The following is a 248,228-nucleotide window of genomic DNA, read 5'->3' on the forward strand; positions in this document are numbered from 1 at the left end:
TTGAGTCTGATATCTATTTCCCTCATACACAATTCCACTGCTTTGCTACCCACCTTTCATTAAATATTAAATACTGTAAAGCACTTACTGTTAGTTAAGTAGTCTAGACCGGTTTTGTAGTTTTGATCCACCAGCAGCACAGTGTTGCTATATGCAGGTATATGCAGAGATTAATTGCAGAATGACAGCTAGGAACTAGAGGGGAAGGGATATACCCACATCTGCCCAAAATGATAAATAAGAATTCTTCTGATTCCATCAGCTGTTGATTGCCTGACTTTACCTGCTCAGTAATGGTTGACGTATACAGATTTTAAACTTTGGACTACTATTGAAAGCTGTTGGTGTAAGAGAAAGAACTTATGCCTATTTCACACACACACACACACACACACACACACACACACACACACACACACACGGAATGGAGAAGATGAATGCAACATCATGGTAAAACAGATGTTGGTACTATTTCCAGGTGAAAGTGGGAACAACCCAAAGATTCTTATCACAACTGTTGCCACAATTGCTACCATACCTCAATGTAAATGTCAGTGGTATATAACAACATATAATTGGTAGCAGTGACAGAAGCAACCCTTGTAAGTTTTTCATATTAATTTTCATGCTTGTTGAGTTTGTAATTGTTTCATCATGTTGGTAATTAGCAGTATTTTTATTAAATGGATCCAAGGTCATAAACTGGTACTGCACATAAGCAGAGAGAGTTTCACAGTACCAGTTTTGGAGAAACCCCCCCAACTAAGATTGTAATTTAATTTTGTACATGGAGTGTGAGGAGACACTATATTGTTCTAAATTTCTGGCAGCAAAATGGCTTGAACTAGCTTTCAATTGATTACACTGTTTTAACATATATTTTTATTTGACATCTGAACCCATAAACCATATAAGATTTGATCTCAATTTTTGGTAGTTCAGAATTTCCAAGATAATATCCAAATATCCTGAGAAAATAAAAATCCATATTCCATAGGTTAATTCATATGGAATTAGCTTTTATAAAGTTGGTGCACGAACTATTTTGTGAACTCAGAATTTGCTAATAAATTTGTCTTAATGGGAATTTTATTTTCCTCCTCGTTTGTATAGCTGTTTATATTAATTCACTTCAGATGAACACTGCTTTGGAAAACACCATATTTAAGACAAGTAACATTAAATTTAAGTTTATAAATAGATGAAATATAGGTCAGACTGATAAAACGTACCTTTTAGTTCTCTGGCATTTCTCCCAAATATTTTGTAACTTAAATTAATTTGAAAAGACTTTTAAATACATTTTATCAATTGGGCTGATTCTATTGACAACTGTGTCTTTCTTGTTCCCCAAGAATATTGCCATATTATAAAGAATCTGTAGTCCAATTTGCTTTGGATATTGGTCAGTAAAAACAAAATATTGATACAGAAAATTATTCTCCTTATTGGTTTTTTTTTGAATTTTAATAGTTTCAAAGAAATAAGAATAAGATACAAAACATACAGCATATTGAATGGGACACATATATATATATAATTATCTTATATGTTGGATCTATCCTTAATAAAAGAAACAGCATAATTTGTTCCCACAGTAAATTGCATCTTTCTCTCTGCAGCATGATTTCTGACAAAACTACTTCCGCTACATTACTAAAAGCATAACTAGTGATAAATTAAAAATACAATAACCTAATTGGACAATAAAGTACAGTAGAAGATATTGGTTGAGATTTAATACTTCATAAAATAATTAGTGAAAGAAACTGGCTAGTCTTCACAATCTTTCCTAGCATTCTCAGTGCATAGAAGTGGAAGAAAACTCTTTAACAGTGGCGTAGCGTGGGTTGTCAGCACCCGGGGCAATTTGCGCCCCCTAACCCGGTGACGTCATGGCACCGCCGAAAAGACGCGCCCCGCAGCAGCGTAGACTTTCCAAGAAGAGTCGCGCGCATGCGGGATGCTTCCGGGTCCCTCTCGAGGGCGGCTGGGCGGGGCTCCGACCTGCAAGAGCCGCTGCATTCAAGCTCGCACGTGAGCCCCGCTAAATAAAGCCACGCATGCGCACGAAGCTAGGCCAGCCGGCCGGCGGGTCCGTCTTCGCTCGGCCAAGCCTGCTGGGGCGCTTGCGGTTGGCCTGAGCCTGGGCGGAGAGTTGGGCGCTTCTATTTATTTTATTCAGTTTATGTGGCCGCCCATCTCACCTGCCGGACTCGTTTCGCTTTGCAAGAAAGAGCAGCTCGAGAGCGGAGCCAAGCCGACTCTGTGCAGCCCTTGGGGCTCCCTGAGCAGCTCAGTGCGAGCGCGCCCCCCCCAGATGTTGCGCCCGGTGCGGCCCGCCCCCCCTGCACCCCCCACGCTACGCCACTGCTCTTTAAGCTTAGTGTCAAAGCAAGAACATCCAATGTTAGCACTTAGATTCATAGCAGTGGGAAAGGGAGATTCTCAGAATTACACTTTGTAGCAAGGTGGGCAATCTGTGACCTGCTTACCTTGTTTTTTCCCCCTTCAACTATGAGTCTTCAGAAATTATGCCACTGAAATTTAGCAGCATTTTTTTTAAAAAAAGGAAAGAGCGATTGGGGTGATTATTTTAAATAACAAAAGCCAAACACAACTTTGGGAGAACTACATGGTGGTAGGGGGAAGCAGACTTGGCAAAGGACTACCATAAATTATATCTAACTTGCAACATAAAGAGTACCTACTTCAACTCTCTTCTGATTTTCCCCAGCAAATTTGTGTATGAGATGAGAACAGTTTTGGCATTAAGTGCTGAAAATTATTTTTACATATACAATAATTTATATACTATCTTCTCCTAGAACTCTATCAACCTTACAACCAGCAAAATAAAATTCATCATCTGCACAAAACTCTCCTCCTGGACCCCCCCGCACTCGCCGTTAACCTTCCCGCATATGTTTGTGGGACTATTGGTTAAAAAAAAAAAAAGTTCCATCAGACTTTCTAAGTTCTTGTGAGATCTCGCAAGAAGTTAGAAAGTCTCATGGAATTTTTTTTTGTCCCACAAACACGTGGTGAAGGCTGAGAAGTGAACAGAGAAACGAAATGCAGCTGAAAGGCAGGTTAGTAAAAAAAATGCTTGAGGGAGGCGAGGGCATCTGGGTGGGGGCGGCAACCTTACCCTGCGCGGCTTCAGCAGGTGTCTGGCAGGGGGAGGGAAGCAACAGGCCCTGCCTCACCCCTTGCATGGAACGCCCTGCTCCCGCTGTTCCCCCCACAGCACCTTTTTTCCAGCTCCGATGCGTCACTTCCTCCGCCGCTGTGTGGGACTGAAAATAAAGTTCACCACCATAGGTATAGGGTCTCCTGCCTGAGCAGGAGGTTGGACTAGATGACCTCCAAGGTCCTTCCAGCTTTATTCCGATTTATTGATTGATTGAAATGGTATAGGGCTGTGGTGGTGAACCTATGGCACGCGTGCCACAGGTAGCACGCAGAGCCCTCTCTGTGGGCACGCACCCTGTCGCCCCAGTCCTAGGCCTCCGCCGCCATGTGCAAAAAAAAAAGGTTCAATCAATTTCAACTTCCCGCAGGGGAAAAAAAGATCTTGCAAAGTTGGAATTGCTTGATTGAACTTTATTTTCAGTCCCACACAGCGGTGGAGGAAGTGACGCGTCAGAACTGGAAAAAAGGAGGCCCAAACTGTTTTTTACATAGAAAAGTAGGTTTTTTTTTCTTAACGTGATGTAACATTTATATATGGCAACTATTTAAGCCTGAAATAATGGCGCCATGCCTTTACTGCTCCCATCTGCACTTTTACCGCAGCAGCACTCCCATGCTGCCTATTTTTATACAGGGTGATTTCATACATCCCACTAAGCTATAATAAACTAGCTTTGATTTTGCAATATAAAAACCGAAGTACCTCTTGGCCAATTCTACATACTACAGGGTTTGGTGTTGTTGTTCCCCCCCCCCCCCCCAAACAGCCACTCTCTGTGTCATTCCTTCCTGGATGCCCTGAACTTTTAAAAGCAAGCTGAGTAAGGCAAAGGGGGGGGAGGGGGGATCTGCAGCTCAAAGAAAATACTGTAGTCCAAATCAAAGGCCCCATTGGGAATGTTTTAACAGATGATTCCAGGAAGAGCTACGTATCTCGACTCTCCGAAAATTATGCTTTTTCTGTGCGCTAAGTTATTTGAGAAAGATGGTGGAAGTATCAAAGGTGATACTAAAGGCTGATGCTAAGACGAGGCGATTGGCAATGCGCTCCGCGCTACCCAGGAGTCCGAAGAGTCGGAATTAGATTGCAGGGCTTTTAAGCACGCGAAGAGTTCCCTTCCCCCGCCTCTGGAGCGAGCCTGGAAGGTAGTCGGCTTTACCCGTTGCAACACGTCCAAGTTAGACTTTGCTTCTGCCCGGCTAACTCGCGGCTGCGACCTGCCGCCTGAGTACGCTCGGTGGCGGAAAGGGGGCGCTGAGAAGGCAGCAGACTGGAGAGGGCGGCGACTCGGGGTGGGCGAGGCTGAGCTCCGGGCCGCGGCTGCTCCCGAGGGCCAAGCGACAGGGAGATCTGCTGGCTGGGGCGGCCGAAGGACCGCGCAACAGGTAGGGGCTGGCGGGGACGGCGGAGGAGGAAGGAAGGAAGGATCTGGCGGACATCCCCCCTTTCCGCGTCCGGTCTCGGGTTTCTCTGGTGGTTCGGTTTCGCTCGCGTTCAAAAGCTTCTCGCGTGGAAACTCCTTCGGTGGGGCCCCAATTGTCACTTCATGGCTTCTATGGTGCCATGAGCGGCGCGGTGCTGCTTCGGTCGCCTCAGTGCTTCATCCGCCGTGGGAGACCCCATCGCCCTTCCCCTCCTCTCCCCATCGCGTCCAGCAGGCTTTAGAGCAGTGTTTCCCAACCTCGGGAACTGTAAGATGCGTGGACTTCAACTCCCAGAATTCCCCAGCCAGCTATGCTGGCTGGGGAATTCTGGGAGTTGAAGTCCACGCATCTTACAGTTCCCGAGGTTGGGAAACACTGCTTTAGAGGACGCGTTGGAGCCGCTTGCTGTACGATTGGTCCCTCACGAACACACACTCGTTCCCCGGACATCATATTTTCCCACAGTTCCCTGGTGCCGTTGCCCCACCTGGTAATCATCCCTCTCCCAGGAAGGGTGGGAATATGGTTTTCTGCCCTTTGGTTTTGGTCCCATCGACCGGAGATTTTGCTTTAGTGCTCATCTTATATCACTCCTGCATGTACAGGAGTTACTTTAAGAATGTAGACTCGGAAGCAGCACGCGAGAGGTGACTGTCTCTTTCCACTTTTCGCTTTTCCTTTGTGTTGACAGGGTTTGTCAATATCATTCAATCTTTAATGCAGTGTTTCTCAATCTTGGCCACTTGAAGAGGTGTAGATTTCAACTCTTAGTCTGCTAACTGGGGAATTCTGGGAGTTGACGTCCACACCTCTTCAAGTGGCCAAGATTGAGAAACAGCGGCTTAATATAAGACACAGCCTATATCTGACATTCATTCTGCCTTTTGGATGGTTAATTCCAGCATCATAATTACTGATGCTTGCTGAGCATTGTAAATCGCGAGACAAGATTCAAAAATTGTGTCATAGTTGCCTACCTTTTCTGACAATTGAACTTGAAAATAAAAATCAGTGTTCCTGCCATAAAATTATAAACTTATGTTTGCAAATTCATTAATCCATGATTTGCGGTAATCATGATTTAGTGAACAAATTACAATTGCCTGGGTTCACATGATACTTACACTATAAACACTGGTTAACAAAAATGCATTGACTTGATTCACATAACACAGTAAAATACAAACAGACCAAATTTGGTTTGGTGTACTTTGTAAACCCAGACTACATGTTGAGCAATAATAATAAAATAGAGCAGAAAGGAATTGGTTGACTAAAGAAATGCTAATTTTATCTGATGTTACTAATATAATCACTATCATATGCTCTAGTAAAGATAACTGGGTATGAATAAGGTCAAAGAGCATAATACAGTTGTATGAATCTTTTAAAAAGATATCTAGTTTTTTAAAAAATGCTGCAACGAAAAGGGGGAAATTCTGCAAAAAAAATTATTGCCATTAGGAATATGACCTTATTTGATTTTGGCTTGATATTTCAAGTATTTTTTGTTTTTAGTTTAATATCTCAAAAACTAGAATGTACTGAGCTAAACTTTTCAAAAAATACCTTTTCCCTTTAGATAATAGTACCCAGTTAACATAGATTTATGCAGCAACTTCTTAGATCAGGGATTCCTTGAAGTCTCTTGAACCCCATGCTTCAGGGGTTTTGAATACATGTCTCACAAAATGATGTTGGAGTTTAGACCTCAGTTCTATAAATTGTATAAAGTGAATGTTCTATAAATTGTAACATTAGTACAAATAAGTGCTTAAGGCCTCCATTACCAAGTTAAAATGCTACCCACTCACCACTGAGTCAGTTGTAAACAATGCCAGCATACAATTTGCTACCCTTATTCCGGCCCTGACTCCCTCCAAGGTAATGGGAGATAGATTCTGATAAATTTTACAACTGGAGATGACTTAAACTTATTTCATTTGTGGTCTGGGGATGAGATGAAGGCGATATTACAAAGGCCAAGCATCAAAAAATGTTGCCAGGGTATATTTATGCTGTGAACATAACCTTAGATATCCATCTTCTTGAAATTGCATCATGTATTGTCAAATTCCTGGTCTGGGTATCCTTAAGCATTTGTCATGATGAGACCCATGCTTTTACAACAACTCTCTTGGGCTGATTCCTTTGTAGATCTCATTTCTCTTTCTCACCATCATTTGGGCCTTGTGGTCCTATCAGTTCTGGAGCAGTTATTTTTTTCTTTCACATCTGATTTTCAAACACACTTATGAATGGACCAGAGACGGCACTTTAGTAAGTTTTTATCTTCTTCAGTTAAGCCAATTCCTTCACATACTCATACTTTATCCTGTGACAGCAAGTTTATAATGGTGAATATGCAGCTGGGTAAGCCTGCTTGCTTGGAAGTGTGTGTATGAGGGAAAGGGTGTGGTGGGAGCAGCAATAAGATTGCAAGGAGGCCAAAATGCCTGCGGGTGCTGAAGGCCCCACCAATCAGGCCCTCTAAATGTTAAGCATTGGGCTTTTGCATGTGTATGCCACATGTTACATTATGACCTGCAATTTCCATGTAGAAATTTGTTAGGCAATGAACTGATCCTGATTGGCCTAAGTTTTTCTCTATTGCTTTTCTGTAGCTATTCATCTATACAAAGCAATTCCTTTGCAAATTTTGGAGAAGTTGTAAAGAGTTCCTAAACCTGGGTTGTTGTTTATCAGTATTTCTGAATTCATGCTTCACAGGTCTAAAAGTGGCATATAAGGTGACAAAAAAGGGAATAACATTTTCTTCAGCTTATGTTTTGTAGGCAGGAACCTCTCTGAGGTTTTAACTAGGAGCAAATATCTCCACGGAGTTTTGTTAAGCATATTTTCTAGAACAATGTTGTGCCTGCTGATTGCTTGTGTATTTGAATGGTGTCACTGGCACCATTTTAAAGGACATCTCTCAGTATTTGCCTCCTTCATCCCTGGACTTTTAACAGCTAGCATAACTTTGTATAAAGTACATCCATTTATTTAATTTGGAGAGCCTATTATAGTAATAATGGGACGCGGTGGCTCAGTGGGTTAGGACGCTGCGCTTGTCGATCAGAAGGTCGGCAGTTTGGCGGGTCGAATCCCGAGTGCCGCGTAACAGTGTGAGCGCCTGTTACTCGTCCCAGCTTCTGCCAACCTAGCAGTTCGAAAGCACGTAAAAATGCAAGTAGAAAAATAGGGACCACTGCGGTGGGAAGGTAACAGCGTTCCGTGCGCCTTTGGAGTCTAGTCATGCCAGCCACATGACCACGGAGACGTCCTCGGACAAGCGCTGGCTCTTCGGCTTTGAAACAGAGATGAGCACCGGCCCCTAGAGTTGGAAACGACTAGCACGCATGTGCGGGGAAACCTTTACCTTTACTATTATAGTAATATATGATCCTTCTTTTTTTTTGAGGAAAAAATCGATGGTTTCTGGTTTTTTTAGGATTCCCCCCCTTTTCCCCCCCTCCCAGATACTAAAGTTATTCACTAGTCTTTCTATCATGTCCTGTATCAGAGGCAGTATGCTTCTCTAATAACCTCTGTGTTGATCTAGCAGGACATTTCTTATTTATGTACTTGCTTGCCTTCTCTGCTTCTAGAAAGTTTGTTTTTAAGTTTGCATCCTTGGCTTACAAGAAACTAGATACAGTTGTATTGATCTAAGTATCCAGGAAAAAGAAACATGTAACTGTTGCTTCACTGTTCATGTCCCATGAAATCTTTAACTTTGGCAACTCAGCACTTCTATCCCTGAGCATACTGGCTGGTATTAATTTTAAGGCCCCAGATCTACCGGGAGGCATTCTTGCAGTTGAGTTTCTCAGTAAGAAGTGCCCCTAAAGTTTGTGATGATTCCACATAGTCTTTGACTTACCATCATTTGTTTTATGATGGTTCAAAGTTATGATGGCCTTGGAAAAAGCGACTTGCAAGCTGTATTAGCGCTTATGACTGTCATACCATCCCCATGGTCATGTGATCATTATTCAGATGTTTGGCAACCAGTTCGCATTTACGACTGGTTGCAGCATCCTGCAGTCACATGACTTGTGATCTTTTTTGCTGCTTTATGGCAACAAACAGCAAAAAATGCCCAATGGGGAAACTGAATTCATTTGACAACTGCATGATTGGCCTAAAAACTGTGGCAGTTCGCTTAACAACCATCATAACGTATTATTGCAAAATTGGGTCTGACTTAACAACCATGATTCCTGAGGGAAAACTGCTTTTGTTTCTCCAAGTGAGAGTTGCTTTGGGTTTCTCTGATGGACCAATTACCTCTTTTCTTTTCTCAAGCTAGTTCTTCCTAACCGAGTCAACAGAGTGGGCTCAACCAGACGGTGAATATAATTATTATTATTATTATATTATATTAATTATTATTCCTTCTTTAAATATATTTATTATTCCTTCTTTGCTTTGCTAGCCAATGATATAAACTGGATTTTACAAGATGACTTGAGAAACTTAATGAAAAAAGTTAAATAAATAAGAGCCCTAACCCTAACTCTGCCCATAAAATCCAAGAAATGCATTTTCTACAGGTGGTCCTTGACTTACGACCACAGTTGACCCCAAAAGTTCTTTTGCTAAATGAGACATTTGTTAAATGAGTTTTGCCCATTTCACAACCTTTCTTGCCACAGTTGTTAAGTAAATCACTGCAGTTCTTAGGTTAGCCACATAGTTGTTAAGTGAATCTGCCTTCCTCATTGACTTTGCTTGTCAGAAGGTCACAAGAGATCAGAAGATCACATGAACCTGGGACGCTGCAACAGTCATATATAGGAGTTAGCCAAGCGTCTGAATTTTGATCACATGAGTAGTCGTAAATGTGAAAAATGGTCATAAGTCACTTTTTCAGTGTCATTGTAACTCTGAATTGTAAAATGAATTGTTGCAAGTCGAGGACTACCTGTACTTTGTGGAGAAACAGTTTCTACATCTCAATTTTTTTTAATATGGGAATTAATGTCAGGGCTGGAAAAACCCTTTCTGTGGTGTTGTAAGGTGCTCTGTATATCCTATTCCATACATGCACACATCTAACCATTATCAAATATAGAATACTGAGCATAACTTTGGTGTGTTGATAGATTAAACTGTCCATCCCCAGCATCAATTCCAGATGTTTGGGCTACACTTTCCTTTAGCCCCAGCCAGCCTAATTGATGGTCAGGGTGATGGAAGTTCCCTATTTCAGAGCCGTCTAGATGCATTGGAGTTCATTTGCCATCTAGATGCATTGGAGTTCATTTGGAAGACATTAGGTAGAGAAGGTATTGAAATTGAAAGCTTTTGGAAAGACACATATAAGAAACATCTTTTATGGCCCATATAAGGAATGGTGTTATTCGTATTTGGGTCAGTAATACAGCAAATCCCAGGTGTTACACCTTTGCTGAAAATATATAAGGAGTTGTGATAATGGTTTTTGGATTTTTTTTGTGTGCAAATGCTTTACTCAAATTTGCTGACCACTCTTAATTATTTATTTAATGTATGTTTAATATCATGTCAAGCGTTTATTGTCCATCATTTTGTATTTACGATAACATAATGCTGTTTTCCACATGTGGAATACTTGGGAGGAAAACTGATAGCTTACCATAACACAATTGGGAGATAGTTTATAGATGGAGTATCTGACTAGGAAGTCACAGCTTTGTTACTGTCTCTCATAGTGTTTAAGTTCTGTGGGCACATATTCATATAGAACAGTACACATGTATTGATTTGTGGAGGAAGTTCATTGAAAGAGACATGGATCTTTTGCCTAGGAAAATAAGTGGTTAGATCCTTCTTTAAAACCTTAACTGGCAGCACATGTTGCTCACCATGTTATCTCTGCTTTGGGGAAAAATTAATAATCAAGCAGCTATTGTAATTTTGAAAATGTTGCTGGATCATGCTTGAATTTGTGTTCCAGATATAATTTGATCCAAAAACTGCATTATTAGCAGGACTGAAGAATATTTTTCTGGGGATGGATTAGTTTTTTTGGACATGTCAGCTCTGTTCATTATGGCATATTAATGGTTAGGAATAAATAGCTATTCAATACCCTATGTCAAATTAGGTTACTATTAATAATTGTCTTGTCCTTGTCAAGTTTAGTGTTTGATGAGCATTATCTGGCAATCAGGTTTTGCCAATCATATGGCTGGTTCAGCTTGCATTCAGTTTGAGTAGGAGCCTAGAATAGATTTTTTTCCAATCTGGAAGGGCTGATTGAAGTGACAAGGATGGGGACATTGTTTGGCATACACTCCTACAATCCTGCTATAATGTTAAACTTCACAAAAGCTGGTCAAAAGTTGCAGAGACCTATTACATTACCGGTATATAGTATTTCCTTACACCTAGGAAGAATACTATAAGGGGAGTGGAGCAAGAGTCAGAGAAGGTTGTTCTGTGACTAGGGCAAGTTTCTACATAAATGGGAAAGGAATAAAGGGCTTATTTTCTATTCTATGCTTCCCTGATGTATTCTCCTGTTAAACTGATGCAGACATTCCCAAATTGGAGAATAAGAATTATGGAAGGTTTGGTGAGAGCTAAAAGTGGTTAAGTCCAAAAGCTATCCAAGATTACCTTTACTGTTGTCCAGCCCACAACTGTTGAAAAAAGATGCTTCCTCTGAATTTCCATAGGTCTTGGAAAAACAAAAGCCACCTTTCCCTTTAAAAGACCTGCTACGGTACCTGAAGCCTGGGTGCCTGGAACCCAATGATGCTGGGGTTGCTTACACAAACTTCACAGAGCTGCAGTGTTTCAAAGATGACTCTAGGTTTCAGAGGCAGAGAAAAAACTGACTTAGTTCATATATTAACTGATGTTCTATGATTGCAGAGGTCTAAAATTGGTTCAAAATGGGTATTGAGTTTGTGTGGAAATGCTCACAAACTTTGAAATGTAAGGGTACACCTTTCTCAATCTGGTGCTCTACCAATGTGTTTTGTTTATTTTCATTTATTTGTTAGAGTTATATCCTGTTTTTCTTCTGGAAGCTGAAAGTATACAAGGAGTATATATCTTCATTTTATTCTCGCGATAGCAAGCCTTAGAGGTAGGCTGGATTGAGAGTGACTGGGTCAAGTAAATGTTTATCACTAAGGGTGGAGTTTGTCAGGTGACACTTTTAGCAGAAGAAACGGAAGCATAAGGATAATCTAAATCTGCTGTGAGGGTTTTGGTTAGCATTACTGAGGGAACCATGGAAAATTAAATTCAATGAAAGTCTTGTCTGTCAGCGTCTTCTGAAGACCGGAGGAATCCAGTCATCTTGCATATACAATAAACCTCTCTGAACTTATATGGCAGAAGGTTGATAGGGATTCTTCTACTATTTCTATTCTTCATATCCCTGAAATAAGAGAGGAGGGATATTGGCAGGGAGGTAAAGTTGGTGACTCAGCTATGGGCCAAGGCTTGGGTACATAACATGCTTCTCCACCTCCTCTCCCCTGGATTGCCTTCTTCTGCAGCACACTGGCCTGTTATATTTGGACTGAATATTGCTGGTCAAGAGAAGGAAGCTGGAGGCAAGAAATCTGGGAACAGTTTTCTGTTTAGGACAGAAGGCTGGGTTCTCTAATGAGGCAGCCGGATGAAGCTGAGAGATTGTTTCCTCCCTCTAGGCATTAGTTTGGAAGAAAGATTGTCAAACAGATGTTCCTGAGGAGACAGCAATCTGTTGATGTTTTGTCATGGAATAAACAACACTTTTTGGAGCCAACCTAGCAAACACAAGAGAGGGCTGGCTGCAGAAGACACTCCTACAACAATGAAAAGAGTCCCAAGATCCAACCCTCTTGTAACTCGCCAAGCTACAAGCTATAGTATGCACATAATGTTATTCTTCTTTTTGTATGTACCTGTTTGCATAATTAATATAAGATATGAAAGTCTTTGAGCAATCTTTTAAATTTATTTTCTATGTTACAGTGTCTGCCATTGGCATTTCTTATAATCATCGTTTTTTTGCTCATTTTGCTCACCATGCTTATGCAGCTGATTGAGTCCTTTTCTTAGCAGGGTCATAATAGTACACGGTTGTTTTATATTTTAGACATGATCGGTTGACTGTTGTCAAAATAGTAAAGTAACACTAGATGGCTGTCTGTCATGAAAGTTTTAGTTTGGCTTCTTGCACAATGATGGAGTTTGCACAATGGTCATTCTATGATTCTATGCTGCAAGGCCACCTTGACTTGTATTATTATATCTTTGGAAGGCAGTAGCTTCTGTCCTAGATTATCAATATTTATGAGTTAGGACACTACCAAATCTATTTGAGCCTTCTTAGTCTTCTTCTGGCATCACAAGAAATCCTGCCCAAAGGAAAGAGTATATCATGGACAGTTTGCAATGCCAGAGCAACCTTCTGCACAGTCAAATCTACTTCATTACTGTGTCCACTGACTTTCTGTTGGTTTGTCAGAGCCTAAAATGGAGTCCAACACCAGGAACTGAATCTAAAGCTTTGCAAGCAAAGCACGGAATCCACCACAGAATTATAGCCCTTCTATATATTGTGCCAGCTTGGTTTTTTTCTCCATAGTGGAGAAAAATGTGCTTCTTTTCTTATCCTCTGTAATCATTTGAGATTTAATACTCTTTATTGGCCTTGTAATCTATGTTAAGATTATTATATTATTTTTAGCTCTCTCTCAGTGGCTGAGTATTCTATAAGGTTGGGATATGAATAAAGAAATAAATATAAATAAACAAATAAATAACAAATTGCCATACATTTTAGTCATCTTTCCATCATTAGCTTGTCCACATTGTCACTGTGAATTTGCACCTCTTTTAGTGCTTTTATACTTGCAAGGTAATTACAATTGCTGCACTCCATTGTGGCTTCTTTACACAAAGAGTGAAAAAAAAAGCTGAATGAATTGTTAACTCTCAGCTCAAAGCTTCTCAAATAATCCAGCTCTTTCGGACTGATTGTAAAGTGTTGGAAGTAGCATGTGGTTGCCTATGAATGACATTATGCCAGTTATGTGCAGTGATTAAGTGTCTGGGGTCCAAAGGCAGGAACCAAAGAATGCCAACAATGCTATAGGTAAAAAAGATGACCAGGTAGGCAGGGAGAAATATGCTGTTCAGTGTGTTAGATGACAATGCTCGAGATAGCTTCTATTTAAGAACTTAAAAGTGATATCAAGTATTTTACAATTTGAAGAATATTCTATATGATCTTTAAAGAAAACGGTGTTGTTGTTCTAGGCTAAAATCCTGCAGCTGGTAGTCATCTGGACACTTCAGGTCAGTAGAATACTACCAAGTGGAGTTTCTTCTCATTGCTACACACTTTGACTAGAAAATCAATTCTTAATCTGGTAGAGCCTTTCATCCCAGAATCTCTAAAACAGGGTTCTCCAAAATGAGACATACAGTATTGACTCCCAATAGTAGCATTAGTTAAGGTTTCTTAAATTATTTTCATATAATAAATGTTTGGGAGTCAATAGACAATCTGGAACCATGAAAGCGCTGATGAGCTGAAGAGTTTGGGGACTTCTGCTCTATATTCCTCATACCATTTGCTTCCTTTCTAGCAGAAATATAGAGCACCTAAACCAGTGGTGGGATTCAGCCAGTTCGCACCATTTCGGCAGAACCGGTAGCTAATTTTTTGTTGCCCGGGCCCAGAATGGACTTCCGAAAGCGGCATCCACACAGAGAACCGGTTGTTCCCATTATTTGAATCTCACCACTGACCTAAACTCTTCAACTAAGATAGATAGATAGATAGATGATAGATAGATAGATAGATAGATAGATAGACAGACAGACAGACAGACAGACAGACAGACAGACAGACAGACAGACAGATAACAATCTTTCTTTTACCCTTCTAATATTTATACATTTGTAATCCTCATGGGTTTTTAATTCATGGATTACTGAAAAAATTTAAAAAAAGCTGGGCTATATATTGCTTCGTATACCAAAGCATCCCAAGGGATTCTATAGTAAAAACATAATCAATGAATACATTGAACAATATTAAACAACAATGTAAGAACAATATTCAATAAAACATACTCTTTTATAAGATCAGGAAGGGAAAAATATTTTAAAAATATATAACTTTCATATCAGACCTTGGTGGAGTTTTCAACAGCTGCCAAAAATATCCTCCAGTGCAAGGATTTTCAAACTTTTTCAGGCCATAGAACCAGATTTTTTTGAAGGGAAGAAATTCCTGATGAGAAACAAAGCTCTAGTGATAGAAAAATGGTTACGTTCAAGTGAACCTTTTCTGCCTTATTGTTTTATTGAGTCATTTTGGATCCTTGGAATTCTGTGGAACATAATTTGATAAACTCTAGTCTGGTGGCTGCTTCCTGAATTTGGGGGATGAGCATTCCAAAGTTTGGAGAAGACCTGTTAAAGCCCATCTGCCTAATGAGCAGCCCTTGTAGCAAGATCTTTAATAACCAACCATAATGGAAAAAAGCATTTAATCAGAGTCTTGGTCTTAAAACCAAATCTTTGAATCTTACAGTCAGTGCAGATGCTTCAGTATAGCTAGGGGTGCCCAAGCAGGTTCCCCATTCAGTAACTTCTCTACTGCATTCTGTGGCTTCCCAGTTCAAGAGCAAGGATGGTCCTACACAGACTATATTACAGTTATCTCAGCGTGAGCTTATTTGATACACAAACCTGACTTGCCTTTTCTGTATTGTGGTCTGAGTTGTCATATATCTATGGAGAGGGCTTGATTAATTGAGTCTCACAAAGAGGGAAAATACATGGTCTCAAGATCTCTTATAGCTGTGATTATTTTGTTTCTAAATATATCTATTGAATTCTCCTACATTTTTTCATATATATATGTATATCAGCAGCTATTATACTGGATGAAGTTATCTCTTAAAGTTGATGAGGCAGCAAGTATTCATTTGATGCAATCCAATCCAAAAAAATCATAAGGAAGGATTTGTTTTATATACTGCATGTTGCAGTTGGGGGTCATAGTTGAAATACAACTGGTAACATTGTTCTCCATCTATCAGCAGTATAAAAGCTAGGAATTGCCAAGGCAGCATTTCTGAAAAAGGCAAGCTTCACATTGTTGCCATGTCGAAACCCATGCCTGGTGATAAAGCAATGCCATCAAAACAGCACATTGTTCTCTGCAGTCCCTCATTCAAACTAACTTCATCCTGTTTTGTGGGTTTTGATACACACTTATATCAATACACATCCAATTATTTCTTTTAAGAACTACACAGCTACAGTTCTGCATGTGCAAATGGACACTTCCCAGGCACGGCAACACAATGGTTGGGAGTGGGGGGGACATATAACATATTTTTGATCTAAGAGGGGGCAAGTGTGTCACCTTATGAAAGTGTGTGCTTTCTCCCTCTTGATTTCTAATACTGAGGGCACAGGACTGTAGGAAAGTCCTACATAAGCCTCATGGCATACAGCAAAGGAACACAGCCTGTATTGTTGGCACAATACAGTCCATAACCCCTCTTTTTAAAGATTTTTTTGGAGATCAAAATTGGTGATGTGTTTTCCTGCCACAAAGGGAAAAAAATATACAAAAATTGTAAGCTTCAGAATTGAATCAAAACAGCAAAAAAGAAGGACCTCACCCCTCCCCCCCAAAAAAACACGCTAGGAAAAACAGCCTTGGAAACCGATTCACGCAATGCAGCCTCTTAATACTAAAATGTTGTCCATTCCTGGCTTTTTTTACTATTTAAACTGAGAAGTTATAGTGACTAGGATAAAAGCTGGAAGATTAGAACCACCAACTTTCCAGAAGCATCAGGAGAAAGCTTTTCATACTACAGTAAAACTGCTCATATTGTACTGGAATAAATGTTATACGTGGGATCCTTGGTGCTTTCTGAGCTTGCTTGTTTTCTTGCAGACATTTCATTACCCAGCACCAAGGACCCCTCATGTCAACCCTGAATATTCTCCTTTATTAATAGATGTTATAATCTGCTGTTATTTTCCAATCCGGTTAGTTAAATAACAAAATTATTGGAAAGGTAGAAAAAATGTGATAGCCAGATTAGTTTTTTTCCTTCTTTATGTCTATTCTCACCAGCCCACAGTCCAGTGCGTCAGGGAAGTGCTAAGCTTCCGTGCTTGCTTGCCCTTCTTTCCTGTGTGTCATGTTTCCTTCACAAAAGCTCTGTGATTTTGGAATTTGGGGAAATGTCTATTAAGCTGGAGTTCACAGTTAAAAAACAAAACAAAAAACACAGTACTGGCTGTATGAGCATTTGGAAATTTCTCACATACATCTGACCTGTCAATAGAATTGTTCATTCTCCACATATGCTGGGAGAGAGCTGAGGTAGCCCTGTTACCTTTCTGACTAAGATCACAAATAGCATTATGCCATGGTTTGTAATCCATAGTTTATTGAATGGGGGGGGGCATGAAACATGTTAAATAATAACCACAGTTCACAAATCATTGGGTTGGGTTCATAAAATATTTTAGGTAAAGGTTCCCCCGCACATGTGTGCTAGTCGTTTCCAACTCTAGGGGCCGGTGCTCATCTCCGTTTCAAAGCCGAAGAGCCAGCGCTTGTCTGAGGACGTCTCTGTGGTCATGTAGCCGGCATGACTAGACGCCAAAGGCGCACGGAACGCTGTTACCTTCCCACCGTAGTGGTCCCTATTTTTCTACTTGCGTTTTTACGTGCTTTCAAACTGCTAGGTTGGCAGAAGCTGGGACGAGTAACAGGCGCTCACTCTGTTACGCAGCACTCAGGATTCGACCCGCCAAACTGCTGACCTTCTGATCGACAAGCTCAGCGTCCTAACCCACTGAACCACTGCGTCCTTTATTAAAATATTTTAGTAGTAGTATATTTTAAAAATGAAAAAAAAAAAGTTCATTTGAACAAATGCATTCTTTAACCTGGGAGTGAGCCAGAGAAAGACATGCCAAACAAATGAGCCTCTTCACAACCTTTAGACTGGTTTGGTAATGGGAGAGGTAGTCCGTCAGATAGGCAGAACCCAGTCCTTTGGGGGGAAATGATAAGAATTAAATTACATTATAGCTTAGTGCTATAACTATATGCTTGGGTCATTCTTTGCATATTACACCCAGTTTTCAATACATGGACTTTTGTCATGTCGCCATTTACAGATTATCTTTAAAACCTACCTATACATTTTTAACAATATGAAGTCCTAATATTTTGTGATTTCTGGACCTAGTACATCCTTGAGACTAGGTTTCTCTAATCTGAAGCTTTCCAGGGTTGTTGAATTTCCTTCCCTTATTCCTCAACCACTGGGTATAGCCCATACATTTCAACTTGATTCATATTTTGCAGTGCCACCATTTTTTAAAATATGGTTTACTGAATAAGTGTCAATGTTGGATTCACACAATGTACTACACTAAATTATGGCTTAGTTCAAGGATGCAGTCCCTGAACCCTTTTACTTGGCTCTTGCAGCCTCCTCTGGCGGTGAATTTTGAAAATCCAAAGTATGGTTTTTCTACCATCTTGCACCACAGCTGTTGTGCAACCTCTCCACATACCTTTAAAACTAATGGAAGACCTGAAAATGTGATCAAAAGCCCTACCCAATTTGAACAATTGCTCTACATACCAATTGATTCTTAGAAAGTGATTCCTTTTTGACTTAGAAGTGTGTGTGAATTAGTAACAATTTCACGAATGGAATAACTCCCACAGACTTCTTCCTCCCCTAGTACTTTCATGTCAGCTTTTCCCCATGACCTTTTTATGTGTTAAAAAAATATTGCTTGGGACTGGGCAGAACAATTTATCCATGGGCATGCTAAATCTGTCATGGGGCTCATCAGTCTGTCTAACTAATGACATTTACCAATGAAATTTAGACCTAAATTGGTCAGTAATGTGTAGTGTTGTGAGTGAAGAAAGAGAGAAGGAGAGTGCAAAAGTTGGGTTGAAACTAAACATTAAGAAACCAAGATCATGGCATCCAGCCCTCTCAATTCCTGGCAAATAGATGGGGAAGAAATGGTGGTAGTGACAGATTTTATTTTCCTGGGCTCCAAGATCACTGCAGATGGAGACTGTAGCCAAGAAATTAAAAGATGCTTGCTCCTGTGGAGGAAAGCCATGGCAAATCTAGACTTAAAAGCAGAGACATCACCCTGCCAACAAAAGTGCGTATAGTCAAGGCTATGGTCTTCCCAGTTGCAATGTATGGCAGTGAAAGTTGGACCATAAGAAAGGCTGAGCGCCAAAGAATTCAAGCCTTTGAACTATGGTGCTGGAGAAGACTCCTGCAAGTCCCTTGGACTGCAAGGCGATCAAACCGGTCAGTCCTAGAGGAGATCAACCCTGACTGCCCTTTAGAAGGCCAGATCTGGAAGCTAAAACTCAAATACTTTGGCCACCTAATGAGAAGGAAGGACTCACTGGAGAAGAGCCTAATGCTGGGAAAGATTGGGGGCAAGAGAAGAAGGGGACGACAGAGAATGAGGTGGCTGGATGGAGTCACTGAAGCAGTAGGCGTGAGCCTAAATGGACTCTAGAAGATGGTAGAGGGAAAGGAAGGCCTGTAGGAACATTGTCCATGGGGTTGCGATGAGTCGGACACGACTTTGCAACTAACAACAACAACAACAACAAAACAATGTATAGTGAGCTGATTAGGATTTAGATTGCAATTGTATGTGAAATACTTTCAGAAGTCTTTACCAATCTTCACTCTCAAAATATTTTGGCTGCAACCACTACTTTTCTCAGAGCTGCTGATCGTGAGGAAATTCACCTAGAACTCTAGAGAAGGCTGGTCTAGAGTTGTAGATAGGAGTTGTGCCAGATTACTCATGTACATCTACCTCGTAATTCCTGCCTCATGCCAGGGCAGTACTTCTCCATTTAATATAGTACTGCTAGTTTCATGGTACATCAAGCAGATATCTTACATATCATTAACTACAGATGTAAAGTTTGAATCTCAGATTTATCTTATCCAACTTAGCACCTTCTCCCCATCCCTGTCCTTAGATGTACATGGTTGATGTCTAGTCTTCTATGAAATTCATCCAAGTTCAAAGTGAAACAGGAAAGGGTTAGAGGAAGTGCTGATTGAAAATAATACTATCTGAAAGCAACTAGGGAATAGAGGAGGCCAGAAGGTCAGGAAGCAGATGACATCAGGAGGAAGTAAAACAGAAAATAAGGCCAGGATGATGAAAGGCAACATCTTATATGAAGGCTTTTTATAAAAAATAGGAGTGAGTAACTAAGAAAGGGACAGAGGTTTGTGGGAAAAGACAGATGAAATGTATTTATCTTTTATTTATTTAACTTAGATCAGGGGTAGGCAACCTTGGCTCTTTTATGACTCGTGGGTTTCAACTCCCAGAATTCCTGAGCCAACATGGCTCAATTCAGGAATTCTGGAAGTTGAAGTCCACGATTCATAAAAGAGCCAAGGTTGCCTACCCCTGACTTAGATGCTGAGTGGTAGTTACTGGCCTAGTAAGCCCCCTGTGCTGGTTTGGATCACTTAGGCTTGAGATGTAACAAAGATACTTTACAACTATAAATCTATAGGCCCAGTATGATAGTGTTGTCCCAGTGGCGTAGCGTGGGTTGTCAGCACCCGGGGCAAGGCAACCGGAAGCGGAAATAGAGGGGCGGGCGGGCGGTGACGTCACGGCACTGCTGAAAAGACGCGCCCCGCAGCGGCGTAGACTTTCAAAGAAGAGTCGCGCGCATGCGGGATGCTTCCGGGTCCCTCTCGAGGGCGGCTGGGCGGGGCTCCGACCTGCAAGAGCCGCTGCATTCAAGCTCGCACGTGAGCCCCGCTAAATAAAGCCACGCATGCGCACGAAGCTAGGCCGGCCGGCCAGCGGGTCTGTCTTCGCTCGGCCAAGCCTGCCGGGGCGCCTGCGGGGCGCTTGCGATTGGCCTGAGCCTGGGCGGAGAGTTGGCCGCTTCTATTTATTTTATTCAGTTTATGTGGCCGCCCATCTCACTTGCCGGACTCGTTTCGCTTTGCAAGAAAGAGCAGCTCGAGAGCGGAGCCAAGCCAACTCTGTGCAGCCCTTGGGGCTCCCTGAGCAGCTCAGTGCGAGTGCGCCCCCCCAGATATTGCACCCGGTGCGGCCGGCCCCCCCTGCACCCCCCACGCTACGCCACTGTGTTGTCCTTTAGCAATCAGGAATGTATGCTGAAATAATTTGTATGACTGGACCTGAGAGTACCTGAAGAGCACCCTGGCTGGCAAATGGTGCTGGCCTTATAGTTTTAATGCAAGACAATTAAAGGCAGCAATTAAAGGTGGATTCCTCTGGTTGAATTTCCCTTCCTTCTTAGCCTCGCCTGCCATTAGGAAAACCAACTGCTGTTGCAAAGTGGGTTGGATTTGAGTAACTGACGGCAAGGGCCTGGGATGGAGGCTTTAACCATTTTTCAAGTTGCTAGGTGACTGGCTGCCAGTACAGAGTATTTCTGCCCTCAGGCTACAGTATTTCTCAACACGGAACTCATATTCTTCTCAGCATTTAAACCCATATACCAAAATAGCTTGACACTTTATTGGAATGGGGTAAATATTAAGATTGTTGGGGGTAAGAGGAAGGAATATAAAGATGGTTTATTTGACCAAATTTAAATTATATATGTATTTCTGGAAAATTTTAATGGATTTTTTTTTACCAGGACTGGATGATATTTTAAGATTTTGTTTGCTATATTTCAAATTTATCTGATTAAAATTAAAATAGTTATGTTGTTATCTCTGATAATTTTTCTTGGTTTTCTTACTAACTACATTTGGATGATGAAATTTGTGGATTTTTTTTAATTATAAGTGAGATATAAATGTAAAACAAAGGAATAAAATAGGCTCATTAGATCAAATTTATAATACATAGGTTGTTATTTCTGGTAACTCTTAATGGATCTTTTCCTGATTAGAATGGAAGATAAGATTTTAAAGACTTGTTTATAGAAAATGGGATGAGAGTATGTATGTATGTATGTATGTGTTTTTTTTATTTATTTATTTATTTATTTATTTATTTATTACCAAAGGTATTGGCCACTCATTTACCACAGCATAACTCTATGGCACTTACAATACTAAAAATAGAACTATATAAATAGAATGCTATAAAACAATTAAAATATAAAATACAAAATATGATAGCTAAAAGTTGGGGAGAGGGGAGTTGATGCCGGATGAAGAAGTTGTTTATATGTATTTTAAGAGATGGTAATAAGTTGTTACAAATGCTTATACTTTCTGGGAGGAGATGGGGAGTTATTTCTTTTATTTATTTATTTGCACTTCTTTCTTTTTTTATTTTGTATTATCCATATATTGCAATCTTTAATAAAAATTATTATAAAAAATAAAAATAGTTAGCAAGGCATTGTTTTGCTACAGTTAGTGGGATGTGGAAACACATTTTGTGTTCTACAAAAGAGTAGCTGGCACAAGTCTTTACATGATTTCTGGAACAAGATGACTTTTTTGCATTTCTGCAACCAATTACATGTCTTTTTCAATCTGTAACATGTTGGCATTGCTCTCCTAATCTGGATTTTGTATCCTTTTTATTGCAGATTCCAAAGATGGAGACAGGCTCTCTGGTTCGGGCTGTCTTTGATTTCTGCCCCAGCGTATCTGAGGAGCTGCCACTGTTTGTGGGGGATATCATTGAAGTGCTGGCTGTCATAGATGAGTTCTGGCTCTTTGGGAAGAAGGAAGGAGTCACAGGTACATTTAAAAGGTCTTTGGGTCAGTTCATGAAGTTGGTTGCATCAAAACCCAAAGGTGCTTTTCCAAATGCAACTGGACTTGCTTTTTTTTCTTGAAAACATTTTGCTTCTCATCCAAGAAGCTTACTCAGTTCTGACTGAATGGTGGGGAATGGAAGGCTCTATGTTCTTTGCAGTCAAGGTACATAAATCCTTCCAGTCCCCATCATTCAGTCAGAACTGAAGAAGTTCTTGAATGGGAAGTGAAACATTTTCAACGACAACAATAACAACAACAACAACAACAACAACAACAACAACAACAACAAAGAAAGTCCAGTTGCCTTTTGACCTGGATGATTGAGAATCTCCATAGACGGTTGGGATGAAAGTGCTAGAAAAGGAAATATCCTCAATAAAGATTTAAAAATCTTAAGCCTTTCTTTACTACTATGTAGTGATTGATAGGTCAATAACTCTGATGAAAAATTAGAAAAAAGATGTGATTGGACATATATAAGCACCTCCACAATGCCCTTTTTGTGTGGTGGTTAGTAGTAATGTTTCCTGCGGTTCAGGAACTGGACTTGCATTCAAGGAAACCATCAATTTCTGCCTTTGTAAGTGTTACATGGTAGACCTCTGCAGTGCAACACAGCCTCATTCTGGTATGCCTGAAAGGTATGCGGCATAATTTATGATAACATAAACTCTTTTTGGTTCCAGGACAGGAGGAAAACTCAGCAAAGTGATTATATGGATGAGACCATAGTCTTGTAGAGCTGTTCAAAGGAAGATTTTTATCCCCTCCCTCACCCTTTTTTGAAGGGATGTTTTGGTTTCTCTGTCTAATACTTTTTGTCACTTCTGTAAATGTTTGGACTCCCGCACACTTCCTGACACCTCTCTGTTGTACTGTTTGTTCTTGCAATTAGAGAAATGAGATAACTATTAATATATCAGAAGCTTCCTTCTCTTTTTATAAGTCTTGGTTTCCTTAACCAGTCAAATGGAATATAAGTCTCAGTATATACTCAGTGGCTTCATGACATGGGATCAGCTTGGCCACAAGACCCTGAACAATTTGGGATAGTTTTTAGGGCAGTGCCTGCTTCGAAAACGAGCAAAATGACCTGAGATTCCTGACCTCATACAAGCACAATATCTCTCTATCTTTCATTGGAACTGCCCCACTTTCTCTGTGTAAACCTGAAAGAAAATTATAATACCGTACTCTTGGTCAAATTTACCTTATGGCATGTTTAAAGGGCCTGGCCACTCATGAAGCTCTTTCTCTCCCCTACCCACTCCATTCCACTACAATTCCTGTGTTTTGTAACCATGCAAGTTATTATTAATTGCAAAAGAATTTTATTATATGGAATTTTAATTGCCACATTGATAAAGGAGCAGGCTGGTCTGCCTTCTCCGGTTTTTTCTAAAACTGTTATGAACTGCCAGTATTTACAGTTCACATGCAAATGCAAATAGGGGATGCTGAGATGAAAAGAGACAAATGACAACAAGTGTGTGTGTGTGTGTGTGTGTGTGTGTGTGTGTGTTTTGAGTGTTTTGAGCGCCTTGTCAGCCCAAATATGGGCGAAATCTTTTTGCCTGTGCCATCCACAGGCAGCAAGTCACAACTGCGACAATTGTTTGCATTAAATAAATTTGGATTGCTGACAAAGAATTAAAGCTATATCAGTCTCCCTTTAATTCTTTGTCAGCAATCCAAATTTATTTAATATATATGTATGTATGTATATGTGTATGTATATGTATATGTACATTGTGATGCAAGCTTATTGTATTTGTATCATGATGTTACAAGGAAACTTAGTAACAGAGTTCTCCTTGTGACACAAATCATATTTTATTAATTTGATGAAATCACAGCTTGCTGCAGATGCCTCTAGCTTATTGCTTTCAAAAGAATTGAATCATGGAAATTAATCATTAAATATGGAGATAATCCTGAAATGGTAATGTATTATTTTGATTTTTGGTGTATAACAATTGTTCTGTTATAAAATTTAAATTATGAAAATTATTTACAAAAATATGAGTGTACAGGTATTTATGTTATGAAACAGCAATTCACAACAATTATTACAGTTCAGGAACTTAATACTGGAAAAGCAGGATAGAACAAAAAAATGTGGAACTTTCTGCCAGTAATTATTATTCCCGGTGTGTTTGTGTGTGGGGGGGAATGTGCATATGTCTGAAAGAGAGAAAGAGAACAGATGAAACAAAATTAAACAGGCTGATTAGTGAACAAAAATAGTAACCTATGGATATCATGTTAATTTGCTGAAATAAACTGTGCCTACAAGAAGGTCATTTTGAAATAGTTTTCTCAACATAAGAAAGAAAACTTGCAGCAACCAGGAGAGGGAGCCATTCCCAACTCTCTGCATTCATTGATTGCTCAGCCTTGTGGCTCATCACAGAATCAAAAATTATTTAAGACGTATTTTGCCTTTTCCACTATCAGATAGGGAGAGTTAACCATCAACTGAACCACTTGATTTAATACATATATTCCAGAACCTATTTTTAAACGTATTAGAACTAAGACAATCGTTAGAGATATTGACAAGTACAACATTATACTTGATGTCCTGGCAGTCCCATATCTAGACAGAAAATAACAATGCTTCTTCATGGACAAAAATTCTAGATGAATCACATTTCCAGTAAAAAGAACAAACTGATATGGATGGAGGGAAGAGATTGTCCCATACAAAGGAAAAGCAACATATTTCTCTAGTGTGGCAATCATTCCTTTGAACCTAGAAGAAAGTGCTTAGAATTTTCTGTAAGGGTATTAGGAATCAGATCTTTTGTTTAATTATATTTCAGTCCTTCCATGCCCATTATGGTCATCTTGTTTTATGCCAAACTGGATCTGACTTATGAATTTGACTCCCATTTTTTTGAAAAGATGCTGGGAAATAATTTCATTATGAAGAATGGGTTAGATCAAAGCAAAATAGAAGCCATACTAAGCATTTCTCGTTTGTCATCCAGTTATGAATGCTTGCTATTCTAAGAAAAAGAGGATTAATGTAGAAACTCACTTGGTGCTTCTGTGGAATTTTCTATTTCAATTAAGAAATTTTAATTTTCCTTAAGGGTACATTTGTGATAGTAGGCAATACGTAAGTAAGGTGGACCAATGACCTGGTAAACCATAACACATTTTCCTTACATTTGCATATTGATGGTGTTACCAATGGGAGTTTTCAAAGTTTATCAATTCTCATGTAGCAAAACTCAATTCATGTTTGAGATTTCCAACACTGCAGAATTTCTTTCTCTTAGCAAATGCATATCAAACGAGAAAAACAGTGTACAAACTCTTCAATTTTATAGAATTGACAACAGAATAGTTAACACTAAAGACAGTGTATTATACTGCTTTATTTCCCACCATATTTTCAGTGTGAAAGACTGGGAGAATCCTGATGAGAAGGATGGTAGCAGGAGAAAAAAAATATGGTTTTTGTATGTCATGACGAAGAATGAAATATTAGGAGACAGATCCATGTCTATAATTTTCACTATGTAGATTTTTTTCTGTTCTATTGAAAATGCTCTTTGCTCTTACCCATTCTAGGTCAGTTCCCCAGCAGCTTTGTAGAACCTGTGGATGTTCCTGTTATGAACCAAGGAGAGAAGCTGTTTGTTTGTGTCAGCAACTTTACTTCCCAAGAGCCTGGCAGCTTGGCCTTGCAGAGAGGTACTGGCGATTTCCATGCATTCCTTACTTGAGCAAAAGAATTCAGTAATGCACTGGTCTTCTGTAGATCTCTCTGTCAGTCCATCAGAAGGGGTTCTATTTAGTGTCCTTTCTCCCTTGCAGTTCCAATCATAGTGGTTTTCCAGGGCTTTCTGCTTCTGCTGGGAAAGATCGAGGGCAATAGAAGAAGGGGACGACAGAGAATGAGGTGGCTGGATGGAGTCACTGAAGCAGTAGGCGTGAGCTTAAATGGACTCCAGAAGATGGTAGAGGACAGGAAGGCCTGGAGGAATGTTGTCCATAGGGTCGCGATGGGTCGGACACGACTTCGCAGCTAACAACAACAACCTTGGTAGTCTTGCTATATTTGGAACAGAGGTCTGATAATCTCTCCAGTCACTAGGATAGCTGCCATTTTCCGGCACATTTGGTCTAGTGGTTAAGGCACTAAGCTAGAAACTAGGAGACGGTGGGTTCTAGTCCTGCCTTAGGCATGAATGCCGGCTGCGTGACTTCGGGCCTGTCACTTTCTCTTGGTCCAACCCACCTCACAGAGTTGTTGTTGTGGAGAACTAGGAGGAGGAGGGAATATTGGATTTGTTTGCCTTCTTGAGTTATTCATAAAAATAATAAAGGCAGACTAGAAATAAATAAATATAAAGTTGTTTGTCAGATGCCCTTGAGAACAATCTTTATGACTGCCTGCTCTGAGTTGAAGTCTCAAGTTGGGCTACAGCCACTCATTTAGCAACCATTTGAAGTCACAACAGCACTAAAAAAAAGTGACTTGCTCCCAGTCCTCGCACTTACAATTGTTGCAGCATCTCTATGGTCAGGTGATCAGAATTTGGACTGTTGGCAACTAGCATACAACTATGACAGTGCAGCATCCCGGGGTCTTGTGATCACCATTTGCAACCTTTCCAGATGGCTTCCAACAACTAAAATCAACAGAGAAAGCCAGATTTGCTTAATAATTGTGTGATTCACTTAAGTGCAGTAATTTGCTAAACCACGATGGCAAAAAAAGGTCTCAGATCAACTCACTTAACAACCACCTGGCTTAGCAACAGAAATTTTGCTCCTCATTGTAGTTGTAAGCTGAGGACTACTTGTAAAAGGAGAGGTAACCAGGGGGATGCCTGAGCCATTTTTTGTTGTTGTTGTTGAATGACCTCTGGCAGGAGTGGGTTGGGTTGGGGCTCCTGGCTCTTCTTGACCTCTTGGAAGCTTTCAGTACCATCAACCATGGCATCCTTTTGGGAGCTGGGGGTGGTGGACACAGTTTTGTATCGGTTCACCTCTGTCTTCCAGGTGTTGATAGGAAGCGAGAGGTACAGGCTACAGCCTCTGCTTTGTAGAGTGCTGCAGGGCTTGATCTCTCTCTGCTCTTTTTTAACCTCTGAATGCAGCTGCTGGGTGAGATCAATTGTCACCACAAAATGATATATCATCAGTATATGGATGGTACCTAAAAGTATATCTCCATCCCAGGTGAAATAAACAGTGTTATGGATGCTCTTTCATGGTGCTTAGAAACTATAGGGGTCAGGATGGGGAACAACAGGCTTCAACTGAGCCTTGGTAAGACAGAGTGGCTGTATGGAGGAGGCTCCCCTGTATCTGGGGGTTATCATTTTTAGTCTTGGATGGGGTTTGCATCCTGATGGACTCAAGACCCCCTCTAAGGAGCAGGTGGCAGTCATGGCTAAGAGGTTCTTGTTCAACTTCCTGCTGTGTAGTACTTATGCCCTTTCCTGGATGAAAAAGCTCTTCTTTCAGTCATTCATGCCTTGGTCATCTCACATACAGACTACTGCAATACACTTCACATGGAGCTACTCTTGAAGAGTATCTGGGAATGTAGAATGTGGGGGCAGAAGCACATGGTGCCTCTATGATAATACCTTGGCGATGCAAAATGAATTGGGTGTCAGTTTGCTTCTGGGTCCAAATCAAGACCTTGATTGGTTGGTGTTGAAATTTGATAAATAAGATAAAATAAAAATGTGTTCCTTATCCCTGCAGGAGACCTGGTGATTTTGAATGATTCTATAGCCTCTCCTTGGCTCAAAGGTCGGAGCAGTTGGGGAGCTAGTGGCTTCTTCCCGTCATCCTGTGTTCGAGAACTCAGCCTCTCAGGTTTTCGTCCCCAATTCCCACATGGCGCAACACTGGAAATGCCAACCTATGCTCTGGGTCAGGCCCGAGCACTGATGAGCCTTTCAGCACAGATGGAGGAGGAACTTGATTTCCGGGAAGGGGATGTGATTATCATTGTTGGAATTCCAGAACCTGGATGGTTTGAAGGGGAGATTCAAGGTCGCCGAGGCATCTTCCCAGAGGGATTTGTGGAGCTTTTGGGTCCCCTAAAAACCAACAATAACCCAGATGAGCCAACTTCATCAGAGATTCCAAAGATAAATGGAATGAAAGATACATATCCCCAGGAAAAGGAGAAGCCATGGAGTGATGAGGTAGCATTGCCAGGGCCTTATGGGATTGCCCTCTATCGGTTCCAAGCCCTGGAATCCACAGAACTAGACTTTGAGGTGGGGGAACGGATCCGAATTCTGGGAGTTCTGGAAGATGGCTGGCTAGAGGGAGAACTTCGAGGAAAATGCGGCATCTTTCCACACCGGTTTGTGAGGTTGGAGGAGAACTGCCTACAGCCTAGAAAGCAGTGGAAATCTGGATGTTTGCCAAAGGAGGTGGATTCTGTTACAGGCAGTCTTCACAAGGCAGGTTCCCCTGGTGTGTCGGAGGAGCCTGGCTGGAGCTCAGACCATACTGAGGAAAAGACTTGTCAACTTTCTTTGATACAAAGGAATTCTTTGGACTCAGAAGTAAAACAGAACAAAATACCAAACCACCAGAAGGAAGGCTGCCTTAGATCTGTTCCCTTAGAAGTGTTAGCCACTTCCCCTCTAGATTCTGATAAATTTGTAAATGGTGTTTCTTCCATACCTCATTCTCCACTTCAGTTGGATAAATCAGAGCCCATTCAAACCCCCCAAACTTCATGGGACCATTTGAAGGACTGCAAGCACTTAGAGCAGGATGGAGAGGCTCATAGTCTGATCCACCAAAACATTCTTTGTGAGGACTTAGTTGTTTGCACAGATCGTCACCAGCAGAAACCTAAATCTCATTCTTCCAGCTTCAGTGCAACTCAGGAGAGCTTGGACATTTGGTCTGTCTGTCAAGGTCCTCAGAATGAATTTCCTCAAGGTGTGGACCATGGGGAAATCTGTGGGGACCTTGACTCAAAATTGACAGAGCAGCTGGCTCAGTTTGAACAGAGCCTGACAAATCCCATAGGCCATGGTGGCTGTGATACTTTTGAGCAGGACAATATTGCCCGGCATTTTTCCATTCTGGGTTTCAGTTGTGAGAGAGATATTGTACGTGGTACAGTAGAGAATACTTCACAGAGAAGAAAGGTGCTACGGCCACCCCCTCCTCGGCCTGATACCCCTGTCTCTGCCTCACCACATGTGCCAGTACGGCTCAGCCCCACCACTGTATCTTTCGCACAGAGTATTCCACTTTCTATGCGGCCTTCCAGGCCAGCACCACTTCCACCTCTAGGAAGCCAAAGGAAAAGCCCAACTTCAATTAAGCAGCAGCTGGGGAGCAGGGAGAGACAAGGGAACACTGTTGAGTCTGGAAGAACATCTCCATGTCCTTTCTTATTGAATCGTATTCAGGAATTAGAGCAAGAACTTGATTTTTACAGGAAAACTCACACAGAGCTCAATGAAACTCTGGAACAACCACAGGATGAAGTTGGACGAGCTGAGACATTAGAGAGCTTGGACCTCTGGGACTCTAAAATGTCATCTCTGTGCCTGGAACTACAGGAGCTGAAGGGTGAGTACTGTCAGTCTTGGTGAGAGTGGACAGAGAGGACAGACCCTATCCCATATCTACCTTTTGCATAGGTAGAATTTAAAAAGGAGAAAAGAATATATGTAGTTCAGGGTTGAAATTTGGAGCCCTTGATATTCTCTGAGCTTAGCTGTTTGTTTGCAGACATTTCATTACCCAATCAGGTAACATTATCGATACAGATCTGTACAGTCTACAAGCCAACATCCAAGCCTAGAGAGCACCAAAGACTCCACAAAGAAAGAAAACGACATCGCACGACGTATTTCTGGTTTTTATAAGGGGCACAATAATCTAAACTGTCTCTTGCTCTTCCAAGATCTTTGGCTGGGGCAAGTATTTACAGAAAAGATTTTTATGCTCAATGTCTCAGAGCGTCTTTCTAAAAGAGGGCTCAGCCTGGGAAGAATATGCCAGATTGGGTCTGTATTAGGATACTTCTGGGGAAAATACATTCTAGATGTCCACATTTCTTGCTTACAACCATAATCAGATCAAACTGTAACTTGAGCAGTGATATTGTGTAATGCATTAGTTATAAGAAAAATTTCCTTGGCTTTTGAGCATATTGTTTACTCATTGGCTGTTTCCGTGCAACTACCATGGCGTGGCAATGTTATTACCACAGTTCCATTTAACTTGTTTCAGGTGTTAAAAAAATAAATATGTAAGAGTAATGGGGAAGCAAATTCCTTTTACTCCTCACCCCTTTTACTCTGATTCTGTCTGTTAACAGTGAAACCCTGCAAAAAGAATGAAAACAGGTACAGCCCTCCAAAATGAATACTGTATTTAGGCCAAATGCCCGAACAAGTTCTTGTATATACCCTACAACCCAGCATGAAGCAGAATGGAATGGCAACCGCAATAGCACTTAGACTTATATACTGCCCCATAATGCTTTATAGCACTCTCTGTCAGCATATTGCCCCCAACAATCTGGGTCCTCATTTTACTGACTTCAGAAGGATGGAAGGCTGAGTCAACGTTGAGCTGGTTAGGATTGAATTTCAGGCTGTGGGCAGAGTTAGCTTGCAATACATTCTAATCAGGAGGGTCAATATCAACTAGAAAATGAGGGGTTAAGGTTGGGGAAAGAATAAAAATAATAAAAATTCCTCTGAATCTTAGGAGAATAACTTGCTACCAATCACTGTGTGCACAAATTATGATGTGCAAGTGCTTTCCATTTTTATTGACTAAAATGCTATTAGCGCTTGGGTCTTTAGGAAAGTACACTTTAAAATGCCTGCTCTCTCAAATCCACTGAATTAATAAGCAGTTCGGCACATCTGAGTGCTTTGCAGAGGATCATAATTGTTTCTTGGTGTTTTTCTCCTGTTCCTGCTTCCTCCCTGATAATGATTATGTAATTTTGATCTTTTTAATGAGGTACAGAGACTTGAGAAAAATAGACGTGCTAATAAAAAAAATAGTGATCATAGAAAGAAAACATCTTCCTGTTATCTTCTTAGAAAATCTGCTAATTAGGTATTTTTGTGTTTGAAACCTGTGAAATTAGTTGGCTGTTGAATTCTGCATTAGATGCCACAGTTTTATTTTCTGAAGTTTAATCATTCCCATGCTAATTATCAGAGACTTAGAGTTTCTATCTAGGACTTTGTAGGCTTGAGACGATGAATTAGCTGAATTCTGAGATATGAAAAGCATTCAGGCCCAGTGCTGTATTATTTGTTAAGTATTCAGGCTTTTCGGATGAAATAGAACGATTCACTGGGAAAACATGTCTGTGGACTTAATAATGTTAAAGGGTGAGTGTTTATGACTATCAGTGTACATTTATGAATAACTGTTGACGTGGGATATCTTAATAGTTAGGGTTATCGATGTTTCTATAACAAGAAGACCAGAGACAGCTAAGAATCCAGAATTCGGAAATTCTCCAAAGCTGTGTGCTTTATAAAAATTTATTCCCACACCCGGACAAGTCCTTGGGTGATATAAACACATAAACCACTTGCTTAGTTTTCCTGAACCTATGAGCCCTAAAGAGAGATCACTTATTCTTGCCTTTAGCACTATAAAGCAGAGAAGCCGGTTTGGGCAGGGCACTGGTCCAATCCAAACTGTGGTATTCTTGTTACTCATTACCTGCCAGCAGCAGGGAGAGGCTGTCTGAACTGGCTGCCTATTGGGTACGAAGGTTACACAGCTTCTCTGTTGTAGGCAGTTAGTCAGCACCATCTCAGGGTGAGGTGGAGGGAAAGGGTCGTTATGAAGGAATGGTGAACCTGTGAGGAAGGAAAGGGGGTGGGGTGGGAAGGAGCACACCAGGAAGAATATGAGCATTTATTCTGAATCCAGAAATCAGATAAACTCTCCAGGACAACGGGTCTGTCTGTCACAATTCCACAGCAGTGAGTACAAAGACTACAACTCTGCAAGGAGAGGAAAGATTTATAAGGGACATAGGCAAGATGGTGGTAGTGAAAACTGGAAGAGCGAGTATAGAAACAGGGACCTGTATAGCACCATCAGACCTGTCTGTGACCATTTCAAGAAGGGGGATGGTGGATACAGGGTTGACAGCGTGACCAGAAACCACAAGGACTATGTGGAGGAGGATAAACAATCTGTGGATCAGAGGAAGATGAATCTGTATTTTGAGCATGAGGCAGGAAGCAATGGTTATCTGGAAGAAGACGGCTACTATACAGACTTTGAAAATAACACCCGAGTGGTTCATAAGAAATCTTTTGTTGTGCATAAGGGTGGCCAGGATGCCGATTTTAGATTCTCCAGAAATGCAGAACATTTGGATACAAACTATTGGAAGGGAAATTGGAATTTCAGTGACCATCCAAGAGAGGATTGGAACACAGCTGGCCATAACTTGGATAGGAATGATAAGAAGAAAAATGACAGGTATGTGGACTATAGCACTGATTGGAAGTACTTTAGGAATCCAGAAAGCTTATTTATGTTGTGTGAAGTCTCCAACAACGCCCAACATTCAGGAGCAATTTCTGGGAGCTGTACCACAGATGTTATAAAACACACTGCCCTGGAAGATCCACCACCTTGGTCCCTGAGAAATGAGAATGGCAATCGGGAGTTAGACCCTGGATGTGAAATTGCTGGGACCCAATATGTGGCAGATATCAAAAGAATTGAAACTGCAGCAGGTGCACAGATTTGGAAGGGTGGGTGTCCCAGGACACGTGCAGGACGCTCAGACTGGAGCCTGGACTGGGAGGATAAAGCTGGATGGGCAGGTGGCACAGAAGCCTGGCAACGGAACAGCTGTTACCGTCGTACGGCTCCCAGCACCCTAAGGCACCATATAAAAAGAAACCAAGGTAAGTTATGGGAAATCATCAAAGGACTGTGGGGCAGTCTCTGCATTTCTCTAGACAAGCAGCCCTAAAACAAATGCCTGCATTTACCGCAGTGCTTGTCATTCATCAGCTGTTTATAGAAATTAAATAATTGTTTCGTACAGTGTAAACAATACTCTTTATATATTAGGCTTGGCTTCTTTTATGCTTGCCCCTTTCTCCTTCCTGGTTGGGATAAACAACTACAAATTAAGATGCCCAGCATTAGGTAAAGTGGCCTGCTAAGCTCCCTTTCTCAGTATAGCTTCCAAAAGAATCTTTGAGCTCAGGACTGGATCCTATGCAGTTCTTTGAAACTAACTTTATATCTCCTTTATTGATTTATTAGATAAGGTGTTGAACAAAGACCCTGAATCTAGTTCCCCCTCATCCGTGGACCTCACTGAGGTACTTGGGCCACTCCTTCTCAGTTCCATTTATTTATTTATTATTTATTTATTTATTTATTTATTTATTTATTTATTTATTTATTTATTTATTTATTTATTTATTTTTGGGATTTATATGCCGCCCTATCTCCCGAAGGATTCAGGGCGGCTAACAACAATAACATACAATAATACAGAAGTTAAAAGAAAATTAAATTAATGGCCCTGTAGAATAAATTAAAATTAAAATAAGTTAAAAATTAAAGTTAAAAATTAAAAACATAATTAAAATCCCTGTCAGTCCAGGTCAGCCTCTCAGGGCTGTTGTTGAAGGGATTAAATAAAAAGTGATCTGTGAATAAAGTTTCATAAATTTCAGAGTTCTAAATCTAAGACAGGTGTGGGCAATTAATTTTCCCAAGGGGTCACATTAAGAAAGGAGGATTGCTATGAAGAGTCAAACCAATAGGGCTGTGAAATGTGTAGGGAGGCATGCATGCAGGAACATACGTAAATTGAAAAAAAAAGTAATCGCCTTCAAAATAAAAGCAGTGTAGTTGTTTTGTGTGCACAGTGTGCAGTTATTTACATTTAATTTCTAATTTCCCATTGATCTCACATGGGCCAGACAGGGAAACCTAAAGAGTCAAATGTGGCCCAGGGGCCGTAAAATGCCCAGGGCTTGGTCTAAGCAATACATAAGGTATAACCTTGGTGGAGCAGTGGGCTAATGCCTCCTTAAGTAACACCAGCTGCCTGCAATTAGTGCAGGTTCGAGTCCCACCAGGCTCAAGGTTGACTCAGCCTTCCATCCTTCTGAGGTAGGTAAAATGAGGACCCAGATTGTTGGGGGCAATAAGTTGACTTTGTAAAAATGCCGCTGGGGGGGGGGCGGCGAAAGCCCTAATAAGCAGGCATATACATAGAATGAAGGCTATTGCTAAGCACATTGATTTGTGCTTCTGAGATTGTAAGCCGCCCTGAGTCTTCGGAGAAGGGCGGGATATAAATGGGATTTAATATATATATATATATATATATATATATATATATATATATATATATATATATATATATATATATATTCTGCAAAATCTCTTGGAAGTCTTGGGCTGTGAGATAAATGTATAGAATTTAGAGGCTGACCAACTCCCAGACTATCATGGAGAAGTGTCCAACTGTTATGGAGAAAATATGTTTATGTGGTCGCTAGGAGTCAAATACAACTTTGTGACACATAATCAATTAATCAACTCTCAGACAATTCTGGGCAACTTACATTTTAAAATAGAAAATTACCTTAGTTTATCCTTCCCCAAACTGGTATCTTTTGGATGTCTTGTTCCGCAGTCCCCATAATTTTAAGCCAATTTACTTGAGAAAATTATTTTAGCTGGGTTTCTCATTTACTGGTGAAGCATTTAATTTTCCTTGCTATGAAGCTTGCTTTGCCTGCTGCCTTGAGCTTGTTCTTTAGAACAGTAGCACTTGCATACTTGTCTTATAGCATGCCTATTCACTTTGCTTGGATTAGCCATAAGGAAGTTATGTGTACTTGTACAGAGAAATGCTAGTGAGAAATGCATTGAGTTTTCTTTTGCCTTTAAAGCTAGTGGCATCTTTAAACTTCATGGAAGTTATCTGTGATCAAAGTGTCTTTTTTGTGTTCTATGCTAGAAACCAGCCCAGTTTTTATGTTTGGCCATTTGCTAGATGCATGCCATGTATAATTGATCCTTTATTGCCATCAGTGTGCATAGATATTTGCAAAGTGACTCAAGCAAAAAGTCTTATGCTCTGGTCTTGTTTATCTTGGTGGAGCCTTGGTGGAGCAGTAGGCTATGGAGGCATTAAGGAGTGCATTAGCAGTGGGCTAATGCCTCCTTAAGTAACACCAGCTGCCTGCAATTAGTGCAGGTTCGCATCCCACCAGGCTCAAGGTTGACTCAGCCTTCCATCCTTCCGAGGTAGGTAAAATGAGGACCCAGATTGTTGGGGGCAATAAGCTGACTTTGTAATAATGCCGCTTGGGGTGTGTATGAAAGCCCTAACAAGCAGGCATATACACAGAATGAAGGCTACTGCTAAGCTTGTAAGCTGCCCTGAGTCTTTGGAGAAGGGCGGGATATAAATGGAATTAAAATAAATAAAAATAAAATAAACAAATCTTAAATCCTCCCTTATGGGTTCCTTTGGAATATGAGTGTAAAAAGGGATGGGCTCAGATTTGAAGGCAGTATTGTGCACTACTGGTAAGAATCTGATAAAGCCTTCATATATTATCAATCAGATCTTAGATTACAAAAGGAGAAGCAGAACTGATGTGTGATTAAAATTTGGGCATTTGACAACTGGCAGGTATTTGTAGCATCCTGGGGGCCTTGGGATCACGCTTATGATCTTCCCAGGAAGCTTCTGACAAGCAAAAGCAATGAGAGAAGCTGAATTTGCTTAACAATTATAATGATTTGCTTAAACGCAGAAAAATAGGTTTGTAAAATTAGGCGCAAATTACTAAATGACCACAATGTCTAAGCAACAGAAGTTCTGGGCCTAATTGTGGTCAAAAGTCGAAGACTCCCTATAACACAGTTTTTTTCATCATTTGCCACCTCCCAAACAGATACTTATGAGTCCAACCTATTACTCTGTGTGTTCTAGGTATAACAATGGTGAATTAAGTGGCTTGTGTTCATCTGCTACTGTAACACACACACACACACAAATAAAGCATGCACTTCTATATACCAACATTCCACTGTATGATACTGCATCTCATATTATTCATCTCTTGGCTTCTGCTTTTATTGTTCAGTAGACAGTAGCCTTAGTATTTGCTTCAGGCTACAAAAAATTGCTTATCTTTCAATAAAGCGAACATTTTAGACACACATTCATGTTAGTCTGCCTAGAGTGAAATTTGTAGCCATTAACCTGAACCAGTGATTTTTCCCCCATTCTGAAACAGTGAAATATTTGCTTTTCTTTCTTTATAGTGCATTATCATGCTTATTATTCTGGTTATTATGCCTTTAACTTGATTTTCATTTAACATTCTCTGTCATGCATTCCTTGACTTTCTTTACTCCAAGAAACAGGTAGCTATGGCATGAAGTACTCTTTTGGCTCTTCTAATGTTTTAGATTGCAAAATGTTTGGTCATACCTTAGTCATCCCTTATCTGAGCATAAAAAAGGAACTGTGCTTGTTTTTCTTTATGAGCAAATGAATATTACTCTTGCAGGTTCATTTCTAGACAACCTGGTGGAGGTTATTGGCCTTAATCTTTTCTCAAACTGACATTTAATCCTCCTATAGCTGTTTATCCATCTGCCTCTATGTTGTTTAAATCTTTCTTAGATTTCCATAGTTTACAGCAACTAAACGGTTGAGAATGTCTAATGAATCTCCCTACTTCCCCCATGCAGCATTCCAGAGACAGTACTTCGTAGTTCAATATAGAACATTGACATTTATGTTGTATTTTTAATCTAAATTCTAATTAGAGAGAAAAACATTAAGTTAGTCTCAAGATGATGGAGAATATATATTATGCAATAAATCCTTTAATCAAAATTCTGATCCAAGATATCCCAAGACAAATCAACCTGTTTGTTTTCACAAATAGCAAAAACTGAATTATGCGACTGGTATTATACGTGAAGCTAATTTATTTAATAGGTTTAATTTCTCACATTTCTATTTTCTCTAAAGATTGTAAAATAAGTCAACTCTTGAATTACTTTATTCTTAACAAGAATAATGTCATTTGAGGGACTTCCAGTTTGTGTCGCGGCTCGACGGATGCAGGAAGGCAGGGCTTCTGCACCTGATTTTGCCCTGCTGGGGCCCCTAAAAGGGCCTAAAGTCATCCTGAACAGGCGATGGAAAAGGAGTGGGGGGTACCTCATCAATCACAGAGAGACAGTGGTCTTTCCATTCGATCCGAGGAAAGCCCTCCAAACCGGGAGGGGAAAGACTGGCTACATTTTTCTGGCCAGCCATTAGCCACTGACAGCCAAAGAAGAAAAGCACCAATTAGCAGATGGTAAACAGTATGTTTGGAACTGGGTGAGAATATTGGTCCTTTCTTTATTATTCTGCAACTGAATTTCCTGGGAAAGGCTTCCAAGAAGCGAAAAATCTCCGAACGTGAGAAGGAAGGGAACTGTAGCCCCACCCTTCCAGAGGAACGGAAGCAGTGTTTTAATTTCTTTTATGGGGACAGAAATATATAATACTGAAGTGGAAGTAACATAAAGCTACAGTTTTGATAAATTTGAGAACTGAGATAACTGTTAAAGATTTTCTCTTTGGAAAAAAAAACATTGAGGTGAAATATGAGAAATCAACCCTTTGTCTTAAGAGTGGAAAATAGATTTTGAATGAGATCTAATGGTGAATTTGAGTATAGCACTACAACTAGCTTCCTGACTGCTTGGTGATTCCTAGCTTAATGGAGAACAGCTGGCAATAAAGGAAAATATTTTGGCATAGTTATCACCCTGACCTTCTTGGACTATAAACAAAGAAAGAAAAATTCGGCTTTTGACTATGTCTGGCTGGGAGAGACTTTTGAACTGTTTTCAGGGTGGTTGAACATTTTAAGCACTTTGAACATTGTCGATTACAACCTTGCCTGACTGACAATTCTTGGATGCCTGAGATAAAGAAACACTACAAAATATTGCTTTTAGGACTCATATTCTGGAACATATTGGATTATAAAGGCTACACATAAAGACCAGAAAGCTAGAAAGCTATATTTCCTTTCAGAATGAAATATACTCTGTGCTACAACTATTCCACCAAACAATTGTTGCACATAAAGAGGACACAAAAAACCCCATAATGAGACTAAAAACAATTTAGCTAATATAAGTGAGCAAATCTTCAAATTAAATCTACAATTAGGAAATTCCCAGACAACGACTACAAAGTATGAACAAATAAACCAGAAATTAGAAGATGAAGCAGAGGAAATTGACCCAGAGACGAAGAGATAAAAGAAGGGAAATACAGACTACGATATATAAATAAAATACTGCAAAGCTTAGCCACAACAACAAAAATGGAAAAGACGCTTTACCCCTTAGGTCTGCAAAATATAATTGATGATAAGGAAGAAGATTTTTAAAAATGGAATATAGAGCTGTCAGGGGAAATGTCACAACTTGGGAGACAAAAAAATGAAAAGAGAAATTGAGGGAGAAGGAAAGTGGGAGTTGCTTAAGGAATATAAATGGAGGGAATTCTCCCTCAAAAAAACCCTACCTAAATTGTCTTCCTGATTCCAAGCAACGTTTAGAAAAATAGAAAGAAAATTCCTGGGCAATTTAATTACCTTGGCCTGGAAACTATTTGGCAAAGAAAGAAAGAAAGAGTTAGACTTAAAAAACAGAAGATTTGACCTATTAGAGGGAGCACTATATGATTAAATATCTATTTGAATATGATTAAAAGAATGGATGACCTTTAGATATAATTAGATTTTTATGATTTAGAATTAAAATAGTATTTTTCCTTTTTTGATATGGGAAATATGAAATAAGAGGATGGCTGGTATGAATAAAACTCTTAGCTACATAAACATAATATTGAGAAAATCATAACTGACAAAGATATTTCAAATATTGATGGGAAATCAAACTTTAACAAGAAGATATTGATTTATGAATTGATATTATTGTTATTTGTATAACATTAGTAAAATATGATGAGGATGTTTATATTTTACTTTGTATACATCAACAAACCTGTCATTTGAAAAAAAAAATTGTACTAATTAATATGAGTACTAATCTCATATCAGATTTTAAGAATAAATATGCATATTTCTGAAGATTCCATCCATCTAAACTACCATTCTTTTTTTTACTGTTTCCCAGTAATTCAAATATTGTCTCCCTTTCTGTCTGAAAGATTTCCCTTCCAAAGTTCAGGGAGAGATTTCCAACATCAAGAAATGTTATTCATTCCAACCCAAAGCATTTGTCTTAGAATTCTCTCTGTTTACCTATCACTGTGATAACTCTTTGAAAATAGAATCAAAGCTGGTATAAGCAGAGACAACAGTAAAAGAAAAATCTAGCCCTTTCAAAAGTTTGATAAAGGGCTAGATCAAACTGGGACTGTAAAAGAAACCAATATCCCAAAAAATATCTCAGTCCCCATAGGAACTACAACTGGAGAGTTGCTTGAAAGGTGAGCAACCAATCCATTTGAACTTCCCTCCTTGTCATGTGACCACATACACACCTACAAGGGGCTGGAAAAAATCCAAAATCCAAGGTGTTGGGGAAAAATCTGCATGTTTTAGCCACTCTTTTTTTTCAATACAGTTTTTGACTAACTATTCATTACCAGCACATTCACAGTATTCCAGACAGTCATATTCATACCTGTAAAAACAGGAAGCATCCATGGTTGTCAAATGTGTCATATTGTTTGTCTGGATTAGTTTAGGTTTAGGACAGGGGTGTCAAACTCAATTTCATTTAGGGCCGCATCAGCATTGCGGTTGCCCTCAAGGGGCCAGGTGGGTATGGCCTGGGTGGGCGTGGCCTACTGGGTGGGCGTGGCTAGAGTGCGTATGGCCTACTGGGTGGGCGTGGCCAGCTCTACATCGTTCGCATCAAGGGTGCCTGTGGGGGCCTGGGCAGGAGTGGGACAGATCTGAGGGTCTCTGGCAGGAGGAGGGTCTCTGGGCCAGGGCCAAGGCAGTGGGGGCCATTCCCTCACTGTTTCCAGGATGGCTTCGTGGGCCGCATGAAACCACTTCGCGGGCCGGATCCGGCCCCCGGGCCTTGTGTTTGACATGTCTGGTTTAGGACAACATATTCAGAAGAATTGGGACATAGTCAGTTAACTTGTGGGACAATTACCTGAGAGTTTGAGACTTGCCAGTTATCACTTGTTTGCTTGCAAGATCTGGGTAATTTGGGGTTAGGATGCCAAGAATTATCTGATGGAAGTAAACACCATCTTTTAGAAGAGGTGTTTCATTTATGTTAGGTAAAGAACAAGTTTCCCATTACTCAGTATAAAAAAAAATCTGAGAAAATCAGTTTTACTATAATGCCAGCTCATACAGTGCAGAATTTAAACCCCCTTAACATGCTATATGAAACCAATCACTGAAGTTTATAAACCAGTTTTCAGCATGACTTGTTAACTCTAGCCATGGTAATTTAATAACCGTAATTAAACAAACCATAACTTAGCAAGGGCCATGTTCTTTAATATTGATTTGTATTTTTAATATGTTGTAAACCACTCTGCAGTTTTTTAAAAGGCATAGTATATGTATATTAAAACTTAAATATAAATATTGAATTATGGAACAACTCATCCAATGAAATACTTAAGATTTACAGTCTACTAATGGCATATTGATCCTTTCTGTGAAATTACTGCAAGCATGTCTGGCATGACTGCCTTGTTTCTACATCCTTCTAAAGTTGATTTGCTTGACAAACAAAATATATACTTGATTTTACATGTGATAAACAGCGGCAAGAATCATATTCACACAATATTGGAAAAATGAAGAAATACCACCAGAGGAAGGAATAATTAAAAAAAATACTAGATTGTGCAGAAATGGACAAACTTACTCTGAGGTTGAAAGAAAATAAGAAACAGAATATTTTCAAAATTGGAATTTATTTTATCAATGGCTGGAGAAAAGAATAAGGGATTAGGAATTCAATTTGTACTAATGAATGATAGACAGCACGTTTGTTGAATAAGTACTTTTGAATACTTCTGAATTGTATTAAAAAATCAATATTTTTTAAAAAAATAAAGTTGATCTGCTGTGTTGGGCAAAGTTTTCTACTGAGGGGCTGTGAAAGATGCACAGGTGTATGCTTAGAATTTTGCCTGTGACTAAGACGATGTGGTGCAAGATAATTTCTAATAATTTCAACTGGTGAAAGATTTTCTAGGAAAAGGTGCTCCTATAATCACTGAAACTGCCTCATAACTATGCATGACCTAAGCTCAGAAAGGGACGCGGTGGCTCAGTGGGTTAGGACGCTGAGCTTGTCGATCAGATGGTCGGCAGTTTGGTGGGTCGAATCCTGAGTGCCGCATAGCAGAGTGAGCGCCTGTTACTCGTCCCAGCTTCTGCCAACCTAGCAGTTCGAAAGCACGTAAAAATGCAAGTAGAAAAATAGGGACCACTACGGTGGGAAGGTTTCAGCATTCCGTGCGCCTTTGGCGTCTAGTCATGCCGGCCACATGACCACGGAGATGTCCTCAGACAAGCGCTGGCTCTTCGGCTTTGAAATGGAGTTGAGCACCGGCCCCTAGAGTTGGAAACGACTAGCACGCATGTGCGGGGGAACCTTTACCTTTAAGCTCAGAAAGTCTTGTTACAGCTCTGCTCTCTTAAGAGCTTTGGTCCTTCCCCCTGCTTGAGTGGGAAATCCCGACAGATTTTTAAAGGAGAATGCCTCTTGGCAGAAAAAATATTTCCTGTCATAGCAGCTGGAGGAGAGCAAACTCGGTGTCTAGATTCACATGTTACACTAAGCCTGTTTCACCCAATTTTGTGCCCTTTGGGTTTGTGATGCAACATTGGGCAGGACTGCACTTCTCCAAATGGGATGGTTTCATTAAATTATAGAATAAATTGTGGCTTATTCAGCTAACCACAAGTGGGTAAGTTGGGACCACTTTAAAGCAATATACAAGGCTATAAACCATGGCTTTGTAAGCTTCAGTAGTTATCTTTGTACAACTCAGCAAGCCAAAACCAAATCATGCTATGTATGTACCCAGCCACTCTGTGAGTACGATTACTTCTATAGCTGAAGGAATACTCCCAAGAAGGGTATCAACAGGTGTGGAGGAACCCAGACTTTTACAGAAGTAGAAAAACAGGGAAAATTCTAAGAATGAATCAATAAGGTGGGGAATTGGAGGAAAGGGGAGAGAGGAAGAATAAAATACAATATCCTGGAAGGATATGTGGTGGACTAACTTGGCAATATTTTGTTGCCAGTTTTAGAAGCCCAGAATTACATTCTGAGAGTTACAATCTGTTGTTTCTTCTGAGTCCCCCTCTCCAGCAGAAATTCCTCTCTCCCACACCCTCTCAGTGCCTGTGCCTCAGCTCAGTGGAGGCTGGTTCTTTGTCTCCTTGTTTGTTCTGCCGCTTTTTAGGCAAAAAGCAATGAAGCCTGAAACAGAAACTTGCTTTCAATTAGATATTGTGGTTGTGTGCAGGTCATATCCATGGAATTTTCCCTGGGTTGTAATTGTTACACTGGGCAGAAATCCTGGGATGTTTTCCCCCTGCAGATGCAAAAGTTACTCTATTAGAAGGGTCCTTGGTGCTCTCTGACCTTGGTTGTTTTCTTGCAGACATGTCATTACCAAACCAGGTAACATTGATGATATTACCTGTTTGGGTTATGAAATATATGCAAGAAAACAAGCTCAGAGAGCACCAAGGACCCCTCACTTCAGCCCTAAACTACAGATATTCTCCTTTATCATAGTTTGCACCATTGTTTGTTTTCTGACACTGCTCGCAGTGTGAGTACATTTGAGTGCGAACCACACCTTCTTGGAATTTCTTACACAATGCACTTGCTATTGGCTCCCTCAGAAGGAGAGGAATAGGCAAAGAACAGCAAATCCCAGCTATCTATTGCTTGAAAGACAATGCAAAAGGCTGCTTTCATTTGGTCTTCCAAGTTCACATACCGGGCTGGATGTTTCAGGTTTTTTTTTAATTGATGGAACCGTTCCCAGGCTTTTTCATTAAAGAAGCCGTACAATGGGTGTGGAGCCTAGCCTCAAGAGTGCCTTAGTAATTGCTGCCAGATTACAGTGTTGCTGCAGGACATTTCTAACACAGGGACCTTCGTTCCCTAGTAGTTTCTGCCCATCTGATCAGATCTAATAGGAAAGGAACCCTTCAAGTCCCATCCTTCAGGAACCATGGGAATGTGTTTTCTATAGCTGTGCCTCTCCTTTGAAACGGCACTCCACTTAAAATCAGAACAGTACCAGACTGTTGACATTCAGGATTAACTTATCAGTAATGAGAAATCTCTGATTGAACTTTCTGATGATCTGTGGTAGGAACAGGATCGTGGTGAGGCATCTATCCCGGCCTTCCTGGTTCTTTCAGTGACTTTCAGTGCTGTTGATCATAGCATCCTTCTGTACAGGCCTAAGAACTTAGGAGTTGGGACATGGTGTAGTGATAATCCTTCCTCCAGGACTGATTCCATTTGGTGTTCATGGGAGCCTTGGGTTCTGTTCTCACCCTGGCCCTGTTTAATATGTACATAAAACTGTTGATTGAAACTTTCAGCAGGGGTTGAAGTACCATTAATATAATGATGATAGTCGTTATACATTCTAACCCTGGCTGATGAAGTGATGCGGTCAAGATTCTTTCCTAAGCTTAGAAGGCTATGGGATATGGAGGGGATCCAGTTTAACCCTAGGAAAGCCAAGTGGCTTTGGGTTTTAGGGGTTCCCATATCTGGGCACTTCCCATCATCAATTCTGGATGGGTTAATACTCTACCAGATAGAACCAGCCTGCAATTTTGGAGTCTTTCTGCACTTCTGTTTAAGGACTGGCTAATAGCAGCAACCAGGAGGGCCTGTGTCCAAATCCACCTTTGCACAAATTCCACCATACCTTGGTCCCCTCCCATTTGAACTCTTGCAACTTCCACTACATGGGGCTACCCTTGAAGACCACTTAGATTAGTTACAGTTGGTTCAGAATTCAGCAGTGTGGGTAATTATGGGCATATCACAATATGCTCACATCACAGCTCATTGATTCCCAGCCAACTTTCAAGTACAATTCAAAGTGCTGGTTATCATGTATAAAGTCCTTCTTAGTACACGACTGGGTTATTGGCAAGATTACCTACCTCTGATTATTCTTTGAAAGAGATTGGCCTGGGTTACACTATGTTTCAGGGAGTCTTTTGTTATTATTGTTTTAACCCATATTGTTTTGTGAATCATTTGTTATTCTCATTTTAACATGACATTAACTAGCTGCTGGAGTCATATTCTACTATTGGAATGGGCAAAAAACAAACAAAAAAAATAAAGCCTCCAAGACCTGGATGTTCTGGAAAACTGATAGGATAGCTGGTGCTCTCCCTGCAGTAGGCAGTTTTTCTTGTTCAGTCTATTTTCTTCTATGTGTTAATGGCTAAAGGTAAAGGTAAAGGTTCCCCCGCACATGTATGCTAGTCGTTTCCGACTCTAGGGGCCGGTGCTCATCTCCGTTTCAAAGCCGAAGAGCCAGCGCTTGTCCGAGGACGTCTCCGTGGTCATGTGGCCGGCATGACTAGACGTCAAAGGCGCACGGAACGCTGTTACCTTCCCACCGTAGTGGTCCCTATTTCTCTACTTGCATTTTTACGTGCTTTCAAACTGCTAGGCTGGCAGAAGCTGGGACGAGTAACAGGCGCTCACTCTGTTATGCGGCACTCGGGATTCGACCCGCCAAACTGCCAACCATCTGATTGACAAGCTCAGCGTCCTAACCCACTGAGCCACCGCGTCCCTTGTGTTAATGGCTAGGTGGCTTTAATTTGGGACATTAGTTATTATTCCCCACCACCATCACACTTTTTGTATTATTTTTAAGCTGCTCAGAGCACTTTTGGAATTGAGTAGCCTATATTTTCCAGTATGTCCCAGGAACATATACCGTGTTTTCCCCAAATTAAGACCAGGTCTTATATTAATTTTTGCTCCAAAAGACGCATTATTTTCTGGTTAGGGCTTATTGGAGAAATATCGTACTAAATGCTGTCTGGCTGACAATCTTAATTGGGGCTTATTTTGGGGGTGAGGCTTATATTGCTAGCATCCTGAAAAGTCATGTTAGGGCTTACTTTTCCAGTTGGGTCTTATTTTCGGGGAAACACGGTATATTACTATCTGGGGGGGGTTGGGGGAGGAGAGGGAGGAACAAGATATTTATCTATGTTCCCATCAAGCTTAGACTGTGATGGGAACATGCACTTTTGCATTCCTATCTGTCATACAAATCTTGTGAGACCAGTGCTTTTATTAGAAAAAGGATTTTTTTGTTTCTTCTGTGACTATGAAAGGGACTACAGTCCAATGTCTGGCTACACAACAGAGACCATATTTAGGTTCATAACTTTACAATTGGTGGTTTCTTCTAGCTGTATGAGCATTAAAAAAAGGGATGGAAGGAAAATGTCTTATTTTATGCCTTTAACAGTAACATAAATAAGAAACTGGTACAAGAAAGTGTTGATAGAAACAAATGCACCTACCGTCTACTAGGTACCGTAGCTGTTAAAGGTTCAGGAACTTTACCAAGAAAAGAAGTTCCATTGTGAAGCATAGCTATTTGTTTAATTTCTGTATTTTAAGAGCATGCCTTTACTAAAAACCCAGGCGCTTAGGAGAAAAAGTAATGCCATTAGGAACAATGTTGGGCAACAGTTGCAGAGGAAGGCAACATCTTCTGAATGCTATTGGTCTGGCAGCTTTATGATGACTAGGTAGTGGAAGGGCCAAAGGATGTCAGTGCTTGGTTCATCCACTATATTCCAGCAGGAGGAAGACACTAAGAGACAGGGATTTGTAAGATACGGGGGCAGATATGAGGAAGGCTCAGACGTCCAAAGCTGGAAATGTCTCTTCCCTGTCTAGGGAGACAGTTTAAGAAGAATTTTAGCTGGGATTGACAGGATAGAGATAACTGGAGAAGTGGAGCTACTGAAACCCTCCCCCCCCAAAAAACCCCCATCAAAAACCAGTTACTTAATCAGTCTTGGTCAATCAAGTGTTTATGGTATGCTTTATCTTCCCTATATTCCACCAATTTAGACAATTAAGGATAATTCTAAACCTTCAAAGAGGTTTAATAGCATCAAAGAAAAAAGATAATGAAGGAAAATCTTCCGTCCAATAAGGGGCTATGAAAAAAGTATTTGACATCCTGGTTAGAGTTGATATGCAGTAAGAATTCAGGATCGTCACAGGATTACATATTGACCTAATATAAAACCTCCCTAGCAAGACACAACATATTTTGACCTCTGTAAAACTATATACCAAAGCTGTGGCCATTGCAGTTGCCAGGTCCCAGTGAAGTATTCCATTAGGGCAAGAAAGTTGTTGATGAAAAGACAAAGAGCATTGAGCAAAGGACAGGGCTGTATGAAGTCACACAAATTGTGGTGCTCTCACTGCCCTATTAAATGTTGCCTTGCCAATTAGGATTGTCTGCCTCCTTTCATACAGCAAATTCTTGACCGAAACAGTACATCTGTATGCATGTGTCTCTGCCAACAGCACTGGTCACTGGCAGTAGGCGTGAGATACAAACTTCCAGTAATGGAAGGCAAGAGGGTAGCAGCTGCCAGCCTCATTGAAATTCAGCCCACTTGATCAGAATAGTAAGATCTGGTACCAAGAAAACAAACCTGCTGTTGTGCCAACTAATGCAGTGACCTCTACCCATTGGGCCTACTTTTTTTTTGAAGGCCTTTGAAAATAATAGCATTTATTGTAAAACACTGTTGGTAGGTTTTCAAAGAGAGAGGAGGCTTTTTTGTGAGCATCATTTGGAGAACTCTAGATGACAGAGTTTACTTTAATTATTGATACAATTTTCTAACACACATAAAACGAGGGAAAGGCACTGTTAGTGTTCCTGGAAGTGTTTGATTGCTATCATGCCTGGGGGAGCAATTTCTTCCTCTCATTTTACACAACTGTATGTATGGGATGAAGTTATGGGAAAGAGCCTCGAGAGGGACCCGCAGGAATGCTGCTGGGAAGAACACGTGACTTTCTCTTTTTTTCTCTTTTCTTTTTAAAAGACTCGGTGCCGAGGATTTGCCAGGCGGGAGGATTTGCCAGGCGGGGAGAGGCGGTGGTATTGTTCTGGGACCCAGGAATCTCCATGTGAACGTGAGCAGGGGGGCGGGGGGGGGGGTGGCTGGCTTGAATTAGTCAACAGCAGGTGCAATAGAAAACCAGGAATCGTTTCAGGATTAAGTACCAGGAGCCAACCTGGACCGCACATCTGCAACCTGGAACCTCTTTTCCATATCGTTGAAAGTCCAGGCAAAAGTAGCTTAGCTTTAGAAGCAGATTTTGTCCAGAGGGTCACGACTTCGCAGCTAACAACAACAAAAGAAGCAAGATTTACTTGAAGGCAAATGATAGATAGATAGATAGATAGATAGATAGATAGATAGATAGATAGATAGATAGATAGATAGATAGATAGATAGATAGATAGATAGATAGATAGATAGATAGATAGATAGATAGATAGATAAATCGGGGTTAGGAAAAACTATTTTGTTATTTTGGTTTAGCCAGCCGTGCCCCGGCTGTATTAAATTGCGCAACTTCATACAGCTGGGGCGCGGCTGGTCAAACGTGGCCCTTAGCCCTTTCCTGTTAAGATCTGGCTTCGCCCAGCATTGCCCATCGGGTAGCAAAACTTATTCTCCGAGAAGCCGCGAGGCCTTCTTGCAGAGGAAAGGAGAATCGGATTTGAAGAACTGGGGGTGGTCGTGTCCACGGCCGGATATTCCCAGCTCCGGGCTTTGATGTTGCTCGGATCTAGATAGCCTCTCCCACCCCGAGCCATTGAGATGCTAATAACCTAAGAGCGAAGAGTTACGGGGTAAGGGGGGGGGTCTGCTTTGTTCTGGCTACCCTCGATTTCTTATCCGAGACAGGCTCCAGCTTGGAAGAAGCAAGTGGAGACAGGGATGGCCTCTGCATTCGGCTTGGTCAAAAGCTTAGGGAGGTGATGGCAGGTAGGAAGCGGGGGAGGCGCGTGGCTGGGTTAGGGCTCGGGGGGGGGGCTGAAGTTGCTCGGGCCCCCGGCGGAACCTGCCGCGCGCTCCTTTTGGGCGAGGCCACGCCTTCCCGTCTCCCCTCTTCCCAGCCGTGCCGGGAAGAAGGGCTGCGGCCTCAGAGGCGCGTGCTGTGAAGCGCGAGGCAGCTGCTCGCGTTTGCAGCGCTGCCCGTATAGGAGGGAAAGCCAGCGATGGGGAAGTCAGAACCCCTCGAGTCGTTCGAGGAGAGGGATAGGCCGGTCCCGCGCTCAACGCGCCCCTCCCTCCAACTCCCTCGTTCGTCTCCAAATGGGCTGCATCTTGCGAAAGTGTCACTGCGTGTTTTTTTTTTTTAGTTTTGCCAGCTTCGCTCATTTCTAATTGGTACATCTCTTTCTGCTCTGCACTGTGTATTACAGGGGTCTTCAAACTTGGCCCTTTTATGACTTGTGGACTTCAACTCCCAGAATTCCTCAGCCAGGCGTGCCTGGCTGAGGAATTCTGCGAGTTGAAGTCCACAAGTCATAAAAGGGCCAAGTTTGAAGACCCCTGGTGTATTATCTTATCTTGTAACCATAGTGACTCCAGCTATGTCCAGCCAATGTTTTGGTTTTAAACTGTTTTGTGCGCAGGCCTGAAAAAAGTTCTCACAGTTTCTGTTTTACTTTCTCCTGCTGCCTGATGAGAGAATGTGGTCAGTCTAGGTCTTTTGTTTTCTCATTAAAAGTTTTGCTATAGAATATGCCTTGGATTTCTTTTCTTTGATATTGACCATGCAAATGAACCACGGTCCATCCACCTCTGGTCGGACTGTTAATTGTTCTGCGACAGAAAGCCCATTTGCTCAGGCGTATTGGCAGACGCTGTGTTTTATCTTTTGCTTCTTCAAAGAAACAAAGTCGATCGTACTCAAAAATCCCTTAACATTCACTTCCTTAGGGTTATATAATAAGCCAGGGGTAGGCAACCTTGGCTCTTTTATGACTCATGGACTTCAACTCCCAGAATTCCTGAGCCAGCTATGCTGGCTCAGGAATTCTGGGAGTTGAAGTCCATGAGTCATAAAAGAGCCGAGGTTGCCTACCCCTGTAATAAGTCCATTCAAAGGTTGTCTCTGTTAACATTCATCCACTTGTTTCCCAGGAAAATGATGACCTTTATATAGAATAGTGCTAATGGAACACTTTTTGCATATTTGCATTAATCTGCTATTACGGATTTATCCTTGAAACTTGAAAATAGGACTTTCTTTTTCTTTCCCCAATTTATATGCCAAAGTTTATTTGCAGATTCAGAATTTATTTGTTTTGCATAATTCATCTTTATTTCCATCTCTCTCATTGTTAAACAGAAGTTGCCCTTAAAAAGCTTAATTTGGCAAGTAATAGTTATCATCCTTGGGGTGGGTGGGTTATAATTCTTCCTTTATTTATCTCATCCAAAATCATTTGTATTTTTCTCCTGTGTCTTCTTTTGGAGCTCACTATTATATTGTATAAAGTATCCTCTTAGAAAGCTTCACTTTCATCCCAACCCATTCTTACTTCTGTGTCTTTATTAAGATTATTCTCACACAATTCTTTTAACTTTTTTTGTAGTCCACCACCACCCTTTGGTAATAGCATCTGATTCAATCTCCACGTAAAAGAGCCATTTTTTTCTTGCAAAATTAAAGCTTGTTTGTGATCTGAGAAAACCTGTCTCCACCTTATGAACAATAGGAGCCAAAATTTGAATCCAAACCATACCCTTAAAAAGATCTAGGTCTTTCAGTAAATAAGTATATTCCTTTGAGATCATTTTTTAATAACAGAATAACAGAGTTGGAAGGGATCTTGGAGATCTTCTAGTCCAACCCCCTGCTCAGGCAGGAAACCCTATACTATTTCAGACAAATGGTTGTCCAATCTCTTCTTAAAAACTTCCAGTGTTGGAGCATTCACAACTTCTGGAGGCAGGTTGTTTCACAGATTAATTGTTCTAACTGTCAGGAAATTTCTCCTTAGTTCTAGGTTGCTTCTCTCCTTGATTAGTTTACATCCATTGCTTCTTGTCCTGCCTTCAGGTGTTTTGGAGAATAGCTTGACTCCCTCTTCTTTGTGTCAACCCCTGAGATATTGGAACACTGCTATCATGTCACCCTTAGTCCTTCTCTTCGTTAAACTAGACATACCCAATTCCAGCAACCGTTCTTTATATGTTTTAGCCTCCAATCCCTAATCATTTTTGTTGCTCTTCTAGGTACTCTTTCTAGAGTCTCAACATCTTTTTTACATCATGGTGACCAAAACTGGATGCAGTATTCACCTTCTATCATTTCATCTCTGTTAGTGAGAATTAAGTTCAATATGGCTGATCCCCTAGTTACCTTCTCTACTTTTTGGGACACAAAAATATCTGCTAGGTTTGTCAGGAACTGTTTGATCTTTCACTTGGTGCAGAGTTTGTCTCCCAATTGATGTTAGGGTAGTTAAAGTGTCCTATTGCTATTGTGATATGCTTTCTACATACCTTAGTTAACTGACTAGCAAAAAGTCCATCTATTTCCTCTATTTGGTTGGATGGCCTATAATATACACCTATGGCAATGTCATTTCCCCCTCTTTTATATTGACCCAAATGCATTCAAGACCGTTTTCATCATTGTTGTGCTCTATTTCTGTAGAGATCTTCACCTATCAACAATCTTCACCTATTAACAAACTTCAAATTATCCACTAAATTAAAAAAAACACCTTTGGTACTATACCTAGTGTATAGAAAAGTGTGTAAAACTATTAAAAAAATTAAAACAGGGAAGACACCTGTTCCATACTGAGTGTCAGCTTCTTACTATAAATCAGTGTTTTTCAACCTTTTTTGGGCAAAGGCACACTTGTTTCATGAAAAAAATCACGAGGCACTCCACCATTAGAAAATGTTAAAAAATTTAACTCTGTGCCTATATTGACTATATATAAAGTAATTCTCTTGAATAGGAATCAAATAAACACAAAGAAAGTATTTTATAATTACTTTTCAATTTTTCCCACGGCACACCAGGCAACATCTCGCGGCACACTAGTGTGCCGTGGAACAGTGGTTGAAAAACACTACTATAAATGTTTTGAGAACGAGCTTTTACAACCTTTACAACGCACAATATTATTTTACAAAATGAAAAGATTCCTGATAGCTGAAAGAAGGCTACCAAACATTAATACTTGATGTCCAATACTTGAATTTAGCAAGAAATTGGCCGATACCTTTTGAATAATGACTATAAATTGTTTACCATGGCTGAAAAGTTAAAATGATTTTACAGGATTTTATATTCAGGAAGATCACTGTGTGTTTTTATCTAAAAGATTATATTAGAAATGTTTTGGTTATTCTGAATTATTTGGAGCAACATTAACAAAAATAAGATGTGTTGATATTCTTAGATGCAGAGAAGGCCTTTGACAGTTGGAATTGGATTTTTTTTTGTTAAAGAGTCCTGGAACCTATCAATCTTGGAGATAATTTTATTAAATGGGTAAGATTTACCCATTTAAGCAGAAATAATTGTAATGGAGAAAAGGGACAAGACAAGGATGCTATTGTCTCTACTAGTCCATTTTAGTTCCTGACTAGTGTTGAATAGAGACATAAGACAAGATCAGGGAATCAAGGGAATTAAGAAACTTATAAGTTAAGGGTGTTTGTGGATGAGTTAGTGTTAGTTTTGGAAGAACTACTAGAGTAGAAGCATTAATGGGAAAACGAAAGGACCTTTTTTTGCTATCAGGTTTAAGATTAACAATCATAAGTCAAAGATGTTAACAAAAATTATGAAATTAGAAAGTCAAATAGAACCAATGGGAGAAAATTGGTATTAAAATTGAGAAAATGTAAAGTACTTAGGTATTTTTATGACAAATATGAGTTGTATATTATTTCAAAGTAAGTGTTAAGACATGTAATTAAGAAGCATATGTTAAGATGGGAGAAATTAAAATTGTCATTATTAGAGAGAATTTCTGTAATAAAAATCAACATACCATAAATTCCTGGCTGGCTCAGGAATTCTGGGAGTTGAAGTCCACGAATCATAAAAGAGCCAAGGTTGCTTACCCCTGCCATAAACAATGGCAAAAACATACTTAACATACAACTTTAGATACAAGGTGTCACAAGATGCAAAGCAAAGAGGAGCAGTGGGGTTATTGGATTGGAAAATGTATTTTGCAGCTTGTTATTTTGTCTGGATGAAGGAATGGATGTTGCTGTGAAACAAGAGACTTTTAGGATTACAAGATCATAACCTGGGATTTGGATGGTATGGATACTTATGGAATGATAAAAGTAATGTGGATTTTAAAAATCATTTTATTAGATGTGCCATATTGAGAACGTGGAATAGATATAAACTCTAGTTGCATCCAAAACACCTCTGTGGATCTCAGCACAAAAGGCATTTCACAGAAGCAGGCAGACAAATGGTTGATATCACGGGAATTATTGGAAAATCAGGGGAAATATAAGATTAACTGTAGCAGAAAAATACAATTATTGATGGTTTTCCAATTTACAGTTATCAGAAAGATGCAAAATGGATAAAAAGACTTATGGTATGGAGCAAATTAAGGCAGAATTTGAAATGTAATTTGGATCAGCCCGTTACAGTCAGATGTTGGGACACAACCAATCTGATTTTGTGAGCACTTTTGGGGTGGTTGTTAAGCGCTGTGATCACTCAGTGAACCCACTGTCGGTTTGCCTAAAACCAGAAATAACGGGCCATAAATGTGGATGTATCGCCAAATGCCAAAGTGTGATCATGTGACCATGGGGGGGGTGGGCTACCATCGGAACTTCAGGACTGGTCGCAGTTCTCTTTTTCCACGTAGTTTGTAATGTTAAATGATGTCTAAATGACAAGTCCTAAGTCAAAAATAACCACATGCAGAAATATAGAAAGATTGGACACTATCCACCATGGAAGAATAATGAAATTGACAAAACTTGCTATGACTGAAAACTGAAAATACAACATATTTAAAATATAACAAGATATAATAATTAAAATATTTGTATTTGTAACTGCTGTGAAGAATATCAGGAGTTACCTCTGAAACTTTATATCTTTAACTTTTTTCTGCTTTTTATTTTTTATTGCACTTTTCTCTTTTTTTCTTATTATTTCTCTTTTTTGCCTCTCTGCCCTAATTTGGTTTGTATTAGATCTTGTTAATGTTCTTTAAACATTTAATAAAAATATTTTTAAAACCCCTTAACATTAATTTCTGCACTCAAGCCTTTCAACAACAACTAGCCATTGTTCTCAGGATGGTAATAGGACAGTTTTGCATTCTTTTAACGCCCATTGCACACAGATTTCTGAAGAATTAAACTTCCAAGCGGTTTTGGAGCTAAGGTGGTGTTCTGTTTAGTGTGTTGCTATGAAAAGAGTACTCATTTCTACACTTTCCCATTCTCTCAAATCTCCCAGACAACTGTGTTTCATTAGGTCTAGACAAGCAGAAGTCAGCACAATAGTGATCCATCTGTTCCATTCTAGGATAGTAATAAATAATTATTTTGTTGCTTTGATTAGACAAAAACTTATTATATTGTTACAGTGCCTGATTTCATTTTTTGGAATGAAAAAATTAAGAACATTGAAGGAGGAATTGAACACACTTAATATTTTTTTATCCTTTCTAATTTTTATGACGTTGTTACTGTGGAACCGTAGCCCAGTTCCACTTAATATGAACACAGGATTGAAAATAACTCCTATCGAGTTAAGAATAGATCTATTTAATCATATCCTTAACTCAATTTCCTTTTTGTTTAATAGTTATTGTATGCAGCACTTAAAATGCTTGTGGTTACTTATAGTGTTGCATGGAATGAATACAATATGGATAGATGGATATGTTTTTTAAATTCATTATGTTCTACTTGCATGTCAGTAGCTACCAGTCATTAAACTATAATTTTAATTAAAACTAATGTAAATTATATCCAGGTATATTAAAAAAATTGCAATGACATACAGTACTTCGTCTGTATTTCATCTTTATTACCTTATAAGTAACACAAGGCAACGAACATACAAAATACTCTTTTCTTTTCATGTTTTCCCCACAACCCTGTGGGGTGGGTAGGACTGAGAGAGAATGACTGGCCCAAAGTCACCTAGGAAGCGAGCCTTTTCCATGACAGTCCCTGACCTATGGAACATCTTCCCCCTGTAATTTGGCAGGACCATCTTTTTAACCTTCCAAAAAGAACTTAAGAGCTGGTCTTTCCTCAAAGCCAAGGGATAGAGTGAAATTGATTAGATGAACATGTGGGGTGCATGTGAAAGATTAGCTATGGTGCTAGGTTTTAATATTTTTGTTTCAATATTTTTATTGTAAATGTATGTGGTTGTTTTTTTTATGTGAGCTGTCCAGAGTTTGGCACAAGATGGGCAGCTATATAAATGTTTTAAATAAATACATTAAAAATTCTTGATTGAAAGTGTATTTGTTATCTATAGACCTTAGATGGAAAACCTTGTATAAACTTCCCAGTGTAAATCTCGTCAAATGGTCTCTGATACTTGGCCCTTGCCAATCTCAAGGGCTAGAGGACACTTTTCTTTCTCTCTCCTAATTAATTGTTTCTACTAACACAATCATCACTTACTGAAATCCTCAGACTAATAACGAGTGGGAGAAGGCAGGAAATATGTGGGCAGTGCAGCTTGTGTGAAGAGGCTGTTCAAGACTAAAAGACCCTTTTATCTGCTAAATTCCAGCTGATGGTCTTGTGTAAGCTGGATTTGGCTGAGAGCTTTCCAGATACCTTTTGCTTTATATTGAGCTGCTGGTTCCCAGTTTCTGTCCTGATTGCCCTTCTCTCTTTCAGAAATGACTCTGCTAACTTCCCAGCCAACATCACTGGAGTCAGCACCTCTTGCAGCCACCACACCAAACCCAGAACAAAGAATGCTGGAGAAGAGAGCAAAAGTCATTGCAGAACTGTTGCAGACTGAACAGGATTATATCCGGGATCTTGAAATGTGTGTCCAGAAGGTCCTGGTGCCGTTACAGGAGGCACAGGTAAGAATAATGTGTAGCTTTTCACTAGGAACAGAATATAACCGAAAATCATACTGAGCCACTGAGTACCGTATATACTTGAGTATAAGCCGACTCGAGTATAAGCCGAGACCCCCAATTTCACCCCCAAAAACTGGGAAAAGTTGTTGACTCGAGTATAAGCCGATCCGCCGTTCTGCAAGCCTCCGCCGCCGGCGGAGGCTGGATCCGCGCTCTGCAAGCCTCCGCCGGCGGCGGAGGCTGGATCCACGCTCTGCAAGCCTCTGCCGCCAGCAGAGGCTCGATCCGCCATTTTGCAAGCCTGAATACACAGGAATACCCTGTGTGGCCGCGGCTCTCGGGGAAGCCCTGGCTGTCCGCTTCCTCGCTCCACGCTGCCATTCGGGGCCCGCGCGTTCCCTGGGCAAATCGCGGCGCCCAGCAGGCGAGGAAACACGCCCGCTCCAGTCGCCCCCCCTTCCCTCAGGAGACGCGAAGCAAGTGACCTCCCGGAGCTTACCGAGGACTTGCGCGCGGCCGAGGCTTCGGTGCTTCCAGGATCGCGCGCACCTCTCCCAAGCCGCCGCCGTCCGGAGACCTGCCGAAGTTTGGGGAGGTTTGGGGAGGTGCGCGCGCACCTCCCCAAACCTCCCCAAACGTCGGCAGGTCTCCGTTCCTCCGCGCAGACCTGCCGACGTTTGGGGAGGTTTGGGCGCCTCCCCAAACCTCCCCAAACGTCGGCAGGTCTGCGCGGAGGAACGGAGACCTGGGGAGGTTTGGGGAGGCGCCCAAACCTCCCCAAACGTCGGCAGGAGGAACGGAGACCTGCCGACGTTTGGGGAGGTTTGGGGAGGCGCCCAAACCTCCCCAAACGTCGGCAGGTCTCCGTTCCTCCGCGCCCTGCCTGCCTGCTTCTTTCCGCTGCGGAAAGAAGCAGGCAGGCAGGGCGCGGAGGAACGGAGACCTGCCGACGTTTGGGGAGGTTTGGGGAGGTGCGCGCGCACCTCCCCAAACCTCCCCAAACTTCGGCAGGTCTCGGACGGCGGTGGCTTGGGAGAGGTGCGCGCGATCCTGGAAGCACCAAAGCCTCGGCCGCGCACAAGTCCTCGGTAAGTTTTTTTGTTGACTGGAGTATAAGCCGAAGTGGAATTTTTCAGCCCAAAAAGTGGGCTGAAAAATTCGGCTTATACTCAAGTATATACGGTATAATGGTTATAGCACCGGATTGCATTTTTGGAGATAATACAAGAGATTAAACCCAAGCTTGCTTGCTTGCTTTTTCTTTCATCTTCCTGTCTGTCGTCTGTCTTTCTATCATTATGCCTACCATATTTATATAGTTGCCTGTCGAATGGATGTGATTGGACAATGTACAATAGAAAACAAATCATAAAAAGACACAAACATTAAACATTTTAATCAAAGCTTATTAGGTAATCCTGAACCAGATCACCTGCAGATTTCAGGAAGAGACAAAGGGAATCAGCGTGGTAACCTGAGCTGAATTAATTGTATTTGTATAATATTGTATAGAAGCAGAGGTGGTACTTCCTCTGTGATCTACAGAGGAAATATTTGGTACAGGGTTGAAAGGGCCATTTTCAGCTGTTCTTAGTATCCATACCATCAAAGATGATGCTACTCTGTGTAATTATAGGGTGTTATTCTTGATGCTCCAGCAGTATTATTGTTTTGTAGCACTGCTTTATGTTAATGGGGAAAAGGCCACCAAGATAAATTTCCATAGGAAAACAGTCTGCCCCAGGACAAATTGCCCTTTGCTTCCTCCTAGGTGCCACATGTAGATTGTGAGCTGTTGTTTGGGAACATCTGTGGAGTGATTGCTTTCTCAAAGAAGTTGTTGAGCTCCCTGGAAACCGCAGATGCTGTTGGTATGTGCTTTACCTATTGGTACTTGTGATAACAGTGTTCCATGATAACCATTCCATGGTAACAGCATTTCGGAATACAGTCATGCTGGCCACATGACCACAGAAATGTCTTTGGACAACACTGGCTCCCTTGGCTAAGAAATGGAGATGAGCACCGCCCTCTAGAGTCAAACATGACAGGACAGGGCAAACCTTTATCTTTACTTATGGGATATCTGAACACTAGAGTGGAAGGAAGGAGAATGACCAGAGGAGGCAAAGTTAAGTCTTGCTTAGTGGATTCCTAAGGCAGTCTTCGTTGGCCTTTAATCCTCCAGATGTGTGATCTGCAATTACCAGAACATCCAGGTGCAAAAGGCTACTGCTAAGAATTCTGGAGTTCGTGCTTACATCTCTGGATGGCACCAATACTGGAGAAGGCTGATTCACTTTCTGGTATCAGTGGTATTTAGCACCCTTAAGCTGGCGTAGTTTTGCTAATTCTAATTCATTTGTCAGGCAGTGTTTTTTCCCCCAAAAAATTATATTGATTTTATATAATGTTCTGAACTGGAGCGATTACTTTCACCCAACAGAGTTTTTCTTATGTCAGTGCTTGGATTCTCCCTTCCATTAATTTTAGTGGAAGCTGGATTACAGAGCAAATAATGGACACAGAACTTGTATCTTTTTATAAGGAACTGAGTGTGAACTGTGTAATTTGAGAAAATAAATCAAGCTAGAATAATTCGTGACTTTATATATGGCAGTTGTTCAAGTTTCAGCTGAGTTGTATTTTGTCATGTCCAAGATGAGGAGGGAAAAGCAGCATATTTTGTGGTAGGAGCAATCACATCCAAAGTCCCATGCTGATTCTTGTGGCCCATAGTAAAGATGTTATCTGGTACAATGTACTTAGATAATATTAAAAGTGCTCTTCATTGAACTTTGGGGTTGTTTCCTGCCATATCTGTTACATCAAGAAATAAAAAGATTGGCTTTTTGCATTTTTCTTTTGGAGAAATCAGCATTATTATATTATTACTAAATAATATTACTATTATAATCAATAGTCCCTAAAATTCTTAAAATATGATTTCATACAGTACAATAGGGACACTAAAAATAGAAAGAAGAGGCCATCAGGAGTACATTTTTCTTATTGGAAAGAAAGTATGAAAGAGAATACTAAAATAATACTTCTTAACATTTTTGTAGAAATTATTTACAAATCTGTGTAGCCTGGAGTGCAATTTTTGCAACTGAAATTCTGTGTGATGAAGAATTCCACACAAGAGTCTTTTTTGTAACGGGAACAATCTCAAAACAAACCAACAGCCATTTTAGATATTTATTTGTTAAATTTAGATGACTAGAATCAATTGTCATAAGGTTCATATTGTTTTACAATTTCCAGAATTACTGGATTTATATTTAGCTGATATTTATATTGGCCCGCATAACTGTTTACAGTATATATTTATTTTATTTTTATTTTTATTTTATTAGATTTATATACCGCCCTTTCCCGAAGGACTCAGGGCGGTTTACAGGGTATTTAAAACAACCAGTACAAAAGTTAAAAACAAATTAAAAAAGATTAAATTATCCCTAAAATTAAAAAACCCCAGTTAAAAATTCTCAGCCTAGGCCGGAGAGCTGAAAGAGCCAGGTCTTCAGGTCCCGGCGAAATGTGCGAAGGTCAGGGGCAGTCCTAAGCTCCACGGGCAGCTGGTTCCAGAGGGCAGGCGCACCCACAGAGAAGGCCCTTCCCCTGGGTGTTATCCGCCGACAGTATTTTATCGGCGGCACCCTGAGAAGACCCTCCCTTGCATTATTTTATTTTATTATTTAAAACAAATCATTGTTTTATCACTGCATTTAATGCTTGATGCTTTTTTATGTGTTTCATAAATTTATTGATATTTATAAAAATAAATAACTCCATTCTTTAAGCAATATATACAGTCTGTATGCTACCACATTAACAATTTACTTCTGTTTCTAAGGCCCAGTCTTTCTGGAGCTGCAGGCTGAGCTGGAGGCTGTGTATAAGGTATATTGCCAGAACCACGATGAAGCTATTGCACTTCTAGAGGCCTATGAGAAGGATGAAAAGGTCCAGAAGCTTCTGTTGGAATCTCTGGAGATCCTCAGGTAAAAGGGCAATATGGACTTCCAAGCTGCTTAGACAAACTGCTGATTTGTGCTTGTGTAGTATTTGAGACACTGCCTCATGTGTCTCTCTTATCCTAGCATAATTGTGACCTTATGAATTAAAGTAGAAGGGGATGCATAGAATGGCTGCTTGAAATGTCCATCCACTGATTTCACTGCAATTTAGTAGCTGCAAGTCAATAGAATAACTGCATTCTCATCATCTACTCTTTCTTGTGTGTTTTTCTTCCTTCTGTGGGCCTGCCAGGAGTCTGTACACTGAATGGTAAGCAGCTTTTTATACTATTGACTTACTTATTTAGGTTTAGCAGCAGAAAAGGATTTGGAAATATAATGTGGGATGAGCCATTTGTAGGAGACAACTGCAGAAATCATTTGCACACTTGGGATTCAAAGAAGCAGGCAGCTGCAGCCACTTTAGCCTGCTTAGACTGAGGACAGTGAGATTGGGAGGATAGGGAGTGGCAAGATGAATAGTGTAGATGCTGAGCAGGTGCAACTAGTCAGCAAGTGTGTATTGTTCCATTAGCAGGAGGATGCATGTAAAGATTATTGGAATTTAGTGATTGGAATTGCTGGTGTCATGTTGTTTAGCTTAGCTATGAAGAGCAAGAAAACGGCTTGATAGATGAGGAGTAACTTGGATGCAATAGTTTAGAACAGGGGTGTCAAACTCAATTTCATTGAGGGCCGCATCAGCATTGCGGTTGCCCTCAAGGGGCCAGGTGGGTATGGCCAGGGTGGGCGTGGCCTACTGGGTAGGCGTGGCTAGAGTGCGTATGGCCTATTGGGTGAGCATGGCCAGCTCTACATTGTTCGCATCAAGGGTGCCTATGGGGGCCTGGGCAGGAGTGGGACAGATCTGAGGGTCTCTGGCAGAAGAAGGGTCTCTGGGCCAGGGCCAAGGCAGTGGGGGCCATTCCCTCACTGTTTCCAGGATGGCTTCGGGGGCCACATGAAACCACTTTGCGGGCCAGATCCGGCCCCCGGGCCTTGTGTTTGACATGTCTGGTTTAGAATATAGAGAGAAGCCAATTTTGAAGGTGCATGTAAATGTTAATATATATTACTAGGTCATGTATGATATGCCACATGCCAAATAAATACTAGAGTGCAGTACTTTTAGTAGTAGAGTCCGGGTATCACCTGATTCTGAGTGCCCCTTTATGTTCCGACTCTGTCAGGGGCTGCACCAACTATATTGACCTGGGCTCCTTCCTGATCAAGCCTGTTCAGCGTGTGATGCGCTATCCGTTGCTGCTGATGGAACTGCTGAGGGCTACTCCTGAGTCGCACCCTGATCGTGCTCCTTTGGCAGCTGCTGTCTTAGCTGTCAAGGAGATCAATGGTAACCTCAACGAGTACAAGCGCCGGAAAGATCTAGGTGAGCTGCATAGCAACCAGCACAGGAGTAATGCAGTCAATGTGGATAAGTGGGAATGGGCTGTGCGATGTTGCTTTTGAAGATTGTACCACATGGGCTGCTGTGAAAAAAAATGAAAGACTTGCTTTCCCCACAACAGTTCTCAACTAGCTGGGGACTGTATTCTTTGAGTTGCATTTTTAATAGATATAAAATATGGACCAAGTTGGGAAGACTGGATTCACCTGAGAGGTGTATGAATTGAAGTCCACACATTTAAAGGGTACCAGGGTTGGGAAAAGCTATTCCAGTGGGCGTTGGGAATAAGAACAAAAAACCCACTAAACTTTAATATAACTATCCTGTGCTCACTAACTTTGAGGGTGTTGTTCCAGTTTAAAATTAACACTCAGGTGGAGGTAGAATCAGATAGTGAGGAATAGTGCTTGGGATCTGTAGCAAAACACCCAGGAAAGCACAATCCTAAGGTCATCTAGCAACTCCCCAGCATGGAACTAATTCTGTCTCCTGCCTCATTACTTTTCAGTGTTGAAGTACAGGAAGACTGATGATGACAGCCTAATTGAGAAGATCTCCAAACTTAATTTCCATTCTATAATTAAGAAATCCAATCGGGTCAGCAGTCACCTGAAACATCTCACAGGCTTTGCTCCCCAGGTGAATAAGAGTTGGCTCTGCTCACATGCTTTAAGGTTACTGTAAGGATTTGGCCCTGAAGGAACCTTCATGGTGTTCATAGCCTCTCTCCCTCCCTTCACCCTCTCTCTGGCAGCTGAAAGATGAGGCTTTTGAGGAGACTGAAAAGAATTTCAGGATGCAGCAGCGTCTGATTAAATCTTTTATCCGGGATCTTTCCCTTTACCTTCAGCAAGTACGGGTAAATAAGTTTTATGTGTCTATGTCTCTGTGTAAAGGGGGGGGACAGTACCTTGAGAAGGATTGTGATATCAGTCATCTAATAAAGCTGAAGATTTGTCGAAGCAGCGCATTGGAAGATTCTCCCTTTGCTAGGCTTCTATAATACCAGGCCCACAATTCAAGACTGTGCCTGCCTCTGGAGCTGGTTGCTATCCAGCAATACTTCAAGCCAGCTTATGCTTACGTTTTTTTGGTCTTCAGGAGTCAGCTAGTGTTAAAGTGACAGCAGCACTGAGTATGTGGGAGCTGTGCATGGAGAAGGGTAGTGCTGAGTTGGAGCAGTTCCAGAAGATTCACAGTTTCATCAGCGATCAGCTGTTCTCTGATTTTGTGAGTGTCAGCTTTATTCCTTTCTTCCATAAGAAAGCTTAGATAAAATGTCTACTACCAGAAACATTGGGAAAACAATTCTGTTTAGAAGAGATGAAAGGTCCTTTCACTAAGCAGTAGACTGAACTGGCTTTTGGCTATAATAAAGTGTTAACGCATCCTTCCTCAGCCTGTTGTTCCCTCCAAAGGCTTTAGATAAGTGGTCCCCTTTTCCCAATTCACCAGTCATTTTGGTTGAGATTGACGGACTTATAATCTAAATCATCTGGAGAACACTAAGTTATTACTAGTACTACTGCTACCGCTACCACCATCACTACAGGCACAGAATTACAGAATTCCTAGAAATATTAAAATGTTCTTGAAAAAAACATGAAAGCTCTAAAACACTGTAGACAGCAGCTAGATTGTAGTTTACTGGACAAACAATACTATGAAAGACGGAGAGGAGAAAATATTTGATATTTTCAAAATCGCTGGTAATTATAGGAGAACTTGCCTTTAGGGATTAAAGATAGATGGAAAGAAAGAAGAGACTGGATAGCCATTTGTCCAGAATGGTACAAGATTTCCTGCACAAGCAGGGGGTTGGATTAGAAGACCTCAGAGGTCCTTTCCAATCCTATTATTCTATGTTCTGTTTTATTTTGCATTAAAATCTATATGGCAAATCAATAAAGCCTATTTGGTCATAATAGCAATAGTACTTAGACTCACATACCACCTCATAATGCTTACAGCACTCTCTGAGTGCCTTACAGAGTCAGCATATTTCCCCCAACAATCTGGGTCCTCATTGTACCAAACCTCGGAAGGATGGAGGGCTGAGTCAACCTTGAGTCCCGTCAGGATCGAACTCCAGGCTGTGGGCAGAATTTGCCTGCAGTACTACATTCTAACCACCGCATCACCAGGGCTCCTGACGATAGCATAAATGAAATACTATCTAATACTAATACTATATACTACTATATACTTTTTTCCTTCAGTTTATAGTGAATTCATCAAAGTAATTTGGCAGAGTGTGAAAGGCTGCAGTACTGTATAATGCACAGGTCTGATTGTTGCTTTCTGCTTTGCAGAAGAAGCGCACTGAGCGTCTAGTGATAACCCCTCTGAATCAGCTGCTGAACATGTTTGCTGGGCCTCACAAACTGGTGCAGAAACGCTTTGATAAGCTCCTGGATTTCCACACGTGCACAGAGCGTGCGGAGAGATTGAAGGACAAACGGACCTTGGAGGAATTACAGTCAGCCCGTAACAATTACGAAGCCTTGAACACCCAGCTGCTGGATGAACTGCCCAAATTTCAGTGTTGTGCCAAGGAACTTTTCACTAGCTGCCTGCGCAGCTATGCCGAGGCTCACTGTGAATTTGTACGGCTAGCACTGCAGGAACTTCAGCCTTTGCTCTCAGTAAGTACAGAAACTGCGAGTAGCTGGCATGGCTGGTGTTCTCCATGAGAACGGAAGGAAAAAGCATGATACTTCCTGGTTTTCTTCTCCATCTTTTTCACTTTTAAGACATGTTTTCACTGAGCATACAGACCTTTAAATGAAACGGAGGAGATCCATAGTAGAATTATTATTATTATTATTATTATTATTATTATTATTATTATTATTATTATTATTATTATTATTATTATTTTATTATCATTATCATTATTATTACTACGACTACTACTACTACTACTACTACTACCTCTCCACTAACATGGAAGAGAGGAAAAGTAATCCTCACTCTTTAGGAATCATTGAATCATCTTCACGATTACTCTGAATATAGTGGATGGTTACTGAGCAGAATTTGTCTAAAATTGTCCTTTGCTGACTCACGTCTAATATCGTTTTCCTCTTTCTCAGCTGCTGCAAGTGGTTGGCAGGGAAGGGAATCTTATTGCCATCTTCCAGGAAGAGCATAGTAGAGTCCTCCAGCAACTGCAAGTCTTCACCTTCTTTCCGGAGAGCATTGCTACCACTAAAAAGCCCTTTGAAAGAAAAAGTCTGGAGCGCCAGTCAGTGCGAAAACAACCCCTTCTGGGCATGGTGAGCTCTATAGAGGAGTAACAAGAGGTGGAAGGCTGCCCTCTAGAGGTGGACTTATGTCATTAACATCACTATGGTCAGAGTGAAGAGTAGGATTCTTTGCCATCAGACATGCTAATAGTCACTAAAGGTTTTAAAAGAAGGTTGGATAATTTCATGGAGGTCCAGGCTATTACTAATCACTGGCTTACTTTACCTTTTGACTCACAAATAGTATATTTAAAGGTCCATTGTTGGGATCAACAACAAAAGTTCTGTCATCCCAGCCCCTCAACCATGTTTGTGAGCTTCCAACTGTATACATGAAGCTCTTTGGCTGATCTAACATGGTACTCACATTTTAAAGATGAGTCTGAGCAAAGAACTAAACATACCTGGATTATTCACTTCCCCTTCACTGAAGTTGTTGTTTCCCTTATAGCCCAGTTACATGCTACAATCAGATGAACTGCGAGCAGCCATCCTGGCCCGCTATCCTCCTGAGAAGCTATTTCAGGCTGAACGTAACTTCAATGCAGCGCAAGAGCTTGATGTGTCATTATTGGAGGGGGATCTTGTGGGTGTTCTGAAGAAAAAGGATCCTATGGGCAGTCAGAATCGTTGGCTTATTGACAATGGAGGTGAGTGAAAATGTTTCTGAACCTCAGCCTAGGCCGTTCCCAACTTTATTATGTTTAGCATTAGTGATTATAATTTTCTTCCTTGCCCCATCTCTACAGTGACAAAGGGCTTTGTGTACAGCTCCTTTCTGAAACCTTACAATCCACGCTGTAGCCACTCAGATGTCTCTGTGGGCAGTCATTCATCTGGTGAATCTGAACTAAGCGGTTCTTCCTCATTCCATGGAATCAGTACACCAAACAGCATTTTGACCATCACATCTGTTAACAGCCCGCACAAGCCTCCAGAGGACTCTGGCATCCAAGGCAATCTGATTAATTCTGTTCAGACTCTCTCAGAGGTGGATGCTGTTTGCCAGCTCCAGATGGGTCCCACTGTGGAATCTGCACAGCCATCCCACAATCCTCCATCATCTCGGCGACACAGTAATCCAGATGCACGAAATGGACACCAAGCCCGGTACAAGGCAAAGCCAACCCCATCAGTGGACAACTTAAGGCTGAAGAGCAGTGAGTGTGTCGGAAATCAGGTGAGTGGGGCAGAAGCATATGTAGACACATGCCCATTGCTCTTAATAGCCTGATTCATATATATTTTAATTTTTATTTAATCAAAATTTACCAAAAGCCAGTAATGACTGGATTCACACATTGGACAAAGCCAAAATGAGTCAAACCCAATTCTGCTTTAGAGTTTGAACAAGACCAGTATGTCAATTCTAAATTGGCTAGCTATATTCCATAGCAGGGGTCTTCAAACTTGGCCCTTTTATGACTTGTGGACTTCAACTCACAGAATTCCTCAGCCAAGCACGCTGGCTGAGGAATTCTGGGAGTTGAAGTCCACAAGTCATAAAAGGGCCAAGTTTGAAGACCCCTGTTCTATAGCTAACATCTTCTTAGTGATGCAGTATTTTGGATGACTAACATTTTGCTTAAAGAAATGCAAATTTATATAGATCTACTCTGGAAACAGGTTTTCTACTTGAGAGAGGGAGGGAGAGAGAGAGGCCCCAAAGCATTTTATAGCATAATAAAAAGAACAAATTGGGAGGTGCATTCTGGTTGGCCCAGAGTGAAGATAGCAATTGGTTTTGTTCTGTGTTCTTTCTCACCTCCGTCCTATATTTTCTGCTTCCAGGTCTATTATGCCCTTTATACCTTTAAAGGCCGCAATTCAAATGAACTGAGTGTAACAGCCAATCAAAGACTAAAGATTCTACAATTTGAAGACATAACTGGCAATCAGGAATGGTGGCTGGCAGAGGCACATGGGAAACAGGGCTATGTACCATCCAGTTACATTCGCAAGACTGAGTACACGTGAGATGGCATAGGAGATGCCACAAACTGGTGCCTTTATAACTATCGTGCAAGGGCATACTATTGCATCCACTCCATTCCTCTGAAAGTTTAGATTTCAGTATATTTCTGTGGGGAGTTGGACCTAGGTTCCATCAAAGTTGAATGCAATGCTCTTACTGGACAGCCTGAGACAGCCTTGTCTTCCTCTTAGCAGTGCTGTGTGGAGCTCATATTTCCATTTGAGGTAGACATTCAGTCCACCAACTGGATTGTAAACTAGCTGGAAATCCTGCAGCCAGGAGAGAAATCTAACTGTGGGTACAAAAGCATGAGAAGGGAGCCAGTTAAGATAATGAGAGTCTCATTAGTCCAGTATTTCAGAAGGATCACCAAAGGAGTATTAGGTATATTTGCTGCCTTGAATTATTTATAAAAATAATAAAGGCAGGACATAAAGAAACCAATAAAATAGCCTCTTAAGGCTCTATCTTACTGTTGTCCTCGAGCAGCTGGTGTTCAAAGGTGTAGTTTAGCTGAACCTACTAATAGTTATGGCAAATAGCTGTTGGTATTTCTGCCCTTGGTGAAACCATGTATCTTCAGCCCTGTAAGGAGAGAGCCTAACGGAAAGACAGGGTTCAGAGAAGTTGTTGAATATCACCACCACAAAGCAAGTATTCTGTGTGTCATTTCCCTGTCTCAGTATTAGTTAACATCGTTTGCTGTTGGGCAAAATAATTCTTTGGTTCAACCTTAGACAGGTTTGGTGCTCATCTTGCATGCTGCAGTATCTGAGTAAGGGCAAGGCTGCAATTCTTTTGTCCCTGACTCAGGTCAGAGTTGGAGGGGGAGCATTTATGCTCTGGGGGAAACAGCAGAATGTAAAATCTGCATTTTGCTTCCTGAGTAACTTGCTTGAGTTGCTGTTGTGTAAATAAAATATATTTCTCACATTATTTGTATTTATTTTGGACAGAAGCAATGCTCCTTCTCCTAGTATACAAATGATTTTCCATATTCAGGAAATCTAACTAGAGGCTATTATGTGTGCTGCCCAGAGTCTCCTTTAGGGGAGATGGATGGTTATATAAGTTTTATAAATAATTATAAAAGGTTACTTTTTTAAGTCCAGTAATAACTGGTAAAAGTATATATCAAAAAATAAATAAGAGAAATTTATCTTACAAGCATTTTGATAAGTCCAAAATACTTCTGGAATCTTTTTATGACCTTCAATTTTTTTTAATAAAGACCAAAAGTTTGAAAATAATTTGCTAGTAGCCGGCTTCACTATGCTATCTCCCAGTGTTGGCTTGCAACACTAGATCTTTAGCCAGCATAGAGGACAATAACTCAGCCTATCTTGAAGATACCAGATTGGGGAAGGGTGCCTCTAAGAATAATAATATAAAAGCCAACCTTCAAAAACTATATACAACATACATGCAAGAAGAATATGAAATCTGGATTGCTTAGAATAGTTTCCCACATTTTATTCCTTGTTTTCACATAGTGACCCTGTGGTAACATTTTAGCATGATGTCTAGCCTCTATTTCTTTCCAGGTAAACAAGCACATGCTGATGCTGACCAAAAAGTAATAAAGCTGCCTTAAATATCAGGAAATGCTCAGTAAACTATGATGTTTTAAGAGTAAATGGCACTAGCCGCGTTGGTAACATTTTTCATATAGTACCAGTGGCAGATCAAGAAAAACTGCAGTGCCGCGGAAGTTGCCGGTGATCTTTCTGCCTTGAACTCCCATTCCTCTAAAGTGCCGTGTCCTGACTTCTTGTTATGCCAGCTTCCCTGGCCATTCCTGCAAAGATGCCTTGCTGTTGAAGCAGCTGTTCAGGGCTGTCAAATTCTACAATCTTTCCTTCCTGAAGTACCATGACCCTAGAATGGGAAAAAACAACATAAATTTGGGAATGTTTCAATATTCAATATTTACATGCATCACATAAGTCATATAATTTTTAAAGAGTAATCCGAAGAAAGGAGTTGATTGGATACTATCAATCCAGTTTCAGCAGGAATCAAAACGATAAAGGGAAACCAAGTGACATTTGAGTGTATTCGAGCCATCTAACCGCTCCTGCTCATGGTCTTAGCAAGAGTCTGGAGCTTAATGGGGAAAACAGCAAGAGTACAATAGTTTACTCTCCAAAATATTGTGTTGGGTTTTCGTTCATTAGATGCCAGCCCTCTGTTATTTTAGATAACAGCAGGAAGGAAAGATGGGGCACAGTTATAAATTATTCTTACATAGCCTAACAGCCAGCAAAATTTTAAAATGTAGAACCCCTTTGGAAGATGCCTACGAAATGCCAACCGATTACCCTCCTAATAAGGTTCTCCAGCAAGTGGTACAGAGAGGCTTACTACCTGGAACACGGTATAGTCAGCATGACTGATTACCAGTGATAGCTTAATCTGCTTTGAGTTTGTCTAATCCACTTTTAGATTTACTTGATGGCCACTGCTAACATCTGATGGTAGAAAAGTGCATAGCTCAATTTTTGTTTTAATCCTCCGGCATTCAATTTCTTTGGATGTTCTTGGGCCTTATTATCGAGAACCAATAGTATTCGTATCATATAGAATTTGATGTAGTCACATGGCCTACCCTACACATTTCCTAACGTCTTTCCAAGTGTCTTAAGCTAACCATTTCCTTCCTACTTGCTTTTTTCAGTTTTTGTCTACAAAAAGAACAGACATTTCTATAGTTGATTTATACTTTATCGTGTCAGTGAAAATGAACACTGACTTGCATTCAAGATCTAATACATTATTTATGTTAATTTATAAGGTCAAGAATGTATCTATACCAAAGCCTTCTTTATTGCTTTCTATTTACGAAGCACTGAATGGTGTAAAATGGACTTAATGAGATCACGGCATGTTTTCTCATACTGCTTTTGTAGCAGCTTACCATCTTGCCATGAATACAAAATAAAGTTAAAATACTTGAGAGAAATCCATAATTCTCTTTTACTTTTTTGTGAATTTGTTGCTAGAATCCAGCCTGAAGAGAACAGCTTTCCTCAAGGGGGAAAAAATAGCTGGTTTGAACAGGTTATGTACATTCTGGCTTTCAAGTATTTTTTGTTGTAATTGTTTTGCTAAGTATGTTTTAATTCTTTTTTCTAAAATGTATATTCTGCCTGCCAAAGTATTTCTCTGCTGGCTTACCTCAAAAATCCATCCATTTAAAAAAAATCGTACTAATGGATCTCAAATCTTTTTGTTTTTGATCCTATTTCAACATATGTACATTTGAAATAGATTATAATTCCTTAAGACTTCATGTTATTTTTAGATCTCTATATTATATTTATATTATAGGGACACGGTGGCTCAGTGGGTTAGGACGCTGAGCTTGTCGATCAGAAGGTCGGCAGTTTGGCGGGTCGAATCCCGAGTGCCGCGTAGCAGAGTGAGCGCCTGTTACTCGTCCCAGCTTCTGCCAACCTAGCAGTTCGAAAGCACGTAAAAACGCAAGTAGAAAAATAGGGACCACTATGGTGGGAAGGTAACAGTGTTCCGTGCGCCTTTGGCGTCTAGTCATGCCGGCCACATGACCACGGAGACGTCCTCAGACAAACGCTGGCTCTTCGGCTTTGAAACGGAGATGAGCACCGGCCCCTAGAGTCGGAAACGACTAGCATGCATGTGCGGGGGAACCTTTACCTTTACCTTTATTATATTTATGTTTCTTTTAGGAGCATGCATGAGGGAAGGTGTATTTTAACTACTTTTACTACAGAATTTTTGGGTGCTCCACACAATCCTGTTGTGACAGAACTTTCATCCCTGTATATCCTCTATCATGGATTTCGTTGCTGCCTCCCACGGCTATTCTGCATGAAGTTTTGGCCTTGTGGGTGTGCATGATAGAAATACTCCACTCCTGTGTACTTGGCTGTGTACCTGTTGGTTCATTGATACACACACACACACACACACACAAACACTTACCTATGGCTGTCCATGATGGTATGTAACCGATGGGCAATGGTGATTACGGTGCAGTTGGCAAACTCACTTCGGATTGTCTCTTGGATCAAGTGATCAGTTTCCATATCTACAGCAGCTGTTGCTTCATCCAGAATCAAGATTTTGGTTTTACGAAGCAGGGCTCGTGCCAGGCATACAAGCTGCCTCTGCCCCACACTGGAGGGTGCGGGAGGAAGAGGGACACAAATAAAATTGATTATTGATGCTACTACCAAAATTAATGCAAATAATTTCCAGGAAACTGAAATAAACCATCAGTCCAGAAATACCCTCCGTCAGTCAAGCCAGGCTGAACTAGAGAATAATACCAAATAAGAAGGTACTTGAATAGCTCGAGCATGTATGGTATCTTAAGATGACATCAGCTATTGGCCATTTTCACTAATTTCCCATACCTCAAGTTCTCTCCTCCTTCACTCACTGGAGAAGACAACCCTTCAGGTAGAGCTTGTACGTAGGACTTCAGGTGTGCCAATTCTAGAGCATGCCAGATGTCTTCATCTGAATACTGATCAAATGGATCCAGATTCATACGCAAGCTCCCCGAAAAGAGAATAGGATCCTGAAAATGTAGATACAAGGCACTTTAGTCAAGGCTACTTTGGTTAAGAACGATGGCTAAGATAAGGTGAGGTAAGAGTAGAAGTAGAGAAGTATTAGTATTTAACCAGCTGGAATTGCTTTCCGCTACTGTAATGGTATTGGGAATGACAGAAGGAAGATCTGCAGGCTAGGCTATAGTCAGAGAAGAGGCAGCTGAGTCCACACAAAAAATAAAGGGTAAGTGACAAATATCTCAGAAGTGACCCTCTCTAGTTCTTGGATTGTAAAGGTTGGGGAGATAATGTAACTTACTGTAAAGATAGAGCTATTGTGTGCTTCTTGTCTGGACTACCTTGCATGCAAGGCTCACAACTATACCCAGAGCAGGTAATACACTTTATGTAATAGCTGAATTAGCCTATTGTGTTATTCTTTTTATAATACATTGTATCATAAGTTAACCAAATGGTGTGAGTTTACAGAACAAACTAATCTATCACACAGACAAATCTCAGCTCTTTTAACTGATAAGCCGTGTTGTGTAAACCCAGCCTATATGTAGAAGAGGTAGCTATAGTATTAGCTACCTCTTTGAATCATTGAATTAATAAGTTGAATAATTCAATAATACAATTAATAAGTTTCTTCAGCTCTTCAGCCTCCTTCACTCACTTCTGGAATTCAAAAGGGCAGTTTAAATGGCCTAGATCCCATGTCAGCACCTACTCCAAAGGAAATAGTAATCGCAAGCTGGTAAAAAAAGGAACACCTCCCTATCCTTTTTGCCCCCTTTACGGCAAACTGCAGATGGAGTTTGGTACAGTTTTCATGCAATCAACCAGTCAAATCCTGTATCCCGGCATTTTTGGTCTGATGCTCTAGAGGGTTTTTTTTACCTGTGGGATGATAGTGAGTTTCTCACGTAGGTCATGAAGGCCAAGTGTTGCTATATCAAGTCCATCAATTAAGATCTTTCCTCCAGCTGCTTCCAAAATGCGAAAGAGGCAATTTGTGAGAGAGGATTTTCCAGCTCCTGTTCGGCCCACCACACCAATCTGAAAAGGCAGAATACCAGGAATTAGATGTCTGATAAAGCTTTAAATTTCCCTCTTCTTGTCGCCTGTTTCTGTGATCCAACTCAGTTTACAACCTCCATTCCTGCTCTTGCCAAGTAACTCCATAGCAGATTGCTCAGTAACTGTGGCTTTACTTTCAGTGAAAAAAGGTCATTCTTGAAATCTAAGCAATTTAGCATAAATTAGTATGTGGAATGTAGGCCCACTAAGGCCAAGCCTTTTCCCATTTTATCTCCCCTTGATTTCATTCTTCTTTCTCCTTCTGGACCATACCCATTCTCAATAAAACCCTAAAAGCTCCATCAATGTTTTTCCCCAAGACATCTCACCTTCTCAGTACCCTTGATATCACAGTTGATCCCATTTAGAACTAGCTCTAGCTCAGGCCGATACCGAACTTTATAGTCCATAAAAGTGATCTCTCCATTGTTGGGCCACTGAGAAGGTGGTCTCTGTGTTGTCACCCATGGTGCCTACACAAGGGAAGATGACCATTAGAAGAATATGCTTAGAACAATTTCACACATCTCTTCATCTCACACATGTATACAAATATATCATTATTATTTGCACAGCTCCATTTTCTGTACCTCATTTGCAATTTCTGTGTATTCATGCAATCTCTCTACAGCCACAATGTTTGTCTCCAGCTCTGATGTCATTCGCACCAACCAGTTCAGCGTTTGAGTTACCTAAATAAATTAATAGAGCTATCACTATAATCATTCTGCTTCTTCAATTCCCTCTCTCTGATCAAATACTTACATTGAATATTTGGAGGCAATTTATAGACCCCCCCAACATAATGTCCATATTCACTTATTTTACTAGAAGCATCACAGTTTTTTCTTCTAAGGCTCCAGGGGAATAACCTCAACATTTGGGGCAATGCAAACATGGGGAACTTGAAACTTTCGAAATGTTCCTGAACTAGAATTCTCGGCATTTTTCACTATTCAATATTTGGGTTACATTGGGCTGCTGGGAGTTCAAATTCAGGGGATTTGGAGGGAGCCTTGGTGGAGCAGTGGGCTAATGCCTCCTTAAGTAACACCAGCTGCCTGCAATTAGTGCAGGTTCGCATCCCACCAGGCTCAAGGTTGATTCAGCCTTCCATCCTTCCGAGGTAGGTAAAATGAGGACCCAGACTGTTGGGGGCAATAAGCTGACTTTGTAATAATGCCACTTGGGGGGGGGGGAAGCCCTAATAAGCAGGCATATACATAGAATGAAGGCTATTGCTAAGCACATTGGTTTGTGCTTAAATTGTAAGCCGCCCTGAGTCTTCAGAGAAGGGCGGGATATAAATGGGATTAAAATAAATAAAAAATAAATATGGTCTGGGTTAGTTACCAAGTTTCCAAGAAAAGTTCTTATGTGTCTCATTCCACTTTCTTCTTAATGATTATGAACTGATTTATAAAGCCACTGATTTCATCTGAGAATGTATAATTTCCAATATATGAATTTTACTGTCAGAATTAATCGTATGGTCAATTGAGCATCACATTTAAAGTTTACCTGCTTGATATTTCTCTTATTGTTAGTAGTACTGTACTATCACAATTGATTTACAATAAAAATGGTGCCTGAAGCCCAGGCTTAGGAGGATTGCAGCCAGACAGATTTACAATTAGAACTGATACATTAGACACGTCAGTACACATACACCGCAAGCCCCCCATTCAGCTCTTTGTCTTAAAATATGAGTCTCAGTTACTCACATTCAGAGCCGAGGAAATTGAGAGTCCCACAATGCCACTGTTCAAGGAATCTTTAATAAAGACTGCTAGAAGTGCTGCAAAGAAAACTGTCAAATTCCCCACCAATTCTAGTCGCACAGCCAGCCACCTTTAGAAAAAGAGAGATAATGAGAGTCTATGACATCTCATAAGCAATCTTGACTACTTTGTAAAGGAGTGATTGTTTCAGAATAACCTCAGATTAATATCTCATTGGCTTGCTACAGAAATGGCCCCTATTATATATCTTCTCCTGACCTCCTAAATATCTGGTTCATACTACAGAATCCTCAACTTATAATAGTGCATTTAAGGACTGTTCAAAGTTACAATAGCATTGAAAACAGTGACTTATGGCCATTTTTTCAGACTTATGACTGTTACAGCATCCCCATGGTCACATGATCAAAATTCAGACGCTAGGCAACTAGTTCATATTTATGATGGTTGCACTGTCCTGGGGTTATGTGATCCCCTTTTGCAACCTTCTGACAAGCAAAGTCAATGGGGAAGTTAAGAGACTCTAGCTTCTGTGACTTAACAACTGCAGTGATTCACTTAACAACTGTGGCCAGAAAGGTCGTAAAATTGAGCAAAACTCACTTAATAAATGTCTCACTTGGCAGTGAAATTTTGGGCTCAATTATGGGCATAAGTCAAGGACTACCTCTATATTTCTCAATAAAGTATTATTTATCTGATTATGTCTTATTTCTCCCTTCTACTGGCTGCACAGTTTTAGTATTATTTTTTTCTGTGTTGTTTTGCAAGTATAGGGAGTGCTTCTGTACTGGAGACAAATTCCTTGTTTGTTTAAGCACACTTGGCCAAATAAAGCTCTATTCTATTCTATTCTATTCTATTCTATTCTATTCTATTCTATTCTATTCTATTCTATTCTATTCTATTCTATTCTAATTTTCTGTTCTGAAAGCTAACCTTAGGAAGATTATCTACTGATGCTACTTGAGGATGAATGGCCCATATTAGAGCAAAGGTCAGAAACTGACTAGATGTACCTATGAGATCATCTCCCAACTAGACTAGAATATTGCAAAATGTCGTAAGAACTGGGGACAATTCAGCAGTCGAGGACAGGAGACCAATTGTCTTTCATGATGGCAGTGAAAAAAAACCTGGCAACCTATGTCCTACATTTATATCTTCTACAGGAGAGACTTGCCTGTTGGAAACAAGCCAAGAGTAAACAGACTTCTGATTCACATCCACAATCTTTTCATTGTGCTGCAGGAAGCGCTCCTGATGCCCAAAAGCCCGGATGACAGAGAGACCTGATACTGTCTCACCAAAATGGGAATAAATTGGAGACCTGGTGACAGAGTCCAAACGTCGTAGCTGGCGGGATGTAGCCACATAGAATTGCTAGGAATAAAGAGATAGCTCAGCAAGATCCATGAAACTATATTAAGACACTTCATATTGGAGTTTGCTTTTCTCGATTTTAGCTAATATTCTTATAAAACAAAATTGTGGCATCCTATAGTTTCAAGTGTACATTATACTGGCACATAATTCTTGTATTTGAGCAATTTGTTTCTAATTAATGTTCCTAAAGCAAAGGTCTATTTTCCCTCAACATGGATGTGTATGTTTACCTGCAATTCACCTCAGAGTCTGGCCATGTTCTTTTAACATGTTCTTTTAGCTATCTTATGACTATCATAGCTACAGGGGAATATCATTTCAGAAATGAACAAAGCAAACACTAGGACAGGTCTGTGTTATGAGAGGAAAAGAGAACTATTCCATTTTAGGAATATGTGATTTAATTTATCTTTTGTTTTATACACCTAAGGTTCAAACAATTAGATCTTCAATTTATGGCATTTCCATTATCATCAAGACTCATCAGAAAATCCATAACAGGTTTAGGACTATTTTATAGAAAGATTTATGGGTAGTCAAAATTTTCTGACTGAGATCCAAAAGAGTCAAGTATACTTAAGAATATTAGAATGCAATAGTTATTGAGTATTGAGAGTACAATAAGGTATTAAGTATTCCTGAATCTGTCTTGTTTTGAAACCTACAGGACTTTCACTTACTTTTGTTTCACATTCTACAAGGCATCACAGAATTGGATCTAATCAGGCAGCAGCCATTTTAGTAATGAATTTCTCAGTAAGAGCTCTAAGAACTCTGAAGGTTTTATTTCAAGAATATCCACTCCCACTCCTATTGACAACTCACTAGAATGAGGTAGTACAGGATTCCCAAAGGCAGGATGATAATTGCAAACAAAGGCGTCGCTAAGCAAATTATCACTACAGTACTGAGAATCATAAAGAAGCAGTTCATCCAGGAGCGAAGTGATATTGGAAGAGTCTCGTCCACAGTGAAAATATCCTGTAAAAAGAGGATGAGAATAAGAATAAAACTAATAAAATGAGAATAGTCAGAAGAAGCCAATGGACGATGCAATCTAACTGTACTTTTATAGCAAATTCAAGTAATTTATGCTTTTATTCTAAACTTTTCATACTGTAAGCTCTTTCCAATGATGCAGTGGTGAGGATATGTCTTAACTTTTCTTGAATTATAAAAAAATAACTATCTGCATTCAATTCAAGGATCTCAGAATACAAAATGTTAAAGGTAGTATTGGGCATTAGTGATGGTTGACGAGCTTATAAGAAGACTAATTTAAATTTCTTCCATATAGAAGATATCAGAAGATGCATCCATGGCCAGTTTTCTGTTTTTTAATGGCTTTATTCTTTTGTTTATTTAAATGTACAAAAATTCCACGTTCACGTTAGCAAAGATTTGCTAGTTATGGACAGTTCATTACTACATTGTCTATAGTAGATGGGCAACTGGGTATGTGTGAAATAGCATAGCATGAAATCCAAACTGGTCCAGAATGGAGAATATTAGAAACCCAGTATTGAAATGACTGAGCAAAAAATATGTGTGAAAGTATCAATATAATCAAGAATTAAATTCTTGACTGGTGATAGGAAATAGATCAAAGAAAGGCAAAATCTCTAGCCTAAGAGAAAATATCTAGGAAAGACTCTTTTATTTATTTATTTATCTAATGGAACTTATATGCCGCCCTATCTCCCGAAGGACTCAGGGCGGCTAACAACAGTAAAATACAAGTAAAAATACAAATATTAAAAATTAAACTATATCTATAGCCCCAACTACAACCCATAAAACCTTAAAACCATATTAAAAAACCCCTTATCATCAGTCCAGGTCGGCCTGTTGGAAAAGAAATGTCTTAAGGTCACGACGAAAGGACCGGAGGTCTGGGGTCATCCGGAGCTCCAGGGGAAGCTGATTCCACAGGGCAGGTGCCCCCACAGAGAAGGCCCTCCCCCTGGGGGTTGCCGGGCGACATTGGCCGACGGCACCCTGAAGAGGCCCTCTCTGTGTGAGCGCACAGGGCGATGGGAAGTCGTTCCTGACAGCAGACGGTCCTGCAGGTATCCCGGGCCTAAGCTATGTAGGGCTTTATAGGTAAGAACCAGCACCTTAAATCTCACCCGGAGGGCAACCGGTAACCAATGCAGCTCATGCAGGAGGGGTGTAATATGGGAGTATCGGGATGCTCCCATCACAACCCGTGCGGCCGCATTCTGCACCAGCTGAAGTCTTCGGGTGGTCTTCAAGGGCAGCCCCATGTAGAGAGCATTGCAGTAATCAACCCGGGAGGTAACGAGCGCATGAGTGACCGTATGTAAAGCATCTCGGTCCAGATAGGGGCGCAACTGGTGCACCAGGCGAACCTGGGCAAATTCCCCCCCTGGCCACGACTCCTATACGATCTTCTAAACTGAGTCATGCATCCAGGAGGACGCCTAAGTTGTGCGCCCTATCAACGGGAGGTAACACCTCTCCCCCCATAACCAAAGATGAAATATCCTGGACTACATGAGATGCTGATACATAAAGCCACTTGGTCTTGGCCGGGTTGAGTTGGAGCCTGTTCTTCCCCATCCAGATTTGTACCGCTTCCAAGCAACGGGACATCACATCGAGGGCATCACTGGGTTGGTTTGGGGTGGAGATGAAAAGCTGGGTATCATCAGCATATTGATGATACCTTACCCCGAAACCACGGATGATCTCACCCAGTGGCTTCATATAGATGTTGAACAGGAGGGGAGAAAGGACCGACCCCTAGGGCACCCCACAATCAAGGGGCCTCGGGGTTGACCTCTGCCCCCCTGCCAACACCGTATGCTAACGGCCCGAGAGGTAGAACCACCGTAGAACGGTGCCTCCCACTCCCAACCCCCTGAGACGTCGCAACAGGATACCATGGTCGATAGTATCAAAAGCTGCTGAGAGATCTAATAGGACCAGGACAGAGGAATAACCCCTATCCCAGGCCCGCCAGAGATCATCCACCAGCGCAACCAATGCCGTTTCCGTGCTGTACCTGGGCCTGAAACCCGATTGGTATGGATCCAGATACTCAGTTTCTTCCAGGACCAGCGGGAGCTGCCGTGCCACCACGCTCTCAACAACCTTTGTGAGAAAGCGAAGGTTGGAGACAGGACGAAAATTATTCAAAATAGCTGGATCCAAGGCAGGTTTCTTGAGGAGGGGCCTCACCACCACCTCCTTCAAAGCGGCAGGGAAGCACCCCTCACTCAAAGAAGCATTAATCACTGCCTGGAGCCAGCCTCGTGTGACTTCCCGAGCTGCATAAACCAGCCAGGAGGGACACGGGTCCAACAAACACGTGGCGGCACTTAATCTACCCATGATCCTGTCCACTTCATCCAGAGTCACAGGGTCAAACTCCTCCCAAATAATGTCAGCCAGACCCATCGCTTCCCCCTCGTCAGATACTGCCCAGTCAGAGTCCAGACCGGTACAGATCTGAGCGATTTTGTCCAGCAGATGCTGACTAAACTCCTTGGCCCATCCTCGTAAGGGGTCCTCCCCTGTCCCCTGATTTAAAAGGGAACAGGTCACCCTAAACAGGGCGGCCGGGTGATTATCTGCGGACGCAATGAGGGTGGCGAAGTAGGCACACTTCGCCACCTCCATTGCCACAAGGTAAGATCTGGTAAAAGATCTTAACTGTATTCAGTCAGATTCGGACCGACTGGATCTCCAAATGCTCTCTAGGCCCCTCCTCCAGCGCTTCATCTCCCGTAGGTCCATGGAAAATCAAGGGGCCAACCGGGACCTGCGCCGGGTCAGAGGCCACAAAGGCACAATGCGGTTGAGAGCTTCAGAAGCAGTCCGTTGCCAGGCATCAACCAAGGTCTCGACCGGGCTGTGGGAAAGGGAGGCAGGAATCAATCCAAGCGCCGTCTGAAACCTTTCCGGATCCATCAGGCGCCTGGGGCGGAAACACAGGAGGGAAGGTTTTGAAACACAGGAGGGAAGGTGGAGATTAGATCTCTTCAGGGAGGGAGTCCCAAGGCCTAAAGGCCTATTTGATTTGATCAGACAAGCATATGACTATGGGAGAAGGCAGTCCTGAAGATAACTAGGTCATACCTATGTAGGGCCTGGAAGGTAACAAGTAGCACCTTGAATCGCATCCAGAAGCCAACTAGAAACCAATGCAGCTCCTGAAGCATTGGAGTCACATAGGTATAATAGGAAACACCCGTCAGTACTTGGCCAGTCCATTTTGTACTAGCTGTGGTTTCCAAATGCTTTTTGAGGACTCCCATTACAAATCCAAATGAGAGATGGCTAGGGGATGACAGATTGTGAACAGAGTTTTCCGATCCAGAAATTACTGCAATTACACATTAGAAATAGCTGTATTATAACCCTCCTGAACACAATTGCCACCTCCTTATCAAACAGGAATTGCACCCAGGAGACCCCCAGGTTCAAGATACTGTCCCACTCATGATCAGTACTTTGGCTGTATCAATTGTAAGGTCCCCACAAAGCCAGAGTTTTGACCTTGGCAAATCTGTTCACTATACGACCAGTTGGTGTTGAGTCAAAGAAACTCATAGGCACCCGCAGGATATTACTGAGGAGCTGTTTGTGCAAGACCCGGGAAGCTCGGATAGTACCAAAGGAAACAAGAACAATTGAGATCAGCAGGAAGAAACCTAGAAGAAACACAAACACCGTTCAGACCCTGATGCAGGTGGGAACATTGATAAGGTACTCTGAATAAAATACATTTGGCTTCTGTTACCTTTGTGTTGCATCTTGATATCATAAACATGTAACTCAGTCTTCTGCTATGTTCTCTCAATTCATTCTGTTCTGAAGTACAGAATTCAAACCTCCAAAAAGAATCTACCAATATTTGTATAGCATAATTTATTATGCTGATGACGGGATGGCCCTTTTTTTGCTGTTTATGATAATTCTCTGTCCCTCCAGACTGTTTTTTCCAGTCTGAGGAGGGGGCAGGGAAGGGATAATAGCAAGGGGTCAGATTTTGGGGAAACTTACTGTTGCTTGCACCCAGCACTCCATAGATTCCAACACGCATATCACGTTCTGTGACTGGATAGGTCTTATTCTCATAGCGTAGAGCATCAGTTGTCCAGTCACTAAGCCAGAGGTTGAAACCAACGAAGGATGCAGCTTGTCCAATATAACCGATGAGGATGCTTAATGAGAGGACCCAACTGACAGCATGAAAGTATCGCAGATATGTAAATAGCTTCACCTGTATAGCACAGCATTGTTATGAATCGTACACTGCACAATTGTTTTCTACTTTATAATATCAGATCCTGCAGACTCCTTACATTCCAGTAAATCTGCATCTCACAAATATATTGACATGGATATAAGAGCTTAGCCTTAGAATATCATAACTAAAGACAGAGCTATTCACAGGAAGGCTGTAGTGGAAATCCCAAAGTTCTTATACTAAGCATCAGATAATGGCAAAAAAAGAGTACACATAAACAAGAATCAAGACCTCAAAACTAGATTGTCATTACACAAAGGAATAAAGTTGAAAGTGTGGTCTGCACGTAGGAAAAGCAATGCTGAAAACATGGATTGGAATTGGCTGCTGCTAGGCAAAATCAAAAGCCCTCCCTGTAATGCTAGATTCAGTTCATCCCCCAACCCCCTAAGGGGACATGATTGTTTTACAGTCCTGGCTCTGCCAAGAAATCTTGAGGGGGAACAATTGGGGAATCTGCTGAGAGAAAGGCAGACTGACCAACATGGCCACACTATTGGACTGATATAATGGTGTCCACAGCCAGCTATTTTAGCCACAGCTTGGCCTTTTCGGGGCCATGCTGAAGCCCATAGTCTGCAAGGTTAGCATACCTCTCAGCCTATAAAAGGGAGAGCTGATGCAGAACATAGCAAGCAGATGAGGAAATGGAAAATGACGTCTAGGTAAGTGCAACAATGACAGGCAAGACATAAGGTAAACTGCTAGGACCACAAGCCACAATAAGCAGCCAATCTTGGCTTGATCCTGCCTGGAGCTTAGGAGCTCAGCATCATTGCTTAGAGTAGATTTGGAACCTGGCTTGGAGCCTAGCAACAACTTTGCTGTACAATTGTAGGCATATAAGGAGCATCCACATTGAGGCAGCACATAATTTCCAATGAATGCAAGAATTTTTGAAGAGGACTATATTTCAGTTTAGTAACTTTAATAACAATAAGGACTAAGCTCTAAATCATTGAGAGGAGAGGAATTGTCTTGGGCCACATATAAAATATATAATTTAGGTAATGTATATAACTATATTATATAATGTTAAAGGTTCACGATCTTGTGGAACTGCATTACTAGCTGTCCAGAGCCACATGTGGCTTGCAGGCCCCAAGTTGGACATGCCTGCCCTAAAAGGTTATGTGGTTAAGCCAACTCATATGGGCTAGCTAGGAGGATGAAGTTAGCTCTGCCCAGCCAATGCAACAGCCTTTCATTGAGGAAGCTGTGTGATATAACAATGTATTGTGTAAATTTATCATAGTGTGTCTAGTCATCGCAAAAAGAAACCCCCACAAGGCTTTATTTTTTCACTACCATCCATAAATAATCTCTTTGAGAAGGGTGTAAAATTCCCATGTCTTCATCTCTTACCTTGCCAGTTTCCACGGCTTCCTTATCAATCAATCTCTGTCCTTTAAACTCTGTCATTGTTTTCTTCTCATTCAAATGCCCTTGATGACTCTTCCTGATAGATATGTTACTGCTGGTACTGCGGCTAGAACAGAAATGTTAATGGTAAAAGGCAGAATTCCTAGATCTCGGCTGCTCTGGCACTATATTGTCTTGCTCTTTAAAAATATTTCTGAAAAAAAAATCTTCCAAAGGTTTCATAATGCCTATGCACCCTTGCCTAAAACAACTCAGAAAGGAACCCAGTGATGAAATTCTAGGCTGGCTAATAGAGGTCCAGAGGAGCACGTTGCTTGATGGCTCTTTCCCAAAGGTTCTGCCTAGCCAATATAACCTAATGGAGTTGGTATGTTCAGAGTTCATTCAGTTAAACAGTGCCTTCTATCAGGGCACACGCCCTCTCTGTTGCAGCACCTGCCCTCTGGAATGAGATCCCCCATGGCTCCCAGCCTGATGCCATCCTGGAATCTCTAAAAGACCTGAATGTTCTCCCAAGTTAGGTTGGATGGAGCCCCTTATTGGATGTTTTACGCAGTACATGTTTTTGTGTGTATGTGTGTTTATGTGTGTGTTAAGTGGTCAGATTCCCATCCTTGTTTATCTATTTTGCACTGTGTTTTTAATTTGTTTTACTTATATTATGAGCTGCCAAGAGGTAGGCTGTGGAAAGGAAGGAAGGAACTAAGCTATGTAGTGTTCCATAATGAAACTAGGGTCCACAATAGAACAAGACATAGCACCAGAGCAAAGGTGACAGAGAATTGCACAGAAGATTGGCTTGATTAGCTTGCATCCAAGCCAATTGATAGAGAAACTTCTCAAATCTAGGTGTTGTGTGGATGAGTGAATGGCTTCAATCCTACTCTTCAAAAGGATTTATTGAATTTACTTCGGTCCTTAGCTGCATTTGATGCCTTATTGTGTATTTTACTTTCCCCCCCTCTGTTTTATCTTATTACACAGCATGTTAAGATTAAGGTAGGAAAAATAAACACATATCCCATATATTTAGAAGATGCCCATATTAGGGCAAGCTATAATAAGACAAGCATGAAGACTATGATTTACTGGGTATACTGGGGCTGAGTGTCATTATTAGTTACTTCTGTGGCACAACGTGTTAGAAAGGAACGGTTTCTTAAAATTGCATACTTTGGAGAGTTTCCCACGGCTTCATCTGAGAACTTTTCCTTAGCCACAAACATTAGTGGAAGCCAGGCATTACTGTAGTTATAGAGTTGTCACTATAACAATGAATTGTCCAAGATCCCTTTTCTTTCCTTTCTGCTTGTTGCTAGTGGATGTTCTGCAGTATGGTAAACAGTAGAACAAAGCATTGTAAATTATGGTCTGTGGATGACACAAACCAGCATCAGGTGGACAAAGATAAAATTTAGGTTGCTGAGCTGTTTCCAGTGATGCTTCAATAATTTATGAAGAAAGATAACCAGACCAGGTTCAGGAGATATGCAAAAATCACAAAAGGGCAGGAAAAAAAGAAGGGGAAAAACCAGGGATTGAAAAGAGCAGAAAAAACAAGTGGAGAATAGGAAGACAGAAAGGGAACAAAGGAACAATGGGCTTGTAAAAGAACTGACCTGCGGTTGAAGATTTTTTGTTGGACACTGGCCTCATTCTTCTGTGTCATAGTCACCACATCAGCTGGTATCTCTTCAGTTACAAGTTCAGGATAATCATCCAGTTCCTGCTCTTCTTCTATGCCTGCTGAAAATAATCAAGAGCATGGGATATTTGAATAGAAGGAAGGAAACAGCGCTCAGGTGAGCAAATCTGAAGTTCATCAAATGACATTTTATTGCCACGAGAGTAATTCTAGATGCTGTATCTTTAGTTATTTTTACCGTACCCATAGCTTCTTCTTCATGTATATTATCCTGCTGGTTGCCATATGTGTTGAGCAACTGAGCAAATGATCCACTATTTGCCAATAAGGTATTGTAGGAACCACGTTCCGTGACAGATCCAGCCTCTAACACGACAATATCATCAACTTGTGCAAGGAAGCTTAAGTTATGAGTCACTAGGATCCGTGTCTGTAGCACAAATAAGTGTAACAAATTCAAAGAATAGTTTAGCCTTCTTAGTCATGCTATCCCAGATTTAGGTCATGTTAAATAAACAATGATTCTACAAAGCATTCAATGCCCTCAGTATTATTTTTTTCTCTTTCTCTTTTCAAAGGACATTTTAAAAATGGATAATAGTTTATTTATGTATCTTAAGTAATTTTATATGAATTTTTAAATGAATAAATGCAAAGAAGTAGAAAAAGGACAAGAACAAAAGAAAGTAGTAAAAAACATTAAAAAGAAAACTATGCATGTCAGATGTCCCTCACATATCAGACAATACTAAAACATTTCTAAATTAAAAAACTAAATGATAATTTTCTGTTGTTACAAGGTTTATAAAATCAATGGCAAAGGAGCACATTTTCTGATTGATTATGTGCCAGCAAGTCATTTTTAACTCCTAACAACCAGTTAGGTAGATTTTCTCCATGAAGAAGAAAAGCAGAAGATATTGCGTTTATTTTTTTTAATTAGTGGATAAAATTGCCGTTTCAAAAACAGATAAATTAAATATCTCTTGAATCAAAATCTTAATATCAGAAATACTACGACTTTTCCATTTCTCAAAACAATATCCAAGCCCAATACAACCATGGCTCCTCAAAAATAGAGCATTATTGCCAATGCAGTTTTCAGATACTTAATTCTTTTCATGATTAGATAAGTGTTGTACCCTTGGTCTCTTTGCCCCTCCCCTATATTTTTCAATCATCTGAATTTCAGTATGCAAAATTGCCAAATGTTCTGTGGCCCCCTCAGCATATGCCATGGCCTACTTCTTACATTTTTCACCTGGGGCTCCTTGAAATATCCTACAGACCCCTGATGAGAACTGCTGACTTAGGCAATCAAACCTACTCTTTTCCTTCTCTTGCCTTTTGTTGTAAGGGACAAGAGCCAGCCATCACAACCTTATGTCATTCGTTAGTAATCATTCTTCTTAGGAATCCAATCTCAGGAAAATGGTAAGGTTACGATGAATGGTCTGCTATTTTGAATAGTCTTAAAGGTAAAGGTAAAGGTTCCCCCGCACATGCGTGCTAGTCGTTTCCGATTCTAGGGGCCAGTGCTCATCTCCGCTTCAAAGCCGAAGAGCCAGCGCTTGTCCAAGGATGTCTCCATGGTCATGTGGCCGGCCTGACTAGACACCAAAGGCGCACAGAACGCTGTTACCTTCCCACCGGAGTGGTCCCTATTTTTCTACTTGCATTTTTAGGTGCTTTCGAACTGCTAGGTTGGCAGAAGCTGGGATGAGTAACAGGTGCTCACTCTGTTACGTGGCACTCGGGATTTGACCTGCCAAACTGCCAATCTTCTGATCGACAAGCTCAGCGTCCTAACCCACTGAACCACTGCGTCCCTTTGTCTTACTGTCTTACTTAAAAAGTCTTACTGACTTTTTAAACCAGCTGAAAAACCAAATCTTAAAAAAATCTGTGCACCCAAGCCAGCCAATATCTTTCAGGGATGGGGATTAGTATTAGTATTATTTTGTTATGTCCCTGCCAGAGGCCAGCTCGGATGAGGAGGATGAGCTGGACTCAGGACCATCCGAAAGGGGAGATGTGGGATGTCCAAAGACTGAGGAAAGCACATGGCTAGGAGTCAATTCTGGAAACATCAGGGAGTGGGGTAAGTGTTCGACTGGATGAGCAGCTGCTTGCGCAAGCATAAGAACAAGAGATGGATCAGCAGCGGGTCAACTCTGATAAGAACAGCTGCTGTTCCCGCCTGATCCATGGACAAGGAGAGCCGAATGCCAAGAGGCACAGAGGAAGTTGGCAAGGCTACTTGCAAAGAAGCAGCCTCACCCCTCCGGATGAGAAACATCAGCCAGGGTTGACTTAAGTGGACAGAGGGGTTTGGTTGGTTGTTGGAGGCAACCATTCACAATTAGTCATTTCGTGCATGCTCTTGACTTCCTTCTGCCTTGAACCTCCTTACTATTTGTTGATTTCATTGTCCCTTGACTCCTTGGACTCCATAACGATTTCCTCGTGCCCTTGAACCTTTTGACTTCCCGTTGACTTTATTGTACCTTGACTCCTTGGACTCCGTTTTGCTTTCCTCCTGCCTTGAACCTATTGACTTTGCATTGACTTTGTTGTGCCTGGAACTCATTTAACCATGTTTGCCTGTGCTGCGCTTTGAAACAAGACAGTTGGGGTAATTTACCTGGCTAATGTTACCCCCCACCCCCAAGCCGTAGAAGCAAAGAGGACTGTGGTTTGTTGGAAACAGACTTCTGAAGGACTGAACTTGCATTTGGAACCTGGGGCATGACAAAGGGGCTTGACAGAGTGAAATAACAACATGCTGAACCCCGCTCGTGTGCTTCTGTGGACTGGGACAGAACAAGTTTCCTATATGGGCTATGTTCAGGTCTGGTTTATTATCTTCTTCTAAGAAAGAAACATATATTAATTTTTATAATAATAAGTAAAAAAAACATCTACTATACTCAAAACACAACCCATAGTGCAAATTTACCTTATTCTGTAACAGTCCTTCTGGCCCAAGCACTTTGTCAAAAATGTGCCGTCCTACATGGGAATCCACAGCTGAGAGGGGATCATCCAATAAGTAGGTATCCGCATTGTTGTACACAGCTCTAGCTAGGCTAACACGTTGTTTCTGACCTCCACTCAAGTTAATTCCCTATGGAAGAAAGTACACTGAACTTCTCCATGATCCATACTAGTGACGTTGTTTGCACAAAAGGTTAATTCCAGGGCTACTTAAATCAAGGATGATTACATCATGCATCCTATAGTATTCGTTTGCTAGGCTTAGATTTTTTTGGCACAATTAGAGAGAGTTAGCCAGTTATTCTTCAAGTTAGAAGAATAAGACTAGTTAGGTTGTGAAAAAAATTCCTGATAAATCTGGCAGAAATTAAACTAATTAATATACTGGCTCTACCTCTTAGTGTTTCTTTGATTATTGAGCTCAATGGTGATACCTTTTCTCCAATCTCAGTTAGGTCTCCTCCTGGAAGCAATTGTAGGTCAGGAAGCAAAGCACAGGCCTCTAACACTTGTTGATATCGAGCCTCATAGAGGGGGGACCCAAAAAGGATGTTGTCTTTCAAAGTCGCATTTTGTATCCATGCTTGCTGAGGCACATAGGCCATAGATCCCTGAAAGAAAAGGGGGGGGGAAAATATCCAGCTACTTAAGATAATAACTGGAAAGAACTATCGTCTTTCGTCAGCAGTTGGATCAATGAGGAATGCAAGGAAAAAGAAATGATGTTCATTGAGTACTTAAGACGGGCAAAGTCTGTGGCAGAGTAACTTTTTAAAAACAATCAGGTGAGGGACTGGCCTGGATCTCTTTCAGATTGCAGGCAACAACTCACATTTTCGAAGGTTCAGATGAGTGGGAAATCTCTCTACAAGGGAATTAGCCAACATAGTAAACTCTGTGATAGATCTATCTATTTACTGGGAATGGAACAGGATGTTTGTTTTATTGCTGTTTTTAAACTGAGATGAGCTTCCAAACAGTAACCTTACTTCAGGATTCTACCCGAGTACTTAGTTCTATTTATTACATAGTCCATATTTAATTCAGGAAAAAAAGGTTTTCCCTTCACCTGAATATTGATGTGTCCCTTGATGTTCTCCATCTCGCCCAACATGGCAGATATCAATGAAGATTTTCCTGATCCCACAGACCCCACTATGGCTACAAGGCTTCCACAAGCAATTTCCAAGGTGATGCTGTAGAGAAGAATGCAATATAAACAGATGTGAAGTAATGCCTGGAGACAGTTTTAAAAATGGTTGTTCCTATGCTAAAGAGTGTGGTCTCCACTGAGCAGTGCCAGACATCCTCTAAGAACAACAGAATGTATTTGTTTGTTTTGCCCAACTCAGTATGTCACTGAATAAAAAGAACCCCATTCCACCCACAGCCCAACCTGTGCTCTATATGGTGACTTACTCTTTTACAGTGGCTTCAGAGTCCTGTTCCCAGGCAAAAGAGGCCTTGTGAAATTTCACAGCACAGGCTGGAAGACAAAGAAAGGGTAACATCAACATTAGGGAGAGAGAACTACTCAGTCCAGACCCAGTACACAAACAGACTTGTCCTTCTGCATATTCCCAGAGCTTTGCCTGTTTTGATCACCCACGTCTGAACCCTAAACTTAATTTACCAGGAGTGGAATTATGCCATATAGCTGAAGTGTTCAGGTCTTCACTACCCAGGTATCTCTCTAGTCGATCAGTAGATACTTTCACCTGTAAAATTTAAAAACAAAGTCAGAGAAGATAGCTCCAGAGCCATCAGGCAGTCTTGTTGGATACTTCTTAGAATCTATTTGACAGTTTTTAATACTTCAAGTCAGACTGAGGAATACATATAGGTGTTCTGTACCAGCCTGCTACCGGCCTTGCAGAAAGGCAACCCCTGTACAAACGGCAGAGGCTGGAGAGCGTCTGAAGCTGGAAAACGTCTGCCAAGATTTATTACACAAACAAGCAACAAAACATGAAACAAGATACCGGAACTTTGATCCTCAAACGGAGCGGCTGCTTTCAGCAACCAGCCCTTCCCCAAACACTCCCTTTATTAGAGTTCAGGGCGTGGCCTCCCTGTGCCTCCTTCCGAGGAGTCCCACAGCCTTTCTCTGCTTGCTCCTGCTTGACTGCCTCCTGCGTCGGGCGTCCTTGAACAGGGCCAGCTGTGGGTCATCATCATCCGCACTGTCGGGCTCGCGCAGCTGAGAAGAGGGGCCTGGCTGGGGGCTCTGCGAAGCCTCCAAGCCATCATCAGCAAGTTCGTCTTCAACACCCTCCTCCTCCCCCTCGTCTGAGTCATCCGAGTCATCCGACCCGGCTGCCGGACCCACAGGCTGACCCTGAATCACAACAATAGGTGACTGAGCTTAAATTTATAACTTCTCACGCTCTACACATATTCTAATGCAGGGGTGTCAAACTGCTGGCCCGCAGGCCGGACGTTTCATCCAGAAGCCACGCCCACCCCATTGCCGGCAATGGCAAAACTGTCCCGATACGTTGCGTAATGTCACGTGACATCACGAGTTTGACATGTCTGTTCTACTGGAACTTCTTTGCCAATGATACAAAATAAATATGGGAAAGAGATCAGCACTAATTCTGAAATCAGGCTCCATCTCCCTGGATGTATATATTCCTTGTAAGGCTGCTCACTTGCACCATGGAGGACAGTGTCAATGGAAACATGGCAAGCGGGAAGCGCAGGATATTGAAGAGCGCTATAGAAGTAAAGGCCTTCTGTGCATCCAAGATGTTGTTCTCATCCACCATCACATAGACAGCAAAGGTAGCTACAGAGACCTAGGTGACAGAAGTGGAAAAAGCAAATGAAAAGTGATTGAGTTGGGGTTATTTAGTTTCTAAAGAAATGTTGTAAGAGTCTGGAGAAATGCCCACTAAGGAAAGACTACAAGGTGGAGACAGATTTAGAATATGAGGGAGAGATGTGAATTTTTCCACTTTTCCTCCCATATAAAAATCTTTCCTGCTTTGTTTTTTTTTAAAGAAATTGCACAGATTTTTGGTAAGCATTTGTAATGCATATTTTTTGTACATACTATTTCTAGTGTGCACATTATTTGCAAATGTTTTCAGAGGAAATGCCCATTCATATACAGTATTTCTATAATAATATCTGCATTAATATAGTTAAAACTTTTCTGTGATATATATTAATGTATATGTTGATGTTGGTACCTAGCTTTTAAGCTGTAAATTGCATTGCAGAAATCAGGAAAGTGGATATTTTAGTATGTTTATGTTCTGAGTCATCCTATATATGCAGTAGATCCAAACTAACATATTTACTTAAACATCTTAATAAAACGCCTATTTTTATAGACTTAACTCAAAAGAAATGCTTTAATTTTACAGCTATAATTGGCAGTCTATTTCTGTTTGCAGTTCAGAGTCTTTAGTCTAAATCAGTCTTTTTCAATCTGACGTGGTATCTAAGAGAGCAACAAATATGGGAAGGCAAAACATTTTTAACTGCGTTGCTTTGTGAGTCAGACATACATTTAACCTTCAGTCCTTGAGAATGGTTTTTTTTGGTAGTAGTAGGAGGAGGAGGATGGTCATGGATTTGCACTAAGTACATTCAGCTTTTCCAGTCTTCAATTCAAGCTCATAGTGTAATCTTTTAACTGAAGACAGGCAATTGTCTTGGTTCTAAGTCAACAAACCTTGGCCATCCCTCTTAATTAAAATTAGTCAAGCTAGAGACTATTTCCCCCCCCCCAGCCTGCTGTCCTGCACATGTGTTAAGACCAAAGCCCAGAAAGACAAGGCCATGTGAGAAATTGCCAAGTTTCTGCTGGACTCATCCTCACTAACATCTATCAGTATGAACAGAATCATACTGATAGATACTGCAAAATTTCTATTTGTGTTTCACATTTCATTTATTTGTTTACCTCTTCTTAATGCCCCTCCCATTCCCTGGATTGCCTTACTAGAAAAGGTGCACAAGAGAAGAGGAAGATGCCAACTGATTGTAGATGGAAAAAGCGCAGCAGTCCTTTCAATTCCAAAGCCCGGATCTTTTCAACTTGCTTCTGAAATGAGAGCTCCCAAGCAAAGAACTTCAGGATCTGAAAGATACTCATCAATAGAAGAGAACATATGTAGCTCAGAGTTGAATCATGGAGTCATTGGTGCTCTCTGAGACTGGTTATTTGCTTGCAGATGTTTCGTTACCTGACTAGGTAATATCATCAGTACTAATGATTGCAGGGGAAATGGAGAAAATCACATCTCCACCAACCAAGCTCAGAAAGCACAAAAGACCAAAGATACTCATCAAATGGTTGGGGGGGGGCAGTGCTCAGTCATACTGAGGTCCCCAACAATTCAAAACAAAAGAGATGGCTTCTTTCCACTCTGCTTCCATTTTTAAGGTGGACTAGTATGTACACTGATAACACTCAAAGGAAACTTTGATACTGTCACATGTTTGTTTCAGGATGGCATCTAAGAGAGACTTCAGGTAAATCATAACTGCTACATATCTTGTCTGGCTAAACTGACACAAACAATTCACAAAACTTAAGACATCCTTAACTACTCTACTGCAAACAAGTAATGTGGTTTTCTGCAGAACACACACAAATAAGTTGTTCAGTCCTTGAAACAGACTTAAAGCATTTTTAAATTTTCCAATATCCCAATCCTACAAATCCCACCCCACGCACTACAGCCTCACCCCCTCCCAAATATATAGAGAAAAAAATCTCTGGCCTTCAGAAGGTTATCCACTCTTACACCATGATTACAAAATCTACAATCTTTGGTCTACTGTGGCTTCAGGCTTATTTTTTCTTTGAGTTTCCCCCCTTTTGCCTTTGGCCCTATCCAGTGATGTTTATAGACCAGGGTACAAGTGAGGAAATGTGTACCCCAACAGGAAAAACAATTCTACTATAACCCCCTAGTCTGACCAATGCAAGATATAGCAATAAAACCCTACTGATGGCAACCAGTTTATTGCTCACCTTGATACCATTAAGAATTTCATTCATTATTTTCATGCGTTCATCCTTGTGCTTCATATTTTTCACCTGATCAAATAAATGAAGTACATATCAGAGCTGAGAATTATAGAATCATATAAAATATTAGATGCTTATGTGGATACCTCCACTGGTTGATTAATTTTATTTTGCCTCAGACCAACAGTTCTGAAACTCTTTGACCCAACTACTCTTTTCCCCAGTCATAAATAAATAAATAAATAAATAAATAAATAAATAAATAAAACCAGCCAGACTGTTTTTAATTAATTAATTTTAAAAATACCCAGACTCTGTTTTTTTACACAAGTATCTCGGTAGCGGCACCAGAGTAGGTCCACATTACCATCAGGTTAAGAACCAATGCCTTAAAAAAGTCAAAGGGATTTGCTGTTGTTTCTGAAAGGAGAATGAGGGATTGCATTGCCTAGAGTGACCCAGTGCCTAATCTGGGAGTTCTTCTGGACTTGCAACTCCTGCTCAAGGTAGGAGTTGTAGCCAGGAGGGCCTTTGCACAACTTTCAGTTGTGTGCTAGTTATTTCCATTCCCGGACCAAAGTGCCCTGCTTACAGCCACCTACTGTATCTCTTGTTTTGACTATTGTAATGTACTCCACATGGGACTGCCCTTGAAGAGTATCCAGAAGCTTCAGTTAGTTCAAAATCCAGCAGCTTTAACAGTTTGTATGGGCCTAGACTTGCATATATGTCACCTCCTCTGCGGGAGCTGCACTAGCTGCCAATCTGCTTTTGGCTACAATTCAAGCTGATTTACATGGCTTACATGGCTTGGCGCAGGCTATTTGCAGGACTACCTCTCATCTGATATATCCACCTTATCCTTCAGAACAGGAAGGCAGGGTTATGGGTCCCATCGATTAGGAACATACATCTGGTGGAACCATGACAAAGGGTCTTTTTAGTGGTGACCACTTCTTTATGGAATATCATTCCCCCTGAGATAAGCTTGGCCCTACCCTGTTGCTTTTCCAAAAGGCCATAAAAATGCGATTTCATCACTAGGCCTGGGGACAATTAATGGAGATAGAGCTGATCAACAAGATGAAAAATTGCTGCCATAGGGGATGGGGGCTATTGGTTTTTCTTCTATGACAGATTTTTTTAAATGTTGTAAGCCATCCAAAGTTACCTATGTCTGAGTTGGGTCGCTGTATAAATAGGTTTAATAAATAAATATATATATATATAACTCTTCTCTTATTAGCATTGCTGCCAGATTTGCTGTTTGTTTGCTTATTTTCCTTCAGTGCAACCAGTTACTTACTTCCAGATGGAAAACTAAGGAACAAGTAAACATCTTCATTTACTGTTCCTCCATCAGACTACCATTGTTTTGTGAGCCAGAAAGCTGACTAAGCAAAGGGCAGGGGTAAAAAGGAAGAGCTTCCCTGAGAAGCATTTCTCAAATTGGCTTCTGGTGAAATATGGGCCTTCAGCAAATTCCAGGTAGGCTAACCGTTCGTGACAGTATCTGAAAAAAAAAACCTGTAGTTACCTGAACAGTCCTGGACTTAGAGATCAGCACAGCATTTAAAGGGATAAGTAGCACCATCACACCAATCCCAGCAAGCACAGAGGGCCCCAGCTCAGCCCACAGAAAGACAAGAGATAGAATCATTTGCAGTGGAGATGACCACAGCTGATGCATATAGATTGTGAAATCCATGAAACGCTGGGCATCTACTGACATCAGATTCACTGTCTCGCCCACTGTTGATTCCTTCCGTGTAACGTTGGAGACGGTAAGTGCCTGAGAACAGAATCGATTTTGAGGTTTTGAAACAGAATATTGTTCAAATGCAATGATATGCATCCTGATGCTCTTTATCTTTGCTTTGATCAAAGCCCCAGTTATCCCTAGCCAAACAAGCCACTTGCCTGGAATGATATATTAGTTAGGAGCAATCTTTTATTCAGCTTTTGTACACACAAACACACACATACACACACACACACATTGATTATATATATATATATATATATATATATATATATATATATATATATATATATATATATATATATATATATATATATATATATATATATATATACATCAATATATATACATCAATATAAAGATCCAGAAACAACAGATTTACAGCAGTGCTGAACAAGCCCAGCTTTTACCCAATAAGAAGGAAGCATCCTATTAGCACAGATTGGCTAGCATCAGGAAAATCATCCACTACCACCAATTCAAGAGCCAACTGACCTTTTTGTAGATGGCACTCATAAGGGAAGTACGTAAATTCATTCCAACTTCAAAACACAGCTGGAAATACTGCTGTAGGCAGAAAGACTGCACCAATGCAGTCACAAAGAGCAGCACTGCAAACAAATAGCCCTGCCAAGGGTAGGCCTTTGGATCAGATACAAAGCTGATCATCATCCTACAAGAAAAGATAACCTGTACTTCACCCCGAATGCCATATAGAGTTCTAACGACCATATACCAAGAACACTTCCTGCTGACTCTGTCTATACCTGCTTTGTCCTTCATGGGGTCATTTTTTCTTTTTGCGAGATTTAAAGAGGTTGGGTTGTTTCTTTGTTTTCTAAACCATGTTAGTCCTATTTCAGGACTTACATTATATTTCCTGACTCACAATGAGAAATGAGGCCCCTACAGACTGAAACACCACTATTCAGGAATACAAAGATGTTTCAAGGGACAGAAGGTCAGTGGGTGGGTGAGTCACACTGGCAGGGGTCACAAGGAGCCCTGTGGCCTTGGGTTGCTTACCTGTAACATATCCTACAAATAATTAAGTGGGATTGAAGCTGCATTATTAAACCAGGACAAACTTGTTTTCAGGTCCTAGTCACAGATATAAGACATTCTGTGATATGGTCACTTATAAAACTATCCTAGAACAATTTTAAAGCAGAAGTCTGGAATGAGATATTTGTTTTTCAGGCTTACTTTAAAGTCTATAACTGGCATTGGCAGCTTTTAAATCACTGAAAGGTACAGTTAGTTGGGGGGCTAAAGACTGTAAAATGGATGAAAGCCACAACATATATTGCGAAGGGCTAACTACTGGATCAAGATTTGTTTTATCTCTTTTTTATACCTATAGTACATCTATTTCAGGGGTTACTCCATAGTTTTCATGTGTTTTCCACCTCAAGGGAGAGGAAATTGTGCTATTAGGTTTTTAGCAATCATAGCAAAGTGGGGTCTGAGGCTACTGAAAAATAGACTGCCCCCTCCTTTCCACTGACTCCCAGAACAATTTAAGATACGATGCATACATGAGAGTTCATATATCCTAGGCGGAAAGGGAACACAGGATCTCAATTTGGTGGCTTGAGATAGTATTAGAAAGAGCTAGACAGCATATTTAATTCCTTTTTAACTTTTGTATATTGTATTTTTATTGTATTTGCCCTGTACACCGCCCTGAGTCCTTCGGGAGAAGGGCGGTATAGAAATTAAATAATAATAATAATTATTATTATTATTATTATTATTATTATTATTATTATTATTATTATTATTATTATTATTATTATTATTATTATTATTTTACATAAGAGAGCAAAATACAGAGAGCAAAATAATGCAAAAAGCAGAAGAGACATCACAGAATAACATTGAGTCTTTGTCTAGTGAATTGAAAATAGAAATAAAACAGCAACATGAATGAAGGCAAATTTACCTGTCCCAGGATAATATTGCAGGGTCCTGTCTGGGTCAATCACAGGGACCAGAGGTTTAGTCTTTCAAGCTTTCAGACACATGCTGGAGCCCATCCTCAAACAACTTCTCTCTCAACCAGAATATGTGATCACCCAATTTGTTGAGAGAGACGTTCCCTGAGGATGGGCTTCAGCACAAATCCAAAAGCTTGGAAGATTAAACCTCTGGTCCCAGTGACTGACTCAGATAAGATCCTGCAAAACAGCAAAGCATAAAGATTTGTCTCAAAAATTATGGAAATATTGAAGACATTTTTATTTTCTAATTTTTATCTAGAATTTTGAGCAGTATTTGACACAATCTTACACCAAAACTTTGTTAACTGGCATTCCAGTGCTGGTTTGTTTTTTGTTTTGTTTTTTTGTCATCTGTTCATCCATGGGACCAGTGAGGCTTAAAATAAAACCTGAAATAAGGACTTACTTCAGCAGTTGTGGATTCACAAACACCAGAACATCATATACCACCTTCAGTGCCACAGATTTCAGAAGCTTTCCAGCACAGGTTTGAAACAAAGCAACAATTAACCAGTGTTTAGCATAGTAATCTTTGGATTGTTCTCCAGCAATCACCATTTTCTTGGGCTCTTTCTCCTTCTCTTCCTAAGTTCAAAGCAAAATTTGGTATCAAGCATCTGCTTATCTCAGTCCTCCAACCAGACCACCTATGCAGAACCAATCTTATTGTCACCAGGCTGTCTAAAACCGAGATACAGCAGATAGTGGAAAAAGTCATGTGCTAAATTTCTCCCATTTCCACCATTGCTGTTTTTCAGAAATAAAATGTAAGACTTCCCACAAAATAGTAATATTTACCAGGACTAATGCATCTTGACTCTGGGCCTTGCTCAAGCCATTTGTCAGGTCAGTGGCTGCTAAACGCTGTTTCCTCTTCCGATGCCAAATCTCTAGTTTTCGTTGAGCCTTTCTGACCCCAGCCTTCATAGTCTTCTCAAATGTGCAAAAAACCTGCTGCGTCTTCTCTGAATCCCTCAAATCCCAGAGGTCATCAATCTCTAGTGGTTTCCGATATCCCTTTACCACCATACTGAAAGGTATAGCAAATTCTATCAGTGTGAAAATCCAGACATCCTGCTTACTCTGCATAGCTTTAACAATGAAATGTGAGGTGCAAGGGATGTCAATTCTGAGCAGTAATAAGAGTCTACCCTATTTCCATTTTGTTAAAGTTCTGTATCCACATCTCCACCATGAACTGCCCAGCATCTCAGATTAAAACATCCACACTAATGCCTATTGTTGTTGACATTCCCTTGTCTTTTTCCAAGTAGAACTCCATACCTGTTATACCAATGGAAAGTGAGGGAACTCAGGAAAGAGGCTGTGATCTCGGGGTTCTGTGAAATAAGGGAGGCAGAACTTACAAAGTTAAAAATTTAGGAACCAAAGTGATGATGCAGTCTGATCTTCCAAACAAGGATTTCAGTCACTCCCACCCTATAATGCATGAAGTGGGTGCTGTGGCAAACTGCAATTAAGGCTCCAGTACAACTGGTTGGTGGAAAGATCCCTACCGTACTGGGAAGCCGTCTGAAAGCAGGTATCCTCCCTAGAATGCCCATGACTATCCCTTACCTTGACAATTACTCTGCAAATTAAAAATGACTCTTACTTTCGTCGCAGCTTCCTTCATTTCAGGAGCAATGTCAGAAATAACTGAAATAGACAATAAGAGGAATTGAAGTCCATAGGACCCAACGAAGAAGATGAAACGTGGTACATCTGTAATGGCACCCTGCAAGAAAGGGAAGCATATGGGAATTATGAGTGGAAGTGCCAAGAAATAAAATTGCCTTAATCTTCACTGGCAATTAGAGAACCTGGAAGAACCCTCCCATGCGTGGTTTCTTTTCCCACAGATGATATTCCCCCAATCTCTACCCCTGCAGCATTAGGTGCATGCAGTGGGGTAAGCTACAATTGATGGATGGCTAGCTAAACTGAATGTAGTATTTTTATTTATTTGCAGTGGAAACATGGCTAAAGGAAAAACTACTACCAAGAGGCTTTATTACCCCGTTTCTCATTCTCTCTCTTTAGCTTCTCACCTGCACTGCTTGCCGGATAAGTGTCTGGAGCTGAAATATACCACTGATCAAAGAAAAGGTGAGGAAAAGGAAAAGAATCCCCGAATCTCTGCACACAGTGAAACGGCAGCTATCATGGATCAGCAAAACAAGTATCTGTAGTGTAGAGAAAAGCAGAGAGATTGTAAGTCTAAATTGGCTTAAGTCCTTCAGAAGAAAATAGTGCCCCATCAAATAGTTCCATTAAGGGGACATGGAACTTATTAAATGTAGAGCAGTTCGAAGATTAACTTTCTTAGGTAGCAAAACATACTCCACTGAGACAAGGTCAGCAGTACAATGCCTGGGTATTTGCATTTAATAGAAATTGCAGGGGGGATGAAGCAAAGGGCAGAGCTGATAAAGTTAATGATGGGAAAAAATATTTATTTTAAATATATTCAGGGCAAACCCCAAGGCTGTCATTTGATCTACTGATGAAAATCTAACAGAATAACAGTTGGGAGGGAACTTGGAGATCTTCTAATCCAACCCCCCTGCTCAAGTAGACGACCTTATACCATTTCAGACAAGTGGTTGTTTAACCTCTTTTTTTAAAACCTCCAGTGATGGAGCACCCACAACTTCTGAAGGCAAGCCATTCCAGTGAATAATAGTTTTAACTGTCCAGAAATTTCTCCTTATTTCTAGGTTGGTTCTCTCCTTGATTAATTTCCATCCATTGCTGTATGAAAGAAGCATCTTCAATGAAACCTGATATATCTGTTCTAAATCAGAGTTTCCTTTTGTTAAACAACATAAAAGAAAAAGACCCGACCCAGAAAACTGATTGAGAATCTTACGTGCAATACTTGGGGGGAAAGTCTTTGAATTTCCTCCCCTGATTCTCTAATGCAGTCCCTTCTAACCTCACGCCATTAAATGTGCTGAATCAACAATTCCATCATGAGCGGCCACACTGGGGAACTTTGGCCTAAAGAAAATCCACTCTCTAAGCTTTTAATGAGTACTAGTCTAAACAATGGGAATAGATTGGTGCTGAATTTATGTTTGGAGTCAGCAACTTGGAGAGAAAACTAAATAAAGAATGCTTTTGACTTGATACAGAGTAAAAGTATGGCAAGAAGTGACTCTCACCCAAGTGACGGAATAGAGTACAGGATTTGTATACTGGACAGCAGGTCTTCCATTACTAAAGATGGGGTCCTGTAGCTTCCCTGAGTCTTCAACAATGGTAAAAACCACTTCACTTAATGCCATCAGTAAGAGCAGCAAAGTCAGCACCTGTTTAGAAGAAGAGAGAGTGAGATAAATTACTAATCATTGCTGCCCATTAGGTTTCAAAGGAACAAATTTTCAAAAAGTTTACAAGGCATCAAGGAGAAGAAACCACAATATAAAGGAAAAGTGAAAGACTGCAATGTATTGAGTTTGTTTTTTTGTTCAGGCAATGTTCCAGCAGCTGACAACAAAACAGTAGTGGTTTGCAACTGCATTTTTGGAGATTTTTTTTAAAAATAAAAAACCTCCTAGTCTAACCTACAGTGCTAAGAATTCATTGTGGGCTAGGAAATCCAATACTAACTAGGTCCAACCCTCCGTAGGTTTTCTGAGACAAGCCAGAAATCTGCTAAATAGAACCAAAGCTGGACAGCTGGTACAACCCAAAAATATTTTATGACCCAATGGTTTTTCAAGCAGTACCTCACTGTGTCTTGACCACTGGAGAATTGATTAGCATATCTAGGTGACACATTCTGTAATTGCTCCCACAAAAACTCCAACATAGTTGGAGATGCATTAGAGTAAGTTCACTAACATCCTCAAGAGACCTATCTATTAAATGTATAGAGATGCTGGTCAACAACTACCCAACATGACACCTGGTTGGAGAAAACCAACACAATCTATACATCAAACTAAGCTACAGTGTGATTTTTACCTGGTTGTGCCTTAACATTGCATGAAACCATGTTCTAGCGGGTCAAGGGTTGTTTAGTTAAATATTAAATTTTATGGGAATCAGGCTAAAAAATTTCCTCTTTAAAACAAAAAATTTAGCAAACAAATATAATAACGTGGGAAGTTAGTTGAATTCATACTTAGCTTTTTAAGACCAGGATTTGAGATGCTTTACTCAAAGAAATCTTTCTAAAGCCACACAAAATAGCATCGCCCCTTGAAATGCACTTAATGAAGCTGAAGTTGAATATGAGTGTAACACAGCCAGTTCTTAGAAAGGCAGTTCATTGGCTTCAGTTTTAAGAAATGTCATTGGTTATTAGGAATAGCAATTTTTTAAAAACCCATGTAACTTTTGCTTATGGGTATTTTCTTGCAATTAGGTTTTATTTCATCAGACATAGCTAAGCAATCAGCTGCTTCATGAACTATATAAATAAGCCTTCGTTGCTTTTTTCTTTTAAAAAAACACTCAAGAATAGGTGACTACAGCTGTGTTCCATAACAATCAAGTTTGTTACAAAACTAAATTAAGTTAATCCATAGAACAAGACATTCCAACAGTACATACATTTTAGCAACATTTTGGGGGGAAAACAACACTTAACATTAATTAGCAAATTCAAGAATGCTGATTCAAGGACAATTCTAGATATATCATATTTGGATATTTTTTGTTGTTTTTCTTCCTCTTTTTTAGCTACGTTTAAATGTATACTTCACATACACCCATACACATGTAGTACATCGATTAACTATAGAACATGGACATGTTTTAAAACAAGAACAATAATTTCATACTGTATAGGAACACAATATAAGGTTAAGGGGAGACATAACATTTTAAGGGATCATCTTGAATTTTCTCACATTTCTAACACCTTATCTATTTCAAGACAATGAGGGTACCCTTTGAGTTGAGTATCCTTCTACTGTTTGACAACCCCTGAGAAAGGAGTTTCTCTCCCACCTGCTTCATGAGATACAGCCTGGTGACTGATGATTTCTTCAGCTTAGATTTGCACATGGGAAGAAGCTTCCATGGGCCAAAGAGCCAAAGGAAGCTCAGAGGGATCCAGACAAGAATTGTCTGTTCAAAACAAAGTGGCAGATCAGCATCACTGTCGTCCAGGAAAGAGGAATTCTGGGAGTAACAAGAAAGAAAAATAATCAATTTATGTGGAAGGCTCACTTTGAAATGGATTGTTAATATCTAAAAAGTCTGTCTCTTGTACTTTTTCCCAAGGTTCCATTGTGTCTTTGCTCTGCCTATAAATACAGCAATTACTGCAGTTTAAATGTTGCTAAACATATAAGCCAATAGCAATATGGTATATCTCAAGGATTTATAACTTAGCATAATGTAGCAAAACACTATTTGCATTAATATCCATTTCTTACATCCTTTCATTATTTTTCATCCATTCACATCCTCTTTCATTCAACCTATGTATACAACAGTATGATTGAATTGTAATTAAGTTCGTTTTAGAAGGCAAGACTGGAAAACACTTTTTAAAGAATTTGCATTTTTTACACATAGATGCTTAACACCACTATTGATACTGGATTGTATTTATTTGCCAAGTAGTAGCTAATAGCAGTTCTCATTCTTATTTATCAATTACACATTATTACACAATTATTATTTACTGTAGTAATTTGCAGTAAATGACAATATTTAAGTATCATTAAAACAACTGAAAAACATTTGTCAAGTCCCACTGATTTTAACTGAGCCTAAATTCAGTAACTTTAGATTGGACCCAATCCATTATGTTTAACTCCTACTCAAAGGAACAGAGTTGCTCTGTCAGAGATCATGCTGTGGAATTATTTAGGTGCTTTACACTATGGTGTAAGATGTGTCCAAAATCGATCAGTTGTTGTTATCATACATGTGGTTTGCCTTTCTGTATAAACAGTCAATGCAGCTGAAAATAATAACATATGTGCCTGCTGTAATAATTTATGGTCTCTAGTAATGCGAGTGGCTTGTGATTATCACTAGGAATAATCATGTGAATTACAGTATTTCTCCAAGGGGTGCTAGGGCAAATCTGCTATTTTTATGGCATCTTTTAAATAGTTCTGTCCCCACAGAGCAGAAATTGCTACTTTGCTCACAATATGTAATGCCCCCACCCAGCATTGGATCAGGAAGATCATGATCCATCCAATATGATTGTTAGTTGGATTGCCTTGTTAGAATGTTTATCTTACTTTTTATTATAATTTATATCTTACGGCAGTTTACATCTGTTCTTTAATTTATTAAATAAATTATATTTGAGTACCGGATCACCTTGATAATCTAAACCAGGGATCCCCAACCAGGGCTGCTCGGGTTGGGAACACCCTGGGGCGTGCAAGACGATATTCCAGGGTGTGTGAAAACTTGGGTTTTCAAAATTATAGTGTATATACATAATTTGTTGCCATTATTTTGAGCTTTTGTAAGGGGTGTGAGAATATATCAGAAGCGTTCTAGGGATGCGGGGTATAGAAAAGGTTGGGAACCACTGATCTAAACCATAAGATGAAAACAAATAAACAAAAAGCCAAGTTCAGGTTATCAGACGAGTAAACAAATGTCCATTCTTCTTCATTACGGTTGATCGTAATTTGGCCCTACTGATTAGGCCAGATTATGTGGAATCAACGGTGCAAACACCTTGAATCGAAATGTCCATGACTGATGGACATTTTGACGTACACTGCAGTGGCCATTTTAAGTTACAACAGCACATTGCAGCATCCCCATGGTCACATGATCAGAATTCAGATGCTTGGAAACTGAGATGTATTTATAGTGGTTGCAGTGTCCGGGGGTCATGTGATCACCTTTTGTGACCTTCTGACAAACAAGGTGAAGCCAGGTTCACTTAACGAGTCACTAACTTAACTACTGCGGTGATTCACTTAATCACTCAAGTATGAAAGGTTGTAAAATGGGGGAAAACTCACTTAACAACTGTCTTCCTTAGCAATGAATATTTTGGGCTCAATTGTGGTTGTAAATCAAGGACTACCTGTATACCTAGCTCTGTCTTAAAAATACTGGGGCAGTTTTATGCCACTCCCAGTGCAGTAAATCTGAAAAGATTTTTTGTCACTTAGTCTGGGCTTGTAAAACTGAACTATAAATCGGGGTGATTACAAAATACAGCAGAGGTGTTCTCTTCCCAAAATTCATGAAACTAAGTTTTACATGAGAGAATCAGAATTATTCATTCATTTATGTATACCTCAATCACAAAAGTAAGTCAGAGCAGCTTACATAATAATCATGTGATATATCACTTAGAATTTAAAAGGAAAGGAACATATCTCAACACCACCCCATTCAAAAACTATTTAGGAAACTAACACATTTTGGACAAAGTTAAGCAAAACTTGCTTTTCTGACATGCTTTCTTTACACAAGTGGGTTGCTGGTTTTTTGGGTGGAATCAGTCAACCATCCAATCTGTATTACTGCTCACATAGATCATCCATTTTTTCTTTTTTGCAAAATAAAAAGAATTTTAATAAAAGAAAGTCTAAAGACTTTCTCTTTAGAACGAACGTATTTATAAATGATTGTTACAATGTGGATTGAAAACAATGTAAACATTTTCCTGTAACTAGGTTCTGAAGCCCCCACCAATAAGACACTGTAAATTAACACCAATAAGGACGTTTCAAAATAGAAATACAGTGAGTTTGTTAATGCCTCATTTGCAATCTTATGTATACATGAGTAACTATCCCAAAAGACAAATTAAATTGCTTTGCTGTTATCAAACGTCTTCTTACAATTCATGACAATTACATTCAGAGTAATTGTGACTAACAGATGAGCAAATAACTCTGAGAGAAGTTACCACTTACCCAGAAAACAGAACCACAATATTGTTCCAGAGTTGCTGCTGCCATGACCAATGTTCTCTCCTCTAGCTGTTGCCAAATTGTTCTGTCCAACTCAGGAAGCCAGGGCAAAAGTCCCAAGTGTTCAGCAAAGCAGTATTAGGAACCTGATAAAATGCCATTAATCTTTAACCCTATAATTAAACTCAGGAACTATGGAAAAGAGCTGGCTGGCTTTTTCCTAAGACTTGGGAGATACAAATCAATGGATCTGGCATTAATTTGTCTTGGCACCTTAACACTACACTAAACTCACTCTTTCTCTACTTACTCTCTTCCTCAATTTATTTCTAGCTAGCAGTGGTGACACCAATGTCGAATAACGTCAGAAACCTTTGAAAAAACTAAACATAGTGAAAAGGTTTTTCTTTCATATAAAATAACTAAACCCAGAGCAAATGATGATTTAATTCTAAGGAAAGTGTTTGGTGCCCACAGGATGGGGAATTTATATCCCTTGGTTAATTAGTTAAAATAAATATCAACATATTTTTGAAAAATGTCTACACTACAGACTGGCATTCAGTTTGAGGCCGAGACATAATCAGTAACTGGCTGTCCTGTGGTGTGTTATAATGTTCCTCTATGTTTGAAGGGAAGGGAAAGAGTTAATTTTATGCAGCAAACACCATCTTTTTACAGTGCGTGACTTGCACAATATAACATTTGGCTCAAAGTCTCCTGAACTCTTGCAACATTAAATGAAAACGCAATTATTTGTTGAACTTTTCTGACTTGGTTTTGCTCCATGTATTCTTCTTGCATAACATTAATACTTTCACATAATATTTGTTTGATGTGTTTTATACATTACGCTATGACATTAGTATCTGGGCATCTGCACAAGATAACGCTTCATTTCTAAATCCAACTGATCAAATTATATTAATGGGATGTGCATATGAAGCCAGTGGACAAACATCAATAAACCTTCAAAATAAAAAAAATGTCTTGTCCTATTTAAAAGTTCAACAGGATTTGAGACCAGGTTCTTTGACAGGACCATCTCCTATATTACCAACCTGATACAATCATTGCATCAAACCCTCTTTCAGTTTCCCTAGCTAAATTGAGTCAAACCTAGTGAAAGTGATAAGTGCTCAATGATAAGTCCTCACTTATGGAATATTCCTCCTAGAGTTCCTTGCTTGGCATACGTTGTGATCTTTACAGAAGCAAGAAAAGTTATTTTTGTTCTCTTGGACATTTCGTTTTTTAGTTCACGAACCACTTCGATTAACTTTAATTTTTTAAAATATTTTTATACTATGTAGATAATTCAGATAGCTCTTGTATTATGTCCATTAGTTCAGAGAATGTTCAAAATTATGAGCATTGTACTGAACAAAGAGAATTACAACTTGAAGTTCTGGCTGTTGCAGCTCCCCACGGTCACATGAACAAAATTTGGGTGCTTGGAAACCAGTTTGCACTTACGAACCACTTACGAAGATCTTGCTATTGTAGACCATCTCTGCCAACAAGCAAGTCAATGGGGAAGCCAGCAGAGAAGGACCCAAGCCACCTGGGTAATTCTCTCCCTCACCCAGCCTTTCTTCACTCACATGCCCTGCAACCTTCTTTCCCCTTTTTCTGTCCTTGTTCCCCATCTCCCTGCACTCAAACACAATGACCTCACCAATGCCCTTGCACTCACACAGGCATGCACTCACCAGCACCCTCAATTCTGGCTTCCTTGTATTCACACAGACGCACACAACCATTGCTCCCCTTCCCTAGGCCTCTCTACACTTGCACATGTGCACTCCATGTCCTCTTTCCCCAGCCTCCCTGAGCTCACACTGCAGCAGCCCTCCCCCAACTTGCTTACAGCCTACCCAGGCCTCCCAGGGCCCCCACCCCACCCCTGAGGTATCCTTATGCTCCTTATCTTGGACTCCCTCCACTTTCCACTTAATGGTCTGCATGTTTTGGGGTTATGACAGCTAGAGCTGCCTGGGTTGCTGTTGCAAAGCGATGTGGTCACAAGACATCACACTTTATGAACGCATCGCTTAGTGACAGCAATCCCAGTCCCAATTACCATCATAACTCAGAGACTACTTGTATAGCTATTGGAAGGTTTACCCTGGTAACTTAACAATTCAAGGAAAAATGGAGGCAAACTTTATTAAAAAAGAAAAAAGCGTGCACTCTTCCCAGAGTCATGTTTGGATAGAGATACTGACTCCTACTAATTTCTTCATCATTTGTAACAGATGAAATCAATGTGCCTATGAGTTTGGATATGGCAAAGGTTGCACTGCTAGCTCTTGCCTTACTGATCCTTTGCTATACTTCCCAAAGGATGGGACATAGTTAAAACGCCTATCAGCCTTTTCCTTCTTGTCCTATGTGAAAAGATCTAATTTGTGGAAACATCAAGCCAGGAGTCCCCAACCCCAGGTCCACAGACCGGTACCGGGTGGCGGCATGCTAGCAACCGGGCCACAGAAACAAGCAAAGCCTCATCTGTGGGATGCAGGCAGCACACAAAACCATGCCCCCTCTGGTCCACGGAAAAACCTCTCTCCATGTAACCGGTCCCTGGTGCCCAAAAGGATGGGGACCTCTGATCTAAGTCCTTTAAATTGTCACAACCTGGAATCAGTTACAAGGCACTGCACTTTTTTTCCAAAATGTTCTTGCTCCTTTAGCCATCCATTCTCTAAATGAAAAGAAGTACCTCTCATCCGCTGCTAAATTCCATTTCAGTCCTGTATTCCACAGAAACAGAGATCTGAATTTTCATCAAAGTGAACTAAGAAGGGAATAAACACCAACGTCCCTACCCAGGCTGGACAAAACACGTGGCATGAAGAAGGGCTACAGTGATGAAAATAAGCTTCAGCATTTATTTGAAAACTAAAAGTCTAAAGGAGTTTCACCTAGTGATGAATGCCTCGTTAGCTAGTATCATGCCTCCCTAGAGTTTGCTCTTCATAGACAAATGATGTCACGCTATTTAATGAAAAGACTCCTTGAATGAAGAGGAAACGGGAAGAGGAGCAAAACACACACCAGCATCTTCATTGGACTGATCCAAACACTACTGAAATGTCTATAGTTAAGGAATGGGAAAGTCAGAGGATAGTAGGTCTTCCTGTCCGATAGCCTCTTCTTATTCTACAGGACGTTCTTTGCAATGGCATTCAGGGTCCTCACTTTAGTCACATCTGCCACCATGCTAGAATGCTCAGGCGTGGAGAGGGAGGTTCCCATCTTAACACTGGAGTTCCTAAAAGAAAAGCAACAAGTCATTAAATCCTATCTAAAAAGTGTACAAGTAGTCCTTGGGATACAGTTACTTAACAGCTGTTCAAAGTTACAACATCCACTCCAAAGCTACATATGACCCCCTTTTGCCCTTTCAACTGACCACAGGTTGTGTATTATCTGTAATTCAGTACCAATTTAATGTAAGCATCCCCCTGCCTCACTTCCCCCACCCCATCCCACCCCACTGGAACCCTGCAGCACTTGGGCCCGTTCCCCGCTTGGGGGCAGAACAAAATGGCGGTTGTAGGACAAACCACTCTGTTTGGCTGCTTTAACAATCCCTGAGGCACCCAGTGCTCTATTTAATGACCTGCATGTTCATTTAACGACTGCACTGGGGAAGCAGGTTTCGGGTTTAATTAAGTGAGATCCTCAACTGCAATCACAACGTATCACCATATGACTATAATGGGCAGTTCTTCATCAGAAAAAGAACAACTTCAAACCTATTTTTACTTGATCAATATACGTGTTTCAGAACAGCACCTGTTGCCACTTTACTGAAACACTGAAATGTCAATGGCTGCTTCAGTAGACACTTCCTTGTTACAGTTAAGAAGTGAGGAACTAGAGAAGAAATCTTATTGTAATGCAACCAATGCTTTTACTCAGTTTACAAAGTGCAAAATTACATTAAGCAGTATAAACAAGACTGAGGCAGGGAAGATCTTGCTCTATTACCTGAACTTCATGCCTGAGTTCTTGGCGGAGCGAGCTGAGCAGTGAAACTCAGAAGCACCAGAGCCTTCTAAAATTCTTTGTAGGTTTCTCTCTGTTATGCCTCCCCCTGTTGGAGATAATCCATCTCTGAGTCACAAATGAGAAGTTAAGCATTCACAAACAAACATCAATTTCCTCTAGATATTAGACTGAATATCTGCTCTGAATCTGAGTATTTCTCAAAAACACTTTAGCTTTTAATGTCAATGGATAGTGAACTTGCATCTCTTCAGCAAGTCGCGTAACAGAGTGAGAGCGTTACTCGTCCCAGCTTCTGCCAACCTAGCAGTTCGAAAGCACGTAAAAATGCAAGTAGAAAAATAGGGACCACTACGGTGGGAAGGTAACAGCGTTCCGTGCGCCTTTGGCGTCTAGTCATGCCGGCCACATGACCACGGAGACGTCCTCGGACAAGCGCTGGCTCTTTGGCTTTGAAACAGAGATGAGCACCGGCCCCTAGAGTTGGAAACGACCAGCACGCATGTGCAGGGGAACCTTTACCTTTTATTCCTCCTCAAAGACCAATCGCTGCTTTTCTTGATGGAATAGAGTAGAATAGTGATACTTAATGTTTGAAATATTCATTACACCATACCTACCAAACATTAGAGAGGGGATAGAAATGAAGTCCAGTAGACTCTCATCCAAAAACCAATATAGTCTTATCTATATATTTTTGAACTTTACCCTATATTAACTAATAGCACTCGTAACAAACTTACCTGGTACAATAATGATCCTGTCCTTTGCCTATAAAGAAAAAAAAAGATTAGTAACCTTATTTGTAACAGAAAATATAACCCACCTAGAATCCTCAGATATCAGACTGAGAGCTGGATGGCATTTTCTCTATTCTGAATTATCAGGGGGGAAAAGGATAAATTATCAGCGGAATTACAAAATGGGAGAAATGAAAGCTCACCTGTTCTATCAGCCGCTTTATCAAGGGCAGCCCCTCCAGGGCAGAGCTGTCACAACCACTAGTTAGCACCCGTTCAAAACCTATGGATATCAGTGTTTCCATGGCTGTTACAGGATCACAGACCATGTCAAAAGCTGCAGGGGAATTAAAACTCTCCTGGTTAAGACTAATTACAATTGATAAAATATTATCTCAGATAAGTTTCTAATTTCAAATAGTATCAATCTTAGTTCTAAAATAAGAATTAGATGATTAGTAAACAACACTTAACAAACGTATTTGGAAAGGGAAAAAACCTAGAGTAGAATATTATTTTATTAGATTTATAATAATATAATATTTTATAAGATTCAAAAGACAGAGGTGGGCCTGCTCGCCTAAATTTTAAATTTTATTACTATGTTAGCTGTTTGTCATGGATAATCAGATCGATAACATTCCTGAGCAGCATGATGTCAATAGATGACATTGAAATTTAAAAGATACATAACTCTGCTCATAACTGCAAAAATAAATATATAATTAACATAGAGTGTTTTGTGGTGATTTTCAATTATTTCATAGTATGTCTTGTTTTATATATTCAATTATTTAATGAGATAATTAATTTTAAATGTTATGACAAACATACATTTTCTGGGTTTTTTATTGATATTTCATTTTCCATTTTTATTTTATGGACGCATTTATTTTATTCCTTAAATGTTTTAATTTTTTTTAATGTTCAAAAGAAAAAAAAAGCTGCATTGGAACAGATCAGTATAAAAAAAATCTACTTATAAGAAGAGTCTAACCATTCAAACAACATAAAACATATTTGTAATAAATAAATATAAAAAGCAGGATATTAATCATGAATCTGGAGCTCAAAGCAAGGCTGAAATCTCTAAGGAGGAGCAGCGGCACCTCAGACCACATTCTCACAAACCACAGCTGGCATGTCACAGTGTCTGGGCCTGCATTTTTCCAATTCTATTTCTAAGCTATAAAACTTACCTCTGTGGAAGGTGACTGGCAAAGGGCGAGAAGCAGCTGCAAAGGAAAGACTTCTAATCAGTAACATTCTCATGCTGAGGTGAAAACATGTCTTTTTCTTACAAAGGCATTTTGTATAATAATTCAGCCATGTTACCTTGAGACTATTTCTACAATCTAATCTCACTAAGGAAGGTATCTTTTCAAAGCATCTTTTCACATACCTTTTGTATATGAAATCCTTTACAACTATTATGCCCATGTACCTACAGAAAAGCAATCTTAGAATCAAAGAAGCATCCGTGAGTGAGAGGGGGAATCTCTAAATTTGATATATAAATAAATAATTCTACTCTTCTCCTTAGACAACATGTCAATAAATCATTCACAGAATTAAATGAACATTTATTTTAATGCTTTAAGTAAGTTTGGAACTAAACACCTGAAGGATTGTCTTTTACAGTAGATACACTAATTTTTTTAACACAAAGAAAAGGCTTTTCCTTTGTATCAATCCAATTTTTGGGCATTCCCCCTAAAGAACTGCTATATTATTTTTACTATATTTTACTATAGTATGACATATTTTCAGTTCAAATATTTTATTATCAAAATATAAAATACAAAGTACAAATAAAAATGAACATAAAGGGAAAATATGGGAGGAAAAGGGGAAGAGAGAAATGTGTAGGTTAAGGGGGGAAAGAAAAAGAAAAGCATTTGACTCCTTTTGGTGCAGTAGAAAAACCTCAACTTTTTACTTTTATATAATAATATATTTCTTCTTCTTCTCCTTCTCCTGCCATATCCGTTATCGGACGTTGGCGATCATGTTGGTGATCCTCTTTTTATCAGCAGCCGCACGAAAACGTGCTGCTGAGTTTTATCCAAACCAGTCTCTTAAGATTTTGAAGCCACAATGTTCTTCTTCTGCCTGGACCTGTATGACTATATTTTCAGCATCGGATCAAAATAATTTTATTTGTCCATACATTGTAACTAACTGCTTTACCTTTGCTTCATACCCTTTCAGATTTATAGCTAAAATTATATTTATTTTTATTTGTACTATGCACTATATGGACTATATTTGTCACTTTGAACTTTCTGTATAAATTTGCAGAATCCATTCTGATGCAGAACTGTCTAGAACAGTGTTTTTCAACCTTTTTTGGGCAAAGGCACACTTGTTTCATGAAAAAAATCACGAGGCACTCCACCATTAGAAAATGTTAAAAAATTTAACTCTGTGCCTATATTGACTATATATAAAGTAATTCTCTTGAATAGGAATCAAATAAACACAAAGAAAGTATTTTATAATTACTTTTCAATTTTTCCCACGGCACACCAGGCAACATCTCGCGGCACACTAGTGTGCCGCGGAACAGTGGTTGAAAAACACTGGTCTAGAAATTATGAACATAAAATTAAATGAAATGAACAGACTTCTTTAAAGATGCTGAAAGCTGGCAACTGAAAAGTCCTTGAGGGTTATGAGTGATTGGGAAATATACAGTATTTCTTTTTCTCTGAAAATGAGACCCTGGATTAAAAGAAACCTGTATAATTCATCTTGTACGAGAAAGAACTAAAAATTGACTCATTCTAATAATAATACAGGGTACCCCAATGGGAAGCTATTAAATATATTATTGTAACTTTCCTATAATCATACCCCAACAATATATCCATCTCAGCTTGGAAGAATGAGCCTACTTCCCCCCAAGCAATAAGGTATGGGGGTCATAACATTTACCTATAAGAAACCATTGGGGTTTTTTCTATCTGAGATTTGGATTTACTAAAGTCACAGAAATCAAACAAATCCTAAGGAAAGCAAGACTCTAACCAAGCAGTGCCGTGCAAAGCTCCGTGTCCACATAGCCATCCTCAGTCAAAGCTCCAAATACCAGCCCATCTGCTCCATATTGTTTGGCAAGTTGGATGTCCGCTTTCATCACTTCTGTTTCCCGGTCAGAGTAGAGGAAATCCCCACCACGGGGGCGGATCATCACAAATATGGGGATTCTTGTGCATTCCTTTACTACTTGCAAAAGACCTGTAAGTAATAAAAGAGGTAAGGCAGTTTCAGTTAAAAGCTGGGACAGTGCATGGATATGACAAGATAGTAAACTACTCTGTAACAAAAGATAATGACGCCAACCCAAAAGAACTAGCTCCTCAGTTCTGCTTCCTGCAGCAACAATCCAAAAGGAAAAAAGAAAGTTCCGACCTTTTCCTGAAGAGGTTGGGAAATAAAAGGGATGTTGAAGAAGTGCATATGAACAAAAATGAAAAACTGTTAAGCCACTTCTAAAAAGCAAAACATGGCTAATGCCATAACATTCCAGTTTAAATTAGAAAAGTAATCGCTTCCTTTTTGTCTGAGAGTTGGAGAGCTGTAGACCAAGGACTAGTTTACCACATTTTATAGTAGTGTTCGATTCTCATCACTGTAAAGGCTGAGAGGCTGGATTCAGCTTGTCAACTCACCAATACTTGGTGTAATTCCTCCCTCCATCAGATTGGCACATAATTCAAGGCGACCAGCACCTGCAAAAGGTACAGATATACTGTTTGAAAGCAGATGTTAGGAACAATCCATTTTTTGCTGTAACAGATAGAAATGTTTCTGGGCATTCCTGAAAGATCATTTACAAGGAAAGGCCTTATATAATGTCCTTATTTGGACTTCTAGGTAGCAATATGTGATTTCAAAAAGTGAACATGCATTCCATTTGATTTGCTGTATAACAACACAAAAGCTCTAAAAAAACTGTATACAAATTTTCTATTCATATAAATTGGAGTCTTGCCTGTGTCAGAGCACACAAAAGAACTGAAGATATTAAAAGGAATACATAGTTTTATACTTTATAACATTACACATCTTGCTCTTCCTTCCAAAAGGATTTTTAAAATGGCTTCATAATGCTTTTTGCAATTCATTTAGCCTATGTCCCCCAGAGGTAGGTGTCCCAGTAGCTTCAGCTTCTATTTTATGGAATTACCTCCTCTTTCAGCATTAATGGCAGATTCCACTGAATCAACACATACTTCCATGAGAAAACCATTGGACATTCCTTGAAGAGAAACACAAAGCAGAAGTTACAGGGCAACTAGATTCTGCCCTTGAGAAAAGGGTGAGACCATTTGTAAAAAAGGTGAAAAATATATCTCAAACTGTAGCTCTCACTCAGTTTTTTCTATCTGAACTCAGAACTCAGACGATTACTAGATTTCCATTTATGTTAAATTCTGTTCTATGTTATTATATATAGCACTGTATGAACAACATATCTGGAATTATTACTGAAAAGCTAAAACTTTAATAAAGGACTCTATCTTCAACCACTTCCATATAACTTTTAAAGGCAGAATGAATATAAACTTCTGAAAGAAAATATCTCAGCACTCATGCATTATATAAAATTAATGCTAAAGATTTTCCTAAAGCACAAAAAAAGAAAATTAAGATAAGCGCATGAAGAGCGAGGCAATACCAATACTAATTTTGCTTATTAAAGATTTGATTTTTTTCTCCATGTAAAAAGATTCTAATTTAGTACAATGAGCAAAACTGATTTGGTTTCTCTCTCACTTTTTTCAGATAATTTAAAAGTATTTTGGCTGCTTTACAGGAATTGCAAAGTTGAGGAAAGATCTGGTATCCATAAATGATAAAAATAGCATCGTAGGCTGATGCAGAAAGATTCTAGACACATAAAGACTGACCTGCGACTGCTAATAAGTGATGTACCAACATCAAGATTTTGATTATTTTGAGTTTCTTACACAATTGTCTATGATCAACTTTTTAACTATAAGGCAAAATACCAACGAGTGTGGTAACTCTAACTTCTCTAACATCTCTAACTTCTTATATAGACTGTTATGTTCTTAGTCCAAAACAAATCTTTCAATTATAAAGTAGTCAATAGCCTAGTGAGACATACTTATGCATAGTAATCATGCTTTACAACTGTTCTTAATCTTACAATACTAGGATCCCATGCTCATCTGAAATGTATAGTGCCAGTTAACTGCACTAATGCTGGCATTGTATTGTTGGTTGCTTATACTATTTTACGTAAATATGATGCAATGCCTTACATTATGGAAAAGGTAAAAACCTCTGAAATATACTAATAGTTGTAGAACAAAATAAAAAAAATTAGAAGCTGTAAGGGCCAAAACCTAGCCTGAACTAAATATAATTTTATATAACCCTACTATAACTGTATTATTTTAACAGAGTGGGAAACTGGAGACCAATTTATTTATTCAGCAGAAAAATAGTAGAAGTCTTTAATATCTGTGTGTTTTCTCAATGAAAGTAGCAGATTTGGGAAGATGGTTTTCACTAGAGCCATGATGGGGGAAGAAGCGCCCAACTCCATCACTTTGCAATTCTGATCCCACAGCACACGTGCTGATGCCGATTTCTGTGGGCCGATACACACCCAATTCAAAGGTATAAAGTATGCCACGAAGAGTTACCCTAATCTCCTCTATATTATACTCTTCCACATCTAAGGATAATTTCAAATGGATTAATAATAGCAGTGCAATCCTATACATGTAAATCCCAAACCCAGCGGAACTTGCTCAGAGTTACTTCGGTACCTGGGATCAAAAACCACTGAATTCAGTGAACTTAAGTCTTAAGTAGACACACAAAGGATTATTCTTAAAAAATCTTCAGCCCCCCTTATCTGCGGCGCCTTTTCCGTTTAGTTTTCTGGAATGGATGCAGCTAAGTGTAGCGAGCCAAACCCAGGCAGAAGTGGGGCACCAGCGAAAACTCCCCACTGCATTATTAGCTTCTTTCCAAGCTAATCTGAACCTCAAAGGGGGGGGGGTGCGTGCGGACTTAAGGGTATGTGTTTAACTCCGCCTTCCCAATACTCATGATTCCTTCCGGCCTCCATGCTTAGTTTCCCTTCCACCCACTCACCCTCGCACCCTCCCACCGGGCCCCGTTTCCGGTCCCATTTCCTCATGCTACGTCAGTCACGCGGGAGCTCCGCCGGAGGTGGCTTTAAAGTTGACGGGACTGCTGGGAAAGGAAAAAGGCCACGCCCCCCCAGCTCTCACCTGTGCTGACCTTGAACGCGAGGAAGCGCCGTGCCAACTATCACGTGACACCATGGAACTTACTGCACTTCGTTTCCGGTTGCCTTATTTCCGGTTAGAGCTATGCTGACTCAGGAATTCTGGGAGTTGAAGTCTATGAGTCATAAAAAAGCCGAGGTTGCCTACCCCTGGATTGTTGTTGTTGTTAGTTGCGGACCCCTGGATTAGAGGAAAGCTATTTCCGCGCGGTAACTTGAAGCAATGCTCTTACGGACAGTACTAGGAGGTACTCGATTTTTGCTGGCAGCTCGTGAAGGAAATTCTTCTGGCCAGGTACTTGCACATTAGACTATGACTTCCTGATCTCTAAAGTTAGGGCTTTCACATCTGGGATGCAAGGACCCGGACAAAAATTAAATAATAAAACTATTTTTTTTTATTCTCTCTTGCAATTTCATGGTAATACAGAGTCTTACACCCAGATATGGTAGCTCTAGTAAGACTAATAATTTATTAAGTGACTTGGGATCACGTTTCTGTGATAATGAAGGTGACGTATTGGGTAATATATCAACCAAACCAAGGATTGCATGCTGTCACAGTTCATGTACTGCTGTTTCCCAGAAAAAAAAGTTTCAATGTACTCGAACACTTCCTTTAAAATGGAATCTGGACTTTCTGCATCATTACGTTTTTAAATGTAAAAAAAGTGGAAAGATTTTATTTCAGCAAACCAAAATATAAAAATTTCCTTGTTTATTTAAGGCATTTACTTTCTGCTTTTCAGCACTAAAAGCAGCTTATTAGATAGCAAAAACAAGACAAAACCTGATCTTAATTTTTGGTCCAAAAAAGGGAAAAATGAAACTGAAATGGAGTAGAAATCGGGGGGGGGGAGCTTAACAGTTCTTAACACATTCTTATTCTTATAATGGATGGCTGTGATAACTTGGTTAACATCAACATCTCCAAAAATAGATGGTTTGTAGGATCCAATCTGGGTCGGTCACCGGGACCAGAGGTTTTGTCTTCCAAGCTTTCGGACTTGTACTAGAACCCCCATCCTCAGGAAAATTATCTCTAAGCTTTCGGACTTGTGCTGAAGCCCCCATCCTCAGGAAATTATCTTGGCTAGAGAGCAGTTCCCTGAGGATGGGCTCCAGCATGAGTCCGAAAGCTCAGAAGACTAAACCTCTGGTCCTAGTGGCCGACCCAGATTGGATACTGCAACATTATCTTGGAACACATATATTCGCTTTCATTCGTGATAGTTTTGCTGATCTGCCTTACAGTATAATGTAAGGGCTTGGCCAGCCAGCTAAGAGGCAGATAATGAAGAATATAGATAATCTTTGACTTACAACCATCCATTGAGTGACTGTTAAAAATGATAACAGCCCTGCAAAAAGTGAGTTATGATCGGCCCTCACACTTAAGACTGTTGCAGCATCCCTACAATCACATGATCAAAATTTGTATGCTTCTCAACCAATATGTATTTACGTTGCAGCATCCTGGGATCACATGATCACTATTTGCAACCTTTCCAACTGGCTTCCCAGTCAATGGGGGTAGCCAGATTCACTTAATACTCATATGATTCACTTAACTGCAGTGATTCACTTAACAACCAAGGCAAAGAAAGGTTGTAAAATTGGGTGCAATTCACTTAACATTCACCTTGCTTAGCAACAGAAATTCTGGTCCCAGTTGCAGTTGTACTAAGCTTCTTGGTCAAATCAGTTGACATTCCAATGTATCTTTTTCTATTAGAACTCTTGTGAATGTGTTTTTTTCTTGTGCTTTTTAAAAGCACAATATTTTCTCCATTAAGTACACCTTAAGTCAGTGTTTCTCAATCTAGATCTTCAAGCTGCCAAGGTTGAGAAACACTGCCTTAAGTGATATATTGAAAACCACTTTTGTGTATTGGTTAGGCTAGAAACTAGGAGACTGTGAGTTCTACTCCCACCTTGGGCACAAAGTCAGCTGGGTGACCTTGAGCAGGTCATTAATCTCTCAGCCTTAGGGAGGGGGAAATGGCACTTGGGAAAAACCTTGCCAAGGAAACCGCAGGGAGTCTATACAGCCCGTCTTCCAAAATCAGACATAATTGAACAGAAGAAAGAAAATGATATACCAAAAACATTTTTTTACTATAAAGTGCATCTTTCCAATGATTGTGATTCTTTTTTTTCTTAACAGTTATCTCTTCAGTCTACTTCAGTAGTAAAAATACTTAATATTGTAGTGTACCAAGTACTTATAGAAAGGGTTGCTTGAGTAGTTAATGTGTCTTACCACCTTCTTTGTCTTTAGCAATGTTTCAGGTGGTGGCAGCTCCTGCAGAAACGGGCACAACACAGTGCAGTTTCAGAAGCAGCTTCACATTCCAGAGTGGCAGTACCACCTGTACCCAATGCTTTGACAGACCGAACAATAGGACGTTGGCTCATAATCTGCAGTGGTACTGTGGCTGGAGCTGTGGTGCTGGGTGGCATAACTAGGTGAGGAAAGTTATTTTCTCATCCTCAAATACTTTTCCCCCCCATCTTTTTCTCACGATATATGCATTTCATTCAATGGAACTTTTTACATCCAACAAAATATCTTTTTGCAACTTCCTTATAGCTTTGCTGGATATGCTAAGTGTCTTTTAGTGAATGTTAAAAAAATACATTGCCTTTGAGTACTTGTGTCATTCTTTTTATGTCTTTGATTATTGAGGTAGGAGTTCTGTGTCTTACTGTTTGAGCTGAGCATGTCATTTAAAAGTGCAAACTAAATATATTACATTTTTATATGACTGTTTATATCAATCCCCAAGAGTGTTTAAGATAATCTTGTTTCTTTTTCCCTTGGAAAACCTATGGTGTATGTACATTATTTTTACTGCATATGCATATCCTAAATATTTTTAATCACTAATAGGTTGTGTAAATTCCTCCATCTGCTTTGTATCTATCTATATCTCTGAATCAATTTTTAAATAGTCTTGTTATGTTCTAACTCTGTTTTTCTAGATAGGCACATCTATCATATTTTAACATGAAAGGACCTTCTCCCCGGATAAATAGTTTCTTTGTTCTCTTTCTAAGGTTGACAGAATCTGGGCTTTCAATGGTTGACTGGCACTTAGTGCGGGAGATGAAGCCTCCTCAAACACAGGAGGAATGGGAGACAGAATTCCTAAAGTATCAGCAATTTCCAGAGTTTAAAATGTAAGTATGATTCATATTTAAGTTCCTTCAAACTCAGTTTCAATTAAGAAGAATTCTATTATTGGCATGGTTCTCTTTCTACAACAGACAAGTTGGGTGGGAAAGGGGGACGTTGGCAGCTTTTTTAAGGGAATTTGAGTTGAAAATTAGAGAGAAATTATTAAACTTTGTTGCTGTTTTTTCTCCCTATTTTTGCAAAAAAAAATCCCCAATGTAACAGCCTGAACCGTGACATGACACTGACAGAATTCAAATTCATCTGGTACATGGAGTACTCACATCGTATGTGGGGGCGACTTGTGGGGTTGGCTTATATCCTCCCAGCAGCCTACTTCTGGAGAAAGGGCTACTTGAGCCAGTCCATGAAAGGTCATGTCCTCGCCCTGTGTGGGTTTGTCTGCTTTCAGGTAGGAATAGCTATTGGAATTTAGGAATAAATGATTGTGGTATTTTAAAATAACAGACAGGAAATGAAAAATATTAGTATCTGAACTTTCGAAGGGCTGTTGCTAAGCTATATGTGTGAGTCAAAGGCTGCAGTGACTGGTAGATTTGCAGAAGCTTGAAGTAATTGTGCTAGAGATGATTATGCAATGAATGAAGGAGGGAGAGAGGGAAGAGAAGGGAGGGAGGGAGGGAGGGAGGGAGGAGAGAGAGAGAGAGAGAGAGAGAGAGAGAGAGAGAGAGAGAGAGCAAGAGCAGGCTATGAAAATTATCCTGTTTATTTAAATTTAATTTTTAAACTTGTCCAGCTCCTTTATGATTCTGGGCAGCTTACAGTCAAAAAACATATCAAGGAAACACAAGGAAGGCTAGCTCAGCAGCAACCCCCCAAAACATTAGGGACTCCACAATCAACTTACCCCAAGCTTGGGAGAACAGCAATGGAACTTCATGTGTGAGTGGAGGGTGCTTGCGCTCGTGCGCAAAGCTCCATTCATACAAATGGAGGTTCATGTGCATGTGCGCTTGTCTATAGCTCATGCGGCCCAATTGGAAATAGGCCATGGCCAATAATGGGCCGTGGCCCATTAGTTGGAGACCCCTGATCTAGAGCATGTACACTGCTTAACCTCATCAGATGGTCATACAAATTCAGAGACAAGCAGTCCATCAAGTGACCAGGCTTTGTGACATGAAGGGCTTTATCAGTAGTAACCAGGACCTTGAATTGCACCTGGTGGTAATTAGTGCAAATTGTGTTGCAGTGGGGACATGTGCAGACTGATATATTTATTTGTGGTTGTGCCCCTACATTCTAGACCAACTGTACCTTTTTGCTATAAGTTGAAGAATTTTCTTTCCAAACTTAACGCTGAAAAATGAGATGATTTGGAAATTGCATGTAATATGTGTGTGTGTGTGTATGTGTGTATGTATGTGTGTGTATGTATGTATATGCATATATATATATATATATATATATATATATATATATATATATATATATATATACAGAAAAAAGAAATGAACTTTGTTTCCATATAATTATTTTGTTATTTTTGCAGGGTCTTTTGGGCTGGTATATGGTCAAAAGTGGATTAGAGGAAAAGCCAGATTCCCATGATATCCCTCGGGTCAGTCAATATCGTTTAACTGCACATCTGGGATCTGCTCTTGTTCTTTACTGCTACAGCTTATGGACTGGGCTATCCTTGTTGCTACCACAACATAAGGTATGTAAAATATGGGACTGGAAAAGGCTTGTATCTTGAATATTGGTTGGGCACCCCATAGTCCTAGACAACATTTGTATTTTGATTTGGATTAAAATTTGGTGGAATATGCAAAAGATATTTAAGAAAAGGATAAAGTTTTGTCCGCAACTGTTTTTACTGGGCATTATTACGGATACTACTGTTGTGGACACTAAGTTGATCTTGAATTTAATTACGGCAGCGAGACTTTTAGTAGGGCAATATTGGAAGAAGGAAGAACTGCCGACTATAGAAGAATGGACTTTAAAAGTTTCCAACCTGGCGGAAATGGCAAAGATTTCAGCGTATTTGAAAGACCAGTCGCAACAGAGATATATTGTGGAGTGGAGAAGATGGATTGATTATATCCAGAATAAATATGGGACTAAAAAGTTTCACCTAGCATTTGAATAAGTATTGGTGTGATATTTATATTGCTTGTAGTTAGTTTATAAGAGTTAAAGTGCGATAGATTTAATAGTTTATTGTTGTTTGCATAAGGTAGACTATGATTGTTTGTATTTTTACACCCTGTATTGAGCTCTGGGAAGTCGGGGAGGGGGAAGGGAGGGAGGTGTTGGGGAGGGTTGGGGAGAGGGGAGGGGGTGGGGAGGGGTTTTGCTTTGTTAAAAAATGTATTGTAAAACTTTTGAATAAAAAAAACATTTGTATTTGGAATAGGGAAGAAGTATAGCAGATATGTCCTATACAGGCTTAGTCAGGAGGCAGACATGGGGAATATAATCATAAAATATGCTGCTTTTGTAAGATCTTTTTATGTAGAATATATGAAAGAAATCTAGCATATACTATTGTACCTGTGTTTTGGCAGCTACCTAAAATCCAACAACTATTACGCCTAAGAAAATTTGCTTATGGGACTTCAGGACTCATCTTTCTCACTGCCCTCTCAGGTAAATGTCTCTGGCATTGGTGCATTAAATTTGGAGGTGTGGAATAGGGGAAGATAAGAAAAATGCATCTATTGTAAGACCTTGCTTCATCAGGTTCATGATAAGATTTGTGTTTTTCTTTGACACAAAAGTTCTTAAATGCCTTTTCCTGAAGGACAGTATAGAGAGCTAGGAAATGTCATAAGGTACAGGGATAAAAACTTACCATCTTGAAAACTTTAAATCTTATATAGTTAATCTTATTGAAAATCTACCTTCAAGTATGTCAGCGTCTGTTCTCTGAAACTGTAGGAGCATTTGTGGCTGGACTGGATGCTGGTCTTGTATATAATTCCTTTCCTAAGATGGGAGAACGCTGGATACCTGATGACCTCCTTGCTTTTTCCCCAATGGCAAAGAATATATTTGAGAATCCCACAACAGTGCAGTTTGATCACAGAATCCTGGTATGCATCATTGCCTTTATGCTATGAAGTAATCGTTTTTTTTAGCTGATTAGTTTTTAAAAAATACACAAAAAAACCTAAGGTTATGGGAATGAATTCTACCAGCTTAGATGGAGCGTTAGCTTTTACATACCTAAGATACTAATTTCAGTTCCTGCCATTCATAATTTAAAAAATTTCTCAAGGTATGAAGCTTTGCTAAAATAGTAAAAATGTTGGCTCAGTTCTGTAGCTTGCATGATCCATTAAAACAAGGTTATTGCAAATTTACTACAATAAGCTTTGGAAACCCGCCCATTAAGAGGACTTGAATACAAAATTATGAAAATAAGGCCACAATAATAGAGCCTAGTGGAGGCTACTGTCTAAATCTCAGGAACTGCTATTGACCTAGTATAAGGTATGCAAGAAGGCAGGGCTTGAAAATTGCTAGGTATGTATGAGTATACCTCATGCTTGTTCTCCTACCCATTTGCCTCCTGATGAAAGCAGGACTGCTCGCTTTGTAAAATGGAGCTTTCCAAAGCTTTTATGGGGCTGTTGGAAGTTGTTTTAATAGTTTTTCCCCCCTCTCTTTAGGGCATTTCCTCAGTTGCAGCCATCACAACTCTCTATCTACTTTCCAGGAAGATCTCCCTCCCACGTAGAACTAGACTGGCATTTGCTTCCTTATTGACTGTAGCATATCTTCAGGTATTGATTTATCATTAATGTATACATTTAAATTCCAGCTAGCAGACAAATAGTATTCTCTGGGCTAAATGATGAACTGTCCTTCTAGATAGATGCCTGTCCACTTATTTAAACTGATTTATTTTGGATGATTGATTCAGGGATTTTAAATATAGTTAATAGCAACCATGACACTATACAAACCAGTTTTTTTTCATATAGCTTTGAGCTAGAAGTAGACAGACAGACAGATAGACTTGCCAAATCATAATGGAAGAAATTGCCAGAAAAGGTGAAGCCAAATAAGCATTATTTCATGAAGCGAGGGGTGGATTACTATTGCAGTTGTTCCTTTTTCTTGCACTTGGGTTAAAGAATGTAAGAGAGTGAGTAACAGAAGCCATTTATTTATAATATTTAAATAGCTCCCTATCTTATATCAAACCCTGGATGGCTCCCAACCAACAGTTAAAACAATATCAATAACAAAACAGCATAATACATACATATATACATTAAAAACTGTAAACATTAAAATCTGGCAGAAAGTTAAGCTGTTGCATGCAATCCATCACTAAATCCTCTCATTATAAAGTTGTTTTGTATTGCTGTTTATATAGTATACAAAGGTAAGACCAACAGATACAAAGGTCTTCTGAACATTTGTAAAGCATGCTATATATATTAAGGTTATATCTGATTTAGCACTGTTATTTTTGCTCCGCTGCAGGTCACGCTGGGTATCAGCACATTACTTCTGTATGTCCCAACTCCTTTAGCAGCTACTCATCAATCAGGTTCTTTGATGTTGCTCAGTATGGCTGTGTGGCTAATTCATGAACTCAGAGGGATTCCTAAATAGTCTTAGCTCAAGCACTGAAGGTTCAGAATTAATACCTTTACAATATGAACCATGTGATCCTCTGCCTGAGAGCTGAACTGACGAAGAGGACTGTATAGAAAGCTAGCTTGGCTTTATTGATGTGGAGACCACTGTTTCAAAATATTATGAATACAAACCATCATCTGTTTTGCTGCCCTTTTTCATGTTATAAAATTACCGACGCTATTATCTGTGGCAAAAATGAAGACTTGTTTTGGCTAATCCTCATGTCCTTCAATAGTTTATTGAAGATACAACCACAAACAATTTCAGTGGTGTCTATCCTTAAATTCTGTATATAAAAGATGACATGATGCGGAATAGGATTATGGAACGAATCCCCTTGAAAATTGGGAAGTGTTTATATTATGTGAAGGTTGGGAAAATGCAGCTTCTAAATTCTATACAAGTGTGTGCTTTCATGTTTCTTTTAGTGGAATCTTGTTCGTTTTTAAATATTAAAATATGAGTTCTAAGTAAACATGATAAACGTAGCTTTTTTCATCCACTGTTTTTTCATGTCCTTATGCAACCTACTAATACGTTAAAAGAGAAAGCCATGTAATTATATTTTATGACTTGAAATGGCACAAGATTAATCATAAATTCCTTAAAAATAGTAAACAGTGAAACTTGGAATTATATAGGCAGGACAGTGCCGTCCACAGTCAGAAAACAAAAGCAAAGTGATATATTCACCATCCAATTAATTTGCTTTGACAAGAAGACATCATTCCCCACAATTGTTTGCTTTAATTCTTATGCATACTGGGTGCATGTTTCTTATCTGACTTCCCTCTCTCAGGGCTGGCAATAATAAACATTCAGAAAACATTTCTAATTCCTACAGTGGTCAGAAGCTTAGCCAGGTCAACTGTAAACACTAACAGCTGAGTTTTCATAAGTTATCATATACCTTGATGGCTTGGTCTTGAAATGTGAATTTTTGATTTATGTCTTAATATAATATGTGAACTTGGTCACTATATCCCTATTCAACAAACAATTGCTTGATGTGATATGTAATATTAGTTGATTTGCCTGCCTTTTAATTGCTGTCCTATGCAAAGGCCACAACAGGTAATGGAAAAATATTTACTTATATCCTGACTTTGTTTTTATAAATAATTTAAGACTGTGAACATACCTAATAGTCATTCCTCCTCCTATTTTCCCACAACAACCCTGTGAGCTGAGTTGGGCTGAGAGAGAATGATTGATCCAAAGTCATCCTTCAAGTTTTCAAGCCTAAGACAGAATTAGAACTCACAGTTCCCTGGTTTCTAGACCAAAGTGGCTTTCAAGCTTATCTAAAAAAAACTCACATATTTTCTTCCAATCTGTGTTCCTTGGATAACACCTGAGTTCAAACCCCTGTAATTATTAGGTAATTATTAAATTTGACAGGAACACACTAGTTTCTACTGCAACTAGTCTATTTAATGCAAAGATATCAAATGTTTTGTTGTCTATGCCAGGTTTTATGCTTGTTCTGATCAATCATATGTTGAAGCCATTCAAACTTTTTTATTGTCAAAGAGAAGGGGGGAAAAGTGATTTAACAAAAAAGTGAAAAAATACAACACAAGAATGCACAGTATATGTCATAACAATACACAGTTAAAATTATATATATACTTGTCCAATGAAAATATTCAAATATGTATATATTTCTAATACATTTATACAACTGTCTTTTTTTAACCTGTATTCTGTATAAATGAGTTCTGTATCTGATTATACTTTTCTATATAGTCTACATCTATAGACAATCCACTTGTAAGTGGGAAGTGCAATCAGGTTTTCAATCCATTGAATAAATGGAGCTATACATTTATTTTTCCAATGCTGTAATATCACTTATAGCTACAGTAAGGACACATTTATGTTGTCCAGCTATCAAATTCCATGTAATAGGTATATAGTTCAAAGGAATATTATCCTCTGAAATTTTAGGTTTTGTTGCCCAATATTTATAAACTACTTTCTCTGAAAACTTCTAATAGCATCTCCAAAAATAAGGTACTTGCAATCAGTCCTTATTAAACATTCGCTGAGATATTCACTAAGCTATATACATTTTGGGTGTATTAACCTCTTTTTAAGATCCAAGGAAATTAATTTTACTTAAGCCTATGAATGGATCTTGTAATTATCAGAATGGGACTAATTCCTTTCAAAATAGGTTCCTTACTTAATATTGCTGATATTTTACTATCAGTCAGCAATCGCTCAAATACTGTAGAAACTGTTCCTCTTTGAGAAGATGGGCGGCGTAGAAATATGAAAAATAAAATATTTCGGCTCATCGATTGGGCACCTTTGGTCTATTCCAGGGGTAGGCAACCTCGGCTCTTTTATGACTCATGGACTTCAACTCCCAGAATTCCTGAGTCAGCATAGCTGACTCAGGAATTCTGGGAGTTGAAGTCCATGAGTCATAAAAGAGCCGAGGTTGCCTACCCCTGGTCTATTCTATACTGTAAGTGTTCGAGGCTCGTTAGAAGCGATTTGGCAGACGCCAGATGGGCAGTATTGTATAACCTGCGCGGATCCCAAATTCCTAAAGAAGGATCAATGAAAGACCAGGGGCCAGCCAATCACCGCGACGCCTGCGACGCAAGCCGACGCGACGCAAGCCGGAGAGGTTGTCCAAGGGACCAATGAATACAGGAATCGGGGAGAGGAGGCGGAGCCTTGCTTCTGCAGAAGTGGACAGCTCCTCTCGTCGATCCGAAACGGCCTCGCTATGACGGCGCACGGTTTAGCATTGCCGATGGTCCTCTTCTCCATCTTCTGGGGGCTCGTGGGATTTGCGGGTCCGTGGCTCGTGCCGAAGGGGCCCAACCGCGGGTGAGGCTTCTTTCCCCGTCTATCTCCTCCTCGCCTTCCCATTCGCACAATCTCAATTCACTCTGTCATTCCAAGCTATCGGCGCCTCTGGATGAGTTCAAGACTTTAAAGCTGTTAATCTAGCTCAGCGTTTCCCAACCTTAGGAACTTGAAGATGCGTGGACTTCAACTCCCAGAATTCCCCAGCCAGCTATGCTGGCTGGGGAATTCTGGGAGTTGAAGTCCACGCATCTTCAAGTTCCTAAGGTTGGGAAACGCTGATCTAGCTCAGAGTTCCTCATCCTTTGAGGATTTGTACATTTCAGTTTCCCAAATTCTCCAGCCGGCAAGTCCAGACATTCTCTAGCTGCCAAGGTTGAGAAATACTGGGCTATCCTGCTCTCTCCAGTGCCCTCCAGGTGTGTTGAGACCCCAGAATCCCCAGCCAGGGGTGGGGCAAGAGACATTAAGTGATGCATTCGTTTTTCAAATACTTGTACCAGCACAGATCAGTGCTCTGTAATAGAACAGGGTATCTCATTTCACCAAAGGGAAACAGGGACAAGTGTTAATGCAGGGGTCTTCAAACTTGGCCCTTTTATGACTTGTGGACTTCAACTCCCAGAATTCCTCAGCCAGCAAAGCTGGCTGAGGAATTCTGGGAGTTGAAGTCCACAAGTCATAAAAGGGCCAAGTTTGAAGACCCCTGTGTTAATGCATGCTCCTTTATTTTGCTAGGTTTTTTTTTAAAAAAAATCTGTAAATAGATAATCACATAACTGCCAAAAGGCTTAGGTAGATCATCTGGTAGGATTCTGTTGGCAGGAAATTATTTACATGAGGCACATTAAAAAATAATAATTTATAGTACAATTACTTTATGTGTATAGAAGGCTAGGATATAATTCTTGTGACTGTTCTCCTGACATTTTCTTATATATTTCTCTAACTTTTTCCCTTTTTTTCTTTAGAGTAATTATTACCATGCTGGTGACAACTGCTGTTTGTTGCTATCTTTTGTAAGTAAATCATGCGTGATGGGAACAAGATAGCTGGGGCTGTTTCTAAAAAAGACATATGCTTTTGTAACTGGGGATGATATACTATAGTAATATGATCCCAATTCCTTCTTTCTGAATACTGGGAAAAATAAACGGTAATTTGAGCTAGAAGAGGCTAATTCTTATCATGCTGGTAGGATGATGTTACTCTGCAGTGCCACTGGAACAGTGTGAATGCATGATGTGGTTAAGTAGATTTGTTAAAAGACTAACAACTGTATGTGAACAACATGTCAAGCTTGGTTAGTTTGTATTATAGGTTGTTTGTTAGCACTTAATGTGTTGTAACCCTAAACTCCTTGAGTAGTTTATGCCTCAGTATATTGTGTGTGTTTACAAAATTGGTAAATGGAAGTCTAATGTAGGAATCTAACCAGCATGTAAGCATATTGTTTTAACATAACATTTAAGGCTTTTGTTCCATCAAATATATACATGCTCATATCCCAATCATATACCTTTGTAGTATCCTAATCTGGTATGTACGGTTATGCAGAAAGCACAAGAAGCAATAACCAAAACATTAAAAGCAAGAAAAGAAACTCTGTGTAAATTTACCAGCATTATTATATTACTCCCTACTTTTCTCTCCTTGCTGCAAACTACATTTTCTTCTAGCACGTCCACATGCATTGCTCTCTGTCCTTTAGTTTTTCTTCTTTTTAGTATTTCATCAACTCCATCCAATCATAATTTTCTTGGTTTTTCCATTTTTTAACCCTTTTGCTTTTCTTCATATGTTTTATAAATCAGTCCTTATTCATTATCTGCATGACCAAACCAAACCACCTCATTTCTTTCATACTGATCACTCATTTTGTATTCAATTTCCATTCATTACTCATTCATTACTTAAATCTTACTTTATCCCACACTTCTTAAATATCCTGTTCAACTTACTTTTTATGTTTGTCTTGACACATCAATTTGTACTTCCATATAATGGAGTAAGCAGTAGCAGAGTCTTATACAAACTTATTTTGCTTCTGTTGGCAAACATCCATCCTACCAATTGACCATGGGTTGCCTATTACATTTCTCAGCAATTGCATGCTATGATATTTCTTCATTTATTTTCCCAACTTCAGTAACCATTTTCCAAGCTATGTTACTATTTATAAGTAATCCTTGACTTACAATAGTTCATTTAGTAGCCATTTGAAGTTACAACAGCACGGAAAAAGAACGATGTATGACCATTTTTCACACTTACAACCATTGCAGCATCCCCATGGTCATGTGATCTAAATTCAGACACTGGGCAACTGACTCATATTACGAGTTGCAGTGTCCCGGGACCTTGTGGTCATATTTTGCGACCTTCTGACAAATCAGTAGAGAAGCTAGATTCACTTAACAACTGGGTTACTAACTTAAGAACTGCAATGATTCACTTAACAACTGTGGCAAGAAAAGTTATAAAATGGGGCAAAACTCACTTATGTTTTGCAAATGTTCTTTCTGTTGTCTTTGTCAGGCACAAGTATCTTGCTCTTGTGACATCATTTAGCCTCTCAGGCAACAAGCTGTCAATATATTCATATAAAAATACATGCACATTTATGTCTAGAACCAATGCTCTTCTGTTTTCAGATGCATTCCTTGGGCATTTTTTCTCTTAAGTATTTCAAACAAACATGGGGCATTGCATGTCCTTGCCTTATTCCTTACTCAGTTTTATTAAGTACTTTTCATTCCTTTATCCACCTTATTATATATAATAAAATGGATAAAGGAATGAAAAGTACTCAAGATCATTCCACCAAGCATCTTTTCCCACATTTCTCATAAGCATAACTCAGCTCTATGGTTATGGTATTTTGTAATATAATTCCTTTCATCCTCATCCAAATCGCTTCTATATCTTCTTTCCTTAGGTCCTCTTCCCATTAATTCTATTGGGAGATTATTCTATTTTCTAATACTTTTTTCATACAAAACATTTGTACTGTACTTTCATTTTATGTTATTTTGCTTTCACTATTTCACTTCATGTCTGTTTTTTTCCTAATTTCCTCTTGATACTTCCTAATAATTTGACTTACATTCAGATTCACCCTTGTGTTCTTTACTAATTCTTATCTTTCATCATAAACAATTATACAGATCATGCTTTTATTTATTTTTTGCTCTTAATTGTGTCTGCCATACAGCAATTTTATCTTTTTTCCCTTGCAGTTGGCTTTTAGCAATTCTTTCTCAAGCCAATCCTCTCTTTGGCCCTCAGCTGAAGAATGATACCATCTGGTACGTGCTCTTTCAGTGGGAATGACCTGGACTGTTACAGACCAATTTAATAGGTATGTATCAACCTATTCATACTCATAAAAGCATAGAAGTGACTAGCCTCTTGTAACCAACTAACAACTGGAAAGAAAAAAGGATTGACTTCATTATTATTTGCAAGAGTTCCTGAGTTTGACTCTCTACTTGTCCTATGCCTGCGCTGGTATGACCAAAATTTATGAATCCATAAAACAGGCTATTATTCTGTTTGTCTCTTTAAGGCAGGGAAGGGAAGCAATTTATAGTTCTAAGACAGGTTCTCTCTTTTGGGAAAGTTCATGGATGGTAATCTTTCTCTTTCAGGCTTCACTCATGTCCTTTCCAGTTGAAAGTGTGGTGGATCTTTTACAGCCCATTTCCACTGTAGTGACCATCCCCTGCCTTCCAATTTTAACTGATACTTTGCCATATTATCACCTTAATGTTTTTATTAAGGACCTTCCCTTGGTAACTGCAGTAAAGTAAGTAGTACAGTACAGTAAATGGTTATACCCTTGAGATTGAATCACTGTTGATAAGAGCTTCACAACATCCTTCTGAATAAGAGAAAGCATTTTTCTTCCATTTCAAATGACATAGATGATCTATAGATTTCTCCACATCTTGATCTTTGCATACAAAGGTTCTTGTCAGAATGTATTTGCAAGATGTTTCTAGTGTCCATGTTAAGTACCAGTTGTAAATATAAATATGGTATAAACTTGTATTGTGAAAATAAAAGTACTGTTTGTGACCTTCTGTTGGTGGGGTCCTATTTGTCAGGCTTGGGAGAGTTTAATCTATAATGAAACTGCTGATATCACTTGTATCATTTTAAAGAACAGCTTTACCAAAATCAAATTTTGGGATTTTGTTGCCAAGTATGATTTCAGTCTACCTACCCAGATGACTGAGAGCCAGTTTAGTCTGGTTAAGGCACTAGGGTAGAAGCCAGGACTCTACGAATTTAGCCTTTCCTTAGACATGAAATCTGACTGGGTGACTTTGGGTGACTCACTCTCTCCCCCTTGAAATCACTTTAGAGGGTTGTTATTGTGGGGAAAATAGGAGAAAGGAATATGTCTTCATTGCCGAGTTATTTATAAGAATAATAAAGGCAGGGTATAAATTAAATAAATAAGACTGAAGCCAATAAATGACTCTCCGTTCCAAAAGTAGAAATGCAAGAGTTTATTCTGTGCAAGCATTCCAACTTTTTTTTGAAGTATCTTTTCCCTTTAGATCTTCAACCAAGTAGAAAGGCACATGAGGAATAATGGCTTGTGTAGCCCCTTAGGCTATGGAAAAGAAACATCAAAGATGGTTTCAAGAAACTGATTATGTAGCTCAATGTAATTTATTGCTACAGTTAACTGGATTTCAAGTATTCAAACAAATACATTGTGAAATGTAGCCCACCGTTGATTTAGACAGTTATCCAGGATGGTTTAGTATTTCAAAATACTTTTCTGCAGTACTAGAAATAGATGAAGTGCCCAAGGAAGGAGCATCTCCAATGAGCCAACGTTCATCATGTATGTAATAGGGAATCTGACAGAATCTCCATGCTCTGTATGTGCAAAATTCAGGTCCTCAAAAACCACAAGTGGAAAAAGAAGGCAGAAAGTAGCAGCCAATTACAGCTTCTTTTTCTTCTTGTTTTGAAAGAGTGGGTTTTTTTGTCCAATGGATCGTCCATTTTCAAACATTGTCCTCTCTCAGCCACTGGTACAAGGAGCCTCTTTTCAAAACAGAGGCCAAGCACCAGTATGAGCTCTTCACTTTCCTTTGTCAAAGCTGCTTGGTCCTGCAAATCTCCCATGGAAACTTCTCCCACCCACCTTTTCCTGAGCAGAGTTTTCTTTGGTCATTTGCATTGATACTGTTTCCAACTCCAATAGGAATGGAAGTGAACCTTTGGTCCTTGCCCTGTAACACCTGCAACATGATTGTCCTACCCAGCTAAGGACTTCAGACACAATCTGAAATCCCCTGGCAGCCATGGCCCTTGGGGTAGAGTATTATTGAGCAGCCACTCTGAAGCTGATGAGGAGTGCTACAGTATTCAGGACTGGGGGGGGGAAAGGGGAATCACAGCTTTTGGTCTGTTAAAAACCAGTGCCAATAAGGAAACACTGGACAGTCACTGAGATCGTCCTGATAGCATTCTTTTGTCAGGAGCTTTCTTCCTGGGATGGCAATGGTACAACTTCTAGCCACAGCAGATCAAGGGGTGCTGACTGCAATGGCTGCTGGTGGATACGGCGCAGACGGAAGAGGTAGAGCCCAATTGCAAGCGTCACCACAAGAATACATCCAAAGAACAGATAATGATTGTAGACAAAGGAAAGATGGAACCAAGAGCTGTGTGACTGATGGAAGTTCTCCCGTTGGATGTCCCTGGCACAGAACAGAAATTGGGTACTGTTACACACATTTCTTGTATATCACATTCTCCCTAATGTACCTGTACCTGCTACTGTGCGATATTGTTTAATGGGAATTTTGACACTATTTACTTATAGTGCCTTTTATTTCGTCAAAGGTGGAAGGACTGTGACATAGAGCTCCCACTCACCTTTCTTGTGTTAAAGCTCCCTTTCTGGATACTTCCGTATATTGCATCACCTGCCCTACCCAGAGACTTGAACACTTTAGGGACCCATTCAGTGGGAGAAGATTACACTCCTATCTAACCTTCACATGAGTTTATATATCCTGGTTTGCTCTGAAAGTCAAGTGACAGAACTTCAGCTACCAAAAATGGAAGGCAAATAAACCTTCAAATGCAGGAAGAAAATTTAAGTTCTAGATACCTAACAATTTGGCTTGTTTTAGTTCAAGTCCCACAAACAATTTATGAATGGAAGGGAAATATCCTCTAATATTTAGTATTTTGCTCTTATTAATCAAATTTGTGTAGAATGCATTGCATCTTTCATCTTTTTTAAAAAAAATCAACACATTCTACAGGGTTTTGGCTCTAATTTCATATTTTCTGTAAAAAAAATGCCTTAACTTTCAGCTTTAAAAAATTCTACAACATAGGACTAAGCATGACGATGTATAGACTGTAGCAAAATGCAATGTCTGAAGGCCACAATTCTGGAAGACCAATTTTTCGGGAGAAACTTCTTCCGAAACTTCTGATGTTGCGAGTTCCCAAGATGACTTGACTCCTAGAGAAAAATCAGGGAAATAACATACCTGAGAGGTAAAAAGCGGGTTTTATAAAGAATGGCTCCCAATGTCCATTGCACTTCTCGGTCATATAACAACTGCACTGTGCGCAAGCTAGAGTAATCTTTGGGAAAATGGAATCCTTCATGCAGAATCTGGTGCATCCAAGCAGACTTGAAGCATTGGTACCTGCAAACAGAATATACAGTTTCATTTACAAAATGCAGAACTAGGACTTATCTTAGTGATTTCTAAGGCTCTTATCCCATCACTGCAAAATAGGATTGTGGATTCAATACATCTTCTACCCCCAGTTCTCCTGTAAGAGGCAAGAATGGCTCCTTACTTAACACGATGGAGGTCTGCATGTGGTGAGTAAAGCTTGTTTTGGAATCTCTGTAGCAATACTGACCAGCTCAGGCTACAATAATCCTGGAAGGTAGTAAAGCAAAGGGGGATTAGCGTAAAAAAATAAAAGACGCAGAGAATATTATCAAGGCAAAAGTCATACTTACTTGGGCAGCACGTGTGAATGTACTGCTTTCATAAGGTCCTCCTAGACGTAGCACATCATCAGTGGAGTAGTAGAATTCTGAGAACCCGTAGAATTCACTGTTCGTAAAATCAATAGATGCCTGATAGGTATTGCTCAAAGAACTTCCACTACTGTTGTCTCCAGCCAACAGGGGGCGCAGTTGTTCTGCACAGCTCCTCCAATCACCTTGGCCCCTGACATGCACTGTCTGCCCACCTTTATCCACAACATCCTCTAGTCCCATTGGCAGGCATGGGTCTAAGACTGGCACTTCAGGATTCATGCCTATCTGTACACTGTGCAACCTACAATAAATAAATGAATGAATGAATAAATACATCTGTAAAAATCAAAGACAGCATTCCCAATTCATGGCATCAACTAAGTCAGAATGCCAACTTTCCCTTGCCCTAGTTCATTACTTCCCAGAGGTTCCCTAAAACAAACACAGAGACACAGATACATGCACACACATCTTAATAACAGGTACCTGAAGCTTAAGACTTGAAACTATAAAAATCAACCACAGCACATAAGCTGACTTTCAGAGACATAATCATCTGTGGCAGCAATAGGAGTACTATCTTCAGAGCTGCCTTGCTTTTCAGCACAATGGGATTGTTTCGATTTTCTTTGGTTTTTATATTTTGATATAAACCACTGGGAGTCACGATTTTAAGTTCAGTCGTACAGAAACAGATGCAACCAGCCAATCATTGTTAACTGGCTAAGATGGACTGTTTTTTGGCATATCCCGTTACATAAACCATATATTGTGATTTTTGTATTAAAGACTTTTCTACAAACTTCCCTAGAAGACCGGATGGATTGCAGGGTGCTTTTTAAAATGTAGCAAGATTTAGTCATGAAATCTTAGAGAAATATATGCCAAAAGGGCACTCCTCAATTTACTTTTTCTGTACCAAATACTCTGAATTCTTTTCAACCATTCCTGTGGTCTCCGATTCCAATTTTGACGAACAACTAATTTAGAATAGCGTAGCAGGAAAAGGGAATTGTTATATAGGGCAGTAATGTTTAAAATTTTTGACTTTACAGAGAAAGACAGAATGGGCCCTCTGATTAAACCTTATCCTCCACGCCAAAGGCCCCTTTTTCTGTGTATATAATTGGATTCTGTGCAGTATCCACCTTCTCTTCATTGACCCCATGTAGTTCCTCAACCCTAATTTGGGCTTTCCTTGGTGTGGGGAACAGAAAGTGCAACTGCTAGCCCCGGAAAACCTTATTACGAATAAGAATTGCCTAAGAAAATGATTTCAGGCTCAGCAGCACAAGGGCAGGGTACCTGTTGCGAACGATGGTCTGATTCAGCACCAGTTCTTCATATCGTTGCCGAGCAAAGTTGCCTCCAAAGCCCAAAAAAGTATTGACATAGACCCGATACACATGTTTTGTGTGTTGCACATCACATCCCAAGTTGAAATCCGCAAGAAAGCTTTTGGCAGCTTCCTCCTGGAAAGGAAAGGAAAGTGGTAAAAAGCTAAGCCTAGTTGAGCCCTCCCCCGTTTCAAACCCTCCCTAGTCACGATCTACCTGCTGTGGGGAAGAAAAGAAGGTTGAGCTTGGCACCTCATAGGCTATCTGAAGGGAAGCACCTCCCATGTCGAGGATCCCAACTGTTCTTTTTCGGATCAGGGGCTCTTCTTGACCTGACAGGGTCACAGAAATCAACGCATCTTCCTCTGCAGCCCAGATAGAGGAGAGAGAGAGAGAGAAATTACTAATTGTAGAAAAAAAGAAAATGGGGGGAGAGAAAGGGGAAAGGAGTTTCTGCCTTTTTCACTTTATTTCTATTCCTGTTCTACTGAGGAGACAAAAAGAAATAATGAGATAGGACATCAATTCCTTGCTGCTGCTTGGAATGAAGAACTGCATAGAATTCCCTCCTTTGCCTGTCAATGAGAAAGCAGCCATCCACTCCCTGGGCTCCGTATTTCAACAGACCTTTCTATAAAGCTCACCTTCCTCATGATCAAATCTACCTAGGACGAAGTTGATGCCAATCCAAGCATAGACACCTGGAAGAGAAAGAACACAAAATGCAACATCAGACCCACTGAAGAAGCAGAGAAGCTTTGGTGCTCCAACACCATTTCTGTAAGGCTTTTAAAAAGGAACCCCCTTATAGGTATATCAATAGCAGGTGGGGTAGGATGCTGACCTCAACTATCCATAAACCCCCAAAACAATGGCAAGTCACAGAACAGTTCACATTGGGCCAGAGGACAATTCGCCAAGACCAAATCCACCCACCAATTCCAGCCAAATCTGGTTTCACTACATATATTTCAGTCTGTCCTTTATATTGCATCACTCTGAAACATAAAGAAATTAAACTTGGATCCGCACCTTCTTGTTTCCCTGAAATCACTTCTGCCTGAGATTCCGAGAAGAGGAAGTCATATTCCAAGGGTAAGTCCCTCACCAAGTCCTGCAGGATGGCCTCCTGCTGCCTGCAAAGATCCATAAGCAAATGAGGAATATCTCCTCCTAATATATTTACCCACCCTCCTCTGTTTACCTTTCCAGAGAGCATGGCAGGCTGCCCCATCAATCTGAAAACCTATCTCTTTACTCCTTGGGGCAAGAGTTTTCAATTCTAAATTTGCAAACCTTCGAGGTTTAATGTAGAGCCACAAAGAAATTGGGTCAGGGTAGTGGTGGAAATGGAATTTCACTAACTATAGTTAAATGAAGAAAGCAGAGTTGCTTTATAGTGGGCAAAATTGGGAAACTGGGGAAAAAGGAATAGCTAAAACCCTACTAAAAGGTTGGCCATACAAGCGTTCTGCACTTTGAGAAATCTTCCCTTTTCACTCCCTGTCTAACAGTCCAGTACTTCCTGCTTTTAAGCCCCCAAGGAGGCCTGCATCAAGTCTAAGAAAGTTGTTGATCACTCACTTGTCAGGCAACAGCCTCATGCCTGCTGTACACATAATGTAGAGTGGCGTCTCTTTGTGCTTGACTTTGGGTACATAGGCAGCAGCAAAAGTGAGCAGTGGCTTCATGTATTCATTAGCCTTCTCTGGAGTTTTTGCCAGTGTAGAGATCCCTATTCAAGAAAAGAGTTGGCTCTTTAGTCTCCTTTATCTAGATCAAATAAGTTAGACATACCAGATGGCTTTATAACAAAAGTTTAGATAACAGTATTTTTAATACTAATCTCTTAAGGTATGAACAAATCTAAAACAATATTTTTCACTCCTTAATAATGGAAACAATATATTTTTATATTCCTGAACCCTTTTAAAATGTATAAATTTGCAGGTGATAAAAAAATTATCCATTTACAGGTGTTAATATATTAATACAGGTATTAATATATCTGCTCTACCAAAACTGCTATTTTTATTCCATTCTGTTCCTTTTCATTTTTTTTAAATCCCATTTATTTAAGAAATATAACGTTGATTTTTTTTCAATTTTAGTTTTAAAAAGCCTTAAATAAAACGAGGTTTGTTATATTTATATCTTAATGAGGATGGGATCTCCAAATTTCAAATTAAATACATTTTGACTAAACCAAAAAAATTAGGAAATATTAATGTAATTTATAAAGCTTTAAGAATAGCATTTTTTTAAAAATGCAATATTTTAAGCATATTAATTTACTGTACAATTTACTCAAGAAATATTTCAGACGTGGAAGCTGTATATGGATCATTTAATACTGAATAAATGCTCTCTCACTCACCAGATTATCTCTATTTTTAAAAAATAATGAAACAATATATTGTCTGAGAAGAAAAAAGACCATATCATATAATAGGTAAATTTTATTCCATTATCTAAAATTGAAATTCAAATTAGCAGTTGGATTAAATTGATTAAAATGGATGAATTTTTTGAAAACAGGAGAGGTTTTCATCCAACTTTTATCTTGTGTGTGCGTAGTTAACATATATAATTTACAAACTATGTTAATAATATTCTTGCTCTGAAAGTTTACACTGCATTGAATAGAATTTGTGGGGGGGGGGAAATTGCTTGTACAGGTGTTAGAATTAAAAAAACAGATAAAAAATGACTAGCCATGGTCACATCAACACTATCTCTTGCCAAAGTACAGATGTTTACACCAGCACCTCAAGGAGAACTATGGGATCTGCCACCTGCTTTTCATGGATGTCTGCCTATTGTAACAGAAAGTAATTAGAAAATTCCAAACCTGGTTTGATCTTCTTGACCACAGGTTCACTGCTGTGATCTCGCATTTGTCGGATGTCAAGTAAGTGATGAGGATTCCCATTGTGTGGTGGCCAATAATACACAAAGACCCGGGACCCACTACTCCCGCAGTCAACAACCACCCCGTAACTCAGAGCTGGATTCTTCGTGTCTGTTGCCTCCAAGGCACGATATCGTGCTAAATACCTGCAAATAGAAAAGTGATTTAGCATTGTGTGAAAATATGTAAATTTGAAGCAAAGAAAACAAGCTGACTTTTCATAGATGATTTTTCTATGGTTCTAGTTATCCCCAAAAGACAGTGATTCAGGGACTGGAGAATCCTTAGCTGTAAGAGGACCATCTAAGCTGAACAATGTAGCTAACAATGCCTATTTCATTACTGTGCACTTATTAGCAAGCTGTTCCTTTAGAGGCGGTGCTACCCCTAAGAGACGACACTGGGATTTTATGGAATCAGTGCCACCTTGCTAAGGTTCAGTTTCAACCTATCTCATTCCATCCAGAGCCTATGAGCTTCTAGGCACAGGAACAAAATTGTTCTGCTTTCATAAACGATTTCCAGCGCATATCTTGGGCTCTTAATGCTGATGTTCTTTCCCATATTCTATGGGAAAGAACTAACACAATAATCCCCCCCCAACCAGCATTATTAAAAGATGATCACTTTTACTAGTGGGAAAATACAAGCTGAATTCAGTTCAGACAGCTCCTTTTCCACCACCTGGAGGAGAACAAATGCTAACTTCTATCAATAAGAGAATGTGGATTGGGGGGGAAAAGGCACTACAACCTCTTCTAACTTGTTTTAGGCTTCAATCAGTGTTTTAAATAAAGTTAAAATCTTTCTGCCTGCTAAGATTAGAAAAAAAATCAGGCAGAAAGATTTTACATGACATAAATTGTGATCATTTTCTTCCCTTGATAATTTTTACAGGAAATCAGTCTCTGTTATCTAAAGTAAAATCTACAATTTAGAATTTATATTGTCCATACATAATATCTTCAAAATTTGGTAACAAGCATTCAGTACCTTCTATGCTCTGTATAACAACTGTTTGTTTTAGGGCATATATTTTATCTCTCTTTACTGGACGATTTGTGCTCCATTGGAGCAACATTGAGATGGTATAGGTTCTCCTGCTTAAGCGGGGGCTGGACTAGAAGACCTCCAAGGTCCCTTCCAGCTCTATTCTATTCTATTCTATTCTATTCTATTCTATTCTATTCTATTCTATTCTATTCTATTCTATTCTATTCTTGTTCTCAGGGGTTTTTTCTTTCTAAAATGCCTTTTACAATGTATTTTGATGATCAGCTAATTTGTACATGGAGATCTTATTTTCTCACTTAACAGGGTTTACAGTGAGATCTAATTAGATTGTAGTCCTAAGCATACCTATTAAGAAGTAAATTGCATTGGCTACAATTGGACTTATTTCTGCATACAGAAGTGCTATCCACAATGAATAGGGACCTTGTATAACAAATAAATCAATGTGATTTTGATTTTAAAAACATAAAAGTTCTCTTTGAAGACATGGAAATTTTTTCTGTTGAGAATTGTATTTTCTCAGATGTAATCTGTTGGGGATAATTTGCCAATGACAAGAAGGGATAAAGGGAATACTGGTCAAATTCTGACTCCTCTCACTACCATCCCTTTTTTTAATTCTTTCTCTGTTCTGTAAGTGGCTGGAAAAGAAACAGGTCGTTTTTAATGGTTTTAATTTTTTAGTATTTTAATGGTTACTGTTTTGTTTTAAAATGTTTTTGGTATTTTAATTGTATTGTATGAGCCATCCAGAATCGTTTGCTGAGATGGCCAGCTATAGAAATCGGATAAATAAAATTGTTTTACACATCAAAACATTTGGCTTGCAGACAGCTTTTGGAATTAGGCTCCTATCTGCAGCTTCCAGGTCTCCCCCCACCCCCACTCTGGAAAGCATAGTTTTATCCTAGCAGGTCTCATTTCAACCCAATGCTACACTTACCTACCTTTCAAACTCTCTATCCCGGGAATCAGTTTTCCAATGCCACAGATTTTTAATTGCCACAATCAGTAGAAGAGAGATTGCAAATAACAGGAGTACCAGGGCGAAACGCTGACGGAGACAAAGGCTCACTGAAGGCACAGTGAAGTGCCAAGATGCTGGAAACAGGTAAGAAAAACTGATTCTGGAAAAAGAAAAGACAGTTTTTCAAAGACTGGAGTGTAGTGTCAGCTACTGTTGCTTATAAGTACAATAATTATAGCAGTATTTCTCAAACTTGGCAAGTTTAAGATGCATGGACTTCAACTCCCAGAATTCCCCACTGAGCTATCTGGAGTTCTTGAAGTTGAAGTCCACATATTTTAAACTTGCCAAGGTTGAGAAAAGTGTAGATGTTTCTAATATCCACAAAAGAATCAATTTGGCTCAAAGTTTGGAATAGGAGGAAATCTTTCAATAAGGCTGGGAGACAGCATAGAATATAACTGGGAATACACGAGCTTCACAGGTAAATAAGAACATTAAAGTCTGTAGCACTGGTTCTTTTATGCCATCAACAGCCCTGAGAAGCTTCTGTACCCACTACCCAGAGATCTCATGGCAGCTGTTCTCCCACATGATGGATGCAGAAAAAAACAAAAGCAGGAACACTCTTGGATATCCTTGGAGGGTCATTAGCAGGGATTGGGCCCTCCCCAACCGCCATCCAAGAGTCATTCCATCAGGCTATGGCAGAAGGAGGATTAACATTCTTATAATAGGTAGAATCGGTACCTGAACATTCTTTTTTCACTATTGCTTTCATTGGAAGCAAGAGGAGAGAGAAGGCTTGTACTTACTAGAAAAACTTAAACCTGCCAGCTGAAATATGTGATATAAATCCTTTGAATAAATGAAAAAGACTGCAATCCTGTGCATTATTGCACTGCAATTCCTCCTGTTGGACTGTACTGAGACTTACATCCATGCATACAACTGTAATGAATGATTTACATCTGCCTCCCTCAGCCCAATTTTCTCCAGTGGACTGGACAGCAGTTTTCAGAATTTCCAGCAGCAGACAGTGATTTTGTTTTGATACAGTTATGTACTACTGCTTTATTATTTATTTATTTAATTAGATTTCTATACCGCCCTATTCCCGAAGGACTCAGGGCGGTTTACAGGGCAGCATAAAATACAATATAAAAGATAATATAGATTAAAATAAATTAAATTAATTAAGCCCAACAATTAAAACAATATTTAAAAGCTAAAACCCCTTCAGTCCAGGCCTGATAGATCGAAAAGCCAGGTTTTCAGGTCCCGGCGAAATGAACGCAGATCGGGGGCGGTCCGGAGTTCCGCAGGTAAATCATTCCAAAGGGCAGGCGCGCCCACAGAGAACGCTCTTCCTCTGGGAATAACCCGCCGGCATTCCTTAACAGACATGGATTCAAATTTCTTGTCAGATTTGACAGAGGCAATACACCTGTGTCTTCAGAATTCAGGTTGAGTCCTCTTCCCTGGGCTTTTTCTCTGGGAAGTCTCAACCTACCTCCGTGCCAGCTTCCTCTTTCAAAACTGATTAACAAGGAGGAAGCTTGTCTCCCACTTTCCACACCCACAGGAATCACAGTCACCCTCTCTGCTGAACTGGCACCGAGTGTGATCCCTGAACTCTCCTGGCTGCTAGCCAGACTGTGCTGTGCCCGTTGATAAGACCGAGGGGATGGGAAAAGAAGCATATTTTGCCTGAAACGTCAGACATAAGCTTATTTCCCACTCTAACCTAGCAGCAGCCGGGAGGCCGCCGCTGTTTTTCTTAAACACGCTCAATCCCAATCTTCATGCAGTCTGGGGAGGATGCAGAGCTCGAATCGGGAAAGAAGAAGGAAGGGCGAACGGTAAGGAAGAAATGTAGCGGTAAGAGGCTCTATTGGCGAGACCTCACATTCCCGTCACCTCACCTGGCCATATGGTCACCCCGCCGTCCAGATTCTGTTAGCGTCCTCTACGATCTCCAGAAGGGAGTTGCATATCTCTTTCCTTTCCGCCACAGGATCCCTGCGCTTATCCAGGAGAAAGCCAGGAAGAGAGCGCCCAGTGAGCCCCGACTCCCCACTTCCCAGATGGCCACAAAGTAACCAGCCCACTTTGCGCCTCCAAGACTGGAGGGTCCCGGGTCTCCCGCCCTCCCTCTTCACCGGCAGCCACAGGAGGGACTCACCGCTGCCGCTCTCTCCTCCGTCCGGCACCTGTCCCGCAGCTCGCGCTCCAGCCACGTCCTCAGGGCGAGCGAGCTCGGCAGAGGCAGCCAATGGGGACTAGGGTGGAGGTGACGTAGTACGGCTACCTTTGAGCAGTTCGGCAGTCACGGCCCCGCCTTCTGACCTTGTATCCAATCAGCTCGCAATGCGGAGGGACTTTTCGGTTCTCGGGACGCAATCCCGAAGCGCCGTTAAGCAATTGCGGTATCGGAAACGTCACGGGTCCGGGTCAACGCAGGGGCGGGTGTTCCAGTTTCGCGCGCTGACGTCACGAGAACATTGCCCAATTCGGGGGCCTAAAGGAGACTCGCTCCAAAAAAAAAGTTCGACTTGATTGGTTTCTCTGTAATTTTAGAAGCTGGCCACGCCGCGGAGTTTCCAACGAGCCCTTCGCTCCGCGGCCCTCCCTCGCGAGCCACCGAAACACATGCTACCCACGGCGACGTCACCTTTAAAATCAAACCGACCAGCTTCTCCAAACAAACCACACGCGCCATAGAAAGCTGCGATCCCTTCTTACCAGGCTGTCTACCAGCCTGACAGGCAGCGTAGCCAATGACTGTTTCCTTTTTCGACGTACAAGCGCGTTCAACGGGAAGATGTCCAATGGAGCGAGGATGGAACGAAAGGTCAAAGAGGCATCGCCAAATATCTTTTTCTGATAGGCGGGGCTCGAGGCCGGCCTTTGCCAATCGACCAATTCACGTTGGCCTAGGGCGGCGCGAATACGGATGGCGACCAATCCGCAGTGCCAGTAGGCGGGATGGACTGAGCGGGAGCCGCAGGACCGAGCGGGGTATCCCGTAACCGACTCGACGGAGGCGCCATGGAGCTGGGGGCAGGCGGCGCGGCGGGGCCCGGTCAGCGGGGCGCGGCGGCGCCGGGCCGCCTGCTCCTCTTGCTGCTGGGCGGGGATGGCGGGGGAGGGTCGGGTTGGGTGTGGCCGTGGCCCTCGGGGGGCGGCGGGAAGGGAGGGACAGGAACGGACACGGAAACCGGCCCGGAGCCGGACTACGAGGCCCTGCCCCGCGGCTCCGCCGCTTCCACCCACATGCTCGCAGGGGCTGTGGCTGGGGTGCTGGAGCACAGCCTTATGTACCCGGTGGACTGTGTCAAGGTGAGGACAGGCGGCGGGCCGCGCTGGGGCCTCAGAGGGGCGGCGGGACGGGCTGGGGGCAGGGACAGGTGATGTCTCGGGCTGGAGCAGCATCACGCAGGGCCACGCGTTGCTCCGTGATGTTGGACGTTGACTGGTCGGGGGAGAATCGTTCGGCTCCATCCTAATCGTTCAGATAAGCTTTAAGGAGATTTGACAGAAGGTCAAAAGGATGTGTGTCTCGGGGTGGTTATTATGAATTAGGCCAGGGGTAGGCAACCTCGGCTCTTTTATGACTCGTGGACTTCAACTCCCAGAATTCCTGAGCCAGCTTGGCTGGCTCAGGAATTCTGGGAGTTGAAGTCCACGAGTCATAAAAGAGCCGAGGTTGCCTACCCCTGAATTAGGCCAAGAAGAAGAGGGAGCAACAAGTAATTGTGTCCTTTGCCGTTGGCGGCGGAAGTGGCAATGTGTGGTCTTCTGAGTCCCGACATGACAATTAAGCACTGCCACCAGCGACTGAGAAGTAGGATCTATTTCTTCCATCTCAAAACAAGCCCCTTGCTTTTGCCGGCAAAACAGATTGGACTCAACCGTTGTACAGGAGATGTTAAAGTGGGGGGTGGGGGGCGGTGTTGTGATTCTTTGGAAGTTTATTATACTTCCAGACACCTTTCACTGAATCATATTGTCTGCAAAAATCACATGTAAGTAGGGAGAAAGCATACAGCAGAACTAAAGCAGAGACTCAAACGCTGAAGGTTTGTAAAAAGGGAAGCGGGTGGAAAGAGTTTGGCTGGGAGAACTTATTTGAGTGAATCTCTAAACGTATCTAACCTGCTCCCCCCTCCCCCCCATCCCCGCACTGGCAGACAAGGATGCAAAGCCTGCAACCAGAACCTGCTGCTCGTTACCGGAATGTGCTGGAGGCTTTGTGGCGGATTGTGCGAACTGAAGGGATCTGGCGACCTATGCGTGGATTGAACATCACAGCTACAGGGGCTGGTCCTGCCCATGCCTTGTATTTCGCCTGCTACGAAAAATTGAAAAAGACACTTACCAACCTTATCCATGCTGGGGGCAATAGTCACGTGGCCAACGGTATTATCCCTTCCTGCCTCCTAACCCCATCCTGGGGTTCTAGTTGTACCAGTTGGGGCTCAGAGTGAGAGAATGCCAGATTTATTCTTATTGTTCTGGCATTAGTACTCTGAACCCTCATGATTGAGGACATTCTTTCGTAATGCTGTGATCTGCTTGCAGCAAACTATGTTAGCAGTATGTCTGTTTGAGCGATATGTGGCCTGTAGGGATTTAGGGAATAAAACGGGCAAATAAGGTTTCTTGCATGTGTTTTTATATCTTATGTGAGAAAGTGATATGGTACAAGAATGACTGATTTTGCTTGCATATATTTGTTTTTTAAAACATGCATACTGATGTGCTTCAGATACATATGCTTGTATTTGCCTCAATGCCTTTTTTTTAGCAACTTAATTGAATGGGGAGAATTCCAGGCTTGCTGTAACAGGTGTTCTTGCATTCCTTCAGTCAAATCTGCTTCCTCAGAACAGCTTATTTCTAAAGCTTCTATTTAATCTCTGACCATCTGATTGTGGTATTCTATCTCCTAAAATCTAAGACATAACTCATCATCCCCTGAATCTTGTTGACTTTTTAGGAGAAAGACAATATAGATAGTCCTTGACTTATGATCACCAGAATTTCCATCTTAAGTTGTTGCAGTCATAAGTTGATTCAGACCCAATTTTATGGTCATTTTTATGATGGTGAATCACCATGGTTGTTAGCAGATCTGGAGTCATTAAGCAAATACCTCGGTCATAAGTGTGAACTCATTCTTTTGAATAGGCATTTTTTGCTGCAAATGGGCAAAAAAGTTACAAATAGCTAACGTGACTGTGGGACATTGGTTATAAAATTAAAAGTAAGCTGGTTGCCAAGTGCCTGAATTGCAATTTTATGAACATGAGGGTGGTGCAATGGTTGTGAGAGCAAGGACGGACCTTTTCAGCACTGTTGCAACTTTGAACAGTCACTCAATGAATGGTCATAAGTTGAGGACTGTTTGAAGGATGTAAATAGTAGGTTTATACAACACTTCAGATTCAGGATCCAAAAGATGCTGCAGAGGGAGGATTGTGAAATTAGCATTTGCTAAGTAGCTATACCTTTTCCTGATTTATATTCCTTCCTGCCCCTGGGATACTGGGAAAGGATTTGGAGCTTTAAAGTACAGCAGAAAGGTGCTATATTTGTGCTCTTGCTCTTTCTGTAACGCTTGTGGAAGATCAAAACTGAAATGCTGCACAGCTTACTAATAGAATAACCTTAGCTTTTGTCTGCTTTGTTTGTTACAAAGATCTTAACTAAGATGTTTGCAAGATATTCTATTTTCTCCTTTTTTTCTAGTGTGTAAATGGAAATAATTTGGAGAAACATTGTATCATAATCTTGATTATTTTTGCTGTTCTCATTGAAAATTAAGGCTTACTTCTGCATAAGCTATTTATCCCTTGAAAGGAATGGCTTATGTCCCTGTTATCACATATATAATATTTTGATGGCCTAATCTGGGATATCGTTAAGACTCTCACGGGTCTCATCTCAACTTTTCTTCACATTTAACAGTTCTTGTCTTGCAGGTGCAGCAGGCTGTGTGGCAACATTGCTTCACGATGCAGCCATGAATCCAGCAGAAGGTAATACTGTTTTTCTTGGATGCTCCAGCTTTCATGAAGACAATTATTCTTTTATTATCACCAAGAAATGTTCCCGTGTTTGTGAGAAGAAAGGGAGACGGAACAATTATTACAAATCATTACAATACTACAAATGTTATTTGAATGATGGATTGCATTGACTGAAGTAAAGAAGAGTCATGATTATTTGTTCAGTTTCTGTGTCTGCCCATCATCGTCAATGACTGCAGTTTACAATTCAGAAAATATGATTAAAAATTTAAAAAAGCTTTTTAAACAATAAAATAGTAAAACCAGCCAAAAATAAATAAAAATCCAATTCAAGATATACAAGAGCAAAGTATTGGCCAGTTAACGATATAGCCAGAAAACAGGCCCCTTGGCATATTCAGCACTCCAGGCTTGAGAGCATAGCTAGATTTCAAGGCCCTTATAAAAGGCTAGCAGAGTTAGGGCCATTCTGATCTCTGAAGGAAAGATGTCCATGGAGCAGGGGCCACTGCAGAAAAAGCTTGCCTCAACCATATGGTCTTGCCCTATTATAAACATGAAAAAGTGAGTGAAAATTACATTGTAACATGGCTTCATGTTCCATGTTTTTGTAGGAAAATCAAAATTCATTCCAGTGGTCCTAAATATTTTTCACAATCTAGAAAGCAGTCATCTGGGTCTGCTAATTTATGCAGTTGGATTGATAGTTTATTCCAGTACTGAGGCTTATGTGAGGACTATATTGAATACTGAAGCATAAGAGTCTCTCTGTGTGTGTCTCTGTGTGTGTGTGTGTGTGTATATACTGAATGCATACTGTTTATACCTCTTTATTCATTAGAATTTTTTTTTCTTTCCCCTCTTTCATTACGGCCGAATTACGGTTGTCATCCATTTCCAGTGGTAAAACAAAGAATGCAGATGTACAATTCTCCATACCAACGAGTAACAGACTGTGTGCGTGCTGTGTGGTGCAATGAAGGTCCAGGAGCTTTCTACCGAAGCTATACCACTCAGCTGACCATGAACATCCCCTTTCAGGCTATCCATTTCATGGCATATGAATCCTTACAGGAGCACCTCAACCCCCACAGACAGTACAACCCTAGTTCTCACATGGTGGCAGGTGCCTGTGCAGGTGCCATTGCTGCTGCTGTCACCACACCTTTGGACGTTTGCAAAACATTGCTGAATACACAGGAAGCCTTGGCACTGAATACCAACATCAGTGGGCACATCACAGGTATGGCTCACGCATTCAGGACGGTGTACCGCGTGGGCGGGCTAACTGCCTATTTCCGTGGGGTTCAGGCACGTGTCATTTACCAGATGCCCTCCACAGCTATTGCATGGTCTGTGTATGAGTTCTTCAAGTACATCTTAACAAAGCGAAAGGAGGAACGGTTGTCCGGGAAGTGAAATGCGTTATCAGATTGGCTGGTGCCAAACTCAGATGACAAGCAAGACTTTGGAATACTGATGCCGCCTCTTGCCTGCTGCTGCATTTTGCACAGCCCATTGTTCTCTCAATGGAAAATATACAGCAAACAGCAACTTCACCTGCTTTTAGCTTATCATCTAACAAACATGCCCCAGGTATTGGATACAAATAAAGACCAGGGTGGAAATACTGTAAGCATATTGGAAATTGGGGTGATAGCCTGCATTCTCAGAAATGATTGCAGGTAAGAGTTAGTAGAGGCAGAAGAAGTGTTAGCTAAGCTGTTGTCTATTAGCACTCACTCAGACCTCATGCTCTTTGAGAAGGCTTTGATTGTTGTGGCCCTTGGCACTTCCAATAAAGTCTGCTTTATTGTCCTAGGCCTTGTCTCTTTCTTACCAGATGATTCTGAGCATTTCTTTATGGAAGAGGGTGGGGAATGTACAGCTTTCCTGATGGTGTTATATTCCAATGTTCATTAGTCACAGCAAGCCTATCCTTGGAGATAAGATGAATGCATTGTATTTGTATAACAGGAATTGTTTTATCTTCTCATCTGAAGAGGTGGAAGAAAAATAGGATTCACTTTCATAATGCTGAATGTTGTATGTACTGTTGTATGTTGCTGAATGTACATGGAGATCCAATGTTCTCTGTTGGATGCTACTCAAAGCATTTGTGACTTTTCAACACCTAGCACAGTATTCAGCACTATTGCCATTCCACCTAATCTCGATATGTATCAGAATAGTGAAAAGAGACACTGTCTGCTTTAAATTGTGGTATCCTTCTACGGACTTGTTAGCGTTATGTTAAAATTACACTCTGGAAAAGTTACATAATACATGTATGCATGGTATAATTTGTTTGCATGCATATACAGAAATGTGTACCAAAATGCAATTGAACAACAGGGACGGGTGGTCTTGTAGAACATATTTCTCCATTAGCAATATAAAATATGCAGCACTGCATTAGCTTGTGTTTGTAACAAGGCCTTTTTCTGTCTCCACCAAAGAAATACAAATTTAATAGAAGGGACAGTAATTCTGTAATTATTAACATTTAACATGGAGTGGCCTATCAAGTTAACGATCTGAACTTCAACTTTACAGAACTTTGGATGTTGATAATGCATTTGTCTTTATTAGGAATGAGTTGTGATTAGCTTTCCTTCTTCATCTCAGGGCTTCGAAACTGACATTTCACAAGGTGGGGACTTTATAGAGGCAATAAATATAGCAATGCAATTAAGCCAGTGTTTTTTAGTATGATGTTAATAGTTCTGTCAAAATGCAACATAAATCTTTGTATAGTATAGCGCTCTGTCTGCTTCAGATGAGTATATCCCAACTTTACATTCCTAGCAAAGTGCCCTTTTGTTCATGCATAACTGCCTTGCTGCATCTTAATTTATCTTCTACTGACTTATCTTTTAGCCTTTGCTAGAGAGTTTTGTCCTGGGAAATGTCTTTTTATTTACTGTATATTTGAAGATGTAGTCAGATAGAAGCCAGCTGGGTATCAATTGTCATTGCTGTTCATTCTATTTATTCTTGAGAAGAATATTATCCTTCTCCGCCATTGATATGTGGAGTCCTTAGGGCTCTCTGAGCTTGGTTGCTTGCTTGCAGAGGTTTGATTATTCAGCTAGGTAATATCATCATGACGCTGCTGATGTTGCCTACTTGGTTAATGAAACATTAGGAAGCAAACAGCCAAGTTCTGAGAGCACCAACGGTTCCACAGTTCAACCCTGAGCTACATATATCCTCTTCTGTTGGAATTATTTGATATATTTAGCATCGGGAGAATTATTCCTGCTGTAATAATTATAGTGCTAGGCTTCTTAAAAAAGCATAAAATACAAAATATTATCTGCCGGATACTATGTTTCCATTAACTTCCATACTACTGTAAGTAAAAAGTAAATCTACTCTAGCAGTGAAGCCGTTTAAGATGCAGTTATTACATTAGCCAATAGGTGGGGATGTTGCCAAAGGTACCGCTCCCATCCTCTTTCTTTGTGCTCTGCCTGGAGAATACAATATATTGTATCGCTACTGTCTGGGTTGATGGAATCAGGAAAGAGCTGCCCTTTCAATGAGCAGTGCCATGGATTTGCACGCCAAGAAAAATCCAGCAGTTGCTGCTGCTGCTGCTGCTCCATCATCTAGCATCTATCTATGAGTTGCTAAGGAAACCACGGAGCTGGATTGAAAGGCAGCTGGCCTTAGCATTGCAGCCTTGTGGCAATAAAGTTATTCTGGGCTCTCCTTAGGACGTGGGACACAAGATCACGAATTCTCGCTACTGCTACCGTATTGTTCACGGAGGGCGGGAGGAGATGATCATTCTCTGGTTCCACAGAGGGCATCTTCTACAAAATGTTGGACTGCGTGCATTCAGGCTACTCTGTGTACTTGCTGATTGCCAATCAGAGTTCTCAGAGGGCAATTACAGGGCTTCTCCTTTGGGATTAAATTTTTCTCCTTTCCCGGAGGGTGTGTCTTCTGTTGTGGTCCAGTGGGTTAGTGTTTCCTCGACCTTCAAATTTTAACTACAGCTTTGCTACTCCTTGGCCCTATCTTTTACAAAATTGATTTCACTGTGTCAATAATCTTCCTTCTCTTCCAGCCCCTCCTTTTCCAGATATTTTAAAGATCAATTGTAAAATGTCAAGCCAGATGTAAAGACAGAGTGGAAATGGGAAGGCAAAACTGCCAGCAGTAGAGTTACTTCTTCTCTTGTCTTGCTCAGCTCCAAGAGGTGACTAAAAGGAAGCAGAGGCTGGGAGTTTCATGGCTTTATAGTTTCAAACTGGATTTTGATCTGAACTTGATCATGAATCTCCACTGAGACCACTGTGGAAACCACTGCTCCTGATACCAATTGTGTGCATGTGCATCTTTGAGTCCATTTTGAATCTTGTGATTGCCCGGACAGATTCCTGCATTATTCTTGGCAAGACTTCAGAATCGGTTTGACATTGCCTTCTTCCTAGGGCTGAGAGAAAGTGACTGGCCCATGCCAGCCGGCTGACTGTGCCTAAAACAATGTCTAGGATCCTATCCTAGATATTTGCTTTATAATCTCCTCCAGCAGAAGCTGGGTATAGCTTGAGAACATTCCTGCAAAAAGAGTTGGTGTGCTCTGAAAAGCAACTCTTTCAGAACCTGAATGGCAGGATACTATGATTTGCTTTGAGTGGCAGGATGCTATGATTATAAGAATTGGGAAAAGAAGAACTGGGCCAGAGGGGCTTTTGATCTGATTCTATGTTCTAATTATTACAGATCAGTAAATCAATAACAGATCAACGAGGACTGAGAGAATCCATAATGTTTCTACACAAACTAATTCACTGAAATCTGGTGCCATAGAGGTGTTCCACAGCTGGTTGCCTAGGTGCCATCTCGTCACAGAATGAGCTGCTCATCAGTGAAGAAACTTTCACTTTTCCCTGAATATTCAAGGATCTCAAGGATTTGTTACTGGCATCCCAAGGGGTCCCTTCAGGCCATCTTCTCCAAAGGGATCACAGATTCACTGCATCTCAAGGGAACTAGGCTGCCTTAACATTTTAATATAAATGTTTATAATTTGTGGAGCCTTCCAGAGTCATTTGGTAGTGGAGTTAAACTTAATTTGTAATGCACTTTTCCCAGTAGTGGCATACATAGAATGAAGGCTACTGCTAAGCTTGTAAGCCGCCCTGAGTCTTCGGAGAAGGGCGGGATATAAATGGAATTAACATAAAAAAATAAAAAATATTAATTATTTAATTCGTCCATGGTCACTTTGTTCATGTAGACCAGTACTTTCTTCTGCTTGGGCTTTATTTTTTCAGAGAAAAAACCATTTATTTATTTATTTGTTTGTTTGTTTGTTTGTTTGTTTGTTTATCTATCCATTCAGAGAAGTTGCAACTATGCAATCTTTCAGAATTAAGGGACCTGGAACAGCTACTATTTCCAGATTTCATGACCCTATGTGGGGTTGTATAACATCTCCACTCAAAAGTTAATCTAGGTTTGAAGCGTTACACTTTTTTTCTTAGTGTCTGCACTTCTCCAGCTGTGTCTTCAACTCTGACTACTGGAATTATGGGTACTGATTTAGAGCTGCAGTGAAACACTTTTGGAAATTTAACTACTTGAGTAGTTAAAAGATATTACCCCATGCAAACGGAAAGACAACATGGTGACTGCTGCATGGTCCCATCCTGAAATTTTTTCTCTTTTCTTGGGTAATGGGGTATTATAGAGGAGTAATTCAACTGTAATATGCCCCCAAATTACTATACTGTAGTAGTATGTTGTACAGCCTCATCCCATTGCAGATGCAGATCAAGCCCAGGAGCCTGAAGGCAAAATCAATAGATGGCAGATCAGGTGATAGACAACTATCCCTATATCTTTTAAATTGCATTGCTTGATCATTGCAGTTGTTTGTATTTATTGTGTTCAGGTTTTTATATGAAGAGTGAGAGCAAAATGTAAGAATAAGTATACTTAAGAAATTGGTTAGCCCACCACCATTACCGAAAAAGATTATCACCTGCAGTGGACATGGTACAATATATCTTGCAATCTCCATAATTCATTCAAATGTAATTTAACTCCCAATTCAAAAGGGGTAACAATGCCTATATTCATTTTTCTTTTCTGTTCCACCTTGTCTGATTCTTGGAGACTGCCTGGACAAGCCCCTGCAGTTTTCTTGGTAAGGTTTTCAGAAGTTGGCTTCCCATTGCCTCCTCCCTAGAGCTTAGGGAAAGTGGCTGGCATAAGATCAACCGTCTGGCTTCATGTCTAACCAGGAGCCAAGTCTCCAGGTTTCTAACTTGATCCCTTAACCACTACACCAAACTGGCTCACAGTATTGAGTTACTGAGAGGCATTCGAGACATTTTGGTAGAGCTGAAAAAAAACCTCCGTCATCAGATCTAAGCTAATGGCTGCAGACGCCTTACCCATCTCCTTCTGAACAGGTTGGTCTGTTCTTGCCTGTGTTCATTTGATTTGTGTCTCCCAATGGCGGGACTGGAGCAATGCTACATGGAGACCTTAAAAGCGTTCTTATTTCTTACTTGTAGAGCTGAGGCTCAACCTTAGAGGGTCTCTATTGTTGTAGTGCGTGCACAAACCTTTTTCTATCCTTCTGGAAATTTATGAGGTCAGTCAGAGGATTGGAGAGAGAGGCAGAATAGGTAGGTAATATGCGTTTGTTCCCAAAGCCTCCCCATCTCTTCTCTTGGCCCTTCAGCACCTTTTCCGTTTCAAATCCTAACCAAGGCAAGTTCGGCATTGAACCGGGTCCCTCCGCCCTATCTTGCTCTAGGCCTGAAGGCTTAAAAGGGGGGACAGGACAAAACTGCCCATTGTTTGTCCGCCCGAGCCCAGCCCAGCGTGGGGACAGCGCAGGCCGTCAATCTCGTCCCTTTGTCCCGAATCCCAATTCTACAAATGCCGCTTCTCAGCCCCTTCCCGGCTGTTCCTTTCCCGGCCCTGTAGCCACAATGGACCTCTCTGCGCAGCTTGGCACCCTCTTCTTGCCCGGGACAAGGGAATTACAGTGGGCCGCTGCCGAAGGGGCTGCGGGCGTTGGCTCAGCGGCTTCGGGGATTAGGACTCGGCCACTGCTCGCCAAAGCCAGCGAGTGGGCTTCTAGGGCGACGCTTTAATGCGGGTTCCTCCCCTTCTGTCGCCTTTCTCAACCTCTGTTCGGTGTAATGAGAGATTACTCTGGTTTAAGATTAGCTAACACGGAAAGGGGGAATGGGGGGGGGTCATGCAGGTGAATTCACCCGCCAGGAAGGCCGAGCCTCGTGGACTAATCCTGCCTCTCACTTTTTAGACTCGAAGCGGGGCATCTCCCCTAGCGAAGCGGAAAGAAGGGGGTGGTGGAGAGACTCTGGTTGCCTTCGCCAACAGGGCGCGCCGTTAAAGTGTTGGGGGGACTACAGTTCCCACCCAGAGAGACTCACGGCATTGTGGGGGGTCAAATACATCTGGAGGGGGCCGCTGTACCCGCTTCCTCCTGTCATTCCCTAATCTGGGCAGTGAGGTGCCATGGGCGTGGCATAAGGGCTTCCGAATTACAGAGTAGTCCCCGGGGGCGGAGGGCTAAGCCTGCGCAAGGGACTGGCACCGACTTATTCGCTCTGCCTGGGGTGGAAGCGGGCCACACCGGCCGCGTATTTCCGCCTCCTCCATCCTTCCGCGCCAACAGACCTTCCCTGCCTCTCCATAGCAGGGCCGGATCTCGATATTGCACCTGGTTTATTATGGCATCCTTTTAACTCCTCGCAGTGTGGCTACATCGATACATTTAATACACTGACAGCAGGAGGGGAGTCGAGGGAGGCGGCCTTTGCTTTGTATAAGCGAAGCAGCTTCTGGCAGCGCCTGGCCTCTGTTTCCCCACTGCAGTCCAGGCGCGGAGCGTGGAGACTCCCGGGTTGCTCCTGCCCCTGCCCCGTCGGAAAGCTTCGGGGCCTTTGTGGAGGCCGGTGGGGGCTCTCCCTAGGGCAGTCCAAATAGAGGATCTGTTCTTGTCGATCGCGGCGATCCAGGTTAGCTCCGAGAGCGGCCGACGTGCTAGACACCAGCCACGGACAAAGGTCCCTTTCCCCCTTCGCCGGAGGCCGCTTCTCCGGGCGTCGCTCACTTTCACCCCAAAGGGTCCCAGCCCGGCCGCCGAGTGGCTGCGGAGGATCAGCGGTCCTTTGGGCCGCGGTATTCCAGGAGCAGCGCCGCCTACCAGGCCCGGATGCCCTGAGTGCAGGAAGAACCGGCGGCCCCCTGGTGCAAGGGCTGAGCTCCGCTGGGGAAGCCGCCCATGTTGACATAGGGCCCCGGCGATGGCTGCACCGAGGGGGCCACGCTGTTCCCCGCGGGGTAGTTGCAGCTGTAGCCGGCGCCGTAGGCTGCACCGGAGGAACCGCCGTAGGCATAATTAGGGAAGCCGTTATACGCGTAGGAGGCAGCGGGAGGGTTGTAGGGCGTGCTGTAGGCCTGCGAGCCGCCCAGGCAGGGCTTGCCGTCCCTCACCAGTACCGGTACGGCCACTCTGCGTGGCGGCGGCGGCGGCGCTGGAGGCTGCGGGGTCGCCCCCGCCGCTGGGCCGCCGAGTTCCAGGGCCTTGTCCTGCCGCTGCCGCTTGCACTTGTAGCGCCGGTTCTGGAACCAGATCTTGACCTGAGTGGAGGTGAGCTTGAGGCTGCTGGCCAAGAGCTCCCGCTCGGGAGCAGAAAGGTAGCGCTGCTGCTGGAAGCGCCTCTCCAGCTCGAAGACCTGCGCCTGCGAGAAGAGCACCCGCGGCTTCCTCCGGCTGCGCGCCTTGGGACGCTCCGACGCCGCCTCGGAGGGCTCCTTGCCTGCAAAAAGAGCGGAAGTAGAGAGGAGTAATCGTGCAAGAAGCCGCGGGGATTAAGGGTGAGGCAGCCGCTCCTGAGCGCGGTTGTTGCCCCTAAGCCACTGATTTCGGTGCCGCCAACGCCTGGAGATACACCTAGCAGGAGGGCCTTTTCAGACTTCTACACACCTGCACCACTTGGTGCCCTTTCCATGTTCTGGGCAGGAGTGTCTGCAGTCTCTGCCAGCATGATGCAGGTCATGGGAATGGGGTGATCACCTGTTCCCTGGGATGAATGAGCGTGGAGGGAATCCCTCTCCTAGGGAAGCGTCCCCCGTCTTCTACTAAGTGGGGCTTGGATTTGTCCTAAAGTCCCTCTTGATGCAACCAAAGAAAAGTCAGGCCACAACACAGTAAATCCTAAGGTTTCCTATAATGATTTGCTGCACAAAGTTTAGTATAAATCTCACAAAGAATTCATATCTTACTGAGATCATGCTTTCCACTCACCTACAAGCCACTGTGATTGAATCCACACCAATATAGCAATCCCAAACAATCTTCTGGGTTAATCTCTGTTTTACGGGATTACGTCCCAATGATTACAGACTGAAGATTCCATAAGAGGCTCAAAAGAACCTTTGGACTTTTTTTTAAAAAATCAGGCAAAAATAAAAATGGAGCAGAACAGCATTTTGACCTGATGTAACAAGTGCAACAAGACCAGACCAACCAGGAGCCCAATCAGGTTAGCAATGTACATGTTGGGTCTCCAACTGCACACAGCTCTAGCCTCAGGACTTGGAAATGAGAAAGCAGGCCTTGGAGGCCCAGAGCTGCCTGCCATTTTCCTTGCCCTGAGCGAAAATCAATCATTCTTTTCTCCTCGCTGAAGGGGACTGGTCGCTAGGAAGAAGTGGGAGCTGGAAGAAGGACATTTGCTCACTAGATAAGAGAAGGACCATTTCAGTATATCTCCCCTCCTGCAAATCCAACAGTTTCCCCATCGTCTGGCAGTCTAGGCCTGGCAGGCCCGTTTGTTAGTTCTAAACAGATCAAGAGTAAACTGCGTTCTGCACTCCTGAGCAAAGTTTGGTGGCCAGATTCTCCCCTCTTTGGCCTAGGAGAGCCTCTAAATCTGACCTCCTATCTCTAACCTAAGGAAGGCCTGGCCTGGGATCGGTGAGTTACCTCCTCACTCTTTGAGAGGGGCTGGGTGGGCCTGGGGGAGAGTAGAAGTTGCTTTGTTGCTTAGCTTACAGCCAGTTTTCTGGCAAGTGACTTTAATAAGGGCTGACTCTCCAGATGGTGGGCACAGGGTTGCATGCCCCCCCCCCTGCACAAAGATAACCTGCGACCTTTCCGTTCAAATAAACCAGATTGGTTTATTTGAACGGAATTTCATAATTTCATAATTTTAATTTCATAATTAAAAACCAACCCCCTCCCCACACGAGCCTTTTAGGGACACATCCCGATACATCGACAATAGCGATCATAACCCGAGTGCTTCCACAGCCGCCAGCCTTTTCCAGCGACCCGCAAGACAAGCTACGCTCCAAAGCAGCCTCCATCACGTCCCCATCTAGAGCGGCCTGAAGCGAACTTGAAAGAGCGAGAAGAAACGTCTGGGAAAATACGTGCCGGGAAGATGTTCCGCGCTCAGCATCCCGATCTGCTCCGGCTGACAAAGGAATTGTTCGGACGCTCCAGTGGAGGGCAGGGCAACCCGGACCACATCGGCTCTGGGCCATTCGAGAAGGTCCGGAGCCGTCCGCGGGGTTCGGCGGGTTCTGCTCCTGGACCCACAGCCTCCCAGGGTGGGGAGCCCCAGAGCTCTGCCCACCTTCCTCCCGGACTCACCGGTTCCCGACTCCTGCGCCGGCTCTGCCTCCTCTGCCAGGCCTTTGGGCTCGCAGGTGCCCCGCAGCACCGCCTGCACGTAGCCGCCGGGGGAGAACCCCCCGTCCGCTCGGCTCTTTGTCGAGGCCATGGGGGACGAGAAGGGCTGCTTCTCCTCGCTCTCTTCGTCCTCCTCTCGGTCGGAGAAGCGGCAGCTCAGCAGGCAGGAGGCAACGGCGGCGGCTGGGGCGAAAGGCGCTTCGAGGGGGCCTCCGAGGCGCTGCTGCTGCTGCTGCTGCTGCTGCTCCAGTTTCAGGATGTCCTTGACGGAGAAGGGGGTGGAGGTGGCGGGGCTGGGGAGCATCCTGGGCAGGGAGGCGGGAGAGAGGGAGACGGCCAGCCCGGCTGGGGCAGAAGGGCCGCGCCCGGGAGCGAAGCCAGGCGAAGTGGCGTCCATGCGAACGCGGCGCCGCCTCTGCCAGTCCCCGCCTCGGCGAGGACCAGCAGCCCGCTCTGGACTCGGAGCCGCCTCTTCGGCCGAGCAGGGCACGTCACGGCGAGGAGGGGCCGGGCCGGGCCCCCATTGGAAGGCGGGGAGCGGGAGCGGGAGCGGCCCTCCGAGGGAACCTGCCCAAAGGTGAACCGGCCGCGGGGAAGAGCCGGGCCAGCCGGACCTCCAAGGCTTCGGGTCAGAGGTGACCCGGCGGGCGCCTGAAGACCGAGGGGGCCCGGAGCCTCGTGCCCGGGCGCTGGGAGCTTGGCATCACCAAGACCGCCGCCCGGGCAGGGTTCGCGGGGATCGGGCAGAGCCGGCTGAAACCAAGAAGTCCCGCTGACTCCACCTGGCCCAGCCGCTCCGCTTCACCGCCGGCCCTGCCGCCACTCCCTGCCCGGCCCGGGGCCCGAGCGCGGGGATCTCCCGCTCGGTCCTCGGGAATTTGCTTGGAGTCGCCTAGCTTGGCTTTTCCGAGAAGACTCGGAGGGACCCGCGGAAGAAAAGGACCGGGTGGGGCGTCCCCAGCGCCGTTCCCCCCCAACCGGCTGGGTAAGCGGGAGCTGCCTTGGAGGGTGATCGGACTGCTGCGGAGGCGGGCGAAGGATGGGTAACCCGGGCCCCTGAACCGTGAGAGCCTTGTTCTTATTCCGGGAAGAGGAAAGGAAACTTCCCAAAGGAAGGACAACGGCCATCTGCTTTTTGTCACCTGTGACAAGGCTCTTCTTCCCCATCCTTTTGAAGCAACGGTACTAAAGAGAACAATGGCATCACAAGGACGGTTACGATAGCTGGCACCGCTATCAATGTATGCATGGTTGTTAAAAGTTGTGGATTGCCTCGCTTTTTTTTAAAGATCCGGACGTCATTGCAGGTCCCACGATGAAATGCATCTGCTGGTTCAGAAGCAGTGTATCTGTGGGTATGTGAATAAGACTAAAAGGGATTGGCAAAAGCTATGAGTTTTCTACTCCGGTTGTCTGATCTATTATGGAACAGGAATGCTATAGTTTTATTATTCCTAATAATAATCACATTATTTATAAAATCTATCTAGGAAAAAATGTCACTATAGCTGCTGTAATCTTGTGTTCCACAATTAGCTGTGATGGTCAGAATTTATCCTGATGTGCATGCAATATGAATAAAAAGGTCCAAGTTTTCCTTTCCTTTCCTTTCCTTTCCTTTCCCACAGATGGCTGAGGAAGGGCAAGTCTGAGAGATGGGAGGAAGGTACCCAAAGTACATGGACAGTTCTGAAAACCCCCTTACTCATTTTCAAGTTAACTTATTAGAATTCTTTAGTGTGGCTATTCAATGACGTCACTACCGATGGATAAAATGGATTAAATTCGTGCGAAGTTTCTTGATTTCCCTCTTGTTGGCTCTGCTGTTCTCTCCTGGGAATTGTTGCAGAATTCACGAGCAGAGGGAAGGGAAGGAATGGGAGGCTCTACAGCCTGGTGCGGTGAGTGTTGGGGAGCGAAAATTCTTCCCAGGCTGTTTCCTAACTCCACCCTTCCAGCTCGACCAGCTGGCCCCTTTTTCCGCTGCCAAGACTTCTTTTCTTTTCTTTTCTTTTCTTTTCTTTTCTTTTCTTTTCTTTTCTTTTCTTTTCTTTTCTTTTCTTTTCTTTTCTTTTCTTTTTCTTTATTTCTCTCTCTCTCTCTTCTTTCCTTCCTTCCTTCTTCTTCCCTTCACCTTCCCTTCCTTTCCCTTCCTTTCTCTGGGGTGGGGCAAGCTAGAAAATCCCAACCAAAAATAAAAACCCACAAGGTTCCTGTACCAGCTCTCTGCAAATAAACAGGGTTGAAACAGGGTTATACAAAGAGACATCCCAACTTGTACGAGGTTGTCTTGCAGGAAAGTCAATGGTATCCACGACTTCCTGTTCTTTATTTTGCGGTAGCCATTACTTAAAATGGATCCACAGAGTTTAATAGATTTGATTTCCCCTTGATATTAACGGTGCTGAGATTTTAAACCAGAGGTACAGATATAATTATAATTAGGTGGCAGGGCCCTCAGTAGGGAACAGGGTGAGGAAGGGTCTGTCCCCCCCCCCGTCCCCGAAGGAGTAGGTGACTTCCTTTCGATAGGAAATGGATGTAACTGTTCATCAGTGATGTTTGCAAGGATTCTTCTGCCGCGCGGGTTATAGAGCCTTCTTACGACCCTGCGCAATATAAAGATGACGTTGGGCAGCATTTTCACTTTCTCAACAGTAATGTTGGTAATTGCACTGAGCAAATGGAGAGCAGAAGACTCTTCTGCTAATCAAGGGAGGTTCAAAACGAACAGGGGAGCAAAGAGGTATGGGAGGTGCAACACGGACTCCAGAGGAAAAACAAAGCGGGTCCCCACGGCCTGGCCACGAAACCATTTCATGAAAACTCTCTAGGCTTAGGCTGCAAACGTCCCGGACACTCATTGCGGATTTTTACCCTGCTTGTTGCTTTCTCTTTGTGATCAGGAATAGAAATGCTCCCATATCGGAGTGGCTCGGAAAATCATTGAGATCCTGATGGAGATCCCTCAATACGGTGCACTTATCCTTCTCCATTAAAGCCCGGCGAGGCCTACTTGTAAATATTTTTGCTCCTCTAAATGATTTGATCCGGAGACGGATATAAGGCCTGGCGATTTGCTCCCGAACCCCAGAGCCTTAGCGCATTTTCGGAGGGAGATTTCCCATCTGCAAGAGACCAACTTTGGAGAGAAGTATTTCCTGCCGACTTTGCTTCGGGGAGCAATCTGAAGCACAGCTAAAGTGCTGCAATCAACAGGGTGATTTCCTTTTCAGTAAACATGTCTGGGATCTGGCTGAAAATCTGTTACAGTTGAGAGACCAAAGGCTATTTAAAAAGATTTACAGAGAAATTAGCTTGCTATGGAAAAAAATAAAAAAGCTTTCTGCTGCTTTGGAATGAAGTTCTTTTTGTCGCTATCTTAGTGGGTAGGTGCCAGTTTAGGAATAGGGAAGCATATTGTGCGGAAGTTTTAATTTGTTTTTAAACGAACCGAAGAAAACGGTAGTAGTAGGGGCATCTCTCTCTCTCTCTCTCTCTCTCTCTCTCTCTCTCTCTCTCTCTCTCTCTCTCTCTCTCTCTCTCTCTCTCTCTCTCTCTCTCTCACACACACACACACACACACACACACACACACACACACACACGAGATGGACTCTAACTGAGGAAACACCTCGACAATTTAGGACAAGCAGAAAAAGACTCAGCACCAGCAACCTGTAAAAAGGCGCGATCACCTCGGGGGCCCGGCAGATGATCTGGCATTGGAGGGATGGCGTAGCTGTGTACAAGGTCGAAGCCAGCAAGTTTAGGAAGGTATGGTCGCCGTGTAGGAAGCACAGCAGTCGCTAAGAGGACACTGCCTCTGTCCGCAACTCTAGGCCAGTTTTCGGAGTTGCAGCTTCTCGGTTGTCTCTTTTGTAGCTCTACGGAAATATTCCACCATCAGGAGTAGACGATTCGCCGAGAGCGGAGCTAGCGGGAATCGGCTACGTCGTAGTCCTGAGAGCCAAAAATGCGAAGGTTGGGATTTTTCGCTGGGCCGCCACGAAATGCAATTATCTGGAGACACCACAACGGAGATTCTTATGAATTAGAGGTTTCACCAATCGACCGCTGGATACACCGCCCTATGCCTGACCACGTTCACCGTCCCGAAACCAAAACATTACAGTGTTTCTAGAAAGGAAAGGCTAGAACGGTCAACAAGCCGAGCCAGTTGTGGGATCTAGCCCGGGAGCGGGTTGATGCAACCACGCATATTGATTGCATCGAGCCGCGTATTTCTGAGGTGCAAGGAGATTTAAAAGAGATTCCTGAGGGAACTGTACTTTCCCCACTCCTCCAGTTGAGTAGACTCTGGAGAAAAACTATTAATTCCCTTTCTCTCCAAAACCATCGTCGGGCAATGGAGGAACTGCGAAGCCACTTTCAGCTTCCTCGCTCCAGCAGAAGACAGTCTTTTCAACAGAAATTCCTTCCTTCCTTCCTTCCTTCCTTCCTTCCTTCCTTCCTTCCTTCCTTCCTTCCTTCCTTCCTTCCTTCCTTCCTATCACCCCTGGCTGGCTTGTCTTAGTTTTTTTTGAAATAACAGAAGTCTAAGACAAACGGGAAACGTCCAAATACCTCCGAGGTATCTGAAGAGTTTTCTCCCCCTCCAGAAACTGAAAAACTGCGCTTTCTGGTATTTTTGATCTTTAAATTGCCAGAAAACTGTTGTAAATCTCACCTGAATGGAGGAAGTTATCCTTTTCTTCCATCTTCAACTTCAGGGCTGCAAAATGGGGTTATTGAACTTGGTCTTTTAGTAAGAAATGCAAGAAAACAGCGTTTGAAATGTATTAAACGTTGCTTGCCATCCTATCCTCATTTAGGATTGCACGCTTTGAAAAACAAACACTTTGCTGTTTATCAGCGCCATTCTTTTTCAACTGGGATAGAAATCTTTCCGCCCAAGCTGCGCCTGAATGGCCTACCCAAGAACCTCTGTCTACTTTGCCCAACTTGATCGGAATCACCTTTATCTGAAGCACGTTTGAAACAAAGGAAGGTTGACCTAGGTGCAAAATGGAGAGCCTTGCTCCCAGAAAGGCTCGCTTACGAAAGCAGCCTTAGAATTTAAAGAGAGAGAGAGAGAGAGAGAGAGAGAGAGAGAGAGAGAGAGAGAGAGAGAGAGAGAGAGAGAGAGAGAGAGAGAGAGAGAGAGAGAGAGAGAGAGAGAGGTGGGGGAAGGACGGACGTATTTGGTAGGTATGAACCATTTGGGGAGCCAAAGGAACATTTACACGTGCACTTTCTGGATAGGAGGAAAGATACGGAAGCACCTTTTAATATCGAAGTGAGAAAGAAACTCGTTTAGCCGCCCGGCCTAGCGGGGGGGGGGGGCAAAACCCTTCTTCGCCTTGATCGGAAGGGCTCTCCAAATTACACCCGAAAGGGACCCGCTTCCAAGCCCGCAGCAAGGCAGAAGCTCTGGAGACGGAGCCGCGAAGCTTTCAGCGCTAACAGCCTCGCGTTCGCTTCGCAGGCGTCCGGCCGAAGCCCTGTCTCTCTCCGAGCGCGCCTGCTCGTCCGTTCCCTCACCTCGGCTTTTCTAACTTCACGTCGCTGCTGCTCCTGCTGCTAATGGTTATTGTCTCGCAGGGCCCATTAGCCGCTTTTGTTGCCCATCCGCCCTTCTCGGGCTTTAGCGCTGCCTTGTTGTCGCAGCCGCCCCGCGCACTGTTTAGACAAGGGATTAAGGTAATGGATGGAGCCGGAACCCTACGGAACGAGGGGGATGGGAATCGGAGAGAGAGCGACCGGAGTAGGAAACCCCTTCTCCGAGGAAGGAGTCCCTCTTATGGCCCCCTTTAGCTCCATGAGCCCGTGGGCCCAGGTGAGACCCCCGCAGCCCCCGGGTCTCCAGCGCTCAGGTCCCAAACAGACCCAAGGAAACGCGAAAGCGCCTCCCTCTTAGTCCCACCTGGACCCCGGCGATTCGCCCAGGGAGGCCTCGGCCGGGCTCAGGCTTCGTGAAAGAAGTTCGCGAGGGGAGCCGATTTCCTCCCGCCTCGCCCATTTTGCTTCTCAAGGCGTCATCAAGGCTGAAGCGGTGGGGAGGGGGGCGGAGGGGGGGGAAGGGGGGGTTCGCTTCAAGAAACACGCGTTGAAATCCCTGCCTAAATCTCAGCGGTGACCAGTTTAATCTTGGTCAATTGCTCTGTCTGTCCGTGAGCTGAGTAACCAAATTAGTTCTATCTGCATAAAATTATTTCTTAAAAATGTAATCATTCTAATGGGAAAAAAATGTGTGGAGTGGATATTCTTTTAAAGAAGGGTTATTCCCTGTTTTCATGCAGGAATGAATATTTGAAAAACGAGTAATTGCATTAATGTGCGTGTGCCTGTCCGTGTGTGTGTGTGTATGTATGCATGGATATAATGATACAAGTATGCTAGGTTTTTTTAAAAACAAATGTGGCAACTTCTGAAAGAAGTGTCTCCTAAATTTCTAATTCTAATAGTAATAAATTGGCCATACACTTTGCTAGACACATTTTGCTAGAGAGAAGTTCCTTGAGAATGGGCCCCAAGCAAGAATCCGAAGGCTCGGAAGACTAAAGGCTCTGATCCCGGTGACCGAACCAGATTGGATCCTGTAAATTAGCAATCGTTTCCCGCCCCCCCCTACGGTCAATTGTTGACGGGAATCGGGACTTTCTCTGTGCTTGAAAGAGCGGAGAAATTACCTGCAGAGTTTTCCCCGCTGTAGATTCATACGGAGGAATTCTTTTGAGAAGTTCGCAGTGCGCTTGCGCGGCAGTAGCTTTCGCTAATGGCGCGCTGGTTGTGAAATTGAATGAAAATGCAGGGGAGAGTCGGGCTAAAAGACCCAACTGCTCAGTCAGCGGCTGTGTCCGCTTCGGGGGCTGGCTTAACTCTTTACGTCCTCAAGTCCTCAACTTCTACGTCCAAAGATCTGGGCATCTGACATAGTCGGAGTCACCTGCGGGAATGGTACTTTCCCCTTTGTCATTAAGTCCACAACTTTTCTTGAGTTATTGTTGTATTTTGCTGGTTTCTTGATACAACTGAAACATTAAAATAAATGAAAACAATACACTGATTGTGACCTGAACAAAATTAATCATTTTTATTTTTCGATGTCTGTGGAGATTCTCAGTCATCCAGTTCTTGGTTGTCTTAAAGTTGTTTTTTTTTTCAAAAGGCATCTGGACTTTGTTTTTTTCCTAGAGGAAGGCATCTCGCTTCTCATCCAACCAGTTCTTCAGTTCTGACTGTAGGGGAAAACAAAGTCCAGTTGCCTATTGAAAAAAGCATCTTTGAGACATTTTTATTTCTCCTTGGTTTCAAAGCGGACCTTGAGAAGATGTCGAGGGGCCTCCCTTTAGAATCAGTACGATCCCACTTGAGACTAAGCTGGCTCGGGGAAAAAGGGTGCACAAATGATCAGGGTTTTATCTTCCTTTGCCGTTTCTGTACAGGTGTGCATACTGTGAGGAGACACGTGAATAGGCAAAAGGGGGAAAGGCGGCACTGTTAAGAAAATCCGTCCAGTAGCTGTTATTGCCCTGACCCTCCCTTCTGATTTTGCTCTCCCGAGCTGGATCGGTCCAACGGCTCGCTTTCGGCATCCCCCCCCCCGAGATGCTGGATCACGATTCTGTTTTCCGTCTCCTCGAACCACTTCCTCGCAAAGAGTTTCCGCGTCTCTGGAGCCCTCGCTCAGGGCTCCCCGGCTGTTGCCCTCCAGATGCGCTAGGCCAGCATCACTTTCCATACCTTGGCCCGAAATTCGGCGGCCCTGGCGGAAGGAGGCAGACTCTGTGGGCTCCCTCATTCCCAGCGCTGCCAAACATCTGGAACTCTCTCGCCCCTCGAAGCCGCCTCGCCTGCGCAGAGTTTGGCGGCGCCTTTGATTCAAGGGCCGGTTCAGACGGGCATCGGGGAGATGGAGTCGGTCTCCCACAGCTAAGCGCAGGTCGGACTCACCCCTTTGAGTCTCCCTGGTTATTTTACAGAACTGGCTCTTGGCCGGTGGTCTCTGGAAGCTAAAGAGGCGGCGGACACCTTCACTCTTTTCGTGGGAAGCGAAGGTTTTCGCCAGGCCTCGCCGCACCTCTTGCAGGTCAGTGGGGTGCAGGGGGCTCCGGAGCGTGAGTGCTCTGCTTCTCCCCCCCCCACTCCCCACTCCCCACCCCACCCCCAAATCCCTTCCCGCTCTACTCCGTATTTATACAGCGCCCGCCCTTGTGTAAACTCAGCCCAGGCCGTGGTTATTCTCAGGCCGGATCTGTTTGTCCTTGGCTGTCAGCATCGCCCGATGAGAAACTGCTCTTCCCGGCGAACCGGCCGCACTGATTTATGTGGGAACCCCTGCACCGAGGGAATGCGGAGCTGCCGGGCGGACGAGCCTACGGGAGGCTGGGCCGGAGGAAAACCCGGGAAGGCTCCGGGCTGGCGGGCGGCGCCTACTGGTCTCCGGATCTGCCTTCTCAGCCCAACAGCGGCTTTCCCTTGGGCTGAGCCTGGCCTGGTCTGTCCATATGAGGAGGCGGCTTTCTGGGAAGGGCTCCTGGGCGTTCAGACCCGGAAAGAGCTGGCACCCCGAAAGAGCTGGCATTCCTCTTTAAGTTCGTCCTTCACACCCAAGACCTCAGGTCACCATTGGCCCCCTGCTTAGAGCTCTCCCAGTTCCTTAGTCTTCAGACTGCCCATTTCCCAATCAGCACGAACCTTTGGTGTGATGTCCTGGGATTCTGGAGGGCACCAGGTTGGAGAAAGCTAGTGTAGAGCATGATGGACTTACTCACCCGAAGGACTTCCTCTTCAAAAGTGAAGTGAAACGGATGATTTTTTTTTTAAATTTTCAGGATTAGCAGGAGTTACTTTATAAAAGACTGGGAAATCTTTTCCAAACTTTTTGCTGAAAATGGGGGGAAATGAAATGTATTTGTTGGATTGGCTAATTAAAAAGTTAAATATGGAAAGAAGGGAAACATTTTAATTTTAAAGAGGGAGGAGAAGTAATAAGTCTGTAAAGGACATCAGAAGTCACTTTTTAAAATATCTTTTTTCCCTCTTTCTATCTGTATTGTCCTTTGTCCTTTTTCTCTTTTTAATTTTTCTTGAAATAATTATTGGTGGGTTTTTTATTTGTATAAAAATACCTAATAAAATCATTTGTTAAAAAAGGAGTAGCAGAAGTTACCACATGCCTAAATCTGCCCAGTGCTTCATTATCATTTTTGCTTAAGTTTTGAATGAATTCTCTTTTCTGCGGGATTACACTCCAAAGAGCTGCCTGCCACACAACAACTATTGGGAGAAATATAGCTGAGGGAGAAAGATTATTCTCAGATACCAATTGCTGTCCATACAGCTTTTAAACAAATTGATGCAATTAATAAATAAGGTGTTTATTTGTATAAGAAATATATGTGCCTGTTTTGTGCTCCTGATGATTAGGGCAAGCAATGGCAAATTAAAATGCCTCCAGGTTTGTTCACAGGTAGATGGGAAAATCTGATTCATCTTATCTACTCACAACTGGGCAACATCAAATAACTTAAAACCAAACGCATTGCACTGTTTGTTGCAGAGAGTTTATGGATCTTCTTCACAGAGGATGACAAATGCATCTCCACCATGATTTTTATTTATTATTATCAAATTTATATGGCTACTCATCTCATCCAGAAAGTGATTCTGGGTGGCATACAAACAATCCAATAAAACCAGTAAATAAGTGAGAAAACATTAGTTAAAAATTTGCTGTGCACAATTAGGCATTAGGCCTGATTTGATTAGTAAGTTAAGTAAGGTCACATTCAAGACCTTAAGTCTAGATTGCAAGACTTTGACTGGCAGAGAATAAAATTCAGTTGTCAGAGAAGACAATTCACATGCATATTTCATCCTATCCCAGGGGTTAATGGGTGATACACATATGCTGTCTTTACTACCAGATAGTGAGCGATAGATTGTTCAAAATTGCTATGCTTCCTAGATAAAATGTGTGTGTGTGTGTGTGTGTGTGTGTGTGTGCATATACTGTACATATATTCATTGAAGGGGGATAATGCTTTCAGTATAAACAAATAACAGGAATCAACAAATAAGGGAATTATCCATTTCCCTTACCACACTCCAAATTGTTTTTTTTCCAGGCAGAAACTCTGGGACCTGTAATATTTATTTGTGAACCTATCTAGTGTTGTGATTAAGGCATCAGGCTAGGAACCCTGGAGTCTGTGAACTCTAGTTCTGCTTTTGGCACAAAGCCAGCTGGGTTACCTTGGGCCAGTCATTTTCTCTCAGCCCTAGGAAAGAGCAATGGCAAACCAATTCTGTAAAATGTTGCCAAGAAAACTGCAGGACCAGACAGTCTCTGAGAATCAAATATGATTGAACAAATACACACAAAAGAGACACAGAAAGAGTAAATTCACACACACACACACACACACACACACACACACACACACACATTCAGTTCATATATTCATACTCTCTGTAACCATCTCATTTCTACCCTGCAAAAAGTAATAGGAAAAAAGTAACAAGAAAGAAAGAAAAATTGGATATTGAAAAATAGAGAGGAACAGTGGAAAGAAAACCTGTTAAAAAAAATCTACCAACTCTTCATTTGGAGTGTGAAGAAAAGATTCATGCAATCAGTCCTTCAGCAGCACAAAAGTTTTCATTGGCTAAGCGTAAATTTAAATTGTAATAACCAATTTGTAAGAAACATAATTCATCCCAGACTGAATCCAATTTAATTGTGCTGGCTGCAAAACTCCTTTAAATGTTTATTTTTAGGATTTTTTTTAAAAGAGGTTTTAAGCAGGCAGCTCTTAATAATGGTTGCAGTAGTGTTAGGAACAGAGGGTAGATCTAATGTGTAAAAGCTATGCTCAGAATCAAATTGCAGGAGTGTGAAAAGGTCATATTGTCACTGAGTCAGAGCAGGGTAGGAAATGTCTCAACACAGAGACACTGCTGGCTGATTTTATATGGAATATTTCATGCCAGTTGTGTATCTAAGCTGCACAGAGCCATCAAGCTACAGGCTGTTAAAGGAGACAGTTAAACATTCTTCTTCTGAAGTAGTAGCGCTCATAAATCACATTTTAACAGCTTGTTAGATCACAGTTTTCCAGTGTCTGAGGCCCAACTCAACTTGGCATAGGGACCCAACTCCTGTTCATAGTTAGTTACCTATACAAGCTTCTTGCCTTTGCTATAGGATTGCATTTGAAAAGCTTGTGAGATACAATGTGTGATGGTCCAAACTGTCAAACAACATTACGCCCCATCCATTCTTGCAATGGTAAATTATGAATCAAATGCACTTTAACAGAGGTAAGTGAGAAAAATCAGAACTAGATAATGAGCATGTTTACTGTACATTGATGCTACTATGATTTTACTGATGGATGAAGTTTGTATCTTTTAGAATTTCATTCTTGGCAGAAATTCCACAATTGTAGTTTTTTTTTCCACCACAAAGAAGTTGCATTTGCATTTTTGAGAAGTCTTATTAAGACAAGAAAGAATGCCTGTGTTATCATCACTTATATACAGGTGAACAGTTTAACTAACAATGTGATTAGCCATCTATTGGGCTGCCGATAGATTGATATACAGATGGCCAAATCATTGATGTGAGTCAAGATATAGATGTCAACATAACCTGGCATTTATTACATGCAGTAAATTGACTCTTCTTTCCACATTGCTCTTTATAAAGGCTAGACACTGAATGGTTTCCTTGACAAGCGGGCTAGGCACTTTGAGGGAAAAACCAATCCAATTTGCAATTTTAGACTACATGATGTACAGTCATAGACAGCTTGTGGTATGTTCAGGGCCCTGTCTAACCAGATTCTTTTTTCTTTCTTTTTTTGGGGGGGATATAGTTCATCTTGTTTAAAGATGATGAAATTGAGAAAAAAGGAGTTTAGGTTTACCAGATTTGGAATTGTACTTTGCTGCCTATTGTTTAGTCTGGTTAAAAGAGTGGATGACTCTCCAAAATAAGAGGTTACTCGATCTAGAGAGCCATGAATTAACATTTGGATGGCATGGCTCTTTATGGTATGATAATATTAAAGTAGATGTTGATTTTAATAATCATTTTGTTAGAAGTGCTATTCAAAGAGTTTGGAATAAATATAAAGTAAAGGTCTCTGCAAAGATGCCTCTTTGGGTATCTCCCCAGGTAGGCTGGTTTTTTTAAAAAAGAAATGGTAGGGAGGCCAGACTGGTGGGCTTATGGTCAAATAATATCTTTCAATCATGGTGACCCTATCCTCAAAACTAAAGAGCAGTTGGAATCAGAAGGACATGTTTGCCCCTTGGTTTACATAGCTAAAATTGAAATAAAGATTTAAATTAGATTTAAAAAGGTATGGATTTGGGTTTTTAAAAAAAATGAATTGGAAATCCTATTGTGTGATAGTGATGAACACATTATTGCTAAGGTTTATAAATTACTATTAAAATTGAACTTGGAGAATGAGTATGTAAACCATTGTATGATTCAGTGGGCAAAGAACTTTGGGTATAAAATAATGCTCGAACAAAGGGAGAATATGTGGCCAAAAAGTCTAAAATTCAAATTAAATTATAATTTAAAAGAGAATTTTTATAAGATGATATACTGTTGATATTTAACCCTGGACAAATTGTCAAGAATGTATAAAGGCAGCACAAATGAGTGTTGGAAATGTAAATGTAAAGAAGGAACTTTTTATCATTTATGGTGGACATGTGACAAAGCAAAGAAATATTAGAGTAGGATTCACATCTTAACACATAAGATTCTTAAAGTGAATATAAAGGTAAAACCAGAGATTTTTCTTGTAGGCTTAATGGATAAAGAACTTGGAAAAAAAAGGAACTTTGATGTTATACGTGTTGATGGCAACAAGAATACTTTATGCACAAAAATGGAATAAAACTTTGATTCCCCCAATGGATTAATGGCTGTAAAAGTTGATGGAGTCAGCAGAGATAGCTAAATTGACTGCTTTGATTAAGAAAAGAACACAATTTTGTTTCTACATGGAGATTGCTTTTTGATTTTGTGCTTGAGATAGAAAAAAATGAAACTTTGATTTTGGGTTTTGCTGATTATGTGTTTGTTGTTATGGTTAGTCTATATTATCATATAAAAGTAAAAACTTGAAGTTTTATATTATTACGTTATTCTACTGCACCAAAAGGAGTCAGAGGTCAATGCTTTTCTATTTCTTTTACCTTTTACCCTACACTTTTCTCCCCCCCCCTTCCTCCCTTATTTTCCCCTTATTTTCATTTTCATTTCTACTTTTATATTTTATATTTTGATAAACTAATAAACTAGTAAAGATTTGATGAAATGGATAAGGTGTTTGGATCTCACTTTTTCCTCATGGTTTATTATATCTTGTAGAAATGAGGTGCTCAGATGAACCTGGGGTGTTATAAATTGCTCTTTTCAAGAAGTCTAAGGATCTTTAAGAGGTACTCTAGTGAGCTCACTTCTGGGGAAAAAATTCATTGGATCCGGAAGATAAATTATATTCCCTTTGGTAAGATGACTGAGTATATACTAGCTAATTATGGTAGATTCAGTCTACTTCTATTTGCAGGTCTTTATGTTTTGTTATCTTCTCCAGTTCTTTCTCTTCTCTTCTGCTGTCTCCAGGTACTGTCATGTCCACCATGCAGATCTTGTCTTTCTTATCGGCAATAGTTAAGTCTGGTATGTTATGTGGCAGGTGCTTGTCTGTTTGAATTCTAAAGTCCCAGAGTGCTTTAATTTCTTCATGATAATTTGTAAACTGCCCAGAGTTACCTTGTAGGGAAGATGGCAGTATAAAAATTTAATAAATGAATAAATAAACTCAATGGTTTTTTTTTTGCTTTTTAGCCAATTGTGATTAAATTAGCTACAGGTAAGTATATCAAGAAGGGACGCGGTGGCTCAGTGGGTTAGGATGCTGAACTTGTCGATCGGAAGGTCGGCAGTTTGGCGGGTCGAATCCCGAGTGCCGCGTAGCAGAGTGAGCGCCTGTTACTCGTCCCAGCTTCTGCCAACCTAGCAGTTCAAAAGCATGTAAAAATGCAAGTAGAAAAATAGGGACCACTACGGTGGGAAGGTAACAGCGTTCCGTGTGCCTTTGGCATCTAGTCATGCCGGCCACATGACCACGGAGACGTCCTCGGACAAGCGCTGGCTCTTCGGCTTTGAAACGGAGATGAGCACCGCCCCCTAGAGTCGGAACGACTAGCACGCATGTGCGTGCGGGGGAACCTTTACCTTACCTTAAGTATATCAAGCAAACACAGAAATTTTTAAAATTAACTCTTAGGTGCAACTTTTCTAAGGGAGCATATGAAAATACAACTGGCAGATTAAGTTTTATTTTAAAATAAAAGAAGGGTGGTATAAAAATTTAATAAATATAAATATAAATATATAAATATAAAATGTTTATAACTTGCTTTTCTATTTATAAAATACATATCCAAAGCACCTTAAAATTTATCGAGATAAGAAAAACGGAACCAATAAAGTAGTAGCAAAAATGGAAAACACTGCATAGTACAGCAAGATAAAATTACACTTCTTTTCCCAAAGACTTCATAAATGATGACGTATTTGTCATAAAGATCCCATGTCCTTAGCAGCTGGCAATATATAACCAATCTTGAAAAAGCCAATTAGAGTTGCCCTCTTAATCCTAAAATTGGAGACCACTAGGACAGCCCGTAACTATGATCTAGTCTTGGAATTAAAAAAATATGTCCTGGGAAAAGTTAATGTGATTTTTCCTTTATATTATTACCAAGGAAATAATGTAAACATGCCCATTAATTATCAGCAATCAGCTCAACTTAAGGTAGAAATATCAGGAATCTAAGAAGTCACAAAACCTGAGGAGAAGAAGGGAATAAAGAAAGGAACCCATTTTATATACTTACTTATTCTGGTGGCTCAGAATGAGGAAAGGCTCTCCATTGTTGACCTTAAATGAGGCAGTAGAAGATACTCAAGAATCCAATAATTTCCTGTGATATGATAACATAATGCAAATGATGCAAATTTTTATAATATGTCTTCTTTCCCTAATCCATTGATGCTGCTTTCCCATTTAAGCAATAGAGTATGAGAGTCAGTATAGTTAACTACATATCATTGTTCATATTACTAGCTATTGAACCCCTTAGATTTTGTGGTTCCTGGATGTTATCATTTTGGGTCTTTTTCAAAGGCAGCCCCACACACAGCACAGTACATTAATCTAATATAAGCTAGAGAGTTTCAAGCCATTACATGGATTATACTGATTAGGTCAGATCTCAGCAGAAAAGATTTACTGAGTATATGTCAGCTCTATTATTGTGCTGTTAAAACACACACACACATAACACAAATCAGACTTCTAAAGTGTACCTGGGGCTGCTGTCTTCTTGGATCTGGAAAAAAAGTTACATTAGAAAGGATATGTTTTGTTGGATTAGTTCTCTTAGACCTACACTTTTAGTCTTTGAACTACAGTTCTAAACACAATGACCAGCCATTCTTAAAGACTATTGGGAATTGCAGTTTAGCAACATCTGGAGACCACAGGTTGCTTATCTTGTGCTTGAACATACTGAGATTATAGAATGGACTGCAGACCCTAGACCTAGAGAAAGGAGTAACATTATTTAGTGCAGAAAGAAGCCTAAGAGAATGAGTTTAAAAGGCCGAGCTAGAACGTTTCTTTTTCCAGATGTGATAGTTTTCTATGTGCACATGTATGTTGTTTTGCCTGGGGAGAATTCAGAAATGGTACCCTGGTTTGAATTGCTATAAACTGCTAGCATTCTGCCTGGGCCAGGGATGATGATGTGATCTGTAATCAGTATGGATAAACTAATAACAGCTCAGATGCTTGGATTTGGAGGGAAGCTACCCCACCCCTTTCCTACATGGCATTTTTATGATTCAAATTCCTATACTGTATAGAGAAATGTACACATTTTCCCCAAGTTAAGCATTTTGTTGTGGCAGGAGGAAATTTCTAGGAGGAAATAGAACAGGACAAAGCTTTAAGCCTAGCTCCCTGGTGCACAGCCTGGTCCAGATAGAGGCACTGGCCTTCTGTTATTAATATGTTTATTTTAAATAATAAAAATTGGGACATCCTGAGCACATTTTGGCTCTGTCTTTTAGATTTGAAAAGATGCCGAATTGTTTTTCAGGCTAGAATGGGTAGGCAGCTCACTTTAACTTAAAATATAAATAGACTAACACTATGTATCACTTTTTTGGGAATCTTTTCAAGAAACATTCCATATAGGCAATATAAACAGTAAAGATGAGGGGAAACATATGTTTGTAATTTTATTTAGGTTTACTTAGTAAACGTCTGAGTCATTCTATCACCTATGCTAGTATTTTGTGCCCTGTAGATGTGCTAGATGATCAGCAAAAGATACTGGGAATTGTAATCCAACATATTTGGAGGAAAGAATTACAAAATACCAGTCCAGGGGAGGAGCATAATACAATTTAATATTATTTATGTTAAACAAATTATATGTAATAATTAAATTGAACATTATAAATCTATTTTACCTCAGCAAATATTACCTCAGCAAAATAAAAATCACCTATTTCAAAATTGTCCATATTTTATCATACAGAAAAATGGATTTTATTCTGCAAAATGAGCAATATATGGAGAACAACTATGGCATTATATTATATTGCTTTGTCAATAAGTGTATAGTACGGTAGTATCGCTTTTTCTTCTGATATTTTTGTTCACTAAGTTTTCCTTGAAAGTCTTGCCCCAGGCTATTTCTGCAGAGAAAGGACCCGTGCTCACCACAAGATCAAGACAGCTTACACACGTATGCACTTCACCCAATCCTGCTGACAACATGGAAAGCAGAAATGGTGTGTGTCCTTGTACCAACCTTTGGGTGACCTTTCAGGGACATTCTGGGAGCCATTGGAAAGAATTTCTCATTGTGTTGTCTAGGAGTTTCCAAAGAATTAGTCAGCAGGCTGGAATCAGGCTGTTTCCCCCTCCCCACCACCCTTGGAGCTGGACCAGTTTGAGGGAAATGTTGCTAGGGTGACAGCAAGTTGTGATGGATGGACTGAACGTGGCTGCAGAGTGGCAGGGCTGCTGGTCAGTTAGCCAGGCCTGTGTTTATAAGAAGGAAGAGGCTGTTTCCTGGAGTGAACATAATGCAGCTCTAAAAATGGCAGGGGAAATACATCATGTAAGGGGAGGGCTGCTGGGGAGCTGAAGACTAGAGCAAGCCTTCAGGTCAAGGTGCCTGTGACAGGCTTTTTAATAGACTGTTTGCGTGAGAGTTTGCTGCTGTTTCTCTCTGTTTCTGCCTTCCTGATGGCAGCCAAAGGCTGAGCCAAGATTCAGGGAAGGCCTTTTCTAAATTGCCTCTTTCCAGGGCTGGCTGATTCATTTGGAAGATAAATAACTAATAATGTCTATTGTTTAATGCTCGTTAGTGACACTACCTCCCCAGAGTATTGGTCTTTGGTCCTATCCCATTGCAAATGGAGAATCTGAGACCTGATAAGGTAGACAGAGTTCAACTGTCAAGGAAAGTGTAAAATGAATTTTGCTTTGAAGGGGACAAACATTGCATTGCCCTAACCTTCTCCTCCCATCTCTACTTGGGCTTAGCCAGCTCAGTAGGCAAGAACTACACTACTCTGCATTGTATAGTGCTGCATTATATCAAGTATATTTCCATGCTCTTAATTATGAAAGCACAGAATACACATAAATAGCTATTATCTGAGACAACAAAGCAACTAATTAATTCACTATCTCCTTTTCAGAATAGATAGTGTAGAATAGAATCATAGGGCTGGAAGAGATCTTGGAAGTCTTCTAGTTCAACACTCTGCCCAAGGCAGGAGACCTTAGACCAACCCGGAAAAATGATTGTCCAATCTTTTCTTGAAAACCTCCGGTGATAAGAGCACCTACAACTCCAGGAGGTAAGCCGTTCCACCAATTGTTTTCACTGTAAGGAAATTTCTTCTTAGCTCCAGGTTGGCTCTCTCTTTGATGAACTTTGCCATACCTTAACCATTCATCATACAATTTAGCCTCCAGATCCTTTATCATCTTTGTTGCCCTTCTCTGCACTCTTTCTAGGGCTTCATCTTCTTTTTTATATCTTTGACATGGTATGCCAAGTGTGGCCTCATTAGCGGACTATAAGGTGGTACTATCTCTTCTTGTGATCTGTTGATAGGGCCTGCATTGCATTTTTAAAACTAAGTACTATAAAGATTTCTAAAAAATGATTTGGGTAGATTCTTGGAGAGTAGATTTAATAGCTTCCAGCATGTCTCTTGAAGTTCAGCTACAGCAGCTAAAGATAAGCTTGCAATCCCAAAATAAACTGACTTCAATTAAATCCCATTTCATAGAGAAATAGATTTCTTGACATATGTGGTGATTCAGGGGCATTTCAGGAAATATATAAGGGCTACTGTAGGAAACTTCAGTTAACACATTTTTCCTCCAGCTATTCCACCATTACTGTAATTTATAAAGCAAACTGCTGCAATGAGATTCAATTGTCCCAGGAAAAGCCCCACTTCTGGGTTGAGGCTGGATTTCCTATTTTGCCTTCCCTATTCTGTGTGGGAATTCTTTGTACAGTATTAGCATTAATTTGTTGCCTTGTAGCATAGTTTACTCACTTGTCTTCCCAACTGAACCTTAATAATTCATAGTTCTACATTGCAACTCTTTTTGTTATAAACTGTCTCAATCTTAAACATTTTGTTGATGCTCAGTATATCTTCATTTATTAACTTGGTTTCTACAAGCATTCTACTGCAAGCTAGAGTTAGTGCTATTTGACATCTGTGTTTAGAGAACTGAGTGAAGGTAGAACGTCTGTTTTTTTGTTTGGGTTAAGAATGGTGAGGAGGAAGGAGAGCAATTACCATACCTGCTTCTGCACATCTGCTAGGGCTTTAGTCCATTGCTCTAAGTCCATCCTCCATTTCCTCCTCCATGTGAAAGGAGATCTTTTCAGGGCAGTTGCTCAAGTCTGAAGGTAGAATCCAGCTGACCTCTTTCTTCTTCTCCAGCCATTTAGCCTTTTTAGCTTTTTAAGGGGGAATCTTTTAAGGGGTATGACCACTGTGGAATGGGACAACCTGTTATGGCCTGGTCAGCATGGATGGGTCGGCACGGAGGGGTTAGTGGAGCCATAACACTGCTTGACTTTGCTCTGCACCTTTGTGTCAGTTTTACTACTAACTGTAAATTGCACATCCAGACTTTATCTTAAAATAAAATATCTTATTCTTCCTCCATCTCCCCCCAAAACCTTGCAGTAAAAATACAACTATATTTAAGTATGATATATATAGTAGAACCAAGTCCAGCAAATAGTTATCAAGAAACCCCATTGTAACATCATTAAAATTAACATTCATTCACTGATTTTATAGCATTTCATTTGAGAAGAAGTGCAGCATATAACTACAGTACTAGTATTACTGATAATTCTATCTGTTGAATAGCCTAATTCTGTGCAAGTCTAATTGGATGACCCAGCTTTCTTTAGTTGGACTTATTACAAAAAAAAAGCATAGGCTTGTAGTACTGAAATTAGGAAATCCACTTTGTACCATAAATTGGCTTGTGGTTCATCTTGTGATTTTCTATTTTCTCAACAGGAAGAGAAATCATTATTCTATTCCATTGTGAGACATACAAAATGCTATTTGAATTTCCATTGTTTGGCTATAAATTTTTAAGCAAGCAGTGTTAGTCAGCAAAAAAACATGCTATGATATGTCTGTCAAGATTTCTGTTATATAGCACCATCAGGAAAATATTCATGTGAGTATCAAATTTAACCTCATGCCACTATGCCTTGTTTGGGAGAATTGACTCAATCATAGGTTAAGTACCATAATATTTGACCAAGGATCATCTTGATTTGCTTAGTACAGTCATATGGTTTGTTTTTGAATGTTTTTTTAGCCTGTATTTTAGAACAGTTCACAGAGAATCAGCATTAAAAGATAATGGCTGACGGGGTAAGAAGACCTCATCCTCTCTTGGCTCTCTTAATTTTGGTTTTAGTACAATTTTCAATAATATTTTAAATGGTGTTAATATTTTAATTATTTTTTACTTGTTTTATATTGGTACTGGTCATTCATAAAATGGAACACTTAACATTTTAAAAATAGTTTGTAAACTGTCACTGTTAATAAATTATTATTTTCACTATCTTTGGAATGTTAAATTCACTATTTATCATCACTGCTTCCTCCCATGTGTGTATGTGTGTTTGTGTGTGTTGTGTGTAGGTGTGCATGTATATACAGTATATGACCTCATCTGAGAATATACTTGGTGCATCTGATAAAATGATTGCATTCCAGAATTTTTTAATTCTACCTCTGTTATTTTAAAACATTTACTGTTACAGTGATTCCACCTTCTTGAGATTCCAACCTAAGTATAGTATTCAATTTTTTTTGTTAGTAATGGAATTTAGTATTAATGTGGTCAGTGTAATTATTCTGATCAGAAATGTAATGTTCTCCCTGCCCCCAAATCTCTCAGTGTCATGTTGTTACTCATAGGGCTGCCCTGTCTTATGAATCTTTGCTTTGAACTTCTGGTCAGATCCCTTAGATCAAGTTATCTTTTCATTCTCAGCCACACTTTTCCCTGTACCATTTTAACATAAATACAGATGAATAAACAAAAGACTGTATTGCCGATGGAAACTGTTTAGAGATTCCATGCATTCTGACCAGGATAATTTTATTTAGCTTGTGTAACTTCTCTTAATCTACATTCTCTGCTACACTCTCAGATTCTTAACAGTTTTGGAGGCCTTCTGCACTTCCTACTGTCCTGTCAGAAGCTCAGTTAAAGAACTAGTCTCTTTTGAGTCAGGCCTGAGACCTGGTGACGCCATATCCACGTCAATGTTGCTTTCTTGCAACAATATGAGCTATACTGACAGTTAGCAGTACACAGGTTTTTCCTTATAAATTGTCTTGGTTGCCAATGAAAATAGTTGTGCTTTTTCCCCCTCGGTGGTAAATATTACTAGCCTGCAGATATTCCCTTGGAACATGGTAGATATCAGTGAGCAAAATTTAGTAGTAAGCACGGGGCATGACTCTGCTTGTCTGGGATCATACCCTGAAGGGTGCTGTCCCGTGGCAGAATGAGATGTCGGGTTTGAGACAACATTCTCCTGTCAATCTTTACCAGTGATTGGCCCAAAGCAGCCTCTTGTTTCAGTAGACAAAGGGAAGACATGGGTGTTTCCTTCACAAGGATGAAGCATGCTGAGTGAAGCTCTAGGAATGAAACTGAGTCACTTGACTGATACATTATTTATTTATTATTTAAAACATTCAAATAGCTGTCCATCTTATAGTGAACTCTGGGTGGCTCCCAACCGTTATAATAGCATCATCATACTATAAATATATACATATATCTATTAAATAGTAAAAAAACAAAACCCTGGCATCATAATGAACTTTAACAAGCAGTCCATCACAAAAATTCTCATCAACCTCACTCTACCCCAGCTTGAAACAGCAATTTAAACAGCAATTTAATTTTTTTAATGTACTTTGCTTTCTTAAGCATGCTTCCCAGACTCATTATGTGAATGGGTGGCTATGCAAATGTGATAAATAAATAAAGAAGCAAACAGTAGCGAAATAATTAAACTTGTTTTTAATATCCTGATTGGATTAAGGGATCTCACATCAAAGGGTTTTTCCTTATGCTTAGTTTACATCTGTATTTTCTGTTTGCCCCTTTGGCAGTTGAAGATACCCACAAGGTGAAGAACAGATGACATTGTACTCCAACCTCTAGACCTGGCCTGTTTTCCATTCTGGGCCATCTTAGCCATTCTGAGGGATTAGTGCTTCATTCCAACCTAACAACATCTCCAGCTCTGACTGGCTATAGTATCTGGCAGACCCCCTCCCCTCCAGTAGCTGGTCACTGCCCTGTACAACCTTTTCAGTCGATTGGCAACTTCTTTTTTTTTCTTCTACATGATCCAAAGATAGTTCAATAAATCCACTGGCTAAATTCACGCGCACACACGCCCCAACTACCCTACCAGCACATCTTCTTTTCACTCTTATATCTTCCCTCCACAGGTGGGAAAGACAATAAGCAAGGAAATGGCCTTAGCCCAGACTGAGCGACAATCTATCCCTGTTGTCAACCCACCATAGATTGGGATTTATTAAACTGGCTTTAGAAATAGTTGTGCAATGAATTTTGTATAGCAATAGCACTTAGACTTATATACCACTTCACAGTGCATTACAGCCTCTCTAAGTGGTTTACAAAGTCATCATGTTGCCCCCAACAATCTGGATCCTCATTTTACCCACCTCGGAACGATGGCAGGCTGAGTCAACCCAGAGCCAGTGAGACTCAAACTGCTAAACTGCTGGCACCAGGGAGTGAGCTTTCTAACCACTGCACCACCAGGGCTCTTGGATATAATATGATGCTTGAACAATGGGAGAAGATGTGGACGAAAGGTTTAAAATTTACATTAAACTACAATTTAAAAGAAAATTTCTATAAGATGATGTATCTCTGGTATTTAACACCAGATAAGTTATCTAGAATATATAGGGGAATTTCAAATGAATGTTGGAAATGTAATGTAAAGAAGGAACCTTTTGTCATTTATGGTGGGCATGTGTTAAAGCAAAGAAATATTAGAGTAGGATTCATATTCTAATACAGAAAATTCTTAAAGTGAATATAAAGATAAAACCAGAAACCGTTTTTTTCCGGTTTAATGGAAAAAGACTTGGAAATATTTTTTTTGGAACTTTGATGTTATATATGTTGACAGCAACAAGATTACTTTATGCACAAAAACGGAAGGACATTTTGATCCCCACAATGGACGAATGGCTGCATAAGTTGATGGAATTAGCAGAGATAGTTAAATTGACTGTTTTGATTAAGAAAAGAAACACAATTTATTTTGTTTCTACTTGGAAACTGCTTCTGAACTTTCTGCTTGAGGTGGAAAAAAAATGAAACTTTGATTTAGGGTTTTACTGATTCAGTAAAACCCAAAATCAAAGTTTCATTTTTCCCCCCAGTTCAAGCACAAAGTCCAGAAGCAGTTTCCAAGTAGAAACAAAATAAATTGTGTTTCTTTGTCATCATAGAAATGGCTAGTTTATACTATTATGTAAAAGTAAAAAGTTGAGGTTTGATGTTACTGTTTTATTCTACCACACTAAAGGGAGTCGGAAGTCAATGCCTTTTTTTCCCTTTTTCTACTTTCCTTTCTACACTTCTCCTTTCTCCTTTCCTTTCCTTTTCTTTCCTGCTATTTGCTTTTGGTTTTTTTGTGTTTTATATTAGAAACTAATAAAAATGATTTAAAAAAGAGAAATATCTGGGAACAGCGCATGAGACAAGAAATGTGCCGCTAAGAAGTTTGTACTAGGCATACAGCTGCTTAATAGGATCAGGACCAAAATTGTTAACAATATATTAGCATTATTTTTCTGTTTGGGATTTTCTTCATCACACATCTGGTTCTCTGAAATACCCACTCAGATTCAAACATCCAGTTAAAAGTATTATCATGGCTGATAAGCCACACTTCCTGCTTTTCATGGTGGGAAGATAATTCACTGTTTCTCAAGCACAGGCCCTTAACCTACCTGCACAACACCACAAAGGCAACCTCTGCCTGTATTTTCTTGCTTTGCATCAAAAATACAGTACAATAATCCATGGAAGACAAGCAGTGGAAGACTGCCACAAGAAGATGAGAGGTGGAAGAAAATAGCATTAGAAAAAATGCACTGTTTAACTATAGATAAGTTCTAGGTGGACTTAGGTTTAGTAAGCTTGGCGCAAGATACGTTAAGTGAATAGTTCAAAGAGAATGTGCTGTACAAAATTCTAGGTAAGAGGCTTCCATTCTGTCTCTATATTCTATATCTCTGGAGAAGGATACCTTGGGAGATAGGATTAACCTATAAAATGGACATAGCTCCCCTTAATGAGGGATGGTGGTAGTGGATTTTAAAAGCTCAAGTCAAGGCTTCTTAATCTTTAGATATGCAGAAAACCTACTGTGAATATGAGATAATCATATGACAGATGCTCAAGTGGTCCTTAGCTGTACTGTTATGAAGGTGGTGTTTCCCCCCTTCTTCCAGCATCATCCAAGATTAGATTTGAAGAAAGTCAGGTGACCAAGAGTGACTGGAAACAGAGGCAAAAGAGGCAACAGAAGCAGGATAAGCCTCATCTATGAGGACAGCAGATTTCACAGTGGAATTATTTTCAGCCAGCTGGAAAATGGGAAGAAAGCACTTCACCTCAACTATGAGAGAGGCCCTAAGCACAGATTTTAAAATGTGATCTGGCTTAACATCACACATAAAACTTGCATACAGGTTCTATTTTTAAAATTGGAGAATTGTGGAAGAATCGTGCTTTACATTTGCTGTTCCATTAAACCCTGTATGTGTAACGTTAAGGGGAAAAAGTTGGCTAAATTATCCAGTGCTACTTTTATGCTTTGTGAAAGGTGTGGTGCTATTGGAAATAAAATTGCCTTTACCACCGACCAATAAATCATCTCTGGAGCTAATGCAGGCTGTAGAGCAGACAGAACTTGGAGCTGGGTGTATGTTCAGAATGAACTGGGCCCCGTCCCAGACATCTGGTGGGTCCCCTTTCCTCACTAATCTTGACATTATCTCCCAAACAGCCATCACTTGTTTTCTTTGGCCAGGCATCTTATTTACAGTCCCCATCCTGCTTATGGTTCATGGTTTCATTTTTCTCTTGATGTTTACAGTGATCCTTCCCAAATATTTGTGACATGATTTTATTAGGGGACACAAAGAAAATCCAGACAGTCACCATCTGGTTCAACATCTCCCACAACTATCAGCCTTGTAGAACAGGCTTGAATCTTGGTTTGGTAAGGATTTGGCTTCTACTTACTTTCTGTTAAGATTCATATGGTTGCATTAATTCAGAGAAAAATTCCTAGGGAAAAGGCGCTGGCATTTAGTTTTCTTTAAATTAAGAAAATTTGATGGGACTTACTGCGTCTTATATAATATTTTCTTAACTTACAAATAATAATATAATATAATTAATATAATATAATATAATACAATATAATATAATATAATATAATATAATATAGTATAATATAATATAATAAAATAATATAGTATAATAATATAATATAATATAATATAATATAATATAATATAATATAATATAATATAATATAATATAATATAATATAATATAATATAATATAATATAATATAATATAATATAATATAATTAATATATAATATAATATTATATAATATTATATAATATTATATAATATTATATAATATTATATAATATAATATAATATTATATAATATAATATAATATAATATAATATAATATAATACAATATAATATAATATTATATAATATAATATTATATAATATTATATAATATTATATAATATTATAATATAATAATAATATTTAAATAATAGCTCAAGATGGTGAACATATCTTCATCCTCCTATTTTCCCCATAAAAACCCCGTGAGGGGAGTTGGGCTGAAAGAGAGTCACCCAGCTGGCTTTTCTGGCTAAGGCAGGACTAAAACTCATGGTCTCTCACTTTTTAGCCTTAACCTCTAGATCACCCTGACTCTCAAATTGATTTAATGTGATAATTTTGAATCCCAACTTTTCACCAAATGAGCATTGCCTTCAGAAGTATAAATCTCCCTGTCCTGGCAGCACCAAAATTGGACTGGTATGCAGAAAAGATAAGACTCCTGTGCTCAGTAATATGAAAGCAAGACCTATATGTTTGGTAACCTAAGCCATTCAGTTCTATGGTCAACCTTCGGAAAACATAGTTAAGGATCTGTGACAAATTCCTATAATCTTTTTATTTCACTAAGGGATGATAGTGGTGAACTTTATTCTGTGGTTGAGAAAATCCTGAGTCATTGATCTAGCAATTGCAAAAATGACATTGATAGATTAGAATTCTCTTAGCATTTTTTAAAAATCAAGCAATAATATCATCTTTCTTTTTAAAAATATATATTTGGTGCAGTAGCTAAGACAGAGAAAAAAGGCTGTTCTCTCCATTGACCATAGATGTGTCTGTGCACCAATCATTCCCAGCCTAAACCTTGGGAATGCTGTTTCTGAGAAAGAAACCAAAATAGTCTTTAGTCTGAATTTTGTCTAATGTCACTTCTTCAGATGCAGATTTTCAGTATTTTTATTCTATTTCTGCTTGACAGATGGTGATGATCTGTGATGGGAAACAGAGAGCATGGTTACTTGTAATGTTTCACCAGTCTCCAGTAGAAGTTTTGCAAAAGTATGATTACAGTCCAGGATTCCCAAACAAATGTTGGCAACTTGTTTTCTTTCACACTTCCCATCATTTTACCATGTATGCAATTCTCTTAAAAGTTATATAACAAATCCTTGATTTGCAGGAGTTCCTTCCTTTTCCAATTTGGCTAGCATAATTATAGCTTTGTTCATAACTTAGATTTCCATATCTGAGTACAATCTGTCCAAAGAAAAGCACCTTCTAAACCCATGTATTTAAATGGGATTTCATCATGTGTTTGATTTACTCATTGAAAACAACGGGAATTTTAAAAATGCAAAAACTGTATCTCAACATTAATGTGGCTGAAGGATTGACAGGCAGGCCACAATCTATAATTTTTTAAAATTATCTGAATCAAATTACATACTATATAGCAAGTACATTTAAGTTTAATTTTAACTCTTGTTTATAAACGGTTTCCTGTTTTGCACCTTTTGCCCTCAACCTAGAAATTGCATTGCAGCCCCCCACACTTTGTATTCACATTGCTTCTGTTGTCACCCCCATTTGCTCAACTTCTCTTCTTGCTGATTTGACTTTTGCTCCAAAGAAGTATAATGGAATGGATTTGATAAAGAAATGACAAGCATGCAAGGAATATAATAATAATCACTTCATGCTGGCATTTTTTTTAAAAAAACAACAACATTAACATAAAAGTGAGCCCGGAAAAGTGGGATATGTGTGGCAAAGGGGCCGTGGGGATGAACAGTCCTTGTTTTCAGGGACAGGGATAACCTTTTCTTGCCAGAAAAGCCTTGCTTTGCTTGTGAGAATGTGGCAGCCTTAGGGGAAGAACAATGCCAGGGCTTTTGTGTCCAAGCAGCAGTTTATCTCTAGGAATCTCACCAGGTTTCCTGGGTCAGAGAACACCTCTTTGTTTTCCGCAAACACAGGAACAGGCCTCTAAGAAGCCAACCTGCACTCAAATCACTCAACTTCCATGCAATGGCAGAGGCGTACTGTACTCACTTCCCCCTGGCCCTTCTCCGCTCGAAGAGGAAGGGTGAGGAGTTGAATGGAAACCAATGTCATTGGGCAGATTAGCCTGTTTCCTTCATTCATTCCCAATCCTGAATTTGCACTCTCTCGCTCACTGGATTTCTTAACTTTTCAGGAGGCAATATTCTCTTTTAGCCTCCTCAGCTCCATCCTGCAGGACACTTCTCTTGAGAACCTGCAGTTGCACTGAGCTATGTCTTCTTCCCATTATTCTCAGCAGTGGATGTCACTGTAGTATATTAAGGAAGGTTGCAGAACATTACAAGGACAAAGCAATGGGAACACCCATTGGTGTAACACTGCCACATATGCCTTCACCCTTGAAGTCCACAGTTAGGGAATAGTACTTCACTCAACCCCTCATGCTACTAGAATTGGGGCAAAAACTGAAGTCCTCTCCTCTCTTGGTCAAGTTTGTACCTTATTTTATAGCTTATTTACCCTATTTTATACCTTATTTATCCTATTTTATACCTTAAGGCAGTGTTTCTCAACCTTGGTACCTTTAAGCTGTATGGACTTTGACTCCCAGGATCCTCAAGCCTGCTTAAGGCAGAAACACTCCCTTAAGGAATTTATTTCCCAAGCACTTCTTCTCATAATTCATATGATAAAAAATACTACAGTAATATTTAATCATTTGCTGCCCTTTCATGGCTCCCCCAGCTAATTAAGAATCCTTAACTAAAAAGCAGCAACAATTTATCCCAAATATTGAATGAGAATGGGAACTGTTTTCAGCTGCTGCCAGAGGCTTGCTACAACAGAATCTCCTATTCCTTATCTGCCTCAACCATCTTTATCCTCAGGTTTTTAAAAAAGAAATGTCCCCAGTGTAGCAAGCTCTGCTGCAAGCTTAACTCTATCTTGTTTCCTGCTTCAGCATTTCTAGTAAATAACGGGTGATGCCGTGACACAAATCCCAGTGCTTAAAATGGAATGGCCACCCACTGCCTGATCCCTTAGCTGGGGCAAAACTGTGTTTGTTTGAATTCCTGGATGACTAAATACTTGGGATGATTCTGCCCAAACTAGGGAAACATTTTTTTTAAAAAAAATTAAATTGGCTGCATCTTGTCTTAACTTCAGTTGACCCTATAAATCTCTTTCTTCAGCTTCTGACTTGGTGGCACTTTTCTAATCTTCATCTGAACTGCTGAATCATTCCAGTTCTCTCTTTTTGTCATCCAGAGATTTCCCCTGCCTGTCCCAAAATGTTTCATATATTCTTCAAGCATCCCCACTCCAACCTCTCAATGAACAAAGACAACATAAAATAGGAAATTGCACCTTCTCCCACAAGTTCTTTCCCTGGTCTATGTCTTTTCCTCATTTCCTGCCCATCATCTGACTGTTCTGATGTTAAGTACCACCCGTAAGATATGCCATAAAATTGTGGCAAAAAAAGAGATTGATCATTGCATTGAGAAGGGTTCGGTACTGCATATTTACTTGCAGATGTGTATTTCCTGCAGGGCCAATGAAAATGACTTTATGTCAATGGATAAAGGAGAAAATATCAAGGAAGGAACCTAAAGGGGTGTTACAGCATCATCATCTCCCATTTCCTTGACATTTTAAAATCTACAAAATAATTTATCCAATTGTGCTGGGACATTATAAATGATTTCTTTTCCTATTTTGGTTATGAGCTTATGCATGGTAAAAAAAGTCACTTGTATCAATCAATCAAATCTTTGTTTCAATCATAGGCTAATGTAAGAAAAATTAATTACACCCATTTCTATCACTAATACATATAGAAGACAGAAGATAACTGAAAATTATGCTTGCCAACACAATACTATAATATTGAAATGCTAATATATCTCTATAAAAATAAAAGATACATTTACCCATGCCCTGTACACATAATTATTTATTTGCAAATTTCACTTGCTTCCAGGCAAAATCTAGCAATGTTGTACGTATGTAATAAATGGTTCCTTATCTGAGAAATCAAGAAGAAAATGTTCATTAAAATGTTCATTATGATCACATTTGTCAATATAGGAAGAATGAAATTTTCTTGAGTACATTGGTAATAGGAGAAGTATAAAAGTATGTGTGTGATGATGTTAATAGTGTCTGTGCAACACGGACTGGTTTTCAAACATTTGAAGTCTTCTGTAAACTTCCCATTAAGAATGCCACGGGATAAGACATCAAGTCTGGCTCTGAGAAAGACTCTTTGCTGTGCAAGGGAGTTCCTGGTAATTACGTATCTGCTCAGTTTCCATCTGGGATAAGTTGTGTGAGCTTCAGTGTAGATTGGAATATGGCTGACCTTCTGGAATTCACTGTCTTTCTCTGATGTTTGGCTTTGTCAGTATGTACTCCTGATGAACCAGTTACTAAAGTGGGAAATCACACTATGTGAGTTTCCCCCAGATTGCTTGTGCCATGGAGACTGAAGTTGGTCTGTCAGTCCTGATGGGGAGAAAAAGCATTTGAAGCAAAAAATAAGAATTAACAGCCATCTTCTCACCTTCACTTTTTATTGCCCTGCTTTGCTTCTCAGTATCACTTTGGATACACATCTAGCTATTTGAGAAAAGGTACATAAAATCTTTGTCTTGGTTTAATTATTTATACCGGAGGAATGATGCCAACTGAATGCCATGCAATATTTAAGCTAAGAGTTCTGCTGTAAAACATTTCAAAACTGCTTAAACGCACTCCCTATCTTTTGTCTCCCCACACCCCCTCCCAATTCATAATCGCTGCCATGTTCCTTTGTGCTTGTAAAGCAGCATGAACAATGTGCACCTTCCAGGTACCTGTAGACTGGAACAGTATCCCCACATACTTGAACTTTTTAAACTGCTCAAGTTCCTTCAGTTCAGTAGCTTGATTAAGCACTACTCATTATCAGTAGATACTCTTGGTATCTTCTGCCTCCAGAAGTGGTGAATGCTCCAACTCTGGAAGTTTTTAAGAAGAGACTGGAAAGCCATTTGTCTGAAATGGTATAGGGTTTCCTGCCTTAGCAGGGGGTTAGACTAGATGACCTCCAAGGTCCCTTCCAACTTATTATTGTTATTGTTGTTGTTGTTGTTGTTGTTATTATTATTATTATTATTATTATTATTATTATTATTATTATTATTATTATTAATGAGTAAAAGCTTTGTACTCACCATGACCTATAGGTATTTGTGACAAGATAGTTGCAATATCAGCATATAAAAGAAGTGGAATATCCATCCTTGGTAATCTTGGGAAGATGGAAGTTTCAGAATATCACTTGCAATATTCCTTAGTACATTATTTGCCCTAAATTGTATGAGAAAAAAAATCCATGTGTTTGAAATATTCCTCTGTAAAATAAAATGCCCACACATAAAATGCCCAAGGTCCCTTCCATCTCTACGATTCTATGTTCTCTTTTAACTCTTCATCGTTTCTCTTGCTTGTAGGTTTATATTGTTGTTTTATGTGTCTGCTTTGTAAAATGTAGTGACATTATTTGAAAAGGAGCAGGTTGTAGCTTCCTTTTCTAATTTCTTCTCTATTTCTCAATTGGAAGTTGAATTTCCAAGCTTCCAATGCAGCACTGGTTTATTTTCTTTTCTTTTTTCCCCAGAATATCCTTTCTTTCAGACAGAAATGCCAGGTTTGGGGGAAGCATCAATTAGACACTGAAAATTTGAGCAACTGTGTGTGCTGCCTCTTTTATGGATTGATATACCTTTGGACGGAGGTTACGTTGTAGTCAGGATTCAGCAGAATTATGGGAAAGCAGGGGAGGGCAGGCCTTGGCTTCAAAAGAAGCAGCTCAGCATCATCCTTCAAAGGGAAAATGCAACTCCTGAACTGCAGGAAAGCCAAACTGAATCATATTTATGGTGTGCAGGCAGATCATGCAAGTTTACTTTCTTTTCCTTAAATAGCAGGAATCTGAACGTAGGATTAAAAGAAACATTGAAAGAGAAATTTCTTTATAAAATGTCATTACTGTCGTCAACTTTATGTATTTATTTGTTGTGCCTCAGAACAGCATACATTCACAACATGTCTGAGGTATGCAAAAGAATCATTGACCAAAGACATTAGAGGAAGCTCAGTGGATGGTTTCAGCCCGAACTTTTCTAAGTTCTAGGCCAGTATTCAGACCACTGCACTTACATGAGCTCTCCCAATCATGGAACTATAGCAGCCAGCACCACAATGCTAATCCCAAAGCTGCATCAAAAGCCCCAGATATGAAAACAACTGAAAAATAACACTTTGAAAATGTAATCTCTTTTTGGCACGAATGCACCAAGTTGTATTTCTAAGTGAATAGAAAGGAAAGAGTTGCTATTTTTCCTCACCCTTTTTGTTGATACACATTTTTTTTCTATACATCAAAAGCCTCAAGAATAAAGAAAATTTCCCTATATTAGATATGGCAGATATAGGAACTGTATTAGTTGATGAAACAAAACTTGTGCCTACAGATAACAGAAGGGATTAGATCAAGTTTGGATGAATCACCACTAGTTTTGGAACATGTCTCTGTGGTGAACAAACTATTCAGCAAATAGATATTGTTAACCCTACAGTGTTCAGGAGCCCAATGCTCTGTCAAGGAAATACAGAAACAGAAGAGATTCAAGATGCCCAGAAAACCTGAATGCATTATGAAGGTGGATAGCCACAGAAATGGAGAATCTATTCTTTGGTAAGATGATTGTTATGGAGGATATCACAGGAACCCAGATATAGATATGTATACGGTAGTTAGGTTTATGCAAAGCAATGAATGAGTATAAATTTAGAATTGCAGTGCATAGACTTAGGTGCTTTTAAGAAAATTTAAATCTAATGTATGGAAGAACTAAGGAATATTTTTGGCTGCTCACTTTATCATATTATCTATCCATCAAATCAAGTCTAAGAAGGCAATACCAAAAAAAAGGCAATCTTTTCATTTAAGTAGCCAGTATGGCAAAGCTGAAGACATAATTAATTGGCTCCCTATAATAATGTAACAAAGGAGGGGAGGAAATCCTGTTGATTGCTTGTGGTTTTCAGCCCCAGAGGCTGGTTGCCACCAAGCTCCCCATATCTCCTCCTCAACAACTTTTGTAAGTCTTGAAGTATTTGATCCATCATCCCCTTAATTTGATGACAGACAAATTTTGAGACCCACAGCAGGCTTGCATGGCAATTATCATTTTTTCTTTATCTGTCCATTAACTTTCTGGCTTGCCAAATGCTTATATCTGCAGTCATTCTACAACATCCTGCTGTATCTGGTCCTTTCAGCATTTTGCTCATCTGCATTTTTTTCTCACTCTGACTCTTGTATGCATATAGTGGAACACAAAAATCTTTGCCTAAAATTCTTCCCTGCTGGATCTACTTCCATGTGAACCTGATTCTGTAAACTTTTGTATTGTATTATCCAATTTCTCACCTTCTAGATAAGTTTCTACAGTATAACAGTTGGTCATTCCTCTGTGATGATGATATTGATGGTGATGGTTCTTCACACAGTCAGCCAGATGTTCAAATTGGATTTGGCATTTTTGTCTACCTATTGAGTCTTTCCCAAGGATCCGGAATAGGCTGTTTATGTTGTTAGAGGTACTATTATTGTCATTGTGGTTCATCGCACAATTAGATGTTCAGACTGGATTTGGCATTTTTGCCTGCCTATCGATAATGATGAGGATGATTCTGTGGTTAAATTCACAATCTAAGTATAATAATAATTGAATAATAATTGAAGTCTTAACCAAGAAACTTAACAATATTAAGGCAATGCCTAAGGGCATTATAATTTGTTATATTTGTGATTTTTCTATTTTTCAGTCTTGTAGAAAATGAAAACATTTTATCTATCTGTTTATCTATCTATTTCTATATATCTTAGGGGATGTATTCATTTCCCACTTTAATTCTAAAAGGTTTTGACTAATAATTTGGTCTTAACTTTTTTTTAGATTTCCACCAATATTTTTATTTAAATTAGGCTGAGGGATAAAAATTTGCTCCCAACCAATTTTGGGGCTGAGCAGAGTTTTCAATCCATTACATTTTCTCCATTATAAGGTGGATGCTGTAACTAGTAAAGCATATTTAGTGTTGCCTAGTTCTTCTACAATGCTTATAAAACAGTTGAACACCAGCTGACACTTTAGATTGATGGATTCCATCAACAATGCCCAAATTTTATAGCTCTAAACTTATCCTTGTTTTGTGCCAGGCTAGCCTGAATTATTAATATCTGATGAGTCAAATCCACTATCACTTTTATAGTAAAAAAAAATCCCCTGTAATTAAATCATATTTATAATCCTTTAATAATGCTTCACATATACCTTTGATTGACCCTGATGTACCTAAGTGAAAACAAATTTCCAATTGGTATAAATGAACACGTTAACAATGCATGGTTTACAATGAAGGCTATCAAGATTGCTACAGCTTCAGAACCAATCAGCAGGGTGATTCATATCTTCATCAAATGATCAGTTTCTGCTGAAGCAGATTTTTATTTTCCCCATCTACTTCTTTTCTTACAAAAAAAATATTTTCAGGCAGAGGAATGTAAACATGCTGGAGCTTTGCCATCTTTGGATTTCTGGTTCTTGTCTGGGAACAAAAATGGATTAATGAAGAATCTAGGAAAATGGAGACCGCTCTTTCTTTCGTCCATACACACTGGCCCATAATTGTACTAGTGATTCTGAAGAAATGGCCTGGAACATTAGGGGAATATTTCTGTGAAACTCTTCATTCTTTAGACTCTAAGGCAGAGGTCTTCAAACTCGGCCCTTTTATGACTCATGGACTTCAACTCCCAGAATTCCTCAGCCAGTGTGCCTGGCTGAGGAATTCTGGGAGTTGAAGTCCATGAGTCATAAAAGGGCCGAGTTTGAAGACCCCTTCTCTAAGGCTTAGAAGGAAGTTTCCTAAATGATGGGTAAAGGTCTTTTTTTAAGCTTCCAAGGTCTCAAAAAGGCAAATGATAGTGGTAAGCACTGGGAATAAATTATAGTTTAGATTATTTTCAGAATAGTTTCCATGCACAGGGCTCCATGCTGGATGAATGAAGATCTCTAGTCTAAATGGGCAAGCACTCAAAATTACGGCAGATTCAGTAAGACGAGAACGGATGATGAAACGGGAGGAAAGGATAGGAGAACAGTATCATAGACTGGTCAGCATAGTACTGTCTGATAGATATGATCCTCAAAAAATCCCACCTCTCCAGTCCTGAGAATGGAAAAAAATCATCAACGCTAGAAGAATGATAACTATATCCAAAAATGAAACAATTACTTTTTTTCTGTTATTTTCTATATGTTACAAGACCTTTTAGGCCATGGGTGTCAAACTCAATCACCTCACGTGACGTATTGTGATGTATCACCATGTTTTTTGCCTTTGCGGAGCTGGGGTGGGCATGGCTTAACGCATGACACATCTGGCCCATGGGCCACCAGTTTGACACTCCTGTTTCAGGCTGTATCAACTTCCTCCAATCTAATGCTTCCACTAAGGATTATGAGCATCACTATCCTGCTTCATCTCCCAGCTTCCAGGAGCCCTCTGTGAAATTTTGAATTTTGTGTGGATTTCTTGGTGCTCTCTGAGCTTGTTTTCTTGCAGATGTTTCATTACCAAACTAGGTAACGTCATCAGTGCTAAAAGAGAGGGGACATTGCTCTCTTTTTATATAGTGGTGGCTTGCCCTATCAGTGTTGGAGGGAGTGTTGTTAACTGTTAGCTTGTTTGTCTGAGTTGGTAGTTCCTTAATTGGGGTATTGTTTACTTCTTAGTTGGCCCAGTGTTAATCTTGGTGTTAATCTCATCCTCATTACCTAATTTGTTAATGAAATGTCTGCAAGAAAACAATCAAGCTCAGAGAGCACCAAGGATCCCACAGTTCAACCTTAAGTGACAAATATTCTCTTCCATGTGAATTCTCTCCAATCATACTTTTGACTCCACTGACTAGACCCATCCAAGGACAGAAACATAGCCATATTCTGTAGCCAATCAAAACAGTAAATTTTGACCACATTATTCTTTCCTAAAAATCAACAATTAAAACAGATGGCTCATCCCAGTCCAGTCGGTGAAATTTTCACCTGTGTTTACAGTGAAGTCCATTTGTTCTGTTTTTTCAATGTGCAGAATGTTTAAAATTCTATATAAACATTCTTATAAAAAATACTTATTCTCTTATGAGGTGGTCCAAGGGCTCCCCTTTATTTACCCCCCCCCCTGTTTTTGTTATCCAAAAAACTGTAAGTAGCTCTAAAGAAGCCAGCATGCCGACATCAATTTGGCCACAAATGAGCCTGATACAAGGCAGACATTTTCCTATCCATATATTTGTCTCTAGGAAGATGACATGCCATGATTTTTTGTCACTCTTAGGTTTTCTTGTGGTGATGACATTCTGAAAGTTCATGAGCCAGTTACAACAGTAAGTTAGAACAGTTTCTTTCCACTTGGCGCAGTTATTCCTCGTGAAACAAAAAGGAAAAAAGTTAAAGAGGCAAGCCTCAGATTAACATGTTAGTTGTCACTGCCTACTGCCAGTTTGTATATTAATATCCAAATGATAAGCATATAACAATCCATTCCCCGTTGTAATGTCTATCTGCGTATTGGACCAGGGAACTGAAGATTTTTTAGGTTGCACTGTCATTATTAGGATTGGAATATAAATTGACCAAATTCCTCAGCAACTCTGCATTGACTCTCTGACATATTTTATCTTATAGAATTGCCTTTCATCTTTAGAATTGCCTGTTTTGTAGTGACAGCAATCTGGAACAGCATAGATGTAGAATAGTGAAAAATACCTGTCTGCTGTAATTGAGGTTTTGTTAGAACTGCTGTAATACAATAATTTCCAAACACCTTGGAGATTGCTAAAATCTCTGTTTTTTCTGTCTTGTATGGTACACAAATATCAGGTGGCAAGTAATATTGCTTGACTACTTAGAGCATTAAATTTAATATATTCTGTCCAGTTGTATATGCTTGGTACACATGGGAGGATTCATCTCTTAATCTGGATGCCTAATACTTTTTCTGAATTGTATTACCCATTTCTTATCTTTTGTACTTAACTAACAAGAGATAGAAAGCCTCATATAGTATATGGACTGTAATACTTGTTCACATGTTTGTTCAGATTCCAGGTTACACTGAGCTACTCTGCATCCTTGGAATTTTACACTCTGAAAGTTATGTAGAACAATAGAGAAAAAATATTATTACAGTTGAAAGACTGAATAGAATGTGGAAATGTAAATAAGTAGGGGTCTACTTACTGATCTTCTCAATGATCTTCCAACATCACAATATCATGTTTCTAAAGGCTTCACTTTATCCCCCATAAGGACATGATATTCTTTTCAATTCTAGCCTGCATATGAATCTTGGGCTAGTGTGTGCAGGAGAATGAAGAGTTAATGAGGGAGATCTGGATCAACTTTTATAAATCAGCTAATCTGAGAAACATGACCTAGAAAGTTTCTTGACCTGACCTTGGGGCCCGAGAATGAAAACAGTCCACTCTTTCCCTAGTCTGGACTTGTCTACCAGAGAACAGTTACCATCAGAAGAATGTTAACATGATCACGTCTCTGATGCAACACAGTTGCCGAAGATGATAGGGAGTGCAAGTAATACTGAAGCAAGTGGGTTATGCCATCAGGGGATGGGGGATGGGGAAGCAAAGCCAGGATTTCTTTTAGTAGAAAGTCTATACAGTACAACACAACAGGATTGCTTTGCTATGTATTGGAATAACTGACATAGTACTACTACAATCTAATTTTTCTCCTTCCTCCAATGTAAAACTTCAGTCTAGAGTCAGTCTATAATTATCTAACTGCCACTAATTAGGACAGGAAACTATTTAGTAAGCATAGGAAACACTTATGGTAAAAATGCATAGCTTTGCATCTGCTGGAGATGTTCTTGAGAAGAACCAACATATAGGCAGGAAGAACACAGGTCACTTCTTGATCTGGAATCATCACTTATTTCCTTCTGCAATGCCATGACAGCAAACTTTAATGTGTTCAGGAAGAATGACCTCTGCTTTGATACTATAATGGTTCAGCTCCCTATCCCCTCTCCCTTTTGCCTGCTCTAAATGGCAGCGCTTTGTTCTCTCATTTGTGGCAAGGGAAGGGTGGCAACCTGAGCTCATTATTCTACCTTTTCACTGTCATGGGGGAGTTAACTCTGCTGAGCTAGGGGAGCTTGAGGAACTGGCCCATGGCTGCTCCCTGTTGCTATTGATTAGCTAACTTTCCCTAAAATCTCAGGCAGAGTGACAGATACAACAACGGTAAACTTTGCTAAGAAGCTTAACAAAGTACAGGTGGTCCTTGACATACAACCATTCCTTGGTTCAAAATTACAACGGCAATGAAAAAAGTCACTTATGGCCGGTTTTTCTCACTATGACCATTGCAGCATCCCCAAGGTCATCTAATCAAAATTCAGATGCTTGGCAACTGACTCATATTTACGACTCTTGCAGTGTCCTGGGGTCATGTGATCCTCTTTTGCAACCTTCTGACAAGCAAAGTCAATGGGGAAGCTAGAGTCACTTAACAACCATGGTACTAACTGAACAACTGCAGTGATTCACTTAACAATTGTGGCCATGAAAGTAGTAAAATGGGGCAAAACTCACCATTTTGTTTCGTAAAGGGCTCAGTTGTCAGAATTTGAGGCATAGCAGTATATGTCTAGGATGACTTGTTGTTTTTTTTTCTTCTAGAGAAAGGAAGACCCAAGAACAGATATATTTACACCCACACCCAACTCTCAAGCCTCTCTACATTCTTTGTGGGGAGTCCTTTTTCTCCAAGGCCTCCATGGTTGATGTAAAAACATAAACATGGGTCTCTGCTGGGGCCTTGCTGTGGGACAGGGCTGTGCAAGGAGTGGGGGAGGAGAGTCTCTCTCACACTTGATTCAGGTGTGTGAGTTTTATGTTGAATGGCAGGTCATTTCTCTGCATCAATCATAGTCTGAGGATGAAGGGACAGGGGTGCCTCAAGGCCCCTTTCTACATTTTCTCTTTTTGCATACTTTTCCAGGATTGCTTTTGTGTACCTGTTCAAGATTAAAGTGCAGTGGGTGGGGACCTTGAGGGTGGAGTATTATCTTTCTTTTAGTAAACTAACTCAATAATCATTGCTAATGCTTAAATACTTTTACAGATTTCTGAGCACAAGAAGAAAAGTTGGTTTTTGAAATTTAAACTTTAAATGTTTGAACTTTTTACATAGCTTAAAAGTCTTATATAATTTGGGATTTGTAGAAATCAGCAGCTGTAAATCAGAAAGCTGCAGGCCAATCAAATATATCAGGTTATGGATATAACTGGCAATTAAAATAGCTGATAGAGGCCAATCCAGTGGAATTTGGATATACCCTTCAACAATTAATACTTTCCTAACTTTTATTCTGATATATTATGATGTAAGCAATTTTGTTTGTTAAGGCTGCAATCTTCAACACACTTTTAGAACACAGCATGACTGTGAATAAATACACATAGGATTGCAAAATAATGGTGACTGATTTTTACAGCCCTAAGAATTCTAAGCATTATCTAAACATCTACAAGCAAGAATTGTGTTTGTCATAGATGGCAAATTAATCACTTGATAATGTTACTTATTTATTTTGGGTGCTTATTAGCAGCTCTTCACTTGAAGCTTCCAGAGCAATTTAAAATAAGAAAACCACAGCAACAATCACACTAAAATAACAGTCTATCATACATTTCTAAAATAAAACACCTTCACATTTAAGTACCAGGAAGATTCAGATAAGTACAATTGTTTTAAGCTGGAAGACAGAGTGCAAGGGGAATGTTTGGGATTCAGAACTCAGGTGTCAATACAGAGAAAAGCTTGACTGTAATTATTCTTGCTTTACTTCAAACAAAAGCAACACTTTGCAGCAGCATCTTGGAAGCTGATCTAAATACCATTGTGATCCATTTATTAGGTGTCATTCAAAAAGTTATGGCTAACCATAAGAGACCTTTCCCAGATTTCCTGCCTTGTATTTTGAGAATGAACTGTTAGCATCCAGATTATGAAAGCTCTTTAAGCTTTCTATAATAGAAAATCTGTTTAACTCAACTCTTAGAGGTTACTAGTCCTGATCCAACAAAAGTGGTACAGCAGCACCTCCAAGTGGCTACATTCAAGTAGCTGTACTGAGGAGCATAGAGAAATATATATATATATATATATATATATATATATATATATATATATATATATATATATATATATATATATATATATATATATATATATATATATATATATATATATATATATATATATATATATATATATATATATATATATATATATATATATATATATATATATATATATATATATATATATATCTCCCACCTTTATTAATTTTAAAAGCAACGCAAGGCGGTGTACATATAATCAATACATCGTTCCTCTTCTTATTTTCCCCACAACAACCCTGTGAGGTGGGTTGATTGGGTTGGACTGGCCCAGAGTTTTCCAGATGGCTTTCATAGACAATATAAATGCATGGACATTGTTTACATTTGTCTGTTGCAATATTTGAACTGAGCTTTGTAATCTTTAATCAGTTATTATTTGTAATAAAGCTCTTGTCTTATAATACTGCATTTTTGTGAGGAATTTTGTCAAAAGCTCTCTGGCTCCAAAAGGTTATTGATATGTGGGAAGTGATTGGCATGGGTAGTGTTTCAAAAATAGAATTCTTTATGGAGGGTTTACCTAATCTAAAACTTATTCCCCAACACATAATTGGGAGAATTCCCAGTCTCACAACCTTCAAGAAACTAATTATTTTGGAGTCCTTGTTGCTCTCTGAGCTTGGTTGTTTGCTTTCAGAGATGCACTTATTATGTTCCTTAGTTGAGTATTGGAACATCTGCAAAGAAACAACCAAGCTCAGAGAACAATAAAGACTCCCCAGATCAATCCTGAGCTACATACATTCTCTTCTATTAAAACTAATTATTTTATAATTAGTTTTTCAATTTCAAAGCACTATAATCAATATACCAGAGCAATATCAACATGAGCCAATGCAGAATTATTAAATGCAATAAAATCTAATATATATTACAATGACATTTGCTGTCAACATTACAGTAATAAAGTTCTTCACATAATCTTTAAGATGAGCACTATCTAAACCCACTTTTTTTAAAAAAACCAAAACAAAACAAAGTGTATTATAATGTTTATGAACTTAGGAATAGGGAATTTGAAAGCTTATACTCTTGAATATTATATTATATTCTTATATTCCTCTACCACACTGAACTTCCATGCCATTCTGGAAAGGAATAGTAAAATCAAAAGCAATTTCTGATTTATTTCTGGAAACTATCTAAACATCCTAAGAGTAGGATGACACCCCCCTCCCCTGAAAAAAGGAACAGAGTATGCCAGACTTTTCCAGAATGTTCCAATTTTGAATTGTTGGTTTTCTTTTCTCTGTCCTTCCTTCTCTTAATATTTTTTTTCTTACATAATTAATTTTTACTGTAATAAAAAATGCCCAGAAAAGACAAGTAACCAAAGCAGCAATGAAGCTGAGTGGGCCGAAAATGGATTCTATATGTAATGTACAAAATATATAGGCATTAAAGTTGGCATCAAATCACTTCAGCCATAAGTCTTTTCATATCATTAATTTGTCATTTCTAAACAGTTCTTTGCAAAAATAGCTATTTCTTCAAACCCCCATTTTTAGCCCTAAACTTAATCAAAACAGAAATCAGGAAGTGGAGAAAAATTTTCTTCCTTCTTTTTGTGCCAGGGCTGTTTTCTCTTTGTGAAAGGCAGGAGGCTGAAGTTTTCTTGCTTATAGTTTCTTCAGGGAGACTGGGGACTCCTGCTGAATTTTTGCTTGCAATGTAAAACATCTGCCAGGAAAACAAAAAGTTTCCAACGTTAGATCTATTGGAATTCTTGGAAAGAAATAATCAGATCCCCACAGCGTTGATCTTTTTGGATGCTGAAAAAGCTTTTGATCAATTGGACTGGCAATTTTTAATGAAAGTATTAGAGAAAATGGAATTTGGGGAATTTTTTTTACAACCTATTAGGGCAATATATCAGAAGCAAACAGCTCGTATAATAGTAAATAACAGTCTGACAGAATCATGCAATATTGAAAAGGGTACAAGACATGGGTGTCCGCTGTCACCTTTATTGTTTGTTTTAACATTGGAAATATCACTGATTAAAATACGAGATTCAAATAAAATTAGGGGAATTCAAATAAGAGATCAGGATTACAGATTGAGGGCGTTTGCGGACGACCTGGTTATTACAGTAACTCAGCCGCATTATTCAGTTGTAGAATTGATGGAGATAATAATGTTATATGGGAAAGTTTCTGGATTCAAGATAAATACACAAAAAACTAAAATACTGTCTAAAAACATGACTGTAGTACAAAAGGCTGCTCTAGAAGAGCTAACAGGATTTGAAATAGTTAAAAAGATTAAGTATTTGGGGATATATCTGTCAGCCTCAAATGTGAAGTTATATAAAAATAATTATGAAATGTTATGGGGAAAATACAAAAAGAACTAGATAGTTGGAAAAAATTACAATTGTCTTTATTGGGAAGAATTGCAGCAGTGAAGATGAATGTTCTGCCAAAATTTTTGTTCTTGTTTCAAATGATACCTATATTTAAAAAGGATTCAAATTTGGAGGAATGGCAAAAAGGAATTAATAAATTTGTCTGGGCAGGGAAAAAGCCACGAGTTAAATTTAAGAAAATGCAAGATACGCGTGAAAGAGGTGGTCTTAAAATGCCTGATTTTAAATTATATTATGAGGCTGCTGCTTTGTCATCGATAAGTGACTGGTTTAATTTAACACAAGGGAGATTATTAAATCTTGAGGGTCATGATTTGTTATTTGGTTGGCATGCATATTTATTGTATGATAAGAAGGTGGATAATGTGTTTAAGGTACATATTTTAAGGTATGCTCTGTTGTGAGTTTGGAAAAAGTATAGACATAAGTTAAATTATAAGATACCAATTTGGGCAATACCTAAACATGCAATAGAAAATATAAATGTGGGATTCAAACAGGATGAGACTACATATAAGGAAATTTTAAGTCTAGAAAGGAATGTATGGCAATTAAAGCCATATAATATTTTAAAAGAAGAAAAGATTGTACAAACTTGGTTCCAGTATGGGCAATTACAGGCAAGATGGAAAGAGGACCAGAAAGCTGGCTTTTCGATGACTGATGAAAATTTGGTAAAACAAATTAGAGATCAAGGTCAAGCACATATAAAAAGGATATATAATGCATTGATAGAAATTGACTCAGAAACGGAACTTGTTAAAGATTGTATGATAAAGTGGCCCAGAATTTTTAAGAAGTTATAACAATGGATACTTGGGAAAAGATTTGGGTTAGAAATGTAAAATTTACACAGGCCCAAAACTTAAGAGAGAATTTTTATAAAATGCTTTATAGGTGGCACTTAGACCCTAAAAAATTATCAAGTATGTATCCGAACTGCCAGCCCAAATGTTGGAGGTGTGGTTGTGAGGATGCAACATATTTTCATATATGGTGGACTTGTAAAAAGGTTAAAGCCTTTTGGATTAAAATTTGGTGGAATATGCAAAAGATATTTAAGAAAAGGATAAAGTTTTCTCCGCAATTGTTTTTATTGGGTATTATTACAGATACTACTGTTATAGACACTAAGTTGATGTTGCATCTAATTACGGCGGCAAGACTTTTAGTTGCACAATATTGGAAGAAGGAGGAATTGCCGACTATAGAAGAGTGGACTTTGAAAGTTTCCAACTTGGTGGAAATGGCAAAGATTTCAGCATATTTGAAAGACCAATCGCAACAGAGATATATTGTGGAATGGAGAAGATGGATTGAATATATTCAGAATAAATATGGGACTAAAAAGTTTCATTTAGAATTTGAATAAGTAGTGGATTTTTATGATGTATGATTAGTTATTTGTTACTTTATTAATATTATGACTATGGAAAGTTAAAGTCCGATAGAACTTAATGTTTTATTTTTGTTATTAGCATATTTTAGTTTATGTTTGTATTATTATACCCTGTATTCAGCTCTGGGAAGTCGGGGAGGGGGGGGGTAGGGTAGGGTTGGGGAGAGGGGAGGGGGAGGAGGGAGTTAAAAAAAAAGTTTCCAACGTTTATTTAAAATCTTCCATCCATCTTCAGGATGAAGCTGAATGCAGAAAAACATCATAAGTAAACAGTCTTATACTGTTGTTCAAACAGACATTACAATGCACTGATTCAATATTTATTGGAATAAATTATTGAGCATTGCATTGATCTGGAAGTGATCTGTATAAGAGACTTGTTGTTTAAATTAGTTCTTGAAAGTTACTCGTAATTGGTTGCAGCCTCCCTCTGGGTCTTTCTTAAGCGCATATATCATCTTTCCTTCATGGCTCAAGAAATGGATTAGAAATCAAGACTGGAGACCAAAACAGTCTGGTTTGCACCCAAGTCTATCTTGGGGGCAGATGGACTTTTATAATGAGGAGAAACTTTTAAAAAGGCTTAAAAATCCTCCTTCCTGTTGTTGTTGAAAATATCCGATGATGACATCATAGGAAGAGAAGTGGATAGTTTCAGTCCTTTTTCACTGCCAGTGGATGAGAGTTGATGAGGCTTTTTAAAAATGTTATAAAATTAGGTTCTTTTCTTTAATTTGTTGCTTTCCCAGAAAAAACCACACTGCCAGTATTCAAGAGTTTGCTTTCAGTCATATTTGATAGCTAGTAAAAAAAACCGAGGCTGGTGAGCAGCATATAGCCTGGTAGATTGTCCTTCCCTTCAAAAAGCCATAATAAAATAGGTAAGACTGGACTATGAGGAACAAGATAACTGAAGAAGGCCAGGATATCCAGGAAGGAATAGAACATGCCTGGAAGCACAGAAAAAGTCTAAGTATAGAAGCCCTGTATAAGATTTTAGCCATCTCAATCTCAGAATACATACACTATTTCTGTCCTAAGGGGTGCCTGGAGGCCTTAAGTGAAGAGTCTTGGCTGTAGTAGGCTATAGGCTTGGGAGTCTGAAAGCTATATGCTTCCATGTTCTCTGGCATCCACAATACTGAAAGCAGGGAGAAGCAGGGCTTTTTTTGTCATAGAACACTCAGAACGGAGTTCCGGCACCTTTTTCGGATGGAACCTTGTAGGATAGGCAAGTGGGGTTGTATGACATGTGTGAGTTCCGGCACCTTTTTCTTTTACAAAAAAAGCACTGGGGAGAAGGGTAGTTCCAATCTTCTTTGCAGAGATCAGATAATAGATTCTATTCAGGTCTTTTCACATTCAATTTTTTTTTACATTTTTACTGTATTCACATTCAGACAGCGTGTGTGAATGTAAACAACCTTCATCTTTAGGGACAAGCTAGGGTTGCTGATGGTATGCCATCCATCCTGCTCCTCACTGATGACCCTTCCTAAGCTGATTCAGTCTTATAGTACTGGGGGACTTCAACAGTTATGCCCTGAGAATGGAGACCAGATGTGTTCAGGATTGCATTATCTCTGTTGCAATCATTGGCTAGTTTTCAGTTTTTTCAGCCTCAAGCCATAAAGGTGGTTACTTAGTAGATCTGTATTTATTTGGATAGGTGATATATGCCATGGTCAGATCATTTCCTGGAAAAGGTGCACACATTGTTAGCATCCTTGATTTCCATAAGCACGGCAGACCAGTTAGGATGATCTGCCACTGTCACCTGATAAAACAAGATTTATAGGCACTTGGAGACTTTCATAGTGACTTGATGGGGAGAACTCTCATGTGCCTGGTCACTGTTTGCAACATATAGATGGCTAGTATTTTAGATAGAATTGTTCTTGAGAAGCCTCTCTCAATAGTCAATAGCAGGGTGTCCCTTGGATTGAGTGAGGAAATCAAACAGTTGAAGAGAAGCCTAGAGCAACAAAGATAAAAGATGAGTGAATACAACAAAACTCAAGAACAAGCCCATGTTCAGACCTGCACTGTGGTGATAAAAGCAGCAAAGGGTGCTTATTTCTCTACACTTATTCCGTGGGGAGATTCTTTTCTGGTGGGCCTATTCAGTGACTTGCTCTGCAGGGAAAGAACTGATATGCCAATGCTCCTCAGGTTGCTAGGACATGCTTCTTTGCGGGTAAAATAATTTATGTTCATTTGAGTTTGGATATTATGTGAATGACTTCAGAAATATTTTATGAAGTTATCTGGGATTACAACATTCAAAGAATTTCAGTCAATTCTCTGTAGTATGATCTGCCTAAGTGTCCAGACAAGAGATGCAGGTGATTTAACTCCACAAGAGGATGTAGTCTCAAAAGCAGTCCTTTGTTGGGATGCCCCCTTGCTTTGAAATACTTGCCTTAAGATTCAATTGATACATTGCTTATTTACTTTCTGAGGAGCTGTTAAAGACTATTTTGTTTCAATAGACATTGATTTCCAAGATTGTTCTGTTAGAGGCAATGGTTCCCAAACTTGGCAATTTTAAGCCAAGTTTGAGAAACACTATTACACTGAGATGTTCAAATGGAGACATGACAAGGATTGGATGCGATGGCCTTTCCTGATGGGAGGACTGCTGCTGCTGACAGTTCAGTTGCATTTGCAACCTATTTTTTGCCTGCTACTCATAGTCAAAAGTGAACCTGGCCTCCCCTGAGGAGATTCTCAGTTTTCATTGTTCATCACTTTTTTCATCATTATCGCAGTTGATGAAATTTCTTGGATGAGAAACAAAACGTTTTTCTCTTCAAGGAAACAACAGTCCAGTTGCCATTTTAAAAAAAAACACTTTTGAGTGAACTTGGCCTTGTTTCCCTCATGAAAGTTCTCTTCTTCAGAGAAGTTACAGTTAGATCCCATCTCTCGGGAGGGCCTTCTGATGAAATAAGCCTCCCCTTCCTCTCCACAAGAATCCGAACAACCTTCCAAGCCCATTTTGCTGAACTCTCAAGCTTCCTCCTTCCGTTATATATTCAAGATGGACAATATTTAATATTTGTTATGTATGTGTAGGGCTGTGGGTGTATACCTGTTTTATATAGTATGTTTAGATGTCATGTATGTATTTCACTTTGAGAGCGGGCTACTAAATTTCATTTTTGATGCGTGCCGTGGTGCCCACAGTAAAAAAAAAAGACAATAAAGGTTATCTTTTCTCTTCCGGGTCACTCCCGTTCACTCCTCCGCCAATAGGCAACGCAGCGCAAACCAACCTCACCCGCCCACGGTTGCGTAGCCATTCCTTTATACAACTGAGGGGACGCCGATCGAGGTGAACTTCCCACTTCCATTCTTTGTAACATTTGATTGGTGGAGCCGGCCGGCAGGCTGAAGTCGCGGGCGATTCGCTGCGCAGGCTCGGCCCCCTTCGAGAGCCGCTGCCTGATTGGTGCGTGAGTGCCTTTGCCTGCCAAGGTGGAGGAGCAAGGCAGGTGCGGATTGGCGGGCGGCTCTCTCCGCCTCCGCCGGTGAAGGTGAACGTCTCCTCCAGGCGGGCAGCGAGTTTGCACTTTGGGGAGCTGCAGCTGGTGGTGCCGCCGCTGCTTGGGGCTCCTCCGGCCATGGCTCCCGGAGCAGGATCTGTCTTTGCCGCCGTTCCCCAGGCTGCCCCAGTGGCGGTTTTCCAGCTCACGGAAGATTTTCGCAATGACGAGGATCCTCGCAAGGTCAATCTCGGAGTGGGAGGTGAGAGAGTGAAGGAGGGGAGAGGAGAAGAGCGCACGTGCCTCTTCTGTCCCCCCCAGATCACGTTTCCCACTTTAGAAACCCACGGGCTCGTGTCCTTCGCAGAGTCCTAGGATCCAGGATCGCCTCTCCGAGTTTCCCGTAGGGCAGGGGTAGGCAACCTCGGCTCTTTTATGACTCATGGACTTCAACTCCCAGAATTCCTGAGTCAGCGTAGCTGACTCAGGAATTCTGGGAGTTGAAGTCCATGAGTCATAAAAGAGCCGAGGTTGCCTACCTCTACCGTAGGGCCCTGCTGAGCTTTGATCGCTTTCAAATGAAGCAAACAGCCAACAGGTGATGCGTTCTTAGTAGCCGCATTTTGGGAAGCTCAGTCCCGGTTGAAAGTGGGCCTAAGAAGAGGCGATAATTTACGAGTAAACTCCATCCATTTCGTTCTTCACGCCGAACGGGCATTTATATTGGTTTGACGATTCACACTCTTTATGGCCTGAAGCACTTGGAGTTTTAATCTGCGGTATCTTCACGTACATTTACCGAGATATATTCCTCTTGTGTTTGAAAAGTAATTAGTACCACCGTAGTACAGTGATAGAAGAGAGGGTGCTTTGCGTTGTGGGGATGCCTTTAAGTCATTGTTGATTCCAGGCAACTGCTGGACAACTTGTGGTTTTCTTAGCAAGATTTTAGGAGGGATTTGCCATTGCCTCCTTCCTAGGACTGAGAGAGAGGGACTGGCCCAGTGTCACTCAACTGGTTTTCTGCTTAAGGCAGGGCCAGCTAAGGTGCCTCAATTTCTATACCTAACTGGCTCCCAGTAGTATATGGGAGCTGGATAATTATTGATCCAGATAACTAGAACCCAAAGTACTTAAGCTGGTAACTCATGAGGATTTGTGTAATTTCCATTCTTTTTTTAATAAAGATTTTATTAGTTTTTCTCTTACTTATGTTAAGTTTTTCAACCAGCATGTTGTCTGGGTTCAAAAGCGCTAATACATAAGCAATTCCTAATCCTTGATTCTTTCCTCTAGCCATTTGTAGAATGACTCCCTGATTTGGTAGTATTCTGTTTCTTTATCTTTCAGTCTCGTAGTTAATCTGTCCATCTCTGCACATTCCAGTATTTTAAAATTATTTCTTCCTCTGGTGGTACTACTTCATTTTCCCAATGATTTCCATTCTTTTTTGTGCCATATTTTTCTTTGGTCTCATTTATGTTGGATTTCCTGAGAAATATTAGTAGAGAAGTATTTGCAATACATTGATTAGAGTTAAAAAATCCTGCAGAATGAGTAATGGATGGTCTGATTTGCCTGAAGACTTGTAACAAGCGGTGATCACAGAGGACAGTATTAGCGTCCTTTGCTTTATAAAGGGCATCCAGCATTAGTTTACCCAATGCCTACACTAATTTTCAAGGCACAGTTTTATGGCTCTTAATTATGAAAACCTATGCATTTTGGTATGATCTTCCATGCAACTTTCTTATTCTATTGATGTTTTCAGTACCACTTATTATCAGGGATATATTTTGGCTGTGCCACTTGGAAATGGGTCTTTATAGATAATAATTAAAGATATAGAATTGTGATTACAGTATTGCTTATGCTTTTGAGATGATTTAAATATAGATGGGATCATGGTAAAGCTCTCACCTGAAATTTGCAGGTATACTTTATGATTCAGCACTGCTACTGGTAGTTATATTTAACCAGCAATGTTATGGAGACTTTTTGAATTCCCTGGTGTATGTACACAAATGTACATCAATGAGAAAAGAGGAAGAGGCTTTTGGTGGCTATGATTATGGTATATGTGGACTTCTAGTGCCAGATACTCTAATTGGGATGTGGCTGTCGAAGAACTGGGCTGATGTCCAAGTACTGGTTGAGCCAAACTTCAGGGCCTTGAGAGATTACTGCCTGAGAGTTGCAGAAAAGGGAAAGGAGACTTTGCACCAGAAAATAAAGTCCAAGTTGAATGAGCAGCTCAGTTTGTTAAACAGTAGTTTTTGCCTCTATTAAACCTGCACATTTTTTTTCATCCTTTTGTTGATCATTATAGAATAGCCGAAAAGTCATTCTAAAATAATCTACTTTAAAGCAATTTCTTTAGTTCTCTTTGTACTAATATTCCCTGCAATATTTCTCAACTGTTGTTACTTGCTTCATTGTGCATCCTGTGATTTTAATCTGTTTCTAACAATCAAGACATTTCTTTTTGATTTCAGTTTTTTTGCCCCAAAGCTCCTTCTCAGTTATAAACTTAGAGCTCCCCAGATCTCTTATTTGTAACAGACGCTGAGTTTGTCGATCAGAAGGTCGGCAGTTTGACGGGTCGAATCCCGAGTGCCGCGTAACAGAGTGAGCGCCTGTTACTCGTCCCAGCTTCTGCCAACCTAGCTGTTCGAAAGCACGTAAAAATGCAAGTAGAAAAATAGGGACCACTACGGTGGGAAGGTAACAGCGTTCCGTGCGCCTTTGGCGTCTAGTTATGCCAGCCACATGACCACGGAGACGTCCTCGGACAAGCGCTGGCTCTTCGGCTTTGAAACAGAGATGAGCACCGGCCCCTAGAGTCGGAAACGACTAGCACGCACGTGCGGGGGAACCTTTACCTTTACCTTTACCTAACAATTTGATAGTCTCCATGAAGATTAAAATTTTAATTTAATTTAAATTAAAACTTTATTTTAATGTTTCTCCAAACAGTGTGTGGAACTGGTCCTGCATTGTTGTTAGTCTTACATGACAGCAACTATTCTTCTTCAAAGATTTTAAAGTGAAAACCAACAATCTAGAATAAGAAGAGGGTGCCTTGCATTCTCTCTCACTTACCCCCACCATGATGATGATGAAGATGATGTAACCTTGCATTTGTTAAGTTAATTCTATTCTCTCCTTCAGCTTATCGCACAAATGAAGGACAGCCATGGGTATTGCCAGTTGTCCGGAAAGTAGAAATGATGATTGCCAAGAACACTGATTTGAATCATGAATATCTACCTATTCTGGGTTTGCCAGATTTCCGTGCCAATTCCTCACGAATTGCACTAGGAGAGGATAGCCCAGCCATCAAAGAGAACAGGGTAAGCATGAGGCTGAAAAAGAAATGTTTGTTGCCCAATCATTGTTGACCTCTTAGAGGTCTGCGAAACATTGGTTCATCAACTACCCAGCCCAGCTACATTTTTGACACAGCTGAATATGATTATACAGCTGCCAAACAAAAAGGAAATAATACAGTTTTAATGAAATGATTTTATTGACACTAGAAAATAAGTTCTAAAAACACATTTTTTGAGAGAAATGCATATGTAGTTGAAACAGATGGTTTCGACAGATATTCGATTGTATCAGATCTTTTAGTAATTTGAAAGTAAGGATGATTGGTCACCTTACAACTCAGTATTTCTTTCCTGTTCCAGGTGGGAGGTGTCCAGTCCTTGGGGGGCACTGGAGCTCTCCGTATTGGAGCAGAGTTTTTGAAACGGTGGTATAATGGAACCAACAACACTGCTACTCCTGTCTATATTTCTGATCCTTCCTGGGGTGAGTTCAGAAAGCTGCTAATATTTTTGATTTGGAGTGGAGCAAAAAGGAAAAAAAAACCCCTATTTCTCCAGTGATGTATCCAAATGCTTGGACGTCAGCTCACATGATTTCCAGCATAGCCATTGCTGGGATTTGGGAACACTTCCCTAATACAGACCACATAAGGCAACCTAGCTTGAACCTTCTTTTTCCGTAGAAAACCATAAATCTGTCTTTACGGATGCTGGCTTCAAGGACATCCGGAACTATCACTACTGGGATGCAGCAAACAGAGGTCTGGACATTCAAGGATTCCTTTCTGATTTGGAGGTGCGTCAGATTGTCCTATAGGGTGGGGGCAATTAGATAGCAATTTGAAAAGAACACCCGATAAGGGTGAGCATGGCATAGAGCACCTTCCCATGTAGATCATTTGTAGTAGCTGCCTACTCTAGAGGTCAGTGAAGCATTATTACACTGAATTGTTGCAGAATAGTTAAACTGAACAAATGCCAGAAAGATTAGTATACTTGCTTTATTCCATTCAGGATTCTCTTCTACAGATATGAATTCCAAGTACTGGAAACAGAACCCGAGAAAGCATAGTACTTTTGAAGCATTTTTAAACTATACTTGTTCATGCTACCAATCAACCATCCCCAAAAATCTATGGTAAATTCCAGAATTCTGCAGATAAGGAGACCGAATAATTTTGATGCAGAGAAATTCTAAAGTATGTTTTGGTTTCTCTTTGGCCCTAATCCTTACTGATCTTCTGAGGTTTATGTTAGTAAATTTCCCACTTATGAGCAAGACGTTAATACCACTATACTACCTGCAAGATTACATGGAGACCTATTTATGCTTGACTTTCAGCAACTCCAGTTCTTTTACTTTCTTTATCCAGAGTGCTCCAGAGTTTTCCATCTTCATCCTCCATGCTTGTGCTCATAATCCCACTGGCACAGACCCCACTCAGGAGCAGTGGAAACAAATTGCTGCTGTTATGAAGGTACTAACTCTTCTGGTACTACTAAAAGACAGATGCATTTTATGTTCCAAAATTCTTGTCATGCATTTGACTTCTTGATATCAAAGGAATCCACAGTACAAAGAACTAGCCTGTGAAGATTCATTTTCAGGAGGCAATCGAGGATATTATGGAGCAGCCTAAAGCCTACACCTCTCCCTGTTCCATTCTTACAGCGCCGGTTCCTGTTCCCATTTTTTGACTCTGCCTACCAAGGCTTTGCCTCAGGTAGCCTGGATAGAGATGCCTGGGCTGTTCGCTTCTTTGTGTCGGAGGGTTTTGAACTCTTCTGTGCCCAATCCTTCTCAAAAAATTTTGGCTTGTACAGTGAGTATTCATAGGATCTGTTATTTAATTGGAAGATTTTGGGTCCTCCCTCCTTTGTATTTTTATGTTGCATTAAACTATGAGCCACTTTGGGGCAATTCCTTTGAAATGCAGGTGGTTATATAGAACTACTGTTAAGGGAAGAGCAGGACTGGTTTCTCAGTTCATGGTTGCACTTTTCCCTCAGATGAACGAGTGGGAAATCTGACCGTTGTGGCAAAGGATGCGGATAACGTGAAGTGTGTCCTATCACAGATGGAAAAGATTGTCCGTACTACTTGGTCTAACCCACCATCTCAAGGAGCACGAATTGTGGCTACAACACTCACCACACCAGAGCTTTTTGCTGAGTGGTAAGAACAATGTGACAAAAAGTAGCCATTAAATCTTAGCTTTGTGAGTCACCATTTTTGTCATTCGCATTCTGTGGCAGGAAGGACAACGTGAAGACAATGGCAAATCGGGTCTTGCAGATGCGGGCAGAACTCCGGTCTCGGCTTGAGGCTCTAGGCACACCAGGCCCTTGGCATCACATTACAGAGCAGATTGGCATGTTTAGCTTTACTGGCCTCAACAGTGAGTACAATGGGGCAAGTGGATGGGCTAGGTGATTAAGGGTGCCCAGAGGAAGAACTCCAGAGTAATTTTAACTGTGCACTTAAGGAGAAGGGACAGGTGCTGATCCTGGGAAAATATAAAGCATGAGAAAGTGATTCAGAATATCCCTGTATTAACCTCTGCGTGAGCTGCATTGGTTACCGGTTGCCCTCCGGGTGAGATTTAAGGTGCTGGTACTTACCTTTAAAGCCCTACATGGCTTACGCCCGGGATACTTGCAGGACCATCTGCTGCCAGGAATGAATTCCCATCGCCCAGTACGCTCACACAGAGAAGGCCTCCTCAGGGTACCGTCGGCTAGACAATGTCGGCTGGCGACCCCCAGGGGGAGGGCCTTCTCTGTGGGAGCGCCAGCCCTGTGGAACCAGCTCCCCCCTGAGCTTCGGATGGCCCCAGATCTCCAGTCCTTTCGCCGCGGCCTCAAAACACTCCTTTTCCACCTGGCTGACCTGGACTGACAGGGATTTTAATTATGTTTACAATTTTTAACTCTAATTTTTAATTTATTTGAATTTTAATTTTAATTTATTGTACAGAGGCCTTTAATTTTAATTTTATCTTAATTTCAGTATTTATTGTATGTTATTGTTGTTAGCTGCCCTGAGTCCTTCGGGAGATAGGGCGGCATATAAGTCCCAAAAATAAATAAATAAATAAATAAATAAATAAATAAATAAATAAATAAACCTTGTTGCTCTTAAAAATGAAGGTTTGGGAAAGGATTTCTAGATTCTGTTAAGGTACTCTGAAACTAGGGACTCTTCCCTAAGACATCTGTTTCTCAACCAGGCCTAATTTGAAGGGTTGGCAGGTTTTGTACTTTTACCATGAATTGTCATGCCTCCATTTTGGAAAGTTAGTAACAGGCTTATGTTTCACCTTGGAAGATGTTGACTATATTTTCTTTCCACACTGTTTATTTCTTAATGAACAAATGAAGTGTCCAAGGGATATGGTAAAAAAAAGGGGCCTTGCCAGCTTGCCTTTTATATCCTATCTTGTGGATGCTTCTAGGTCAAATATGAAATGTAGAAAATGTTGCTTGAGGTTTCTGGTGAGAACTCCTGACATTTTGTCTTTTTCCTTTTCCAGTTAAGCAAGTACAATACCTGATCAAGGAGAAACACATCTACCTGATGGCCAGTGGCCGTATCAACATGTGTGGTTTGACCACACATAACCTGGATTATGTCGCTAAGTCCATCTATGAAGCAGTCACCAAAATCTAGGAAATCTGAAATTGGACATTGCATACATGTCACTTCCATAGTATTTTAACTGCTTTTAAGACACAAGCTATCACTGTTAGGGGAAATTTATGCACAAGAATAGCCAAGACGGGTAGGCAAAGAGGCACTGCTTAACTTTTCCACATTACCATTTTTATGCTTAAAATCCCCTTTCCTCCCCAAAACTGCTCATTGTGAATAGGAGAAAGAATAAATATTGTTATCTTTCCACATATATGGAAAATTACCTGGAGGGGAATTGATAATTGTATACATGCAAAAAAAAATAAGGAATCCTCTAAATCATTTTGTCTCTTGCTAACTCTACTAGATTCCAAATCAGTCTTTGGATTTGGGAGATTAAAAACAAAAAGGTAGAACTTAACATGCAGTTGCATGCAATAGTTGACATAACCTTTCGTAGCCTGAAGAACTGTCTCCTTCCATTTTACGAAGTGTGGTATCGCTGTCCTTCCTCTTTGTTGCTCAGGAGAGACTGGGAACTGCAATTGTCCTAGAAGTGTCTTCTTGCCTCTTGATGTGTCTATGTATCCGTGTATCAGTGGGACTGAAACTAAAACTTGTTCCTTCTCTATGTGAGCTGTCAGTTTGCACACCTAGAATTAATAGCAGCTGGTTCAACAATGGAAGAATACAACCATTTCTTGCTGCCTTGTATCTGTACATTCTGCACTTTATGTAACTGACCCCATCTGACCGGAGTCTGCTGAAGCAAAAGGACAGTGCCTCAGGGGCGGATACAAAAATAACTGGCCTAGCAGTTATGGGTTGCATGGGGTTTTTCAGGAAGCAAGATTGTAATTACTGCTGGCTCTCAGTCTTGCATGAACTAAGACTATAACCATAATTGTACCTTATCCCTCAATGCAGAATAAATAAATATTTCTTCATGTAGCTCCCCATTTATAACCCAACATAAGTTTAAATATTGTATGTTTATATTTTCAAAGAAGTATCGTGATCTTGTGCTTGATGTAAAATAATCTGTTGCTTCTTCCTAGGAACTTGAGGACAAAAGACAGGAACAGATTTTTTTTCCTTTTTGTGCTCTCTACCAGAAAACTTTATTTCAATGGGTAAATTAATGTGTTAAGATTCCCTTTGAGCCCACAAGGCTGTTTACCCAAACATACCTTGATTTACCTGAAATGTATTTTCTGTAATGAAACCTGACGGTGCAAGGCAGCTATCCACTATCTTAGCAGATTTACTCTTCCATGGTCTCTGTATTCTGCCACCATCCTGTTATGTCTAAAGTCATGATTCTTTTTGCATCATAATCGCACTAAGTCATAATGTAGTGGTACCAGATTTGGGGTACAAAACCCCAGATGAACACTACACGGCAACAAAGAACAATCTTTATATATTTTTATATAATACAATACAATGCATGGTGGTTTTTTTATCTAGTGTGTGAAGCTAAATATGCTTTTTCTGCTAGTTTCCACTATGCCCCCACAGCTAAACACGTTTTTGATAGGTAGTCTTGAAATCAATACATATAATCAAGTTTGTTTTTGGACATGCTACATTTATGTTGTCCAGACTCTTGCCAGCATCCAATTTTAAATTATGTGGAATGAGAGACTATATCATTGTTAGAGCCGTCTTGCACTGGAGAGTGGATGAGCTTTTGATGTGACAAATACAGGCTTTAGATAATGATAAATCACAATATTAAGGAAACCAATCCTACATGAACTTATTTTGGTATAATTTATTTTTAATTCAGCAAGTTAAATTACAGAAAAGCAGAGAACTCTTTAAAAAAATAAACAGAAGCAACGGTGTCCCATAGAGGCAGAATAAATCTTTTCATTTTACCGTACTTCACATGCAAATACTGCCTCTCCCTTGAAGAACAATAAAATTGCAGTAACTCTTCAGGAATACATTTGTGGACCTGCCACTGTTAGGAGTGTCTGTCCATGAAATGTTAGTAGTGCTACTTTTGGATCTTTACCAGCTAAACAGCTGGAAAAACGGACTTCAAAACCACTTCTAAGCATTCAATGATCTCAAGAAGATGCATAAAGGCTACGTTTTGGGGGCATCTACTAAAACTTGTATTTTTTTCTTTTATCTCCATCTCTTACATGTGCTTTAAGCTATATATCAAAGGAACTAAATTTTATTTCTCCCAGAGATCTGATGTCAACTCTTCTGTTTTTGTCAATCGATTCGAAGTCAGAATATCAATAGGGTCAAAAGCCCATTTATTCACAGGTTACAAATGACAAGGTGATTTATGCCATTATCTGCACTTCAGACCATCAGCCTAAACCCTGCTGGTGCTGTTTATATTACCAGTATGTCTAGGGCTGATTTGGATAATGTACAGATGGAGAGGAATTCAGAGGGAGTATATAGTACAGTACGATGTTGCACACACATACACTAACTTCTTTTGGACCACATTAATGGAGTGGCATGTTCAGTAGGAAAGAAATCCTGTGTGCCCTCCTTTATATTTCTCCCCAATGATAGTAACAGAGATAGTGAGGACACTGTCCTGCTAAGCTACTTACAGGAATCTTTACATTCCACCTATATACTGTTCTCATTTCCACTTTTTTCCTGAGATTTTCTCAGCTCATATTTGTTGATACCACTTCTGAAGCTTAAATGGCTGTGGTCTCTTTAACCCTAAAGGTAAGGGGTGGTTAATGTTGGAGAAGCAGGTGCTGTCACATATGCATGAATCTGGTCACAGTCGGCTGTCATGCTGCAGACCTGGGAAAGAAGACAACTGTTAGAACCGTAAGTTTACAAAAACCTTTGTTTTTCCTGCTCTAATTCAGGCAGCTAACAGAACTGGGTATTTTCCTACATACCACTTGAGAAAGTCTAGGGCCCTTTTGGCTTAAGTACAATGAATATCGTTCCTTTTAACAGTCACCTGTTGATTATGACTTCTTACATTAGAGAGACTAAGCATGCACAAAAAAAGTTTTTAGCAGCACAAACAATCCTTAGGACAGGAAGTTTACAGACTCACACCCTGGATGGTATCTCTTTATTCTCCTACCATCGGGTAGGAGATATAGGAGTATAGCCAGCTGTACCAACAGGCTGAAAAACAGCTTTTATCCATGGGCTGTTAGGCTTTTGAATGGGATATAATCTCTGTGAACTTATGCAGAATTGACTTGGGAGGCCGGTGTGTGGTGTAGTTGGTTCACATGGTGTGGTAGGATGGAGGGTTTGTTGTCACTGTGTGTTGGGGGGAGGGAGCACGGTGGGAGGCTCAGTTAACCTCAATGTACACATGTTGTACTTTGACAATAAAGGTATTATTATTATTATTATTTATTATTATTATTTTGAAAGAAAAATATCAAGTATTGGGGGGAAAACACTACATCAGTGTAAACCTGAATCACTAAAAAAATGGAAAATGTGAGGATCGTGCCTCTCAACACTTTCATCTTAAAATGCTTGGAAGTCCACATTTTTGTAATCAATATGATTATATTTATTTTATTTTTATTTTTATTTTAATTCCATTTATATCCCGCCCTTCTCCGAAGACTCAGGGCGGCTTACAAGCTTAGCAGTAGCCTTCATTCTATGTATATGCCTGCTTATTAGGGCTTTCACACCCCTCCCAAGCGGCATTATTACAAAGTCAGCTTAATTGCCCCCAACAATCTGGGTCCTCATTTTACCTACCTCGGAAGGATGGAAGGCTGAGTCAACCTTGAGCCTGGTGGGATGCAAACCTGCACTAATTGCAGGCAGCTGGTGTTACTTGAGGCATTAGCCCACTGCTCCACCAAGGCTACATTCTATGTGCCTTCCCATCTCCTTCGTGTTTTCAGACCATTTTAAAGGAACATTCATAGCAAAACATTACTGCTGGAATTATTTAATGTGCCCCCGAGTCATTACATCTTAGCACTAACGTGGCCAGGAATATTGTTCAGTAGAAATTTCTAGTAACTAATTTTCAGGTTACTATGAGACTAAGCGCAGTGAAATGTCATTGTTAGATATTCATTGTATTCCCTGTTTGCACTTTTCTTAGTGGGTTGCTTGTGCAAAATTGCAGTTCCACTTGGTACAGCAATGTGGCTTTCCAGATACTGAAACTTGTTCATTACTGTCTTAGTATACATATTGTTACTTATTGTATCATTTGTAAACGTCAACAAACTTAATTTTCAGCCACTGATCCATTTTGTCAAAAAGTTGAATGGTGCTGAACCCAGAATCATGGCATGCATTGGTATCTGGCTGTGGTATAGCCAGCTGACTAGATAGATGGTGAGTGTGAGAAGTGGGAACTGAATTTCAGTGGACCTTGGCTAGAATACATTGGGAAACTGTGATGGACAACCTTGTGGGCCTCAGTGGGCCACTAGCAGTCTACAGTATGGACCAGTTTGGAGATACTGCACAACTGCTTAACCCCATCATAGTTCCTTATTGCAATTAGGCTGAGTCAAGGATAGCCAGTTGGAGGAATAAAAGGGTTTTTGACCTTTTCCTGCCTTGCATGTCATAGCCCTGTTCCAGAAAAATACTGTTAAAGCTTTACTACATCAATGGTCCCTTCCATTTTGGCCAGGAAATCAGCAGAGGCATTGCTTGGATGCTGGCAATGAGTTTTATAATCCAACACTTTGTATTTGGGCCACTCAGCACATACAACTTATTGTTGTTGTTGTTGTTAGCTGCGAAGTCGTGTCCGACCCATCGCGACCCTATGGACAACATTCCTCCAGGCCTTCCTACAACTTATAGAAACGTAGAAAACTGATAGCAGAAAATGACCTACTAGCTCCACTGAAAGCTGGTTCCAAGATTTCACTACGCTTTCTGTGAGGTTGTATTTTCTAATGTTACTTTTTAACTTCACTCCTGTCAGTTTGAGGTTATGCCCTCACATTTTTGATTTTTGCTTCCTTGGCGGACTAATTGAGCCATGCAAGGCCACTAGTCAGAAGTGATAGTATTCTAAGTCCGAGTTATGGGAAGAGCTATGAAAAAATTCAAAGGTAATTTCACTTTAAACAGGTCTCTCTCCTGATATTTAACCGAGAGGTTTCTGGGTTCACAATACATTGGACTAGCAAGTATTTAGTGTGTGGATAATTTTGTCGTATAAATACAGCCTGAGAGTCTATTATGGACCTGGCTGAAAACAGAATCTTTTATGTGCTATTTGAAAATAAATAAAAACAAATGCAAGTATAGTTCTCTCCTTTTTGGTTTGTTTCATTTATGATTAGCCACATTGTTCTAAATCATTCAGAGCGAGTGACTTAGGAAGTGATGAGTACTGCCAAGAATAGGGCAATGCATAGTACCAACCTGTGAGAAAGGCAAAGCCATGTTGCCACTCAGAAGGCTTTCTCCTCTCACCTGCAGTATCAAGCAGCAGTGTCAAAGTTGGTAATCACTTTTGGAGAAAAGAACCCTATCTCAAAAGTAATAGTTCTAGAAAGGGACACTTTTCAGGTATCCCACTAGTCAGTACAGCCTCTTAGGCTCAGGAATCTTAAGTAGCATGCTGGCTGGTTTATCCTGGATACTTGTGCAATAGCATTAAGGATAAGTGGGATGGGGTGGGAGAAGGTGGTGCTTGTGCTTGAAGAGCCAAAACTACATTCCAAATGCCATGAATTCTATATGAACAAATGCCTCCCCCAGGACCTTGATGTGACTCACTAAGTGTCCAAAGTAACTTCTTTCCTAGGGGATCCTGAGGAGCACTTGGAGATGTGTTGAGCTCCATTTCCATGTTTGAGGACTCAGGTTCCAGCCTGACAATATAGGCCTCATTTTCTGCAAGGCAACAATAGTCAAAATGAGGCTAGGATTCCTCCTTCCCTCAGAGCTCATTGATTTTTCCTGCCCTGCTCTGATCTACCATGCTCTTAAATACTCACTCTGCATGCCGATTTCTGGATTGCCTGTCAACTCCACTTGGTTGTGGGGGATCGCCTCCATGTGCAGGAACATAGAGTCTGTAGGGCTCTTCATATTCCCATCTGACTTGCTGGCTGCATGATATAAAGAGACCTCAGCAGCACATGTCAGAGCACACATCTCTCATCACAAATATATCTATCATAAGAAGATACAAATCTGGGTATAGGCAGAGGATATTTGTCAACTCTAAAAATTAGCATGGCTGTTAACCATTTTCCCTACTCATTTTCAGTTGACACATAGCATGGAGGGAGGGGGTTTGCCAGGTGCTTCACTAGTCAAAAAAAACTTTTATTCCATGGGAACCAAGGTCATCGGCTGCTCCCGAGACTGCAGGCTAAGCGTTGCGAAAAAAGCCTGCTAAGAAGATGTATTGGAGAACATAGTTGCCTGCATAGCCTTAGGGGTGGGATTTCTTAACTTTGTATTGGGGAATTGTTATGTGTGTCTCCAGACTTGATTTCACTTTTGATGTGCCAATACTTTGTAACTAATAAACATGTTCTTTGAGGAATTTGCAATAAAATAGTTGGTTTAACTTTTTCGAGCTTGGCTTGATTAGAGTGGGTATAAATTTTAAAAACAGAGAATTAAAATAATTTTGCACAATAAGGCTCTCACAGCATCTTTTTACAAAGTCACTCTATAGGAACATGTTTGGTGATACACCTACCCACAATGCTACTTCTCTCATTCAAGAGGATAGCAGGATCATCCTTGGGTGTCTGTGGAGTACCTCTGATTGTGGGAGCCTTTGTGGAATCACCATCATTGAAAACATCCATGTCAGGGGTCTGGGGAGAGCTATCCATGCGGCTGGCAGTCAGTGCATTCTGATACTGTTGCCGAGTAATCTAGGAATCAAACAGGAGAATTGCCAGAAAATTACCTAGTTCTGCAAATTCATTTTCCAGTGTTTCTAACTTCTACTACATTTCTATGTGTTTTCCCCAACCTGGTGCCATTGAAGGGTGTTGTAAACCTAGAGGTCTCTAGGCAACAGGTTTGCAGAGATGTGCTGCTACCACATACAATCCCATCACATTACATCCTGAGTATAAGGGCTTTTTCACTTCACACATCGCTCTTTCCTTTTTCATTGACTAGAAAATTGCTGTAAAATTACACAACCGTTTCCATTGGAAGCCTGTCTCTTCAAATGTAGACTGGCTCTATGTACTTCTATTGTTGCCTTCAGGTTTATATTTCATATTTTCCTCAATTCAGGCCTTAAATAAATTCCTTTGTCTCATCTTCCCAATTCTGATCCTTTTTCACCTCAACTCTGTGCAGTTCTCACCTGTGAAGAGCTACCCTTTTCTTCTTTCATTTCATCATCTGTATTATACTTTTTGGCTTGTGGGGTGGGGGCTGCCTTCAAGTCAGTTTTTGACTCCTGGCAACTGCCTGGACTAGTACCTGCTGTTTTTATGGTATACTTTTCAGAAGTGGTTTGCCACTGCTTCCTTTCTAGGGCTGAGAGAACGACTGGCGCCATGGCACCCAGTTGGCTTTGTGCCTCACGTGAGACTAGAACTCACAGTCTCCTGGTTTCTAGCCCAGTGTCTTAACCACTACACCCTCTATACATTAGTCTCCCTTCAATATCCCTTCTTCCCTGCAACATTATGATTTACTATTCTGCAATATGACTTTCCTCAACACCATATTTGCTTTCCAAGTTGCATTCATCATATTGTTTCTGCCTTTTTCTCACAGAATTTAAGCAGAGAGTAATCAAAACCCTTCATGAATGGGGTTTTATTCTAAGATCGTCGCATTCCAGGTCCAACACAACCTGAAACCAAGATAACTTTCATTTTTTTGATGGAGCTCATTTCTGCTGTTGTTTAAAAGGCAAGAGAGCAAAGAAAGAAATGTATATGTGCTACCTCCGACCTCCGCTCATTTCGCCGGGACCTAAAAACCTGGCTCTTTGAGCTGTCTGGCCTAGACTGAGGGGTTTTTAATTGGGTTTTAAAGTTTTAATCTTTAACTTTTGGGCTTTAAATTTAATTAATTGCTTTAAATTTATTTTAACTTTTGTATTGTATGGTTTTAATTGCCCTGTAAACCGCCCTGAGTCCTATGGGAATAGGGTGGTATATAAGTCAAATAAAATAAAATAAAATAAATAAATGTCAGCTAGAAAAATATAGTTAATTTTATTGGTGTTAAAATGTATAGCACTGCTGAGATGCTATACTGTTGCAGAATACTTTCTTAAAAGTAAAATGTTATTTGCAGAATAAGAAGTGAGAATTGTCATCATGTGCTGGTCATTATGCATGACATCTGTTTCATGATTTGGTAGAGGTTAGTCAAGTAAATTCACAGCACAGCTGGCAATAATGAAGAGTAAAACTACATGTTCTGAACAACTACATTTCACACAATCTTTAGGCTACACATCTGTACTCATCAGAAGCCAAACGTTTACAGGGATGCCTTGCCTCTTCTAAAAGCTTGCTGAAAGCCAAAATTGTATGTGCTGCTCTACTGATTTAGCATTCTCCCACCCATTTTTCCTTTTTCAACTTTGTCTTGTCTTTTCACTTCTAAGTCAAGTTAGTAAGTTCATCAGATTCACATTATCGCAACACCTGTGGCATAAAAGAACAAAAGGGAGGGCACTTCTTTCAATCACACTCAGTCCAGCAGATACCTTGACAAACTGTACATCACACAGAATATGAACAGAATAATCTGGAGTGTATATGTTGTTGTTGCAGCCACTTTGCAGTTGGGTGCTGCTGCCTCCGTAGTCATTACGCTCTCGACTTGGAGACTCAGAGCGGTTTAATCCACTGCAACGCGATGGAGATTGATTCACTAGATATAAAGAAGAAGGGATGAACAAAAGAAAAACGCAATGCCTAATATTTGGGAAAGAAAACTGCTTAAGATTTCCTTAATTGTTCTTAACACTGAAAATTTGTCTGCAATGAGCTCCACCCATAAGAGCTCTTGGCTTTTCATTCCGCATAAACTTTGAAAAAAAAGAGAAGGTTTATGTGTTGAATTTTTCTTTTAGAAATCTCCAAAACAAAACATTACAGTATGTTTCCCAGTTCTTACAGGTTATGCTTTCTGTTCTGTATTCAGGCTCACAGAACAGGGACTTTGTAACAATAATCAGGGCTTGCCAAAGGTCAAGATGATTGAAGACTAAAAGCACAATTGAAAAAGGAAAGTAGTAGATTTTTTAAAAGGAAAACCAAAGTATATTCCAGTAAAATCTTCTTGGTTTAATACCTCAGTGAAATACATTTCAATTGCTTCTAATAGAAGGAGATCAGCTTTTACACTGCTGCCTTTATACTACTCTTCTTCCAGAAATGGAGGCAGCTGGTTCCTCTCCATGGCGCATCTATACTTAACATAGGATTCTTTTAAGTATCTATTTTTCTAGTGCCAAATTCCTATATTTAAATTCACTTTTGCTGCCAATCTACTGACCATTCTCTTGTCCTTCACTCTCCTTTTTAATTTTTGTTTTTCATTTTTCTTGTTTGTATTATTACCTCCATTTATTCCCAGGCTTCCTATTGTAGAAATACTACTAGAGAAACTAATGGCACCCCATGTCATCTCAAAGACCCATTCCAAAAAGAACTTACTGCTGGAAAGTTTGTATAGACATAGAGCCTTGGTTATTTAAATTACAATTCTGAATTACAGATTTCCTTAACTTGATGTCTGAATACAATCAAAGTTTTTTTAATAATTCCTAGTATTTCCATCTAATCAGATAGGCATACTGGCTGATAAACTCTATAGTTATACTTCTAAAAGTCATCACTCTGACAGAAACTGCTATAATTACTCAGCATTAAAGAGAGTTTACTGACCACAACATGATGTATTTCTAAGTAGATCTGCATAAGAAAGAACTGTAAATATACTTCTTATGGCACAAGACTTTATAAACTGTTATTACTTCAAAAGAAGCAGTAACTTAGAACTACATCTTCCACACACTTTTAATTCTTTGCCTTTTAATGATCTGAATTACATAGATGTTTGAGTGAATGCTTATATAGTTTTTTCTGTATTATCATTAATTCTTTCCTTCCCTCAATTCTTGCCACTTGACTGCTTTATTAAGAAGATATCTCTTAAGTAAGACTCCCCCCTACACCACAGAGAATATATTTCTATTATCAATCTATAATCAATCAATCAGAAGCATGTATCGCTACAGCAGTGAACCACAGCCAATTAAGTGAAACGTTACAGCCCTCTTTAATAGCTTTCTCATCCTCAAATGACTGGGACATTCTTTTGACTAACACATTTCCTAGGGTGGAAAGGGGTGATACTTAAGCCAATGAGATTATGTAGTGTCAATTGTCAAAAAGCGGTTATTATGAGCACAGCAATCCCAGAATGCCCATTTCCTGTAAGACAATCCGGCCTTCAGATTATTCTTTATAAAGTCAATGAGCCCTTTGTAAGGCACCCAAGCATAATAAGCACAATAGCAAGTTAGTCCTTTGCTTTGCACTATATCAGCGTCTTTTATTAAAAATAATCTTTTAAGAAATGTTTCTCTTTTTGTATGACAACAGCATGAGAAAAATAGTCATCGTTTTAATAATATGCATGGACCTAGACACAAAATATTGCTTCATATGGGCAAAACAGATTCAGTTGTAGACAAAACAGAATACATACACACAGATTCACAATGATTTGTTTTGTAAGCATGCAGTATATTCCAAGCCAGTATTTTTCATAGGAGGAAAGAGTCAGGAGAAGGACACACACCCAGAATCGCAAGGCAGCAAAACTGGGGTTCTTTCTGGGTGACATGTACAGTATATTGTTACCTGGGGAGCCAGCCAAAGATTCCCCTCGGCTGAAGGCAAAGGTACGGGACACAGACACAGGCACTAGAGAGAAGACAAGGATCAGGATACAAAAACCAGGAGAAAAGGGGAAAGGAGCAAGGTAGCTTTAGAAGGAACAAAGAGTGACCTACTCAGCATCACGGACAGGTTACAGCTATTAATATTACCTAAGCTCTTTTCATTTTGTAAAATTTAGTTTTATTTCTACATAACTTGGTCAAGGAGAAATAAACAGAAAGTAAGTTTTGAAAAAATGTTCCTCTGCAGGCTACCTAGCATTATATCCTGGATATTGCATCTCACATCACTACATTGTGACTCACAGAAATTAAAAACAGTGGATTTAATAAATACTTCACGAGCATTTATAAATCCATGATGCAATTCCACAAAGAACCATTTGATGGCACCAAAACCACAAACAATGGAATGCAGATAATTTTAAAACCTTCATGAGTTAACAGATCCAAGCTTTAGAACAGGGGTGTCAAACTCAATTTCATTGAGGGCCGCATCAGCATTGTGGTTGCCCTCAGGGGGCCTGGGTGGGTGTGGCCTACTGGGTGGGCGTGGCCAGCTCTACATCCATTGGCATCAAGGGTGCCTATGGGGGCTTGGGCAGGAGTGGGACAGATCTGAGGGTCTCTGGCAGAAGGAAGGTCTCTGGGCCAAGGCCAAGGCAGTGGGGGCCATTCCCTCATCTTTTCCAGGATGGCTTCGCGGGCCGCATGAAACCACTTTGCGGGCCTGATCCGGCCCCCGGGCCTTGTGTTTGACATGTCTGCTTTAGAAGTTGCCTTATTTTTACAGACTTACCTAAACTGCACTGAGTGCACGCTTATTTGACTATATTAATATTCAGAATAGTTTATGCGGGACCAGCTCTAGCTTTCAGAGGCAAGGGAAATAATGCACAAATGCACACATTTACCGTATGTTTGGCACGAATTATGTTCTTCTTTTTCTGCTCTGGATTGAGCACTAAGGCTGAGAGGGAGGGAGAATTATTGGTGAGAAAACAAAGAAATGGGGCCAGCAGAAGCAACTAAGTAAGTCAAGGATGATGGGATGAGCTTTTTAAAAAATGTGTTTTGAGCCCCCAGTAAGAGATAACAAAAAGTAGAGAAGGAAATGAAACTAGCAATGACATGGAACAACAACAGATGCTGCTGTTAGCTAAAATTGACTGCAGAAATCTCCCTAGGGGGCTATGAATACCTGTGGTAGATATATTAATGTACTTAACTGGTCAGCCAACTGAAGGTTAGGGCTGCATTTGATTTTTTCATTACAGAAAAGGAATAGGAAAGAAAAAATATATTTCACCAGCTTCATTTTAGTATAAATTACCTATGATGACTGATTATAAAGTCCAACAGTCTAGAAAGAACCAAGTTGGTGATCGACATATTTAAATATCTCAAAAATAAATCAAGTATCAAATGGACTATGTTAATAGCAGAACAGGGTATTCACAAATATTTATCTGTAGCCCTTTTTCCCTGGGATGGTTTATGGTAGTATCTCCGTGATTTCTTCATTCCTCATCCTCCCTAATTCCAACTGCCCCTGAGATGCTCAAACTCATCCTATTGGGTGCATGTCATGCATTGCTCCAAAGGGGACCAATACTTTACTGTGGAACTGGTTCAGGATAGAGTACTAAAGCAGTTTGTGTTTTTTTTATAACCTTAAACTGAGAACTTCACAACTCCCAGCATAAGTAATGAGTTAACTAATATACTTGGCTTCATATTACACTGAACCATGATTTGTTTCAGGCTTAGGGGGTGTTGCAAACAAGACCAGGTATGTCTTGTTTAGTAAACCAATCTTAAAAAATAGCCTTGGCTTAACCAAAATCTACAGTTCTATCAATTATGTCACCAGAACGGCTGCTCTAAAACATGTATATCAGATTGTATATTTAAAAATGGTTATGTGGCAAAACTACATGATAGACTATCTACTGTAGCTGACCTACCCCTTCCTGATTCATAATTCTGCTGGAGTAGGATTGAGATGTCAAGAAACAGTGGACTTTATTTAACTTTTTTGGTAGAGCTGGCAACGCTTAATGAAAATGGTCCTCTATACCACCTTATTTTTAAAAAAAGGTCAGGTAGGAGATACATACACAGGAAAGATGATCCAGCCAGGCTGCTCATTTTACGCCCATCATTATCTGAAAAGATGGAAAAATGGAAGGTGAATCCCCAATCAGACCTTTATTGTCTCATCCCTGCTCTGAACAGGGAAGAGACACATTTTCAGTCACATAGAGGCAGGAGGTTAATATCAACTGTTGCTTGCCTAGATCAGGCTCAAATGAATGGCTCAAATATTGTTATTATTTGGTTTTTCAAGACCTGCCTGCTTGTAAAGAAAAGAAAATTGCTTTATAAATCTCTTTCTTCCCAACATATGATTTTCTGTTAATGTTGCAGTACTGCAATTTCATGTAATATGAAATGAAGATGTTCTGCTTAAAAATATTTTACACATTTCATTCCTTACAAACCTCTGTGCTTCCTCCTGATCCAGGCGCAGGGTCTACTACTCTTGGAACATAACTCTTATTGCATCATGCAAAGCCTGGACTAACTCTTGAGCCAACAGAAGTTATACCTCTTTGCTACGTACTGGTAGTTTTTCCTAGCCCTCTCCTAAATTATGGTATCTGTCCTCTTTTGGTTTTTTTTATTTACCTGATATTTGCCTAAATGTTTAGTAGAGTGAAAATCAGAATAAATTTGCAAGTTCTTGTATATTACATATTTAGGCTCATTTGTTCTGTTTCTGTGACTTCTATCATCCCATTCTGTGGTTAATTTTAGATTTCTAACCTGAGTAGATGACAGTCATGATTGCTGGGACACCATAGTATGTGAAAGCACCATTTTCAAATCGCAATCCTTCTTTTCCTACTTCTACCTCCACTTTTCCCTAAAAAAACGAAACAAACAAAACAAAAGCATGCAATCCAGCTGCACCAGTCATCTCTCTTCCACCATATCTGATCACCCACTGAAAAAAGGAAATATATATATATAACGTAACTTAAGAAATTGACTTCAGGTAAGAACAAGGCCAGTTCATTCACAAATATTCCTTCATAAAAGAAAAAAAAAATAGAAATATAAACCAAAATAGCTGGGGAACAACAGAAAAGATATCTTGAAAGGTTAGGTTGAGAATAAGAGTAGTAACAGAATTTAGAGAATCTATACCTGATTTATAGTTGAAAGTACTCAATAATATAGCAGCTACAGAAATATCAAGGGGAAGAACAGTACAACTAAAGGTCCTAAGAAAAAATGAGCAAGGTTAACCAATCCTAAGAAAATTTCTTAGGGAAACATTAAAACAATACTAGTCAAATTAAAACACAATCTTTCAGTCCCAGTTTCAAATTCATGACACTTTTTAAATTTGAATGACTAGTTGGATAGTAAAAAGGTAAAGGTAAAGGTTCCCCCGCACATGCGTGCTAGTCGTTTCCAACTCTAGGGGCCGGTGCTCATCTCCGTTTCAAAGCCGAAGAGCCAGCACTTGTCCAAGGACGTCTCTGTGGTCATGTGGCCGGCATGACTAGATGCCAAAGGCACACGGAACGCTGTTACCTTCCCACCGTAGTGGTCCCTATTTTTCTACTTGCATTTTTACGTGCTTTCGAACTGCTAGGTTGGCAGAAGCTGGGACGAGTAACAGGCACTCACTCTGTTACGCGGCACTCGGGATTCGACCCACCAAACTGCCGACCATCTGATCGACAAGCTCAGCGTCCTAACCCACTGAGCCACCGCGTCCCTTCAGTTGGATAGTACTTAAACTCCTAAAAATATGAATAATGTGTACTAGTAGTGACAGAAGAAAACGTATTGTCAAACTTATTTGGATAAAGCATAGAGACACTTCAAGCCAAGTTTCTAAAAATTATTTTTCTGCTCTTAGTGGTTCCTCTTTATTTTAAAGTCTGAAACAAATATACTGTATGTAAAATTGAAACTCATATCTGGATTTTTATTTGCAATCCAAGTGCTTATTCTTTATTCTCTAATAAGACTTATACAAGTCATCTGAGTGAACTTGTAGTTCATAAAAGGATTTTTTTTCATGATCAGAACTGATGTGTTACCTGTAGCCATCCATGAGAAATATCTAAAACAAATTCTTGGAACGTGTCCTTTTCTATTCTTGGTACAAAGATTTCATATTTACATTCACACTTATTTCTCAGGGTTTTTTTAAGACTAATTGACCATATAAATGCTTCCTATAGTAAGCAATAAAGTTGATGTTACAAATTTCTGTCATAATATGGCAAACCTGTAAGATGAGCACAAAATAGTCAACTGGACGGTTACGCTGGTAAAGATAGTGTTCAGGTGCTCGCTTGTTTTTGTGGTCAAATTTCATCTCCTGGATGACATTGGGATGTTTGAGAAGCCGCAGCAGGATCTTCTCCGACAGATGTGGCGTCTTGAAAGGTTCCACCTCTGCAAAGGAATGAAAAAGAGGAGGAAAGCAGTAACTATGCTTTCTGTGCTCGGACAAATCAGGAGGAAGGTAGTTGGAGAAAGGTAATTTTTTATGATTTTAAAAATACTAAGAATTTGAATTATAGTAGTTAAACTAATACAAATTAAACTTAAGAGAAAGAAAATGGAAAGAAAGAATTAGCAGTGCAGGAAAAAAGAAAAAAGTAATGAAGGAAAAAAGGAAGAATACAGCAAAGGAAAAGGAAGAAATATAAAAAGGGAGAATGCGGTAAATTAAAAGAAAGAAATACATAAACAAGTGATTTCCAACCTTCATCAGATGTATAATTTAATATCTTTCACCTCCCGTAAGATTAAACAGATATCTCTTCACCCAATATCTCATCCCTTATCTATAGGCAAATCTATAAACCATCAAGTGTTCAATCCTAGTTATCAGCAGAAATTCCATAAAGGGTTGCAAGAATATTGCAAAAATGTCTCATTATAACCTTGATCAAATATACCAACTTTATATTACAGCCTTTACATTTAGCAGTCTTAATCTTTAATTTAATCAAATATTGTCATAATATTTAATTTCTCTTCAATTCTGCTGTATCTCATTGCAGGGTTTTTAAAAAAGTTTTAAGAAGCCTCTTTTGTACATCTAGTAAGAATTTTTTTCCAGCTCATTTTCTTGGTTTATCATTTGTTTTTGTTTTTTTAATTTTTAAAACAAGCAAGGTTTTTTGTATATCCAGTAAAACATCCTCTTCCAAATTATTGTCTTGGCCTGTCATTTGTAGTTCCACATTCTATACTTTTTCTGTCTTGTCATATAATTTTTTTCCACATCTGTCATTCCTTCATTAATATATATTTTAAACAGTCTATCCACAGAAGCAGACATCATTACTGACAGTGTGGATATTGTAGTTGCTAACCTGTGGCTTAATTCTTCAAAGATTTCCTTTAATATTTCCAATGTTATAACATTTTGTATCATTCTGTAAGTCCAAGTGTTAACTGACATTAATTCTCTTTAAAAACTGGACCCACTCTAGGGTCCAGTTTCTAAAATCATAACTTATCTTTTGTTAGGACTTGCAATTACCAGGATAGCCAAAGTGAGTCTTTCCCATGAGAAACTGTTTTATTTTTATAGCTAATTCCAAAATCTGAATCTTTATATGGAGCTTAATCAATTTATAATTTTCTTAGATCAAAATCTTATTCACCTTTTTGCTATTTATTTCAAATCTTTTTTTAAGCTTGTAATTTTTAGTCCAGAGTTGAAGATCAACTCACTTGATAAAGACTTTTCAAACTTGTTCTGAAGGTCTCTAATAGCTTTAATGTAGTGAATAGGCAATTTCTGAAAGTGATTAAAAGTGAGCTTTGCAACCTTAGTGTTTTTAAAAACAGCAGTCTCCAACCTTTCTGGCTTTACGGACCAGGGAGAAAGGGGGGAGAGGAGATAGTTCCATGTGAGCAATGGGAAAACAAGTGCATGAGGCTCCATGCTGCGTGCATGTGCCCACAACCTTTGCAGCCCAGTTCTGAACAAGCCATGGCCCAATAGTGGGCACAGCCTGGGGTTTGGGGACTCCTGCTTTAAAAGGCTTTGCTATGGTTGCAAGCAAGATGGCTGATTCCATCATTTCCCAGGACTCAAACCTATGGAAAAATGTTGTCCTGTGGTCTCTTTGTGAGAAGCAGCCATCCAAAACACATTGGGTGATCTCCTGCTGTCTCCTTATTTTGAGAAGTGCCAAGGAAACAGTTTAATCAGTGGTGCCTTAGCCTTTGCTATAGTTGTCAGCTCTGCTTTTTCAGAGGTGTCTTCAGATCACGATATCTCGCCCCAATGGAGAAAGACAGTACTGAAAGAAAATGATGCCATTACACATTTCATTCACTCTAAATTAAACTGGCTGCTTAAAACGTAAACCACAGACGAGTTGGATGCCAAGTCTTAAGATTAAAAAAAACACACAAATGTCATTCCATTCTTTAAAAAAGCTTAATTCCAAGCTACTTATGATACTTGCCCATAGCATGGTTATCAAACAATAAGTATCAAAAATGCAGCAACAGCCTAAGAAGAGCCAGATACCTGTAGCCATGAAGCGATGAGTGGCCAGTAGCAGCTGCGGTGAGATCTTTACTCTCATCTCACTATCCGAAAGTCTAAAAATGGAGAAATCGTGAGGTTTCCTACCCCGATGGAGGATCCTTTCCTTTTTCTGATTGTTTGCTGAGGATTAAGAAAGTAAAAAAAAATATAGTCACAACTCTGGGAATTTAGAAGGGATGTTGTGTCTCAGTTCCCAGTCTTGTGGCAACATTTTGGGTGTGCTAATCTTACATCAACAGAACTCCCTTATCTTAAATGAAGGACAGCCATTCTCTACAGCAGGGGTGTCAAACTTGCAACGTTAAGTGATGTATCGCGACTTTTTTCCCCATTTCTGGCAACGGGGTGGCTGCGGTTTCGCCATGACGCATTTGGCCTGCCGGCAGTTTGACACCCCTGTTCTACAGCACTGAAATACTATCAACTCTGTCCAACCCAAAGTGATATACCACCCCTTTTTTTGGGAGGGAGGCTTTATTAAAATACAAAACTACAATATCTAAGCAAAAATTAAATTGAAGTGAAGTGTAATACATTTCAGGTGTAACCAAGCTTATGCCTTAGATTAACAGGATAACAGCTACAGACACAATATATAATGTGTAATTTTAAAAAGAAAGTGGGTATGAGAAAAAGAAAACAGAATTTTCAAGTAAACTTGTCATATTTTCTTAAATTGTTATATACTTTCAAGCAAAGCTGCAGTCCTAAACATTTTTACTTTCAGTGTGATTTGTTTCTAAGTAAATATGTACTATCAGCACTACAGGTGCTATATTTTGTCTTAAAAAGAAGTAAATACCTTGCCTTCTTAATCTTTTTTGTTTGTTTGTGTGAGCCTTCAATCAAGTCAGTGTTAAATTCTGGAGACAGTGTGGAGAAACAAAGGCTGGCAAGGTTTTGGAAATGGTTTCCCACTGCCTCCTTCATAGAGTTGAGAAAGTGTTACTACTGGCCCAAGGTCACCCAGTTCAGTGTGACTGTAGAGCTCAGTTTTCCAGTTTATAGCTTGGTCCCTTAATTACTACACCAAACTAAAATTTAGTCAGTAAGATTCCACTGTTGCAGTCTCCAAACTTAATCATACACAGTAATATCTCCCATTCTAGTTCCATCATTCAACCTTAAAGGTACTTTTTCACAGTCCATTGATGCCTAAGGATTAGTCTTCCAGGAAAGGAGTAGGAATGAGATGAAGTAAAAGATCTCATTCCAGAAGATGCTATTTTAAGAATCTGCTTTTGTGCTAATGAGATACTAACATCCAGGGATAGACATATACTTATCCGATTTCACTTATATGGGCACTGAAGCTGAGATGTATGGGATTCTAGTTTGTCATCAAAGCAATTGCTGAAAGCTGCTATTGCACAAGAAAAATCACACAAAAAGATGGCAAGTTAAGAAAAAGCTATGTTCAACAAGAATTGTGGAGAGGGAAATGAAGAGATTTTAGCAAGAATTTTACAATTGCTAGAAATAATAGCAAACAAAATTATAATTCCTGTGTTTTTATTTATCCCCGAAACCATTTCGTGTCGTCTTAGAAAGATTCTCCTGCACATGCGTGCTAGTTGTTTCCAGCTCTAGGGGCTCATCCCCGTTTCAAAGCCGAAGAGCCAGCGCTTGTCCGACGACATCTCCATGGTCATGTGGCTGGCATGACTAGACACCAAAGGCGCATGGAATGCTGTTACCTTCCCACTGTAGTGGTCCCTATTTTTCTACTTGCATTTTTACATGCTTTCGAACTGCTAGGTTGGTAGAAGCTGGGACGAGTAACAGGCGCTCACTCTGTTACGCGACACTCGGGATTCGACCCGCCAAACTGCCGACCTTCTGATCGACAAGCTCAGCATCCTAACCCACTGAGCCACCGTATCCCTTTTAGTGCCGTCTTAGTGGCCCCCTAATACTTACTATAGAGATCCGTCTCATCCAGGATCTCTGATTTGATGATCTCCTCAATCACATCCTCCAGAGTGACAATTCCCATCACTTCATAGAAAGGGTCTCCTTCCCCTTCGTCATTCACTCTCTGTACAATTGCAAGGTGTGATTTACCTACAAAGAAAGAAGGAGCAGAAACAAATTGTGCAGGAGATGATTGTGTTTACTGCCCACTGCACCCAAAATAAGATAGGAAGTGGATCATTTAAGGCTTCTGGGCCCTTGACTAGTGCTCAGGAAGAAGCGGCCTCCTTTTGAAATGGGAATGAAAAGCAAAGTTATTCCAACCATCTGCTCCTCCATGTGAAGGAAACATAAAACAATCAAGTCTAAGCAATGCAAATGTAGAGTTGATTTTGCTTCTTGAAATTCAGGAATATATTTTCCTACTTTCCATACAAGGAAAGTAAATTGAATACGTTATCTTGGGCCCCGGAGAAGGGAGGAATTCATAATGATGGGAGAGAAAAGGAAAGAGGTAATGAAGCAGTTACTTTGGGATAGCACCAAATGTCCAATCAAGGGTTGTATGCTCCACAACAATGAATTCTACTTTCCACCAATCTCATTCACTAGCATCCAATGGGTTATAAAATGGCCTAAATTTCAGGATATTTGCTAATATTCAAATTGTATGAGGACAAGCATTTTAGATATCAAAAGTGATGTACTTAGATACTGATACTTCCTGTGTAAAAATATGTTTGTGAAACATCTACATACCTGACACTACTTTTAAAGACCATGAAACAAAAGTAATCTAGGTTTGATTTTCAATTTTCATTTTAAAAAAAGAATGCCAAATTAGTTTGACTTTTTATTATGGTTCTCTCCCTACTAGGCCTACTCCTAACTATATAATGGTGATAACTGACCTTTATCATGTGCAAATCCTGCCAATGTACTACAAAATGTGGAATAATTTGTTAGGAAAGCAAACTGAATGTTACTCAATTAGCCCAATTAAAGCAAGCCACAGAATGCAGGATTGAACGCCAGCTAAATCTCAGTTGGAATACTTTGAGTAGCTTTGATCACCATTTATAATTCTCTTTGAAGAGGCATTGTTGCATAATTTTTTTCAAAATGTAATTCTTACACTTTCTGATGTTAAGCATAGTGCTGACTTATAGTTTTTCTCTCCAATGCTGCTCCACTTAAATTTCTTAGCCATTTTGATCTCTACTTTATGGCACTTAAGATACAGTGTTTTTTAGATACTGATTGTACATAATGCTACTTAACAACAAGGAGCTTTCTGTGCTTATACCATCTGCTTATACAACTGGCTCCCCTACCCATCATAGCTCTGAGAGAAATATACGGTAATTTTTGGGTCTCTTCTATCTTTTTTAGGCACACCATAGGCATTATCTGAAAACTGAAGTTTGGGGAAGATTGAAAGCAAAAACTCCACATATTTCAGCTAGTCCAGTTTTAGTAGCTGATATTATGAGGTTCACAATAAAATTGTTGAATGCTTTTGACCCTGAACAACATCAATGAGTCTTAAGGATTTCCATATGGCCACTGCAGAACTGAGAAGCGTCAGGGGAGCCTGTAGCGTACCCCTGGAGATTAACAAAAGACAGCAAATTCAAGACCAAATGTTCAACACCCCACTTTTCAAGAGGACAGCTGCTTTAGATTGCTTGCATCTGCCATATCCAGTTGCAACTCAGCCAAATTACACTAGTATCAGTTAGGCCAGGATATGTGGCGATATGTGGAGAAACCAATGGCCATCCTCTTGAAAGTTCACAGATGCAAGAAATACAAAATACTTTTCTGAGAAAGATGATTCTTCTAAATGCATATTATAACAGTGCAACATAAATTGTGACAGTGCAACTGTGTCTCGTTTCTTCTCCCTAGGATGAGTTTCATCACTAATTGTAGAACTAAACCCAAAACCACAATCTATCATGTTGAGAAAGAAAAAAAACCCATAGATTTTGTATAAATGATGTCTGGAAGCCCAGGAGTAGCTCTGGACTCTGAGTTTGCCATTTATTCATTCAATCTCATGAGAATTCTTGTCTGACTAAATGCCTGTCTTTCTCAATTTAGGTGAGCAATGCCCTTGCATATAACCTGTATCAGCAATCCCCAATCTCATTCTCTCCAGATGTTTTGGGTTTTAATTCCTAGAGTTACCAGCAAGCAAAGAAGATGGTTACACTGACTACAGGGCTATGGGAGTTATTTTTTTATTTTATTTTTTATTTTAATTCCATTTATATCCCGCCCTTCTCCGAAGACTCAGGGCGGCTTACAAGCTTAGCAGCAGCCTTCATTCTATGTATATGCCTGCTTATTAGGGCTTTCACACACACCCCAAGCGGCATTATTACAAAGTCAGCTTAATTGCCCCCAACAATCTGGGTCCTCATTTTACCTACATCGGAAGGATGGAAGGCTGAGTCAACCTTGAGCCTGGTGGGATGCGAACCTGCACTAATTGCAGGCAGCTGGTGTTACTTAAGGAGGCATTAGCCCACTGCTCCACCATTCAATCTGTGCAAAATTCCCAAGTTTGCTGGTTCTGTATATACAATCTACAAATCTAAATTAGATGTTAACACTGATGATATATGATGTGCTTTGTTGAATGACTCTATATTTCTTCACAACCTCACCTCGATATTATTTTTAAAGAATGAGTTTGCAGAGAGCTGAAACTCTCTTTATAGAAGCAATTTCTTCTGTTTTTTCTTGCCTCCATATTAACAAATTAGACACCATTCAGTGCTATGTCTGAATATGATATCAAAGTTGTAAAGACTGAGTTAATTGTCCTATAATTATTTTGCTACTGAAGACAGGTTTACAACAGATATTAGGAAAAGAAATGACAATTTCATGTTGCATATGATTCAAAGCTTGATGCTGTAGCACATGCTTTACGCACAGGACTCAGATCTGATCCCCAGCAACCAGATAGGACTGAAAAAGACTAAGGCCCTGCCTAAAGACTGGGGAACTACTGCCAGGTTAGCACTGGGCAATCTTTTTCAACCTGGTATCCTCGTTATGTTGAGCTTTAAAACATAGTATTTCTGAGTCAGTATGGACCAGACTTCCTAACATTTTGCTAGAATAGGAAAATTATCAAATGCATAGGTATAGTATAAGTGGTACCTTGCTCAATAGTAGTAACTGTGAGAGGGATCTCGGAGTCTTAGTAGACAATCACTTCAATATGAGCCAGCAGTGTGCTGCAGCTGCCAAAAAAGCCAACACAGTGCTAGGCTGCATTAACAGAGGGATAGAATCAAGATCAAGTGAAGTACTAATACCACTTTACAATGCTTTGGTAAGGCCACACCTGGAATACTGCATCCAGTTTTGGTCACCACGATGTAAAAAAGATGTTGAGACTCTAGAAAGGGTACAGAGAAGAGCAACAAAGATTATTAGGGGACTGTAGGCTAAAACATATAGGGAACGGTTGCTGGAATTGGGTATGTGTAGTTTAATGAAGAGAAGGGTGAGGGGTGACATGATAGCAGTGTTCCAATATCTCAGGGGCCGCCACAAAGAAGAGGGAGTCAAGCTATTCTCCAAAGCACCTGAAAGCAGGACAAGAAGCAACGGATGGAAACTAGTCAAGGAGAGAGGCAACCTAGAACTAAGGAGAAACTTCCTGACAGTTAGAACAATTAACCAGTGGAACAACCTGCCTCCAGACATGGTGAATGCTCCAACACTGGAGGTTTTTAAGAAGAGACTGGACAGCCATTTGACTGAAATGGTATAAGGTTTCCTGCCTGAGCAGGGGGTTGGACTAGATGACCTCCAAGGTCCCTTCCAACTTTATTATTATTATTATTATTATTATTATTATTATTATTATTATTATTATTATTATTATTATTATTTTATTATTATTATTATGCCTCATTTCTCCTTTGCAATTGAAGGTAAAGAGATATCCCTCCAATTTCAGCTCATGGTTTCTCTGCACTGAATAGAAATGCATAAATTTACAAGCAGAAAGATTGACAAGAGCATGTCAATTTATATAAACAGTGGAACAAATTGGGGAAAATGTTATTAAAGAGTTTCAGGAGAAAACTCCTTAGTATATCATGGTAATCTATTTGGAAAACCTTTTGGATAATTCCAGTGACTTACAATGAGCCATATGTGATAGAGCATAAATAGGCACACAAACACACATGCACCCATACATAGACACATTGGTGTGCTGTTCCAATAATTCAGCCACAACATCCAGGCTACAGAAAGAGGGTAGACCAGTGCAGGAGGGGGCACGGTGGGATCCCAGGGTACCTCGCAAGCAGGGTGCACAGGGAGAAGAGAGGCATGTGATGCTGGCAGGAGGCGAGTGGCTGGGGCCCCGGGCCCTCACCCTTCTTGAACTCCTCGAGCAGCGTATCTAGGCGGGTATCATGGAAGACACAGTGCAGCGGGCGGTGATAGAAGCGAGTAACTGTCTGCAGTGGTGTGCAGTCATCAGGATCGACGAAAGCCAAGTCCTTGACAAACAGCAAGTCGACAATGTTGTCTCGTCGCTCACCTTCATATACAGGGATGCGGGTATAGCCTGAGCGAAGAATCTCAGAAACGGTAGTGAAGTCAAGTATGGCATCAGAGTGCAACATAAAACAATCATTCAGAGGCGTCAAGATGTCCTCAACTACCTTGGTGCGTAACTCCAGTGCACCTTGAACCATGGCCAGCTCCTCACTCACAAGATCACCATGAGGGTCAGCGGCCCGCAGGGTCTCCAGCAGGCGCTCCCTTGTGGAGAAGGTGCTGAGCTCTTGATGCAAAGCCCAATCTAGCAAACGGCTGAGTGGATAGCATATGGGGAAGGTGGCCGCCATAAGCAGGCGGGTGAGAAAGAGCGTGTGCGCAGCAATGGCTAACCCGTGGCGGGAACAAACGGAGTAGGGCAACACCTCACCACCTAAGAAGACGACACTGGTGCAGAGCAATACAGGCAGCCACGGCACACCTTGGTTGTCTTCGGGCAGGGAAGCGTGACTGGCTTGTAGACCAGCGCACAACCAGCCCGCCAGCGCGGCATTAGCACCCGCCTGTCCGAGCAACAGAGTGCAGAGCAGGTAAGTGCCGCTTCCGCCTCGGCCGCGCGCAGCCTCCACCTTGCGCGCCTGGTCCCTCTCTGCAGCCGAGCCGCTGTTGCGCAGTACCCGCAGCTCCATCGGATCGAGTGACAGCACGGCCAAGCGGAGGCCACTGAACAGCGCCGACAGAGCCAGCAGGACTAGGGCGCCCAGAGCCCGCAACCAGCCGGCGGTGGGCAACGGGATCAGCCACGCGGTCGAGACCGCTACCGGCGTTTCCACTTGCAGCACGAAGCCCCCCGGCGCGCCGTGCAGTTGCCAGGCTCGTCCGTCCCAAGCGCAGAGCCCGAACCGACGCCCTTCGGGCCCGGCGCCGGGCTCACCCTTTCGCGGCTCCCGCACTCTCACCTCGGCTAAAGCCGAGCCGGCCGAGCCTCCGGGCAAAAGCGGGCCCAGCACCTCCACGTCCGAGGCCCAGGCGCTGCGTTCGGGGCAGCGCTCCACTTTGGCTGGCTCCTCCACGAAGACGACGCGGCGCTCGAGCTGCTCGCTCGCGCCGCTGCCGTTACTGGCGGCGCTGCCTTCGGCCGGCGGCTGGAAGTAGAGGCGCAACAAGAAGCGGGAACCCTCAGCCGCCCGCAGCGCTCCCCCCTCGAGCCAGACGCGCCCGGGCGCCGTATCCTCTGGCCGCAGCCCCAGGAGCCACGCCGCTCCGCCAGGGGGCCTTGGCGACAAGGAGAAGAAGAGAAGCAGAACCGCGCCTCGGCTCCGACCCCAGCAGCCGGCGTTTCTGCGCTCCAGCCCGCGGCCCAAAGCTGCTGCCGCCTGCCCCACCATCCTCAGCAGCCAGGCAAAAACACGGGGCTTCGAGGAGCAGGCGCCGGCCGCACGTGACTCTCTCGAGGCGCTGGAGGCGGCCGCTGGACCACGTGTGCGCGGGGGGGAGCCTGCCAGCCCCTGGGCTTTTCTCGGAGGGTCGGGGGCGCCCCGTTTACCCGAACGGTAGACTCCTAGCATCCCGCGAACATGGCCCCGGATGTTATCGGTCGCAGACTTGGTCTTCTCTTCAATCTGGAGGCCACCGCGTTCCCTGTTTCCATTTTCCTGCGAAATCGGTGGGTCTCTGCTAACGGCGTCCTGGTCCGGGCGTCCCCGTGCTCGGCTGTGCTTATTGGGGGTAGCGCGCAGGGATGATGGTGAAATGCAGTGACAACGCGCAGTCTTTAATGCGTCCTTGACCTGCTTGTCTGGGCGAGCTGCCAGATTTTCCTCCTCTTTAAATATTGATATATGTAGAGCACATTAGGATTCTGGTGCAGTGAGGGGAATTAATGGCAATTTGCTTCCACCGAGAAAATAAAATTAGGGAGGCGGGAAATCGTAATACAGTAGAATAATACTTAACGTGTCGAATCCTGACGATCCAGAAAGATGCAGCCAGACAAGAGGACTGAATGAAACACTAGCTCTATCAATAGATCTGATGGATGAGTTGTTATTAGCCTAATGTTCACAGTAATTGTCACTAGGATTGTCATTTTTTTTCCTTCCTGGTTAGTCTCCTTTAATGGCAAAGTAACATAACAATTTCCTTTTTTCTATTTTTACACTTGTATAAATATTTGTACTTTATATTTGTATTAATTTTGAAACAGCTACTTGAAAATAAAAAACAGTAATGTATACTATAGAAAACAACAATTAGAATATAATAAATTTATATTGACTGAGTTTATTGGACTGCTATCATTCAAGACAATATTGCCTACATGTTCTGCAGTCATGGACCACAAAAGAAACATTAGGAAAATGCAAGAACTGCCCATGAAACACATGCCATCTTGTCTGTAAGAATATGGGAGTTTACCTCGGGGGAGGGCATTTCTGTCTGCATTTATATATGCTTTCTCTTTTTAAAAACTAAATTTTGTACCAGAAAACCTAATCCAGATTAAAGTTTTTATTTACCACTTAATTTTTTTATATACCCAATGCCATAATAGCAACTCTTAAGTACAAGCTTGATGGATCAAAATTTTCTTCAACAAAACTTGTCATTATTAAGAAACATTTCCAGCCCTTTTTAAAGATATCCATTGTTCCATTTCCTATTTGCACTTTTCAGGTTGCATGTGTGATCCATTCAGTATAATATGGGCAAATTGGTAGCCAGTAACTATGCTTGCAAACTGTTTACTTGTCAGTTTGCTGTTCGTATTCACATTATTATTTATGTTATCACTTAACACTTCAGTGAATTAGTTTTCAGCTAGTGATCTGTTCTTGAGAGCCAGCTGACTGCACAGATCAGATGGGGACTGAAGCTATGGCTTGGTTCTGAAGTGTGATTGCAGAGAAACTGGCAGGCCATCTGGTGAATCTCCATGAATGATGGATAGTCCATGGACCAATGTTTGAGACTTACCAATGAAAACCATAGCCACACTCTTGTTTGAAAGGGGATAGTGCCCTGTATTATAATTTTGGTCATTACCATGAGTGAATCTTAACTTGGTGGCAGCCTCTTCCCAACCTGACATTCTCCTGTTTTTGGGAGCTTTCAACTTCTAGAATTCCAAGCCTACTTGGAAATTCTGGGACTTGTAATCCCAACAAAATTAGAAGATGCCTGGTTGGGGGAAAAAGCCAGCAAAGTAATGGGCATCTGACGGAAGTCAAGATTTAAAAGGACATTCTCATTTTGCAATCTTGTTTTCTTAAACTCTGAAGGGTTTCCTCCCCCCCCCTTTAGCATGCTGAATATTGCCCACCTGAGATTTCTTATTATTTATTTTAAACTCATTGTTTTGGCTGTGAGGTCTTGGATCAAATCTGGGTTAGGGATACGTTCCTATTGGTGTCAGCTGAAGAGCATTATGCTTTTCATACCGATCTCTGGTAAGAAAAAAGAGAAAATGAAACATCACATGTGCAGATGTAATAACAGCAACATCTGGATCTGTGAATGAAGCTGGATAGTTGTACATAAAGGACATTGACTTCCTTTATGTGTCCGTGTAAGGAAGGCAGTAGAATCAATAGGTAAATTTTGTAAACAAGGAAAAAACTTACACATTTTAATAGAATCTTCTGGAATATAGATATGTATGTCTATATGGATGTGCAGTCTAAGGGATCATATATGTTCCAGAAGAGTAGCTTTTTTTCTTACCAATACTCTCTAGTTACAGTATTAGAAAATAAAACAAATATTACAAATACTGTTGGTGTCCCAATATTTAAGTCTAATGGTAAGCCTTATCCATGTATCTATGCTACCTGAATAATTTGCAGACATAACCTCCTTATCTCTCGTACCCTCACTTCTCCATGTTTTTTTTCAAAAATTGAAAATGTACATGGGGCTGATTTTTAGACGTTCTAAAACTTCATTTTAAAGTGCACAGTCAAATGATTCAAACCAAAATCTTGTCAATATATTTGAATGTGAAGCTTTTAGAATAGCTTCACAAAAAGCCTTCCTAGATATAGAAATCTTTCTATAGTGCTAGGAATATAATTTACTAATAGCACTTAACCAGCCTTAACCCGTTTCTTTGGCCTAGAAAATGGAAGAAATGCCAAATGGTTTTAGAAAGTGTGCAGGCTGTATGTCAAAATCACATTCGTTGCCAATTGCTTTTATTTTAATCTCTATTTTTCTAAACCCACTAGATTCACGTACGTGAGTTCAGATGACATAGGCAGCTAGCATACAGCACCTGAGGATTTGAAGAATTTGATTGAAAGATACAGTGCAAGAGGAAGAGGTTTTTCTCTTTTAATTCAAACTACCAATTTATTGTTGTTAGTTACCCATCGTGACCCCATGGATAATGTTCCTCCAGGCCTTCCTGTCCTCTACCATCTTCTGGAGTCCATTTAAGCTCACGCCTACTGCTTCAGTGACTCCATCCAGCCACCTCATTTTCTGTCATCCCATTCTTCTCATGCCCTCAATTTTTCCCAGCATTAGGCTCTTCTCCAGTGAGTCCTTCCTTCCCATTAAGTTGAGTTTCAACTTCAGGATCTGGCCTTCTAAAGAGCAGGCAGGGTTGATCTTCTCTAGGACTAAGCAGTTTGATTGCCTTGCGGTCCAAGGGACTCGTAGGAGTCTTCTCCAGCACCATAGTTCAAATGCCTCAATTCTTAGGCGCTCAGCCTTTCTTATGGTCCAACTTTCACTGCCATACAATTGCAACTGGGAAGACCATACATAGCCTTGACAATATGCAGTTTTGTTGTCAGGGTGATGTCTCTGCTTTTTAGTGTGCTGTCTAGATTTGCCATGTCTTTCCTCCCCAGGAGCAAGCGTCTTTTAATTTCTTGGCTGCAGTCCCCATCTGCGGTGATCTTGGAGCCCAGGAAAATAAAATCTGTCAAACTACCAATAAAATACAGCAAAAACAGTTTCACTTTTTCAGCTTTAAGCTTTGCAGATATGATTGTTCTGTATATTAGCTCCCTCCCATTCAGATAGTGTTTCAAACCTGCACGTTAAAACATACCATTTTTTCTGAGCTTCCAACTTTTCTGCTCTAATCTATGCACTCAGTTGGTGTAAGCGTACTCTATTCTAGTTTTATCCTATTTTTAACTGCTTCTCATAATTCTGGAGTTAAGAAAAGGTTTGTGGGTATTAGTGGGAAGTTTTCTTTTTCTCCTCTCAGTTGGATGAACTGGTGGCTGACCTTGGCATAGCTGGTGATTTCTTTGACTAGTAAAATATTTCATCTTTTCTTTCATCTTCTTTAACCTCACTGAGGAGTCTTTATAGATTATAAGAGAGTAGATTTCTCTTTGGCACTTTTTCCTGAAAACATACTGTCAAAGCTTAGTGGAAATCAGACTTACTCACAAACTAGCAAAAGTGAGTGTTGTTTAACGTATTTTAAAATATTCTTTCTCTACTACCTTAAGTTCATTTTAGCTGTCTATTATCACTGTCTATTATTGTTCTTCCTAAAGTCTCCCTGGCTAGTTTTTAAAATATATATTCTGTTTTAATCTCTTTATATTTTCCATCCCTCCTTCTATGAAAAATATTTGTTATCTCAATCTTAAATGCCACCACTCTTAATGCCACGATAGCAAACTTAGTGCAGACTATTTTGTTTGAGTGTCTGCATAAAATATATGATGCTGTGTCTGAAACCAGACTTGTTAATAAGGCTACCCTGCCACATTTCCATCAATATGTGGACTTTGCAACCAAAGGGGACAATACACTGGATCTTGCTTGGATTTTCTTCAGCACAGGTTCTCCTCAGGGCTGCATCCTAAGTCCACTGCTGTTCACCCAGTTGACCCATGACTGTTGTGCTAGGTTTGCTACTAACCATATTGTGAAGTTCGCAGATGATATAACAGTAGTGGGCCTTATTCATGATGACAAGGTGGAAGCTTACCGCAAAGAGGTTGAGAGGTTGGTGAACTGGTGTAATGAAAACAGCCTAGTTTTAAATACCGGAAAAACCAAAGAGATCATTGTCGATTTCAGAAAAGGCAGGCACAGCCACACATCTCTGTGCATTAATAATTCACCTGTGGAGATGGTTACCAGCATCAAATTCCTGGGTGTGTAGTTAACAAGTAGGCTGGCTTGGTCACTCAACAGCGAGACACTGGTGAAGCGGGCACAGCATCGCCTGCATTTTCTGCGTTGCATGAGAAAGGCACATCTTCCTTCCCCTGTCCTGACCACTTTCTTCAGGGGGACAATCGAAAGCATCCTGTCATACAGCATCACAGTCTGGTTTGGAAGCATCACTGCTTCAGACAGGAAGGTGGTGCAGAGAGTGGTGAGGATGGCCGAAAAGATCATTGGCAGTTCCCTCCCCTACATCCAGGACATAGCACAGAAGCGTTGCTTGAGCAGGGTACGTAAGATTATCTGGGACACTACACATCCTCTTCATGACCTGTTTTCCTTGTTACCTTCTGGGAGGAGGCTTCCAGATTCAGCCATAGTTTCATTCCATACAGCATTAACCTTGTGAACTCTCAAGCTTCCTCCTTCCATTATATATTCAAGATGGACAGTATTTAATATTTATGTAATGTAGGGGTATGGGTGTATACATATGTTGTATATAGTATGGTTAGGTGCGTGTCATGTATGTGTTTCACTTTGAGAGCGGGCAACTAAATTTCATTTTTGAAGTATACCATTGTGCCCACAGTAAAAAAATGACAATAAAGGTTATCTTATCAACTATACTGTGTATGATTTTGGTGACCATGCTATAATTCTCATCACTAGCTGCAAACCTTTTTAGGTACAATAATCCTAGCTGTCATGGTCAACAATGTATTATCTATTGGCTTGGAATAAGGACAGCTGTCATTCAATACATCTGGAGGATACTCCATTGGGAATTATTGATGCTAGAAAACAGGATGAATATAGGATATTAATATGCCATACATCATATTTCAAAATTTGAAGCAGAGACTATGTGCATCTGTAAAAGAGATGTGCAATAATGAATCTTAATTAAACACACTTTCGTCATAAGAAACATTTTCAAAATATTTGAGTAGCTAAACTGTAACATAGTTGTCATTTCAGAGCAAAACTATAACTTGAGCACCAACAAAGAAGAACAAATAGGAGTTTTGTGGGGGAATTTGGCAAGAAAAGTCAAAGGGAGGCAGCTAAAAAAAAATCCTCATGTGTCATTTTCTGTGGGAAGCCAACAATATGGGATACCAATAGTTTTTTTTCATGGGTTTTAGAAAAATGAAAGCTTTCACAAAATTGAATGGAGGATGTTCCTCTTCTGTTCATCAGAGGTCATGGAGATAGAGAAAAATGCTCTCGTGAACTATCAAGGACATGTTATTATTGCCTTTATTTTTTTGTTCTTGAAGATGACAAGAATTACACATGTTGCAAGTGGAGGAAGAACATGTTGCAATTCCTGGAAGAAAAGGTGAAGGAGATCAAGCAAATCTGTCAGCCTGACTCTTATGAAAGTACAATCACACACAATTCTAAAAAGAGGGGAAAATAGGTGTAGAAAAGCAACGTGAGTATTCAGTGAGTATTCAGCTGAGCTAAGAGTTCAAAAGGACATTAACAGGAAATGGAAGATGGATATAATTACCAAGGATGCATACCAGCAAGTAGTAACTAATACCTGCATAATGTCAAAAAGGTTAAAATACAGAAAGAAGATAGGCTTGCAAGGGAAGCTAAATGCAAAAAAGAAAGCTTTGTGGGATATGTTAGCTGGGGAGGGGGAAGGAGGGGAGGGGTCTGCTGTTTGAGATGATTTTAGAATGATAACAAATGATAGAGTGGGGCAGAGATTGTCTACTCCTTTGGTCTTCTTCCCAAAGGGGAACTGCATTTACATGAAGCTAAGCAGGACGTCTGATACAAGGAGAGAATGGTGGTCCAAGATAACGAAAGATAATTAGGAACAACTGGCTACTTTCAGTCTGCAGGATCAATCAATTACTGTACATGTGAGACTTTTGAATGTATGTCATCTCAGAGCTCCATTCTATGATCTTTGAGAAATCATGAAGGATGGATATAGTGCCAGAAGATTGGGGAAGGGAGAATTTTGTCCTATATTGAAAATATGAGAGAAGTGAACAAGGAACCTGGTAATTATGGATTGGCTAGATTAATGTTAATAACAGCAAAAATCTAGAGTAGATTATCAGGCAGTGAGTGTGTGGGTATTTAGATTGCAATGTATTGTTTGCAAGAGGTTAGTAAAGGTTAATCTAAAACAATTCATGGCTAACCACTTTGCAAACCATGTTTTTGGCTACTTTTATAACCAAATGGAATGAGATGAAGATAATATGTCTTAAATTTAGCAAAACAGATGACAAAGTCTTTATGTGTTTCTAGCACAGAAGGTAGCAAAATGTGAACTAAACTATGCTGATACCAGATTGATAGAGAAATGGTGGAAGGGTTATAATAAATGTATGTTAGTGGCTCTGTATCAAGATGGGAGGAGAGGTCAAATGGCAGGCTACAGGCCTTCATTCTAGTCCTTTTACTGGAACTGTAATAATGGAAAAATGGAAATTATTTCATGTATAACTTGGATGATGAATTAGACAATGTGTTTATCAAATTGGTGGATGAAGCAAAGATTGTGGTGAGATTGCAACATACAGAGGAGAATATCAAAGTGTCCAGAAGAGAATAATCAATGTGAAGTCTAGAAGAAAAAAGATCATGAGAAATGCCTGGAGATATTGAGTATGCTTAGTTTGGATAAGAAAAGAGTACAAAGAGAATTGTCTTTAAGTATCAGAAGATCTTTCATGTAGAAGATGGGGCAGACTTTTTCATTGTGATTCCAAAAAGTAACACAAGAAACCATGGATTTAAATTTCAAGGAAGTTGATTTCAATTGAACAGTTGGAAGAACAATAAAGACTGTTCAAGAATGAACAAATTAATTTTTTTCAATAGAAGCTGGGAGATGTTATATTGAAGATATTTTAATACGGGTTCCTAGACTGGTAGGAGGATAAAGTACACACTCCAACATTCAGTAATTCTATGATTTCAAACCAGTATTCCTGCTGCAAAGCTAGTTTACTTGTCCTGTAATATAGAACCAGTTTGGAGCTGTTTTATGATTAACCCTAAGTCTGGATCCAACAGGGGAAAAAACCTCAACACCTAGTTTTAATAATTTGAAAAAGAGAAAAAGTACTTACAGGTTCCTTTCTATCCAATCTATAACTCTGCTTCTACGTGTCTAGTATGTAGCAGCATCAAGTCAATTTTGGTTGATCTAAAAAAGCTATTTAAGCTTAGACATGATTAGTACTATGACAGGAGGCCCTAGGAAATCCTAGGACCATGAACCAGACTGGTATTTTAAGAAGAAAATAGAAAGTATACTATTTCCACATTGCTGCCAAGTGTATGTTGATAAGTTACTGCCAAGGTGCTGGATGACCCCTGAGCCATAGAACCGTATGGACTGACTTTGAGACAATCACTTTCAGTTCAAATTACTACAGAGAATAGTTGCTGTGGGGAAGAATTGGAACACCATATTGAGCTCCTGAAGGAAAGGCAGGATATAAATCTAACAACTAAGCCTATCTATGAAACTATCAGGAGTTGAACTTGATTCAAGTGCAGACAAACACTACATATGTGAAAGTGTCTGGCATGGATCAATTTCTAGTTTAAATGAAATTCCACATTAACACTACAATTCTATTCATAAGGAAAATATTTTTCTAAGACGAATAATAATAATAATAATAATAATAATAATAATAATAATAATAATAATAATAATAATAATAATAATAATAATAATAATTTTATTTATATACCGCCCTTCTCCCGAAGGACTCAGGGCGGTGAACAGGGCAAACATATAAAAATACAAAGATACAAAAGTTAAAAAGAATTAAACACAATGCCCAGCTAAAACAATAAATAGATATATTAAAAACAACAGTAAAATCCCCCCCCCATCAGGCCAGGCCGGCTTGTTCGAATAAGTGAGTCTTCAGTTCGCGTCGGAAGGAGCAAAGGTCGGGCGCCATCCGGAGCTCGACTGGCAACCGATTCCATAAATCCGGGGCGCCCACAGAGAAGGACCTCCCCCTGGGGGCTACCAGACGACATTCTCTGACCGGTGGCACCCTGAGGAGGCCCTCTCTGTGGGAACGCACAGGGCGGAGGGAAGTTGATGCCGGCAGCAGGTGATCCCTGAGGTACTCCGGACCCATGCCATGTAGGGCCTTGAACACCATTACCAGTATCTTGAATCTCACCCGGAAGACAACTGGGAGCCAATGCAGCTCACGGAGCAGAGGAGAGTGAATTAATAAGAGAGTGGAATTAATCAGGAGCAATTTTGTAAGTATAACAACTTCTATTTGAACTCTTTTATTCCTGCCAACTAAATGGAATGTTGGATAGAAATTGGTGAATGGACGGGGAAGTCTGTCTGTTTATCCATCACAAAATAACTCTCTGAAAACTGAACCCAACAGGATCATATGCAGTATGGTGGAAGAGACCCATAAAATAAAAAATGAGTCTGAAAAAAGGCCAGGTCTGGCTAGGTGCTACAGAAGAAAAATAATCCTGAAAAATGTGCCTAATGTGTCCTTATGGGAGCAACAGATGGCCAATGACTTAGAATGCAGTTGCCTGGCCTGGCCTTAAGCCCCTGTTTCTCCTGTTCACATGAGCCAAAGAGGAAGTATTATTAAGAAGTTGGAAAAATATCCAGAAGCAATACTCTCCATGCATTCCCTTATTATTTCCAAAAAAAAACCACTAGAAATTATATAAAAGAGGGTCAGAACTCTTTTAATTATCAGTCCTATATCTTTCTGAAAACTGAACAGAGAAAGGTTCTTGAGCTTTTTGTCAGATGTTGACAACTGCTCCATTTTACGCCCTTCTATCTCCTTCCTTCTGGTAACATAATCTAGAGGGAAACTATTAATGGGTGAAAAAAAATCCAGAACCCATGCTCTGCAAACTTCCTCTACCTTGTTCTTTGAAAGACTAATTAGTCCAACAGCACTGGACCAAGCCAAAGCCAGAATCACTTTTTAGATGTTCCTTGAGAGACCCATCAGAATATTTTACTCCAGATCCATCCCAACACTTAGTACATTGTTACAAATGGTTAAAAATCATTTCAGGAAGTATAAAGCTTTGAGGAAAGATTACTTTTCTTGCTCTCTTGGACAGACAGATATATTTGAGATATGACAAAGGAGGTTACATGACATGGATAAGTTACTTGTTGAAGCTAGAGAACTTTACAGTGATGTCCATTTCAGAATTAGCATGTTTTTTTTTAATGCAAAATAAATGACAGCTCATAGAAGACATACCCTGAAATACCGTGAACTACAATGTGTTAAAGGAAAGTATGTACATTAGATAGAATCAAGATCAAGTGAAGTACTAATACCACTTTACAATGCTTTGGTAAGGCCACACCTGGAATACTGCATCTAGTTTTGGTCACCACGATGTAAAAAAGATGTCGAGACTCTAGAAAGGGTACAGAGAAGAGCAACAAAGATGATTAGGGGGCTGGAGGCTAAAACATATAGGGAACGGTTGCTGGAATTGGGTATGTGTAGTTTAATGAAGAGAAGGGTGAGGGGTGACATGATAGCAGTGTTCCAATATCTCAGGGGTTGCCACAAAGAAGAGGGAGTCAAGCTATTCTCCAAAGCACCTGAAAGCAGGACAAGAAGCAACAGATGGAAACTAGTCAAGGAGAGAGGCAACCTAGAACTAAGGAGAAACTTCGTGACAGTTAGAACAATTAACCAATGGAACAACCTGCCTCCAGAGGTGGTGAATGCTCCAACACTGGAGGTTTTTAAGAAGAGACTGGACAGCCATTTGCCTGAAATGGTATAAGGTTTCCTGCCTGAGCAGGGGGTTGGACTAGATGACCTCCAAGGTCCCTTCCAACTTTATTATTATTATTATTATTATTATTATTATTATTATTATTATTATTATTATTATTATTATTATTATTATTATTATTATTATTGTAGTCTGTTCAGTCTACTTGCACTGTATCCTATCACAGCATCTCTAAGAAGTAAAACTAATGAAAGAAATTTGCATCCCCAGTACACTCTCAGCCTCAGCGACTTTAAAATATGTGGACTTCATCTCCCAGAATTCCCTACTCAGCACGCTCATCTCATCTCATCCCATTCAACATCCAAAATAGGATTAAAAGATACTTGAAAGAACAAATCAAAAGATTGTAGTCTGCTTTTTGTTTAGAAGTGAATGACACAGGGCTTGCCTTTGCTTATTGCCGAAGCAGCATTTAAAGGTACCTGCTGCAACATCTTAACACAACATTCTATTTAGAAGAAAAAGATTTGGTTGAGGCAGAGTTCCTTCCTTGGGCTTTCCCTAACCCTTTCCTTTGCACTCACTATATTTGAAAATAACTTTAAGAGCCATACGGTGGCTCCCTTTCTCCATCTTTCTGAAAACAGAAAGGCTGCAGGCCTGGTAATATTCAAAGCGTGTAGGATGGACTGTGAAACTCTTTAGAGAGCTTGCTTGACTCACAGCTGTTACGATGCTTGCATGTTGAAGGGAATAATTTTCCATTGGTTGATCTGAAATTTTTAAAGTACCGTAGTATGTATGAAAATGAAAGGCTTCAGAACACCCAAAGTTGCGATTAATCCGTTGTCTGATCTTCTATCGTGTGATAATTTGAAAATAATTACAGTGTAGAAGTGGAAAAATTGTTTATCATGGAAATGGAATAAACAAACCATATAGCACTTCTCTTGATTTCAGTGTTGATCTTTATTAGACATTGAAGCTGCATGGGCACTGTTACAGTGTTTGTTCACATAATTACAATACTTACAATAAGATCTCACATATCTTAGGCAGTGAGATAGGAAATATTGCTAGCATCTAAAAGATTCCATGCGGGGGGCAAGCAGATGAAATTTGTATTTATAAAACCTTTTCTTCTCCTTTTTTAGACCTTCATGTTCTGTCTATCAGAGCCCAGGTACTTTTTAAGCACAGCCCCATGGCTGTTTTTGCTAAATGTTTAAACATATTTTAGTCTTGGAAATAAGGAAAAATTACCCCATAGCACATACCTATCAGGAACTTATTTTTAATCCTAAATTAACCCTTCAGTCCATCTAGGTTTTCCTAAAAGCTTTTTTTTGTAAAGGGTGTGTGTATATTAAGCTTCTTACTTGTTGATCCATTAGTTGTGACAAAAATTTACTGACTTGCTTGTTGCCCAAAACTGATGTCGGTGGTCCATATTCAGCTCAGCTCCAGAAATGGCATTCATTGATCCAAAAAACAGACCCTGTACTTGTGGGAAAATGCTTAGATGTTGGTGAAGACATCCTTTACTTGTTACAATTAAATAATTATACAATTATACAATCTTCTTGGTTACTGCAAATTAGAAGATGGCATATCCTCAACTGCCAACTGCTTACTTAAGTTTGTCACTATAATGACACTGAAAGAAGAGAGAGAAAAATATACTTGCCAATATTGCCCAAAAATGTCTATTACCTGGCTAAAGTTCTAAAGCCGCCCTGAGTCTTCGGAGAAGGGCGGGATATGTAAATGGAATTAAAATAAAAAATAAATAAATAAATATTCTCCTGCCCTGTGCATATATAAGTACATATGCATATACCTTGAAGATATACAGTATACATATCAAATGCAAGACTTCTGGAACAAGCTCGGGTTTTATTTATTTATTTATTTATTTATTCGGTTTATATACCGCCCTATTCCCAAAGGACTCAGGGCGGTTTACAAGGCAAAATTTAAAAACAATCCAATATAAAATTAAAATTAAATTAAATTAAGTCTAGCCGCAAAAATTAAATCACAATTTAAAAACATTAAACCCCTCAGTCCAGACCAGATAGCTCAAAGAGCCAGGTTTTTAGGTCCCGGCGAAAAGAACGAAGGTCGGGGGCAGTCCGGAGTTCCGTTGGTTAACTGATGGTTGAATGTAACTTTTGTAACTTTGTAACTTTTCCAGAAAACAATTTTTCCCCCATTTTACTCTTACTTTGCACATCTGTATTCTGTTCATTCTGTTTTCTAGAATGGCTAAATTGTAAACCTACTAAACATAACTACTTTATTTTAATCTGCTTTATTATTTTAACACTGTTTTGGTGGACATAGGAAAAATATCTGTAAAATTTGCCCAGTTCTGGGAATACAGCCCAGGAACCAAACACTAAGCCTTTTTCATAGATAGAATGCCCAGGCATCATGGAGACTCTCCTTCAGGCACAAACAACAGGACAGATTTGCAACACCAGCAGCAAAAGCAGTGCTCCTGATAGGAAATAAGAAACTTCTGAGTTCCCCATGCCTTGTTTAAGTCCTAGGAAAATGGCCTTCTGGTTTTGACAAGTCACATGTGCAGTATCTTCTGCTGAGGCAAAGCATTACCGGTATGTTATCTGTTCCTTTTATTTTCTTTGCTGAAGAGGCCATATAATAAACATTCCTTCTTGCTGTATTGTAGTGTAGGAAACCTGCCTTATAAATTGTAATAGAGTTGGTGTTTGGGTCCTTTGGAAGAAAATTAGATTAGACTTCTCTTCTGAAAGGTACAAAAATATCCCCCTTTCTAGGTTATGTACTCTTTTTAGAAAACAAATCTGTAAGCAACCTATATATACCGTATATCTGAAATACCCACAGACTAACGTGAGATACAGTAGTTGAAAGTCACTGGATGCGTCAACTTTTCCCTGCACAAGTTCCAAGGCAGGCTCAAAACTGCTAAGCTTGTAAGCCGCCCTGAGTCTTCGGAGAAGGGCGGGATATAAATGGAATTAAAATAAATAAATAAATAAAATAAAACACTGTTGGAAACTGGTTTAGAGGAGGCTTCAAATTAAGCAGCAAGTTCTCCCTGAGTACTAACTAAACTGTGAAATTTATTTTCAGTACCACAGTTGAATGTGCAAGCCTTTGCATTTGTTACAAAATACATTCATGTTTTTCTTCTTCCCGATTTTTAAAAATTCTCAGGCTTATTTGAGACCCACTCAAATGTATGCACACACACACACACACACACACACCCTAAAGAGAGAATAAATTTGGAATTAGTAATACCTGAACTGCCAATGACCCCAGAAATTTATCAATAGATTTTGCTCTATGGTTTGCCTGCCCTGCTAGGGTAGTTATTTGCAAACTGAACAAAACAAGAGTTTCTCAGGAAAAGCTGCTTGGTCTATCTGCATTCCAAATGCCTTTTTTTTGGGGGGGGGGGGAATGTAAGGATTGCAATACATTTTCTCTGGAAGGCCTTTAGGCAGTGTTTGTAGTAGTTGGGCAAATCTGGGACAACAGCCAAGGGCAGTCTTCCCTTCTCACAAGGACCTAACAAACTAGTTGAAGGAACACAGCCCTCAGATCAGAATACTTTGCCTACACTGATCTAGTGCTACATATAAATATGTAATCAGTGACAGATGGTAATACAAACTGCAGAGAGCTATGGTATAATTTAACATTTTGCGCATTCCAGAAAGGACAAAAGCTAAACAACAAATCAGATCACTTTTTCTCTCTGCTTAAAGCATAGAATATAAATCTTTCCAAGCAGGTTGTTCTTGTCGCACAAAATCAACAGCTAAGGAAGATCATCTAGA

General features: G+C 40.3%; 10 protein-coding genes and 1 long non-coding RNA gene across 16 annotated transcripts; 5 read left to right on the plus strand and 6 right to left on the minus strand.

Annotated features, from left to right (window-relative positions):
- The first annotated feature begins 21,208 nt into the window (after positions 1-21,208).
- On the plus strand, positions 21,209-66,331 carry DNMBP (dynamin binding protein). The gene is made up of 16 exons (XM_081328163.1): positions 21,209-22,373; positions 25,977-26,099; positions 28,128-29,972; positions 55,433-55,626; positions 57,398-57,497; positions 59,486-59,633; positions 59,902-59,919; positions 60,839-61,038; positions 61,565-61,695; positions 61,811-61,915; positions 62,158-62,286; positions 63,369-63,701; positions 64,152-64,334; positions 64,756-64,954; positions 65,054-65,484; positions 66,096-66,331. Exons 1-16 carry the CDS (start codon positions 22,229-22,231, stop codon positions 66,279-66,281), a joined length of 4,470 nt encoding a protein of 1,489 aa, XP_081184289.1. The 5' UTR covers positions 21,209-22,228; the 3' UTR covers positions 66,282-66,331.
- On the minus strand, positions 58,220-62,292 carry LOC308668326. Its single transcript, XR_014026492.1, has 2 exons — positions 62,141-62,292; positions 58,220-58,446 (listed from the first exon to the last, which is right to left on the minus strand). It is a non-coding gene; the product is annotated as an uncharacterized lncRNA (long non-coding RNA).
- A 1,684-nt stretch (positions 66,332-68,015) lies between the features above and the next one.
- Positions 68,016-103,028, minus strand: ABCC2 (ATP binding cassette subfamily C member 2). The gene is made up of 32 exons (XM_081328162.1): positions 102,952-103,028; positions 100,049-100,222; positions 98,254-98,400; positions 97,138-97,272; positions 96,702-96,824; positions 96,371-96,426; positions 95,885-96,116; positions 95,493-95,671; positions 93,579-93,756; positions 92,859-93,113; positions 91,325-91,390; positions 90,287-90,424; positions 88,986-89,132; positions 87,965-88,049; positions 87,751-87,817; positions 87,401-87,527; positions 86,766-86,942; positions 86,294-86,461; positions 83,578-83,764; positions 83,309-83,435; positions 81,672-81,795; positions 80,060-80,279; positions 79,553-79,707; positions 75,854-76,009; positions 74,826-75,025; positions 73,625-73,751; positions 72,491-72,592; positions 72,230-72,373; positions 71,721-71,879; positions 70,677-70,843; positions 70,243-70,437; positions 68,016-68,157 (listed from the first exon to the last, which is right to left on the minus strand). The coding sequence occupies exons 1-32, from the start codon at positions 102,994-102,996 to the stop codon at positions 68,028-68,030; spliced, it is 4,692 nt and encodes a 1,563-aa protein (XP_081184288.1). The 5' UTR covers positions 102,997-103,028; the 3' UTR covers positions 68,016-68,027.
- A 2,794-nt stretch (positions 103,029-105,822) lies between these two features.
- Positions 105,823-114,046, minus strand: CUTC (cutC copper transporter). Of its 2 annotated transcripts, none has more exons than XM_081329101.1 (9): positions 113,984-114,046; positions 111,898-111,969; positions 111,380-111,439; positions 110,736-110,945; positions 108,905-108,940; positions 107,909-108,042; positions 107,709-107,736; positions 106,948-107,053; positions 105,823-106,225 (listed from the first exon to the last, which is right to left on the minus strand). In XM_081329101.1, the coding sequence occupies exons 2-9, from the start codon at positions 111,965-111,967 to the stop codon at positions 106,114-106,116; spliced, it is 756 nt and encodes a 251-aa protein (XP_081185227.1). In that variant the 5' UTR covers positions 111,968-111,969; positions 113,984-114,046; the 3' UTR covers positions 105,823-106,113. The 2 variants fall into 2 exon arrangements, with proteins under 2 accessions (XP_081185227.1, XP_081185226.1); XM_081329100.1 differs by lacking the exon at positions 113,984-114,046 and adding an exon at positions 113,513-113,849.
- A 47-nt stretch (positions 114,047-114,093) lies between these two features.
- On the plus strand, positions 114,094-122,285 carry COX15 (cytochrome c oxidase assembly homolog COX15). The gene is made up of 9 exons (XM_081329099.1): positions 114,094-114,295; positions 116,282-116,469; positions 117,061-117,183; positions 117,404-117,590; positions 118,692-118,859; positions 119,713-119,794; positions 120,086-120,240; positions 120,820-120,933; positions 121,643-122,285. Exons 1-9 carry the CDS (start codon positions 114,224-114,226, stop codon positions 121,772-121,774), a joined length of 1,221 nt encoding a protein of 406 aa, XP_081185225.1. The 5' UTR covers positions 114,094-114,223; the 3' UTR covers positions 121,775-122,285.
- A 1,973-nt stretch (positions 122,286-124,258) lies between these two features.
- Positions 124,259-128,712, plus strand: LOC308668946 (V-type proton ATPase subunit e 2-like). Its single transcript, XM_081329264.1, has 4 exons — positions 124,259-124,648; positions 125,599-125,646; positions 127,867-127,988; positions 128,278-128,712. Exons 1-3 carry the CDS (start codon positions 124,545-124,547, stop codon positions 127,958-127,960), a joined length of 246 nt encoding a protein of 81 aa, XP_081185390.1. The 5' UTR covers positions 124,259-124,544; the 3' UTR covers positions 127,961-127,988; positions 128,278-128,712.
- Positions 128,713-129,134: 422 nt separating this feature from the next.
- Positions 129,135-140,609, minus strand: ENTPD7 (ectonucleoside triphosphate diphosphohydrolase 7). 5 transcript variants are annotated; one of them, XM_081329268.1, is made up of 13 exons: positions 140,213-140,609; positions 139,827-139,923; positions 137,882-138,061; positions 135,861-136,066; positions 134,594-134,744; positions 134,042-134,145; positions 133,654-133,710; positions 133,226-133,374; positions 132,978-133,144; positions 131,649-131,973; positions 131,480-131,565; positions 131,161-131,322; positions 129,135-130,353 (listed from the first exon to the last, which is right to left on the minus strand). In XM_081329268.1, exons 2-13 carry the CDS (start codon positions 139,832-139,834, stop codon positions 130,128-130,130), a joined length of 1,821 nt encoding a protein of 606 aa, XP_081185394.1. In that variant the 5' UTR covers positions 139,835-139,923; positions 140,213-140,609; the 3' UTR covers positions 129,135-130,127. The 5 variants fall into 5 exon arrangements, 4 of the variants coding, with proteins under 4 accessions (XP_081185394.1, XP_081185393.1, XP_081185391.1 ...); XM_081329267.1 differs by having other exon boundaries at positions 139,827-139,928; XM_081329265.1 differs by lacking the exon at positions 140,213-140,609 and adding an exon at positions 140,087-140,207.
- A 328-nt stretch (positions 140,610-140,937) lies between these two features.
- Positions 140,938-145,757, plus strand: SLC25A28 (solute carrier family 25 member 28). Its single transcript, XM_081329353.1, has 4 exons — positions 140,938-141,243; positions 142,095-142,323; positions 143,889-143,945; positions 144,838-145,757. Exons 1-4 carry the CDS (start codon positions 140,953-140,955, stop codon positions 145,353-145,355), a joined length of 1,095 nt encoding a protein of 364 aa, XP_081185479.1. The 5' UTR covers positions 140,938-140,952; the 3' UTR covers positions 145,356-145,757.
- A 6,381-nt stretch (positions 145,758-152,138) lies between these two features.
- Positions 152,139-154,942, minus strand: NKX2-3 (NK2 homeobox 3; the record flags this gene model as incomplete). The annotated part of the gene is made up of 2 exons (XM_081329604.1): positions 152,139-152,758; positions 154,600-154,942. 2 exons carry the CDS (start codon positions 154,940-154,942, stop codon positions 152,139-152,141), a joined length of 963 nt encoding a protein of 320 aa, XP_081185730.1.
- Positions 154,943-201,597: 46,655 nt separating this feature from the next.
- On the plus strand, positions 201,598-210,769 carry GOT1 (glutamic-oxaloacetic transaminase 1). The gene is made up of 9 exons (XM_081329655.1): positions 201,598-201,860; positions 204,770-204,951; positions 205,291-205,414; positions 205,614-205,726; positions 206,304-206,408; positions 206,603-206,753; positions 206,941-207,106; positions 207,187-207,329; positions 208,464-210,769. The coding sequence occupies exons 1-9, from the start codon at positions 201,737-201,739 to the stop codon at positions 208,598-208,600; spliced, it is 1,245 nt and encodes a 414-aa protein (XP_081185781.1). The 5' UTR covers positions 201,598-201,736; the 3' UTR covers positions 208,601-210,769.
- Positions 210,770-214,281: 3,512 nt separating this feature from the next.
- Positions 214,282-234,079, minus strand: CNNM1 (cyclin and CBS domain divalent metal cation transport mediator 1). Its single transcript, XM_081328759.1, has 10 exons — positions 232,361-234,079; positions 227,956-228,099; positions 226,015-226,155; positions 223,744-223,913; positions 222,261-222,360; positions 221,552-221,599; positions 219,394-219,456; positions 217,227-217,393; positions 215,247-215,415; positions 214,282-214,632 (listed from the first exon to the last, which is right to left on the minus strand). The coding sequence occupies exons 1-10, from the start codon at positions 234,054-234,056 to the stop codon at positions 214,496-214,498; spliced, it is 2,835 nt and encodes a 944-aa protein (XP_081184885.1). The 5' UTR covers positions 234,057-234,079; the 3' UTR covers positions 214,282-214,495.
- Between the last annotated feature and the right edge of the window lie 14,149 nt (positions 234,080-248,228).

Source organism: Vipera berus, assembly GCF_964194415.1.
Source record: "Vipera berus genome assembly, chromosome: 5".
Taxonomy (NCBI): domain Eukaryota; kingdom Metazoa; phylum Chordata; class Lepidosauria; order Squamata; family Viperidae; genus Vipera; species Vipera berus.

Bases quoted from the DNA above. Each gene is read 5' to 3' on its own strand.
- DNMBP (XM_081328163.1), top strand. From the start codon at position 22,229: ATGGAGACAGGCTCTCTGGTTCGGGCTGTCTTTGATTTCTGCCCCAGC. The intron at 26,100-28,127 runs GTACTGGCGATT...TTATCCCTGCAG, and splicing joins CAGCTTGGCCTTGCAGAGAG to GAGACCTGGTGATTTTGAAT. The intron at 55,627-57,397 runs GTAAGAATAATG...GCTTCCTCCTAG, and splicing joins TGCCGTTACAGGAGGCACAG to GTGCCACATGTAGATTGTGA.
- ABCC2 (XM_081328162.1), bottom strand. From the start codon at position 102,996: ATGGCAGCAGCAACTCTGGAACAATATTGTGGTTCTGTTTTCTGG. The intron at 95,672-95,884 runs GTAAATATTACT...CTTTGAACTTAG, and splicing joins GTCAAGATGCATTAGTCCTG to GAAGAGAAGGAGAAAGAGCC. The intron at 93,114-93,578 runs GTCAGTTGGCTC...TTCTGTTCTCAG, and splicing joins TGAGTGCCATCTACAAAAAG to GCACTTACCGTCTCCAACGT.
- CUTC (XM_081329101.1), bottom strand. From the start codon at position 111,967: ATGTCCAATGGTTTTCTCATGGAAGTATGTGTTGATTCAGTGGAATCT. The intron at 107,054-107,708 runs GTAAGTTTGTTA...TATCTCCAACAG, and splicing joins CAGGATCATTATTGTACCAG to GGGGAGGCATAACAGAGAGA. The intron at 106,226-106,947 runs GTAATAGAGCAA...CTTTTCTTTTAG, and splicing joins AACTCAGGCATGAAGTTCAG to GAACTCCAGTGTTAAGATGG.
- COX15 (XM_081329099.1), top strand. From the start codon at position 114,224: ATGCTCTTACGGACAGTACTAGGAGGTACTCGATTTTTGCTGGCAGCT. The intron at 117,184-117,403 runs GTAAGTATGATT...CCAATGTAACAG, and splicing joins CAATTTCCAGAGTTTAAAAT to CCTGAACCGTGACATGACAC. The intron at 120,241-120,819 runs GTATGCATCATT...CCCTCTCTTTAG, and splicing joins AGTTTGATCACAGAATCCTG to GGCATTTCCTCAGTTGCAGC.
- LOC308668946 (XM_081329264.1), top strand. From the start codon at position 124,545: ATGACGGCGCACGGTTTAGCATTGCCGATGGTCCTCTTCTCCATCTTC. The intron at 124,649-125,598 runs GTGAGGCTTCTT...TTTTTTCTTTAG, and splicing joins CCGAAGGGGCCCAACCGCGG to AGTAATTATTACCATGCTGG. The intron at 125,647-127,866 runs GTAAGTAAATCA...TTTCCCTTGCAG, and splicing joins GCTGTTTGTTGCTATCTTTT to TTGGCTTTTAGCAATTCTTT.
- ENTPD7 (XM_081329268.1), bottom strand. The intron at 134,146-134,593 runs GTGAGTGATCAA...GGATCTTTGCAG, and splicing joins ATGAGGCTGTTGCCTGACAA to GCAGCAGGAGGCCATCCTGC. The intron at 131,323-131,479 runs GTAAGGAGCCAT...TTCTGTTTGCAG, and splicing joins GCAGACCTCCATCGTGTTAA to GTACCAATGCTTCAAGTCTG.
- SLC25A28 (XM_081329353.1), top strand. From the start codon at position 140,953: ATGGAGCTGGGGGCAGGCGGCGCGGCGGGGCCCGGTCAGCGGGGCGCG. The intron at 141,244-142,094 runs GTGAGGACAGGC...CCGCACTGGCAG, and splicing joins ACCCGGTGGACTGTGTCAAG to ACAAGGATGCAAAGCCTGCA. The intron at 143,946-144,837 runs GTAATACTGTTT...ATCCATTTCCAG, and splicing joins AGCCATGAATCCAGCAGAAG to TGGTAAAACAAAGAATGCAG.
- GOT1 (XM_081329655.1), top strand. From the start codon at position 201,737: ATGGCTCCCGGAGCAGGATCTGTCTTTGCCGCCGTTCCCCAGGCTGCC. The intron at 207,107-207,186 runs GTAAGAACAATG...ATTCTGTGGCAG, and splicing joins CCAGAGCTTTTTGCTGAGTG to GAAGGACAACGTGAAGACAA. The intron at 207,330-208,463 runs GTGAGTACAATG...TTCCTTTTCCAG, and splicing joins TAGCTTTACTGGCCTCAACA to TTAAGCAAGTACAATACCTG.
- CNNM1 (XM_081328759.1), bottom strand. From the start codon at position 234,056: ATGCTAGGAGTCTACCGTTCGGGTAAACGGGGCGCCCCCGACCCTCCG. The intron at 228,100-232,360 runs GTGAGGGCCCGG...CTTTCTTTGTAG, and splicing joins GCTCGAGGAGTTCAAGAAGG to GTAAATCACACCTTGCAATT. The intron at 222,361-223,743 runs GTTTGCCATATT...TCGTTTTTTTAG, and splicing joins ATTTTGTGCTCATCTTACAG to GGAAAAGTGGAGGTAGAAGT.